The sequence below is a fragment of the Myxocyprinus asiaticus genome, chromosome 9 (assembly GCF_019703515.2).
Source record: "Myxocyprinus asiaticus isolate MX2 ecotype Aquarium Trade chromosome 9, UBuf_Myxa_2, whole genome shotgun sequence".
NCBI classification, from domain to species: Eukaryota; Metazoa; Chordata; class Actinopteri; order Cypriniformes; family Catostomidae; genus Myxocyprinus; species Myxocyprinus asiaticus.
This window is the reverse complement of record NC_059352.1, coordinates 43,542,533-43,829,644: the sequence shown is the minus strand read 5'-3', so window position 1 is coordinate 43,829,644 and position 287,112 is coordinate 43,542,533. Positions and strand designations below refer to the sequence as shown.

The following is a 287,112-nucleotide window of genomic DNA, read 5'->3' as shown; positions in this document are numbered from 1 at the left end:
GCAACAACTCTGGAATATCTGGAAATAAAGCGAAGCAACAGAGAACAAAATAATGAAGTCTTGCTCAGATACCATGTTTGATATTAACACAAGCATCATGGGGAAGTTACGTTGCTCTGGAGAAAGCTGCTTACTGACCGAGCCGCATGTATACGGGAGTAAGGAGTATGCCACTTAAACAGTGCATGTAAACAAGAACGCTGCTTTCTCGCAATAACCCGCTTTCTGGTGTCCATGTAAACGTAGTCACTGTTTGCTGGGTATGAGCTTTTTTCAGTTTTGGCAATGATTCAAGAAAACAACAATTAAAAAGAAAAGTTTATTTCTGCACTGGTCAAAGTTATGACATACAACATCCACCTGATCCAGAAACATAAACATTCTGTACTTTGCCTATTGAACAGTGAATAGCTACATTCTACATAAATGACCGTACTGAGATTAAACATCAAGTAACGCAAACCTCTTAAAACTCAGAAATAGTTAAGTGGTTTCAGTTGAGTAAACAACAAACTTTGTATTCAATCTATTGTCCACATTCAGTAAAAAAAACAAAAAAAACTATTCTGCTAAAATATGATAAGCGGAAAAAAATGAGGATGGTCATAAATACATCTTGTGGGGGAAAAAACAGAATTATGCGTCAACATTAAAAACTTCCACTTGACTCACACCAACCATTTAGGAACAGACAGAAAGCAACATCCACCATCCTGATGTTTTATTTCCTGAAACTAAAGGTGAATCAAAACCACGCTAACTCGCTGAAATGAGGCTCAGTTCAAATGTCAAAAATAAACACAGTATAAAATCTCAAAAGCTTTAGAGAGTGAATGCAGAATTACAGAAATGATTTTTGGAGACCAAACATGGTATATTTATCTGTAGGTGTACTCTGTGTTATTGGCTCCACTGCTGTAGCCACCCAGGTTGGGGTAGGCACTCTGGGTAAAGCCATAGCTCTGGGGTGTGGTACCAGGTGGTCCAAAATTTGCTGTACCAGGTGGTCCACTGTATGCTGTTTAAGGAAAAGAGTTTAAAGAAACCATTGACAATCAATTACACTGCACGTCAGCATAACAAAATTATTCCTGTGCTGCCAGTCAATCAATTGACACTCACCGGCATAATTGAAATCGGTCGGTCCCACACCGGGTGGTCCGGTTACACCAGGTGGCCCCATACCCATGCCAGCACCTTGATATCCATAGCCATAGTCTGGTCCTACAAGAGGAGCTTGACTGGAGTTTTTGTTCAGGTTCTGATTTTGGTTCTGGCCCACATTATTGGGTTTCTTGAATTGTGAATAGGATTGGCTGAACTGATTATAATAGCTGGTCATAGGAGGAGGGACAGCCTGGTAGGCGGCTGCATTTGCGCTCGAGGCTGCCGACAGGTCCTGCTGGGTGTTCATAGGTGTGCTGGAGGTGGTAACAGATGAGGTTGGGGCGACTCTAGCACTATTGGTGGACCCTGGAGAGATTGATTAAAAACTAAATTAACTAGATATCTACATAATAGGGTTAAATATTTTTCAGAAAAAACGAATGTTATAAATTGCTTTTTCAAAAATCCCTGATATATCCAGGTTTTGCATGATTGCGGAAACTGTTTATTCACCTTATTCAGCCCCACCTCTTTAGCATTTTCCGTGTTTGATGGTGCGAGTCTACAGCACCCCTTTACTGTGAAAATACTAGTGAGGTGTTTTGTAGTCACTGTAAATGTTCACTTTTCTGACACCCATGGAGGTAAATTGGACCTGGCAGATCACATTCAGACAGCTATAACACACGAGCTAAATACGGCCCATTGTACAAAGGTGCCTGGTTTTGTTCCTGGCAGGCAGCAGACACCTTAACCCTGTCCCCACCCTAATCCTAAACATATGGAGTCTGTAAGGCTGAGTAGCCCAGAAACGGCGAGGCACTTTTCTCCCATCGCGGCTAAATATGCTCCCCATGAACCACTGTTCAAATATCCGAGCACGTGACTAAAGCCTGGTTGCTCCATAAATAGGATGCGGATCACTAGTGCAAGTCAACTGGCCTTCCGCAGAACTCCAGATGATCATTCCATTTTCAAAAATTCAGACTGCATCAAAATTTACTTTCTAATGTATATCTGATGTCACTCTACAACTGCAATACTGCCTAGTCCATATAATACAAGCACAGTGTTTGTGAATGTAGAAACTTTATGCATGCTTCAGCATTCCGGTGTCACTCTAAATAAGAAAAATCAAAAGCCATGCTTAATCAGATACTTTTCTAGAAACTGACAAGCAAGGTCAGATGTTAAGGGTGTACCTGCAAACATTGAGCCAGCGTTGCTGAATCCTCTACCTCTACCACGGCCTCTACCTCTACCACGGCTGCCCGCATTGTACACACCGCCCATGCCATAACCCTAAAGTGACAAATATTTTTTTTTACAATGACTGTAGACAAGGATACAACAACATTTGAAAAGGGAGAGGCTAAGAGAGGATGCAGGCTGATCATTGCCTTTACCATGGGAGGAAATCGTTTTTTCTTGAGTGGGTCTGCAGGAGAACCCTCTGGAAAGAGTTGTTCTAAAGCTGCAAGTGCTGCATTGGCTTTGGCTAATTTCTTATTCGATCCAGAGCCTTGGAATTTCTGTCCATCAACCTCTACCTGAAAGAGGGAAAACAAACAACTTGCAAATCAGATTGCATCTTAAACATTTTAGCTGAGAACATACAGCAACAGTGAGGATATTGTTTAGAGCTATTGTATAGGGAACTAAATAGGGATGTCCCAATACCAATATCGCAATCGGGCCCGATACTGCGCACATGTACTCATGCTCATAAAAATGCTCCGATACCAAAAACCGATACCATTTGACGTATGAATGTCATTACGTAAACATTCAGCGCACAAATTAAAATCATTATGTCCTAGGAAATTTAACCGCTAAAGTTAATGAGATAACAGTTAGATAAATAAACAGTTTGCATGGGCTGTGCATTTCAAATGTGAATGTTTGTGAATGTGTAAAGCCGGTGTTATGCAGACAGACACAAAGTGCTCATACCATTTAGAGCTCCTTATTATTTCAATATAAATGACTAGCTTATTAAGAAAAACTTTATTTTTACCTAGTTTGCTGGATGGTGTAGCAGCAAAATTAACAGTAATTCCAGTCCAAGTGTTCAGGAGGAGGCAGTTTGTTTTTTTGCTAATTTTTTTAACTTTGTATCTGGATTTTAAAGGATTCAGATCTCTTTTTTTTTGTTCAATTTAGTTGTAAGATATCAGTTCACTTTTCATTCACAGTTATTTTTTGGAACCCATTCAACTTAAATATTGTTATAATTTGTAAACAAATAATAATTATTACTATTATTATTGACTTTTAGAATTTTAAATACAACAGTAATATTTCTCAATCATGCACTTTTAACTTTTACTGACATTCTGAACTCACCAGGAAGTTCTGTATGTGTCTGTTTGTAGGCAAGCTCACAGTAGTTTAATTAGCCTCTTATTCAAATTCTGGTCAAATGCACCTCCGGTGCCATTCTAAATGCATATAAGTGAACCGCACTATTGAGCTTCTACATCTGAGACGTTGTTCGTGAATTGCGCCAAATATTTCGCACTGCGAAGGCTAAAAATAGCTGCGAGTGTGTGTCAACAAAGCAGCGCCATTCACTAACGCGCTGGCGCTGCACGTGCATTTTATATATTTACTTATTAAACACAGCCTTTTGTGATTCACAGAGCTATCGCACGTCTTCAAGTGGCTTTGAATAAAATGCACGAGTCATATGAACTGCTTTAATGGTGTTTTTAGGGTTCTTTTATGTCATTTTTGGAGCTTGACCGTAACGAACATGACTAACACACAGATCGGATTTGGATCGGCTTGTCGGATCGATACCTGATCCATCTAAAAACGTCAATATATCGATCCAGGTATAGGAGCCATCCCTAACTGCAACTAATAATTAATCAATAGTAATTGTGTTATATTTAAGCAATCTCTCACATCTGTGATGCTCTGTTATGCAGCACTTTATTTGACAAAATATAACTCCAGTGTTGTATTTTGGATTGTGCTGCAAAATACCGTAATCGGCTGATCTTCGTGGCTTTCGGTTCTGTTATCGGTTCCCGTGTAAATTTTCCACCGATGCAGCTGGAACACCGTACTGAAATTCTCTGACAGTGATTCCAGCAGCATATTTCTACAGCAGTGCTGCCCTCTATTGGGTCAAAAGCGTAAAACACACAAACAAATGTCTCTTATGAGCCTGTGTCGCAATCAAATTAGTCCACCCGTGAAAATGAGTCCTCATCTGACGTCATGGCGATTCCATTGGCTCATAGAACTTTTAATGAGTACAATATTCACTGCCTGAGTAGAAATCCTTTTATGATGTATGTCAATATAATTTCGTAAATACAACATTTAATGACTTTTAAATCATATGTTACACATATTAGTATATTACCACAGCTATAGATTGTGAAATTAAACATTTCTGGTTTTTCAGTTAGCTTACATTTGGCAAGCTATGTGCCAGAGAATTACTGAAATATTTACACACCTTACAATCGTATATGCACAGATGGAAAAATAATTGTGTCCCGAGCAGGTTTGAGTACATTTAAGAACATTTAGCTAAAACCAGCTTTCTTAAAACATGTCTTTAATGCATTTTTTTTTTAAACATGTTCATTAAGTATGTGAAGCCAAGTAAAGTTATTGTCATATCTAACAATGTTAAAGATACACGAGTTTTGTAATACAAGGAATAAAAAAAATAAATAACAAATTTAATATGCAATCACATTTCTTGTTTGTTTAGATACAGTCCAAATATAGCCTAATTAGGATCAAATACTGGATTGGATATTTGTCTCTAAAAAGTCAGCAAACACACCTTTTACAAGAATTGTATTAAATTTGTTTATTTCTGATTTGTTATATCTGCTCTGTAGAAATCCTAAAGGATCTCATCATTTGGCAACAGACTGCAGAGGACAGTAAATCCAATAAGAATTGCATTTCTCATTTTCAAGTAATTCTTCCTCAAAACTACTAAGAGAACTACTGGAATCGTTACTGGAACAGTTAAGGAACCAGAATCGTTAAATTCCTAACAATTCCCATCCCTAGCTTTGAGGTTTGGTATAAAAGCACTTCATTTGATATAAAAACAATATTATGTTGAAAATGTATTATATTTTCATTTGACTGAAGTTAATTAAACACCATTTTGATGATAAGTGAAAAACCGTTGATATGGAATTTCAGAAAAAAAATAAAAACAATAATGGTATCGGGACACCCCTGGCATGAATGTTTTTTGAGTCTGAAAAAAAAGTTGTCTGAAACTACAATAGACATTATGAAATTAATAAATGAAACTAATGAAATTAACACTTATGACTTCTCCAGGCCTGGAAACCACAATTGCAAATTTCTCTGATATTTCCAGGTTTTCCATGACAGTACAAACCCTGTTTAAGGCTGAAAGAAGGTTGTTGAGAAATGTGCCATCTACATAGCAAACCTTGGAAGTGTACTAGCATTAGTCAACATATCCGACCTCAATAGTGAAGGTCTTGTCGTTGAAGCGTCCCTTGACGGAAACAAGCTCATATTTCAGGCTTCGGCGCTTCTCGTTGAGCTCCATGACAGGATTTTTGCCATGTTTGGTAAGGATAGGCCCACCCTGCAATGAAGTATGATGAAAATGGAACCAATCTTGCCAAACCAAACTCTTCAAAGTGTACAAAAGCATAAAACCCCAAAGCTTTTTACTGGTTCAAGGTTGATTATGGTTGAGCACTTACCTCAGCACCATCTTCAGATCCAGTGGGTGTGGCTTCATCTGCTGAAGCTGTCTTCACAATTGGGGCCGCAGCTACACCTGCAGCCTGGTTCTTATTTTCATCAGTAGTCTTGATCTCTGACATAGGAACACCCAGGGCCAGCAGAATCTGTGTTGTGTACATGACATAGAGAAGAAATTTACACAAATTCCCAACACAAGACTATTTATTTCATACATATCAGTACAAACACAAAACTGATCTCTTCAGCATTTTCAACAGTAACAAACTTAGCCTCTATGTCCTTAGGCAAAAGTACAATACCTTAAGATACTGGAGTGGGATTACAATGTTATGTTCACAATGTGCCCACAGACCGTCTGATGCATATAGCACACATAAATGGCAACGTTTTCAAAATTGCAAGCTACAATCTGATCTTTACACATTTACCGTTACTGTGCACAAGTAGTTACAATGAACCCTATGGGTTAGTAGTAGTCACTGGATTTGATGATCGTTACAAGATTCATGGAAATTTACTTAAGATATAATATCTTAAATACAAAGTATCTTAAGCAATGACTAAATGTGTATATTCCTCTTTGTTTGTAAGAGTAATGCCCATTTTTGGCCTCTGCATACAGCTATAAACTTGATACTGTATCAAGGGACTCACTTTCTGGGCTACATGAAGCTTGGCGCTGCGTTTGGAGGGGCCTGTAGCCTCATACGTTATCCCGTCCACCTGGACAGCCATGGTGAATTGAGGTTCATGTTCAGGCCCAGTCTGTGATGACAGCCTGTAGAGGGTCCCAGGTCGCAGCTGGTTCAACTTCATAAGGGCGTTTGCTGGCTCTGTCTTTTCTGCAGGTGGAAACGGGAATTATGGTACAAAGAACATATTAAGTTGTGATGCACAACTAATCGAATAGATTACAATTTGAGCTTCCACAATTAACCAATCGTCGAGCTGCCACAATCAACTAATCGTGAAAAATGTCAATTAGAGCATTTCATTGAGGTGTAATCCTGCTGTGCAAAAAAACAAAAAAAACAAAACATTTACAATGTGTTTATCGCAGCAGTGGAGCACTTCACACATGTTTGTTGCTTGATTTCAGCATCTAATTTTGTCAACTGTAACCATCTTGATTTACTGATGTATAAAAATGGCAATAATGTAGAAACAGTTCCAAAATAAGGAACATGACATACAGAATCCCCAGAAAAATAAGAATTTGAAAGAAAATTCTATTTATCTAAATTAATCGCAATTTCAATATCAGGGGAAATAAATCGACCAATATGAGCTATCATAATTGTGCTGCCCTAATATCAAGTATCATTTACTAAAAAAATAATCTTATTAGTTTGTAACTATAAAGACATGAGCAAAGTAGGCATGAAGTCATTTTCAAATTTAAACAGTACATTAGATGTTTTTCATGATCATGGTACAAAATAGGGCCTGAAAAGTTTTTTTCTTTCTTTAACAACTTACTGGGGTACCTCAGGGTTCAGTGCTTGGGCCACTTCTCTTCTCTATATACACATCACTGGGACCCATCATTCAGGCACATGGTTTCTCTTACCATTGCTACGCTGATGACACGCAACTCTACTTGTCTTTCAAGCCCAACAACACCACAGTGACTGCTCGAATCTCTGCCTGCCTGACAGACATCTCGGCCTGGATGAAGGAACACCACCTGCAACTTAACCCAGCCAAGACTGAACTCATTGTCTTTCCAGCCAACCCTGCTGTTGAACACAACATCACCGTGCAGCTGGGTGCAACTACAGTAACGCCTTCCAAAACGGTCAGAAATCTAGGGGTAACCATCAATAACAAACTAAATTTCACAAACCACATCTCAAAGACCGCAAGATCATGTAGATTTACACTCTACAATATCAGGAAGATAAGACCCTTCCTCTCTGAACATGCCACACAACTTCTTGTTCAGTCACTTGTCATAACTAGACTGGACTGCTGTAATGCTCTCATTGCAGGCCTCCCTGCATGTGCAATTAGACCCCTGCAAATGATCCAGAATGCAGCAGCACATCTGGTCTTTAATCAACTAAAGAGCGCGCACGTTACACCACTCCTTGTCTCTGTTCACTGGCTGCCAGTTGATGCACGTATCAAGTTCAAGGCTCTGATGCTTGCATACAGTCACTGGATCTGCTCCAGCATACCTACAATCATTTATGCAGAGCTACGCGCCCACTAGAAGCCTGCGGTCAGCTAAGGAATGTCACCTTGTACCACCAACACAAAGAGGCACCAAAAAAACTTTCCCGGACTTTCGGCTTCATCATACCACATTGGTGGAACGACCTTCCCAACTCCATCGTGAAGCTGACTGACTCTGTCTTCAAAAAATGGCTAAAAACACATATTTTCCATGAGCACTTAACCAGTCATTAAAAAAACAAATAATAATAATTCCTGTTGCACTTTATTCTGTTTTAAATACTATTCTGATGCTAGTGAAACTTAGTATGGCACTCTTATGTTTTTCCTCTTTTGTAAATTGCTTTGGATAAAAGCATCTGCCAAATGAATAAATGTAAATCAATTTGTCAGTTAAAGGAGTTGATCTAGCGCAGGAGGTAACTAAATATATGACCTGTTTTTTACCATTCTATTTTAGGTTTGCAATTTATTCATTAAACTTTAAAATGTAGGACATCTAAATAAAGGCTGTATATTGATTTAAATATTTTATTGGATTAAACGCATAATTTGTTTGGCTGTTAACAATGCATTTAGTTCCAAAAAATTGAAATGCCTGTGTAAATTTAATTTAAAACTTAGGACATCTAAATAAAGGCTGTAAATTGATTAAAATATTTTATTTGATTGTGTAATGTTTTTTATTTTTTTTTGCTGTTAACACAATGCATTTAGCTTCAAAAAATGAAATGGCAGTGTTACTAATTGGTTCGGCAATTTGTTGTTGATGCTCAAATTTATGCAAGTCCTTTTTACCAGTCCAATTTATTTTTTTGCAGAAAAAAAAAATCTATTTCTTAAACTGCATCAAAACACACCAGATACACAAACACTGAACTCAAACCAGCAATAGTTAAATAATGTAACAACTTTTCCCACACTTAGATGCTGCTGGCCTGCGCAAACTCCACTGGTGTTCGCATTTCTACAAATTAGTGTTTCGCTCAGGTTGATATATCATTGGTTGAGCGATGATGATTCAATTCCAAATTACTTAGCAAATGACTACTTAACACCCCAACTGGGTTTGATTTACAAATAAATTACCCATACAGGGGGTCTTTGTATCTCACAGATAAACTGGTGCTCCGAGAGGGACTTGTGTAAGAGATGCAGCTCTGATCAGTTACGATCAGTTTTTAAGAATCACATAACAGAATGAAACACTTATGTAACATTTAAATAATTATGTGTTAACATGCTAACTTGGCTCTAGTCTAAATGGTATAGTCTTAAAACTCTGATTTCAGATTTCATAGTTTTCTAGCAATGAACATACACATTAAAACTAAACACAATTGACAAAGAAAATTAAGAAACTGAAATAATGTTGGCATATCAGTACTGATAAACTTGTATTTCCAATAATTTAAGAAAATAAGTGTTGGATAATTTTCTCTTACAGTAACAGGGTTGCATGCAAGAGTTGACAAATTCAAGGTTCAAGACCTCTGAGGTGTGACACGCCAAAATGTCCATTTTAAGGGGGAATACAGACATTTGATACGTTTAAAACTAGCCACTTTTCATGTCAAGTATTTTTTATTTTAGATAGTGTATCTAACATTTCTAATTCTCTGAACAAAACAAAACATGCGATTTATGCTTCTAATGCTTTAAAAAGAGTAATTGGACAACACTGTACCGTATTATTCGCACAATGCGCCATATACAGTTACAGGAAAAAGCATATGACCCCTTTACCTGGATTTCTGCATAAATGGGTCACAATATTATCTGATCTTCAACTAAGATCACAATAATATACAAACACAGTCTGCTTAAACACAAAAAACAATGATACATTTTCATGTCTTTATTGAACACCGTGTAAACGTTCACAGTGCAGGGTAGAAAAAGTATGTGAATCCACAGGCTAATGACTTCTCCGAAAGCTAACTGGAGTCAGGAGTCAGCTATCCTGGAGTCCAATCAATGAGAGGAGAATGGACCTCCTGATCCATGTGCAGGTCTGATCCGCAATTACAGGAAACGTTTGGTGGAGGTCGCTGCTGCCAAAGGAGGGTCAACCAGTTATTGTTTGTTCTTTAAGCAGACTGTGTTTGTCAATAGTTGTGACTTAGTTGAAGATCAGATTTTTTTTTTTGACCAATTTATGCAGAAATCCAGGTATATCCAAACAGTTCACATACAATTATCTGCAACTGTATGACAGCTTTATTATCCAGAAAATTATAAAATTAGAGCACAGAACACAAGGGTAACTGATTTGAATGCCAAGAAAGAGATTACATTTGAGATACATACCTTTTCTTGGAAACTTCGGCCTCATATCAGGATCTCCTGCTTCATAAGCTTCCCTTGGTCTCTTTACTGGGGCATCAGGCACTGCAATTTAATTAGATGGAACGAGAACCCTTAGCATGACAGCATTAAATTATTAACAGGACAATTAAAAAGTCACTGCTACCTTGGACATATTATGGAAAACTGGATATTCCTTGCTTTTTATACTCGTGTCCTATGGCTGTTGTTTTCATAAGCAAAATGGGTACGCTTAAACGTACAATAGAACAAAGCAAGCCATTTTAACCCGTTTCCACCTGGTATTAAGATGTTTGTGGCGATTCGATCACATGTGGTCAGCCCTAAATACAGGTCTAAACGGGGTCTAATAGTTTTGTGATCGGATCACAAACATACGAATGTGGTCAAAACATTTAATACATGAAATACACAAAAATAACGGATTATTATGCTTGACGTAGCGCATCTGGAGAAACGGCGAGCTTTTTTTTTTTCATGCGTTCTTTGCCTTTTCTGAATTTGTTGTGCTTTAATATCATGCAGTAACACACTGACTTAGTGACTGATGTATGTCGTCATGAAACAGAGACCCTCCCTTCCAAATCCAAACACAAGTGGTCACTGGAGACGCATTTAAGTGCCCAGGTGTAAACAGTAATGTGTCTCACCTGACCACATGTGATCGGATCACCCGAGATGCATCGGAATACGAGGTGGAAACAGGGCCTTAGAGTTAGAAAAAGGGTGGAAAATAGTCAGGTAAATTACTATTTGGGATGCAAGAAACCTTTACTATAAGTGGACTTCAAGTGGGGGGAAATGCTACAACAGAGTACACTTGTCAAATACCTGGGATTTTCTCACCGAGCATTCTAGCGGCTTTGGAAGTGAGGCGGTCCATTCCAAGCACTTTGTAAAGCTGCCCAAATGCTGACAGTCTTAAGGCAAACTAGGGGTGAGAGGAAAACAAATTATCAAATCAAATGTTAATGCACCAAATGTTTTATTATTTTATTTCTTTAGTTTTTACGCCATGTCAGCAACTAGGCTATTCACATGGCACACAAAAGGTTCCTCAATACATATTTGTAATATTAGATAAGACCCATTAAGTTTATACAAGATACAAACTGTAAAATATGTTCAGATGGTATTTTTTTAAAAATGTTTATTAAGGAAGTCTCTGTATAAAAGCATTGCCTGATAGTTCCATATTTTTACAGTTCAATAGAATGTGCTTGATGGTCATAGGAGTTTGGCAAGGTATACATATGGGAGGATCTTCACCAGACAGTAAAAACGCACGTGTTATTCTTGAATGGCCCAGTCGGCATCTGGTAAACACAATGCACCAAATGTTGTTTCTCCAATGTTCTGAACAAAGTACACATTATGCAAGTCACCAACAAATAAAGAATGCTAGGTTTTAGTCAAATAATAATAATAAAAAAAAGCTTGACTTGTATTAATATTAACAATCTTATTGGCACTTGATGTTTAAGGCCTGGGTATGCTTAGTTTTTCTGCGATCTGGATCGGATCGCGCCCGGCCAACCGTGTTGCCTTTCAAAGTATACTTTTCTGACCGTGAGCGAATACGAATGCGTTCGACACAGGCGCACTACAACTCCAAAGAAATTGGGGAATCTTCATGCAGCTCTTTTATACAACAGTTCAGAGTGACATGAATGTAAAGCTCAACAAGGGACAAAAAAAAAAAAACATGATTTTCTATATTTCAAGTCTTCTGAAACCATACAATAGCTTTGTGTGAGAAACTGAATAAAAAAAATCATATTTACAGAATCTTTCGTAAAAAGGAATAGCGTTCAGATAAAAAAAACAGCACATCAACGCATCACACCAGGTTTGCAGTCATTGTGTTAGAACTATAGGTGGACCGATAGTGGATTTTACAGACACTGATAAGGAGGTGGAAAAGGCCAATAACCGATTAGTTGACCAGTAGTTTTTAAAATCAACTTATTAAAAAAAAGGGATTGTTTTCATGTTACCTCTGCCATTGTTATAAAAACTGTAGAATCCTCCAGGGCTGGCCAGCATAACGTTTTTTTAAACTAAAGGCAAATTGTGTTTTTGAAACTATCGGTTATCTGCAAAAATCTACGCTGATAGTTGTTGATAACCAATAGTTTCAAAAACACGATTAATCTGTCAAACCAATATATCGATCTACCTCTAGTCTGTAGATATACAGTATAACTGTACGTGATGTACTAGTTGGAATATGTGGAATGGAGAATGAGATTTGAGAGCTGCAACAGAGGGGAACATTATCAGTCTGTTCCTCACACAAAACTATTGTATGACTTAAGATGTAAAATATAGCACAAGTTGTATGGACTACTTTTGTGGTGAATTTATGATGTTTTGTCCTTGACCGCCATGGTCACCATGAACTGATGTTGGGCATGAAAGATTCTTCAACAATTCTCTTTTTGTTTTCTATCGAAAAATAAGAGCATGCAGGTTTGCAACAGGGTTTTTCAGTTTCTGGGTGAACTATTCCTTCAACTGCCTTGATTTGTACTGAGTCTAGACCAGAATACTCTAAAAAGTCAAGCTATAATATTGAATTGCAATAAACCTGTGCACTCTGGGTAATGTCTTCTCGCTGTTGCTGGGTAAGATGGGCGGCAGCATCGGTGCTCTCTCGCTCACAGGGATCAGAAATACCTGGACCATCTGTGAAGAAAAATCATACTCTGATCACACAAAACACATTAAAATACACTTAGACACCTCACAAAAACACAGGCAATGGCTTTACCTTCCATTAGTATTCCTGATGCAAGACACTCTAAAACTCTCCGGAATGCCTCTCCAGGTCCCAACAGCCTTTCGCTGGTAGAAATGGCTTTTTGACACAGCAGCTCAAGAACCTGAAAACAAATAATAGATTAACGTTTAAGGTCAAATCCGCAAAACAGGTTTCAGGGAATAATTATTTATTTTAGGAAAGAAACCTATATGGGTGGTTCTATGGCCGATGATGATACCGATATCTAGAGAGCTGGGTGGCTGATACAACTTATTTATAGCAATTGAGAGATACACAATGTTGCTGAAATTAAATGGACACTTGTTTTACACAATATTAACTCAAAATTGACTACAAACTATATGAAAACAGATAATGACCATTACGCATTGACAAAGCAATCTGGTTTATTTTAGAACTGACTCAGTGGGAACCGAATCTGCGGTGTATCGGCCAAGCCGGCTGTCAAAAATCACAAAAGGACCACATATCGGCCAATTAATCAGCATGGCCAATTTAACGATCCATCACTGAAAAAACTTTCCTCAAATGGAATTTTCCCTTAAAAGAATACATTTTCAAGGCTTTATAGCCATTAGATAGATATATTTGCAGTATGTGGTTGACTTACCCAGCCTTTGAGGGGGGCCCAGGATGAAACACGGTTACACAAGTCCCGCAAGATCCGAATCACGATAACACACGACTCAAGTTCAGAAACTTTAGCCTATTAATCCAAAAAATAGCAATACCGTTAACACCGACTACTGCATCTTGGCAAAGAACTTCTAGAAGCTTTAAGAGGACGTTTTGCTCTAAGAAGATTGCAATCTGGCCAAATAATAGCTTCTGACCTTGACGAATAAATTGCAACCTGGGAATAATACATCTAACAAATTTGATCTGAACGGAAACATAGCATTTATGGACGTTTCTATATTTAAACACTCTTAAAAGCATTTTTCAGAAGAGATCATGGTCTAAAAACATGTATGTTTCCCAGGTCAGAGGTCAGATTAAGTTACAAGTCGACTTTTAGACAAATAAAGACGGGATGCAAACCTGGAACCACTTGGCCTGGCGGAGAGACGCCAGAGCAGCCAGGCATTTCTGCCTGTCCAGAGCGTCCTGGAGAGAGCTTTCCGCGCACGGTTCTAGTGACGAATGGAGTAAGAAGAGAAGGTACAGTTTGACCAAGGGGGGTTCTGTCATCCGGGCAGGGGGTAGACGCAATGTTCACATGCCCACAGGCAAGAGGAGGAGGGGAACTGTTCGTTTTTGAGGTAATTTAACTTTGCTAGTCATCATTCACTGTACGTATGTATGTATAAACTAGTAGATCTGGCAGATTACAGATCACATCTTTAAAAAAAAAAAAAAAAAAAGACACGTTATCTGCAAGATTGAACTGAAAGTTTCTTTCTATAATGCAACATTTAGAAACTTCACACCCTCATCCTCTTTGGGCAAACTGCAACCCTCCCCCACCCTTCCGAGACAGAGTTTCCAGTTGGTCAAAAGTCCAGCGCCCCTAAAAATTGACAAACTAGAAGGTTTGGTTGAGAAAGTCAATTTGCAACCACAGCAACAATAACAATACTTTGATTTAAATGCACTCCCTTGTGAACAGGGTAAATACTGCAGCAAAATACATGTGGCATCTGTTCAACATGTGAACAGATTACTTAGCAAAAATGGATTTTACTGGAATGGAACTGATGAAAAGCTGAAGTCTCTACAAATGTAAATAGCTTTTGCACTCCCAGACTGGTGAAGGATCTAGAGTTTCCAATATCTTACCTATAGTTGAGTATGGAAAATATAAAAAAATATTGTAAATAAAGCATCATAAATCAAAAAAAGAATCAACAGATACACATTAAACTGAATTCATTTTTGCTGCAATGCAAACCCTTTTTAATCGCTTGAATAACGTTCGGAGATTTACAAGTTCTTTTCAATAAAACGCTAAACAATAGCAAAAAAAAAGGGTAATACTTGAAAAATATTAAAAGCACCCAATATTTGGGCCAGATGGAATCACCACTGAACCACATGACATCAAACTTTAATGCAGCTGGACTGTAAATGGTCACTCCAAATGAAAAGCTTGATTTCAAACCTCCAGCTGCCTCTTTTTCAACCTGCTCCCTGACCACGGGCGATGTCAGATGGATGGTCAGTTTCAGAAGAGGCTCCTTTGTGCTCGTAACAATAATAGCAGCTTTCTGGATAGATGGGTTGATGACGTATTTGTCTTCAGTAACATCCTTTGATGAGGAGGAAAGTGAGAAGCAACATGTCAATTAATTTGTCATGACTCTTGGTAACCAATGACCAGGCCCGCAGAATTCCACAAAACTGGACTTGAAACAATCACAAAGTTTGACACATGCCTCACCCCTTGAAAGTGACAAATACACAACCTTTATGAACTCCGAGAGTTTTCCAGAGATCAACCTGAGCAGAGAACTGGTGGGCATGTCTCTAGAGAGAAGGACCAACTCTAGATCCATATCATCTTTCAGCAGGAGTCCTTTTGCCACCAGGCCCACTCTCAAAACCCCACGTAGTTTACTCTGAGCCGAATCACTGCACAACAGAAAACATAAAGCCACCTATATATGTATTACTGAGACACACCTGCTGTGAGGTGCACACTGATCAAGTCTAAAGCTGGTTTGTGCAATTGCTCAAACATCACATTTGTGATACAGTGACTTGTAGTGAAAAAAAAAAAAAAAAATGAATATTTTAGTAACGACATTGCCCATAATTTAAAGGTGCCTCTATATTAACTCTCCAAGCAGTAGACACTGACAGTCACACACCTTGCAGTAGCAGTAGTACCAGCAGCATCGCTCTCTTTTTCCTTCAGCCAATCAGAGACAGCCTTCAGGCCACGCTCCATGTGAGACACCACGTTCTGCACCGCATCCAGCTGCTCTGCTGATGGATACACAGTTGAATGCTTGGCCCTGATGTAGCGATCCTCATTCAAAAAAGTGCGCTGGGGTGGTGGCTTCATTGGGTGATGCTGTTGTTAACAGATAAGTTGAATTAATGACACGAGTGAGAATGTTCCCTTTCTACGTCCCATATTCCAATGGTCTCATGTTATTCCAAGCAATCAATGGTGCCGACAGGTCTACTAGATTTCCAGAAAACTTGCTGAAGTCTATGAACCAATTAATATTTTACCAGACAAAGAGCAAGACATGTAGAATGGATTGTTAAAAATGGTTCTCCTGGGGGCCTGGGTAGCTCAGCGAGTATTGACGCTGACTACCACCCCTGGAGACGCGAGTTAGAATCTAGATTGTGCTGAGTGACTCCAGCCAGGTCTTCTAAACAACCAAATTGGCCCAGTTGCTAGGGAGGGTAGAGTCACATGGGGTAACCTCCTCGTGGTTGCGATTAGAGGTTCTCGCTCTCAATGGGGCATGTGGTAAGTTGTGCGTGGATCGCGGAGAGTAGCATGAGCCTCCACATGCTGAGACTCCGCGGTGTCATGCACAGCAAGCCACGTGATTAGATGCGCGGATTGACTGTCTCAGAAGCAGAGGCAACTGAGACTTGTCCTGCGCCACCCGGATTGAGGTGAGTAACCGCGCCACCACAAGGACCTACTAAGTATTAGTATTCCAAATTGGGAGAAAAGGGGATATAAAATAATGGTTCTCCTGTTAATTTCTTCTTACATTATGCAAACTTATATCTGCAAAACATTTTTTTTTTTTTTTTAAACTGACAACAACCCACATTTATAGTAATATTTGACTTACCTCTCCTGGGCGCAAATGCTCTTCTTCCCACTTTCTGTACTCAACTATGTAATCATTGTACTGCCTGAGGTCTTCCTCATAACACAAGCAGTCATACCAATAACGCAGCTCTTCATATCTGCAAAATAATTGTGCAAAGTAGTTTCACTTGCATTTTCCATGAGTTTCCACAAATAATTTGATCAATTAATGTCTGTGACTTTGTGTCATTCATGATTACCACTTTTAGCCAATGAAAGCAAATTTTAGTGTTAAGCATAACTAGAAAAATGCATAAACTACTATTGAAGTTTCAATGTCTTCATTACTTTTAGACATTTTATTACTTTCAGTCGCTTTCCCAGGCCTGCAAATCACAATTTTAATATTACTGATAATTCCATGGCCTTTGAAAGCATTTTTTTAAGCATTCCTCATGGTAAGCATCGCAGTTTTGAGATATTACAGTGTAAAAATGAACCAGGTACCGTACGAAGTCCTGAGGGTGAAGGCGGACACCCTCCTGAATAAGATTATCCCAGTACAGCAGCTCCTCATAGGCCTGGTGCTCGTCCCAGGCGGGTGGCGGTCGAGGTGGAAGAGGCCCTTCCCTCCTCCTTGGAAAATTCCTCATTTGAGCCATAATCTTCAACAATAACCTGCACACAAGTCCCACAACGTACATAGTTAATAATCCATTCAAATAGACGACTTTGTGACAACAAGCATGGAGTTTGCATTGTGGATGTTTGCCTTTTGCGTTATAAAAACACAGTGTTCCTAAGTAAAATAATAATAATAAAATAAATCGGGAAAATTTCTACTTCACAACACTACAATTAATACTAATAAAGCATCTGTTTATAACAAAGCATCTACTGCACACTCGATATGATTCAAACGCGTTAGCACGCATGCGGAGAAGCCGTTTGCTAAACCTATGCTGGAAAACAATCGATCGTATTTACCCACACATCCACTACTGTGTAATGAAAACATTCTATACTTCTTTAGAATGAACGTAACTTTAATATGGTGAGTGCAGTTATGTACTTATGTGTAAAGTTAATCGGGTTTGTTTTACTCACCGTACGTGCTAGTCAGTTAATGAAAGCACTAGCGTTCCACTTCCGGGCCGCGCGATGACCTCACAGCGCATGTGCAGACATAAATAACTGCGCCTAGCGGATTCACGAGGAACTGCATGCACGGACTATTTCTGAGCTGCGTAACCCACTACCAAAGTGCTTTCAAGGCAAGTCAGTCCACTCGGCGGACATATTTGGAACGCTCCCGGGCAGCTATTTTCCATGGATAGGCTACATACGGCATAAAGCTCTTATCTACTTGAATGGGGAAAGCTGGTCAAAATTACGATAACAGAACATATTTGAAATCAGCAGTTAAATCTGACAACAATGGTACCATAAATTGTGCTTCTTTAGCTCAGGTCACGCTAAAACACGCTTTTTTAAAGCTGGTCCGTCTAATGCGCATGCGAGTTCTCGAGTTGACTGACAGGCGATGTCTGTATCTAAAAGGTGATTGGTTCTTTTACCTGTAAGGCGGGACTTCCTTTTCTACATCCGCCAATATGGTCGTTTACATTTCTCCCACTCATTTTAATACTTCTTTGGGCTAACAGTCTTTGCTACTACCCTGCGTTCCAAACGGCATAATTGTTCAGAGGGCACTTTGAAGGGCTTACAATGTTGTAAGGTTGTTTCAAACAGAGTTTCCAATAAAAATGAGTAAGTTCTGATCGACCGTTCGTTTTGAGCCCCAGACTTTTCAGCCCACCAAATCTTTTACTGTGAAAGGTTGTCTTCGAAGGGAATAGAGCCTAGGGGTCAGTGCTGGGTAAATTACTTTCAAAAAGTAATCCAATACTGATTACGTCTGTACAATTATAATCTGATTACTTGTCTGATTATTTCATGGGAAAAGTAATCAGATTACTAATTACTTTAAAGTTACTTTCTAAAACCTATTAAACCTGCAAAAAATACAAACGTGACACTAATAGCTATTTTAGTACTTTAATATTGACTGAAAACAATAACAAAATCACAGCAACTTGACAAAGACAGCAACTTGGCTAAAGAGATCCAGTGCATTTCTAAAAATGCAATTTAACTTTCTTATCACAAACATGCTGTAGTAGTATCTTCAGGTGTGTGTGTGTGTGCCCACTATCTACAACCTTAGCTGTGTGTGGCATGTATGTGTACAGTATGCTTGTTTAACTGTGTTTGTGTTGGTGTGAAAGAATACTAATAAACTGAAAAAAATTCTGAAAAAACATTTGTAAACAGCTTTGAGAGTAAAACCACTGTGTATTTGAATGCTCGTTGTTTCTTTTCAGTGGCATATACAGGTTTGCTTGTGTGTTGCATCATGCATGTGCATGTGTTTGTGTGTGTACATGTGCTGCATGTGTGTGTTTACACAACTTTACAGAGAGTGGATTATTTCTACCTCCCTGCTTGTGCTCGGACGAATTGAGTATCCTTTATCACTTACGCATCTGTAATGCTATTGCATTGTGTTTGATTTTAATTCTTCTTTGAGCTGGAATCTTTCACTGTCATATGCCCTGCATTTTAGTAGCACATGCTCAACAGTCTCAGGAAGACCACATTTATTACAGGTGCCAGATTCATGTTTACCTATGATGTCAAGTGAGTGATTGAGAGCTGAGTCTCCAATACGTAATCGAGATATTACTGTATCATTCCTCCTATTGCCATAATCAGTCCTTTCGTAACCAACTTGTTTTTGGATATTATATAGATGTCGTCCCTTTATTTTAATTAGTCCTTTGACTTCAGATTTACTTAATGGTGCATTGATGTCAATTATTGAAAGTGCAAGAGCTTGCTTAGCCATATTTTCCACCTTCTCAGTACCCTCCACTCCAACATGAGCAGGTACCCATAAGACGACAATTATTATTCTTAGCTGATGTATTCTGAACAAACTTTGAAGGATTTCCTTGCCTAGATGAGGATTTGCCACTTATTAAACCTGTAAGTGCTGAATATGAGTCAGCGCAAATCACAACACTTATCGGATGTATTTCTTCCACCCATTGTAAAGCCAACTGAATAGCATTCATCTCTGTTGTATAGACTGATAAATAATTTGATGTTCTTTTAGCAATTTTATATTTAAAATGAGGAATGAACACTGCTGCAGCTGTACGTCCAGAATCAGGATCTTTTGGACCATCAGTGTACACTTGCAAAAAAAGGAAGTACTTTTCATCCAGGTATGGTTGTACTACTATATCCTTAGCATCACACCTTTGTTTATCATTGATGATATTTAATATCTGGAGATCAATTGATGGCATTGGGAAAAACCAAGGGGGTGAGACTGACACAGACACAGTTGGGCTAATATCAATATTATGTATTCTTATGTGTTGAGCCTCCTTGTTTGCAGTCCATCCATTACTTTGTAATGCGTTACACCCAACACTGTTAGGGATGATAATTTCTGAATGAAACACAACTTACTAGGCTACAAAAAACAGGGTGTATTAGTTATTAACTGGGTCATTCCTACAATGCAGTACATTTTCATGTCTTTATTATGTGTATTATAAATGGATAAAACATTAAACTCAGAATTTTAATGATGGAAATCTTATTGATTGGTTTTATTTCATCACAGTATTGCAACAAAATGAACATGGGGTGAATATGTAATAATTTTAACTGGCAATTAACTCTCTCTCTAATCGACAAAGCATTTTTCTTGGGAGTATTGTTTCCTATAAATCCTACAATATTGAAGCATATATCTCTTTCTGTAAGTCTTTTGTAATAGCCTACCCCCTTTCCCTAACAACAGCCAGTTCTTTCATGACATCCTCTAGGAAGTGAAATTTTTTGGAGGGAAAACAATAGCACAAACATCAGTAAGTTTTTGCAAATGATTTTATGAATTCAGTGATGTTTTGTGTTATTAGTTGGCTTGTTTTACTCTAGAACATTAAATTGACAGAAATTTAGTGTGATATCAACATTTCAAAAGATGGTTAAAAACATCAACATTAACTTCAAGTTGACACCCTTGACACTCCATCCATTGAATATGAGCAACTGGCTACCTTTAGTTCTTTATTTCCACCCTGTTCATTTTCTTACCATTATGTAAATAATCAAGTTATGATTTAATAAAGTTTAAATACCTAAGCTTCATCAGAGAATATTTCTGAATATTTGGTATAGGCCCTTTTATAGAAATACATCCCTAAATAACAGAACAAGTCACAGAGATTGGTTATGGAGGGGAAAATATAAATAAATGTATGAAGACTAGTTTCATATTTAGCAAGGGAAATGTGGTTTATGTTAGGTTGGTTCTGTTTTATTATGTTTTTAATGTAAAATAACATCATAAAAAGCCTCCAGACAATTGGAGGGATAACAGAAGGATTAAATTATACAATAATATGAACATAATAATTGTTCAAATTCAGCATTTATGCACAGTAACATATTTGCAAGATAAACTGTGCAAAGGAAAACGTTACACATAAAATTACAAGCTTTTGTCTCACAGTTAATATATTGTTGATATTCCTCATGTACAAATTTAAATCTCAGGATCTATTAACTTTCAGTGAACTTTCACTTCCAGTAAAACAAATAATACTTTAATATGTTTTCCATGAGCTCTGCCCTCCATGCTTTGCCACTCTCACTTTTCAATAGACAAATCTGGTGTTACGCATTGTAAATTGTCTTAAAGTAACACTGGATCAATCAATGCTTCAATTACTTACTCCAAAGTGTATCCCCTAATGAAGGTCCAAAAGAAAATAATGACTGCTATCAGTTACACTAGCATGAACCTATCCAGCCAAATTCTTATTATAAATGCTCAATAATGCTACATGGAGAATTAGGAATGTTCATCTCATGCTTTATTTATCTCTGTGCAAATGTGCTTCAATAAATACTCTGTCAAGCCATTAGGTGCATTTTTACCAGTCCACAATAGGCCTACCTTAGAGGACCTTAGTGGCCCCCCTTGACTCTGGCTACAATGACAGTCCTATTAAACATAACAGTTTCATTTAATAGAAGCTCAGCTTGAGTAATGTTTCTTATGATATTCTCTCAGACTCTACTGACAGTATTTTTCTCAGAGCTGGGAAAGGAATGGATCTCCCAGCAGCGAATTGTGCTTTCTTTCAAGTTGGTTTGAGGTTTGGTAATGAGGTAAATCTTTTGGAGGACAGCTCGACGGAGAAGGATGTAGACCCATGGGTCCAGGATCTGGTTCCATGAAGCTATTCGCACCCCCATTATCATCAGGGTCTTGTAGGTGGCAATGTCATCTCCTATAGAGCCCTCATACGACTGTGTCACTGTAATTAGGCCAGCCATCTAGAGTTAAGGCAGAAAGACAAAACGTCATAAGTATTTTTATTGTCTCAAAATATCCTAGGGCCGGATACACAAAATTCATCTTAATAAGAAAGTTAATAAAGTTAATAGAAATGTTTATGCTGACGAGGACTTTTAACATTCTTAAAGGAATAGTTAACCTAAAAATAAAAATTCTCTCACCATTAACTCACCTTCATGCCATCCCAGATGTGTATGACTTTCTTTCTTCTGCTGAACACAAATGAAGATTTTTAGAAGTATATCTAAAAAAGGATATTTAAGTCCTTCTTTACTATAAATCTCCACTTCTTCTTTTATTTTTGGCAATTCACATTCCTTGTGCATATCGCCACCTACTGGGCAGGGAGGAGAATTTATAGTAAAAAAGGACATAAATATTGATCTGTTTCTCATTCACACCTATCATATCACTTCTGAAGATATTGATTTAACCACTAAGTTTTGTGAATTACTTTTATGCTGGCTTTATGTGCTTTTTGGACCTTTAAAGCTCTGGCCACCATTCATTTGCATTGAATGGACCAATAGAGCTTCTAAATATCTTTGTTTGTGTTCAGCATGTGAAAGAAAGTCATACACATCTGGGATGGCATTATGGGTGAGAAAATGATGAGAGAATTTAAATTTTTGGGTGAACTATCCCTTTAAGAAATATTTCTTAAGTAGGAAATAAGAAGAAAATAGTAGTTAAGAAGAATGTTTTGTGAATCCAACTCCAGGACTATGGAATTCATATGAGAATATCAAAACATTTTTAAAGGTACTAAAACCAAACCATATTTTGCATGCCGTCATTAAATTTTCTTTGGCTACTGATAAAGTATCCATTAGAGAATATTAATCACTTTTTAGCTCAATATGGTTAGTTTTAATATGCTCTATCTAAAAAATATTGTATACGTGAGCAACCATGAACACTCCCAGAAAAAAATTACTTTTTAAGGTACAGGGGCCATCACTGGGGACCTTTTTTGTACCTCTAGTTTAATATGTATAACTTGTTTTGGGTACATAAATGTACTCTAAAGACCTATTTTGTATACATTTAAAGGTGCATTTATATGTTTTTTTCCTCCTTTAGTTCACCCAAAAATGAAAATTCTCTCATCATTTACTCACCCTCATGACGGGCTGGTTTGTGTATTTCTGTAACTGCTGATCTCCTGGGATTTTCATGCACAACAGTCTAGAATTTACTCAGAATGGTGCCAAAAACAAAAAAAAACCATCCAGTGAGCAGCAATTCTGCAGATGGAAAGGCCTTGTTGATGAGAGAGGCCAACAGAGAATGGCCAGACTGGTTCGAACTGACAAAGTCTACCGTAACTCAGATAACCGCTCTGTACAGTTGTAGTGAGAAGAATAGCATCTCAGAATGCTATTCTGAGATGCAGGTTGGCGCTGTTTTGGTGGCATGAGGGGGACCTACACAATATTAGGCAGGTTGTTTTAATGTTGTGGCTGATCGGTGTATTTACCCAAAACAAGGGTACCACCTCAGTGATGGCTACTGTATCTTAAAACATACAGTTTAGTACATTTAGGCTTCAAAAGTCTGAGACTACATTGAAAATCTGTGATTCAAAATCAAATTTAAACCTGGAAATAAACAAAAAGCACAAGGATTTAAAAAAATGCTAAACAAAGTAAAGTTATGGCCTAAAATAAATATGAAATATATTTAGAAATGGAATGGTATGCATTATCTAATTCAACGGCTCAGTCTTGAGAAAGTTTCAGAACGGATAAAATCTATTACAAAACACTTTTAAATGGTTAGTTCACCCAGAAATTAAAATTCTCTCATCATTTACTCAACCTCGTGGCATCCCAGGTGTGTATGACTTTCTTTTTTAGCAGAACACATTTGAAGAAAAATATCTTAGCTCAGTAGGTACTTAAAATGTAAGTGGATGTTGATCTGACCTTTGAAGCTCAAAAAAGAACAGACAGTCAGTGCGTCATCCACACGACTCCATTGGTTAAACTAATGTCCTCTAAAGCGAAACAATCACTTTTGGTGCCAAAAAGATCAATATTTAAATACTTTTTATCTATAAATCATCACCTCTGGTCAGCAGCAGTACACGCCTGTGACGTAATCACGTTGGCACGTTAACGCAGGAACAGACGCTTGTGCAACACACCCAGAAGAGCAGCGCTGTTTCCAACTGAGTAGGATGAACGTTGTACAGAAGCTCCGTTGGTTTTGGTCTAGATCTGTATTTGTATCTGCATGTTTACTCACAATAGTGCGTTTGTGTGCTCATGCTGGATGTCTCAACCGAGAAAAAAATGTGAGATTTGTCCATAACATGCCAACGCAAATACGTCGCACAAGAGACCGTGTGAACTCTGCCCTCTCGTAAATATGCATACTTCTGCTGACCGAAAGCAAAGATATATAGTTAAAAAGTACTTATATATCGATCTCTTTCTCACCAAAAGCGATCGTTTCACTTTAGAAGACATTAATTTAACCAGTGGAGTCGTATGGATGATGAATGCTGAATGTCTGTGATTTTTGGAGCTTCAAAGGTCAGATTACCATTCACTTGCATTATAAGGACCTACTGAGCTAAGATATTTTTCTATTTTTCTTCAAATGTGTTCTGCTGAAGAAAGAAAGTCATACACATCTGGGATGGCATGAGTGTGAGTAAATGATGAGAGAATTTTCATTTTTGGGTGAACTATCCCTTTAATGTACTAAGGTTACAAACTGTGACAATTAAAGTTTCTGAGGAAACAATGATATTCGCTCAAATTATATTTTTGATCTCAGTGTACAGTCCTTCAATGTGTGTCTTGTGCAACTTGAATATTTTCATTACTCATACTCACCAAAAGAGGGCTCCAGCAGATACAAGATGTGACCATTATGCCCACAAGTTGCACCACCATCTCAATATCATGGGATCTAGCTGATTGACGGTTACAGGGTTTCTTGCGTATCCTGGCTAACACCAATGTAAGTCCACTTATGGTGTTGCAGACCAAAGCAACAGCCAGTGATGTCAACCCAAGTCCTGAGAACAACATAACAAAAGCCACATCTGCCACCTCAGCATCCTCCAGAACTTTAATGAAACACCAGGTTCCAGGGTACTGGTAGGTGTATGAGCCCAGCTGAAAGCAGGGTAGAAGGGCCACACATAATGCTGCTAACCAAATAACAGAAAGAGAGAGTTTAGTCCTTGCAGTCGTAACCAGCGAAGCATGGAGCAATGGCTTTGTGACCCCCAAACACCTCTCAGCTGCCATAGCACAACCAAGAAAGAGTGGGCACAGGCCAAAAAACACCATGCTGCCCCCTAGGAACTGGCATAATGGGTCCTGCCTGTTGTAGTCTCCAGAGGGTACACCGCCAGAAAGGTAAAGCCTCATAACTATTGAACCAGGTATGACATGTCCCACAAAGTCTGTGGCCACCAGAGAGCTGGCAAACAGGAGAAAAGCTTTGGATCGTCGACGTAGGCGGGCATATGCGTTAGCCAGGATGAGTAAAGCTACGATGTTAGACAGGATGCCCAGGGTCATCGACAGCATTGCAGCTATGGGGCCGCTTAGGGCTGGTCTCTCCGAAGTGACATTATCGGGAACATTCCACTGACTGTGATTGGCAAAGGGGTTGAGTGGCACAGTGCCTGATGAATTACTGTGATGCATGGCTAACTCGGTCCCATCTTCACGTAAGGCTGCTGATAGGGTGGAGACATATATTAGCACAGACCATTTTAAGACATATAATAACATTTGCAACTCATTTAGAAGGTTTGGCTAAGAAGCATAACTGACATTTATAGATCTTATTGTCATACTAATTTTCAGCAATAAAAATAAGGTAGCTCTTAAGGTAAAAATAGGAGACAAACAGGGCCACACCAAAGCTGACACAACAGAGAAACAGGCAAGTTCTGACAGGCTACTGACAGCCACACATCGTTTGAAAACATTCCTTAAGGCTCATTTCGCCTGAGTTTGACCTCTCAATTATATTTTCTAGTCATGGAGTCAACACCTTCTATTAAGAACGCTAAACACTGAGTCATTTCATAGTGAGTCATTTATGTGAGAATGATAAAATGCTGTTGCATGGATGCATTCTAAAACATTGATCAAACACTTTCCAGAAACATTCTATAAATAAGAACGTTGCTACAGAGTTCTTGGGTTCCTATGACACAGCATATATGCGTGGTATATAGCCTATAGATCAACCTCTACTCATTAAGACCAATTTTAATCGCTTACCTTAAAGTAAATAATTTTCCATTGCGATTAAAACATCATATCGTAGATTACAGGTTAAAAATAAATTAAAATCGTCAATGTAAAAAAAAATAAAATAAAATAATAATAATAATAATAATAATAGAAATCGTTGCAGACATTAAAAACAACAACAACAACAACAACAACAACAAAAAAAAAAAAAAAAAAAAAAAAAAAAAACAATAATTTTAAATAAATGTAGCCTAAATGTTCCACACTTTTTTCTTGTGAAAATATAAGATAATAAAGATTACAATGTCATACTCCTGTGCAACTGATCCTGTTCTGACTGAAGAAAAAAACTCCATCGTGCATCGTGTCCATACGAGCTCCTGGTCATCCTTACTTCAATAACAGGTAAAAAAGTAAAGCAATAGGTTCACTTAGGTTTAAAAAACGTTCCTCGTAAGAGATCAGTCATGTTCTCCTAAATGATGCAGTAAAGATACGTTTGTAAGTTTCGCGGCGCTATATTCCTGTAGCAGACACGCGCTCGGTTCAGTCGGTTCAGTACAGTACAGTGTGTTTATGTGGCGGAGAGAAACACGCGCGACTATATAAGCCCTCCCTGATGAACATGCACTACTCTTTAGGCGACTGTGAGTTATACTTATCAGCCTGAGAGGCACATTTGTAAATGTACCTCTCAGGCTGATATATATAATATATACTGCTTCATTTAGAAATTCTAACTATACATTTCTTTGCTAGAAAGATGATACAGTATTTTTTATACTGTTGTTTGTTTATTTGAATACAATCTAAGTTAGGCTAATGAATACAACACAATAATAATAATAATAATAATAATAATAATAATAATAATAATATAGGCTATTGAAAATAAAAAATAAAATAAATATATAAAATATATAATTAAAATGTACTATATTTAAATATTCAGTAATTAGATTATATATTTAGGCTATCTTTTAAGGCCTTATTTTAAAGAACATGGTCCCTGAAGGTTACTAAGTTTTACTAAATATATGCAGACTTTTCAAATCAATGCATTATAAACTAACACTTTATGTTTGAACAACTGCAAATAAAAAATGTAATCATTATTCTAATTAATAATGCAAAAAAAATAAAATAAATAAAAATAAAACAAAATCCATGATTAACATTTTTGATTAAAACGTTTCCTCTCTCTCTCTTAGGGCTGGCCTTGAATATACTTTAAAATGTTCCACAAAACCATCTCTTTGCATATTGAAGACAGGTGTCTTTATTTGGTTATTTTTTTTCTCACTTTCTGGCAAACTAGAGTGGTTCCACACGTATGGTTTGGATTCTGACTAAGAGCAAGGCCAGAAAAATAAATAAATAAATAAATAAATAAAGAAGGGAAGCGAAACTGTAATGTTGAGAACAGAAGTTTAAAAACTGAAGATTAGTTTTAAGTGATATTGAACTTAAATATGCATCAAATCCTAAATGTAATAATCAGATAATCAAGGGTCTAGATTCTGGGGGTATGGAGAGAAGGTAACCCCCGAATAATCAAAACAAGCAAGCTCCTGCCTCATAATGTTACATGATGTTAAAGTGTAGGCCTATAGAAGAAGTGTGTAATTTTTTATGTTATTTGTCATTTTAATGCTGTGGTGTTCAGAGATGTCAAGCAGGAGTCGGGTGCTTGGCTATAGGATACATTTTCCATTTAGAGAGACACCATTCTTCCATTCACTTAATAATCTTCTTAATAATCTTGTGAACAGTCTTTTTTCTTTTATTCTTTTGGATCCTGTTTAATGTCAGTCTCCAAGACCAAATCTAAAAGCTCTGAATCCCAGACCATGACCACAGGCTTTCAAACCACACACTGCTTCCGCTCTGTTCCCAGGTCAAACTGCAGAAAACAGTGAACCTAAATGTTGAGAGCAGAATATTGTCTTAAAACATCACCAAAGAGTCAATCAAGATCTAAAGCAGTGATTCATTATTGTTAGAAATCAAGGATGTGCTCAACGATCAGTTTTATGAGTGCAAAGCACTCAAAACACACCATAGGAGAATTTGTGAAGAATCTTCATGCAGCTCTTTTCAATACAATGACAGTTCATAGTGACTACATCTGTCACTATCTAAAAAGGCCCTAAAAACCATTAAAGTAGTCTATAAGACTCTATATTTATACAAAATTCCTATTTGTGAGGAAAATACCGAAATTAAAGCCATTATTCATTCAGAATCTTCCCCTTCACCGAAAGACTTCAATTTTTATTTTATGTTCATGTTCAGATTTAAAAAATGGTGCTTCAAAGCACCACGGCAGGTTTGACATCATTGATGGTAAATGCCATTGGTTCTAGCATGTGTAATAGAACACTGCATGGCAGTTTTATAAAATACAGAGTGGAGGATAACATTTCAGTAAATGATGATCTAAATTTAGGTCCATACAAAGCTGTGGTATGACTTCAGAAGATTCGTAATATAGCAAGCAAGTTGTATGGACTACTTTCTGGATATATATATATATATATATATATATATATACAGTTGAAGTCAGAAGTTTACGTACACCTTAGCCAAATACATTTAAACTCAGTTTTTCACAATTTCTGACATTTAATTGTAGAAAATATTCCCTGTCTTAGGTCAGTTAGGATCACTACTTTATTTAAAAAATTTGAAATGTCAAAAAAAAAAAAAAAAAAAAAAGATTGTGAAATGTCAGAATAATAGTAGAGAGAATTTTCAGCTTTTATTTCTTTCATCACATTCCCAGTGGGTCAGAAGTTTACATAAACTTTGTTAGTATTTGGTAGCATTCCCTTTAAATTGTTTAACTTGGGTCAAACGTTTTGGGTAGCCTTCCACAAGCTTCTCACAATAAGTTGCTGGAATTTTGGCCCATTCCTCCAGACAGAACTGGTGTAACTGAGACAGGTTTGTAGGCCTCATTGCTCGCACGTGTTTTTCAGTTCAGCCAACAAATTTTATATCGGATTGAGGTCAGGGCTTTGTGATGGCCACTCCAATACCTTGACTTTGTTGTCCTTAAGCCATTTTGCAACTTTGGAGGTATGCTTGGGGTCATTGTCCATTTGGAAGACCCATTTGCAACCGAGTTTTAACTTTCTGGCTGATTTCTTGAAATGTTGCCTCAAAATATCCACATAATTTTCCTTCCCCATGATGCCATCTATTTTGTGAAGTGCACCAGTCCCTCCTGCAGCAAAGTACCCCAACAACATGATGCTGCCACCCCTATGCTTCACGGTCGGGATGGTGTTCTTCGGCTTGCAAGCCTCACCCTTTTTTCCCCAAACATAACGATGGTCATTATGGCAAAACAGTTCCATTTTTGTTTCATAAGACCAGAGGACATTTCTCCAAAAGTAAGATCTTTGTCCCCATGTGCACTTGCAAACTGTAGTCTGGCTTTTTTATGGCAGTTTTGGATAGGGTGACCATACTGTCCTCTTTTCTGACCTTAAAAAAGCCTCCGGCCGGGATTTCTAACTTTGCAAAAATGTCTGGGATTCGGCTTTAGTTGCATTATGATGTGCATCTGGTCTAATACTTCATTGTGTTTGCACTCATATTTGCATTGCTTTAACCCCTCTTTGTAAGTCCTGCCTTCTCGCACACCAACTGGTCAAATATAAGAGGCTTGCAGCAACTATTGGCCAAATTCCTGCCTGTCAATCTCTCCGTGAACGAGCAAAGCGCTGTTGTGTTCGGCATCAAACAGTTGCTTGACAATAGCAGCAAATGACAGCTGAGTGGAAACAATGCCCAAACGAAAGTGCAAATTTACAGAAGATTTGCACAAAAAATTCCCATGCTTTCATCCATGTCGAGATCCGTGGGAAGCAGAATGTATGACATGTAAATCTGGCACTTATGTGTCAGTTGCTAATAAAGGTGCAAGTGATTTAGAAGCACACATTAGCTCTGCGAAGCATAAAGAGTCAGCAAAAGGTGAAAGTTCATCAGGTAAATTAACGGACTACTATTTGCGACCAGGTAAAATTGTTATCACATTGCTTCATTTTCCATGGCCATTCAAAATAATAGTAATAGTAAATGAAGGTAAACTCATGGCGTCAAATGTTTTATTTTAGTACAAGAACATTCAAAAGAATATTGGAAATTTATATTATATATATATATATATATATATATATATATATATATATATATATATATATATATATATATATATATATATGTTATGCTAATAGAGTGTCTTTTTCACTGTATTAAAGTTTGCATTCATAGTAACACTGTTTTGAACAATATTATTCAATAATAGGGTTCAAAAATGTGTCCTGTTTTTGGAAAACCAGAATATGGTCACCCTAGTTTTGGAGCTGTGGCTTCTTCCTTGCTGAGCAGCCTTTCAAGTTATATCAATATAGGACTCGTTTTACTGTGGATATAGATACTTGTCTACCTGTTTCCTCCAGCATCTTTACAAGGTCCTTTGCTTTTGTTCTGGGACTGATTTGTACTTTTCGCACCAAACTACGTTCATTCCTGAGTGGTATGATGGCTGCGTGGTCACATGGTGTTTATACTTGCATACTATTGTTTGTACAGATGAACGTGGTACCTTCAGACATTTGGAAATTGCTCCCAAAGATGAACCAGACTTGAGAAGGTCCACAATTGTTTTTTTCACAAAATTTTTTATATATAAACATATATATATATACACACACACACTGGCGGCCAAATGTTTGGAATAATGTACAGATTTTGCTGTTTTGGAAGGAAATTGGTACTTTAATTCACCAAAGTGTCATTCAGCTGATAAAAAAGTATAGTCAGGACATTACTGATTAAAAAAAAAAAAAAAAAAAAGCACCATCACTATTTGAAAAACTCATTTTTGATAAAATCTAGACAGGCCATTTATGCAGTATGTAACAGACTGGCATGTCTTAAGGTCAATATTAGGTCAAAAATGGAAAAAAAGAAACAGCTTTCTCTAGAAACTCATCAGTCAGTCATTGTTTTATGGACTGAAGGCTATACAATACTTGAAATTGCCAAAAAACGGAAGATTTCATACAAAGGTGTACACTACAGTCTTCAAAGACAAAGTACAGCTGACTCTAACAAGGACAGTCTCTAGTTTGAGAAATAGACACCTCACATGTCCTCAGCTGACAGCTTCATTGAATTCTACCCGCTCAACACCAGTTTCATGTACAACAGTAAAGAGAAGACTCAGGAGTGCAGGCCTTATGGGAAGAATTGCAAAGATAAAGCCACTTTTGAAACAGAAAATCAAAAAGAAAAGTTTAGAGTGGGCAAAGAAACACAGACATTGGATAACAGATAATTGGAAAAGAGTGTTATGGATCTTAACCCCATTGAGCTTTAGTGGGATCAGCTAGACCGCAAGGTGCATGAGAAGTGCCCGACAAGACAGCCACATCTATGGCAAGTGCTACAGGAAGCGTGGGGTGAAATGTCACCTGATGTCATCTGGATAAACTGACAACTAGAATGCCAAGGATTTGCAAAGCTGTCATTGCTACACGTGGACGATTTTTTGATGAGAAAATTGTAATAGTAATTTTTCACATTATTAATGTCCTGACTATACATTGTGATCAGTTGAATGCCACTTTGGTGAATTAAAGTACCAATTTCTTTCCATAAGATCAAAATCTGTACATTATTCCAAACTTTTGGCCGCCAGTGTATATTAGCGGTGTAATGGTTCGAATTTCTCACGGTTTGGTTTGTATAATGGTTTTAGGGTCATGGTTTCGGTACGGTTCGGTATTTGCTTTGTTCAGAAAAAAAATATTACTGCCAAATCCAAAGAATAATCTATTTGGTGAACACTTCAGCAGGTTTGTCCTTGAATAACAGTCATTGTTTTACAACAGTAACCATAGTTTAACCATGGCATTTGTAGTAAAATCATAGTAACCACAATATAAACATGGTTACTGTCATGGTTACAATATAGAGTAAAATCATGGTTACTATATAGAAACTACAGTATTACTGTTATAGAACCATGGTTAATTGTATCAAATTTCTGCTCAGAAAACAATGGTGACAGCAATCATGGTTACTACAATATTACTATAGTAAAACCATGGTTAATTTCCGTCAGGGTCCTTAACTAAAAAACAAAAATTTTCTCTAATTACTAAATCAACATTTTAACTTAATACCTGCACTAATACGCTACATGCATCAACATAAAATGCACTTCAAATTAATCTCAACATATATTCAATATTCGGAAGCTTTACACCACTATAAAAGGAATAACCTTGCTTTTAAAATGCATGCGAGAAGGGATGTTGTGATAATGCTGCTCGAGTATTTTAATCATACATGGAAATCCCACATGAACACCCCAAATGCTTTAGTTATTGTTTCATGTCTGTCCAAATTAGCATTGGAAGGGAGTGTGTGCTGTTTTGGCTCACCTGCGGCTCTTTCCCTGGGTGATGTTGGCGTAAACGATTAATCATGCATCAATGTATTATTATAACGGCATCTTAATCGCATTAATCAAAGTGCATTTTTGATGCTCACAATAAATTACAGCCGCGCAAGGAAACAGGAAGAACTTGCATTTTAAATAATCCCTCAAGCGCATTATTGACATATATTACCAGTATACACAGCACTTGTGACGAGCAATGTCTGCAAACAGTGCCTGTTTTGTAAACGTCTTTTGACCATCGCTGTTGTAATTGACTGCAAAAAGAAAATGTTCCCAGAAAAGAGAAACGCAGGGGGGCTTCTCTATCAGTGGCTCGTTTTCTTCATTTGCCATTTTTCTCTACACACAACGCTTGCAGAACATCAAGTTGACCCACATGAAACATAGGCGGAGCGTCCATCTACAGATCCATTTAGGTGCATTAGCGGAGGTTGTAACTGTGCCTGTCTGTTTGATGTTTTGTTTTCTTGTCCAAAACTTGTGCTCCAGATGCACCATTAAACTTGAGGTGAACCGACCGCAGTGCCAGTGCTTCCCGAACCGTGGGTTGCGAACCGTACGAATATATATATATATTGTACTCAGTTTGCATACCCTGGCAGAAATTGTGAAATTTTGGCATTGATTTTGAAAATATGACTGATCATGCAAAAAAATTTGTCTTTTATTTAAGGATAGTGATCATATGAAGCCATTTATCATCACATAGTTGTTTGGCTCCTTTTTAAATCATAATGATAACAGAAATCACCCAAATGTCCCTGATCAAAAGTTTACATACCCTTGAATGTTTGGCCTTGTTACAGACACACAAGGTGACACACACAGGTTTAAATGGCAATTAAAGAGGTTAATTTCCCACACCTGTGGCTTTTAAATTGCAATTAGTGTCTGTGTATAAATAGTCAGTGAGTTTGTTAGCTCTCGCATGGATGCAATGAGCAGGCTAGATACTGAGTCATGGGGAGCAGAAAAGAACTGTCAAAAGACCTGCGTAACAAGGTAATGGAACTTTATAAAGATGGAAAAGGATATAAAAAGATATCCAAAGCCTTGAAAATGCCAGTCGTACTGTTCAATCACTTATTAAGAAGTGGAAAATTCGGGGATCTCTTGATACCAAGCCAAGGTCAAGTAGACCAAGAAAAATTTCAGCACCAACTGCCAGAAGAATTGTTCAGGATACAAAGAAAACCCACAGGTAACCTCAGGAGAAATACAGGCTGCTCTGGAAAAAGACGGTGTGGTTATTTCAAGGAGCGCAATACGACGAGACTTGAACAAAAATTAGCTGCATGGTCGAGTTGCCAGAAAGAAGCCTTTACTGCGCCAATGCCACAAAAAAGCCCGGTTACAATATGCCTGACAACATCTTGACACGTCTCACAGCTTCTGGCACACTGTAATTTGGAGTGACGAGACCAAAATAGAGCTTTATGGTCACAACCATAAGCGCTATGTTTGGAGAGGGGTCAACAAGGCCTATAGTGAAAAGAATACCATCCCCACTGTGAAGCATGGCGGTGGCTCACTGATGTTTTGGGGGGGGTGTGAGCTCTAAAGGCACGGGGAATCTTGTGATAATTTATGGCAAGATGAATGCAGCATGTTATCAGAAAATACTGGCAGGCAATTTGCATTCTTCTGCACGAAAGCTGCGCATGGGACGTTCTTGGACATTCTAGCATGACAGTGACCCTAAGCACAAAGCCAAGTTGACCCTCCAGTGGTTACAGCAGAAAAAGGTGAAGGTTCTGGAGTGGCCATCACAGTCTCCTGACCATAATATCATCGAGCCACTCTGGGGAGATCTTAAACGTGCGGTTCATGCAAGACGACCAAAGACTTTGCATGACCTGGAGGCATTTTGCCAAGACGAATGGGCAGCTATACCACCTGCAAGAATTAGGGGCCTCATAGACAACTATTACAAAAGGCTGCATGCTGTCATTGATGCTAAAGGGGGCAATACACAGTATTAAGAACTAAAAGTATGCAGACTTTTGAAAAGGGGTCATTTCATTTTCATTTCATTGTTGCTATGTTTTGTTTTATGATTGTGCCATTCTGTTATAACCTACAGTTGAATATGAATCCCATAAGAAATGTGTTTTGCCTGCTCACTCATGTTTTCTTTAAAAATGGTACATATATTACCAATTCTCCAAGGGTATGCAAACTTTTGAGCACAACTGTATATATTTTTGTGTGTGTGTGTGTTTGTCCTTTTGGAACTGTGAACTGTCAATGTATGGAAAAGGACAGCATGACAATTCTTCACAAATTATCCAGTTGTCTTCCACATAAAAGTAAACTGCGTTTGGAACAACATAGTTGAGTAAATAATAAAAGTCGATTTTAATTTTGGTAATAACTATTCCTTCAATTAATTATTTTTCTCAAGTTTTGCCCTCTGTTATAATAATGCATTGGGCATTTGATATCCAAGGCATAAAAACATATAATTTTTAACACGGTCAGCTTGTTCAGAATGATCTTAAATAAAGTTTGACCTTGGAATGAGGATGTAGACCAATCGGTAAGATAATGTATTTAATAAAAATAACAAAATTGCAAATGAAAATGTGGTGCAAAACTTAGAGACCGAAACCTGGTTTAATTTACATCCCCAGGGCACTCAGAACCATTCATTAACCTGGGCACAAGTCAGGAAAAAACAGTGGCTCTCCATTTTCCACAGAGGTGGAACATTGTTCACTACTTGCCAGGCATTACAGATCAACCCAGATGCATATTTTTTTCTCCCTCTGGCACAAGAAATGAAAACAGGTATTTATATTGGCGTGCTCCTGGACATTCTGGTCCAGAAATGGATCTCTGTGGATTGGAATGCGGTCTGTGTGGATAAGCGGGCAGTTTTACTTAACGATTCTTAAGCGGACATTAAGCTTCATGTAGTCTGCATTGTATTAGGCTTATTTCATGGACATTTTGTAATATTCTGCTATACATGTTCACTGATAGGTTGTTGGTCTGCACTAGATCGAGGAATTTTAGATGAGATGTTAAACAATAAAAGAGTAAATTCCGGGTCACGCTGTGCAATTTTTTTGCATCTCATTGGAACTGAATCAAGGAATGAACTGTGTGAAGAACCATTGAAGACGCAGGCTGCAATGGTTCTACACACATTTGTACATCTGTTTTTGTTCCCTGTCGGAAAAGCCAAAGACATTATAAGGAGCTGAGACAACCCACTCATATCCGTATGAATGGGGGAAATTGCAACGCTAAATATGGCGGCTCTCCACCTTTATTGAAATAATTGCATTTTTTATAAACACTTTGTTTAACACAACTTCCAAGATAACTTTTTCTTTTTCTTAGTTTTGACTTAGGCTGTATTTATTTTTTTGTACTATTTTTCTGTATGTTTTTGATGCAGTCATGCCATTATTTTAAAAAAAATTCCATGCCGGAGAGAAACAGGTCAATATTTAAGACTATTTTTTTTACTATAAATTCTCCTCCCTGCCCAGTAGGTGGCGATATGCACAAAGAATTAGAATCACCAAAAAATAAAAAGAAGAATGTGAAAGTGGAGATTGATAGTAAAAAAAGGACTTAAATATTGATCTGTTTCTCACCCACACTTATTAAATCGCTTCTGAAGATTATGTACAACCACTGGAGTCATATGGATTATTTTATGCTGTCTTTATGTCACTTGCATTGTAAGGACCTACAGAGCTAAAATGTTCTTTTAAAAATCTTCAGCAGAAGAAAAAAAGTCATAGGCTACACACCTAGGATGGCATGAGGGTGAGTATATGATGAGAGAATTTTCATATTTAGGTGAACAATTCCTTTAATACGTCAGTTTTAGAACTGGAAGTCCTGCCTTACAGTTAAAAGAGCCGGTCAACTTTTTAAATCGCTTGTTTGTTTGTTTTACCTGAGAATGCACATGCACATTTACTAGACCATGCTGGCATTTTTGGTGTTAATTTATAATAGTATTATTGTCAGATTTTATTGCTGGTTTGAAATATGTCATTTGAACATCATCTTGAAGGTTGCATGTAAGAGCTGTACTTGTATGACAAAAAATAGCTGCACAGAGGTGTTACGAATATGGCTGCTGACTGACCTGACTTCCCTTAAATGCAGGGGCGTAGCAGTCATTTTAAAACAGCTGTCAGTAGGTGGCTCGCACAGACCCAACACTTAAAGTGCAGTATTAATATATTACAGTATATATTAATATATACAGTTGAAGTCAGAATTTTACATACACTTAGGTTGAAGTCATTAAAACTTATTTTATAACCACTCCACAGATTTAATATTAGCAAACTATAGTTTTGGCAAGTCGTTTAGGACATCTACTTTGTGCATGACACAAGTAATTTTTCCAACAATTGTTTACAGACAGATTGTTTCACTTTTAATTGACTATATCACAATTTCAGTGGGTCAGAAGTTTACATACACTAAGGTAACTGTGCCTTTAAGCAGCTTGGAAAATTCCAGAAAATGATGTCAAGCCTTTAGGCAATTAGCCAATTAGCTTCTGAGAGGAGGTGTATTGAATTGGAGGTGTACCTGTGGATGTATTTTAAAGCTTACCTTCAAACTCAGTGCCTCTTTGCTTGACATCATGGGAAAATCAAAAGAAATCAGCTAAGACCAAGCCAAAAAAAAAAAAACTGTGGACCAAGTCTGGTTCATCCTTGGGAGCAATTTCCAAAAGCCTGAAGGTACCACGTTCATCTGTACAAACAATAGTACGCAAGTATAAACACCATGGGACCACGCAGCCATCATACCGCTCAGAAAGGAGATGCATTCTGTCTCCTAGAGATAAACGTAGTTTGGTGTGAAAAGTGCAAATCAATCCCAGAACAACAGCAAAGGACCTTGTGAAGATGCTGGAGGAAACCAGTAGACAATTATCTATATCCACAGTAAAATGAGTCCTATATCTATATAACCTGAAAGGTTGCTCAGCAAGGAAGAAGCCACAGCTCCAAAACTGCCATAAAAAAGCCAGACTACAGTTTGCAAAAGTGCACATGGGGACAAAGATCTTACTTTTGGAGAAATGTTCTCTGGTCTGATGAAACAAAAAATTAACTGTTTGGTCGTAATGACCATCATTATGTTTTGAGGAAAAAGGGTGAGGCTTGCAAGCCGAAGAACACCATCCCAACCGTGAAGCATGGGGGTGGCAGTATCATGTTGTTGGGCGTACTTTGCTGCTGGAGGGACTGGTGCACCTCACAAAATATAAGGCATCATGAGGAAGGAAAATGAAGTGGATATTTTGAAGCAACATCTCAAGACATCAGTCATGAAGTTAAAGCTTGGTTGCAAATGGGTCTTCCAAATGGACAATGATCCCAAGTATACCTCCAAAGTTGTGGAAAAATGGCTTAAGGACAAGAAAGTCAAGGTATTGGAGTGGCCATCACAAAGCCCTGACCTCAATCTGAGAGAATTTTTTTTGGCAGAACTGAAAAAGCGTGTGCGAGCAAGGAGGCCTACAAACCTGACTCAGTTACACCAGTTCTGTCCAGAGGAATGGGCCAAAATTCCAGCAACCTTTTGTGAGAAGCTTGTGGAAGGCTACCCAAAACATTTGACCCAAGTTAAACAATTTAAAGGCAATGCTACCAAATACTAACAAAGTGTATGTAAACTTCTGACCCACTGGGAATGTGATGAAAGAAATAAAAGCTGAAATAAATCATTCTCTCTACTATTATTCTGACATTTCAAATTCTTAAAATAAAGTAGTGATCCTAAATGACCTAAGACAGGGAATTTTTTCTACGATTAAATGTCAGAAATAGTGAAAAACTGAGTTTAAATGTATATGGCTAAGGTGTATGTAAACTTCTAACTTCAACTGTAAGTATGATATAAGTATAATATTAATATATACATATTTACTTTTAATATTTGTAGTATTTTAAAGATTCAAGTATTGCAAAATAATTGCAAATTTTGCAAAATTAGCTGCAAAAATAAAGGGCATCTCGTGGAGCACTTGCTTCTGTTTCACACATGACAATAAAAGACTGAGTACAAGCTGGTCCTGAATAAATTACTTAATCAATTACAATAATGACAATTGTGCATGTGCACAATTAAATATTTTACTCTATGCTTGTGCATTGTGGGATTTAAATCTATCCAAGTAGCTTGAGTGTTTGGACTACGTTCACCAAAATTAGTTCAGATCCATTTAATGATTCAGTGACCATTTCTGGTGATGCCAGAAGGTTGTGACAAATGAGTGTCTTGTGTGAAATGAGTTAATCACTGAATTAACGATCAAAAGGAAATTTTAATCCTTTAAAATTTGTATGTCTACAGACTAACAAAAAGACTTTATTAGGGGTTTTAAGCATTATATGAACAAAGCAAATCTATAATTTCCCTACAGTCTGTGAGCTGATGAGCATGACTTTTATCAAAAGACAACAATAATTGTCTTATAATAATTATGAGTTTCAAGAACGTCCATACTTTTTTATGTATAAAAAAAGCGTGTCTGCATGTCTATTGACTTCAGTTAAATGCATAAGTGTTCTAAGAACACAGCAGATCTATTTTTTTCCTACAGTTTGTCGACTACACACCAACATAGAGGTAAAAAACAAGGAGCTGATATTAAAAATAGCATTACATATTTAACACAGATCTAGTATTCTGCTTAAATTGGCAAAAACAACAAATCAAACAATTATCTCACAAAAATAATGTAAAAACCATAACTTAATGAAGACTCAGGCACTGATATAAACTCCAATTACAATGTGTACTTAAAAGAAGGATTGTCCTTTGTTTTTTTTTCTGCAGTGCATTTCACGTAATGCTGCCAATCAAGAATGATATGCAGATGAATAACTCTCATTTATATGTTCCTTATCTCTAGATTATTAATTTAGATCAACATCAATGCCGATAAAGAACATGGATACATTTTGAAAAGCAACTTTGTAGAAATGAACGGAGCCGCATTGATTAGACTGCCTGACTGACGGCCTATTATGTAAGGGTTGTTTCGGCTCATGAAACTCATCTGTGATTGGTTGGATGGTCGCTCAATCAGCCCAAAGTAACAAAACACAAAGAATACTGTGTACAAATCCACCATTTGGACTTGGTATGGGTTTAGCTTGGAAAAGTGCAGGGGACAAAAATCACCTTTTTAAAGAGTGTCCCCCATGTCCCCCGTGGCTGGTACGCCCTTGCTTAAAGGACTTTTGAAAGCCCTTGTTTGAATGAACCCATCAATTGTCTCAGTAATATGATTTCTGAAAGGGCAGAGTCTTCCACTGATTTGTCTTTGTGACATTCACAAATAAAGCTATTTCCTTAACCAATCAGCAAACCGTATGCAGACGAGGGCAGATTATAAAGTGTCTTGTCTGCAGATGTGAAAGAAATCAAATGGAAAGAGAAGAAGGATTCTTGGAATCTTGCAATCATTTTAAGATTGACATATCCAGATGTTCAAAGATGGCATACATAGATGCATGAATTATTATTTTTATTCAGTATTTAAAACGGCAAAGTTGCATGGTTGGATGCAGTTCTTAGGATAGCAAAATAGCTAGGCTTATCAACTTTTACAAGGGAGGAGAAAATGGTTATGTGCATCCAATCAAACTCATTGTAACAGCATTTTGGCACAAATGTAAACTGACTTATACTAACACAGTATTTGGCACAGTGTTTGTTCCTTGCAGGATGATTCACTCTTCTGCTGTTGTTTATGCAGTTACAAAACTGTCAGTTTTCCTATTCACCCTGTTATGTTAATAATTTTGCATATTGTTGGGCCTATGCAGTTCAGTCATAAAAAAAAAAAAAAAAAAATAGATTTGAATTATAAATGATTTATTTCATTTTGCATGATAAACAACTTTGGTACTGTGTTGGGTTGCCAATCGATGTCTAATAGGAAATCTCGGTCCTGAAACAAAACCAGTTGAGAACTGATTTAGAAAAAGACAAGCTAACAAAAAGAATATAAAATTGCTCTAAATCTATTTATCCCTGGAAATAAATGTTTATTTCTGTCAAGTTAATCTTTAAAAGATCCTGTAGTGCAGTCTGAATCACATAAAATATGATTAATATTGTGTAAATAGGTCAGGAAGTTTTCCAGGAAAAATTTCTGCTGTTAACCTTTATCCTCTTCATGGCCACAGGCTAAATCTTTGGTTCGAAGGCAAGAGACATGCAAAACCATTCGTTTTGTGGTCCCAAATTCCACCCAGCCATGAATCTTTTACAAATCAAGTGTGGTTCACCACATTCACATAAAAATGTCAGGGCTTTGGAAACGTTCATGGTGTGGTGTGGTGTGGGGGGTGCAGAAGTATGGAGAGAAACCACAGGTCCCCATTGGCTATGACAGAGGTGATCTTGGTCACTTACTCTCAAAACTAAAACATTGTGGGGATTCTTTTTTATTAGTCATTTTGAGTGAATATATGTAAGTATATGTATCCATGGAAGTCAGTTAAGAGGAATTTATTAAAAGAGCTAAAATATTTAAAAAGGTCAAAACTACTTCCGCAAAGAGGAAATCTTGATTCTGTCAACTCAATTGCGCCACTGGTGTCACAAAACAGAATTGCAATAATAATTTTCAAACAGGTTACCTGCACACATCTTCCATTTGGCAAACAAGTGAATTTTCCCACCCCCAAACTAATTCCAGTGGTTGAGCCAATGTTGCTGTATCGGGCTGGTCTGGATGCTCAAACAAACAGAACCACGGTTTTTAAACATTTTGAATGGTTTACTTATCTCTGCACATTAAGCTGGGATCTGAAAATATATTTTAACATTAAACAATTACACTCTTCACTAAAAAGTAAAATTAGTGTTCAAAGGTTTTCATTAGGATCAGAATGGGATCATTGCTTTTGAGCTAGCATTACATTTATGCATTTGGCAGACACTTTTATCCAAAGTGGTTTAAACTGCATTCAAGCTATACATTTTATCTGTATATGTATTATGATTCAAACACATTACCATGCCACTACTAGGCCAATACTCTACCAGTTGAACTACAGGAACAGTTGCTTGTGTTGGTGGTCTCAAATATGCATTCCATCCACATATGTGTGATAAGAACAGTAATTTAGAATTTGAAGTAGGTGACAGAGAGGCAAAAGATTTGTAGTTTTGATGTCCTGTTAAGATCTAAAAAGGTCTCTACGTAATGTCCTCATGTAATTAAAGACAAGATATACAGTGAAAATACTTTCTTCAGTTTACCGGAACCCACTAGAAGTACACAATGTTCAGAACAAAACAGAGCGTTTTCTTCCAATATCTACTGGAGCTGTCAGGATGAATTGTTGGTTAGAGTTGGTTCTGTTGCAGACAGATAGAAATAAATATTAAGGCTTATTGAGATTCCACTTTATGAAATGGGACAAAATAACATTGTGAACACACTCAGTGGTTGTGCGAATACCTGCTTGAAATAGAAGTAGTGTACAATATTAAAGTGATTGTGTTTCATTTGTGCCCCTCAATATATTGGTATGTATTCTCTCTCTCTCTCTCTCTCTCTCTCTATATATATATATATATGTACACTGGCGGCCAAAAGTTTGGAATAATGTACAGATTTTGCTGTTTCGGAAGGAAATTGGTTCTTTAATTCACCAAAGTGGCATTAAACTGATCACAAAGCATAGTCAAAACATTACTGATGTAAAAAACAGCACCGTCACTATTTGAAAAAATTCATTTTTGATCAAATCTAGACAGGCCCCATTTCCAGCAGCCATCACTCCAACACCTTATCCTTGAGTAATCGTGCTAAATTGCTAATTTGGTACCAGAAAACCACTTGCCATTATATCAAACACAGCTGAAAGCTATTTGGTTCAATAAATGAAGCTTAACATTGTCTGTGTTTGTTTCTGAGTTGCTACGGTATGCAATAGACTGGCATGTCTTAAGGTCAATAATGGCAAAAAAGAAACAGCTTTCTCTAGAAACTCGTCAGTCAATCATTGTTTTGTGGAATGAAGGCTATACAATGTTTGAAACTGCCAAAAAACTGAAGATTTCATACAAAGGTGTACACTACAGTCTTCAAAGACAAAGGACAACTGGCTCTAACAAGGACAGAAAGAGATGTGGAAGGCCAGATGTACGACTAAACAAGAGGATAAGTACATCAGAGTCTCCAATTTGAGAAATAGACGCCTCACATGTCCTCAGCTGACAGCCTCATTGAATTCTACCCGCTCAACACCAGTTTCATGTACAACAGTAAAGAGAAGACTCAGGGGTGCAGGCTTTATGGGAAGAATTGCAAAGAAAAAGCCACATTTGAAACCGAAAAACAAAAAGAAAAGGTTAGAGTGGGCAAAGAAACAGACATTGGACAACAGATAATTGGAAAAGAGTGTTATGGATCTTAAATTTTCGACATAGAGTCATGTGACAAAACAACATGGCACAATCTCTGCTGAGTTTGTATTTGGGAGAAACAGCAACAAAATTACATCTGGTAAGAAACTTCATTAAGTTTTTACATTGAAACCTATCAAAAGTCAAAAGAGTTAAGTCTCTAGAGTCATCCGATGTGCCAATTTAAAAATGTCATTGATTTATTGCAAAACGCTTTATGCTGTTATACACAATGATGTATGTGGACTATAGGCTCATTTTTCTAAAAAAAAAAAAAAAAAAAAAAAAAAGTTGCCTTGAGGCTTTTTATGGAGTTAGGATGAAAATAAGGTGCATTTCAAACTATTCTGATACCAGTGCAGACAGACAGCACACTGGAGGTTAAGTCATTCCCTAATTAGGGAACAAAGGAGCATCCTATAACTTTCCAATGCAGCCAAGTGCATTCACTCCTAACATTTGGTCAAATGTTCAGTTTCAGGCTGCAGATGATGTTTGGACCACTCAACATGTTTGGCAGACATGGGACAATGTTTATCAGTACTACTTTTTATTTTAACATGGTTGGCAGTGATTGGACAATGCTGACCATTGCTTTGAATTAGAATTAATTGTGCTAATTTCTTATTGGTAAAATGCTTCAGCACTGGCTATCACATTTGTTTGACTGTGAAAATAGAGAACAGTGATTGGATGATGCTGGCCTTTTGAATCAAAATGATTTATGATAATTTCTGATTTAATGGCTGTAACGTCTCAAAAACATGAATAACCAACAATCCTGGAAACAAAATAAACAATCTGATTAAAAAATAAATCTGACTTTCTATAGCTTGGTATTTATTTAAAATTTCAAAACGTAGTCCCATGTCCACATACAGTATGTGGACCTCAATTTTTAGCAAAACGATTTAGTCTAATATATTATATATCAGGGACGTGCGTTCCATATAAGCAGGGCTTAACCTAACTCTCAGTTGAGCAGCACGGACCGTTATTCATTTATTCGCTTTTGCGCCACCCTCAGATATAAGCGCTTTATGTTACGCTTTCTCTGACTTAGGGTACATTTACACTACAACGATGTACTAAAAACGGAAACGTTTATCCTTTGCGTTTTTTAAAAGTTTCGTGTACAGACGCCAACGTTCACACAGATCCGCGAAAACGACTAAAAACGCTGTATTATGCATGCCAGGCCAGTAGTTGACGATGTCACTTTGTAAAGAAATACTATGCGCCTGCGCACATAAGTATTCTTCCACAGAGCGGTGAATTCAAAAAATTAAGATGGCAAAAGCATCGAGCAATTTTGTCTGGACGAACGATGAGGTTGCTTTATTACTACAATTACTTTGCTGGAGAAGCGTCAATAAACTCAATTTTGAGCAACACAAACACAGTCCTGTAGTCCGCCATTGTAGTTTTGAATGTCTCGCGCGTTGTTTTGAAGTACTCGCGGGGCATGCCTATAGACTGAACTCTCGAGATTATTCAGTAAACTCTGCTCATTTTTACCATCACTTCATCTCCTGCCTCCTTCTGTATTCCCCCTGCTGACTCTTGGGCTGGTAGGAGAGTAAGTTAACATAAGCTGTTGATGTTGACTGGTTTTGGATATCAGACAGAACTCTGATATATGGATATCTTCCAACGGAGAGAGAGGTCTTGTGTACACTGGATCTAACATGCATTTTCACTGCCTCATGTATTCATATTCTAAGCATATCATTGAATACTGTCCATGGCATCACATCTCTGTCTATAGGCTATATACATAAGCAGTGGGTGAATGAATTGCAGGGTAAAGGTACATCAAATAAAATTAAGTAAATAAATAACATTTAAAATACAAATACATTTTTCCCATCTGAATCCATACATTAACTTCAAGATTTTCAAATAGCAGGTTCTGCCTACTGGACAATGTTCACACTCCATAAAAAAACACTCCAAATGAATAAATTGTTGATTATTGTTATTTGCACAGACACCAGTATTCATATTGATAATTATACATCTCAAATTGATGCCTATCAATCCATCATTCTTTATGTAACACGCATGATGTCATCATTTTCACAAATTCACGTTTTTGTATGTTTACACGGAGACGATAATGGCATCGTTTTCAAAAACTTGCACTTTGAAACCCGTTTTCAAAAGTCTGCGTTTTCAGGCTCCAAAACGCAGTTGTCGTGTAAACAAACAGCCAAAACACATACAAAGTTTTTTCATTTTTAGTTGAAAACTTTGTCGTGTAAACGGCCGCTTAGGCTATGTTCAGACTGCCATTAAAAATCCAATTGTATCCAGATGAGTTTTGATAGTCTGGACAGCAAAAAACCACATGAAATCAGATTTTTCCATATCTGATTCAAACCACATTGGGAGGTGGTTTCAAATGCGATTGAAATCTGATTTTTTCAGATGCGTCTCAGTCCGGACACTCTGGCGTCTCAATTTGGATTTCAAATGGTCTTTTGCGTCACTCTTAACGTGACGCACAACGATGGTGTCAAAAATCTGTGACTGCAGCACGGAACATCACAATGGCTATGTCTCGTTTGGAAGGATGCGTCCTCCGGAGGTCGCATTTGTCGGCCGCATACGTCATCGAGGCTGTCTCATTTCAGAAAAGCGAGTAGGACACTTCGAATGCAGCCTTCGAATGCAAACTTCTTTCACGGGAATTTGGAGGATGCAAGAGGTGTACCCTTTGTGGGATCTCACAACCCACAATTCTTTGCTTCAACGGAAATGTCTAAAAAAAAATAACGCCAATTTGCCCGTAAATATGATGTTCAAACGCAAGTAATGTTAATTCCCAAGTTGAAGTACCTCAGTAGACGGGTGCAGAGTATATAATATGTAAAATTATATTTATAATTAAAGTATTAGACTAAAAGTACACCTGTAAAATCCATTTTCTTTTCTCTCTACATCATTATAACATTATACATTCCCTTCCAAAGAGACTTTGTTCCCTTCTCACTCAAAGCGCTCACGCTTATTAAAAAAATGGCATGCTGTCATAGCAACCATGTTACGTTCCATTTCCGTTTGTCCTACGAAGGCCGTCTCGTTTAAACGAGACTTGTTTAAAGGAGGACACTCAGTATACTGCAGCCTTCAAAGGACGCGACCTCTGGAGGACGCATCCTTCTAAACGAGACACAACCAATATTTACCAGTCTTCAGGAGTTCTGCACCGCGACTGGACAGGGCGCTTATTTGGAGAGCGAGATGATGCACCTCCATTTTTCCCGCATCTGTTTCGAAAGCAACCCATGCAGATAGGTTGGTTATGTCTGAACGCGCAAATCTGATTTGATCACTTGCAATTAATAGTGTGGACAGTCTGCCTGAAAATATCTGATTTGAGAAAAAAATCAGATTTGCCTGCAGTCTGAACATAGCCTCAGATTCAATGCACTGTTCATTCAAACTGAATCACGCCTGCTACTACAAATGACCAAGATAAGGATGCTTATCTAAACAAGTAAGCCAATCAGTCACGCTATCTGATAGGCTAGATTTTTGTTTTGCGTCAACACATTCAAGTTCACATAACTAATGCGTTATTAAGGGCTAAAATGAATATAGTGTAAGCACTGATGACCTATGTGGATTTGGCAAAGTTAATTTCAGTTAAAAATTGAGAAACTATCGAAACTTAAACAAGCGAGCGACTTTTACAACAAAGTGAAGGAGATATTCATTCGCTAGGAGAGACGCATTAATTTTGTGTTCCAGTAAGGTAAGTTAATATGTTTATTAAAAATCTGTGTTATTGATACTAGGTCACTGTTTCTGGTTAGGCTGAGGCTATGAATTAGTGATCTGGCAATCATGTCCTTATTGTGTTATGCTCTTGTCTGTTTTATAGTTCTAACGTTAAAAATACGACTGCCGTGTTTACGTTACATTTGCATTGTTCATTCAGGTTAAGATTGTTGTCTTTGGTGGTCAGATTAGTTAATTGCTGCTGTCCATTCCAGTGTTTCTGAACTGTTGAAGAGTGACATAGTAAAACTAGTAACTTTTTATTTTTGTTGTACGTCAAAACAAGCTCTTCTGGCACTATTAAACTCTGTTTCAGGACCTAGAGCTAGGCTTGCAATGCCAAATTAAACTTTATAAACGGTCAACTGTGTTACAGTCAACCCTGTTACCTTTCTAATAAATGTTTCCCTAATATATATAACATTTTAACACTTAAACGTATTTATCTAATCATATAGCATTCTTCAACAAAATGGAAAAATCACTCATCTCATAGAATGAGTGGATCCTTTGCTCATACTGTTTCATCCTGCTTTGCTCTCACCTGAACAGGAGCCTCTGGAAATGAATGGCACATATTATTCAGAAAAGGAAAAAAAGAAAAACAACTCCTCAGGGCTTTCAGGTCTGTATCATGCTCTTGGTATCTTACATATCTGTCAGCCTCAGGGCTCTGCCTAACATGGCAAAAGGCTTTTTAAACCAAAATGAGAACACTGAAAAGCTTTATCTTTTCAATGGCAACCACTGCAATTCAAGTAATTCAAGTTTAAACTATACAGAGAATGTTTTTTCTTGTTCAGTTAAGTGTTCAAACGAATCTTTAAGTATCAGGCTTATTCCAAGACAAAACAGTTTCAACTCAGGTTTTACTGAGTGTGCACACTATATTGATTCACTATTGGAATGGTCTACTGCCAAATAGTACTATGTGCTGGACCTAGATCAATAAATTGACTTTTCTTACGAAATGTTCTGTCACTTTAGCTGACTTTGCTCATTTAGCAATACAGAAGCTGTTATAGTTCACTCCATTTTCGCACTTGTTTTCACTGCCTCTGAATTCTTCAAAATGGCTCATGTTGCCTGAGACAGCCTAATAGGATTGTGAAAACATTGTTGTACTGCTGTCTTCCCTATAGCTGGCTTGTTTTTTCAAAATGAGAAATCACATTTTAGTTGAGATTGACTGCATTAATAAAATGCTAGCTGAGCAAAGTGAGAGGGTAATTTTTAGCAGTATATGATAAATAACTGGCAATAACTACTCTGGGTCCATTACACACCAGCTTTTGTGTCATTTGTATGACTGTCACAGAGCCTGAAAATTGAAGGTTGGTGGGTGGTGAGCAGGGGTAAAGGGAACCATAATTACATTACATGTGTAAGAAAATGCATATAGGCCTACTGGTGAACAACCAAGAAGTCCAGCAGGTACAATGTATACTGACCAGGTACACTATAAAAATTTTTTTTTTTTTAAATGCTACAGTAAAACCTAATTGGTTGACTGTAAGTTACCTTATTATATATGGTGACATTTTGCCTATATTTGATTTACTGGGACAATACATGCAATTTAAAAAAAAAAAAAAAAACTGTTACCTTTCTGGAAGGCTCTTGTGGAGCAAAACCTTTTTTTTCTTCATGTTTATATGTTGTAGCAAGTTTGTAATTCGAGCAATGGTGGAGTCAGGAGGCAGCGAACTGTCAGTGTGAGTATTTTATTACTCTTCAGCATCACTCAAAAACTCAGTAACCACCTAAAACACACAAACGCGTCGTATTGCTACAGATGCAGGAACAGTCTCTCTGATTCTACTCTCTCTCTATCACTCTGATGCCTCGTGTCCCTTTTTATGTCTCCCTCCGCCATCACTACAACAAGAAACAGGTGTTGGAGATATTGACAACCCAGGTGACAAGCCTTACCACTCTCTCTCTCTCCCGCAGACAGCCACACGACCACACCCCCATCACCACATATCCCTACTGCCCGACTCAGGCCAGGGCAACATCCAGCCTGCCTACATTTCTGGAGAGAAAGTCAGCCACAGCCATCTGCGCCTCTGGTCTGTGGATCACCTCAAATTTGAATGGCTGAAGTGCCAGGTACCAACGGGGGATACATGCATTGGTATCCTTCATGCAGTGGAGCCACTGGAGTGGGGCGTGATCTGAACAGAGGGTGAAGGCCCACCCCAGCAGGAAGTAGCGGAGAGTGAGGATGGCCCACTTGATCCACGGTGCTGTACTTAGTCTCTCTCAGCGAGAGCTTACAACTAATGTACAGCTGCTCCCCCTCCACCTCCTGTGAGAGCACTGCCCCTAGCCCTCTGTCAGATGCATCCGTCTGCAAAATAAAGGAGAGAGAGAAATTAGAAGCATGTAAAAGTGGCCCCCCACAAAACGCCGATTTTTTTATTTTTTTATTTTCAGGAAAGCCTGTTGGCACAACTCCGTCCACTGGACCAGATCGGGGGCCCCCTTTCTAGTAAGATCAGTCAGTGGGCTGGTGATGTCAGAGTAACTACGCACAAACAGTCAGCCCCAAAAACTGTCTCGCCTCCTTTTTGGTCTTGGGCCACGGAGAGGCAGCGATCGCTGCGGTTTTGTTAACCTGGGGACACACCTACCCGTGGCCCAAGTGGAACCCCAGATACCGAACTTCCACCTGCCCAATTGTGCACTTCTTCGGGTTGGCCGTGAGCCCCACCCATCACAGCGACCTCAGGACAGCTCTCAGATGTTGCATGTGCCGCCGCCAGTCATTACTATAGATAATAATATCATCTAAATACACAGTGGCATATGCTGTATGTGGTCTGAGAACTTTGTCCATGAGACGCTGAAATGTGGCCGGGGCTCCAAACAAACCGAACAGAAGGGTCACAAATTGATGTAAGTTGAACGGTGTGGAAAAAGCCATTTTTTTCTCAGAAGATTGGAGTTAAAGGGATCTGCCAATAACCCTTTGTTAAGTCCAGTGTCGAATAAAATTGAGCCGTGCCCAACCGATCGAGCAGTTTGTCAATCTGAGGCATTGGGTACGCGTCAAATTTGGACACAGCGTTCACTTTACGATAGTCTACATAGAACCGGACCGTCCCATTGCTCTTAGGTGCCAGAACAACCGGGCTGGCCCAATCGCTATGCGACTTTTGTTATGCCCATATCAAGCATCACCTCTAATTCTTCCTTAACTACCTTTTTTGTGTTCAGGAAGGCGATAGGGGTGGCTACAAACTACCACCTCTGGGGTTGTCTCGATGTGGTGCTCTGAGGTTCGTGCAACCGGGGAGAGGCGAGAACATGTCCGAAAATTCTGATTGCAACTTGGCCACGTCTGTGAGCTGCAACGGTGAGAGGTGGTCTCCACACAGGACCGGGGTGAATGAATTTGGTATGAGATTCACCTCCGGCCCGAGCTTTGCCCTCTCAGGGACTACCATCGCTAAGGCCACAGGGACCACCTCCATGATTTTAGGAGGTTGAGGTGGTAAACTTGACGTGCTCCGCCCCATCCGTTCGCTTAACCTCATAAACGAGATCTCCGACTCGCCGTGTGACCTCAAAAGGCCCTTACCAATTGGTGAGTAATTTAGAGCTTGAGGTGGGCAGTAATACAAGCACTTTATCTCCCGGTGTGAATTCCCGTAGTCGAGTGCCTCTGTCATACAGCCAGCTTTGACGTTCCTGAGCTTGGAGCAAATTCTCTTGTGTTAATCAACCCAAAGTGTGGAGTTTTGCTCTGAGATCAAGAACGTACTGAATTTAGGGGGGCCTGGGTATCTCAGCAAGTATTGACGCTTACTACCACCCCTGGAGTTGCAAGTTCAAATCCAGGGCATGCTGAGTGACTCCAGCAAGGTCTCCTAAGCAACCAAATTGGCCCAGTTGCTAGGGAGGGTAGAGTCACATGGGGTAACCTCCTCATGGTTGTGACTAGTGGTTCTTGCTCTCAATGGGGCGTGTGGTAAGTTGTGCATGGATCACAGAGAGTAGCATGAGCCTCCACATGCGGAGTCTCTGTGGTGTCATGCACAACGAGCCATGTGATAAGATGCGTGTATTGACTGTCTCAGAAGTGGAGGCAACTGAGACTTGTCCTCCGCCACCCGAATTGAGGTGAGTAACCGTGCCACCACGAGGACCTACTAAGTAGTAGGAATTGGGCATTCCAAACCGGGAGAAAAGGGGATAAAAAAAGAACGCACTGAATTTCATTTTTACTGTTTGAAGGTCCCTCCTCCCAAGCTTCCCCTATGACGTCGAGCACGCCACTCGGCCGATGCCCATACAGCAGCTCGAATGGGGAAAACCTTGTGGAGGCTTGCAGGACCTCTTGCACTGCAAATAACGGGGGTTCGAGACACTCATCCCAATTCTTATTAATCATATTTTTTAAGGTTTTATTAAATCGTTCCACAAACCCATCTGTTTGTGGGTGATAAACACTGGTGTGAATCAATTTAATACCTAACAATTTGCATAGTTCGTGTAGTGTTCACGACATAAAGGTGTAGTGCCTTTATCAGTGAGGACTTCTTTTGGAATCCCCACTCGGGAGATTATTCTGAAGAGTGCCTCCACAACACTACATGCCGAGATGTTGCGTAGGGGCACTGCTTCCGGATATTGCGTTGCATAGTCCACCAGAACTAACACAAAGCGATGCCCGCATGCAGTCCGTTCTAATTGCCCAACGAGGTTCATGGCAATTCTCTCGAAGGAGACCTCAATCAGCGGTAGGGGGCGCAATGGCGCTTTTGGGGGGGGGGGCGGTGGATTCACCAACTGACATTCATGGCACGCCACACACCAAAAAAATGGGCCATTATTCGGTTCAGCATTTTTTCTCATGACCTAAATGGCCAGCCATTGGATTATAGCGAGCCGCCTGAAAGAGGCTTTCCCGACGACTCTTCGGTACTAATAACTGGGTTGTATTTTCTTTTATTTGAGTGTCCTACGTCACTTGATACAGCCGATCTTTAATAATCAAAAAATGTGGGTACATGAGTGCGACATCCAGCTGGAGCTGTTGACCATCGATGACTCTCACTTGGTCAAATGCGTGTTTGAGTGACTCATGTGACTGCTCCAGAGGGAAATCCCCCTCAGGGAACCCCCTGAGGACGGGAACTCCCTCTCTTGCATCATCCTGACATGGAGCAGACGTAGACGGCCCTGGCACTGCCTCTCCAGCCATAGCATTGCACGTCACACACCGAGACAACATTTTACAGGACCCATCCACACATATTTCCCTTCTTAAAATCAGTCCAATTTGTTCCCAAAATCAGTGGATGGGTGAGGCGGGAATTAACCACGGCCTCTACTCTATGCTTTTTTCCCCTGAATAGTATCTCAGTGGTAACCACCGGATACATGTGAATATCCCCATGCACACACAACACCCTCACCCATTTATTCGTGCCCAATGCCACATCTTGCAACAAGCGTTGGTGAATAGAGGTTTGAGAACAGCCTGAATCCACCAAAGCTTGGTATGTATCACCTTTTAGACCCACTGGTATACGATACGTCCCTGTCCGATCGGGGGTGGCCCATGGAGCGTCAGGGATCCGGACCATTGACACGGGGAAGGACCCTCTAGATCGGGAAAGGAGTTTGGGTGGGGATCCTCCCCACCTCCGGGGAGACAGAACAGGACGGAAAGGGGAGGGGCAGGGGTTGAGATGCAGGGGAGAGAGAGGAGAGAGAGAAGGAATCTCCAGCCTCCTCCAGCGAGCCGGGCAGTGGCACTGGACCCACTCTGCCATCCCCCGAGGAAGCTTGGAGATGAATTGCTCCAGTGTCACTAGGATGACGGTTCTCTCAGCCAGCAACTATTTCCGGCAGGCATCCCGGAGCTGTTTTGCAAAAGCGAATGTGTGGCCGTGTTTCCCAAATTTCAGGGACCTGAATCTGGCGGTTCTGTTCAGGACTACAGCCAACCTGTTGCACGATGGCCTTTTTCAGATGTAGATAATCAAGGAGGCTGGTGGCAGGAAGTTTTTGGTCTGCTAGTTGTGCTTTCCCGTAGAGGAGCGGTAACAGCAGTCTTCTCAAACAGGTCGAGGTAGGCCTCAGGATCATCACTCGGCCCCATTTTGATGAGGGTCACCGGTGCTGAGATCTCCGGGGTCATAGCGGCAGCCTCCTCTCTGTCGATCAGGCTTCCGATCATCTGCATGAGCCTGGAGCAGGAGTTGGAAACGCTGTTTCTGCTCCAGGTGTAACTCCATGAGGGCCTGATGTTGACTTTGCTGGATGCCAGGCAGGGACTTGATGACTTCATCCAGCGGTGAAGATTCCATGACGATGTTACCTCAGATCGCTCCTGGGTCAAAAGCCGGGTGGACTGTCCTGATCCTCAGCCACTTGCCTTCCTGGAGCCACCTTCCAAACCACCAGACCCCGTACACTTCCTGGAGCAGCCTCCCAAACCTTCGGACCCCGCTCCCTTCCTGGAGACTCCTCCCTGGCCTCCTGGTTGTCTGCAGGCTCCTCCCTGGCCTCATAATCATCCTCCGGATCCTTCCTGGTGTGCTTGGCCCTGCCCTCCTTTCCATCCATCATTGGGTGCCAGGAGTCGCACTTTGGGGGGTGGTGTTCTGTCACACTGTGAACCCCTTTTTGGCATCTTTCTGTGTCCAAGAACTCTTATGTTGAAATGTACTTTAGTCTTCCTCGTCAAGGCTGTGTTCCTGATTTCATCCCTCATTGTTTCTAGCTGTCTCTTGTTTGGTCATTAGTCTTCATTTGTATGTATAGCCCTCATGTTTCCCTTTAGTCTTCATCGGTGCTTGTTCATTTGTTAGTATGTTAGTTGATGTACGTTACATACAAAGATAGCCAGCAAACTGCTATTGCGTTTTGTTTCCTTTTGTACCAGTGTTTGATTTTCATAATTATTCCTTTAATAAATACAAATAGTACTGTGTTTGGATCCACGCCTCTCGCCTCGTCCTTCCAAACAGCGTAACAATTATTAGCCATTGATCATGGAAAGGCAAATTTGGATTAACTGTAAATCATCTTGTGGGCTTTTATTTTACTATTAAGTGTTATAGGTGATTTTCAGTAGGGTACAAAGCAGACTTTAGTAGTAGAAGTTTATTATAGTAGAATGATATGATACTGTTATATCAACATTAAATCAGTTAAAGGGATGGTTCACCCAAAAATGAAAATTCTCTTAATATTTACTCACCATCATGCCATCCCAGATGTGTATGACTTTCTTGCAAGTGAATGGGTACCAACATTTTGAAGCACCAAACAGCAACAATATAATATATTTTATGTTATGATTCTTAATATTAAAACAGAGAGTCTTGATATTGTTCAGCTTATTTATTTAGCACGCACACATTCAACTGATGCACTGCTCAACTGTTGCACTGCTCAACTGTCCGGGTAGCAACACAGAACACCGGAACCAGAATTACATGTTATCAGGCATAACATCACATCTTCCCCCCCCTTTTAAAAGGTAAATAACTTTCCTTAGAATTCTTTACTTCTATTAAATTGCTCTCAAGCAAAGAATAACACATTTTCACAACAATTGCATTTTTATTTTATTTTTTTCAGTCCCTACACCATTCAACAATTCTCAATAAGCCTTTCAGGAGGCCTAACAGTACGTTTTGGTCTAGAATACTTTCCAGGGGAAACGGTAACCTCTTTTGTCATATCTGAGTCTGTATAGTCCACTGAACTGTCATCTGCTTGTGCTTTATTGGAAGCATTAGAGATCCCTGGATCATGTGGTTTCAGATCAGGTTCTTGAACTGTGACTTGCGGTCTCAAGTCCACATGGTTCCTTCTCAGTTTTGTAGCATGCTCTGTTTGGATCTCGTATGAACGTGGAACCAGTTCTCTTTTCACACGACCCTGTTGTGCCCATGTGCCTGTTACATGTTTTGCCATTAGCTGGACATGGTTTTGTCATGTGTGTGCCTCCACATCTGTCGCATTTACTTTTTGGCATTTTCCCTCTTTGTTCCTTTTGTAAAATGTTTTGTTTGCTGCTCCTCTCTTTTTACAGCATGCACTGTAGCACCATCTCTCTGCAGTTCCTTAACCTGTGCACGAGTTTTCTCAACTGCTTTACACATATTGATTGCTTTCTCCAGTGTCAGTGCTGGTTCACGTAACAATCTTTCTCTGAGATTATTATCGGGAATACCGCAAACTATTCTGTCTCTCACTAGTGAATCTCTTAAATCTCCAAATTCACAAGTCTTAGTGTGTGCAATTCAGCAAGGTACTGATCGAAACTCACTCCTTGTTTCTGGTCAGCAGAGAAAAACTTGTATCTTTCAAAAGTGACATTTATTTTAGGCACAAGTATTCCTCAAATCTTTCCATAAGAACAGTCAGTGTTACATTTGCATTGTTGAGTTGAAAGCTATTATAGATGTCCAGTGCATCCTCACCGATTACGTGCAAAAAGATAGAGGCCTGTAGCTTCTCATCTTCCCCTCCCGCACCACTTGCAGCAAGATAAATGTTGAATCTTTGCTTAAAATGTTTCCAGTTATCAGCCAGATTACCGCTGAGCTGCATAGGTGATGGTGGATTTAACTTTTCCATGACGACAAACACTCAAGTGTTCTCTTTGTTTTCGATGCTGACAGTTTCGTGAACTGCTTTTATGTGCATCCATGTACTGCTTCACCTGCACCCGCTCACACGCGCTTGCAGCTGTAGCTCTCTGTGCAGGTCTAGCTCACCGTGGGTCCGATCGCTGGCAATTTATTCACAAACAGTCTCTCTTTGAACTTGTCGGTGATCACCAGTCTGTATTTCTGTCACCATGTTATGCTCTTAATAATATGACAGAGAGTCTTGATATTTGTTCAGCTTATTTATTTAGGACTCACACATTGCACTCGATGCACTGCCTGACTGTCCAGGTAGCAAAACAGAACACCGGAACCAGAATTACATGTTATCGGGCATAACATCACACTGTTTACAGAACAATAATTGAGTCCTTTTTTCTGTAAATTGTCCTCCCTGCCCCGCAGGTGGCGATATGCACTAATATTGTGAATCACCAAAAACAAAAGAAGAATGTGAAAGTGGAGATTTATAGTAAAAAAAAAAAAAAAAAAAAGACTTAAATAGTGATCTGTTTCTCACCCACACTTATCATATTGTTTCTGAAGGTATAGATTTAACTATTGGAGTCTTATAGATTAATTTAAAGCTGCCTTTATGTCCTTTTGGAGCTTCAAAATGTTGGTACCCATTCACTTGCATTGTGAGGACCTAAAGAGCTGAAATATTCTTCTAAAAATCTTCGTTTGTGTTCAGCAGAAGTTAGTTATACACATCTGGCATGAGGGTGAGTAAATTATGAGAGAATTTACATTTTTGGGTGCACAATTCCTTTAATGAAACATACAGTTATGTACTGTAAAATATAAAAATTCCAAATACCAAAATGCCATTCAGTAAAAGCCTAATACATTGTTTCCTTATTTTGTACAGTGAATTATTATTATTTTTTGCAGTTTGTTTGTTTGATTGTTTTACATTGTACAAATACTAATGCACTTACAAATATGGACTGATGAACACACACACACTGTAAAGCTTTCTTATGAATTAATGATGGTTTATAAATGCCCATATATGTGATGTTAAGCACATATAATGTTTCAAATAATTGCATCAGCATCTACTAAGGCAGCTGAAGACAATTACTTTGCAAGGTTTCATAGCCACAGAACTAGCAAAACAAGTTTTTGCTTTTATAGCCAAATGTGGACAAACATGTGATGTCTGATCTCAGAGAGTTAATCAAAGCCACTTGAAGGCTTTGTCTGAAGGTTTTGATCATGTAACAAATATTGAATTTCCCTATAGTTAAAAAAAGCCACTGATATTGAATGCAAGTAAAGTCAAAGAGTGCTTGGCTTTCATCAACAGATTATTCCTTAATCATTGCTTTTAAGGCCAAATAGTTTCAAGCCAACAGGATTTGTACAGGTGAATAAGTGTATAGCATGTTTATCAAGATCAAGTTAAAAAACCCTTCTGAAAAACATATACTCTTGTTTGAACCGTTTTATTAATAATCCATTCAAGGCAGTGTGTTACATTGATTCCACTTACTGGACACTTATTAAAAACCTTTGATTTAATGACCTTGAACAAAACTGAAAATAATAAATACGATTTTTGATGATTTCAGGGGTTTTTATTAGCTACATAAATTTGTAAAAAAAAAAAAAGAAAAACATATTATATTTGCCATATTGCCTCAAAATCAACCTTTAGACGCCACATATTTTGCAGTGCATAGTGACAAACAGGTGTTTAGGAAAGTGCTGCGGTACTTTTTATTGCTATTTAGTGTTTTGGGAGATAATAAAATCAAAGGAGCCTTTTAGCCCCGTTCTATCCTACCCTTTTAACAAAATCATTGTAACACTGCCTCGAGTGGCTTATTGCTTTAATTACTTTTATATGTATTTTTTCAATAAAAAGTTAGATTTGTATTCAAAATTATTCTAGATGTAGAATGGTTGCAGTTGTTTGCATTACACACGCACACACACGGAGAGAGAGAAGGGAGATACTTGGAGACCTTTGTAATTAGAGATGGAGCAGGAGAGCATTCAATGTCCGAACACAAAACAAATATTGTGCTAGAGTCCATGCTGGAACGGTCAAGACCTTTCCAGCTGCATTGAACATCTTCCCTGTGTGAGAGTAGAAATTATCTGCAGAGTTGTGTGTGCAAGTGTGTTTACCAAAGTCATATTTCTGAAAGTCTGTTGACAAGAGTTTCAGCCCCCTGTGGTATTACATAATAAACCAAAAGATAACAAGCCTGTTCTGTGTTCAGCAAAACATGAATGAAAATACATGGTTATGTGTGATACAAGACTATTTTAACCAACGCATAAGAAATGGTAAAACTAGAGATTTAAGTTTCCCAATGTTTACATTTACAGTACCTTTAATCATTTAGCACAGTCTTTTACAACCTTATTTGTCTTATGTATCCCTACATACCTATCAATAAGACTCAGTTAGGCTACTTGAAATCCTAATTCATATTATATAGTCAAAAACAAACAAACAAATATACTGTAGGTAACAAACAGACTCATAAAGTAGCACATATACTCTGTCATCCAAACAAATTCATAGAACTCACTCAATGTTTTGCTTTTTTCCTCAAAGAATCCAAAAAAATCATGAGATTATTCATGATGAATAATTTTTATCTATAATTTTTATCCCAACCTGGTAACAAAGCAAAATAAAAAAATCTTTCCAAGTGATACTTAGCAAATGCTTTTATCCAAAACAACTTACAAATGAGGAAAGTCACAAGCACTTTCGTAGATTTCCCAAATATTTCTTGCTTTTATGGACCTTGTTCTTCCACTTTCTACTTTGAATGATCGTATTTTAGTCATTTGGAAATCTACTTTCTGAATAGGTATTACCTCTAGTGTTACCATTTAATATTATCAGTTTTGTAATTCATTAGTCAAACTCCCCTGAAGGATTGTAGATGTGAAAAAACAAAGTGCATTAATTAGTTATTTTAGCTTATTTTAATGTACAATAATGGGTTCATGTACTGTCAGCCAGTCATTGTCACAAAATAACTACTTCCTGGTGATATTGTTTGGGTTTATTTTGTGATAATGACTGCCTGACTTTACACTATCTCCTATCAACTGAATGTTGAATTGACCAATTAAAATCAGGTATTCCAGACAGACGTGTAATAATCCATCCCCTTAAACTCCCCAAAGGGGTGCACTATATTGCGAAAAATATTTACGCTTAAAACCTTTAAGTCTCCATATACATAAATCAGGCATATGCGGTATCATTTGAAAGCTTAGAATCTGAACTAGTCAGAGATAAGCATCACTTCTGCTTAAAATATCAAAATAAGGCCTGAAAACATTTGTGTTGAAAATTATCGCACCCCAGAGGTAATGGGGTAGAAATATTTATATAAGAATAAAAGTCCTTCATAGCACCTAGAAGGACAAGTCGTATATCAAATGAAAGCTCTCACTCTCAGGAATGTGACTGTATACAGATAATTATGTTATAAAAGATTTTCAAAAGAATCACAAAGTGAAATATATTTCTGTAAGTCATCAAATACAAACGTCTCATTTATGCTCCGATAACTGCTGATGTGAGCCCCAAATAGCAAAAAACGTCATGGTTACTGGTGTAACCTCCATTCCCTGATGGAGGGAACGAGACGTTGGTGTCGATGTAGTGACACTAGGGGTCACTCTTGGGAGCCCGAGACACCTCTGGTCTTTGATAAAAGGCCAATGAAAATTGGCGAGTGGTATTTGCATGCCACTCCCCCGAACATACGGGTATAAAAGGAACCACTCATTCAGGTTTTACGCTGAGGAGCCGATATAAGGTCCGGCCATTTCAGCGGGTAGTTCAGCGTTGTGGCAGGAGGGACCAACGTCTCGTTCCCTCCATCAGGGAACGGAGGTTACACCAGTAACCATGAGGTTCCCTATCCGTCACTCACTCGACGTTGGTGTCGATGTAGTGACACTAGGGGTCCCTATACAAAACGCCACAAGGCTGAACGGTGTTATGTGAACTGGTGGTGTGCGGTGGGCAGACTTACTGTGTGCCTCATAGCCAGCACACCAGGTCGACACGTAACCTCCCCCAACACAGTTATGAGTGTCGAACGGCCCTTTTTGGGGACAAGTCGACTACCCAAAGATAGAGATAGGCTTAACCCAGTCGTGGCCTCTTTCCCCTTCTCTTTTTCCACTCCCTAAAAAAGAAGGGGGATTATCCGACTGGGCCGCTAGGTCTAGTCGGGGGGGGTGTCCCTCCCAAGGGGAGGACACCGCGGAGACCACACCTCGCCCCAAGAGAGGGGGGGATATTTAAGTGGAAGAATACATCACATGGTCTTTCCAAACATGTGGAGAGCCTTCAAGGTAGATCCTGCCCAATGGGGGAGGAGTTACTACAACATGGAGACTGGGGCAGAGGTACTCTGCCCAAGAAAGACGCAGTTTGCCAGCAGTGAAATGAATTAGCGGAAGATATAGATCGCATGGGGTTAGCCTTACAGGGATCCGCCACATGCGGAGCACCTACCCCAGAACCGGGCTCTTAGTTAGTGCGTGTACTGGGCCGGCAGCGAGTCTCTCCGAAAACTCGACTGCCACAGGGCTTGGAGGAAGTCAACCAGGGAACAACTTTTGTGAACACTACTGGGAATTAACAGCGCACATCTTCAGCTCAAAAGGAGGTGGAAGGCGCTATGTGCAAGCGATACACCCGGCCAGCTAGCCCGGGCTTATCCGCTTGTGTTGCGTGCCACTACCTGGGACGAAACCGGTTCCAGCTGGAGGTTGTAGAACCTTGCAAAGGTGTTGGGTGTTGCCCAGCCCGCTGCTCTGCAAATGTCTGTTAGAGAGGCACCTCTGGCCAGGGCCCAAGAAGCCGCTACACCACGGGTAGAATGGGCTCGTAGCCCTACCGGGGGCGGCATGTTTTGGGCGAGATATGCCATAGTTATGGTGTCAATGAGCCAGTGGGCGATCCTCTGCTTGGAGACAGCGCTTCCTTTCCGCTGTGCACCAAAGCAGACAAAGAACTGCTCAGAGATTCTAAAGTTCTGCGTGCGATCCAAATAGATGCGTAAAGCGCGCACCGGACACAGTAACGACAGGGCTGGGTCTGCCTCCTCCTGGGGCAGCGCTTGCAGGTTCACCACCTGGTCCCTAAAAGGAGTGGTGGGAACCTTGGGCACATAGCCCGGTCGGGGTCTCAGGATCACGTGAGAATAGCCCGGACCGAACTCCAGGTACGTTTCACTGACAGAGAACGCTTGTAGGTCACCTACCCTCTTGATGGAAGTGGGTGCAGTCAGGAGGGCAGTCTTCAGGGAGAGTGCCTTAAGCTCGGCTGACTGCAAAGACTCAAAGGGGGCTCTCTGTAGACCCTGAAGAACTACGGAGAGATCCCATGAGGGAACGAGGGGTGGTCTGGAGGGATTCAGCCTCCTGGCGCCTCTTAGGAACCTGATGATCAGGTCCTGCTTCCCTAAGGACTTACCGTCAACTGCGTCGTGGTGTGCTGCTATGGCAGCAACGTACACCTTCAAGGTGGAAGGGGACAGCCTCCCCTCCAACCTCTCCTGCAGGAAGGAAAGCACTGATCCGACTGCGCATCTCTGGGGGTCTTCGTGTCGAGAAGAACACCACTTATCGAATAGACGCCACTTAAGGGCATACAGGCGCCTCGTAGAGGGGGCCCTAGCCTGAGTGATTGTGTCTACCACCGCGGGTGGTAGGCCACTTAGGTCTTCTGCGTCCCGTCCAGGGACCAGACATGGAGATTCCAGAGGTCTGGGCGCGGGTGCCAGAGGGTGCCCCGTCCCTGAGAAAGAAGGTCCTTCATCAGGGGAATTTGCCGGGGGGGGGGGGGCTGTCACGAGGAGCGTGAGGTCTGAGAACCACGTCTGGGTGGGCCAGTAGGGTGCTACCAGGACGACCTGCTCCTCATCCTCCCTGACCTTGCACAGGGTCTGTGCAAGTAGGCTCACTGGGGGAAACACATATTTGCGAATGCCAGGGGGCCAGCTGTGTGCCAGCGCGTCTATGCTGAGGGGAGCCTCGGTGAGGGTGTACCAGAGCGGGCAGTGGGAGGATTCTTGGGAGGCGAACAGGTCCACCTGTGCCCGACCGAATCGACTCCAGATCAGCTGGACCACCTGAGGGTGGAGTCTCCACTCTCCCCTGAGGGAAACCTGCCGTGACAGCGCGTCCGCTGTAGTGTTGAGGTTGCCCGGGATGTGAGTGGCTCACAGCGACTTGAGGTGCTGCTGACTCCGGAGGAGGAGATGGTGGGTGAGTTGTGACATACAGTGGGAGCGCAGACCGCCTTGGCGGTTGACATATGCTACCGCTGCCGTGCTGTCCGTCCGAACTAGCACGTGCTTGCCCTGGATCAACGGATGGAACCTCCGCAAGGTGAGCAGAATTGCCAGTAACTCGAGGCAGTTGATGTGCCAACGCAGCCGCGGACCTGTCCAGAGGCCGGTGACTGTGTGCCTGTTGCAAACAGCGCCCCAGCCCGTTTTGGAGGCGTCTGTCGTGACCACGACACACCTGGAGACCAGTTCTAGGGGAACACCTGCTCGTAGAAACGAGAGGTCGGTCCAAGGGCTGAAAAGGTGGTGACAGACCGACGTAATGGCCACGCGATGTGTCCCGTGGCGCCATGCCCGTCTCGGGATTCGAGTCTGGAGCCAGTGCTGAAGCGGCCTCATATGCATCAACCTGAGCGGGGTGGCCACCGCCGAGGATGCCATATGCCCCAGGAGCCTCTGAAAAAGTTTCAGTGGAACCGCTGTTTTCTGTTTGAACGCCTTCAAACAGGCCAGCACCGACTGGGCGCGCTCGTTCGTAAGGCGCGCCGTCAGGGAGACTGAGTCCAACTCCAAACCGAGAAAAGAGATGCTCTGAACCGGGAGGAGCTTGCTCTTTTCCCAGTTGACCCGAAGCCCTAGTCGGTGTGAAAGCACCAGGTCCCTGTGTGCGCATAACACGTCTCGAGAGTGAGCTAAGATTAGCCAGTCGTCGAGATTGTTGAGAATGCGAATGTCCACCTCCCTTAACGGGGCAAGGGCAGCCTCTGCGATCTTCGTAAGACGCGAGGAGGCAGGGACAGGCTGAAATGGAGGACTTTGTACTGATATGCCTGACCCTCAAACGCGAACCGCAGGAAGGGTCTGTGTCGAGGAAGGATCGAGACGTGAAAGTACGCATCCTTCAGGTCTACCGCGCGAACCAATCTTGATGCCGGACGCTCGCTAGAATGCGTCTTTGCGTCAGCATCTTGAAAGGGAGTCTGTGTAAAGCCCGGTTCAGTACTCACAGGTCCAAGATTGGCCGCAACCCACCGCCTTTTTTCGGTACGATGAAGTAAGGGCTGTAAGCCCGGGATCGCCCCGCCATCGAGGGTAGTGAGAGCGGGGGGGCTGCGGAGTCGGGGTCGGGCAGTAAAAGGTGCCTCCCACGACTTCATGCACCTCCGGGAAGAATGGCACTGGAGCGGTGTGCAGCTGTTTTGAGCGGCGCCGCGAGCCCAGAAACCAATCATCAATCCGCGAGGGTTCAGGGGAGAGTGGAGGATTCCACGGCCGCCCAGGAAAGCATGTCCGTCATTTCGGCATCGGCCTGCAACTGGGCGAACGTCCCAGAAGGGGGAAGCCCAGCTGAGGCTTCTGCGTCCGACTGGACAAGCCCGCTCTCCGATGCTGTGCTCGAGAGCTCATCATCTTCGCGGGCCCCGAACTCATCCGAAAGCCCGATTGGGGCAGACGAGCGTGCGCTGGGGAATGGGAGGTCCGCGGGGGGATACCCAGCGGAGGCGATCCCATTGAGGTCCCCAAATCGCCCCCAGTGCTAGCCACGCTGACCTCATACCCATAGGTAGGAGGACCGAGGCGGGGAGCCGCTTACGAAAGCAAGCCGCGACCGCAACGTTGCCATGGTCATGTTCTCGCAGTGAGAACATGAACCATTCATAAACGCTGCCTCCGTGTGGGTCGCGCCCAGACACGAAAGACAGCGATCATGACCATCCGAAGTTGAGAGAAAACGACCGCAACCAGGAATAACACACGATCGGAAAGGCATCTTTAGAAAGACGCGTCTTTAAAAAGATGTTCCGTGTGTGCGCTCTTTTAGAGAAATATACTCTTTTAGAGGGGAAAAACGCTCTTTCAGAAGATATACTCTCTAGTTTTTCTGCCGAAGCGCCCAGGGGTGTTCTCTGCAGTGCACCACTGAAATGCGCCGTCAGATCCAGCAGAGGTGAATGAACAGTGCTATTTAGGTCAATGAGCATGACCGTTCGGCTCCGAAGAGAAAATCTGAATGAGTGGTTGCATACCAGCTCCTTTTATACCCGTATGTTCGGGGGAGTGGCATGCAAATACCACTCGCCAATTTTCATTGGCCTTTTATCAAAGACCAGAGGTGTCTCGGGCTCCCAAGAGTGACCCCTAGTGTCACTACATCGACACCAACGTCAAGTGAGTGACAGATAGGGAACTTTATATCTACTTTTACCTTAGGAAGTTCTCTAAAAAATTTGCCATAGTTTACTTGTCTGTGAGCTTTCTTGGCTGAATAATCCAATGTTATATCTTAGATGTCCAGAACAAAATATGCCATCCAGAAGCATGCAAAACAAATCATCAGAAAATATGTTTTCGACTAAATGTTTTATATCATCTCATCACGAAGGGGAGGATCTCAGCTTTCTAATGACACTTAGATTGAGCTTCTAGTCTACTTAGAGTCTAAGATATTCAATGAAACAACAAGAGTGGCACTTGAACTGAAAATTAGACTGAATGTCTATGGACGAGCACATCTGTGAGGGCTAAAATGCGTTAGAGCGGCACCTACATTTCAGATCTATATGTTGTATGGAATGTGATAGAGAGAAATAAAAATTTCTAGTGCTTTCTGCCACCTAGTGGAATAAAATGAGGCTCTTCAAAGTGAGGTAGAGTGAATAGAACCAGAATTACAAAGTTAGGACAACAACAAAAAAATGTCTGTTTATCATAAGATTATAATTACATACAATATTGTTTATGAAAATTGGAGTATTTTTATTATTATTTGGGTGGTTCTCTGAAAAATGAGACAAAATTTTTTGCACTTAGTCCACAGTATGTTTGAATGGTGAGCTTTTAAATTTGAGTGTGAAAAATTGCGGGCGGCAGCCCAAAAATGCACCAGAGTTTAAGGGGTTTGAAAGATACAAAGTGGATTTTTCAGAACACTAGATCCCCCAAGCAGAAATCTTTCATACTGTATTTTGGTACTTTCTTTTCACCATTTAATGATCCACCTCTGATGTTTCTTGAGCTGTATTTATTCAATCTTTCATTACTCAGACAATAATAACCTCTCATTGCTCTCTTTAATTGAATTTATATGTCAGAATTCAAGATGTTAGGTATAGTGGTCGCAGGCTGCCATGACCTAGATTGTTTTTCTTCCTGTTTGACCTGGTTGAATTCTTTTTTCTTTTTTTTTTAAACGGGGTCCACATTCACATGGATTACATATCCATATGGGCAGCTGCCTCTTCATTCCCCTCCATTTCATTCTGCCAAGTTTAACACATACTTTCTCTTGAACGGCTCTCCCAACAGTCTGGATCTGAAAAAGACAAGAAGTTTCAATCCAGAGGATTGAAATATTTTGTGTGAACTGCACATAGACGTTTGCTTTCTGACTGAAGAATCAATGCTGTGAAGTTATGGTTTAATACATTCTACATCTCACACAACATCATATCTACTGTACATACGCAACAGACATTTTCAATCTTATGGCAAGATGCTAGAAGTACTCATACGGTTACATGATATGGTCTCATACGGTTACATGATACTCATACGGTCTCCTTACAATGATTTTAATTGTTCATGTATGAATGATATCATTTGATCTAAAGGATTAAACTAGCATGCATCTGGAAAATGTCATGTTGTACATCCCACTGTGACCAAAACAATACTGGATCACGTCCCTGGCACACACAATATATTTCTCAATGGGCTATGTGCTCTTTGAAGACTCCTGAGAAATGAAAAGCATGTCCAAAACTATTTATCATGACTGGACATACATCTCCAGGTGGCTTGTGGACTGTGAATAAATGTGAGAAGATGAGAAATTGTCTCATAACTCAACAGAGATTGCGAGTTTATCATAGAATAAGCACACACCGGTTCTTGGGTTTATAGTCACAGCCAAGCTGTGTTCCTTAAAACAAAAATGGTTTTTGTGTCCTCTGAGATTGAGGCTTATTGGAATTATACATAATGCAGACGGCTGATTGATTAATGGAGGACGGCAGTAATTGTCTGGCACTGGTGCGAAGAATAGCTAATTTAACATACTGTGCAGAGAGAAAGAAGACAGACACTTTAGAATCAGTAAGAGAAAGATAATAAGAGAAAAAAATAACTTGTGAAAAAGGATTCGGAAAATGGAGAGTAACATAAAACAAGCCATCAGACCCTGTTGTCCCACCTGATGCTGTATTTGGAACTATATTTTTTAGGGGTAACAGTGGTAGTCCTGGCTCATTCTCAACTAGTGCGCTAGGCGAGATATAACCAAAGGAAAAACAACGTGTTTTAAAGGTGCACTCTATATTTTTTTTCTCATTCATTTTTTTTTTTTTTTTTACTCTTAAACAAATGAATTGTAATTTTTAAACCTATGTACAGGTGCATCTCAATAAATTAGAATGTCGTGGAAAAGTTCATTTATTTCAGTAATTCAACTCAAATTGTGAAACTCGTGTATTAAATAAATTCAATGCACACAGACTGAAGTAGTTTAAGTCTTTGGTTCTTTTAATTGTGATGATTTTAGCTCACATTTAACAAAAACCCACCAATTCACTATCTCAAAAAATTAGAATACATCATAAGACCAATAAAAAAAACATTTTTAGTGAATTGTTGGCCTTCTGGAAAGTATGTTCATTTACTGTATATGTACTCAATACTTGGTAGGGGCTCCTTTTTGCTTTAATTACTGCCTCAATTCGGCGTGGCATGGAGGTGATCAGTTTGTGGCACTGCTGAGGTGGTATGGAAGCCCAGGTTTCTTTGACAGTGGCCTTCAGCTCATCTGCATTTTTTGGTCTCTTGTTTCTCATTTTCCTCTTGACAATACCCCATAGATTCTCTATGGGGTTCAGGTCTGGTGAGTTTGCTGGCCAGTCAAGCACACCAATACTATGGTCATTTAACCAACTTTTGGTGCTTTTGGCAGTGTGGGCAGGTGCAAATCCTGCTGGAAAATGAAATCAGCATCTTTAAAAAGTTGGTCAGCAGAAGGAAGCATGAAGTGCTCCAACATTTCTTGGTAAACGGGTGCAGTGACTTTGGTTTTCAAAAAACACAATGGACCAACACCAGCAGATGACATTGCACCCCAAATCATCACAGACTGTGGAAACTTAACACTGGACTTCAAGCAACTTGGGCTATGAGCTTCTCCACCCTTCCTCCAGACTCTAGGACCTTGGTTTCCAAATGAAATACAAAACTTGCTCTCATCTGAAAAGAGGACTTTGGAACACTGGGCAACAGTCCAGTTCTTCTTCTCCTTAGCCCAGGTAAGACACCTCTGACGTTGTCTGTGGTTCAGGAGTGGCTTAACAAGAGGAATATGACAACTGTAGCCAAATTCCTTGACACGTCTGTGAGTGGTGGCTCTTGATGCCTTGACCGCAGCCTCAGTCCATTCCTTGTGAAGTTCACCCAAATTCTTGAATCGATTTTGCTTGACAATCATAAGGCTGCAGTTCTCTCGGTTGGTTGTGCATCTTTTTCTTCCACACTTTTTCCTTCCACTCAACTTTCTGTTAACATGCTTGGATACAGCACTCTGTGAACAGCCAGCTTCTTTGGCAATGAATGTTTGTGGCTTACCCTCCTTGTGAAGGGTGTCAATGATTGTCTTCTGGACAACTGTCAGATCAGCAGTCTTCCCCATGATTGTGTAGCCTAGTGAACCAAACTGAGAGACCATTTTGAAGGCTCAGGAAACCTTTGCAGGTGTTTTGAGTTGATTAGCTGGTTGGCATGTCACCATATTCTAATTTTTTGAGATAGTGAATTGGTGGGTTTTTGTTAAATGTGAGCCAAAATCATCACAATTAAAAGAACCAAAGACTTAAACTACTTCAGTCTGTGTGCATTGAATTTATTTAATACACGAGTTTCACAATTTGAGTTGAATTACTGAAATAAATGAACTTTTCCACGACATTCTAATTTATTGAGATGCACCTGTATATATTCATTAGCAATGACATGAGATGAAGACTCCAGTCACATCAGTAACCCTATAAAAGCTGTTTTATTCTACATGGAAAGGGTCCTCTCATGGGGGCTACCATGTGAAGATCACATGATCTCAGCCATTTTATTGGACACTTTAACTCATGGATTAAATTAATCATGGCTGAAGTAAATAGTGAATGTCTACAATGCGATCAATAACTGAAAACCGTTGTGTTTGAATGGTGCTGCATCTATGCCCTATGCATCTTTTATTTAAATTTCATTTATGCAAAAAAGCATAAATGAAGCATATTTCAACGTTCCTGATGATAAAAATAATAATTTTTATTATTATTAATAATAATAATAATAATAATATGATATTTACATTTTCAGGAATTTCAATAGTCAAATGTTATTTAGTTAAAGCTGAAGTTTGTAACTTTTTCTTTGTTAAAATACTTTTCATATCCCAGCTTAATATACAGATACAACTATTAGTAAGCCATTCATTGGTTAATTTTCTCAAACTATAAGCACTGTGTTTCTGTGGTGCTGTGAAATTACTCTGAATGTTTTAAGCAACACGCTTATATAGAACTGCCCCAATAATGTACTGAACCAGTGGCAGAGTCGGGGGCAGACTATCTCTTTGTTTGGCCAACGGCATTTGGGGGCATAGCTGCAGGCCGGAGATCTCCATGTGAGGGCAAAACCTCCAAAAGAGGGAGGGGTTATTTCAGAAGGAGGTGGGGCTACTCCAAAAGGGGGTTGCACCAACTCCAAAAGGGGGTGTCACTTCCATACACATTTAGGGTTATGGAAAGGGTTTTTGGGGGAGGGAGAAGCTATATCCTTCAGTGCAGTTTTGTGAAGTTTTGGAGAGATCAAGCTACCGTGGCATGACGTAATACTGTCAAGTAGGTTATTGTTTTATTTTGAGACAATAAAGAAGATATTGAACATATTTCTTATAGGCCTACACAGAAAGAATGTGCATGGTTTTCAGTTTTGAATATGGGCATATTTTATGCCAAAAAGTAATTTGATTATTAAATTTAAACATTGCTTTAATGTTGCTTCGAACAAAATGAATCTCCATTTTTTTTTTTTTTTTTTTTTAGCTTTTCTTAAGGGACCATGAATTAAGTTAAAATAAATAAATGCTATATGAAATATTTTTTTTTAATAGGCCTATTTATTTTGTTAACTCCAAAACATGATTATGATAAAGAACCTGCCAAAATTGACTAGTTTCATGGCATTGTATCTTTTTCATTTACATTTACTTTTACAGTTATTCATTTGGCAGATGCTTTTATCCAAAGTGACTTACAAAAGAGGAATAATACAGCATAAAAGCATTTTAGACAAACCCTTTTAAACCAACAATTATCATGTAATTTAAACATCAAAGAAACAAATACTTTTTTAAAGTTGCATTTAAAATCTGCTTGGCTCAAAAATCTAAAGGGTCACACACAAATTTAAATTGGCATGATGCTTCTGCACAGAAACATAACAAAAAAAAAAGCCTCCGGGCCCGCGTGCAATTACACAGTATGATTAAATGTCTTTCTTGGGCATCCTGAGATTAATTATTGAGAACAAACAAGTGCTCACAGGATTCAATTCTTTCATCTACAACTTATTTTCAGAAGGCAAACTTTGTTGTTGAGCTTCTTCTGAGTCATAATTTAATACCCAACATATAAGATCTTTGAAAGAATAAAATATCACAGTAACAATGTTTGTATCGTTGATAAACTGAACTCAAAATGCGTGTAGTAAATCAACCGAGATGCACTTACATTTTTACAAATAACACAGATTGTTTTCTTTTCAAATGCACTGCCATGACTTGTACTGACACATCTCTTCTATTGACTTAGGTTCACTTTTAACCTGTTGATAAAGAAAATGCAATGAATATGTTTTTTGTTTTTTGTTGTTTTTTTTGGTATTGGAACAGACTTTATGACATTGTCAAAAACATCTAATCAAATGCAACAGAAGCATTTTATATATTTATTTTTAGAATTGCTTTATAGAAATAATAATTTTTTTAATTGTTACATCTGTGAGTGAACCTATTTTTGATAAACCAATTATGACCTTTTTCCTTGATATTCCAAGATGTTAAGCAGCTTTAAATAGTTTTTTGTAAGTCTGTTAACCAAATTTGACCCAAAAATATTTAATATTTTCAAAGATATAACATCCTTTGGATACTATTTTATCCTAAAACACTACATGACAACAAAAACACTACAGCACTTTCCTAAACAACTAGGAAGAGCAAGGAAGAAATAATTTTGCATAAGTGGAGAAGAATGAATTTGCTGCAATCGATGTGCAAAATGGGCCCAAATTGACTGCTCCTGCCACAATGGAGATTCAACTGTGTTACTCCATCAATAATATATATATATATTGCTGTTTCGGAAGGAAATTGGTTCTTTAATTCACCAAAGTGGCATTCAACTGATCACAAAGTATAGTCAGGACATTACTGATGTAAAAAACAGCAACATCACTATTTGAAAAATGTCATTTTTGATCAAATCTAGACAGACCCCATTTCCAGCATCTATCACTCCAACATCTTATCCTTGAGTAATCACGCTAAATTGCTAATTTGGTACTAGAAAATCAAGCTATTTGGTTCGTTAAATGAAGCTTAACATTGTCTTTGTGTTTGTTTTTGAGTTGCCACAGTATGCATTAGACTGCCATGTCTTAAGTTCAATATTAGGTCAAAAATGGCAAAAAAGAAACGGCTTTCTCTAGAAACTCGTCAGTCAATCATTGTTTTGAGGAATGAAGGCTATACAATGCTTGAAATTGCCAAAAAACTGAAGATTTCATATAAAGGTGTACACTACAGTCTTCAAAGACAAAGGACAACTGGCTCTAACAAGGACAGAAAGAGATGTGGAAGGCCAGATATACAACTAAACAAGAGGATAAGTACATCAGAGTCTCCAATTTGAGAAATAGACGCCTCACATGTCCTCAGCTGACAGCTTCATTGAATTCTACCCGCTCAACACCAGTTTCATGTACAACAGTAAAGAGAAGGCTCAGGGGTGCAGGCATTATGGGAAGAATTGCAAAGAAAAAAAAAAAACACTTTTGGAACAGAAAAACAAAAAGAAAAGGTTAGAGTGGGCAAAGAAACAGACATTGGACAACAGATAATTGGAAAAGAGTGTTATGGATCTTAACCCCGCTGAGCTTTAGTGGGATCAGCTAGACTGTAAGGTGCGTGAGAAGTGCCTGACAAGTGCTACAGGAAGCGTGGGGTGAAATGTCACCTGAGTATCTGGACAAACTGACAGTTAGAATGCCAAGGATCTGCAAAGCTGTCATTGCTGCACATGGAGGATTTTTTTGAAGTAGTTTAAGAAGTTCTGAAAAAAAAAATTCAAATTGTAATAGTAATTTTTCACATTATTAATGTCCTGTCTATACATTGTGATCAGTTGAATGCCACTTTGGTGAATAAAAGTACCAATTTCTTTCATAAGAACAAAATCTGTACATTATTCCAAACTTTTGGCCACCAGATGGGCTGGTTTGAGTATTTCTGCATCTGCTGATCTCCTGGGATTTTCACACACAACAGTCTCTAGAATTTAGTTAGAATGGTGCCAAAAACAAAAAACATCCAGTGTGTGGCAGTTCTGCAGATAGAAACGCCTTGTTGATGAGCGAGGTCAATGCGGAATGGCCAGACTGGTTTGAACTGACAAAGTCTACGGTAACTCAGATAACCACTCTATACAATTGTGGTGAGAAGAATAGAATCTCAGAATGCTATTCTGAAATGCAGGTTGGCTCAGTTTTGGTGGCACGAGGGGGACCTACACAATATTGGGCAGGTGGTTTTGATGTTGTGGCTGATCAGTGTGTGTGTGTGTGTGTGTGGGTGTGTGTGTGTATATATATATATATATATATGTATCACTATAAAACACACATTTTGGGACTAATCTTTAACCCTGCTCTAACCTAATCATGAATGTGATCACTGGTGGGTGCAGTTTCTTAGGTCAATATTAAGGTTAAAAAGACCCTTTATTAGTCAATCTAAATATAAATGCAAGGGAAATGAATGAATCTGGAAGCTTAAGAATTAAAAACTGTAGCTTTTGTCAGGGGTTATATCATATACTAATAAAAACAATTTCCACACTAATACTTATAATAATATAATTATGATTTTTCATGCCATAATTTACTTTTTCATGATCATCTTGACTGGATTATAGCTACTACTGCCGAGTAGTTTTCTCACATTTTCATTCTTTATAAAACGCTGAGGTCCTTTGCCTTGATTTGTCATTGAACCGCTCTGCTTCAAAAACAGTCCATCTGTAAGTCAATGCGGTGGCTGGACCTTTCAAAATATCAAATATCAAATAAATAATCATCTGGAAATGTATTCAGACAGAGCACTTGCTGTCCAAGATGTTATTATTAATATTCAAACATGCACATTGTTGCGTGCACTCACATTAATTGTGTGCTGAGAACATTCCTTTTTTTCAAACAATATGACAGAATGTTTTTACATTTTTGTCTTTTAAGTACATGGAACAACTTGGATCATCTTTCATGAAAGTGTGGCAGTAGAACATGCCTCAGGACAGATTCAAAACTGATACATTTTTAGACTAGCTTTCATCACATTTTTTCAAATGATTTATCGATAAGAAATATGGATTTTGATAAGAGCACAAAAAGGCTTGTATGGAAGTTTTAGAACAATAGGCTTATGGAGATCTGTTCAATTATTGTATTTTTGAGTGCACCTTTATCATTCAGTAGCCAGTTGCAACAAACCATTTACTGTAAGTTAAACCCTTACAATAGGGTAAACATACCCTTACAAAAGGTAATATTTTAGTTAGAGCATGTGGATGTATTTTTCTTCAATAAACGTTCAAGGTAAATCAATGTGTGTAATGGTTCTGCAATGCAGTTTCTCCTAAGCTCTATAGTTATAATCACTACATTTCAAACAGTCAGTGTGTTTCATTGGTTAAACATTATTTACTTAAAATTAGTTGTTTCATATGAATTGTTATGTTTAGGCCTAGCCTTTGTTATGAGTTTATCCTGCATCAGTGTTTATTACTAGCCAATCTGAATGTTTTGGCTCCTGTTGCTTATCATCTCATATGATCTTATAAAAACTCATGCCATTTTAGGGACAGTTTTTGAGTCTTGTCTCAATAAATGACCTTTAATAAATCATATGTCACAATAACAATAATAATAATAATAATAATGGAAACAGTTTATGCATTATTGTGGATTGTCAGTCCCCCACATCCGGTGGAGACACTGAGGATGAATTGAATTTTACTGGAACCGCAGACTGCAACTTTTGCCTTTTTATACATGAATTTTTTTTAAACTATGACCTTTCCCCAAAAGTAAGGATTATTTTAAATTAGTCTAATAATAGTCTTTAAATATAGTTTAATGGTCTTGTCTTGAACCCAATATGCAAATATCTTGCAACAAATAATTTCAGGCATGTGCTATTTTTGATCACTCCAATATGCAGCATTTTATTTGCATTAATTTTGCTTGATTGACATAAGCTTTAACCAAGACTGTATCAGTCCAGACTGTTATTTTCCTAATGTCACAAAAAATACATAGTTTTTAAAGTGTACATTTTTGCCTGGCTACTGAACCTTATGCATTTCTATTCCATAGTACCAAAACCAGAATCCTAAAGTTGATGTTCATTGATTCTTTGCAGACAGCAGTTGACATTTACAGAGTTTTCTCCATAAGACCGGTCAAAAAACACTACAAACAACTCATAAATTTTTTTTTTTTTTTTTTAAAAGTCCACATGCTATGACAATATAAAAAAAGCCCATATCCTTTGACAATATGTCATAGCATATATAATAGGATAATGAGAGAAGAACAACTGAATATGTTCACGACATTGTTCACAAACCTGCGACAAATATACATGATATATACATGATTTTTGGCCATAAGAAACATGATACATGATACATGAGTCATGCCTCCTTGAGCAGAGCTACAGTATGTGATTAATCAAAAGGTTGAAACATCCTTTAGAAGTATGAGATCATCTTACCTGTTTTTGGCAGTGCTGCATTGCTCTGGTAAATGCCCAAGATAGATCTGGTCTGAGACTCCTTAGTCTTGCTGAGGCTAATTTCATTGCTAGCATTTAATTTATCTCTTTTATTTATTTTCACACTTTTTGTATTATTGGACAAAATTACAGCTTGACTGGAAATTACGCACATTAAAAATATTCTGTTCACAAGTTATATTTACCTTGGTTTTTTTCACACATCACATATAGCCTATTTCATCTCAAGCTTGCTGACTGATTACTGACACGATTGTCGTCTTGGTAAACAAGTAAACAAACTTTTTAAATTTTCATATTTTACCATTGAATGTCTGGGTCTGGGACAAGTATAAAACAATAAAATCTAAAAAGTAAAAGGCATTTGAAAAATAGCAAAAATAAATGATGAAGGCATTTTAAGAGTTTCCAAGGCAGTTTTAATGTAACCTTCACATAAAACAAGAAAAAAGTTTAAATCTGTTTTACTAAACATCAACCCTCTGGGACATAAAGTGCCCGTAGTTGAAGATACAAAAATTCCCTTTCTATTTTCCCTTTTTAATTCTCTAACAAATGTCATTTCTTCATTTTGGGTTTTGTGTTGCCAGCCAAAGCTGATTAAAGTTATATTTATTGTTTACTTTATATATATATATATATATATATATATATATATATATATATATATATAAAAGATTCAAAGCAGAATTAAAAGCAGAATAACTAATCCTTTAAGCACTTAGAAATAAATTAATTTAAGAAATAAAGTGAATAAATAACTATTTACACACACTGAAAAAATTAAGTACTTTCTACATTGAATAAGTAAGTTTAAGCGTAAACTTGAAAATATTAAGTAAATACTACATTTGTTTTCATTCAAACATGTACAAATTAATGCTTTAGCTTATAAATATTATTTATGATTATTTGTTATTTTTACAATGCATCATCATGTATCAATCTTAAAGTAGAAAACCTTGTAAATTTATTAGCTAATTTGAGTACATTTCAGTGGTAAATAAAATAAGTACATTTTACTTTTCGAAGCTTTGTTCCCAGTATCAGGCTTGTATAATGAGTGTGGTGGCAGGAACGTGGTCGAGCGTTCCTGAGCGCTATATGTCTAACACCTGTTTCTGATTGCAGTGGGCAATAGGGAGAGCGAGATAAGTAGAAACCACGCCAGAGACGGGGAGAGAGACTCGCACACGCTGAGGCTGTGTTGTTTACCCCATGTTGAAAAGCTATTTATGTTCTGAGTGTAAAATAAACATATCGTTTGAGTTTAAGTTTCCTGTCCTCCGCTTCCTCCTTATCCACACACGTAGAACCCTTTACAATGAGCTTGCATGGTTTCGCTGTTTGCATGTTTATTTACACCATTTTTATTGTTGATTTTGTTGTTACGTTTGTTAACTTCTTGTTCGGCGAAGTCTGAAGTTAATTTTCTTCTCAAAATTGCCTGTTCATGATCATAAACATTATCTGTTTATTGTTACCATCATTGTGTTCTGTGCACCAAGTGTTGAGGTCTGTGTGCCCAGCTACATGTTGTGATCCCATTGCCAGTAATGCAAGGTGATATTGTCTAGTCCAGTGGTTCCTAACCCTGTTCCTGGAGGCCCCCCAACACTACACATTTTGGATATCTCCCTAATCAAACAGAACTGATTCAACTCATCCACTCGTTAGTGGAGACTCCAAAACCTGAATTGGGTTTGTCAGAAAAGGGAGAAATACAAAATGTGCAGTGTTGGGGGGCCTTCAGGTACAGGATTGGGAAACACTGGTCTAATAAAATACAGCATGCATGGAGTTTTCCTGTGGAGAGCGTCCATATGTCATATAGTAAATTTTTTAATGTGTTCATAATGAAAGTTCAAAATGTGGAATGTTCTAATAAAATGTTTATTTAAATTTGACTAAGCTTATTTAAATACCATGCACATCAGATTTGTAAGTAAAAGTTACTGAAATGTTAAATTTACTTTCTCACTTCAATCAATATTATGTCATGAAATTCAGTAGATTTTACTTAATTTTATACCATAAAAATATACTTAGAAAAAGTTTGTGAAAAAAATTGTGAAAAAAAAATTAAGTTAATCTTACTTGCCATTTTTTCAGTGCACTTCTATTATTTTCTTAGAACATTGAGAGGCACCTGTGTTCGCAAAACTGTCATGAGTTCATTAGCCAACCAAAAACTGCTCTTCTGCAGTTCTGATTGCAAAACCACAATTCGTGTGAGAAACTGCGCTCATCTGCCAAGCCTTGAAGCGTATAAATCATCTATCAACGATTAAAGGCCTTGTAAATTGAGAAGCTTTGGAATCTTTGGTCTGATGTACGTTGCAAGGAAAATGTTTGCAGAGGACAACTGACCAAGTTAGTCAGTCCAAGGAGGTCTAAAATACTAAGAGAGAGCTATCTGGTCAGCATCTGCTGTTGTTTAGGCTACCAATCTGTCTACATAATGGGCTTTTGTTGTGCTAGAAATAACAATTATTGTTATTATTTATTTTTTTGGTAATGAAAGCAGCTAATGATAAATGTAATTGGAATGGAAGATTAAGCCAAGATGACTCAATGTGAACAGTCACATTGAATAAGCACAATACATTTAGCAATTAGAAAAATGTGTGCTGTCCTTCAAAGTGACCATAAATTGTAGTTTGTGATGAAATTTTTTAATCTTGTAAACTTCTGAACCAAACTTTTTTTTTTCTTCTTAAAAATGTAGGTAAAAATTTAAATTAAAGTGTATATCTTAGATCCTGTAACCTTTCTACATTTTGATTTTCACCATTTTAATCAAATTTTTGCCTTTACTAATTCATATCAAATGGTCCTGCTGTGACAAATAATTTTTTTAAGTACTTATATTTCATGTACAAGAAAAAGTATGTGAACCCTTTGGAATTAGCTGGTTTTCTGCATTAATTGGTTATAAAAAGATCTCATCTTCATCAAAGTGACAAACACGAACAATTATAATCTTTCATGTTTTTACTGAACACATCCAATTGAATATTCACAATGCTGTGAAAAAAGTAAGTAAACCCTTGAATTTAATAACTGGTCGATCCTCCTTTGGCAGTAATAACCTCAACCAAGCGTTCCAGTAACTGTGGATTAGACCTGCACAACATTCAGATGGAATTTTGGACCATTCTTCCATACAGATCTGCTTCAGCTCAGCCATTTCTTAGGATGTCTAGTATGAATGGCTTGCTTGAGGTCATTCCACAGCATCATTATGGAATTAATTATGTGCCATTGGTATTTGAATTTAAATTTTAGGACTTGAATTTGAAAATGTTTACTTGAACTTGAATTACATCAAACCTGAAATTCAAATGTACATAGCACGAATTCAGATTCTTAAATTCAGATTCAGTTTTTTAATACACTGATTCAGGTTTTATATTCAGATTCAAATAAATTTGACGAAGACATCCGGGGTACTCAGAAAGAGCAGTCGAGCCTATATGTAATCAAACTCCTTCTTGACCAATCACAAACGTAGCTCACAGTTCACAATTAGAAAAGGAAGGGTCCGCTATGAAATAGTGCCAATGTGGGATCAAGGCTGAACGAGTGCCACCACCTCTCTAGCGTAAGATACTTGTTCTGCCCTGATGCAAACTCCAGACTAATTAACGTGATTGGTAAACAGGCTGTTTGATGCATGAAACAAATGTTTATCATACCATATAGAAGACTCATAGTAGACTCATGAACAGAGATATTAACCAGTTACAAATTTTTGAATCCAAACAGTTCACTGAGCATTCTGCGGTGTGCCTTTTGAGTCATCTTTGCTGGATGGCCACCTCTAGGGAGAGTAGCCACAGTACTAAATCGTCTCCATTTATAGACACTTTGTCTAACCGTAGACAAATGAATATCTAAGCTCTCAGAGATAACTTTGTAACCCTTCCAGCTTTATGCAAAGCAACAATTCTTGATCCTAGGTCTTCTGAGATCTCTTTTTTTGCAAGGCATGGTCCATATCAGCAGATGTTTCTTGTGAATTGCAAACTCAAAATGTTTGAGTGTTTTTTATAAGTCAAAGCTCTACACCACACCTCCAATCTGGTTTCATTAATTGGATGCACAGGTTTGCCAGTGCCTGTCTTTATTTAGCTTTTATTGATGTCATTAGCCTAGGGGTTCACATACTTTTTCCAACCTACACTGTGAATTTTTGAATGATGTATTCAATATGTAAAAGAACAATACAATAATCAGTGTGCTATTAGTTCAAACAGATTGTGTTTGTTCATTATTGTAACTTAGATTAAGATCAAACCATATTTTAAGACAAATTTATACATAAATGCAGGTAATTATGAAGGATTCACATACTTTTTCAATATACAAAATCTGTTATCAAAGCCTGATAGAACACCGTTCTACAAGTTCTTAATTTCACCTTGCTTGCTTGGGCATTATAGTACAGGTGCATCTCAATAAATTAGAATGTCGTAGAAAAGTTCATTTATTTCAGTAATTCAACTCAAATTGTGAAACTCGTGTATTAAATAAATTCAATGCACACAGACTGAAGTAGTTTAAGTCTTTGGTTCTTTTAATTGTGATGATTTTGGCTCACATTTAACAAAAACCCACCAATTCACTATCTCAACAAATTAGAATACATCATAAGACCAATAAAAAAACATTTTTAGTGAATTGTTGGCCTTCTGGAAAGTATGTTCATTTACTGTATATGTACTCAATACTTGGTAGGGGCTTCTTTTGCTTTAATTACTGCCTCAATTCGGCGTGGCATGGAGGTGATCAGTTTGTGGCACTGCTGAGGTGGTATGGAAGCCCAGGTTTCTTTGACAGTGGCCTTCAGCTCATCTGCATTTTTTGGTCTCTTGTTTCTCATTTTCCTCTTGACAATACCCCATAGATTCTCTCTGGGGTTCAGGTCTGGTGAGTTTGCTGGCCAGTCAAGCACACCAACACCATGGTCATTTAACCAACTTTTGGTGCTTTTGGCAGTGTGGGCAGGTGCCAAATCATGCTGGAAAATGAAAGCAGCAAGTGCTCCAAAATTTCTTGGTAAACGGGTGCAGTGACTTTGGTTTTCAAAAAACACAATGGACCAACACCAGCAGATGACATTGCACCCCAAATCATCACAGACTGTGGACACTTAACACTGGACTTCAAGCAACTTGGGCTATGAGCTTCTCCACCCTTCCTCCAGACTCTAGGACCTTGGTTTCCAAATGAAATACAAAACTTGCTCTCATCTGAAAAGAGGACTTTGGACCACTGGGCAACAGTCCAGTTCTCCTTAGCCCAGGTAAGACGCCTCTGACGTTGTCTGTGGTTCAAGAGTGGCTTAACAAGAGGAATACGACAACTGTAGCCAAATTCCTTGACACGTCTGTGTGTGGTGGCTCTTGATGCCTTGACCCCAGCCTCAGTCCATTCCTTGTGAAGTTCACCCAAATTCTTGAATCGATTTTGCTTGACAATCCTCATAAGGCTGCCGTTCTCTCGGTTGGTTGTGCATCTTTTTCTTCCACACTTTTTCCTTCCACTCAACTTTCTGTTAACATGCTTGGATACAGCACTCTGTGAACAGCCAGCTTCTTTGGCAATGAATGTTTGTGGCTTACCCTCCTTGTGAAGGGTGTCAATGATTGTCTTCTGGACAACTGTCAGATCAGCAGTCTTCCCCGTGATTGTGTAGCCTAGTGAACCAAACTGAGAGACCATTTTGAAGGCTCAGGAAACCTTTGCAGGTGTTTTGAGTTGATTAGCTGATTGGCATGTCACCATATTCTAATTTTTTGAGATAGTGAATTGGTGGGTTTTTGTTAAATGTGAGCCAAAATCATCACAATTAAAAGAACCAAAGACTTAAACTACTTCAGTCTGTGTGCATTGAATTTATTTAATACACAAGTTTCACAATTTGAGTTGAATTACTGAAATAAATGAACTTTTCCACGACATTCTAATTTATTGAGATGCACCTCTACATAGAGTCATTGGCCCACTCAATATGTCCTATAATTACCATCTCTCAGCACAACTGGTGTACACAGCCTCTTCACTGCTGGAAGCAGATGATATGCTTGAAACAGGAGGGTTTCATTAACCGAGGAGTATGGCTTAGCAGACATCAAGAGTAAAAAACAGCCACAGAGAGCAGAAGGGGATAGTGGCTCTGGAAATATCAGTCTCAGATACAAGGAATACATTTAAGTCATGAAGAATCAGTTGTGTTGAAGATTCATTCTACTCATCTGGCAGCGATCCATCTAATTAGAACAGTGTTTCTAGAGAATACATTGTTATATTTAGTATACTTGTTCTTTAGTTGTACAGATGTTCAAGGCGTAGTGTCTTTACTTTGGTTAATTAATAAATTGCTGCAAAAAACAAGTATTAAAAAACTGCTTCAAGTCTGTAATTAACATTTATTATTTTGCAAGCACAACAGCTTTTTCACTGACAGGTTGATTCAGTTGACTAAAATTAGAGGTTGACTGATAGTGGACTTTGCAGAAAACGATAACTACGCTGGTGGAAAAGGCCAATAACCGATAAATCGGCTGATAGTTTTGAAATTCTATTTATTGAATGTTGCATTTTTTGTCTTTCCTTACTGTGACGAGTACAAACATAGAGGCTACAAAACTCATATTTTGAAATGTCTGTACTTCCAGCTCACACAATCACACAAGGGAAACAAAACATGTACTCTTACAATCAACTACAATGTATAACAGTAGAAACACTATAAACATTATCATATGGGCTAATAAATAGTGTGAGCAGTAATTCATCAACAATAGATCATCAGTGATCTTCAACTGTCTTTTATTCAGGTATTATAAAAAACAGACTTTCAAAATCATAAACTCAGCAATTATAAATAGGTCACATAAATAAATCTTTACTAATTTCTATGCTTCATAAGCCTTTCTTTTATTTTTTATGACATTTCGTATTAATAGCCATGAATACAGTGGCATGCAGAAGTTTGGGCACCCCTGTTGCTGTGAATAGTTAAGTGAGTAGAAGATGAACTGATCTCCAAAAGGCATAAAGTTAAAGATGAAACAGTCTTTTCAACATTTTAAGCAATATTAGTGTATTATTTTTATTTTGTAAAATTTTAGAGCGAAAAAAGGGAAAGGAGCACCATGCAAAAGTTTGGGCACCCCAAGAGATTTGAGCGCTCAGACCTTAATTAGCTTGTTAGGGCTATGGCTTGTTCACAATCATTGTTTGGAAAGGCCACGTGATGCAAATTTCAAAGCTTTATACATACTCTGACTCCTCAAATCTTGTCCCAACAATCAGCAGCCATGGGCTCCTCCAAGCAGCTGCCTAGCACTCTGAAAATTTAAATAATTGATGCCCACAAAGCTGGAGAAGGCTATAAGAAGATAGCAAAGCCTTTTCAAGTAGCCGTTTCCTCAGTTCATAATGTAATTAAGAAATGGCAGTTAACAGGAACGGTGGAGTTCAAGTTGAGGTCTGGAAAACCAAGAAAACTTTCAGAGAGAACTCCTCGTAGGATTGCTAGAAAGGCAAATCAAAACCCCTGTTTGACTGCAAAAGACCTTAAGGAAGACTTAGCAGACTCTGGAGTAGTGGTGCACTGTTCTACTGTGCAGCGACACCTGCACAAATATGACCTTCATGGAAGAGTCATGAGAAGAAAACATTTCCTGCATCCTCACAACAAATTTCAGTGTCAGAAGTTTGCAAATGAACATCTACCAAGCCTGATGCATTTTGGAAACAATTGCTGCGGACTGAAGTTAAAATATAACTTTTTGGCTGCAATGATCAAAGGTATGTTTGGAGAAAAAAGTGTGCAGAATTTCATGAAAAGAACACCTCTCCAACTGTTAAGCATGGGGGTGGATCGATCATGCTTTGGGCTTGTGTTGATGCCAATGGCACAGGGGAACATTTCACTGGAAGAGGAAAGAATGGATTAAATTAAATACCAGCAAATTCTGGAAGCACACATCACACCATCTGTAAAAAGATGACAAGAGGATTGCTTCACAACAGGATAATGATCCTAAACACACCTCAAAATCCACAATGGACTACCCCAAGAGGCGCAAGCTGAAGGTTTTGCCATGGCCCTCACAGTCCCCCGACCTAAACATCATCGAAAATCTGTGGATAGACCTCAAAAGAGCAGTGCATGCAAGACAGCCCAAGAATCTCAAAGAACTAGAAGCCTTTTGCAAGGATGAATGGGCAAAATTCCCCCAAACACAAATTGAAAGACACTTAGCTGGCTACAAAAAGCTTTTACAAGTTGTGATACTTGCCAGGGGGTGTTACGAAGTACTGACCATGAAGCATGCCCAAACTTTTGCTTTGGGCCCTTTTCCTTTTTTATTTTATTTTATATTATGAATATAAAAAAAGTAAAATTGCTTAAAATATGAAAGAAATGTGTCATCTTTAACTTGAAGCCTTTTGGAAATCAGGCCATCTTTTGCTCGCTTAGCTATTCACAGCAACAGAAATTTTGATCAGGGGTGCCCAAACTTTTGTATGCCACTGTAAATCCATAAAGTGTGACGGTGACAGAGACTTGGCTCAGTTACAATGCTCTATCATTTAAAATTCACCAATTAGGCTTTTTATAGCCTGTCTATCCACCATATGAAGGGTTTTGGCCACAGAGGATAATAATATTAGAGCAAAAAGCAACTATCGGTATAAATTAATCGGTAAAACCGATTTATCAGTCAGCCTCTCTTTAAAATCTCGGCAAAGCCTGAGACAAAGGAGATGGTGAAAAGATAAGACTCAAACATACAAACAATTTCCACATTTTGAAAAGTTGAAGTGTGTAATTTTTGCACCACTCACAGCACCAAAAGGAATTGCAACAATGACTGTTTTCAAACAGGTTTCCCAAAAACTCTGTCTGTCATCGGTCAAAAAACAGGTAGCCCACAACTAGTATTGTTAGGAAAAACACCCCCAAAATGAATTAGTCAAGACAAGAAATTTAATGTTGAGATCACATGACATGGCTTGACTTCTCGGTAGTGCTGGTTTCTTAAAGACAGCCTGATTTATAAAAAGCCTGAAACAATTTTCATTAATGCATACAAATCAAAATCTGAGGTAATCCATTTGAATGGACTTGTCGGCACTGAAGAATCTGAAATCATTTTCACTTATGTGAAGAGCACAGTTTTTCCAAATTCTACTATTTTAAAAACAAAAAACAAATCCTGGTCAACGTGTATTAATTTGTTCGTAAAACAATAAAACCTTCTTTAAAACTCAACTTGAGCACTAATGCGAACGTTCCTTACGTACAGTACAAAACAACAGGTTTGAAATATTTTTAACCAAGAAAAGTACCAGCTAAAATGTGATAAACATTATAAACAGTAAAATACACTATAAACAGTAAAATACATTCAGATAAATCACTGGAAAACACTTGACAGATAGGAAAGGCTGTGGTCATAATCTCTTTCAGTAGTGCTGTACAAAAATGATCATCTAAAAGTAAAAACAAAATAGCTAAAAGTTTAAAACAAAACAGTATTACAATTGACAGTTAAGGTCCAGGAAATAAAGGTATATCTGCAGTAAAGAGTCAGTGTAGTGTAGATGCATAATTTCAAACATGAAAAGAAAGACCACAGCAGGGAGAGCATCTACATAGCCTGTGGGCCGATAAGAAGTGGTGCTTCTGTGTGGGTGAGAGGAGACTGTACGGGACCCCTGCTTTCACTCGACTGGGGTGATGAGGTTGAATTCTTTTTAAGCTTGAGGATGTGTTGCTGTAAGTGCATGACCCAGTCCTCCTGTATGGAGAGCGGTCCTTCGAAAACCTCCTCACAGAACCTAAGAAATAAAACATTTTATTATTATATTTATATTTAAAACTTCAAACACAAAATCACTGAACACAAACAAGAGTTAAAAGGGTAGCAATGGCTTGAGCTCACCTGCACTTGAGAGAGTACACCTTCCCTACCAGCTTTACCAGGCTGGTCTCTGGTGGTCTAGGCACCAAGGATGGAATGTTCCCTGCCCGAGAAGGCTTTGAAGGTTCTGTCTCCCCTGATATGCTCTCACGGTGGGATGAATGCTTAGGAGGACGCCGTTCACAGCCTAAGACATAGAGAGAGTTGATTCAGGCTGTAAACTGGTTGTTACTTCATGCTTTTGCATATAAGGTCCTTTATTAACTGGTTTTATATCAATGTTTTAATTTTTTTTGGTCACAGACTGTGACCCTCACTATGCATATTCATTTTCTTTATTGGCTAAAACAATAAAAAATGTTGGACTTGGGGTGGGCGGTATGAGCAAGTATAATAATATCACAGTAGCGGTATACTTTATTTCACAAAGTTATTTTTGCTGGAAATTCAATTTAAAAATTGTTTATAAATCCTGATTTTTGATTGGATAAACCACATTTTAAGCTGTTTTAAAATGGCCGAAATATACATGCCTATGATTGCAGGTCAGTTGAATTCTTTATTAATGTTGCAAGTTGTAACATTGCTCAAGAACTGTAAACAACTTCGTTTTGTGCCTAATAACTCTATTTAAAGAAATGTTTCAGGTTCAATACATATGAAGCTCAATTGACAGTATTTGTGGCAAAATGTTGATTACCACAAAAAATAATTTTGATTTCCCTTGTTTATAAAAAAAAAAGAGAAAGAAAAAAAACAGTTATATTAAGTTGCTTACAATGGTAGTGAATGTTTATGGATTGGCCCCATTCACTTCTATAAGAAGCAACTTACTGTTTTTTTGTTTTTAAATAAACAGTGGAAAAGTTTAAATTATTTTTGTGGTTATCAACATGCTACAAGTGCTGTCGAATGAGCTTAAGGCTATGTCCACACTAATACGTTTTCATTTGAAAACGCATCTTTTTCTCTACGTTTTGGCCTTCCGTCCACACTGAGATGCCATTTTTGTCATCGTTTTTTGAAAACGCGCTCCGAAGTGGATAAATTTGAAAACGCCGTCTTTGTGTTTTCGAGCGGACAGGGAAAATAGAGCTATCTGAAAATGATGACGTATTCGTTGTCATGTGTCGCAGTCATGTAATCCATTCAACCCAAAACAGTCAAGATGGCGGCCCATTTGTAGCGGCGTTGTTGTGTCTGATATCCACTTTGATCGCACTGTTGAAGATGAATGTCATTTTGTACAACCTTCACATTGCGTTCCTTCAAAGGCAACGGGAAGTTTATTTGGAATTGCTGTCCGCCGACGGAACACGAGGACAACTGCGTTTCAGACTGTACATGGAACGGAGTTTTTTTGCATTCGCAGTAAGGGGATTTAAGAGTTTTCATACATTTCAGTGAGGACGAGAACATTTTGGAAAACCTTTGAAAACAGCAGTGGACATAGAGCGTTTCGAAAACGAAAACGCGTTTTTAAATGTATACGGATTAATGTAGATGTACCCTAACTCGTATTGAACCCAGAACATTCCTTAATTACTTCTTGTTGACTTGTTTGGGATGTGTCCTGCTGTTTATTTTTGCATTTTTCCATGTTTGTTGCTCTCACATGTAATAACAAAGTTGTCCTGTCCACTAATAGCTAAGCAGATATATCTGCCACAGTATAAACTATATAGTAAAATCTCTACCGGTTAACACATATCTACCATTGCACATTATACACCGTCATACCACTCAGGAATATTAAAGGAATATTCCGGGTTCAATACAAGTTAAGCTCAATCGACAGCATTTGTGGCATAATAATGATTACCACAAAAATTAATTTTGACTTACCCCTCCCTTTTCCAAAAAAAAAACCAAAAACAAAAAAAGCTAAATTCTGGGTAACAGTGAGGCACTTACAATGGAAGTGACTGGGGCCAATCCGTAAACGTTAAAATACACACCATTTCAAAAGTATAACCACAAGACATCAACAATATGCGCATTAACATTATTTTAGTGTGATAAAATAGCTTACTAACCTTTTCTGTTATGGTCAATATTACAACTTCGTTGCCATGATGATGTAATGACAACAAACCCTAAAACCCAAAAATGACTGAAAAATTATGATATAAACAACTTTTCAGTTCAAATAATACACTAGTTTTGATAGAAGAATTAAAGTCAGTGCTTTTATCAAATTAAAAGCTTCACATTTCTGCCTTTAAACCCTCAAAACATTGGCCCCTTTCACTTCCATTGTGTCTCACTGTAACCTCGATTTTTGCTTTTATAAAGAAAAGGAGCGATGAGTCATAATCATTTTTGTGGTAATCAACATTATGCCACAAATGCTTTCGATTGAGGTCAACTTGTGTTGACCCCGGAATATTCCTTTAAGCAAGAAATACATATTGGAGTCCAAAGGTTAGAGACCATGCTTTTATTTTGCATTCTTTTCTAATTAATAATAATAATAATAAAATGGCATTACATATCCTATTTTCAGCATAACAATAAAGGTGAAAAGTTAAGTTGAATTGCTTTTTATTAATTTCAGAAATTCTTAGCATTTTGCTTAAAATGACCGCGTGCACTCGAGCTGGCATTGACTCCAAGAGGGATCCATATTATCCAGTATGATTTAAGAATGTTCAAATGAGAATCTTGTATGCTACAATGGAAGCAAGAAAATCTGACATTTTGTGCAAAAGTATTAACAATATTAATGTCAAAAATGTGATTTGTGGCCAAAAAATAGTGCAGCATCTTTAATACTTCTTCATTTTATATAACATTTGTCAAAATCTAAAAAAAATTTTAAAGAGGTCTCAGACCATTGGACCCCACTGTATAAACACAGATTAAATATATTTGTATATCACCTACCTCTAGGTGAACGAACGGCAAATTCACTGCGGGCCGTGGGGGTCTGGATCAGGCTGTCTGAGGACAGCGGAGCTTCACTCTGTGAGGGCCGTTTCCTGTGCTGTGATGAGGAGGAGTGGCTCATCCCTGCTTTGCCCTCTCTAGCAGGTGCCACTCCCATAGATCCTTTGGAAAGCTGGGATACCTGGGGCTGAACTGCAGAGACTCGAGCTGCTGATGAAGCTTTCTGAGAACCAAGACGGACATCCTCAGAGTCTGAGGAAAGGTGTGGAGAAGAGGAGCTTCTTCTGGAGCCCTTAAACAGAGGGAAACAAAGAGACTTTCTTGTGAATATCAATGATACACTGAATTGTAATTTTTTTAACCCTTCTATTCTATTAAAGAAGGGCCACTTACTTTACTGTTTGCGGTCATCTTTGACCGGAAACAGTACAGGTGTAACTTTTTTTTAAAGAAATTATAAAAAATGTCTTCCCTGAAGTAAAAATAATAAAATTATGCGCTTCTTTTGGGATTTTTTATTTTTTTTAGATCTTATTTACATTATACATTTCTCGATTTCACCATTCATTTGCATATGCAAATAAGCAAATTTATGAAACTTCACTACAGTAAAAACCAACACTTCTTTAATTTCAAACATGAAAATATGAGAATTTATCATGTATTGGGGACAGACTGCTGCCATCTGATGAAAAAATAAAAATAACATGACTTGAAAATCATGTTACGACAATAATAGCCACTGTAGTGTGTAAAAGAGCTGCAGTGTGTAATTCAAAATTTATGCATTTGGATATACATTTACATAGTATCAAACTATTATTTGTCAAAATTTTGCATGTTTTCGGGTTTTTCCAACCATTTTAAAATTTCAGTTTTTGCAATAATGTCACATTATGCTTAGACAAAATAATAATTTATTTCAAACATAAATATTTTATAACTCATAAATAAAAATAGAAACTTCTGCATTGCGGCTGATTTATAGATTTTATTTGACAAAATTCAAAAGAATTGTATGGGGGGGTTGCACTCTGCATGTTTTATAGTCTCACCCCTTCTTTCCATGTGTGTTTGTTCTGCACTGTGGCTTGTACTGCTCAAAGACAAATGTTTTTTAGATGGAATTTCATGTGGTATTGTACTGTCCGAAAAAAAAAAATTATGGCAGTCTTTCTAAACAAGGCCGTTGACGTAGACTCACCTTCTTGACAAAAGGCAGGTGCCCCTGCATGTAGCGTTTGTGGAGCTCTGCTACCTTCTCCGGTTCACTCTGCATCCAGGCAGTCAGGGTCTCAATAGGCGAGCCGATGATTTTCCAATCCACTCCCTGCTGCCTAAGATGGGCCCTCACATGGCTGGCCAGTGCCTTTCGATTTTCAAAATCAAAACCACACAGTTCACAGGTGGCATCACAGCCTGTAGCACAGAGGTAAAAGAGTGGAGAACAAAACAAGATATGACACAGAGTTGACACAAAAACATCTTAGCATCCACAATAATCTCTGGATGCAGTCTAGTTACACTGTGGCACAGAATGGAATTCAGGGAATATGGTTCATTCAGTTCCATGGTCATTTGGGCCTGAATACAGTTGAAGTCAGAAGTTGACATGCACTTAGGTTGAAGTCATTAAAACTCATTTTTTAACCACTCGACAGATTTTATATTAGCAAACTATAGTTTTGGCAAGTCGTTTAGGACATCTACTTTGTGCATGACATGAGCAATTTTTCCAACAGTTGTTTACAGACAGATTGTTTCACTTTTAATTGACTATATCAAAATTCCAGCGGCTAAGAAGTTAACTGTGCCTTTAAGCAGTTTGGAAAATTCCAGAAAATGATGCCATGCCTAATTTAGCTTCTGATAGGCTAATTGGAGTCAACTGGAGGTGTACCTATGGATGTATTTTAAGGCCTACCTTCAAACTCAGTGCCTCTTTGCTTGACATCATAGGAAAATCTAAAATAAATCAGCCAAGACCTCAGACAAATATTTGTAGACCTCCACAAGTCTGGTTCATCCTTGGGAGCAATTTCCAAATGCCTGTAGGTACCATGTTCATCTGTACAAACAATAGTACGCAAGTATAAATACCATGGGACCACGCAGCCATCATATCACTCAGGAAGGAGACGCATTCTGTCTCCTAGAGATGAACGTAATTTGGTGCGAAAAGTGCAAATCAATCCCAGAACAACAGCAAATGACCTTGTGAAGATGCTGGAAGAAACAGGTAGACAAGTATCTATATCCACAGTAAAACAAGTCCTATATCGACATAACTTGAAAGGCTCACAGCCTGCTCCAAAACTGCCATAAAAAAGCCAGACTACAGTTTGCAAGTGCACAATGGGACTAAGATCTTAATTTTTGGAAAATGTCCTCTGGTCTGATGAAACAAAAATGTAACTGTTTAGCCATAATGACCATTGTTATGTTTGAAGGAAAAAGGGTGAGGCTTGCAAGCCAAAGAACACCATCCCAACTGTGAAGCATGGGGGTGGATGCATGTTGTGGGGGTGCTTTGCTGCAGGAGGGACTGGTGCACTTCACAAAATAGATGGCATCATGAGGAAGGAAAATTATGTGGATAAAGCAACATCTCAAGACATCAGTCATGAAGTTAAAGTTTGTTCGCAAATGGGTCTTCCAAATGGACAATGACCCCAAGCATTCCTCCAAAGTTGTGGCTTAAAGTCAAGGTATTGGAGTGGCCATCACAAAGCCCTGACCTCAATCCGATAGAAAATTTGTGGGCAGAACTGCAAAAGCATGTGCGAACAAGGAGGCATACAAACCTGACTCAGTTACACCAGTTCTGTCTGGAGGAATGGGCCAAAATTCCAGCAACTTATTGTGAGAAGCTTGTGGAAGGCAACCCAAAACGTTTGACCCAAGTTAAACAATTCAAAGGCAATGCTACCAAATACTAACAAAGTGTATGGAAACTTCTGACCCACTGGGAATGTGATGAAAGAAATAAAAGCTGAAATAAATCATTCTCTCTACTATTATTCTGACATTTCACATTCTTAAAATAGTGATCCTAACTGACCTAAGACAGAGAATGTTTTCTACGATTAAATGTCAGGAATTGTGAAAAACTGAATTTAAATGTATTTGGCTAAGGTGCATGTAAATTTCTGACTTAAACTGTATATCAAAAATATAAAAATATTTATAATGTAATAATAGCATACTGCACAGAACATATACTGCCTACTATTTATTAAAAATGGTATGTAAAACACTGTACAGCATCTAATGATATCCGTTTCAAAATAGTAGTATGCTATATATTTGTCACATGATCTCACTACATTGCAGAATTAATTCAGCGAGTGGCGTCCGGTCATTTAATTAATATTAGTTTGAAACTTTAATACAGTTTTGCTTAAATATATCTTTATACATTTGGGCCCCCCAGTCAAATAATATGTCAAGAAGGACATGTTAAAAATTGCAGTTGATACTGCTTCGAGTTCATTCTGGAAATGGAAATTCAAGTTGATTGCACTACATTACAGTACCCACTGCAGTATGCTCAGGTTCTATACTTAACATTTTGGCAAACGTAGAACATAATTTGGGTATTCCTTGCATATTGAAGATTTGCATACTGTGCATAGTATACATAACGTTTACCATTTATTTTCATAAATATTACATAGTATGCAAATTGTTTTGTGTGCATTTTTAGGGCCAATATAATGTTAGTTGCTATGAAACAAACAACAAGTGACATGTAACATGCTCTGCATACTTGTAGTCATGTTGTCCGAGGCAGTTTTCTCAGGTGATGGAGTAACCGTGCAAGGTGAGGATGTTGGCTTTTTCCACTGTACTGCCGCCCCTACTCCATGTTCCGGTTTGACCGCTGATGCCTTTTCAGTGCCCTCCCTCCGCATGAGCTCATATAGGGCTTTTATGGGCGGCACCTTCAAGGACCACTTTACACCAAGCTGTCGTAAGTGACCCCGTGCGTGACAGGAGAAGGCTTTACGAGTATCAAACATCTCGCCACAGTAGTCACAGCACACAAACTGAGTGGAGTCTTGCTGCTCGTGCTTAGGGGCTGCGGAAGCAATGACAGGTGATAAACTTCAGTTATGAACTGAAAAAACGTCAACTAAGAGATTCACATTACAACATAAGAAAACTAGTAATTGGATTGGATTAGGGATTGTTAACTGTCATTTAAAGTTTGAAAAACAATGGACATTATTTGAAGGTAGATTTGCATTTCCCAAAAGAAATACCACTGCTTTTAAGGCACCATAGTGCCTTAAATGTATGTTTCGATTTTAGGTCTCCCTGTGTAAATTAAATGCTGAGCTTTTGACGCTGTGATGATACACAGCACGCCTCTTGCTTTCAGTTGACTGTGCAAGGGAATCAGCACATAGTGCAATTCAATTTCAAACAATTTTGTAGTTGTTGATGTATGCAGACATGTGTCAAATGGATGTCTTTCGCCGTTTCATCACAACTGGCTGTTTACTCAGCGTTTCGTGACACATATTAAGACGGCTTATGTTTTCTGAGCTGCCTTTGCAGTGGCTATAGAGTTAAATTGACGTAAAAAAGGAAAACCAAAAAATTTGAATTAAATATTCAAACATATAAGAAATAATCGGAATTCCAATGCAAATATTACAATGAGGTCATCATTGTCTGCAGTTTTGGGTTAATTCTGATTACAAAGCATTACTTAGATTACATAAATTACATTACTGTAATCTAATTACTTTTACAGTCAAAAAGTAGTGTAACGCATTACATATAAATTCCAGTTATCCAATTCCAGTTACTTACTTTAAATTAAGTGCTTTACTTGGGTTCCACATTTCTAAAACAGTATTATGTAGAATTTTAAACATGAATTATATTCAGATACACTGCCTGGCCAAAAGAATAGTTGCATACTCTAATATTTCGTTGGACCATCTTTAGCTTTTGATTATGGCTCGCATTCGTCATGGCATTATTTTCGACAACCTTATTGCAAACGTCATGCAACATTTGACAGATATCAATGTCCAGACGTTGCATAACATTTTGGCAGAGATCTTGTATTGATAACGTCCCCAAAGACTTTCACAATTTGAGCCCGATGAGTCTTGGCATTGTCGTCCTGGAATATGCCCGTGCCGTCACCGCATAATGTTGCTGAGCCTATACCTGACCAATTGAAGCAACCCCAGATCATAACACTGCCTCCAGAGGCTTGTACAGTGGCCACTATGCATGATGGGTGAATCGCTTCATGCGTTTCTCTTCTTACCCTGACGTGCCCATCGCTTTGGAATAGGGTAAATCTGGACTCATCAGACCACATTATCTTTTTCCATTGCTCCACAGCCCAATCTTTATGCTCCCTAGCAAATTGAAGATGTTTTTTTCCAATAAGCTTCACTAGCAAGTGGCTTTCTTGTGGCCACACAGCTGTTTAGTCCCAATCCTGTAAGTTCTCGTTGCATTGTGCTTGTGGAAATCTTCTTACTTTCACCATTAAACATAGCCGTGAGTTCTACTGTTGATTTTTTATGATGTGACTTCAAGTGTTTAGTAATCTCCAATCACGATCATTCAAGATTTTTTTCTGACCACATCTGTTCCGTGAAGCTGATGGTTCACCACTATCCTTCCAGGTTTTAATAATGCGCTGGACAGTGGGGGCCTGGGTAGCTCAGCGAGTAAAGACGCTGCCTACCACCCCTGGAGTCGCGAGTTTGAATCCAGGGCGTGCTGAGTGACTCCAGCCAGGTCTCCTAAGCAACCAAATTGGTTGCTAGGGAGGGTACAGTCACATGGAGTAACCTCCTCGTGGTCACTATAATGTGGTTCGCTCTCGGTCAAAGTAACATATTTTCCACTACCATGGGATACGTCTTCTGACATGGTTGTTTAAGAAATGAGAAGCTGCACACTGCATCAGTTATGGTTAAAATAATTGTTGCCAGCTGAAACATATTAATCACTGCAATAATTATCCAATGATAGGCTCTTAAGTATCTACTTATTTAAATCCAAACAGTGACTTTTTTTCTTTTTGGCCAGGCAGTGTATTTCAAGTCATGCGTCTCTGCATGTTTTCTTACAGCTGAAGGGCATACACCCCCTAAAAAGTTATTGTAAGGGAGAAACTTTGACTTATTGTTGCATGCAAGTCATGAACAAGGAGAAAATATAGAATATATTTTACATTTGTTTAAAAAATATATAGCACACCTAAAGCTGAACTGATCTACAAAACGTTTGAATTGAGTCTTTGCATTCAATTGGTTTGGGCTGAATTAATTGCCAGAGACTTTGAGCAGTACGGTGTGGGAAGCACATTTGCGAGATCTAGCCTGGAGTGGGAAACGTTTTGGAAAGCAAGAGTGTTTGCATTCACTCCAGTGCCAAGACTGCTTCGATATCGCTCCATCACAAGCATAACATGTTAACAGCCCATAATGCAATTTCATTCGAGTAAGAATTCACCAATTGTAAAACGAATTGTATAAAGGAATAGCACAGTAATTATGTTACGCACCAGTCACTAGTGGTTTAACTGTGGTGGGACTAGACACGTTATGGGGTGGTAAAGGGATGGCTGGTGTGCTTCGTGGCTTGGGAGACTCTAAGATAGAAACATCAACTTCCATAGGCTCATCCTTTGGTGTTGGGACCACAGTCCTGTAGCCTTTCCTGGCCTTCGGGACTTTGTGAGGAACAGGAGGAGAAGAAGAAGACTGGGTAATGGGTTTAGGAGATGAGGGAAGATATGGTACAGTGGGCGGTACAGAGGTGCATGCAGGTGGGGGCAGCGAGGGTGATCCCAGGGCTTTGTGAGAACCAGCAGGAGCATCACGGCAGGCCATCACCTCTCGCAGAGTGGCCATTGGAGACCCACGGACAGTCCACTCAGTGATGCCCAGCTGTCGCAGGTGGTAGCGGGCATGACTGGCCAAGCTCTGACTCTTCTTAAACTTCTCATGACAGAACTCACATTTTACATCTTTTGATGATTCACCTTGGATGTAAGAAAGAATAGTATCATGGGTAGTCAATGATAGAGGTCACAACCTTAGAAATTAAGAATATAGTTTTTTTGATTATTGGATGCAGATTTATGTCACAGGACACTCATGCCAGAATATTTCTTAATCTTGCAGTTTTAAGGTCTGTTCACACCAAATCTGTGACGATTTTGCAAGACAAACCTCTGACGTAAGGTCTATTCACACAGAGTCCGTAAAAAGATTAAACTAAAAACGACTTCACTCCTGTACAGTAGGTGGCACTGTCGTTATACCAGTCTCCTGTTCGCACCCTTCAGCTGTTAGAGATTAATATAATAAACGCTGTTAAAGCATTTATTTTCCTAATTTGGCATAACTGCTTTATTATGTTATTTCCATAATGTTGATGCATTTTGAGGAGTATATAATCTGTGTTTATTATGCAAGTAAAATGAGTAAAAAGCGCTTTCATATTTATTTGCACATATTTTTTGCTACAAGTAGGTCTATATTCCAGACTCCAAAACTCAATTTCTCTTTTATAATGCCTGGATAATATAAAACAAGGTACAGTGATATAAATACACGTGGAATAATGTACATTGAGAATAAGAGTATAGTATAAAATATGATGCATATATTACAAATTATATAAAAAGAAAACACTGCTCATGGTCTTTTCTTTATTATCTTTTCTTTTTCCCCTTTTTCTCCCAATTTGGAATGCCCAATTCCCAATGTGCTTTTAAGTCCTCGTGGTCACGTAGTGATTTGGTGGCGGTGGACGAATCCCAGTTGCCTCCGCGTCTGAGACCGTCAATCCGCGCATCTTATCACGTGGCTTGTTGAGCGCGTTGCCACGGAGACATAGCACGTGTGGAGGCTTCACGCCATCCACCGCGGCATCCACGCTCAACTCACCACACGCCACACCGTGAACAAACCACATTATAGTGACCACGAGGAGGTTACCCCATGTGACTCTACCCTCCCTAGCAACCGGGCCAATTTGGTTGCTTAGGAGACCTGGCTGGAGTTGCACAGATTCGAACTAGTGAACTACAGGGGTGGTAGCCAGTGTCTTTACCACTTAGCTACCCAGGCCCCCCGGTCTTTTCTTTATTTAAATTATTGCAATACTTCATTATATATTGTCCTTGCAATAAAAATAGCAGTGTGGGTCTGCAATTTGTTTGTCTAAAACATAGCATGTAACAGATCTTTTTATGGGATATTTTACTACAATCTCAGAGCAAACGAAAAGCCAAACCTCGCTGCTAATTTTAATGCCATGAGAATATACAGGGACATTGATATACATATTAAATAATGTACATTAAGACAAAAAACCATGAGCAAATTTTCAAAAACAGATCTGGTTTATGTTTGCAGTACAAAGGGTTCATGAACTGCAACTATTTATTTTTAAGTATATAATTTTCTGGGTGTATATCAGCTGCATGTCCAATGCCGGTGTTTGCCAGTTGATTAGCGCCACCAACGCACTGGATTGAGCAGCTGCAGCAACTCTGGAAAATGACAAAAGCTATTTTCTCACTGGTCAGTGAGTTTTCAATAAAAATAAATCGGACAACTCAACTCTCCGTAAAAAAAAAAACCTTCGGATTGTCGGCGGACGATTTGTCGGACCCGCTGTGAATAGCGCCATTGGAATCCATTGTTACCGTTCAAAAACCGGTTCGGAATGAACAATCGCACTGATAAAACGGGCTTGGTGTGAACAGGCCTTCAAACCTGCTTTAAACAAGACCAGTATATGGGTGAGTCCAGTAGAAACCGTAAACTGGTAGAACCTTGTCATTTGGTATAAATGTTTGGATGTGCAAAACTCTACTGTATTGTAGGGAGTGTTATTACATCTTACTGTCAATGATCATGTTAACATGCATGATCTTACACCGATTACCAAATTTTCTGCAAGTAAAGTCGCACTTGTGTATAAATTGCACTGACAGAGGTTGCATTAGGACCCGGGATTAATGCCCAATTTCCCTTCGGCCAGTCAACATGTCAAAGTGCGCTCCGTGAAGGTTACCTCAGAGATTACGGGGAGGTTTGCTTCAAAAGCAAAGTAAACACTTATGTTCAACTAAAAAGAGAGAAGCATACATTTTTAATTGGCTTAAAATCTGAATTATTTATTTTTGATGCATTATATTTTTATTGCAATTTGAAAAGCTGTTCAAATAAAATAAAACAAATTTTCAAATGTGTGCTTATGTTATTTTGGACATTGTTTCAAGTCAAAGGACTTTTCATTACTTTTTTCTGTTGCATTTGAATCACTTTCTATACAAAATGTAAATAAAAATTTATTTATTTAATTAATATTTCGTACATTAAAGGTGCACTAAATAATTTTTTCCTCATTAAAAAACGCTGTACTCCTTAAGAAATGAATTGTAATTTTGAAACATATGTAGGAAATCATGACCACTCATATTAAAATGAAGACTCCAGTCATAACAGTAACATTATAAAAGCTGTTTTATTCTACATGGAGAGGGTCCGCACATAGGGGCTGCCATGTTAGAATCACATGACCAGCCAAATATTACTTGCTCAATCTCAGTAACCATCCTGTTATTTGACACTTTCACTCATTGATTAAAGTAATCATGGCTGATTGTGAATTTTTACATTGGCATCAGTAACTGAAAACTATTGCATTTGAATGTTGCTGCATCCAAGCCACTAGGTGTTAAAGACAACATAGTTGTAAGTTTAAGACGACATGAACAAGAACTTACTTAATGCACCTGTAATTGTAATAAACATTTAACTCTACATTTGTGCTTATAATAGCCCGACAACAATCACCAAAAAAAAAAAAAATTATAAAAAAAAATGCAAAAACACAATCTCACCTTGAGAGGGTGATTTAATTTCTTCATTTCCACTAAGGGTCATGCTCCCTGAATCATCTGGTGAACTTTTCTGCCTTTTGGTTGTGGTAGATGATTTCAATTCTGTTTTTCCACCAAGGGTCATACTCTCTGAAGCATCTGTGGTAGTTTTCTGCTTTTTGGTTGAAGATGGTAATTTTAATGCTGCTTTGCCACTTAGGGTCATGTTCCCTGAAACGTCTGGTGAACTTTTCTTCTTCTTGGTTGGAGTGGGCGATTTCGGTTCTGCTTTTCCACAAAGGGTCATGCTCCCTGAGACATCTGGTGAACTTTTTTGCTTTTTGGTTGGAGTAGGTGATTTCAATTCTGCTTTTCCACCAAGGGTCATACTCCCTAAAACATCTGGGGTAGTTTTCTGATTTTTGGTTGAAGATGGTAATTTCAATGCAGCTTTTCCGCTGAGGGTCATGCTCCCTGAAACATCTGGTGAACTTTTATTCTTCTTGGTTGGAGTAGGCAATTTCAGTTCTGTTTTTCTACCAAGTGACAGGCTCTCTGAAACATCTGGGGAAATTTTCTGCTTTTTCTTTGGGGGTGGTGTTGGATTCATGGAAATCAGTCCTTTAGATGAGACAGGGGAAAGAGAGGGATTTTTGCTGATGGCAGAAGAGGTGGAAGGAGTGGAGGAGGGTGAAGTATAATCCTCAAAAACAGATAACCCCTCCAGTTGCCCGGCAGTGGCCTTTTCCTGGAACTCCTCACTCTGAATGATTTTATGGAGGACCTCTATAGGAGCACCTTTTGAGTCCAAATTCACGCCAAACTGGCGCAGATGGGCCCGGGCATGACTGGAGAGACCTTTACGTGTCTCGTACCATGCTCCACACAATTCACACACATGGACATCATCCCTCGCTATGGAATTCATCATAGTTGCTGGTGAAAAAGCAGAACAATATTGCAAAATGGATTAAAATATTACAAACAGGGTTAGCTTTACTTAGCAGTTTAACTAGATTACTTTATATAGCCCAGGTTTTCTTTTCTTATAACATCTCCAACTTCCAAACACAAACCAAAACACTCAAGAATTTTAAAAGGGTCAAATCATACTTTTTTTTTTTTGGATCATTTTATTTTGTTCCTTGAGGTCTACTTATAATGTTAGCCAATTTTTGCACCCAAAACAATCATAATTGCCTTTTTTTCCCCTTCTTTTACACAAAACATTCTGTTCTGAAATGTGCCACACAAACTGTTCAGGAACCTTGTTAAAATAAACTTCCAGTATGTTTACAGTATTTCCAGTAGTTACAGTGTGTTCTCATTAGGGTTGGGAATTGATACAAATTTCCCAATTCAATTCTGATTCACAAGCTCTCAATTCGATTCGATATTGATTAATTTTGGTTTGTTTCAGCTCTAATGTCCCTTTTGCTTACATATTAAAGAAATTCTCTCCCAGCTAATGCTGTTAATTATACAGGTGACTTTCTAACTAGGTATATTACAAAAATATTAATTTTACTAATTATATCTGATTCGTTTTTCATCATTTTGGTCACATTTTGGCTTTTTAAAAATGAACAAATCCATGTATTCAATCAATAAATAATTTTTTTGTTACATGTTTATTGTTTAATTGCATAATTTGTACTATTTACATTGATTTCTTGAACACGTGCTAAAAACCAGTATTGTCTCTTTAAGTCTCTGTAAATGAGCACGTTAAAGAGACAGAACTCGAATGGCTTACCTCATTCGTGCTGTTTGTGATTAGAATTAAATGTTTTTGTTTTGTTGTTTTTGATCAACAACTGACTGTAGAGAACAGAAAAGTATTAAAAGAGACATTATTCAATGACAAATGGGTCGCGTGTATCTCGTCTTTGGACACGCATTTGGACATTTGCACTCGGTATGGACAAAAGTATCCAGAATGTTTAATTCAGACATTTATTTAAATGTTGTTCGAGCATATGGCTGAACCCAAAATTATGTATTAATAAGTCCCCTTTCTGCTGGAAAAAGTGGATTGTGAGGGAGGTTAATACGCTTGGTGACCTATATGAGAGTGGAGTGTTGAGGTCCTCTGCAAATATGGTTCAACATTTTGGGATTCCCAGATCTCAATTCTTTAGGTATTTACAGCTGCGCCACCTGCTCTGTACTATTTTTGGGAGTAGCATACACCCCCCCTAAAGTGGCAGATACACTATATTGCCAAAAGTATTCGCTCACCCATCCAAATAATTGAATTCAGGTGTTCCAATTACTTCCATGGCCACAGGTGTATAAAATGAAGCACCTAGGCATGCAGACTGCTTCTACAAACATTTGTGAAAGAATGGGCCGCTCTCAGGAGCTCAGTGAATTCCAGCGTGGTACTGTGATAGGATGCCACCTGTGCAACAAGTCCAGTCGTGAAATTTCCTCGCTACTAAATATTCCACAGTCAACTGTCAGTGGTATTATAACAAAGTGGAAGCGATTGGGAATGACAGCAACTCAGCCACGAAGTGGTAGGCCACGTAAAATGACAGAGCGGGGTCAGTGGATGCTGAGGCGCATAGTGCGCAGAGGTCGCCAACTTTCTGCAGAGTCAATCGCTACAGACCTCCAAAGTTCATGTGGCCTTCAGATTAGCTCAAGAACAGTGTGTAGAGAGCTTCATGGAATGGGTTTCCATGGCCGAGAAGCCATACATCACCAAGTGCAATGCAAAGCGTCAGATGCAGTGGTGTAAAGCACGCCGCCACTGGACTCTAGAGCAGTGGAGACGCGTTCTCTGGAGTGACGAATCACGCTTCTCCATCTGGCAATCTGATGGACGAGTCTGGGTTTGGCAGTTGCCAGGAGAACGGTACTTGTCTGACTGCATTGTGCCAACTGTGAAGTTTGGTGGAGGGGGGATTATGGTGTGGGGTTGTTTTTCAGGAGCTGGGCTTGGCCCCTTAGTTCCAGTGAAAGGAACTCTGAATGCTTCAGCATACCAAGAGATTTTGGACAATTCCATGCTCCCAAATTTGTGGGAACAGCTTGGGGATGGCCCCTTCCTGTTCCAACATGACTGCTCACCAGTGCACAAAGCAAGGTCCATAAAGACATGGATGAGCGAGTTTAGTGTGGAAGAACTTGACTGGCCTGCGCAGAGTCCTGACCTCAACCCGACAGAGCACCTTTGGGATGAATTAGAGCGAAGACTGCGAGCCAGGCCTTCTCGTCCAACATCAGTGTCTGACCTCACAAATGCGCTTCTGGAAGAATGGTCAAAAATTCCCATAAACACACTCCTAAACCTTGTGGAAAGCCTTCCCAGAAGAGTTGAAGCTGTTATAGCTGCAAAGGGTGGGCCGACGTCATATTAAACCCTATGGATTAAGAATGGGATGTCACTTAAGTTCATATGCGTCTAAAGGCAGATGAGCGAATACTTTTGGCAATATAGTGTACTTTGGAAGTGGTGATTACTGCTTTTGGAAAAGGTCATGAGGCATCAATGTATTACTCCCTGCTATTCAGAGTCTGGGGGACGGAGCTTCAACTTCTCTCAAGAGATTATGGGAGAAAGATTTAAACTTGGTACTGGAGGAGGGATTGTGGGCTAGGATTCTAAAAAATGTCAATTCTACATCTAGAGGTTCAAGGGTGCACCAAGTGTCTTAGCAGCAGCCATTACCAATGTGTAGAAAATAGCAGGAAAAAAAAACACTTAATGAATTTCGTAGTGGGATTTAACGTCTTGTGCAACACTAAGTAGCCCCACACATTCCGTGTTCACAGTGCGCGAAATCCCCACATTTTTTGTTTTTACATGTTGGTGAAAATTAGTAATCCACACATTGGAACACAAGAAATCAACAGTTTCTTTCTATAGGACTGAAAACCCATGTCTCCCCGTGCATATGTCTCATCATCATCTCTCTCCGTACAGCGTAGACTGTTTAACATGCATGCACTCTCGTAAAGGGACAGAGCGCTAGTTTTATTCCCACTATAAAAAAAACAAACACATTTTCTCTCATTAATTCGCCTTTAGAGATGAAGCGCCAAATGAGACGTAATAAACTTTGTTAAACCCCAGTTATACACATGTCTGGAAATCACGAGCTGCTCAATATCCAAAAAGTATACATTTAATTAGGTAATGTTTCAAAACGTAAACATTAATTCGACATGATAATGCCATTTGATATGAAAAGAAGCAAGATCACTATGGCTATTATTTTCAGAGCTGTTCAGCTGCAGGTTGAAGATGAATATTTGAAACAGTCTACTTCATATCATCCTCATAAAACACCTGTTACATGTCTAATTTCTGGACCATACAGGTATTTTTGTTTTTGTTCGTTGTATATCAGTCAGTGTTGGTCTTGTTTGGGTTGTCTGATTTCATGTTATATACACATTGTTAATTCACAGATTAGGCCTAATAGCTACCTACTGTATATTACATATCACAACCGATTTAGTAGCAAGTCTGTTCTCTCAGCCAATAATCAGATCTTTATCTCAGTGAATAATCTTTGACCCTTCTTGTGAAAACACTACACATGGGCATACGTAGCATGACAGCATGACTAAACGGGTGACTGAAAACCCATCATCTCCTCCACAGAACTCTTGGCTTAAAAACACATGTGTAAATGGCAGGACGGCTGAGGTTAATATGATGTTTTTATGAATTTATATCTGTAAAGCACATATACAGGATTAAATAAGGCATAAATCATATCTTGCAAATTATAAATGTGATCCAATTTTGAGGGACATTGTATTTTATTTAATTTTTTCCTCCCCTTTTTCTCCCCAGATTGGAATACCCAATTCCCAATGCGCTCTAAGTCCTCGTGGTGGCGTAGTGACTCGCCTCAATCTGGGTGGCGGCGGACGAATCTCAGTTGCCTCCACGTCTGAGACCATCAATCCGTGCATCTTATCACGTGGCTTGTTGAGCGCGTTACTGCGGAGATGTGGCACGTGTGGAGGCCCACGCTATTCTCCAAGGCATCCACGCACAACTCACCACACGCCCCACCGAGAGCGAGAACCACATTATAGCGACCATGAGGAGGTTACCCCATGTGACTCTCCCCTCCCTAGCAACCGGGCCAATTTGGTTGCTTAGGAGACCTGGCTGGAGTCACTCAGCACGCCCTGGGTTCAAGCTCGCGACTTCCAGTGGTGGTAGTCAGCGTCTTTACTCGCTGAGCTACCCAGGCCCCTGGGGGACATTGTATTAAAAACATAAGATATGTAATAAATATTTATCTTTGGAAATATTTTTTTTAAAGTCATGATGGTAAAAACAGCTATTTGTCATTTTTGTGTTGGGGCTAGTGAAAATTTTGGCAGGGCCAGTGAAAATTTTGGCAGGGCCAGTGAAAATCTGAAGCACTGGCCCAACCGGGCCAGTAGAAAAAATTCTTAGCGTTGAGCCCTGCTTATGCAATTTAAGATTTTACATAGATTCTGTTGGACCCCCTGTAGATTGTATAGACTTGGCCTTAAAGACACGCCCACCTACTGGCGATGCCAATCACAAGATGTGGACACAACCCATGTTTTTTGGTGGTGTGTTAAGATCCAAGAATTTTGGTTGAGGGTTCAGAGTTTTATGTGTGAAGTATTGGGCACTCAAATTTCATTTTGCCCCAGACTCGATGGGGCGGTCATTAATATAGGAGATAAATACATAAAAAATTGGGTCCTAGCCAGTTTTATGATTGGCAGACGGGTCATTCTTAGGGGACTGAAGTCGGCTGGAGCGCCCTAGTTTCAAGAGTGGCACACAGAGATGGGCAGGGTAGCAGCATTTGAAGAAATGTCATATAGAAGGCTAGGTAACAGAGTTATTTAATAAAAAAATGGGGCAACTATTTAGTTTTAGAATTTTTTAGAAGGTTCTCAGGAAGGGGCAGTGGAGAGAGATTTGTAGTTTTAAATGTATGATTTAATTTTTTTATATATTCTTAAGTGTTTCCTCTTGTCTGTTTTTATTTATTTATTTATTTGTATTTGTATGTGTGTTTACTTTCATTTTGTGTTGGACCACTGGATATTTGTAGTGTGGGGGGAGGGGGGGGATGTTCAGGGGGAGGGACATATAATTTGATTGTGTGTATGTTTGGTTTCTTCAATCCTGTTTTTTGAATCAATAAAATGTTAATATAAATTTTTTTTTAAAAAGATGGCGCTAGCATGAATAAGGTCTTACATGGAACAACTTTTACTCTCAACACACAGTGAAAGGATCTTGCTGCTGAATACTCCACCACTATACTACACAATTAGTGGTGAGTGAAATATAAACATTTACCAGCCAGTTGCCAAATACACACATTTTAGTCACATAGCGTGAAATTTGGTTGCAAATGCAAGTAATTTCCTCTCATTGTAGTGGAGTGCTGTGCATAGAGTCATAGATCGATCTTGGGATTTAAGAATCTATATATCGAGATCATTTAAATTAAGATTGTGATGCATCCGAAACCTATATTTTTACCCATCACTAGTTCTCATGGTATAATAAACTCTTTTCTCTCAAAAGATCAAGGAAAATTTGATTCCTCATGATAAGACCCTCTTAAATGCTTTACTGTTACTTACTTAAATTGAGTGGAGCGTCTGTTTCCTGAGGGGCCCAGAGGGGCTTGGCAATGGCCAGTGAGGAGGTAGTAGATGGACTGGCATCACTGAGCCTGGACTCAACAGCCTTGTAGGGAGACGAGAATGAAGAAGGAGTGGACACTGCAGTCCCCCTTGAAGAGGCTTTATGAGGTTTCGCTACAGCCATAGGCGAAGAACGTGGACCAGACTTGACTGATCCTTTCACAGCAGTTGAGGAAGAGGAGGATATGGCATATTTTTTCTTAACAAGGTTGGATATTTTAATTTTTAGCTTTGGCCCAGTATTCTTTTTGATGCTGGGGGATTTGTGTTTGGATTTTTTAACAGTGCTGGGCTGAGTTTTGAGTTTGGGTAGAGTTCCACCTCGTTCTTTAATTAGCTGGCACAAGAGGTCTATGGGAGCTCCACTGCTGTCGGACACAGCCACGCCCAGCTGCCTGAGATGAGATCGGGCGTGACTGGAGAGACCTCGCCTTGTCTCAAAGTTGGTCCCACACCCCTCACAAACATGGACGCCTACTGTAAGAATGTGAAAGAGAATGTAAAATGTGAAGAAACTTGTTTTGAGCTAACATTTGATATCAAATGCAGCAGTTATAATTCTTGAGAATCTATAGTTTCCTTACCACAATATCAACAACCATGCTATTCAACTAAACAGGCAACTGAGTGTCAGTGATCTTTAAGGGGCAAATGAAATGTTTAACAAAATTAAAATGTACCCTATTTATTTTCTTACTCTATTTCTCAGCCCAGTGTTTAAAATACATCAGTGCATGTAATTCCAAATTAAAAACATTTGTCATTTCTTGTCTAATCTTTTATCAAAATGTAATAACTTGCACGTGTATCTGAAATGTCCTTGCTTCTCGGCTGATGTCACAAATACCTATTACTTTTTAAACTCCGTCCCTCCAACCACCTGGCTTCATTCTGGGGACAACTTTTCATGATCTCTAATGGATAAAATCAAGTCCCAGGACTCATATATTTTTTCTTGTTCAATATCCTGGAATCACTTGGAAATATTTCAGATTACATGAGTAACATGGGTTGCATTACACATTAACTCTAAAGAAGAAATGTACAGTCCTTAATATAAACTGAGCCTGTTTGTCAGAGTTGAGTTAATCATCTAAATTCTGATGTCATTCATGTCCTTACAATCAGGGTTATCCATCTGTTTATTTAAGTCTGACTGCAGACCCTCTATGGAAAAGGTGGCAGAGCTTTTCCTAGTGGTGTCTGGTGCTGTCATATCCATGGCTGTGACCTCCTCCTGGCACTAGGAGAGAAAAACAGATACATTTAGACCATGCTCTTCTAAAAATGCAATTTATTAATTCATAGACAAGAAATATAATGACACACAAAGATATTAATAATTCTGAACTTAAAAGATTAAACCCCCCTACAAAACAGGTAATGGTTTCTGCCGAGCACATATTAACTAAAGCTATTTTTACTATAATAAAAATGTATTATATTAGTAGGCCTAATATTACTACAGCCTAATAATAATTTGGAATTAGCCAACACTTTCATAAAAAGAAATAAAGAAAAAGAAATTAATCAAAATGACAAAAATTCTGAAAAGCTTTAAGAATGTTTAATGGACATCTCCTATGTAGTAACTCTGCAATTGTGGCGGGAGTTATGGTTACCATGGTGAATTTATGTAAGGGAAATGTTTGTTTACATCGTGTTACATTGTGCAAAAGTATACGTTTACTTCTCTCGCTGTACATTTCTGCCTCTGCTTAAGAATAGCGGCCAAATCTGAGAAAATGGTTTATTTAAACCACAACTGGGGTTGCTGGTGTTTGCTGGTAATTATATATTTATCTGATAGTTTCATGCGTCGATCTTATGCACAACACAATGGACGCGCACATGCAGCTAGCATGAGCTAATTATTTATCACACACTGCGAATAAAATAAACACATTTGCTGGTGTGTAAAGTCACAGAACATCTCATCCGGTGTGCCACATGTAGTCTATCGCATATATATATATATATATATTAAAAAGTGAGAGGCAGTTAATGTTAAAATTACCTTTATGTGGTGAGATTTTGTTGTCACCAGGGTTTACAAGAGGGAAGGCAGGCACTTTAATCAAAAGAGCACAGTCGAACTGCTGTACTAGGCAGCCTCAATCGATCCTACTGCAGCAACACGACACGAGGTTCAAAAGGACGATGCAGAATATCCCATGCGATTATGTTGCATGCATTCCGTATAACCTAACACAGGAGTTCTCAATTGCTTTTGTGTCAGGACCCAGATTTTACACTGTCGCTTATTTATTTATTTTTTTTTGTGTATTTGTATTATATATATATCACGCATAGGCATGTATCAAGTGACATTATTTTGAAGATTTGCAGAAGTTTTTTTCTCCACCTTTTAAAGGGTGATGAGCCTATTTGTTTATATGAGCATATACTAATTATTATCCAGTTTATTTCCTAGTATGGAACATCTTTCAAACAGAACATATATTACACAGGAGAAAAATTGTGTCCATAAGTTTTGGAGGTCCAGACTTTATGTACTTGCTCTTATATTTACAGTGCAATATGCTATAAACTTAGTTAACCCTTGTGCTTCAATTTAATAAAGTCACTCCGAGGTCCTTAGAGGATAAAAATGTCCGTGTCAAAAAACTGCCATAAAAATATTATATATTAATATTATGTTCCATTTTCAATGAGTAATTTTTTTTTTTTTAACCAACATCAGTCCTGTTTTTTTTTTTTTTTTTTTTGGGGGGGGGGGGGGTGGTGATTATCACAGTCTGGGATATGTTAATGATTAGCAACAACATTTTTTCAGATTAGCACTTTTTATTGATTCACACACTTGAACAGAAAAGCAAAACTTACATTCATAGAATCAACTATAACCCCCATTATTCCTTTCCCCCTCCCAAACCCCAACCCCACCCCCACCCTGACCCTCATCAATATTCCTGTGGTATGATATATATATATATATATATATATATATATATATATATATATATATATATATATATATATAACAAAAACTATGATAATCACACATATTTAAAATTGCACATATCTCTCCACAGCCCCTCCCTGAAATCCCTCCAAAAGGCCAAATAGCAGCCATTTTTTAATTAAATAAAATCTAAGTTGCCTAGCCTTCTACATGACATCTCCTCAAATGCTGCTACCCTGCCCATCTCTGTGCACCACTCTTGAAATGAGTGCTCTCCATAACTTTCCCTAAGATTGCTCTGTCTACCTATCATAACACTGGCTAGGACCCAATTTTTTTATGCATTTATCTCCTATATTAATGATCGCCCCATCGCCTAAACTACAGAGTCTAGGGCAAAATGACATTTGAGTGCCCAATACGTCACACATAAAACTCTGAATCCTCAACCAAAATTCTTGGATCTTAACACACCACCAAAAAACATGGGTTGTGTCCCTATCTTCTGATTGGCATCGCCAGCAGGTGAGCGTGTCTTTAAGACCAAGCCTATACAATCTGGAGGGGATCCAATAGAATCGATGTAAAATCTTAAATTGCATAAGGCGCACCCTTGCATCTCTAGATGTAGACTTGACGTTTTTTTTAGAATCCTAGCCCACACTCCCTCCTCCAATACCAAGTTTATTTCTTTCTCCCATAATCTCTTGAGAGAAGTTGAAGCTCCATCCCCCAGACTCTGAATTAGCAGGGAGTAATACACTGATGCCTCATGACCTTTTCCAAAATCAGTAATCACCACTTCCAGAGTATCTGCCGCTTTGGGGAGGTGTATGCTACTCCCAAAAATAGTACAGAGCAGGTGACACAGCTGTAAATACCTAAAGAATTGAGACCTGGGAATCCCAAAATGTTTAACCATATACAGTGCATCCGGAAAGTTTTCACAGCGCTTCACTTTTTCCACATTTTATTATGTTACAGCCTTATTCCAAAATGGATTAAATTCATTATTTTCCTCAATTCTACAAACAATACCCCATAATGACAATGTGAAAAGTTTGTTTGAAATCTTTGCAAATTTATAAAAAAAAAAAAATCTTTCCCTCGATCCTGACTAGTCTCCCAGTTCCTGCCGCTGAAAAACATCCCCACAGCATGATGCTGCCACCACCATGCTTCACTGTAGGGATGGTATTAGCCAGGTGATGAGCGGTGCCTGGTTTCCTCCAGACATGACACTTGCCATTCAGGCCAAAGAGTTCAATCTTTGTTTCTCATGGTCTGAGAGTCCTTCAGGTGCCTTTTGGCAAACTCCAGGCGGGCTGTCATGTGCCTTTTACTGAGGAGTGGCTTCCGTCTGGCCACTCTACCATACAGGCCTGATTGGTGGAGTGCTGCAGAGATGGTTGTTCTTCTGGAAGGTTCTCCTCTCTCCACAGAGAAATTCTGGAGCTCTGTCAGAGTGACCATCGGGTTCTTGGTCACCTCCCTGACTAAGGCCCTTCTCCCCAGATCGCTCAGTTTGGCCAGGCGGCCAGCTCTAGGAAGAGTCCTGGTGGTTCCAAACTTCTTCCATTTACGGATGATGGAGGCCACTGTGCTCATTGGGACCTTCAATGCTGCAGAAATTTTTCTGTACCCTTCCCCAGATCTATGCCTTGATACAATCCTGTCTCGGAGGTCTACAGACAATTCCTTGGACTTCATGGCTTGGTTTGTGCTCTGACATGCACTGTTAACTGTGGGACCTTACACTATATTCCCAAAAGTATTCACTCACCCATCCAAATAATTGAATTCAGGTGTTCCAATCACTTCCATGGCCACAGGTGTATAAAATGAAGAACCTAGGCATGCAGACTGCTTCTACAAACATTTGTGAAAGAATGGGCCACTCTCAGGAGCTCAGTGAATTCCAGCGTGGTACTGTGATAGGATGCCACCTGTGCAACAAGTCCAGTCGTGAAATTTCCTCGCTACTAAATATTCCACAGTCAACTGTCAGTGGTATTATAACAAAGTGGAAGCGATTGGGAATGGCAGCAACTCAGCCACGAAGTGGTAGACCACGTAAAATGACAGAGCGGGGTCAGCGGATGCTAAGGCGCATAGTGCGCAGAGGTCACCAACTTTCTGCAGAGTCAATCGCTACAGACCTCCAAAGTTCATGTGGCCTTCAGATTAGCTCCAGAACAGTGCGTAGAGAGCTTCATAGAATGGGTTTCCATGGCCGAGCAGCTGCATCCAAGCCATATATCACCAAGTGCAATGCAAAGCGTCAGATGCAGTGGTGTAAAGCACGCCGCCACTGGACTCTAGAGCAGTGGAGACGCGTTCTCTGGAGTGACGAATCACGCTTCTCCATCTGGTAATCTGATGGACGAGTCTGGGTTTGGCGGTTGCCAGGAGAACGGTACTTGTCTGACTGCATTGTGCCAACTGTGAAGTTTGGTGGAGGGGGGATTATGGTGTGGGGTTGTTTTTCAGGAGCTGGGCTTGGCCCCTAGTTCCAGTGAAAGGAACTCTGAATGCTTCAGCATACCAAGAGATTTTGGACAATTCCATGCTCCCAAATTTGTGGGAACAGTTTGGGGATGGCCCCTTCCTGTTCCAACATGACAGCGCACCAGTGCACAAAGCAAGGTCCATAAAGACATGGATGAGCGAGTTTGGTGTGGAAGAACTTGACTGGCCTGCACAGAGTCCTGACCTCATCCCGATAGAGCACTTTTGGGATGAATTAGAGCGAAGACTGCGAGCCAGGCCTTCTCGTCCAACATCAGTGTCTGACCTCACAAATGCGCTTCTGGAAGAATGGTCAAAAATTCCCATAAACACACTCCTAAACCTTGTGGAAAGCCTTCCCAGAAGAGTTGAAGCTGTTATAGCTGCAAAGGGTGGGCCGACATCATATTAAACCCTATGGATTAAGAATGGGATGTCACTTAAGTTCATATGCGTCTAAAGGCAGATGAGCGAATACTTTTGGCAATATAGTGTATATAGACAGGTGTGAATTTACCACAGGTGGACTCCAATCAAGTTGTAGAAACATCTCAAGGATGATCAGTGGAAACAGGATGCACCTGAGCTCAATTTTGAGTGTCATGGCAAAGGCTGTGAATACTTATGTACATGTGATTTTTTTGTTTTTTATTTTTAATAAATTTGCAAAGGTTTCAAACAAACTTCTTTCACGTTGTCATTATGGGGTATTGTTTGTAGAATTCAGCTCCAGCCAATAGGTGGCACCAGCACAAAAAAACAAAAAACACGCAGGTTCCTCAAACTGTCAAGCGAATGTTCAGTGAGCCGGTCCACTCGGCTGCAACATGAGTGCAAGCAAATTACTTACTCCATGTCAGGTGTATTCTGTTGATTCATGTCTTTTATTTTGAAATTCTAGTTCCTGTTTCATGTCATGTGTTCCTGTTTCCCTTGTCATGTGATTTCTGTTTTCCCTCCATGTTCATTTGTCATGTTTTCATTGGTTTATTGTTTAATTAGCTTGTTATGAGTTCTGTTTGTTCATTGGTTTATGTTCTCCCATGTCTTGTATTTAAGCCCTCATGTTTGCATTGTCTAGTTGTCTAGTATTGAATGTGATGAATGTGTTTGATATGCTGTAGTCAAGTTTTTGTCAAGTTTTTAGTCAAGCCATGTTCATGTTTATATTTAGTTAGGGTTTTTGGATTTCACGTTCTGTAATTAAAACTGCACATGGGTTCTCATCATCATTGCCAGCAGCCAGCACACATTACACTCCAATGACTTTGCCAGAAATACTCCACAAAATAAACTCCAGCCAATAGGCAGAATAAACACAAAGAGCATGTAGATTCACCCACAAAATGTTCCTGAAGGTGTGTTATTCTACAAAATAAACTCCAGCCGATAGGCGGAACCAGCACAAAAAGAGTGTGCAGATTCTTCAAACAGTCAAGTGAATGTTCAGTGAGTCGGTCCACTCGGCTGCAACGTGAGTACAACAAGATGACTTACTCACTCCATTTACTTTATGAAGGACATCGCTTGCTATGGGCATGTGAAAGTTTTACGGCCATCCTTAGCATCTATTCTCAATTTGGCCAGGAATATCAGTGCAAAAGCGACCTTCCGTTGATGTAAAAGTGTCTTGCATTCCTTGAATCGATCACGTTTCTCTCTTGTCGAGTACGCAAAGTGTGGGAACAAGAAAATGCTGTGGTTCTTCCAAGAAAGCCTTCCTTTATTCCTCGCCTCGCGTAACACAAGATCTTTATCAGATGATCTCAGAAATTTGGCCAGAATTGATCGGGGCCTGTCTCCTTCTGTGGATCGCCGAGCCGGAACCCTGTGAGCTCGCTCGATTTCCAGCTTATGGCTTGCCATGTCGAGCAGACTCGGAAAGAGCCCATCCAGGAATTCCACCATATCCTGTCCCTCCGGGACTCCCACGATATGGACGTTATTCTGCCGGCTACGGTTTTCCATGTCCACCAACTTCTCCCAGACATGCTCCAAATCCACCTTGGTTGTTAGCGGATTAGCAGATAATTCCCTCTCCGATGACTCCAGGTAATCGATCCGTTTCTCGACATCCCCCACTCTTGTAACCACATCAGTAAACTTCGCCTCCATGGCGGTGATCGATCGACGTATCACAGCAAGATCCTCCAAGTCAGCAACGACCTTCGTCAGCATTGCCGACATGTTCAGCATCTCCCGCCGCATTTCCCGAACCTCACCTCTCCCGAGGACTTTGAATTCTTTGACATATTTTCCTCCTAGAACAGTTATGGAACAGTGTGTATTGAATCTCACCGGTTTATGTCATAAAAAATATTAAAAATAGCAAAGTACGCAGAGCTCGCCGTTCACATGTCCGATCCTTGCATGGTGTCACGTGACTCCAGTTAGCAACAACATTGATTTTGATGCATTATTTTTTTTTGTGCAGTGTCAGATAAAAAAAAAAAAAATAAAATAAAAAAACTCACACTCAGTACCTTAGACGACAAAAATGTCCACGTCAAAAAACTGCCATAACAATATTACATATTAATATTATTTTCCACTTTCACTGAATATTTTTAACCAACATCAATCCTGATCATAACTACCAAATATTCATTCATTTTCATGATTTTAACCCTTTAAATGCCAGTTTGTTTACACTGTTGTTTTTAACATACACACACACAAATTTCTCAATACACACATACAAAATACACTCTGACATCCATACCAACACACCCACACAATTTTATCTGCATTTTTGATCTGCATCAATTGAATAAATCTATTGGCCTGCAGTGCCCTATAATATGGCAAACAGAAAATAGGAAAAAGCATGTATATGCTCCATAGGCTAAACATGAGAAAAATGGCGCCATCTGGTGGAAAATAGAAAACATTTAAATTTTGAAGACAGGGCTCTGGAATGAAAGCATAATATCATAGAATTCATGATTTTATGCTTTAATGGCACTGGGATCAAATATTACAGTTTTAATGAGTTTCAATATGGACATTTTTGTCCTTAAGGTCCTGAGAGTAACTATTTTGTGTACATGGTGTATTATAAATGTATTATAGGAACTGAGGTTGAAATATCAAAATTTCCCAAAAAATACACACCTCAGCCAAAATGATCAAAAAAGCAAAAATGAAAAAGACAATGTCCCGAAGGTCACACAAGGGTTATGACAATGGATGGCTCATCATTATTGTGGTTAGGTCAATGTAGCTAGTCTTTCAGAAAATAAATAAATCACTGATTCTTGAGATAAGGGACAAAACATGTCCTACACACAAAAGTCCTCTTTATGTTAAAAAAAATTAATAATAATAAAAATATTGAAAAAGTTAAATCTAAAGGAAATGTGTATCCTCAAGGCATTCATTACTTATATTTTTTAATAATTTAATTAGAATGTTTTAAAATGCATCCTTTATTGCACACGTAACTTAACCTGTTCTCAGAGGTCACAATGTTAAACTGCTAAATAAAGTCTTTAAAAAAATGCAACAAATGAATAAATATCAAATGAAAGCTAGCGATATGTTAGATATCAAACAATACATAAATTAAAAATTACAATTATTGTAAATTAAAATTATATTTTACATAAAAAACTGCATATCAAAACTGTGTCCTCACTTTGCGTCAAGATTTTTTTTAATAATGTTGAATAAATCAAGACAACACAGTCAGGTGTAACTCTGAGGACCCCTTTCCTACTTCCTGCTCATGGTGGATGCAAAAGTAGGACACATGGTCTGGTAATTGCTATGTTTTTATATATTTCGAACAAACAATGTTTAAGTCTCTGTGGTCACAGCTTCAACATGTCAACACCATCATCCCATTGTGATAATTTCTGTTGTGGAATAATTTTGCCATTTAAGTTTAGGTTATAGAGGCAGCTTCAACTGAGGAAAAAAAACAAAATGGCTCCAGTATACAACACATGGTTAAGATGGAAAAATATAACAGTTTGTTAACTGATGGATCAAATTTAAATAGCATGCTTTTAGTGTGTCTGACGGAGTTGACAGAAATTACAGATATAAGTTATGAAATAAATAAATGTCAATTTTCAGAAAAAAAGTTTTTTGTTTGCTTACGTGGTTCATTAGCTGAGACCTTTGTCTAATATCCATTTCAAATTAATTTAGTATAAAAATATAAAAAAAGAAAAAAAAAGCTTGTTTTGTCCCATATCTCAAGAATCAGTGTAATAATAATTACAATATTTTTTTAATGAAAAAACAAATAAAAGCCTTAACACAAACTTTAACTACAACTGCCACAGTTGTAATAAAAACGAGGTCCATAGATTCTACCTAATAGATTATTAACTATAAAATTTTTGTCAAAACAACACGATTGTTGTTTACATGATTAATTAGTAAAGGTGATGATGTGTAATGCATACACAGTTTTGTCTCTTTTCCTCGTCAGTACTGTTTATAATGTCAGGGCTGTCTTGCTGTTTGAGAGGTTTGACTTCCACTATAGAGATAAAACCTAGAAGATTCTTAAAAATATTCAAATGGGGTAGCCCAGATGACGTGCACACACTCTAGAGATACAGTAGGTTAGAGCAGAGCAGATTGGCTTTATTCTGTGATAGAGGTCTGGACAGGTCTTAAAATTAAACCGAACCCAACCCGTACCCAAGACCCTACCCGGCTCGAATGGTACCGTCAGATTTTAAGCCCGAACCTTACCTGAACCTGAAATTGCTCACTTTCTTTTTAATTTCTTCTCCAAGCAAGTATTGTTGCAATAGGCTGTATTTTATGTAAACATCGTAGGCAACATTTGTAAGAGTTTTTTAACAGTAAACTTACAGTTAACCCTGACATTGTTCTCACTGCTGTCCTGCAAGCCATTTTTGGGTCGTGACCCACCAGTTGAGAAACATTTATATATAAGACCATAGCGAATGAAATGGATAGATTTTAGAAGACTAACGTAATTTTTTATATCCTAATTTTAAAGATTACATTTCAGCTAAAGAACTGAAAATTGTCTACGGAGGTACAGGCAGGCAGCAGATAAGCCCCTCCCAATGTTCCAGTGAGATAAAATTGCCTAGTTCCCTCTCAAGTTGGTCACTTTGATGCTGCATCAGTAGCTGGCACTATGGGAGCTCCTCGCAGGAGTGTGAATCTCTGAAACCCTTTTCAAAAACAGCAATCTCATTTGCAGATGGCGCTTGGTGGTTCACCCCCGATATGCATGTCATCGTGGACATATAAACCGAAACACAGCGCCATTTCATCAGAACTTTTCTCTATAGGATCCGATTGACCTCTCTCCTCCTCTGAAGACTTGACTCATCATTTCATCGTTTGGAATTGCACCCCTTAACAGTGAGCGGATTGTTTCTTCTTCCTGTTTGTGCTTTATCGAAACAGTGTATCATTTCAACACTTCCGTGTTTTGTATTGATTGCATTGTGTGCATTGTGTTTTTCTTTCATTAAAAAGAAACTAAAAAGTGGCTTTTGCTTAACAACGTCTTTATAAATATGGAGTTTTGCAAATGTTTCCACAAGCACATGAATTCAAGCATTTTGTCCCTCTGTCTGATGGGCACGAGCACTGTTTTATGAACAGTGCTCACTGAGACTGATTGTGTTCACTGTGAGCACATGAAACTCAACACGCTTTGCTCTCGGCTCACTTTCATTCTGAAAGCCGAAGCCGCTCCCCTCTCCTCACGCTATACTCATTCTGCGGCTCCCGAGGGACTGCACGAGGGAGGCGCGTGAGGATGTGATATAGAGGGCTGAGATTTTAGGAGGATTTGTTGCCAGCCCAAGCCTTGCGTGTCTCCTCTTCTCTGTATCAAGCGGCTTCACCCGTTCAGTATGAGCATTTATTTCCTGGGCTGTGCCCTTGCTGGCGCAGCGCTCACTGAGATTGATTGTTGACATTGCGAGTGTTTGAAACTCAAAACGCTTCGCTCTCTGCTTGCTTTCTCGGGAAGCTGATGCCGGTCCTCTCTGGAAGGGAGCTGTTGGTGTGCCTCCGAGTTTTACTGTTCTTTCCAGAGCTGCATGAGCAGCTTCTTATAACTTGAAAACCTCATTTTTCAGCAAAGGTTCAGGTCTCTGGCCACACCACAAATTGGCCCTCCGGCCACCATGATCTTTGCCCAGGATATTGTCAGGTCTATGGCTGGCCCAGTGTCCGTGGAGTGACACCCCTGGCTAAATTTGTCAGGAATTTGCTTCTCGCTGTCCCTGTCATAGTATAAGTATTATAAGGGTTAAGGAAGACTGATTTAATTGTGTCATTCATTGGCTGCGGTTCTCTGATTGGTGGATCTTTCTATGCTGGGCCATGGGTGATGTAGTTGTTCACCAGGAATTCTGCCATTAAACATAGATTTTAAACAATAAAGTTGAAATAACGTGGACAGATGGTTTCAACAGAGGCATATACCATAGACGAACAACCAAAGAGTTCGCGGTATGTCTGTTTTTAAAGGTTTATAAGTTATCGTTAAAAATCCATTAATTTATGGAGAAAATATATGGGATTTTCACTCTGACATTTGTGCTCTATTAAAAATGGATTTTGTCACTCCCACAGAACCTAAATGTAATTGGTGGCAACAATGTATAGATGTATTATTATTATAGACATTATTTGGGCCATATGTAAATTCACTCACAAATGCAGAGTTTTTAAAGGGATAGTACAAGCAATAATGGAAATTCTCTCATCATTTATTCACCTTTATGTTGTTCCAAACCCATATTCTAACATTCTTTCTAATATCTCTTGTGGTCCACAGAGGAAAGAAAGCCATGAAGGTTTGGAACAAACTGAGGGTAAATAAATGATGACAGAATTTTCGTTTTTGGGTGAACTATTCCTTTAACTTGTAATAAACCCGGAACATTCCTTTAACAGATAAGCTGTAAATTATAGGCCTGTATTCTATAATGACTGGTGGAACACTTATTGAGGATGAAATAAATAAGAGCAATGAATCAATGAAATCAACATTTTAATTGAGAAAATATAAAAAAAGTACAAAACCTTATGCAAGTCTGTAAAAGAAAAACAAAATCTTATGCAGATTTATATTTAATGTTAAACTTGAGGCATAGATCAAATTAATTAATCAACCAATTGGAGTCCTATGTTCAGATTTGTTGTTATACAATCCAGTATTGCAATGATATTGACAGGTTGGTAGTTAGGTACAGTGTTACCAATGATTGAATGCAATCTGAAAAGCTGAAAGCAATGAATATGGCAGCATTTAGCACCACCCTCAGTATACTTTGTCTTGCATCAGGTGTTAATGTAAGCCTTTCTTATGCCATCTGCATTAACTGCATTGAGTTGGCGCATGTCTTTCAGCAATCCAGCAAACTGCTCCTCCTGTAAACACATGCACAAATGCAAGTATTAACTTAGCCACACATACACAAGCCTGATTGAATCATGTACATTTGTAAAACTGGACCGTGGAGAAAACCACATCACTTACTAAAACATTCATACGTTCTACTGCAGCCACAGCGACATTCAGCTTTCTTTCATCTTCCTCCCTCTCCTCTTCAATGACGCCCAGTCTACACAAACAAGTAGGAGTAAAATACAAATTTACACATTTCTAAATTCTTCATTTAAAATCAAATAAAAATGTCTGTTTTCATTACCTGAAAGTTGCACTTGCCAGCTGTTCCTCTCGAATGGCTAACAGATTACAGAGTTCCTGAACCTCTGCTTGTAGCTGTGCATTCTGATCTTGACTCTGAACTATAAAATCTTCTAACCGCTTGGCCATCTCCAATTCGCGCTCAGTAACCTGCTCCACACCTAAACGCAACTCAGCCAACTCTTGTGCATGCTGTGGGACACCAAATCTTTGTCAACATACAGTAATGTGGTATTTTATTACACCATTTCCTCTACATACTTTATGAACAAACCACAAAGTAGAGGGAGAAGATGTATGTAAACCAGTCTGATTACTCTTACAGGAGACTGTGATAAAGAGAATTTAAGTACAGTATATTATCGTGTTTTATTAAACACATTGAATTTTCAAATAAACTTGATGGTAATGAACTCACCCTGTCTAATAAGTTTATTTGCTCTTGTTCTTTTCCTGTCATTTGATATGGCTCCTTGTTGTTTACAATCCAGGGTACTGGTGCTGGCGGAGTTTTGTGTTTTATGCTCTTTACACAAAGTACAGAAAATGTGAATTAAATCAAATATTTATATCTCTGAAACTGACTCATTGGCCAAAAGGTTTGGTATAACCTAGTTTACTCACATTCCAAGGTAATGAAATTGACAATTGCTGATCAGCTCCTTGATCCTGGTTGTAGTCCTGGGACTGTGTAGGGAGCTCTTCATTGCTTGCCTGCCTCTTTACTGGCTGACGCTGATGCCGTGCTGGTCTGTTGGGGACACTGAAAGCACGCTGCACCTGCTTCCGCTGACGCTCTTTGCCTCGGCCTGGCTTTGAGTCTACCGGAAGCTGCTGCATAGAGTTATATAAGGGACTGTACTTGGGCAGGTCTCTTGGTGGGATATACATTGGCTTTGATGTTCCATGAATGCTGTTTAAGCAAGAACAAAGACACAGGTGAGAGGTGTGTTTGTAATTGAAAATCTTGTTTCTTTGAACAAACAGGCAATAGTTGTCAAGCTAGTTGCTTGATACAGCTTCTCTTGGGATAACTTCACCTGCTAACTGGAATCCGTTGAGCATCTTGGCCCAGGAATTCTGTGATCTGGTTTAGGATCGAAGGCAATGGATGCAAGTTGTCTATTGTGTCCTACAGACAATATATATTTTTGCCCATGAGTATGTTGTTTAATGTGAAATTTGGGAAGAAAAACATCAGTAATTTCATATTGTTCTAATCATAGTGGTTTTGAGGGTATGAATATTTTGTTACCTGTTTCATTGCAGAGATAATATCAACCAGTAGATTTTGAAGGACTGCTAGACGAAGGGGCAGGTCTACATAGCCATCAAATCGAGCCATGGCCATTTCACTCTCTGGATCAGATACCCTCCGTAAGTATTCTCGCATTGTGTCCCAGTGTTGTTCTAGAAACTCATTCATAAAGAGCATGTACTCTTCCTTTTCGCCAAACCTATGAGGTGGACCATAAGGTGAAGACAAAAATTCTTATCACATGAGAACAAGCCTTACAAAAACTTAAATCCTTATGGATATGTTATCAATGAACAAACCTTTCATTTTGAAGCCTTGGTGCAAGTTAACAAGTAAAGATGTATGGTATGTGTGGTACTGTGCATGGAAATCGGAAAACGAAGGACAAACCATGTCCATAAATTTTGCTTTAGGGACAGACTTACAAGGTGAAGTTTGCAAGGTTCTGAATGACCTTGGCTGTCAAAGTGAGTGTGCGAAGGGTGTTTGGCTCTGGATAGGGTTGGGTGAGGCCGAAGAGTGATGGACTGAGAATGGCCGGGCATAGGAATCGAAGAAACAGAGATGCTGATATGAGACGGTGTCCGATTTCTGTCTGACCTCGTTCTTCACAATTTGTTACCCAACTGGAAAAAATCTCATTCAGCTCTGCAGGGAATGAACTGTTCATAGAGGGGAAAGATTTTTTTTTTTTTAAATATAGTATTACATTAGCGTTCCAATAACAAATGACACTTAATTCGGTTGCTAAGTGGACAGCGTCAGTCTAGTTACACATTGTACATTACAACAATTTTGGTCATCTTAGATGTGTATTCTTTGTGATGAAAAAGTTTTGCTGGCGTTCACTTGGTTCACTTCACGTGAAAATACAATCCATTGGCACAAATTTCCCAAAAGTCTATGGGTCATATATATTTAGTTGTGTGTTAGTTTAGGTTTATCTTACTCTTGCATGTCAGTGATTCTCTTTACAACCTCCCCACATGTCTCTTTTAGATGCCTCTGGTTGATTGGTAGATCAGAGGCAGAACATTTCAGTGGGTCTACCTCACAGCTCTCTGTTCCACTGTACAGTCTGGCTATAAAGTCCCCTGTAAGTGAATGTGATGAAACAGAATATTACAGGTAAAGAAGATGACACATGCAGTTTTACACATGCAGTTTTATAACAGCTGAGATACAGTACAATGTTCCTTACCAAGTGTGTCAATGAGATACTTCTGGCCCACTAATTTCATGTATTCATCAATAGCCTTTGTGGCCAATGTATTCTCTCTGAAAATCAAAGCCTCATTTTCTCCCAAGCGCTGAACTTCTGCACTGCCGAGATCAATTAAGAACTCCTGTACATACAAGATACATTTAGAAATCCAAAGAGTTCTATTTGTGTTTCCTACAATGACCAGCATTGTCACTCACCTTGGCTTTCCCAATGCTCTGAAGCACATGAACAAGTGCCCCTGCTAGTTCTTCTTTCTCACGTACATTAAGGAGGGGTTCCAGGCTGCTGCACATACCCACATAGTCCACTGTGACATACTCTGCAAATTCTTTGTACCTCTCGATAGGCAGAACTTTTAGGTTCTGGAATCTGGCCTTGACACGAAGTAAAGCCTGTGATCCAACTTGGTCCTTCACTGTACTTGCTCCTGGGGACTTATAGGGAATGATGGGATACCACTTCTCCTGATAGGCCCGTCCTTTTATGTCTGCCAGGGCAAGAGCAACACTTCCTAAAGGATGCACGATTGTGTCATCCCTGGAATGGCGCTTCTTCTTGGGGTCCTCATCTCTAAAGAGGTGCAGGGTGATCTGGGTGACAGGGGGCAAGTTGTCAAGCTCAAAAAATTCACCCCAGAATATCTGGCAACCACCCCCAGCACCACCACCATGGCCTGCACCAGTTGCTCCAGATCCTCCATCACATGCTTGGCTGGAGCGTTGGGTGGACTTCCCCACAGCCCGGCTACTGGTGCGAGCAAATAGTGTCCTATCCAGATGGAGCTCACAGTAATACCGCTTCTTCGGTGGAAGGTCTTTTGCTTCGTTAACCCAAAGGCTCAGTGAATTCTCTGTGCGCTCACAGTTGTCCTGAATAGGACACAAAAGCAAGACATTATAAAAACAAATCAGAGATTTGTTTCTAACTAGCACACAAAGAATGACATGTTTTGATGGACTTTTCAGTTGAATAATCTTTGTACCTTGTTTGGATGAGCAGTACGACGCAAGTCTTCAATCCAGCGGTCTCTTTCTGCAGCTGAACTGCACCCAAAACAGTGGTTATTCTCTGAGTTTATGACCTTTCAATTGGACAAAGGGATACCCAGAAAAGAGGTTTGTTTAAGATTAGGGATTCAGATAAGGATCTGAAAATTGGCATGGTTTACACTTAAAAGCTAAAATGTGTAACTTTTTCTTTGTTAAAATCCTTTCTCTTATACCAGCTTAAATATGCAGAGACAACTGTAAGCCATTTTTAGGTAAATGTTTTTGAAAACTGTAAACACTATGTCTCTGTGGCACCACAAAAATTCCTCTGTTTTGAGCGACACTTCCATACCTACACAATAACATTGACTCAATCAATGGCACGATTTGGGGGCGGGACTACCTGTTTGTACTAAACAGAAGACGGGGGGCGTATTTAGAAAGTTGTTTGAAAACAAATGTTTATTTTGGCAATTCAGTTCAGTGGCGCTAGTGGTGCAGAAATTACACTCTTTAGCTTTAACATTGAGGCAACAGAAAAATCTACCTGAAAACAGTACTTCTCGCCTAGAATAGAGCTATGGACTGGCCTGATGACAGTGGTCTGGTCTGCACTAAGATCCAGGCTTTTTGCAGCACTGACAGGAATGGATAAAGATTCCTTGGAACCATACCTTGGTAGAGAGTGAGAAAGATTGGGAATGTCACCGAGTAGCATATCAAGCCAACAGATAATATGCATGTTCAAAGAGAGATTAGACAGCGATACTGATTGAATTTTGGTCAACGTATTATGAAAATGTTGTCCCACCTTCCAGCATTACTTAGTCCTGCAGTATTAAGCTGTGTGTTGCTTTTTCGTCTATCCTCACCCTGTAAGCGGCGCTTGATTAAGTTCTGGCAGCACAAAAGAAGAGAAAATGAGAGAAAGTGAGAGTCGCAAGGAAAGAATGGGAAGAGAGAAACTAATTATTACTTAATATTTAAATAGATACAGTATATTTATACATGCATTTAATTGATACAAAAAAGAGTTTCAGATTTGTTCTTATGCTTTAGGCCCACTAATGTATACTCACTTTGACACCGCCATCTTGCCCTTTTATTTTGCTACCACTTGACGGGACCACAGGATCTGGGTTTAACTCTAAAGAGAAAAAGGGAACACTTTCTGCATTAAATGCTTACTGTTTGATACCCAAGTATTCCTTTTTTGTGTCTCTACACTATAATAATTAAAGCTGCTACCCAAATTGCATACTTCTACACTATTCTACACCATTTTGTAGTGTATGTAGTGTGTTCACTATGCAACGAGAAGAAGAGTACTACGAGTACCCAGATAATGTAATATGTAGTGTGGAATGTTGAACACTTTATGCACTCAGTGGTCGTGACTTGCCCAACGTAGCGGAAGGCTGGGGTTATCTGGCCATGAAATTGTCCTGACAAAACAATTGTAATTAATGGCGAATGTGGCAACTACCAAAACTTACAGTAGGTGATGACAGCACCTTGCAAATGTGAGTTAAATGCTTTATCATCACCCCACAATGTGAGTGAATTATTTATTTGAGATACAAGCATTGGCAGGGCTTGAGTTGAGGGGGGATGCGAGGGGATGCCACCCCCCTTGTTGCAAGAAATACCAAAAACCATCCCCCTTGTAAAACCACCTTCCCCCTTACCATCCCCTTTAGATCAGTTGTGTCATGTATTACTTAGAACTAATCATGCAAGTAAAATATTTAATTCTCTATGTTTGATAAATAAGAGATAATGGGGATTAGCCAATCAGAATTAGATTTCGACACTTTTGGCTTTGCCAGATTTCAACAGTTGAAATCCCCCAATCAGATCTTTACACATGCACAGTTTGGAAATATTCTGCCAGTGTGACGCTTTAGTTGCACAATCTGCAACCATGAGCATGCAAGCTCTCTCTCTAATGTGAAAAGGTGCCGGTTTTCTGAAAACACCGGCAAACAGCTACGTTGGAGTTTAGCGACAATAAGTTGACTAGTCCTACCTAGTATTCACATGAAACTTACGCCAAGTTTTCAAAAGTTTCACGGACTTTCAAAAATGGCCAAGAGAACAGGTAGAGAAAATCTTTTGTCTTTCTTTAAAAAGAAGAGAACAGAAGGTAAGATATTGCTGTGACAAGTGTACAGTTACAGCATGTACAAGGTTTCAAGGTTTCGCCCATAAAACGCCTTTGTGTGTAGAACAAATTTTTGCACCTCTATTTAAGTATCCTTCATAGAAACAGCCCAAATTCTGTTACTAGTTCAGTTACTGGAAGTAGAAAAAATGCATGTGTGTGACAGTGAGTGAACACAAAAAAAAAATCCTGTTAAATTTATGGTAAAAAACTGGCAGCTGTGGTTGCTAGAAATTCTCTGTAAAAAATACAGTAACCACCTTTCAGGCTTTACAGGATGTAATTTTGATGCCTGTATATTTTACGGTGCATTATCATCATTTATATTATTAAATGATAAACTTGATATTAACCTTCTGAAACTGTAAAAAATCGGCTTTTTACTTTATAATGTATTGTTAATCACTGTAGTAATTACAGAAGGGCATGATGACATTAAGTTCATAGCCTAGTTTCCATCCACTTTTCGCGCTATTTTGTTATCGACAAAGTGAAAATGCGTAGGAATCAGAAGAGGAGGAATTGCAATCAAAAGGGAGCAGTTGTCTTCTGATAGGACTGTAATATTGGTCCTGATGTTGCGTCTTTTGCAAGTTGCCATCGGTTCCGACCCGAAAGCGAATCGTCACGGCCCTGTTCAAGCTGGCAACCTGCACCATGTAATGGGGGAACTTTCAGTCTTAGTATAAGGACCATCCATCCATGTGTATATGCTGCATGCACAGCTATTGAAGAGAAACTGATGCGGTGTAATATCAGGGTTTACACATGATACATTCCAGATATACAATAGGCTATTTTGAACAATCATCTAATCTAAAGCATCGCCATCACAGCTGCATTATGTCCCGCATATTTGTCCAGCAACTTTTAACGACCAACTGAACTTGATTGTCATCTAAAATTAATTTTAGCATCATAATGCAATTTACATTTTCTGAAGAAGCTCAGCAAATGCGATCCGACGTAAAGAGAATTAGATTTAAAAAATTTAAAAGTTTTAAAATGTTCGAAAGCTGGTTTTCTGAAAGTGAACTCATTGGACAAATAGTTCTGATAGTTTATAGTCTTGAAGTGTAGAAAATGTCATTCAGCCGACTTTATTCGTCTATAGAACAGGGTCCGGCCAATTTAAGTTTGTGTGAAGAAAAGGCATATATAGGTCTAAAAAATTATAATAAATAAATATATACACTATATTGCCAAAAGTATTCGCTCATCTGCCTTTAGACGCATATGAATTTAAGTGACATCCCATTCTTAATCCATAGGGTTTAATATGACGTCGGCCCACCCTTTGCAGCTATAACAGCTTCAAATCTTCTGGGAAGGCTTTCCACAAGGTTTAGGAGTGTGTTTATGGGAATTTTTGACCATTCTTCCAGAAGCACATTTGTGAGGTCAGACACTGATGTTGGACGAGAAGGCCTGGCTCGCAGTCTTCGCTCTAATACATCCCAAAGGTGCTCTGTCGGGTTGAGGTCAGGACTCTGTGCAGGCCAGTCAAGTTCTTCCACACCAAACTCGCTCATCCATGTCTTTATGGACCTTGCTTTGTGCACTGGTGCGCTGTCATGTTGGAACAGGAAGGGGCCATCCCCAAACTGTTCCCACAACGTTGGGAGCATGGAATTGTCCAAAATCTCTTGGTATGCTGAAGCATTCAGAGTTCCTTTCACTGGAACTAAGGGGCCAAGCCCAGCTCCTGAAAAACAACCCCACACCATAATCCCCCTCCACCAAACTTCACAGTTGGCACAATGCGGTCAGACAAGTACGGTTCTCCTGGCAACCGCCAAACCCAGACTCGTCCATCAGATTGCCAGATGGAGAAGCGTGATTCGTCACTCCAGAGAACGCGTCTCCACTGCTCTAGAGTCCAGTGGCAACGTGCTTTACACCACTGCATCCGACGCTTTGCATTGCACTTGGTGATGTATGACTTGGATGCAGCTGCTCGGCCATGGAAACCCATTCCATGAAGCTCTCTACGCACTGTTCTTGAGCTAATCTGAAGGCCACATGAACTTTGGAGGTCTGTAGCGACTGACTCTGCAGAAAGTTGGCGACCTCTGCGCACTATGTGCCTCAGCATCCGCTGACCCCGCTCTGTCATTTTACGTGGCCTACCATTTCGTGGCTGAGTTGATGTCATTCCCAATCGCTTCCACTTTGTTATAATACCACTGACAGTTGACTGTGGAATATTTAGTAGCGAGGAAATTTCACGACTGGACTTGTTGCACAGGTGGCATCCTATCACAGTACCACGCTGGAATTCACTGAGCTCCTGAGAGCAGCCCATTCTTTCACAAATGTTTGTAGAAGCAGTCTGCATGCCTAGGTGCTTCATTTTATACACCTGTGCCCATGGAAGTGATTGGAACACCTGAATTCAATTATTTGGATGGGTGAGCGAATACTTTTGGCAATATAGTGTATATATATATATATATATATATATATATATATATATATATATATATATATATATATATATATATTGTTTGGTATTTTTTTAATTTAATGCGTTTTTTGTTTGGTAATTTATTTAATTTAATATAGGGAATTTTGCCAGCATTTTTTCAAAAGCTAAACAATAATTTTATAGAATTGTGCTATATGTTCGTGTTCCAAAAAATCACACTGAAGCTTTTCTCCTAGTATTGTGTATTTATTTTTAATTTAAAACATCTTTGTGCACAGAAATTATATGTTTTTTTGTACTGTGGGCTAATTCCGTGACTGCTGTCTATTATTTTGAATGGTGTGAAAAAGCAACTTTAATAAATAAACGGATGGCTACCGCGATTACAATAATCACAAACAGTGGCCATTAATTTGTTCTCCGTGCACTTGTCCATGTACATGATACGAGATATTTGTGCTGGTACTCCTGGAAGTGTCATGTTTGCAGTGATCGGATCTTTATGCTGTTAAGATCAATCCATAATCACATACAATAAATTGGCTTTCAAGGATCCTATACCTTGTCGTCATGATTAACATGACGACAAGGTATAGGTAAAAAAATACATAACCCCCCCCCCCCCCAAAAAAAATTCCGTAAAACTACATGTATCTTTTTAAATATATTACAGTTTTGTACCGTATATTTTAAGGTAACTACACGTTTACATTTACATTTACATTTATTCATTTGGGAGACGCTTTTATCCAAAGCGACTTACAAGAGAGGAAAACAATAGCGAATCATCTTAAGGAGACAGTGGTATGAAAAGTGCCATACTACAAAGTTTCACTATCATCAGAATAACATTCAAAACAGATTAAAAGTGCAACAAGAATTAAAAAAATTTTTTTTAATTATTTTTAACCAATTAAGTTTTTTTTTACTGTAGCATTTTTACAGTCTTTTACCAACATTTTTTACAGTGAACGATTGAGAGAGAAAACATTTTTCATGACCATGATGTGGATTCTATTCACAAAATTCATCATAAAATACAAACACAGAGGGTAACAGGTGCATATTATGGTCATGTGTAAGGGTAAGTGAGGTGACGCTCATTTTTTGTCCAGATCTATTAAATCAAAAATACATAAAAAAATGCAATTCAAACAAAACATTTACTTGAATAGCCTACATCTCTTCTATAATGATCATATATCCAATTTCTGAGTTTGAAGTCATATTGATATTTTTTTCTGGGGTTTAAAGTAAAAAAAAAAAAAAAATGGTGTCCAGAAACAGTAAAATAAATAAATAAATAAATAAATTAAAAAAACATCAGTCTCATTAAAAGCTAAAATTCCTGAAAAAATAAATGTTGGCATGACTACTGCAGAATAATATTTTATTGTCATTTTCTTCTACTTAAGACAGTATTTGATTGCCATGCAGTTTGCTGAGGACAGTTCGCTGAGAAACTTACAAAATAAAACTGAGACATTCCTGCAAGACTGTTCCTCGAGTACACAATAGGATGCTTGAGGCACACTAAAAAAGGTGATGGTCTGTTCCTTTCTTTAAACAGATATCCATAATACTGTTGTTGACCATTTATGCAATTGTTGACAGTTTATGCTCAACGCAATCGCAGATTCTGTGGACCATGACAGGAAGCATAGTCATTTCCTTCCTCCATTTGCGCATCAGATCAATAATGTAGTTTAACGGAAAATATAACTGTGAAGTTATGTAGTTGAGTTCCATTTAAACAGCACAGAAAGGAAATATCATCTAGTGGTGTACTTTGTTTTGTTTTCAATCATCTAAGTACCTTTATGAAAGTTGGAAGACCAATAAAGACAAGCTGCATCATGCAGAGGATGTGGTCCAAATTTCTGGACCAAATCCAGAGTGAAAGCCATCTACTTGATTATAAGGGTTGGCCATATAGATGCTAACATTTTCAGTAAATAAATGAAATAAAATAAAATGAAAATAGCTGGAATGGTGAGTCATATTAGGTAGACAACAAATTAACAATATGTGTCAGTTGTAAAAGAGGTCTGACAGTTTGTACTTTGACATGATTTTTCAATGCAGCATGAAGCAACTGCTAAAGAACCAAATGATCTGCTTTAATCACAGGTGTATTGGTAAGAAAAACTGCAAAATAGTATAAGGTAATGATCTCAATAATAAATACAACCTGGACAAACCACATTTGCAAAGAGGACCAATGTTTGAAACTTTCTGAGATGATATGTACAGACAGACACATCACCAGAGTCTTTCAACTTTTTCCCACATCCAGTCTGAGTTAAGTTTTATCCATAATGGTATGGTCGGTCCTTGACTTTAGGAGAATTTAAATCGTTTGATGTTTCAGCAGCCAAGGAATATATACGGCTTTTACAGGACCAGGTAAACTGTATCATGCGCAGCTAACTCTATTCCATAACAATATTCTCATATACCAAGATGATTATTCCCACATATGTACTGCTTAAAGGGATAGTTCACCCAAAAATGTACAGTCTGTTATCGTTTCTCATTTTTGGGTGAACTATCTCTTTAACAAAATTAAGAGTGGTTCCATGAACACTAAACTTTAAATGTCTATTCCATGGTCTTCCCAAATATTACCAGATCTAAATTTTTTCCCACCGTGTATGACGGTATTCCTAGAAGGCTTGAAGGCAAATGATGGCCCTGCTTTATTCGGATTGTATTTTACATGCATCATACTATCTAAACAAAATCATTTGATTCAATCATTTAAGAAGTTAATATTTATGAAAGAAATCATTTTTCTTACCTAATGCCCCTCCACACATAAACCATCGCCTGAAACCCATGCTTTGAAGTAACTTAGAAACTTAGAATAAGGTAATTTTCCTTTCAGAAGATTAGATTCCTAAATGCCCTTTCATGGCCTTTTTCTTTTAACTTGAGCATGCTTATGTTGCGCAAATTAGACAGCACACCCCATCAGCTTTAGTCGTTCTCTGCTATGGAACACCCAGTTGCGATGCTATCTTCCAAAACTCAAAGGAAGCAATTTTACAAGCACTCGCACACATAACCACGTCAGCCATTTCCTCTATGAATATGGTATTGAGTATTGTATCTAATCACTGACAGTCAGCTATCAGCGGATGCCTCACATCTCTAAAAGCCATCTCAACTTGTAAATTGTCAGAATACAGAAGACAGTAACTTCAATGCCATGTACTGCAATCCCCCAATGATCTTCATACTTTGTGCTTGTTTGTATTTAATGTACTTTAATATATCTGAGTTTTTATTATTCTAAAACCATGCTGAAACACACATCTTGTTAAATGTCAAGACCCCAACTCTGTTCATTCAGTAAAGATCAATGTAAGAAACCAGACAGATAGTAATACTGACCAGTGTGACTTCCACTGATGTTCTGAAGACTAAGGCTCGAGAGACAACTGCTGGCCCGGTTCTGTACCCGCATCATAGGCTGAGATAAAGTCAAAGATTAAACAATGCTTATGCTTTTTATAGGCAAATGTTGACCTAATTTAAGTAGAATTTTTAACAAATCGGACTGACTGGGATGCATCTATAGTACTAGCTTAGTCTAACTTAAAAAGAATAATGGTGTCATCTGTTAGCATTGTTAAAAAGTGTCCATTACCTCTTCCTCACGTGGAATAAGGATTTGTCCATCTTGTAGAAAACAGTTGCTAATATCCCAAACGGGAATGTCTTGTTGGGGGGCCCAGGGGAGCCGAACAGCCTCTTGGACCACATTCTCAGACTCGCACTTGTCTTTGTCTTCTCATGAAATAAAAAAGTTCAAAAGTAACATTTCAGTTGAAATTACCTACAGTAGAATTTGAAAATATAAAAATATGCTACATATCATGGCAGAAAAAAAATGAAATTATATTTTAAATAAAGAAAACAAGACCTACATTTAGGACCATTAAGAAGATTACATTGTGATATTATTTTAGTACATTTTACCCCCAATTCTCAGTACCATAATGCGTCAGAACATTTCACTTTTATTATTCCCATTGTTTTCTGATGATTCTCTTTACTGTAACACTTTATTACATTAAAAAAGATGCTGTTGTACAATGATACTTTAAATTAAAATAAGAGAAAATAATAAGCATTACAAAGGGAGTTCTAATATGATGTATAGATACTGTACAATTTAAATAATATATCATTTTTTCACACTGGGGTAATGATAATATCACCTAACTAACCATTTTTAGTTCCCAGAATGCACTAAAAAAATAGCTCTTTGGCTGAACTTGATTTCAATCATGGACAATGGTTCTACATGTTTGAAATGAGATTTCTTAACTTAAAATTACTATGTAATCTAAACCTAGTTGAATTGGGTAAACCCAACAAAATAAGACGTGTTAATGTAACTCAAATACATATCTTTGATTTCTCTATGTACTAATTAGTGAAAATGAATGTTAGCATGCTAAATACATGCTAGTTGGAAGCACTACAAAGTGTAATTTAGTAACTATATTATGGTTAGCACAGCAATTGGTTGATGAAGTGAGCAATCATATTTGTGTGACACATTTACCTGTCCTCATCAGCTCCACTCTTCACCATAATGGTAACCCCCAAAAATTTCAACATAACAGAAACTCTTCTAAATCTCAACATAACAAAACATTAAACACTAACAAGTATCCCCCTTTATATTCATCTAGCACAAAAAACACTTCATTTTAACATTTACTCTCCCTATCAAGTCCCATGCAAAGCATGCTGGGAAATGGCAATCACAGTTTCATCAAAGCTATGTTAACTCCACAAAAAGTATTCATGTAGTCCCAACACAAATGGATTAAGTACACTTCCATTTTATAAATGGATAGAAAGGAATGAAATCAAGTTAGCCCTAAATACAGGTCTAAACGGGGTCGAAAACGTTTTGTGATCGCATCGCATTTGAGGTGTAAACAGTAATCCGTCCTGAATGTGTCGCAGCAGCAGTGAAGCGCCACCCCTTACCAGTCAATCAACCGCTGCACTAAAACAAGCGTTTAAACTTTGCCGTTAACGAGCGGCTTTAAAAGGAAATAACTGTCCGATTGGAAAATAAAAAAGCAGATACATACACAGTTACGAGAGCTTCACATATCTTCTTTATTCGTGTTTGATATCAACTCAGATGAGAAGCACGAACACTTGAAGCTCCTTTTATACAGGTAATCCACTAAAATAAAAGATAATTCTGCTTGACATGTTGCATTTGTGCTTACATTAATTTTCAACTGCATCTGGAGAAACAGTGCGCTGTTTGTTGTGCTTTATTATCATGCAGTAACACATTGACATAGTGACTGATGTATGTTGTCATGAAACAGAGACCCTGAAAATGTAATTGGAATCCAACTCAAACACCATTAGGGCTTAATCAGTGTGACGAGGAGGAGGGTGTTGCCGGGCCGTAACGATGGACGCCCGGCGCTGAATCAGCACAATAAGCCGGGAGAAGTATAAAAAGGAGCCGGGGACACCAGTTCGAGAGAGAGGGAGAGATGCACGCAGCCGCTGTGTGTGTGCACGTGCGTCAGTGTTTATGAGTGTGCTTTTGTTATGATGAAAAGCAGTTTTATGTTGTGTTTTGTTTAATTAAAAGTCTTTGTGAGTGTTACCCGGTTCCTGATTCTTCCTTTCCCGATGAACAAGAGGCTTGTCTGCCCTAATCAGTTAAAATAAATATAGCAATGACTGATCCTCCAAAATGATTAAAAAATATCTCTATAGGACATTATCAACCTGGCGCAAAGGTAATAACTAATTGGGGAAATAAGTAGATTGCTCTTTGCTCTAGAATTGCAACCACGTTTTTGTTGTAAAGTGTATGTTACCGTTATTTTGTTGTTTACTATTCCATTTCGCACATCCTGTTGTAGGTCTCTTAATCTTTAGCGGCAGTTACTGGCAATTGATTTGCTTGTTTCTAATCTATTAGAAAGTGGTTTACACTGTCCCGCGGTAGAGGTCCTTTCTGGAAACCTTCATATAATTTTAATGGTTTCAACTTTATTTTTTACAACATAGAAGCTTGTGTTTTGTGTTTAATAGTTAATATAAAGCTTTTACCTTGCTCTACAATGGTGGTACTCTGCAGACGAGGCCTCTTGAACTTCTGTGAAACTGTTTGTAGATACTTTCTTATTTTACCCTTCTGTGTCGTGTCCTGGACAGTGGACCCTGATGCTGAAGGAGAGGACATGACCGAAGACAGGAGGGACCCTGGTGGCTCAGAAAGAGCTCTGCGGAAAGGATTTTTCCTTGAAGTTGTAGGCTTGTCTGGTTTTGAGGAGCTTTCGGCCCCTCGATGTGCAGTCGAGGACTTTTCTCCAGCATCTTCACTCAGAGCTTTGCGCCAACTCTGCATTTTACTCCATTTGTTGGTAGCTCCTTTCTCTAGCCTCTCAATAGTCCCCTGTGCAACTGTCTCAGTCTTGGCCCCCGTGTGCCACTTGTAAGTGTTGAGTAGCTTACCGTCCTCTGGTTCATGCTCAACTGGACTGTTCTGCTCAGGGGACTGTTCCATCTCCTCTTCAATCTGTGGAGTTGACTGCTCAGCACTTGGCTCCTTGTTTGTACCCATCTTGATTTTATGGTTGACTCTTAGCAAGTTTTCAGGGCTCTGGATGCTTTGTGTGGAATGTGAAGTATGCTCCCTCAGCACTTACCAGTTTTAGAGGCTTTCAAAGATATTTTGTGTCTCTCTTTTTCTCTTCCACAACTTCAAGTATCGTTTGTCCCCAAAGCTCCAGATCTCATCCTCCACTCACGTTGCCTTTTGGCTACTTCCTCATATAGATTTGCAAATCATCAATTTCAAAACACTGTCTGTTCACTAAAACTTGTTTATTGAAAGTAGTGCATTTCTTGTCCTAAATCTCCCAGGGGTCTACTGTTGACAAATGTACGGTCCAAATATTCCTTTTTTTTTTTTTTGCATTTGCTAAATTGGTACTCCTTGTTCAAAAGCATGCAAGATGCAGTGCTTTGTGGTCCTCAGCTCTCGTAGTTATGAGTTTCAGTGCGTTTCTTGTCCAGCATTCAGGAAACCAGCCAGTGTATGGGTGGGGAAATCAGGTTTAAATACACAGGTTGTATGAAGGCATGAGGGGTGTGGATATTTCCCAGGTTGACTCAACAAAACCGAACATTTTTATGCTATGTTTTCATTGTCTTTTCTTATTCTTGTGCAGTTTGAGGGCATTCGTAGCAAAGCTTTGAAATCTTTAATTTGAATTTTTGTTAATCTGATTTGATATATTATTTAATCCATATAAACTACATTTAAGTTTGAAACAAACTGGTATGGTTGTGGTTCGTCAACATGCCTATGATTATCATGGCAATATCACATTGTCAAAACTAGATTTTGCCAATAAAACGGACAAGGTAGTCAGTTGAACCTAATACCTGCTTGTGTTCAGTGACAGTTAAATTTCCTGTCACACTAGCAACACTTCCTGTCTCACTCTTAGGCCTGCTAAGAAAACCACTTCCTGTCGTGGTGAAGACTAAAAGTAATCTTGTCAGCCTTTGTTTCAAACTAAACAGACACATGTGAAATCTGACATGCAAGAAATGAGATGTCCCAATTTTAATTTTGTACATGTAATTCTCATTCACATACATTAGTATTTTCATGGTTTCATAACATACTCCTGTTTATTTAACCAAAATATTAATCTGTTTCACACATTGAATATGATGATAACTTTACATTTCAATGCCATCCTAGGCTCTTTTAAATTTTATGAATATTTCTATATTGATTAAAGGGTGGTATAATCATAGCCCGTGAAAAGAAAAAGTCATGCACTGTAAGTCTTGTCATATCATGTCAGTGACAGCAGATGTCCTCATTGTTACTTTAAAGGATCAACATCCTGTGGAAAATATGGTTGAGACACAAAAAAATATGTTAGTTCGGAAGGCTTAAGTATCTCTAGCATTAAAGTATATGCAATAAATAAATAGGTATATTTACTTTGTAGTGTTTCCAGGTTTTAATCTCAGAATACAGAGAATCCCCTGGGCACCCTGTGTCTACTACTTGTCTATGACCCAGCATGGTGAAATTCTCATGCAGAAATCCATTACCCACACCACATTTGACCAGATGATGTCGCACCAGGTCCATGGTGTAATGGGAGGGTAAATAGGCAGAGTAATTCCCGATAAAAGCAACACCATACCCAACAGTATTTCGTCCTTTAGTATGAGACCCTTGTGACATCCAGCCTCGACCTTCGTAGATGTAGCCATCAGACCCAACCACAAAGCTTGGGACGACATATAGATACACATAAACCTTGCAAATTAAGAGAACTACACTGACAATGAAATCTTTTGCATTGTATACAAAAAATAAAAAATAATGCTCTTGTGAGGTTGTACAACAACACAAAGTTGGTCAGAGCCAAGTTATATGTTACATGTATACAATATACAACAGACTTTTAATGTATATACTGTACGTCAATCGGTTACATTCTGTAATCATAACTCTCTTAGGCCACGTTTACATTAATCGGTATTCTTTTGAAAACTCTGTTTTCAGTTTTCATCGTTTTCCAAAGTATGCGGTTATGGAGAGCGGTTTCGAAAGTTTCCATATTCGGTGGAGGAAAACGTCATTCCAGTGTGGGTGAAAGACGTAACAGTAGCAAAATCAGAGCTTTTTTAAATGAAACTGTATTAGTGTGGACATGCACACATGAAATTGAATGCAAATTTGAAATAATTCAATAATAAACAACATTCACTTCATGTTTGTTGCAGGGAAATTACGTTGCTGTGGAGAAAGCTGCTTACAGACAGAGCCGCATATACAGGGTTGGGAGAGTTACTTTTGAAATGTATTCCACTACAGATTGCAGAATACATGCTGTAAAATGTAATTTGTAACATATTTCGTTGATTACTCAAGGTCAGTAATGTATTCTAAATACCTTGGATTACTTCTTCAGCACTGGTAGATTTTTTCACTTGTTTTGACTATAAAAACTCTGCCAGTACAGTAAGACAAAATACACCTGAAAAACCTAAATATCTTATGCAGTGTTGTTTCTAAAACAAGATAAATCAAACTGATCTTGTTTTAAGGATTTGTAGATATTTTTACAGGAAAACAATACAAAAATTATTATCAAGAATAAGATTTTTGCCCTAATATCAAAGGTCTTACTAGAAAAAAAGAAATGATGATCCAATGTGAATTTTCTTGATAAAAAAATATGATCGTGCCTGGTAACGTGCATGTAAAATGGCTAGAAATAGCATTTTAGCTTAGTGTAAAACTGACAATTTACACAAGGATTATTTCTATTTCTTCTGCTCCAAACTTACTTCAAACGTACTTCTCTGTCTGCTCATATGAATGTTTCACTTCATAAGAAAGTGTTTCACCGCTGTTCAAATGCTCTTTGGATCGCATCATATATATGTATAAATGTTTTCCACCTGAAAGGATTAAATATTAAATGAAACAAATGACAATAAAATGCAAAGTAATCTCTTCAGTAATCAAAATACTTTTTGAATGTAACTGTATTCTAATTACCAATGATTTAAATTGTAACTGTAGTGGAATACAGTTACTTATATTTTGTATCTTAAATACGTAATCCCGTTACATGGATTCCATTACAACCCAACTCTGCGCATATATACGCGAGTAAAGAGTACATCGATTATACAGTGCATGTAAACAAGAACGCTGCTTTCTCGCAATAACCCACTTTCTCGCAATAAGCACATTGGATAAGCTGGTGAGAACACCGGTAAAGGTTATTACAAGCCATGTGTAATTGCCGTAATGGGCAAAAATCTACCCGTGTCGACCGTTTTTATTTTTTATTTTGACACCGTTTATTGCATTTACATGACCACACTCGTTGTTGGCTTATTAAGCATAATTGGTGTAAGAACGTGCATGTAAACGCATATTGAGCCATTTACAGTGGAAATTAATGGTGCCAATACATAAACATTAAAATATTCAAAAGTTTAGCAACAAGACGTAAACAATAATCATATTAACATGATTTAAGCCACGTTCTCGACGAGAAACCTAGGTGTGTTAAACTGCTTTCTCTTAATCCCTTAAATGGCATAAGGAAGAGCATTCTCGTTTACATGATGTTTCAGAATGCCACTTTCTGCAAACACCCCTGGAATAAATCATTTTCTTATGTGCATGTAAACCACTGTAACCAAGATTTTTGCTTTTTTATAAAGAAAACAAACGATTGGGGGTGGGGGGTGGCTTGGCTAGCTCAGCAAGAATTGACGCTGACGACCACCCCTGGAGTCGCGAGTTCGAATCCAGGGTGTGCTGAGTGACTCCAGCCAGGTCTCCTAAGCAACCAAATTGGCCCGGTTCCTAAGGGGGGGTAGAGTCACATGGGGTAACCTCCTCGTGGTCGCTATAATGTGTAGTTCTTGCTCTCGGTGGGGCGCGAGGTGAGTTGTGCATGGATGCCAAGGAGAATAGTGTGAAGCCTCCACACGCGCTGTGATTTAACTGGTTTAACTTTGACAGCTCTAATTAAAAATGTTATTTGTGCTGAAATAGTAACATGACACATCATGCAGAAGTAGGTAATCCCACCTGTAGCCGATGTCGTACCATCCACGATCTTTCTGATGGAATTTTTGCATTGCTCTCATATTTGTGGAACACATCTGGAAGTTTAGGCAGGGTTGGCTGGGAATCTCTGTGTGGTGAATATACAGAAATGGCAGGGATGGAGACAGAGGGACAAGAGGAACACTGGATGGTGCTGCTCCCCACATACATCTCGGAATGATGGCAGGACAGTCTAAAGGAAGACACTCTTGTCAGCATGGCGAGACTGATCAGCTTCTTTGTATGGATGAAAAATGAACACCTGAATGTCCTTTTAGCTTAGTAAAATTTAAATGAACATTTACTAGAACATTCCACACGTTGAACTTTCATTATTGACACGTTAAATGACACACCACATGACATATGGAAGCTATCCACTAAAAGCTCCAGGCATGTAATGTAGTCTATTAGACAGCATTACCTTGCATTACTGGCAATATTTAATTTAATTTAATGACTTTATTCTTGTAAAAAGCCTATTATGAGTTTATTCTCAAAACATTCTGACTTTATTCACCTAATGTTAACTTCATTCTCAAAATCGTAGATTTTTATTTTATTTTAACAAGGCACTAAAATGCCGTTGTACTTACCCATATATCGTAGCACAAATTCTTTAATTCCATCTTCTATAAGACTCTCCACCACAGTGCCCCGTTGTTGTCGATGAGTTTGTAGTGCTTCTGCTACCTTCTCTTGAAGCAATGATGGATTCGTAATCTTTTGAAAATTCTTTCTGCGATAGCGGCCTCTCAGAGGAGTATCGGAGTGACCCTCCTCCATGCTGCCTGAGTAGTAGCTCCTCAGCAGTTCACTTAATTTTATTTCAGAGCCATTAACAACAGAAAGGTGCTTCCCTAGTATGGCTCCATCCATTCCTCCATGGACCAGAGCATCAGTGGCCAAAGATGGCACCCCAGCAAGAGTAAAAACCATGGGAGCAGATATATAGTCCCAACAACCATCTGGGCCAAGTCGTTCGGGTGGTGTTGAATTCTTAAACTGTAGAAATGACTGGCTTAGGCTCTTGACCAATGGGAGTAGGTAGATGCCATCAGACTGGTTATTGTCCTCTTTAGCTTGTAGGACAAGCTCAATACCTAGAAGGATGGGAGCAAGGGCAACAGTTGTACCATCAGGAGTCAGGACAACTCCCCTCTCCTCACGACCATTTGTTATAAAATGGTGAGTTGTTTGGTTAAAGTATTTGAAGAGCTTTCTGTTTATATTCAGCTGCTGTGAAATAAAACTGTTGTTGGAATTTGTATAGTGAATATCAGTGCCATTGTCAGATGATTCCCAATTGTGGGTGAACTTGTCACTTTCACCAGCGGTCTTGCGTAGACTTTTCACTAAAGCCAGTGGACTCATTTTTGGGTTTGAATCTTCTAAGTGCTGAAAAGCAGATATAAAGTGCACCATAGTCCTCAAATGAAAATCTGTAACTGAAATATACAATTAGGGATAGTAATTGTAAAGGGATAGTTCTCTTCCAAAAATGAAAATTCTGTCATCAACCATCATCTTGTTCCAAACTTTTTATTTTTCAGTGGAGCACAAAAGGAGAAGTTTAGTAGAGTCTAGGGTGTTCTTTTGCATACTATGACAGTGAATGTTCACCAGGGGCTCTAAAAGGACCAAAAAAAAAAAAAAAAAAAAAGCACTGCAATAGTATAAAAAAGTAGTATACGTGACTTGTGTGCTATATTCCAAGTCTTTTGAAGTCATACAATTGTTTGAGAAACAGACTGAAATTTAAGTCATTATTCGTTGAAAGTCTTGTTTGTGTCCTCGCATATTCAAAATTGGTTGGATGGAATATTTTTATGTCGTTTTTGTTCCTTTTTGGAGCTTGACAGCTGTGGTCACTATGAATTGTGGTTGTATGGAAAAGAGCATGAACATTTTTTCAGAAATTCTTCTTTTGTCTTCCACAGAAACAATAATAGCATTTGGATTTGTAATGACATGAGGGTGAGTAAATAATGACAGTTTCATTTTGGCGTTACCATTTCTTTGACATACTCAAAAAAATATTTGTGCCTATTTTTTAAGGTTTGCACTTTTCAATTTCATTAGAAAATTCTATTATATTCCATTGTGTAATGTTTAATATAATTAAATTAATAAAACTTGAAATATTTAAAGTAATAATTATTAAAGATTACTCAAAATGTATAGCTTGCTTACCTGTACTTTGAATACCTAAGAATATCCCAGCCATTGTTATAATCCACAGTGTTCCTGGTGTCATTTTCAGTACTAAGTGTCACTGCTCAGTACTAAATGAACAGTACTTTTTGTACATAAACTGGAACACTGAAGGCAGGACAGTCTAAATTATGCAATGTAGTCTTGACTTACTTACAAACTGACCAGGCAGTGTATTCCGCAGTTTTGAAAAACATGTTCAGTATTTTTTACAGTGTCTATGGTGTGTCAGAGGTATTGCCTGTGTTGGGTGAGTGTGCATGTGTCTGTACCCTGATGTAAAAGTGAGTAAAAGGTCTGTACCATAGCTGAATTCACCTACAAATATTGATCTTTGGATGGCAGTGAATGACTGACAGATCTGCTGCTCTGTTTGTTGTGTGAGGAGTAGTTATTGGAAATGAGCGAGGTAAAGGTCATAGCAAAATGGGGGGGGGGTTGTTGGCCAGGAGATGTAAGAGCAATAAAATTAAAAAAAAAAAAGCAGCTCAACATGTTTTTAGAGGAAGAGGTGAAGGCTATGTTGGTATGGAAAACTGGCTCACGACTTACTGACTACTACTGTGCACAGTGTGCCATATACACTGGATGATGCCTACTATATTTGCAATATTCATAAGTGAAACAGTAGGCATTTTGTGCAATGCACAATGTTGCATTCTAACGTTTGAAATATTTCAAACTTTAGAATGCAACATTGTTGTCACATTGTTGACCTCATCACATTGCATTTGAATGACGCCCAGGAATAATCTTCTTTTTTTTTTTTTTTTTTTTCAGAAATTATATCATTATGCAGTTATTTAGCATTTTTTATGCAATTTTGTGTACAGATATCTTAAATGTTTGCAGTTCATTCAAATAATGAGTCAACAAAGAGAGAAAAGAGAGAAAAATCACGGCGGAGCACTTTATTAGGAACACTATGGTTCTGCTGCTGTAGCCCATCCGCCTCAGGGTTTGACGTGTTGAGATGCATTCTGAGATGCTATTCCGCTCACTACAATTGAGTGGTTACCTGAGTTACCGTAGCCTTTCTGTCAGCTCGAACCTGTCTGGCCATTCTCTGTTGAACTCTCCCATCAACAAGGCATTTCTGTCTGCAGAACTGCCGCTTACTGGATGTTTTTTGTTTTTGGCACCATTCTGAGTAAATTCTAGAGACTTTGTGTGTGAAAATCCCAGGAGATCAGCAGTTACAGAAATACTCAAACCAGCCTCTCTGGCACCAACAAGCAAGCCATGGTCAAAATCACTGAGATCACATTTTTCCCCATTCTGATGGTTGATGTGAACATTAACTGAAGGTCCTGACCTGTATCTGCATGATTTTATGCATTGCACTGCTGCCACATGATTGGCTGATTAGAAAATTGTTGCTAAAAATGACATAGTATTTGTATAGTAGTTTTTATTTAAAGGCTGGGGTGCTTGATTTAGCTTTAAGATACAAACAAATTCAGTATGTATTATTTTATCAAACAAATAGTATTGATTTGCGTTTTGGCATGTAAAACAAATGATGAATGAAAACACAACAGAAGTTTGTCAGACTTTATTTCATGTGCATGTGGTTTCACAAGTTAATAGATAAAAGTAAATATAAGTGATACATCATTGCCAATGTAAATTACTTGTGACAAGTGAAATTGTTGAAAAAATAAAGCTTTATATATATATTTATATATATTTCAAAGTTCCTTTACAGGCAATGTCTGTCAATAGACATCTGTTTGACAGGATGGATTTGAATTGCTTTCACCGTGAGTGTCTATTTTAAATACTGAAATATTTGTTGGAGAATCAAAACTATTATAACTGTCTGTTAAAAAGAAAGTGTATTTTTAATATAATATCTATAGCAAACATTCAGAGAGAACATAAAGTGTTATAGAACATTGGTTAGTTTTCTAAGGTACCTGACTGTTTGATTATCCAAAGTCCAAACTATAGCTAACTCTGTATAGAGGTAAAGTTTAGCAAAACTTTAAGTTTCAGAATTAAGTTTCTGGCACAAACCTTCATTGAAATAGTTTAAATCTAGGCTCTTCTCTTTTCTTGAGCCTGAAATAGTGCAAACTACTACATCCAAACACCCAGATAAAGTATTTTATGTCTACAATAAAAACAGTGATAACATGGGAAACGTATAGGGCTGTGTATCAGTGGTTCAAAACTTCACATGTCACACTTATTTCAGTTATCACTCTACCACTTGATTAACAACTGAAACAGGTGGATTAGTTAAATATTGGAAAAATAAATCTGTCAAAGTGTCCTCCAGAACTACTGCTCTGCAAAGCCTATCAGAAAATCCTGTAGTGCTAACTTGTCCAATCCGTATATATAGCAGGAATACAATACCGAATAAACCAGACAGTGCCGTATACTTCAAGGACAACTACGCAGTACAAAACAGTGACTGAACATTTACCCGCAGTTGAGACATTGTACAATTACAAAACAGATGGTCTTGGGACCACCAGGTTTCATTCAGACAAACACTTGAGAATAATTAAAGAACTTGAAAAGTGAAAAATTTTTTGGTTGTTGTTTGACAAATATGTCAATGTAAAACTTATTGGGCTTATTAAAGGGTTGTGTATCATGAAACAACTATAAAATCATGACCAGTCAAACTTCTGGTCAAACAGCAGTGGTTGGTTGTAGGCAATAAACAAAACATAATTAGAATCTAAATAATGACCTAAAATTGCTTAAAATGTATTATTCTTTCATAAGAAGGTATTTTTAAGATAAGAATAGGATTTTTGCACAGCGTGGTGAGAGGTGTCTATTCACTAGATTTGGTTCCATTGTAGTCACTCTGCATGTCTATGTCATCATCTCCAGTGTCAGAGCTGTCAATCATTCCCCGTCTGCCACCACCTCCCGTACGCCTCGGAGTGCTGCTGAAGGATGGTGGTTCATTGCCTCTTCTGAAATGTTACAACAAAATCTTAGCATAAAAACAGTAAGGACACATTGACTCTCATTTTAGGCAGCTTGGTACCTGGTTTATGTATGTAAGACCTTAATTAGCACCTTAGATAAAGCATAAAAAAATAAATAAATAAAAACTGTGGCAATTACAGAGGCCTTGTTTTGAAAGATTTTGAAAGTTTCACTAACAGTTCATAAGGGCTAAAATTAGAGCCACATAACTGTCTTGTTTTGTTTCAACGAAATTGACAGTGACTCTACTACTAATCATCTTAAATTACTTGCAGCTATACAGTATGTGCGTCTGTAATATGCAAAATACATAATTTTACAAACATCTTTCAGCAACTTAATGTTTAGGCATGCCACCAGAGTACAGCCGCAAGTGCTTCCTTTACAGTGGAAAATATAGTAGAAATCAGGGAATATTTAAGAGGCTGAAGGCAGCGCTACCACCTCATTTGAAACCTGTAAATGGGCTAAATGAGGTTGGTTCAAAAAACTGAACCATGCTGTGAGACAGAGGGAAATATGGTCCAAGGTAAGCTACTGAAGTCCTTCTAAAATTATGATTGGCAGGTAATGAGTAATACATTTTAAATAACATTTTAAACATAAAACAGGTAGCTCTGGTCATAGATGTTGATCAATACAGCAATACAGCATTATAGCCATGTGAAAGTACACAAAATACAAACAGCTATGACGCAAAACACCTGTTTGTCTAGCTACTGTACAGTATATCATTGTGCAGCACCCATAGAGGCCAACTAATAACCTTAATTTACATGACAGGAACTATATCTTCTAGCGGGAGGATGACATTTAAAGGAATAGTTTACCCAGAAAATTCTCTCATCATTTACTCGTATAACTTTCTTTCTTCTGTGGCACACAAACAATGATTTTTCAAGGATATATGATGTGTTTGTGTTAATGGGATCCAAAACTTTCAAGCTCCAAAAAGGCAGCATAAAGGTAATCCATCCGACTTGAGTGGTTTAATTCATGTGTTTCCTGAAGTGCTCTTTTTTCTTGTGTACAAGTCTTTTTTCTTGTGTCATGAATGCACCAAGGAGACTGCAGATATCAAGATTTAGAGTGAAAAAGGAGTTACATTTTGGTCTGTTTCTCACCCATAACCCAATCGTATCACTACAGAAGACATGGATTAAACCACTTGAGTATGGATTACCTTTATTCTGCTTTTATGTCCTTTTTGGAGATTGAAAGTTTTAGACCCCATTGACTTGCATTGTATGTACAAAAACCTCATTTATCCTTCAAAAAAATCTTCGTTTGTATTCCACAGAAGAAAGAAAGTCATAAGAGTTTGAGACAGCATAAGGGTGAGCAAATAATGAGAGAATTATAATTTATGGGTAACCAATCCCTTAATCAGTTTGCCTAATCATACAAATACACGTAGTGCCTAGCAATGCCCTTGCATTTATTGTCGTGACTGTATTCACAATATAGCACAAGCTCTCTTACCATACTACTTATAGGCCAGTGGTTCTCAATTTTTTTCTGGTCACGCCCCTTTAAAACAAGAACCAGCAGGTCTATACAATGTAGGTGAATGGTGGCCAGAATTTTGAAGGTTTAAAAAGGACAGGAAGGCAGCATAAATGTAATCCACATGACCCCAGTGGTTAAATCCATCTGCTCAGAAGCGATATGATAATTGTGGGTGAGAAACAGATCAATATTTAGTTTTTTAAATTTTTTATACTATAAATTCTCCTCCCTGCCCAGTAGGTGGCGATATGTGCAAATCGCCAAAAACCAAAGAAGAAGAATGTGAAAGTGGAGATTTATAGTAAAAAAGGACTTAAATATTGAGCTGATTCTCACCCATACCTATCATATCGCTTCAGAAGGCATGGATTTAACCACTGGAGTCATTCACTTATATTGTATGGACCTACAGAGCTGAGATATTCTTCTTAAAATCTTTGAAAGAAAGTCATGGGCCTGGGTAGCTCAGCAAGTAAAGACGCTGACTACCACACCTGGAGTTGCAAGTTTGAATCCAGGCTGTGCTGAGTGATTCCAGCCAAGTCTCCTAAGCAACCAAATTGGCCCGGTTGCTAGGGAGGGTAGATTCACATGGGGTATCCTCCTCGTGGTCGCTATAATGTGTGGTTCTCACTCTCGATGGGGCGCGTGGTGAGTTGTGCGTGGATGTCGCAGAGAATAGCGTGGGCCTCCACACGCGTTATGTCTCCGTGGTAACGCGCTCAACAAGCCACGTGATAAGATGTGTGGATTGACGGTTTCAGATGCTGAGGCAACTGAGATTCATCCTCTGCCAAGTCTCTACACCACCACGAGAATTTAGAGTGCATTGGGATTGGGCATTCCAAAAAGGGGAGAAAAAAAGAAAGTCATACACATCTGGGATGGCATGAGGGTGAGTAAATGATGAGAGAATTTACATTTTTTTGGTGAACTATACATTTTATATAATAGCACACCCAAAAATGTCAATTTCTGTCATCATTTACTCACCCCTGTTGTTCAAAACCAGTATGACTTTTCATCTGAAACACAAGATTAAGGGATGAGATTATTTTAATTGTGATAGTCAAGCTCCAAAAGCACATAAAAGCACCAAAAAAAAAAAAAAGAAATCGTCCATATCAATCGTGCTATATTTCAATATTTCTGAAACCATACAATAGAGTTGTGTAAGGAACAGACCTAAATTTAAGTGTTAATTCACCTCTTCAGCATTTGAATCTCGAGAACGCGAGAATGTCTTTGTTTAATTACGCACAGTAAACAGCACCTGAAACACATTAACACCTCAGCTGTCGGGAGCTGCTCGTGCAGGACGTGCTGCAGTGCCTAGCAAAAGTATAAAAAAGGCTTGAGAAGAAAAGCGGAGGTAAAGAGACTGAACATTGGTTGCACCGTGTATTGTCACAGTTGTTTTTGAATGTATGAAAGTGAATGAGATTTGCGAACGGGGCAGTCTTTTTCAGGGGGAGAGCCTCACACTTTGAGAACCACTGGCTTAGGAAATCTTCCTTTATTTTCCTTCCAGTCTTCCCTTTGATAGCCTTAAACTATGTCTGCGCCACTTATTATGAAGTTCCTTAATGTCTGTGATAAACCATATTTCACTCTCTCAGGCAAGAAATATATTTGTGACAAGTAAAAGGAAAGATTTGTGAAGAGTACAACTTCTGTGTCATCTTTTGAGCACAGAGGTACCTGCAGAGTCACTGTGTGGGTTCAGGATTGCCTCTGTAACAGAGATAGACAATCTTTGGTTTGCAGTTTATAAAAGGAAGGAATTTGGGCTGCACGAACAAGTTGAGAACTTGTTCAGAGCTACTACACACCACTTGAAAGTCTCGGAGTAGTTACTTTCCAAAGATTTCAGTACTTTCTGTGGCACTTTGAAATTAAACTGCACATCTTTGGAGCATAATGTGCGTACCTGAGTTTGTTCTTGAGGGAAGCGACCTCACGGCTCAAGGCATCATTGGCCTCAGTGGCCTCATCCAGCTCTCTCTGAAGCTTCCTACGGGCCGCAGTGACTCGCTGGGACTCTTCCTCGCTCTCTTCCAACTGCCTCTTCAGCTGCTTCACGCGAACATTCACCTTATCCGCCTGAGATGAAGGAAAAACACTCAGTTACAATGCTGTCATGTTGCCAGAATCCCATGGTTACACATCTGAAAAATTGAACATGAAAAGTTGCTTGTAGTTCAAAAAATGGATCCTGAATTTAATAGCTTATAGGTGTGCTGAAATCAGTGGTGGAGTGATGCTGTGTAGTCCCAGAAAAATATGCCAGATAGTGGTAGTCTGCTGTATCCTCTACAACCTAGCACTCAGAACTGACCCGCAATTCCCAAACTTGTGGGTCAGTTCTGAGTGCTAGGTTGTAGAGGATACTACCACGATCTGACATACTATACAGCAACACTCCACCACTGTGATAAAGTCACCTTAATTGGCTCTTTAAAATGGTACACCGCACATTTGGATTTATGCTTAAAGGAATAGTTCACCCAAAAACGAAAATTATTTTACTCACCCTTATGTCATCCCATATGTGTATGACTTCCTTTCTTCTGCTGAACACAAACGAAGATTTTTTGAAGAATATATCTGCTCTGTAGGTCCAATGCAAGTGAATGGGTACCAAAAATGTTAAGCTCCAAAAGGACATAAAGGCAGCATAAAAGTAATCCATAGAACTCTAGTGGTTAAATCCATATCTTCAGAAGCAATATGATAGGTGTGGCTGAGAAACAGATCAATATTTAAGTAATTTTGTTTTACTATAAATCTCCACTTTCACGTCCACATTGTTCTTCTTTTGTGATTGCCGGTTCGCATTCTTTCTACATATCGCCATGTACTTTGCAGGGAGGAGAATTTCATATTAAAAAAGGACTTAAATATTGATCTGTTTCTCACCCACACCTATCATATCACTTCTAAAGATATAGATTTCACCACTGGAGTCTTATGGATTACTTTTATGCTGCCTTTATATGCATTTTAGAGCTTCAAAAGTTTGGTACCCATTCGCTTGCATTGTATGGACCAACAGAGCTGAAATATTCTTCTAAAATTCTTTGTTTGTGTTCAGCAGAAGAAAGAAATTAATACACATCTGGGATGGCATGAGGGTGAGTAAATGATGAGAGAATTTTCATTTTTGGGTGAACTACTACTTTAATGCATCATTATTGTATCTATGAAACAGTGCCATAACTGTATAGTGAATTTGCCCCTCAGAGACGTCAGAATGAACAGGCAGCATTAAAATCCTGCAGTAGACTATATGAAAACTATGGGAAAAGAGGACAGAGAGACCAGAAGTGCAGTATGGCTGACCTGATCTTTGTGTTGCTCTGCTTGTTTTCGTTCATCCTCCACTTGGGTCATCAAATCTTTCAGCTTCTTATCCTTTTGGCGCAGTGCCTTTGCTGTGTTCTGCTTGTCTCTGCATTAGAGAAAAAAATAATTTACAACAATTAGTAAAAATCATCACCATCATTATATTCATTTACAGCCACATCAAACAAAATGGAATGACTATATAACTGGTGTTTGTTTATGTGTTTAAAAAAAAGCTATGATGACTTTTCATTTGGTCCTTTTTTTAGATTTAAATATGATTTAGTGGTTTAAGTATGTTTTAAAGCTGAAGTGCATAATTGTTTTTTGATGTTATAATACTTTTTCCTATCCCAGCTTAAAATTATTGATTTGATTTGATTAATAGGTTTGATTCCCTCAGGAAAATGTAAACACTGTGGCTCTTGTGGCATTGTTCATTGCAATGCACTGATTGTTAAGCATCCGTGAGTTTAGGACTGAACTATCTGTTTGATTGACCAATGGACGTTAGGGGTGGTGAAACCTGTTCGTAAACAGTCATTATTGTTGCAATTCTGTGTGGTGCCACTAGTTTCATAGAAATTACACACTTGAGCTTTAAAGGAATAGTTCACCAAAAAATGAAAATTCTCTTATCATTTACTCATCCTCATGCCATCCCAGTTGTGTATGACTTTCTTACTTTTGCTGAACACAAACGAAGGTTTTTAGAAGAATATCTCAGCTCTTTTGGTCCATTAAATGCAAGTGAATGGGGGCCAGAACTTTGAAGATCACAAAAGGACATCAAGACAGTAGAAAAGTAATTCATACGACTCCAGTGGTTTAATTCATGTCTTCTGAAGCAATATGATACAGTAGGTGAGAAATAAATAAATATTTAAGTCCTTTTTTAACATAAATTCAACTAACTGCCCAGTAGGTGGCGATATGCATGAAGAATGTGAATTGCCAAAAACAAAAGAAAAAGAATGTGAAAGTGAAGATTTCTATTTCTCACCCACAACTATCATATATCTTCTGAAGACGTGGATTAAACCACTGGAGTCATATGAATTACTTTTATGCTGCCTTTGTGCTTTTTGGACTTTCAAAGTTTTGGCCACCATTCACTTGAATTGTTTGGACCTACAGAGCTGAAATATTCTTCTAAAAATATTTGTTTGTGTTCTGCAGAAGAAAGAAAGTCATACACATCTGGGATGACAAGAGGGTGAGTAAATGATGAGAATTTTCATTTTTGGGTGAACTATCCCTTTAAGTTAAGTTAATGGGATGGATAACATATGTAATGTAATTGAGTTAATGGAAAGGATAAAACATAAAAATTAGAAGTAATAAATTAGATTTGGTTTAGGCTCACATCATGAAAAATATCAAGTCTCAGATTCCAAATCAAGCCATTAAAAAATAAAATAAAATTAGCTATAAAAATACCACTTGCCTGCTCTCCTGCTCAAGTTGTTCCTCCAGTTGGGCCACTTTGGCCTCAAGAGCAGCAATTGAGGACTTAAACTTGGATTTGACTTGGTTCTCCATCTCCTGTAGTTTAGCCTTCAGCTCCTTATTCTGTCTATCCATCAACTGTCTGGCACTCTCGTTCTTTTGGGATGTGGTGCGTTCGGCCTGGAGCTCGTTGGTAAGCTGGTCCACCTGGAGGATGTGGAAAACACAGTTGAGGAAATTACTTTACTGTATAATAACCTCTGTAATGGCATTTCCATTACTAATGTTGACGCTTTTATGTTTCTCAAAGTATTTCATACAATATCAAAATTACCATAATTTTTCATGACATTTGCCAATGATGGTCTTGGATTTGTTAAAGTATATTAAACCTATATAATAATATGTACCTGCTGTACACTCTTCCTCAGTCTATCATTCAGCATCTCCATATTGCCTTGCTCCTCCTCCAGCTCTTCCTCAAGCTGTTGGATCTTGGCTTCTAGACGTCTCTTCTCATCAGCCAGCACAGACCTTTAATGTTTAGTCAAGCCACATATCAGTGTTTGAAGCCAACAATCATTTACCATAAAAAATGCTTAGAGAACATTTTTGAAATAATGTTTTGGTACTGTGACACAAACTATGCTAGTATATCTAAAAATTGAGCCATTTCACACTACTCTATTTTCTTGATGTCTACCATATCAACTGTAACAGTAAACCACATATTCCAACAGAAGTCAATATATTACAGGATAACCATGAATTCCACTGATTAGAACATTTCTGTGAGGTTTTATGTGGGAATAATTTAGCTGTACTCACTTTCCAGATGTGTTGCTGGCCAGCTCATCAGCCAGCTCATCTCTCTCAGCTTCAGCTTGCTTTTTAGCCCTCTCAGCTGCAGCCAAGTCCTACATTTAAAGAATTTAATTTAGTTCTTTAATAGCCGAGTAAATATCCTCATGCAAATCAGTAGGCCTAAGGGTTCTCAAACATTTTTGTCTGCTTAACCCCTGTGACTTAAGTTATTTAATTAAAGTACCATCTAAGATTTTGAGTAATGCAAACCTTTCAATAAATGTTGTGACTTTTACAAAATGTTCCCATGTTCACTATTATTATGTTTTTATTCTATGGTTTTAATGTTAAAATGGCAACTGCAATGTCAATAATAAATATTTATTTAATTGTTTTTAATTTGCTTTAATGTTTTTAAAGAAGTAACTAAAAAAAAAAAAAAAAAAAAGACAAAAAAAGGGTCAAGTGTTTAGTATCATTATAGAGAAAACTTTAAAAAAAAAATAATATAGATTATGATAAGTTATGAGACTCTCAGCCTAAGAAACTGCTGAAAAATCACAAAAAAAACCTTTTTTCTTATTTTTCTGATTTTACATTATATATCTCAGGGTGTAAATTAGGTAGCTCAGAGAAACTGCTTTTGTTTTATTCCCAATCATGTCACCTGTAACAATTGAGTGTTGATACGATAAAGCAATCAAATGTTATAGCATTACAAAAAGAATTTATCCTAGTGTCCAAATACATCTCCAAGTGTCCAAAAGCCTCTCCAAACAAATAAAACATAATAATTGTACATAAGAACTAATTACACATGCAAATACAACAATGACTAAAGGTATGCTCTCTTTCCAAAGCATGCAGGCATGAGTAACAAGATATCATTCCATTCCATTCTGTGTCATTTGAACCATCATTGAGTCTGTGTCATGTGCTTGGCGCCATCTCCTGGTGGCCATATGTAATCAGAGTGAACGATCCTCTCTACCCATATTTGGATGACTGCCACCTCTGTTTGCAGCGATCTGAATCCTAATATGATTGGTTTAGCATTCAACGACACTGGACAACATACTTCATAATTTCCAATGAAGTCATCTGATCCAGGAAAGCTAATGTTTTTTTAAGCCAGATAGCACATTATGTGCTTTGTGCACATTGTGCTTCATGTGGGCTCATTTTAAAGATAATCGCCTCCTCTAAGTAATGTAATGTTATATTGTATGTTCCGTTTATTTTTCGTGAAGTTATAAGCAAAAACGTGGTATATAAGCAACACCTGTTTACATGTAACGTATGTCAAAGACATTTACTTAGCTTTTACTCGCTATATTGTTGTCTCTGAGAAAAACAAACAGGCTGGTTGTATTTTACTCTTTGAGAGCTTTCCATTGACATATGACACATGGCTATTTGATGAGTTTGATGTTTTTTCCGATTACAATATATTGTGCAGTGCAATATTATTAATAAATTATCAAAACAGAACACTTCTGATCTGTCTGCAAATTTCAAAGCACTTGTTAAGTTTTGGTCATAATACCTACATCCATAGTAAAGTACAACATCAAAGCTTTAAAATTAAACCTATTTTGTGTTGGTCAAGACTGTAGTTACTAATATTGTTTTTGATAAAAAAAAAAAAAATTTGATGGGCCCCTAAAGGGTTAATTAATTAATTGTATTTATTTTTTAATTCATTCATTCATTTGCCATTTTTATCACAATTGCACCCATTGCACTCGCTTCATGAGTCACTGGTTGGAAAACCTTAAGTTAGTCAATGCAAATAAAACCCAACATCATATTGGTTTGGAAATAACAAAGTTGTTTTAATGGATAGCTCCTTACACATCTCCTTTCTGGCAAATTAATTCAGCATGTTATTCACAAATGTCTCACCTCTTGCATCTGTAAAAGTTCAGCCTCCAGAGTCTTGGCCTTCCTCTCATTCTCCTTAGCACTGGATAGAACTTCCTCCCTGGCAGCTCGAGCATCATCAAGCTCTCTTTGGAAGTCCTTCATTTGAGCCTAAGTGAACAAAACACTAAAATAATTACTAAAAATTATTCCATTTATACTTTGAGAAATGTAAGCGCAGCGTAGTTCTAGCGGGAAGACTAGCAGCTGTACATCATCGCACCATTAGCTAGGTAACTCCTAGCCAATCACATGTAAGCCATTGCTTTATAAGTCTGCTCACAATCTATCACATTGCTGTTTCAGTGTGATAACATGGCAACCTCCACCACCCCACCATCACCAGTTGAGTCCCGTCCTGCATGGGGGTAGGCTCCTCGCCCCTGCCTTCTATATACGGCAGGATATGACGGTTCCGAGTACAACTTCTTCGGACCGCCAGACGGGGCTTACGCCAAGAGACATTACATTTCTGTTTTATATTCATCAAATAAATGTCATCTTAAATTTCACTCAAGTTTGCGAGTCTTCATGATAGAACAATATGGTATCGATTCATTAATTCATCCATCAATCCATAATACATAGTTTTTACCTGGAGTTTGCGGAGCTGCTTGATCGCCTCGTCTCGTCCCTTATTGGATGTCTCAATCTGGCCCTCAAGGTCCTTCATGTCTCCCTCCAGTTTCTTCTTGGCAGCAGCTATTGCAGCCCTTTGCTTGCGCTCATCTTCAAGTTCAGTTTCCAGCTCACGCACCTGTTGGTAAAGATATCCATTTAATCCTTATACACACCGTGTGTGTGTTTTGTAAGACAATTTAATGAGCGAAGAAGACATATTGTACCTGTTTGACCAACTGCCTCTTCTTCTCCTCGCCTTGCTCATCTCGGCCTTGGAGGTCTCTCTCAAACTGGGCCTTTAGAGCCTGCATGTTGACCTCCAGACGCAACTTGGCATCCTCTGCAGCCTGTAATTCATCTTCTAGCTCTTCCAATTGAGTCTTCATCTCTTCTACCTGAGCCTCCAGGCCACGCTTTGACTTCTCAAGCTCATGCACCTAAAAACCAAAAATAAGCGATTGAGTGGTAAAAAATTATGTTCCTAATTTCTCCAAGCTTCATGACCTGGGTGCGTTGACTCAAAAAGGCTATTTTTCTGCATTACCTGGCAACATATTTGAATGCGCATTTTGAACTTACACTCTTGCCCACATCATCTTTGGAGCTGACCAGGTCCTCCATTTCAGCGCGAAGGGCTTTATTGGCTCTCTCAAACTCCTCACGGGCTTCTTGTGCTTCTTCTAGAGCTCTGGCTAAAGAAAGAGCCTTGGTCTCCTTCTCTCTGGCCTCAGCCTCTGCACGATCTCGCTCATCCGCATACTTACTGGAAATGCTCTTCTCTTCAGCAAGCATCTGAAAGGAAAAAAAGCACCTGAAGTTAAGAACATGCCTACATGTAAGTGTGTGTAGCTGGTCTTAAGGTTTCAGTATATTTCGAGTAATAATAAAAAACCTGATCAAACTTCTTCTGCTTCTTCTCAAGGTTGGACACCAGCTGTCTCTGGTTGTCCAAATCCATCAGTGTGTCCTCAAGCTCCTGTTGCAGTCTGTTCTTGGTCTTCTCAAGCTTGTCGTAGGCTGATGCCTTCTCCTCAAACTGAGTATTGGCTGCCTCCAGGTCTCTCTGCAGCCGCTTCTTACCTTCCTCTAAAAGTTCTACGTTACCTGACACCTCCTCCAGCTTCTTCTTAAAGTCAGAGATCTGTCAACAGAAAGGACATTCAGGACTCAAATATTCAACATCTTTGAACACCTTTTCAACTTATACAGTGAAATGAGCAAGGCCTATTCCTCTTGTTATTATGTTTTACCTGAATGTTCAATGTTGAGACATGTCTCTCCACATTCCTCTTTGCCTCTGTTTCCTCCTCTAGCTGCTCCTGAAGAGCATTTCGGTCGTCTTCCATTTGTCGTAGTTTGGTAGAGAAGTGGAGTTTTTGTCTTGTCTCTTCAGCCAGCAACTCCTAAAACCGACAAAAGGTGTCAAGAGTCAAAATTCAAACTAAACTGTGACTGAAGATCTCAAGCCATGTAATAAAAAATATAATTGATAATAAACAACAATAACAATTATAGAATAAAGAAACTACAGAAATATGTCACTATGAGAGGAGGAGTGAATGTGTGTTCTCCTGCAGAAAATTCTGCCTCTTACCAGTTAAAGGAATAGTTCATCCAAAAATGAAAATTCTCTCATAATTTACTCACCTTCATGCCATCCCAGATGTGTATGACTTTCTTTCTTCTGTAGAACACAAACAAAGATTTTGGGAAGAATATTTCAGCTCTGTAGGTCCATACAATGCAAGTGAATGGTGACCAAAAGTCTGAAGCTTAAAAAAGCACATAAAGGCAGTATAAAATTAATCCATATGACTTCAGTTGTTTTATCCATGTCTTCTGAAGTGATCTCATTGATTTTGGGTGAGAACAGAGCAAAATCACTGTACATCTTGCCATTGCAGTCTCTAGACATGATCATGATTTCAAGCTCGTTTACACTTCCAAGTGCTTGACGCAGAGCACTAGATGGCGCTAGGAAGTGTAATAAAGCTTGAAATCATCAGTTCCAAGTAGACTGCAGATGTCAAGGTTTATAGTGAAAAAGGAGTTATATTTTGGTCTATTGTCACCCAAAACCGATTGGATCGCTTCAGAAGACATGGATTAGACCATTGGAGTCTAATGGATTACCTTAATGTGGCCTTTATGTGCTTTTTTGAGTCTGTTTGGTCACCATTCACTTGCATTGTATGAACCAACAGAGCTGAGATATTCTTCTAAAAATGTAAAGTTTATGTTCTGCAGAAGAAAGAAAGTCATACAAATCTGGGATGGAATGAGGGTGAGTAAATTATGAGAGAATTTACATTTTTGGGTAACTATTCCTTTAAAACTTAGATTATTTAAATTGTAAATTAAATGTAATATTAATGTAAACTGTCATAAAAAACGGCAAATTGCCAGTACCTGTGTATCCTGGACTTGAGAACTCAGGGTTGCCACATCCTTGCTAAGCTTTATGTTCTTCCCCTCAGCTTCATTGAGAAGGTTGGTAATGCTCTCCAGTTCCACCTGCCAAGGACAAGGCGAGAATAGTCTGTTAAATAATAACTAACATACTGAATATTCGTCCACCAACATATTACAAATATTGAATAGTGTGTCATCCTCGTTCACTTACAGTGATTTTAGATACCCGATCGCCAAGCTCTGCCTTCTGCCTCTCGCTGTCATTAAAACGAGACTGCAGGTCGGCAAGCTGTCCCTCCACCTTCTTCCTCTTGTGTTCCACATCCTGTTTGGCCTGAGCAGTAGTGCGGATCTCCACATGGAGTTCTGATGTCTCCTTCTCCAAAGCTTGCTTGGCTTTCTCCAGGTTTGACCTTACCTAAAAAGCATAAAACACATAATTTAGTCCTTGGAGTTCTTTCGAAGGTTAAACATATCAAGAAAAATAAAGTTGATCGTTGGGTATAGGTGCTTACCCTCTTAGACTGCTCCAGCTGTTCTGTAAGTTCCTCCAAAGCTTGAGTATGTTTCTGTCTCATCTCTTGCACCTGAGCCTCATGGACGCGGCTCTCTTCCTCCATGGCTCTCTTCAGGAGAGTCACCTCCTGCTCACGTTTGGCCCTGAAAAAACATACATCCTGATGATTTGGTTCATGGTGTCTTTTTGTAAACTAACACTAACCAAGATTAATAAATGCTGTAATTTTATATTGTTCAGTTGTTAGTTCATGATACTTAAAGCATTAACTAATGTTAACAAATGGAACCTTATTGTAACCTAATACAATTCTTTGTATACATACACTCACAAACACACACCTGAGCTCCTGCTGAGTGGCTGTGGTGTCTAATGTGTCCTCCAGCTCTGACTTGAGAGCTTCAAGCTCTTCTCCCAAGTCTCTCTTGGTCTTTTCAGCCTTGTTACGGGCAACACGCTCTGATTCCAGGTCCTCCTGTAGGTCTGAGATGTGTCCCTCCAGCTCCCTGATCTTCTTGAGTGCATTGTTTTTCTGAGCTGCTTCGTCCTCCAGTCTGATGTAAATAGATAGAGAATACAGTTCAGTTCCAAAGAGCAAAGTAACTCAGTTTCTGTGTTAAATATGACATAAATGTATATCTGATATTTTATATTTAACCTTGTGCCACCCCGCGTCCACATGCGTGGACATTGTATTTTGGCTTAGCTATATGCAACGCATAATTTAAATTAATTTAAACCGACTGAATATTGTTCACAACACTCTAGACTGTCATTTAAGGGTTAAACTTCTGGTGCACCAAGTCACGTGACACAACAGCATGGCGTCGATTTCCTTGAAGCGCTTCTATGGGCGCAGAGCCAACAAAAGTGCCTCTGGTAAGAAACCTCTAAGTTTTTTAGCTGAACCCTGTTTGGGTGTAAAGAGTAGAGTCTCTAGTTTTGTTTGCTATGCTGCTATAAAAAAATTCATTCATTTTTTGCGCATCAGCGTGCTGATAAAGAAGATGTCGACATACTAAATTTTGGGTCATTATTCCCTCAAAAGTTGAAAAAACATGTTAGTTATCTTAAATAACTTTCAACATTAACACATCTGTGAGTCATTTAGCTTCATTTTAATCTAAATGTTGTTATATTTTTTATCACTGTACAATACGGTTCTATCACTGTTCAAATGTTCTAACATTTGTAAATGCATTCCTATAGTCACTGTGCATTTTTACACTGAGAATAAATGGGTTTATCCAAAAGCTGAAAAATGTTGCTTTCAGAGGATTTATATGGAGTTATATTTCAAACTGTTCTTAGACCAGTGCAGAGAGACAGCACACTGGAGGTTAAGTCATTCACTAAATAGGGAGCAAGGGAGCATATTATAGCTCTCTATACAGCTAAGTGCATTCACTCCTAAAATCAGACTTAAAGTTCAGTTTCAGGTTGCAGATGACGTTTGCACCTCTCAACATGTTTGGCAGACATGGGACATTGGTAATCAGTACATAGATTCAGAATATATAATGTATGATTTTATTTTAACATTGTTGGTAGTGATTGGATGATGCTGGCCATTACTTTGAATCAGAATAATTTATGCCAATTTCTGATGTAATGACTGTAACATCTGAAAACCTGAATAACCAACACTCCTGGAAACAAATATGACTTTCTATAGCTTGGTATTATTTAAAATTTCACAACTTAGTCCTGCTGTCCACATATGTGGTCATACATTTTTAGGAACACTATTTGCTCTAGAAAGAATGATTTTTTTTTTGTTTTTTTTTTGCTTGTTTATTAGGTGCTACGAGTTACAAATCATAAAGGGAAATGGAAAATGCACACAGCAGTCACACTCGGGTCTTATGAGCTTAAACATATATTTATAAATAGGTTAAAGCTTTTTTAAGTATTAAATGATTTCTTAAATACGCTGGGCACTTGTTGGTTGCTTCTTCATCTCTAACCAGTCCTAAACCTTTTTTTTTTAATTAAAATATTCATTTTGTAAAGTAATTCATACATAGGCACAATTTATATTTATCTACAAAACTAGATGCCTAAAATTATTTTAGGCATTTTGAGCACAAAATGATGCATTTTAACATCTAACATTTAAAATGACTTTTATTACGACACTTTTATGACAAATGCATTAATAGCTGCATACCGTGCCAGTGCAGCTTGGAGCTCCTCCTCTTTTTTGGCAAGCTGGGCTTTCAAATCAGCAATCTGAGCTTGAAGGTCAGCGATCTGCTCCTGAAGGTCATTGGATTCACCCTCCAACTTCCTCTTGGCTTTTTCCAGCTCCTGACGAGTCTTCTCTTCTTTCTTTAGGCGGACTATAGATCAACAACAAACAAGTCACTTATAACTGGATCATTAATTACTTTTTTATTAATAATCGTACATTAACGTGATATTATTATGAAGCAAGTATCCAAATGGGTATTTTAGCAAATTGAATAACAAACAAACCCTCAAGTTCAGATATCATTGACTCATGCTTATTCTTCAGCTTTGTCAGATTCTTGGATTTTTCTTCCTCTTCAGCCAGGTTTGAACTATAATCTGCTACTCTTTCCTCTAGAAGCTTCCTCTCCTGCAAATACAGTACTTTTACAGTAAAAATCATATAATATCATTAAACAAATTTTAGTCTCAAACATATGCACCAAGATATTCTATCTTGAAGTAAGAACATTTATTTGAAATCAAACCTTCTGCAGTTTGTTGTTCTGGTCCTCCATCACCAGGATATCATCCTCTAACTTTTTGATCTTGGCATCACAAGTCACCTTCTCCAGCTGCAGCTTCTGACGAGCATCCTCTTCTTCCTCAAGATGCTCCTCAAGGTCCTTAGAACATGAAAATTTAGATACAAAAGAGGTTCATGGACTAAATGGGTTAGGGTTAGGTTAGGTTAGGTTAGGGTTAGGCAGTATTTAAGAATGTCTAAATGCTGCCACAATATAGGAGGAGCATTCCAAAAACGGTTGGTTGCATACCATAGTTATGACGATAAATAAAAACATACCCTGAGCTGGTCCTGCATTTTCTTCTTTTCCATATGTAGGGCCGCACCACGATCCTCCTCCTCCTCCAACCTGGCCTCCATCTCATGCAAGATTTCTTCAAGTTCTTGTTTCTTGGTGGCCAACCGTACTCTCATTTCCTCTGCCTCTGCGTAGAGCTCCGTCTCAGCCTGCAACTTCTCTTGGAGCTCGTTCCTTTCCTCCAAAAGCTGCAGATGTGCAAGGATTGTGTGGATTTTAATCAGGGCATGATAAATTGTCATTAAATTGCCAAATTTGACAGATTTACCATTACCTGTGTGTGTTTCAGTGTGATATCTTTTAGTTCTGTTTCATATTTTTGTGCAGATTCTTTGGCCTTATTGAGCTCTTCATCCTTGAGGCTCATCTCCTCCTCTTGGCGTGTCACCTGCAGGAGAGGCTTCACCTGTGGACATGAATGGAGATGGTAATGTGTAACTAATCTTTGACTGGTCAAAAGGGTTTTCTGATAGTTGTTTTATTAGACAGGTGTGGACTAATTATAGACACGGCATCTAATTTAAATCAAGGTATAAGTACACTAATTTATATAAAGGACCTAATAACAACAGGGCCAATTAGGGTTGAAGAGCTCTACTTTGCACTCTGCATTTCAAAACTAGGGAGAATAAGAACGAGTACCGATACTTCCTTTTTGGTACTCGCTGATACCGAGTCCGATACCTGTTTGTTTTATTATTTCTGCAATTCCACATCAACAGTTTATTTCAATTTTATCATCAAAATGCTGTTTAAATAAATGAAATCAAACGAAAATATAACAGTACATTTTCAACATAATGTTGTTTTATTTTTATCAAGTGCTTTTATACAGAACCTCGCAGCACAATCCAAAATACAACACTGGAGTTATATTTTGTCAAATGAAGTGCTGCATAACAGAGCATCATAGATGTGAGATATTGCCTAAATATAACACAATTGCTATTGATTTATTATTAATATTAGTAGTAGTAGTATTACAGTGAATATTACATAAATATACAGTAGCGATCTAGTTCTGTCGTACTTTTTGCAGTTTAAATTGAGCTTTTATTTTGGTAAAGCTTTTATTTTAAGTGTTTCTTTGATGCTATTTTATGACAGTAGATTCTTAATCCAGAGAAGCCAGTCATTTGAAGCATGCAGCACATGCAAACTATATACTGTTTTTTAGCTCATTAAATCGCAGCTATTGCGGTAAATAATTTCACTAGGACATAACGTGATTTTAATTAGTGCACTGAATGTTTAGGTAATAACATTCGTACGTCAGATGGTATCGGTTTTTGGTATCAGAGCATATTTCTGAGCATGAGTACAACTATATGAGTGCGGTATAGGACCTGATTCCGATACCAGTATCATATCGAGACTTCCCAATCCAAAACATCTGAAAGGTTCAATGACACTCACATCTAGTGATTGTAGAGGCCATGGAAGGTGTTTCACTTTTTTTTGTGTTCATAAAACCAACCTTGAATTTATTAAGCTGGGCCATTGAATGTATGAGGCATTGTTATCTTGAAGTTGGAGAACATCATAAAGGAACAGTGTTTACACACCACTGGATCTTACTGGTCCTGTAAAATGGCCTCATTTCCATTGGTCATTGTAGGTTATACACCTCTGTACAATGGCTTTGGACTCAAATTGTTGTGGAATGACAGTTTCTGTAATGCACTTGGCAGATGCTTTATCCAAAACGACTTACAGTGCATTCAAGATATACATTTTATCAGTGTGTGTGTGTTCCCTGGGAATCGAATACCTTGGAACCACAATGCTTTCAGTTGAGCTACAGGAACTATGTATAGTACAGTCTGGATAACCCTGTATACTATTTATACCCTGTATACTCAATACCTGAATAAACTTTGCTAATATAATCCATGCTTATAGCCACATTATTCAACAGACAAGAAATTCAGAGGACAAGAAATCTCTCACCTTGGTGAAGAGTCTCCACCACTGCCAGTTCCTGAGTTTCAGATAAGCAGCACAGTTCCTCTGGATCACCTTCATAGCTGTCAGTTGTTGCTGCCTCTTGGCAAAGGCCCTAAAACGGGATTTAAATATTAATAACTTGAAATGGCTAAATCTCAAAAAAATATCAAAAATATTTATAAATTATTCCCACTTTCTAGCTAGGAATCCTCGGGCCTGTGCCTGGAAAGCAATGATTATGACAGTGATCTTCAGGTCACGCTCCTCCTCAAGCTGGGCCAGGACTCCTGTGCGGAAGAAGATTTTGCTCTGACCAATACGGTACAGATTTGGGTCCAGGTCCAGGTGCTTTATCTAAAGTTGTAGTTGGATAGAGAAAGAAATGTTTACATTAACAGGTCGTATGATGCTCAAAAAAAATAAATAAAAATGGGACAACATCATCTTACCATCAGACAGCAGGCCTGCTTGCCATCCATGAAGCCCTTTGGAATAGCACTTGCTGCCAAGATCTCATATCTGTGTCAAAGCAATATAAAAAAATGACCCCATCAATAAGAATATTAGAAGTCTGTCTAGATGAAAAACACTTCATTAAAGGGATAGTACACCCAAAAATGAAAATTCTGCCGTCATTTACTCACACTCATGTTGTTCTAAACTTGTCTGAGTTTCTTGTCTAGATCTAGTCTAGATGAAGCAGCAGTGTAAGCATATATAGCCCACCAAGACCTAACCTACCAACTTGTCATATCCATTCTAACATCTTAAATTTATTCTGTGAGCTGTCATGACTGAACTACATTATTAAGAGTAAAGCACCCACCGCTGGCGGAACTCCTGGAAAACAATTCTGTTGGGGAATCCCTGGCGGCAGATACGAATACCCTCCAGCACACCATTACATCTCAACTGTTCAAGCACCAGGTGGGCATCCAGCTTTCCTGCCTAAAAGTGGAAAAAGTACCTTACATCTAAACATAGCTGTTATCCCTCTGTATTTCCCATAACCAGTCTGAGAATGCACTTTGTACTCATACAAAGCATCGGTGTTACAGATTTTAACATGGTAGGCGTAAGATGGGTTATATTTAGAGATGTCATAAAATATCAACCCGATCTCTTGAAAATTTGTACATATTTTACGAGTTGGCTATTTTGTATATTTTCGTATGATTTCATTCGTATACATTTGTACTATTTTATCACGTGCAAATGCCCGGATGTCTAATGCGGAAGTTCCGCACATGAGGCGTTAAGGCTTATCAATATTATGCCCTAACCCAAGCCCCTTATCTAAACCTAACTGATCAGTAGAGTGTGTAAACATGATAGGAAGCTCTCGTGTGTGATGGAAGCAAGTAATTGTCGCATATTAGATGGAAACGATGTCCAGCGATGTCATTGGCTGTAGTGAAAGTCGTACGAATAAATACGAGTGCAGTCGTATGATATCATATGAATTAGCCATATTTAGAAAAGTCCTTACGATTTCACTGTGAGTGTGTGCTGAGAATATCCATATATAGATTATTGATCGACATTTAAATTAGAAGCTAATTTGTGTGCTTTCAATTCACTGCCAGTTGCATTCCTTTTGGAGACCACAAGACATAACAATTACTGAAGCCAGTCGCAGCATGGTAAAGGCATCATACACACACATTACGAGCTGATGGCAGTCCAAATTTATGAAGGTTTTTGTACTTCTTCAAGAATGAACAAAGTGACGTTGTTGAGTTTGTAGGTTAGTGTATGAAACTGGTATAACTGTGCAAACTGAAAGATTAGAAAGAGCGACATTTATTATGCAATTTCCCTGTATGTAGCATCAAACCACAAAAAGACATACTTGTGGTAAAAGCAAGGTGACGTACCCTTTTCTCATGGTTGGGGATAATGCAACGAACAAAGTTTGGCTGGGTGTTGTGCAGTGTTGTCATTAGCTTGGCCAGAGACTCTTTGTAAAGCTGACCCACGGTACGGAACATGCCCTTCTTGGTCTTAGAGGCACTAGGTGCAGAACTGTCTGACATCTTGGCAATGGTTTCCAATCCAACCACACGATCAACTGAAAAGAAAAAGAAAGAAAATATCAGCCATTATTCTAATCTGAGTTATACTTAGCAAGAATCTGCTTTAATAAACCAAATTTGATTAAGATTTACATATATATCATGTGAAACCAATCATGAACATAAATTCAGTGGTCCCAATTCACTAGGCCCCAATTATTTTGATAAATCCTTCTCATAAGTAGATTTTAGACAGTGTATGAAATATAAGAAACATGTATTGCTAATACTGACCATCCTTCCACAGATCTTGCACAAATGGGTTGGAGGAATTATTCAGCAGTGCTGTAACATTGTCATTTAGAGGGTCCATGTTCTTCGTCAGCCATGCTGTAGCATTGTAGTCCACCTGATTGAGAAAGATTAGGTTTGGGCCATGATTTTCAATACAGAGTCTATGTCCATTGTGTTTTCATTGTCTGGATCTCAATGCTCTCTATATGTCGGAACTCACCCTTCCAGCATAATGAAGCACAGAGAACTCAGTCTTGTCCTTCAGTTGCTTAGGTTTAGCAAACTTAGTATGATTGACATGAGTGTTGCAAAGTTTCTCTACAAAGGAGACATCTGTTGCTTTTGGAAACCAACATTCTTCGTCCAACAGAGCCAGGATGCCTGGAGGATTGTTCTGTTGAAAAGATTCAGTAAAAGTGAGTATCATTATGTATGGCTTAATTTATAAACTAGACATCATCACTTCAACCTAAGGAATTTAAATCAAGGTCCCTAGAATTTAACTATAAACTTGAAGGCATTAGTTGTTGGACTACCTCCTAAAGCATGCTTGTTTGCAGCAATTATGCCCTTGGTTTTAAAATGGATTGAAACAACAACATTGGTCACTTCATAAAATGTTTGCTGGAAGTAGTTAGTTCTGTTTAAAAATGCAGAAAATATGATTCATGCTGTTCTTGCTAATCTACACACTCAAACTTACCGGCCTTTCAATAAGCTCAATGCAAGGTTGCAAGTCCAGACCAAAGTCAATGAAGTTCCATTCGATGCCTTCCCGCTGGTATTCCTCCTGCTCCAGGATGAACATGGTGTGGTTGAAAAGCTGCTGAAGCTTCTCGTTGGTGTAGTTGATGCAGAGCTGCTCAAAGGAATTGTCCTGAAGGAGCAATACAGTATATACCATTTGTCATAACATTTCTCAAATTTCTTACCTAATTCAACTGAGTCTTTCTTTTCAATTTTGTCAAACCTCAAAGATCTCAAAGCCAGCAATGTCCAAGATTCCCAGGAAAGAGGCACCCTGACGTTTCGTCTTGTCCAGTGCTTTATTAACTCTTTGAAGGATCCAGCGGAACAAACGTTCATACATGGCTTTAGCTAAGGCTTCAGTAGCAAAATCAGCCTGTAAGGTGGTAAACATTAAATTGGATAAGTAAAAGCTAACATTCATTGGTTATAATAATGTCCTTCTATTATGGTCCATCATTGCAAGGTTTTTTTAGATTTTTGGAATCGGCTTCATCAATTACATCACAGATATGTATAACATTAAACCAAATGCACAACATCACAGCATCACAGCACAACTACTATACACTCGCTGCAGTGCCTGCCCACTTTTTTTAGACATCTCAGTTCTGGCAGTATTTTTCCCATTCATTTTTATATATCTAAATATATAAACAATATATTTTAAGTTTATTGCAAAATATTTAGATATATACAAATAAATAAATAGTTTAAGAGTGTAGGGAGACCATTGCGATTACATCATTTGCAGTGCCTCATGGGAGTGGTCGGTAGCTACATAGCCCTTTTGGCGTGCCTTGTTTGCCACAGTTCTCTGTTTGGTGGATCTTTCTCTACAGGATCATGGGTAGTGTAGTTCTTCACCAGGAATTCCACTACTAAACATTTGTTTAAAAAATAAAGTTGAAATAACGTAGACTGATGGCTTCAACAGAAGCATATACCATCGATTACGGCTCACGGTAGGTCTGTAGTTAAAGTTTTATAAATTATTGTTAAAACTTAATTTGTCTATAGAGAAAATGAATAGGTTTTTATTTCCGGAACACGACCTTTGTGCTCTGTTAGAGTTACTTTTGGCTTTACCTGTTCTTTGGTTTGGGCCTTCTGTACAACCTCACGCCCCACTTTAATACGAGGTGTCAGAATGGCTCTTGTGAAGTCTGTCACATTAATGCCTTGGAGATGGCAAACTTTCTGGGCAGCTAAAAACAAATTAAAGTGGTAATTTCAGTCTGTAAAGTGAATTTATATTAGATTAAGAAGTCATTTGGAAGTTTTCCAATAGTGGCTGACCTGTATTGTCTGGCATGGTAGCTTGTTCCTGGTTCCTTTCTTTCTTGAACTCAATGTTGCCCAGCTGCAGCACAGTTGAGACCACTTTGAGGACATCTAACAAGGGAAAAATGAGGGATGACATTTATTACAATTGATCATTTTTCTAAAGACACAAAAGGTCTTATTTTTGAGCCAGTGTTGGTTAATTACATGCTTACAGAATATATGTAATAAGCAGAAAATGTCTCTTTTTGTAAAGTCCGACCTTACAAAGACACTAAGTGTGCTGGAAAATAATATAGCATTGCATTCAATACCTGCTCTTTCCTCTGCAGTGAAGCCCATGATATTCATGGCCTCCATGGTTTCATCATACATCTCATCATCCTGATTGCCTGGAATCTGGACATGGCCAGCCGAGAGGAATCGGTAGTTGTTGAAGTTTTCAAGCAGAAGCTCCTCTGTCAAAAGATACAAATCACCATGCCAATGATATGTCGGTCAGAATACAACAGTGCTGTTTTACAAGAATATTTCAACACAGCTCAGTCTCACTTTGACTGTCAAGATCTGAAGAGTCATGCTGAAAGGCAATGGGCAGCCATGAGATATTAATATTTTCACACTTGTTGAGGTGATGTCTCAACCTACCACGTAATTTGTCATTTGCTCCAGCTACCATATAGTAGAAGATATGGAAGGCTCTTTCTGTTTTTGCTTGTCTGATACAGCGAGATTTCTCCAACAGATCTGAGGTGGTTTGGATATTAAGGTGAAACCTTGTAGAGTTCAAGTGTTAACATTTTAATTGATATGAATCTGTAGAATGTTTCAAGTGATACTACTAATGTGTCAGCTAATTCAAGATGTGAGATTTCATCTGTATATGACTTGACTTATATAACTGCTTAAAGTCTTCAAGGATACAGGTTTCTATATTGGCTCCAACTATGAAGCCTGTGACATCAAAGTTAATACGGATGAATTTTCCCTATGGAGAAAATGGATTTGAAAACTCAAATTGGTTACAATCTTTGTCATTCTTGTTACAGATTATGTTCTATCTTCTATGTTCTATGTCATTGGTATCATATAGTGTTTTCAAACTTACAAATCGGGACGAGTTGTCATTCTTGATGGTCTTGGCATTACCAAAGGCCTCTAAAATAGGATTGGCCTGCAGTAGTTGCTTTTCCAGCTCACCCTAAAGCACCAGGGTCAGAAAATAACAAGAATCATTCCATAGAAAACAAGCCAAGTAGAAAATGGAAAAGGGCATCCCAGAAAATTTGAATTTATAAAGAACTCAGTTTCAGAAGAGAACAGGAAAAAGAATTTGTGAAATAATTAAAGGCATCATTTAAGTTGCGACAAAGTACAAAACTTTGAATTGTAGATTTTTTGGTTTCATAAATTGATTCAAAGGTCTAAGCAATATTTCATTTGCAAGTACTTTCAACTGTGCACAAAATGAGCTTGTGTCAATTTAGATTGGCTTAATCCTTTAGATCAAAAGAATGCAAGTTATCTTTGCAGCCAAATCACGAACATTGAGAAGCCTGCCAAGCATGTCCACCTCAAGGATGTCAAAACGAGCAGTTGAGGTCAGTCTGGAATACTTAGAATGATGAGAGAGGCCATATCAATGGGGTTTAAGAAATGAATCTCAATAATAGATCTAATCATCCACTTTACAAGATAAAAGTTACTGTGTGGCCTAACACCATCTCAAACCCAGTGGGATGAATCACTGAGCCCTAAGAGAGGACAATGCCGCCTTTGCATCACAAGGCAACTTGTGTCATTTGACCTGATAATTAGATTATCATTTTGGAGAAAGAGAAAGAATTCAACCATGACACAAAGTTTCAGTTACCTTCTTAATGAGCATCAAAACCGTACGTTATTAAAGAAGACTCTACCAGAGAGAGTTTGCCACTGAGAAGGAAAGAAGATTCCTGATAGCTTCAGATACTGACAAAGAAAAATAAAGAAGGAGAAAAGAAGGAAAAAAGGGACATTTAGGATGACAAAGGCAGAGAGACAGTAATCCATGGGTTGGCCGAAGAAAGAGGATAGTGTCAAGACTGTATAAACATTCATAAAACACTATTGACATTTGTCTCTCTTAGTGGCCCTGAGGCACTGAACAGCAAGTAACAGATGTTGACTTCATCTGATGCTTTGCGTTTATTTAAATACAGAGTCATTCTCTCTCACTCCTAAATGTACAATTTAAGTAATAGTTCACCCACAAATGATAATTCTGTCATAATTTACTCACCCTCATGTCGTTCCAAACACAAATGCTGTTAATTTTATTATACCATGGAACACAAAAGTAGACATTTTGAAGAATCGTTATGCAGCTCTTGCCATACAATAACAGTTCATAGTGACCAGGGACTGTGGAAAAAAAAAAGTCCATACGACTACTTTCAAAGTATGCACTATTTTCCAAGCCATATGATAGCTTTTTGTGATGAACAGACTTAATTTAAGTTGTTATTCACTGATAATATTGGCCAACCTCAAGTTTGTTTGTGTGATGACACACATCCCTTGTACCCTAATTTTGAACTGTTGCCTTTGGGCAGGCGTTTACGGAGTATCAGGTGTCTAACTAATCGCTACAAATGTACTTTTGTGCTAAAGGCTATCCGCCTATGTAATTCATAAAATTATACTTATTATATTTATTAATATCTATATTTATATATAGAAAACATGCTGCAATATGTTAAATATATTTTATGTTTAATTTGTGTTATGTTTAATATGCACCATGAAGTGCTGTAATTGTTTGGTTTTAATGTAACCTAGATATTCATGGTCTTTTACGGTCCTTGTTTGTTGTGTGAAGCCCTATCACTAACTGCCACTTGTGGGATTAATAAGGTTGTAAACTAAACTAAACCTGCATTCACATCCAATTCATAAATGGGATGTCATGTTTGGCTACTACATGCTTGAGAACCAATGCTGTTTTGGCAATTTTTTAATCTGGACGCGAGCTTCGGCGGAGGTGAACATTATCAGTGTATAATTACTTAAATTATGAAATCACAAGATTTGAAATATAGCACACAATATGAATGGACTACTTTTTATGGTGCTTTTATGGTGTTTTTTTGTTGAGTTTGGAGCTTTTTTGGAGCCCTAGTCACTATGAACTGTCATTATATGGCAAAAGCTGTGTAATTATATATATTTTTTTTTAAATCCACTTTTGTGTTCTATGGAAAAATTGCAGCATGCAAGTTTGGAACAACATTTTTAGGGTGAACTATTCCTTTATCCTTCTTTGGGTTTGACCAGAGGACTAGTATAACAAGTATGATGAACATGATTCTTTTATCATAAAAAAGAATAGCAGAAGTGTTCAGTAAATTTCAAAAATGTGGATGTAAGTGTAACGATAACAATACAAATACTTTCTAAACTAAGAACTACTACAGGCACCCCTATTAAGCTCATATGTATGGCAGTTACAAATAAATAAAGAGTTATGAAACAGCTTTAATGTGTGCATATGTATTTGTTCATTGTGTATCCCATGTGTACAGTATATCATCATCTGACACAGATTTACATTTACAGTATATTGAGATCTACATTTAGATTGTAATTACATTCGTAATGCACACACATATGAGCTTGTCAGATGACGCACATTAACCCGTGGTAAATTAATAGGTGATAAAAGAAAAATAAGACAGGATATAAGATAATCGATTCAAAAGGCTATAAATTGTCATGCACACACACTGTGTTCAGATAGACCATTTCAATGCCAGCCATCCACGCTGGCAAAGAAAGAGTTAACCACATCTCAGATGGGGGAATGGCACACGTGATCTATTGCTATAATCTTCTTTATATATATATATATATATATATATATATATATATATATATATATATATATATATATATTTTATATATATATATCATTTTGTTAACAGTATAAGACTTCTTGTGAACACTGGAGCACAGTGGTTCCTTGGGTTATTTGTGTACAACCATTTGCACAGCAGCCTTAAGGGGTTGTTTTGTAGAAGGTCCCTCCATATAAGACTTGTTTTCTAATATCACTCTCAGTGTGAAACTCAAGCATGCAAATTTCCAAACCCACACACAAAGGAATTTTGGGCATTCTTTTTTACTCACATAGGCAAACTGTTGTCCTGAATGTTGCTATGTGAGGAAATTCATTAAGGAAATTGTCATTAGATCATTGTAAACTAAGCATACTCTCTTGCATTCATTTGTTCTCCCTAGTCTGCTGCAGTCTCGATTTCCTTAAGCAGTGAGATTAAAATGGCTCAACATGAAATCAAAAAAAAATTTTGGTATCAGGCTATTCCTGAACCCACAGAGCCTCCAAAATCTTGTTATAAATGGGATGTGATATCAAACTTAAAAGACTGAAGGGAGTTTTCTTATCTGTTCACTTAGTATTTACAATATAGCCTTTGCACATCATTACTTAACTTATAATGAAAGGATTCAAAATGTCAGAATCTGAATCGGAATGAACAGGGTCAAAGAAAGGGGAAAGCATTACACTGTATTAAACTTTATTTGGCATTTTATGCTCTCTGGGCCCATTTGAGCAGGCCTGAGGAGATGACAGGGATTTTCAAACTTACAGCACTTGTGTCTTTCTTGCCTTTGTGGGATGAGGCCACTACTGCCAAATACTGGATGACTTTCTTGGTGTTTTCTGTCTTGCCAGCACCAGATTCACCACTAGAAATAAAGCAACATTTATTTAGAACATTAGATTTATAACATACTTAATATTCACAATAAAAGCAAGAAATCCCTGCCTTTGGCCCGAGACAGCTGGGATAGGCTCCAGCACTACCAATGACCCTACATAGGACAAGCGGCTATAGAAGATGGATGGATGGATGGATGGATAGATAAAAGCATGTAAGTTTTACATTGTAAAGCAAGGTCTTCCTTGAGTTTTCTGTCAAAATAAAAGCCTGACTATTGTATAACAAATTATATTGTATAAAAAATTATATGACAATAATAATACTTATTATTATAATCTGATTACTATTTTTGAAAATGAAATATAAATTATTAATTATAATTATATTTATTATCAATAATACTTAATATTATTGATAATAAATATAATAATAACCCTATAAGCTCAGATGGGCTCGTTGGCAACATAATAATTGTCAAAATGTTAATAACTACAGTCTTGACCAATATAAAATAGGATCGTTTGAAAGCTTAGAAGCTCTACTTTACAATGCATGTTGGCATTATGACCAAAACTGAACAAGTGCTTTGAAATTTGCAGACAAATCAGAAGTGTTCTGTTTTGTACATATTATTGTAATCTGTAGAAACATCAAACTGATCAAATAGCCATGTGTCATATGTTGTTGGAAAGCTCTCAAAGAGTAGAATACAACCAGCCTATTTTTTTTTTTACTCACAGATTTACTCAAGTATATGTCTTTGACATTTATGTTTCATGTGAACAGGTGTTGCTTATATGCTGCGTTTCCGCTTATAACTTATAACTTGCTTATAAAATAAACAGAACATAACTATATACCATTAGGATGTGATTTTCTTTTAAACAAGCCAACACACAAGGTCACTGGATGCATAGATCATTAGATAATTGACACGAAGCACAATGTGCACAATGTCCACACAGCATCAGGCTATCTGGCAACTTGCAATCTGTTAGCTTTCCTGGATCGGAAAAGATTTAGCATCATGGAATGCTAAACCAATCGGACTGGGTTCAGATCGGAGCAAATGTCATCCATATTTGGGCAGAGAGACATGTGATTGGTGACTGTTACATATGGCCACCAGGAGATGGCACCAAGTACATAACAGCATAAACATAACAACATGATGCAGACTCACTTATTCTGTGAAATCTCATTACTAAAATCATGTCTGCATGCTGTGCAAACCTTTAGTCATTGTTGTGTTTGCATGTGTATTTAGTTCTTATGTACAATTATGTTTTTTTGTTGGAGAGGCTTTTGGATACTTGGAGACGTTTTTGGACACTAATATACATTCTCTTTGTAATGCTATAACTTTTGATTGCTTTGCTGAAGCAAAATAAAATTTTACTCAATTACAGCTGACATGATTGGGAAGAAAACAAAACAAGTTTTTTGGAGCCACCTTATTTACACCCAGAGATATATAATGTCAAATAAAATAAAAAATAAGAAGAAAAAAGTAAATTTTTGGTTAAAGATTTTTTTGTGAGTTTTCAGCAGTTTCTTAGGCTGAGAGTCTCAGAATTTATCATAATCTATATCATTGTAATACAATGATGCCAAACACTTGACCTTCCTTGTTCCTCCTGAACACTGATGACAGAGAACAAATGCCTTTTTTAAAATTTTGCCTTTATTTTTCAAAGCATGTATTGTGGAAGAATTTCTCCTGAGAAAATTAGTTCAGAAATGATTTTAAGAATTGTGGATTAAACAAAATAAATAGTGATTGAGAATATTCCAAGTTTCATAAATCAGGAAAGAAACTAAATTTATGGTAACTTAAAACACAATATTTGTCTTTGTTACAAGGGGTTACAGTTACCAGCCTCACAGTGTTCTGTGAGCTTCTGTGATATATGAGAGAGATATGACTGATCTCAACATTCATGCTGACACATCAACATTTCCATATTAGGAAAACTAAGTCTGGGATCCACAAGGCCTTGCTGTAGCTGAATGGCTGGTTCTCTGTCAGGAGCAGAGTGCCCTTAGATCAGCACATCCTACACTTATAAAGCCATTTTATGGGACACTTTACACTGAAATGTTTGTAGAAGCATAGTTTTTGACCATTTATGACATCTTGTACAGTACATTTCGTGATAATTAGTGTAGTGATGCCAACAATCTGACCTAATGGTGATTAAAGTATTGCTCTACTCCCACACACTGCATTAGATATGAGGTATGGGAAAACACATAAGGGGGGGTTGCTTCAGATCAGTGGTTTTAACAATCCATGTGTATAACAATCCTATAACACTCTTTGGGTGATTCCTCTCAATCCAAATGACTCATTACAAAAAATTTTTTTTTTTTTTTTTGCTTTGGGACAGATTAAAGAAAACAAACCATGAGAGAGTTAAGTCGAAACATGCGGAAACAGCCTGATGTCATTAGAGAATCTATGCCATAGCAAAAGTTGCCATGGAGCACTTTAAATGGCTTCCATTTCCTTTTCCACACTCAGAGGAAGTTTGTAAACAGTGAGTTTGTTTACATGGACACCAGAAAGCCGTTTAAAGCGAGAAAGCTGCTTAAGGCTGGAAAGTGGCGTTCCTGTTTAAATGCACTGTGTTCAAGGCTTTCTATTTTCTCCCGTATACATGCGGCCCAGTCAGTCAGCAGGTATCTTCAAAGCAATGTCTTTTCCCCACGATACTTGTGTAAATAGCAAACATGGGATCCAAGGAAGACTTCACTATTTTATTCTCTGTTGCTTCGCTTTATTTCCAAATATTCCAGAGTTATTGCTGTGTTTGATTCTTTAACTTTCCATCGCAACCTACAGCGGAATTGCACTGCAATAGTGGGGTTTCCCTCTTATGTTAAACTCCGGGATTCCCCCAATGTACTTGAGCGAATCTACATGGACATGAGGTACAGTAGTCGATATTTTAAATTGGTGTGTATAAATAGGTAGCCTATATTTTATTGTGTATGTGCTTTGTCCTTTTCCCACTGTACTCCCAGTATTTTTCTTATCACAGAGATGTGAAACAAACGATATTATCTGTGAACAGCTATCTTGTGTCTTTGCGATAAAATAACAGTTATTTATAGATGGATTTTTGTCAGGACCTGCCAGTTTTTTTGTGTGGCGGGCTTCAAGTACAGTACTCAATGAGTACGTTTACATGGGCAGTTATAATCGAACCACTGCAGGTTATTGCGTTTTTGAGCTACAGTCTTAATTTATCTGTTCAAGTATACATGAAACTATGCGCAATCGAATAGGTGAAGAACGGATGTCAGCTGAGGAAGTGACATAGACGTTTTCCAGTTGACCTTTTGCATTATAGCAGAGCTTAGAAGTCAGCTAACTAGCTTATCAACAGCGAGACGCACACAACAGGCACAATAGCATGGAAAACTTTACAGCCACATGCATTTCTTACTTTCTTTACACGTTGATTATGGTGCAGATAAGATGTACGTTATCCGTTGTGCTTAGTGCTTATGGTAATGTCCGAAGGCAGAAAACTACGCAATTTGCTCCTGGATTGTTCTAACTATACGAGCTCTGCATTGCTTAACTTTCTTCCTTATAAACTCTCTGTGAAGCGCAATAATAACATTTAGACGAAGAAAATATATGGGTTGTCTATAGTTTCCTAGCGGTCACTGGTATTTAACAGGTTTGTTGTCTGAATACTTGAAACAGTTCTGTATCTGTACCTGTCATTTGCTTCAGGCTGCATATTCAATAAAAATCATGCTTACTGCCTTATTTTATGAATGTAATCCACATGAAATCAGTATAAGAAGCTGTTTAAACCACTCAATGATAACTGAAAGAAAGATATATGCAGTAGATAATGTGTAATTTGTAATGTTTACATACTGCAATCATGGTGCTAATGCTAACCTTCTCCATAGTTTGCACCCGTTACCCTCTTTTGTTGTATTTTTTAATGGAATTTGTAGTCCACGTCAGATCATGAAAAAGTTTTTTATAACTGTTTTTTCTATAAAGAAAGAAATTTGATACTACTGCAAAGGAGAAGGGAGGGAGAAGGGAGAACAATCATAATATCCATGAAAGATTGCTTCATACAGAATTTCCAATACAATTGACTTAAAAGGTGAGTTTGTATATATAAACATTATTTTTGTGCCCCACACCTTTCAGTCCTCCAAAGCTCTCACAGTGGATGGTAAAGTCTGCGAAGGGAATAGGGCATAGGGATTATCACTTCTGAATGAAATGCACACATTTGTTGTTGTTTTTACTCTTTTTCTTCTCTGCTGTATGTTGCGTTCGACATCCGGGTTAAATACACATTGCGCAGCACCTCTGTTTCTCGGAGCATGCGCATAATGCCGAGGCCTATTGCGGTCCGATTAACGTATACGTCAATATCTAGGTTTGTTAGTTCGATTTCGCAAAAACTGGACTGGACTAACGCATTTACATGATGTTTTAAAAAGGCAAATTATTGAAATTGAACTTTTAAAGTGCATGTTAGCACACAAAGAGCAAAGCAAATGCCCTTTAAAGATTCAGAACTAAAAAACAAACATAAATGAAGCCAACATGCAAGTTAACCTAGATTTAGAATCAGGACAGGGGCACATTTCCTGTGAGTAGGCTGACTCTGAGGAGACTTGACCCTTGGGTTTCATCTGCCTTGTTCCCACTGCAGAGAAACATCTGAACAAACAGGATCCCAGCAAGTAGGAGGACATAATTTGTTATAATTTTGTCTACACATACTAAGCTTGATGTATGTTCATATTTGGCCGCTGTCACATTTTAAACAGTTAAACATTATATTAGAATGGGCTTGAAATAGTTCCAGATTTAGAAATGAGTTGTGTAATTTCTGAACCACTAGCGGCACTAAAAGGAATTTCAAAAATAATGACTGTTTTCTAATAGGTTTACTCAACACTCCCCCCATCTTCCATTGGTCGACCAAACAGGTAGTCCCGCCCTAAACTCACGCCATTGGTTGAACCAATGTTGCTGTGTCAGGCAGGTCTTGCTCAAACAAACAGAGCTTACTGAGTTAAGTGCACTTCAGAATTGGGCTGCCAAGCCTTATCTTTTTAGCTTAGGTCAATCGACTAGCCACTTAGTTAAACTGTGTTTGTAAAAGAAACTGTCCAGTATGGGGCATTTATCTTTGGATCAAACTATTTGGATCCAGTAAGACTAGAGGCAGTTAATGGTGGATGCAAATAAAAGAATGAAACTTACGTGCAAAGAATAGACTGGTCCTCTCGATCTGTTGAGAGAAAAGACAGACATAACAATGGGTCAAGGTAACTGTAAGATTGTTGCTCATGGGATAAGAGGACACAAGACATGATACAATGTAATTTTCTGAATATATATTGATGTTGACACTTGTACTGAACATCATGGAACATATAAAGTCAAGTGACAACTCTCAAGACCAGGCCAAACAAATTAAAGACTTGTTTTATAAAGTCAAGATCTTGCAATGTACCATCAAATACTGTTATGCAAACAATTCAATAATATTTAAATTTCAGTTGGGAAATGCAATGGGTTAATCATTAAATCACACTTCTAAATTTAGAACCTGAAAATCTTCTAAGATGATCTTGGCTCCATTTATGGTTTTTATACTTTTGTCAGACCTACAGTAACAAAGTTTGTAATGGGGTTGCAAGGAGGAAGCTGGGACCGGCTTGACAAACATGTAAGACACTTTAATGTGGCACTTTTCAGTGTACATTAAACACTACAACACAGCTGCTTTTCAGCACACACTGAAATGCAGACAGACAACTTCGTGAATCTCTCTCCATCCTCTGCCGCTGTCTCCTCTCCTTAAATACTCCCACCACCCCTCACTGGAACGCGAGGCCGGTGTGGCACACAGGTGGATATCATTCACCACTTATCTTGCCGGCCTCGCTCTGCCCAGACGCCACTCAGCCCCACCCTGCTCGCCACACCTACCATTAATGATTGTCAAAGGTGGAATTGAAAAAAAAAAAAAAAAGCTTTTAGGTTCTGTAAGTATTTGATTCAAGTTAATCTAAACATGAACCTCTTGGAAATGCCAGTGAATGAACTCTAAACTGAGTTTTATCTATGATCCTGGAGGTTGGACCAACACCCAAACAGCTAATCAGTTAAATGTGAGCTAGCCTATTCTGCTTATGTACTACAGACCCTTCGTCTGTTGTAAACACAATGAAAGGCTATTTCTCATTTTGGATATGACTTAAGCTGGGCAAGGTTCCATGCACAAGAAGTCTGTTCCCCTGTTTCTTCCTAATTAAGGCACAAACCAGGGCAATCGAGACTCAGAAACCCAAATCTAAACACACTGATGGGGAAACACAGCAACTCAGCCAGAGTGTTTGATGAAAAGCAAGATGTTCAGGTATTGTTTTATATATTTATTTTGATTACCACAAAAATTTATTTCGAACTGTCCCTCCTTTTCTTAAAAAAAAAAAAAAAAAAAAAAAAGAAAAAAGAGCAAAAATCTGGGTCACAGTGAGGCACTTATAATGGAAGTGAATGGGACCAATCTGAAAACGTAAAATACTCACTGTTTTAAAAGTTTAGCCACAAGACATAAACAATATGCGTTACCATGATTTTAGTGTTATAAAATCTTTTACTAACCTTTTCTTTGTAAAGTTATATTCAATTTTACAACTTAAACAACTTTACAGCACAAAAAATACACAAGTTTTAACAGAAGAATTAATGTAAGTGCTTTAATAAAATTATAAGCTTCATATTTCTGCCTGTAAACCCACAAAAAAATTGGTCCCATTCACTTCCATTGTAAGTGCTTCATTGTAACCTCGATTTTAGCTTTTTTAAAAGAAAAGGAGGTACGATTCAAAATTATTTGTTGTGGTAATAAACATTGTGCCACAAATGCTGTCGATTGAGCTTAACTTGCATTGAACCCTGGATAGGTCCTTTAAGTACCTTTCATATCTATTTCATTTATTGGATTATTCAAAAATACACATTCCCACATGTTTATGTAATATACTGCAAGATGTAACATATACATTAATATACTGTCTATTTAAGATTTTGGTCATACCGCCCACCCCTAAAAACAGTAACAAAACAACAAATGGCACTCCATTTATATTCTATGTGTTTCCATTTGTTTCTCATTCCATCCAATATGAGCTCCTGATTTTTTCACTTATGACGAGGGTACACCATGTCATCCTCGGTTAAGCATGGTCCTTGCTGGACTTCAAAGAGAGAGATCAGTGTAAGCCCCTGAGCAGGAATGCGTAGTTTCCTCAAGTGAGAGCACAACACTGCTGTTCAATACACTGGAGGTCAGGATATAGCAGTCCCCCAAAACATATTCAAGATGTCTTTTCATAAGGTAATTAGTTGCTACAAAACTTTTTTTCTTGTTATTTGTTATTTGTCTTCATATAACAGGAAGTAAGTCCAGTTGTAGAGACTGAACATGGCATTCTGCGTTAATCTGCATGAATGAGGTCATTTACAGACTTTATGGTGCTTTGGTGAGATTTTTCAGGCCATGTCAGTCCATATCTAAACATTCATACAATTCTTAACATTCCTAAATATGTATAATAAAGGTATATAATAGATTAATGTAATCCGTTTAATAAGAACTGCACTGTGTTACCCAACAACCATATTCCCCTTGAGGAACAGCGTGACAATGCATCTTCTACTTCTGCTTTTGAATGCAATTGCTTCGATGTTTCATGTAAGATAAGTGTTTCTTGGTGACTCCATTAAAAACGAAAAGCAGAGTTCCCACACCTTAACACCAATGAATTTTACTTTATTTTTTTTGCTGCCGTGATAAGGATTTCTTTTTAAAATAACTGTATGCAGATTGCACTCACAAAGTAAGATTTCTAGCTGATTAAATATTTTAGAGCTGAGCATATCTACACTGAAAATCCTAATAAGCTGACTCTATAAATTGGCATGTGGCCTCTGCTAGCACATGCTTTCACACTCACTCCACACCACTGACTTGTTAACATCAACTGTTCTCAGAGCTGTCACACTCCATGTAAACGAACACAAATCTAATTTTAAGAGTCTAAAGTATAAAAGGCAATGGTTAACAAGAAATCCAAACCATTGTTGACATCTTATGAATTGAATAAGCAAGAACAGCTTATCTTTGTCAACCAAAAGCGTTAGCATGCTAAGAGTAAGCGTCCAGATTCTGGACTCCAGAAGGCCTCACCTTGCATCATATTCCTGTAGGCGTTATCCGTGATGGAGTAGATATGGGGAGGGACTTCATGGCGCTTTTTGCCTTTGTACATTTCAATGATCTTCTCAGAGTAGATTGGCAGCATTTTGTATGGATTCACCACCACACAAAACAGCCCAGAGTATGTCTGAAAAAAAAAAAAAAACTTTCCAGATTGCACACTGTATTTAAAGTTTTATAGTATGAATACATCATGTAAAGAAGAGCAAAGACACATCTCAGCACAGTAGTCTTGGTCTGAGGAAGCTAGCTTTGAATCTGTACATTGTAGCTCTTGGTATTTTAAATCTCTGGTGATGTATATTCTGTAGGGAAGACTCCTGTTCGAGAGACTCTGAAGACATCTTCAGAACATAAATTTAGTTAATTAATGGTTTGTTACCTAAACAGAGTGCACACATAGTTTGGAGGCCTATGGAAGTTATATAATCCCTCGCTCCTGGGAAGTGCACATTAGTTCCTCATTCTTAAACACAGACTTAAGTGCATTAGATACTGTAAACCAACACTGGCATTTAATGTCATGGTAAATGACTGCCAATGCAAAATTATTTTCCCAACATATTGACCCAAGGTTAGCCACAATATAGTTCCTTAAAGATGATATATTTAGGCTGTTATTAATGTATTATGAGTATGAACTAAGTGTTATGTAATTCTAACGCCAGCAAGGATAGACTTTCTGAATTCAGGCCTTAAGATGCTAGTATCCAAACAGTGCATGACTAAAGGTGAAATGTGTAATTTCTGCTCCAATAGTGGCACCAAACAAAACTGCAAAAATTAGGACTTTTGCTGCCTTTAAGTGCACCTGGGAAGCCCTTATGCTCAAGTTGGGCATTTTTTATTATGAACACATGAGTCTGAAATAAAATACGGAGGAAATCAAAAATGCTAAATCATTGCTTTCCATCATCTTTTATGATGACACACCCCTTCCAAAGTCATGCAACTTGGGTTTTATCTAGAATTCAGAATTTCCCACTAAATACGAATTTGCTTGATCATTAATGTGTTTGGAACTTACAGTACATACGGTTCTTGCGTAATTATGATATTAGCGACTCTTGATGGCCGCATGCATTTTCATTGTTTATAATTTTACACCATTGGTTGGGCCAGTGTTGTTATGTCTGGCCAAGTCAGGCTGCTCAAACAAACAGATAGCAAATTACTACTTTTTATCTGCGTACTTTTGAGTATTTATTTGGCTTAAAATAAGATCAGCGATGCCTACTTACATAGATGAGGCCAGAGAAGTATCTTTCTCTCAAGTTGTGAAGAACCGAAGCTTCGTTCAGGCAGGTGAGCTCGGCCATATCCTCCACCTTGCTGAACTTAGGCGGGTTCATCTTCTGGATGTCGTCCTTGTTGACCGTGATTTTCTTCCCATTGTCCGCCAGCTCCACCAGTACCTCATCCCCATGTTCCTCTTTGATGCTGGCTGCCTCAAAACCATGTTTCTCAGAAGGGACCCATACCAGCTTTTTGGCTGTCCAATCAGCCTGGGCGACGGGACTGTTAATGAAGTCTTTGTCCGTGTAAAGGAATTTCTCATCCTCAGTCAAGCTCTTTTTCGTCATCTTGGTGTTGGGGTTAAGGCAACTACAAATTTGAGGGGAAAAAAAAACAGATATTTGAAACACAAAATCCTTTATACGGTTTTTAATATACAATGTGGTCACCTGCAGTTGTTACCTTAAGGAGCCATTTCTACTTTATTTAACCCTTAAAATTAGTTTTGTTGGTGTAACCTAATGTATTCAGGTTGATTCAGTGATCAATGACTTGAATCAAACCAGGTAATGAAGCACATTTTCTTAGCTTAGGCTAATATTTTTTTCAGTGTAGATTGTACCATTGTACCACAGTGTAGAGTGGTGTTAGAGAGTATAATGGTCTTTAAGTAAAACAGTTTGTAGCTAATGGTTTCTGTGTGTAAATGAGTTCCCATAATAGCTGATCTCTAAATTAAACATTCATGGTGTAATGCTAGCATTAGTATATGTTTTCCTGATGGAATATGCAACCAAATATTTTTTGGAAGATTTTTGGGGTTGGTTGTAATTCACAAACACTGCATTAACTTTTGTAAAGTTGACCAATTAAACCAGCCCTCTTTCTAAATAAACATGACACAGGTCACAGGGGACACCACTATCATGCCCTATTTAGATGAAATTACTAATAAATAGCTGGGAAACATAATATGATTTTGTAGTCTTTGATTAAACAATTTATCACTCTAGCCATACATAGCATGATATGAAACACTCTTCTTAGACAAAACATATATAATCATGTGATAATCATTGCAGCAAATGCCGTTTTTCTTGTTTCTTTTGCAGCTGTGGTCCCGTGCTGCAGTGACCATATAAGGCAGCCTTCTAGGCAGTGGACGATCTGTCAACCTAAACAGCAGAAGCAAGTGAACTCCCAAACAAAGCCCTTATAGGGAATAGTATGTCTCCAGCCGGACTTGCAGTTTACTCCTAAATGATAACATTAGGCAGGGACAGTGGTCGGTTGGGGGGGGGGGGGGTTCTAATTTTCCTGCCACTTTCCCCCACCCTTCTCTTCCTCTGGTGGGCTGATATAGGGAAGTTTATACAAGTATTTTGTACATTACAGTCATCATACAGCAGGTGCAGCTTTGGAGTTCTTGCGAACGAGGAGCTTAAAAGAAATTTTGGGAAACAATGTCAAAGCTAAGTCGTTGATATAAACCAACTGAACAATTTAATTTTACATTTACAAATTATTTCTTAAATATCCATTGTTCATACTTTACATTGTATGATATAACAGCCTTAGTAAATAGGACAAATCTTTTCTCACCCGCATGGTTTCTAGCAGAAGCTAAATGAAGTGTTAGGTGTCCTTTCCAACCAGACATTTTTTATTTAACTTTAAAATACAACTATGAAACTGTGTCTAGCATAGTTAGCAACATAACTATGGATCCCCTTAGAGGACAGGCAGAAAATGTATTTTCTGATTTCCTTTCCTCATTAAAACTTTTGTGCTCCCTCGCAATAGTTTGCGTTCCCTTGTAATAAGTTTTGCATTGCCTCGCAATAAGTTTTGCATTCCCCCACAATAGTTTGTTCCTTCACAATAAGTTTTGTATGGTTTCACAATAATTTTGCATTCCCTAGCAATAAATTCTGCATTCCTACGCAGTAGTTTGCCTTCCCTTGCAATAAGTTTTGTGTTTCTTCACAATATTTTTATTTTCGCTTGCAATAGTTTGCATTCCCTCGCAATAACTTTTGCGTTGCCTCAACATAGTTTTGCATTCCCCCGCAAAAGTTTTGCATTGCCTCGCAATAGTTTTGCGCTCCCTTCCAATAAGATTTGCATTCTCTCACAATAGTTTGCGTTACCTCGCAACAAGTTTTGCATTGCCTTTCAATAAGTTTTGTATGGTCTTACAATACTTTTGCTTTCCCTCACAATTGTTTCTGCATTCCCACGCAATAGTTTGCGTTCCCTTGCAATAAGTTTTGTGTTGCTTCACAATAGTTTTGCATTCCCCCGCAATAGTTTTGCGTTGCCTCTCAACAGTTTTGCGTTCCCTATCAATTAGTTTTGCATTCCCTCACAATAGTTTGCATTCCCTCGCAACAAGTTTTGTGTTGCCTCACTAGTTTTGCGTTCCCTCGCAATTAGTTTTGCATTCCCTCATAATAGTTTGTGTTCCCTCGCAATAAGTTTTGTGTTCCTTGGCAATAGTAAGCGTTCCCTCGCAATAAGTTTTGCATTGCCTAGCAATAAGTTTTGCATTGTCTCACAATAATTTGTGTTCCATCACAATAAGTTTTGCGTTGTCTCGCAATAGTTTTGTATTTTCCCACAATAGTGTGCGTTCCTTTACAATAAGTTTTGTATGGTCTCACAAAACTTTGTGTTCCCTCGCAATTGTTTCTGCATTCCCACGAAATAGTTTGCATTCCCTTGCAATACGTTTTGTGTTGCTTCACAATAGTTTTGTGTTCCCTCGCAATATTTGCATTGCCTCGCAGTAAGTTTTGCGTTGCCTCACCATAGTTTTGCATTTCCCTCTCAATTAGTTTTGCATTCCCTCATAATAGTTTGCGTTCCCTCGCAATAAGTTTTGTGTTGCCTTACACTAGTTTTGCATTCCCTCGCAATTAGTTTGCGTTCATTTGCAATAAGTTTTGCGTTGCCTCACAATAGTTTTGCATTCCCTCATAATAGTTTGTGTTCCCTCGCAACAAGTTTTTTGTTGCCTCGCAATAGTTAGCATTCCCTCGCAATAAGTTTTGCGTTGCCTCGCAATAAGTTTTGCGTTGCCTCGCAATAATTTTTGCGTTGTCTCACAATAATTTGCATTCCATCACAATAAGTTTTGCATTGTCTCGCAATAGTTTCTGTCCCATCACAATAAGTTTTGTGCTGCCTCGCACTAGTTTTGTGTTCCCTCGCAATAAGTTTTGTGTTGCCTTGCAATAGTTTTGTGTTCCCTCGCAATAGTTAACTTTCCCTCACAATAGTTTGCAATCCCTCACAATCATTTTTGCATTGTCTCGCAACAGTTAGCGTTCCCTAGCAATACGTTTTGCGTTGCCTCGCAATAATTTTTTCCATTCCCTCACAATAAGTTTTGCATTCCCTCGCAATAGTTTGCGTTTTCTTGTTATATGTTTTGCATTGTCTTGCAATAAGTTTTGCGCTGTCTAGCAATAGTTTAGCATTTCCTTGCAACTATTTTGGGTTCCCTCGCAATACCATCCCTTTTAAAAATTAACAATGTTTTTTCTACAGTAACCATAGCTGAACTATGAAATTTGTAGTAAAACCTAGTAACCACAAAATGTATACAAAACTTATTGCAAGGGAACACAAAACGTATTGAGCGGGAACGCAAACTATTGTGAGGGAACTCTTTCAGAAAATAAATTCCTTCCTCATCCTCTAAGGGGCTCCATACAGGGAAGACTAAAAAGCTTGCTAGTACCAACTAACACCAGAATAATTGACCTCCATTTCATCCTGCGAAAACATTTACATTTATGCATTTGGCAGACACTGTTATCCAAAGCGATGTATGGTGCATTCAAGGTATATGTCATCAGTACGTGTGTTCTCTGGGAAGCAAACCCATGACCATGATGTTGCTAGTACCATGCTCTACTAGTTGAGCTAACGTCTGTATAATGTCTTAAATCAAACTTGAATAATGCCTAAAATCAGACACTACTAGATTCACTTGCTCAATTATATCATGGAGAAAGACTCTAACTCTTTGATGTTGTCTGACTTTAAGAACATGGGCATCTATTAAGTGTGTGCTGTTGAGCAAGTTGAGTACAGAAAACTAGACATGTTTAAAATGCTGACAGTTTCTGATAAGATGTGGCAAGACACCACCAGCCTGTAAAGTACATCCTCTCACTGCTAGGAAGCTTTCAGTGGATTACAGTGGATAATAAGGAAAAGACATAATGTAATATAATCCAATAAGTCAAAACCAACCAGTGACCTCTTCCTTCACAAGTTTAGGCCTACTTTTGAAAAATAAATAAATAAATAAAACAGAATGTTTAAGATGCTAAAATATTAAGCCCTTCTAAAAATGAATCCCTAAATTCTCCTTTTTCTTCAACCAAGGAATCCACATTCTTTTGCCTAATGACGACAAAATCGTCATCCGAAAAAACACAACGGAGGGAAAAGGGTCATTAAAACGCCCTTTAATCGTTTGGGGGCAAGGCAAACAAACAAATTTGAAAAGACAAGCTGATTTAATTAAAAAAGGGAACTTCCTGTGTCCTGTGCATGGATTCATGGCCTTTTCTTTGGACTGATATAAACACGGAAGGAAACATGAAGGAAACCTCCTTCATTTCAGCTCTTTAAGGAATATTCTGGTTCACAAGTAAATCTCAATTGACAGCATTTGTGACATAATGTTGAGTACCACAAAAATGTATTTTAACTTGTCCCTCCTTTTCTTTAAAACATTTTTTTACAGTGAGGCACTTAAATGTGCATTTTAACATAATTTGAGTGTGATAAAATTGCTTTCTAAAGGGGCGGTCACACTAGGCTTTGAGCACGCAAAATTCTTTGGGACAACCCAACGGACCACGGTATGCTCTCAAGTAGGAGGGAATCTGGTTTTAGTAAATAATTCATCACAAATTACAAATAATATTATATTCAAAACGTTTAATATATTATCTACTCACTTTCCTGCAACAATAAAACAAGTAGCTATGAAATATGTAGGCCTATTCTTTGTATCGAGCCAAGAGGTCCTTTTAATGGCCAAAATTAAAGGTAGCATAAATGAGGGTCCTAAATTGGCCCATGCTCAGGTGGGCCAAATGCCCAGAAGATCATATGATCATGTGCTGTGTTGATGGATTTTTATGACCCCTGGTCCTGTGAAAGGTTTCCTCCTCTCTGTACTCCTCCTTATCCTTTTCTCATTCCATCCATCCATCTTTTTTTTCTCTCTCATAAGCAGCTGTGTCATTTCAGCTTTTGTTATTAACATTTTTATTGAGAAGGATACACATGCAACAATATATTCTTATATAACTAGACCAAGCACATTAAACAACATGTTGCCACCAATACCCATAAAATCCTTCTTTCTCCAAAAAATGTGTTGATCCTGTGATAAGAATGGATTAAACTGGGAAACAGCTGTCCAGCTACTTGTTTTAAGAAAAACAGGAATTCCAGGAAGAGTCTAGCAGCAAATGAGCAATCCACCAAAAGGTCCAAACTACATCAAACACAGATACTGATTAGGGTTAGTTACAAACAAGCTGGTAAAAACCTTGCATCTCACAAATCAGACTTCAGCTTTTTCTACTGGACCTAGCATGATTAAAACTTCTGCTTTAACCACACACCTTTTACCTGCGTTATGAAAGATATTCTGGAAAAGCTGTTAAAATAATTTCTGTCCAACGTGGTTGAATAGTTTAGATCTGAGCATACCTAATTTATCATAAGTCTCAATCTTTTCTCATCGCTTTCACCTTTCTTCCTTTTTTTTTTTTTTTTTATGACCGCAGAATAACCCTTAGGAATGTTTATGTGACTGATCTAGCCATTAATCAACAAAAAATGAGACGAGGTAATGAATGCAATGACTACTTCACCTCCACTTTGTTCAAAGAAAGTGATGCTTTTTGGACTGATTTTATGACACTCTTGTCTACGTCTGGCTGACAGTACATGTCATCACTTCAATGGGAAATGAGAGGACAGTCAGTTGACATTGTCTGCTCTTCACCACAACGTTCAGCACAGCAGAAAGCTGCATTTGACAACCATATTTGGAGAACAGGAAACTCTTTGGTTAGTCAAGCTCACTGCCTCTCATTCTGCGCATTTTCCCCAACCATTTCCTATGATAGACTCTGCTGAAGTCAAACTTTCACATAAGAGCATACAGAGAGACTTGCTTTAAGACCAAGCTTAATGATGGTTATGTTTATGACTACGAGGTCATCACAGTATGAGCATGCTCAGCTCAACAATGCTACTTGATTTAATGACAGCATAATAACTGAATGAACAACTGCCAGTCACATCTTGCCAAACAATTCAATGTTGACAGCAAGTTTCATTGACCACTGTGAATTTCTCACACAGCTCAGCAACCAAGGAACTTGTCACACTTGACAGTGCATTATCAACTTACAGACATACAGTCACAGATCATTTGCATATCATTTGTAGACAACAAAAACAGCTGAATGAAATATGTAATTACTCATAGAGAAATGTTAAGTTATTTAAGAACTAAACTCAAAGCATACTCACAAGACTGATGAAAACTTGGCGCAAAGCGGTTGTGATTTGGAAAGTTAGGGTTTGGAGAGTCCTGCGACAGGGAGGTACTCCAAAAACGAACAGTCCAAATTAGACGGTAAAGCTTGAGAACATTATTTAAACGGCGCTGTGGATGGAGTGGGCGGGGCCGCTCAGGCGAATCGCACTGTGATTGGTCAGCGCTTTTGACAGGTCAGGTGAACTACAGTGGCACGCGCAGCATCCATTTAAATGTTCTGGTTTACTACAGAACAAAGTGTTTAACACTTCAGTAGCGTTTTGAGACTGCAATGATGAAACGGAAAAATGAAGATGAACAGGAATTCATTAGTACACGGTGTAATAATCTTGTCATATTTCATAATCCTCGCAGTTTTTTGGTTAACACGCAGTATGCACTTGCACAATAAAGATGGTTATATAACTTCTGGAAATTACAGAAGTTAAAGTTCAAAAGCATAGTGACATTTAAATGTAAATGTAAATTTTGTAATTCATATATAGGGGAAACTGGGGCTTGTTGTCACATGGGGAAGTTGTCACAATGGTTACAAGACCAACAACACAAATGCATGTTTTGTTTTGGTTTTCTTCTAGCTGTTGGTTTCAAACATATTGAAAAAGTCTTAAATTAGATTTTTTGAGGGGAATTATTTCATTTTTTTATTTTATTTTTTTTTTTTTTTGGAATAGCTCTTGGGTGAACAAGAGACTCACACACAAAAACAAAAATCAAAGAACTTAATATGTTCTTACTTTGACAGTTTTAGCATTACAAATGCCATCCGTGTGTGGTAACAAATCAGAACAGTAATATTTGTGAATTAACGTAAAATAAGTGCATTCATGTACATTTTTGAAGCAGAGTACAAAAGCAATTAGCAAAACTTAACTGCACTAATTCAGTCGGTTCGGCATTTATGTGTGGATTACTGCTCCATCTTCAGTGTAATTATGGCTGGTGTCTAGTATCAGGTCTGGATGTGCAATTTACTGCCTTTGTCTGATTAATATGTAATCATGTAATCCATAAAAAAGTAACTGTAATCTGATTATGAGTATTTTAAAATGTAATTTAATCTATTTACAAGTACTACATTTTTGGAATCTGATTACGTAATCCAGATTGCATGTAATATGTTACTACCCATCACTTAATGTATGTTTGTACCTCCATATAACATACCAAATATGTACAGTGGGGTCCAAAAGTCTAAAAAAAAAAAAGCATCTATTTTGCATTGTTTTGTAATTTCATAAAAACTATTTGATCAAAACGTCAATCACAGCATTATCAGCATAACAATTTCAGTGGAAAGTTTAGTGAAAAAAATATTATATATATATATATATATATATATATATATATATATATATATATATATATATATATATATATATATGAATTTGAGAATTTCTTTGTATTTGGTATGCTTGCAGCATACACCTTATCCCTACATGATTTGAAAACGTTCCAAAGAGCATGTGAAATCTGACCTTTTGTACAAGGTCAACGTCACAAACTTGCTTATTTGATTAGTGATCTAGACATAATTCAGAATCTTACATCTTGTTCTTCATTTTATGTAATACTGTTTCTTTGTTTTACACTTTTCAAAATCCTACAACTTTCAGTTTTTTTTTTTGGTTTTTTTTTTTGTTTTTTTTCTAGGTTTAAACTATATGGTAAAAAGATGAGAAAGGAAGTGAAACGGGTGAATAAATTATGACAGAATTTTAATTTTTGGGTGAACTATCCCTTAAAATTAAGAAAAAACATAGCTTTTCAATGTGATTTTAGACGTTTGGAACCCAAAGTATACTTTGTATGTCATCCATAGGTATTCATTCATTACAGGCTTGATACTGTCTTGCTTGACATCTGTCTATTTCATCTTCCTAAGAAGGTTAAGCAGTTGCTGATCAAAAAAGGAACCTCTAACATACAGAAACAGATGAAAGAGAACGAGCCAGAGAGAGAGAGAGAGAGAGAGAGAGAGAGAGAGAGAGAGAGAGAGAGAGAGGGAGAGAGAGAAGGAGAGAGGGAGGGAGATTTCCTAGATTACATGCTGTACACTACATCTGGACGAGGCGATTCCCCTGAGATCCTTTTTGGGACCCTTATCGTTACGCACATCACATTCCGTCCCCTCCATTCCCGCAATGTGCTCCTGCTATCTAATGGGACTTTCTATATAAGGACAACCTCCTATTGCATTCAGTAAATCATATCTGTGATGTTTCCAGGGAACAGGCCCATGGCTGGTATGCATTGAGGCCTTGCAGCGGTGGCTTTGTCTCTGGTCAGCATCAAGCTCCTCTGGATGTGCGAAGGAAAGGAAGGGAGATAGAGCAAGTGTCTTGGGTGGGGGGGGTGTATAGTGAGAGTGAGTAAAAGTGCGAGGCTGGGAGAGAGAAGGGCAGGGAGGGAGACGCATGTCTCTACACAAGTCTCTGTTGTGCCATATAAGGACAATGGGGTCTGCCTGGAATCTCGGCTGTATTCTGTGTTTAGAAGGGAACACCAAAAGACTTGGACTGAGTGACTAAATATGGTGCAACAGCAGTGTCATTGTTAATACTGTAGGTATTTATTGGGATATCTTTCTACTGTTTACTCACCAACAATAAACCTCGGAGTAGCTGCTGGTAAAGACTCCAATTAAGGAATGTAAGGTATTGCACCTGCTCGTGCTACACTGTGCTGAAAAACAGTAACAATAAATGTTTTTAAATAGCCGTTTTACTTTGTAACTATGATTATTTGTTTGACTGAATAATATTAATATGCATATGCAGCTTTGGGTAGATTACTTATGAAATGTTATCTGGTACTGATTACAAATTACATGACAACATTTGTAATAAGTAATGTAATCTTTTAGATTACACTTTTTAGGAAATGTAATCTGATTAGTAATCTTTTGGATTACATTTTGATAAAAAACATTAATCATTAATAAATGTATAAAGTATATAAGAAGTACAAATTAGTAATTAATTAATAAGTCATGTTATCATGTAATCCATCAAATTTAACTATAATCTTATTACACACATTTTAAAATATTATGTAATTCAATTACAAGTATTTGCTTAGAGCAATCTGATTATGTATCCATATTACATGTAATCCATTACTTCCTAACTCTGTCTGTGAATGGGTACTGTATAGTTAACACTTTTATGGCAGGGTTATTATAGTTTTGGATTTTTAATTTAGTTTTTATTTCTATTTTATATATTCAGTTTGTCAATCCAGATTGGTGTAGTTTTCACACTTTGTCTGTTACTTTTAGTTTACATCCAAGTTTTAGTATTTTATGGCTGCCAAAGTGTTTACTGGTTTCAGTTAAATATGTGTAACATCATTAAATTAAATGCTCCATACCATCACAATACCTGCCTCAGTGCCTCACCTGTGATATTGTATGTACTGTATACTACTGTATATTGTACAGTGCATCCGGAAAGTATTCACAGCGCTTCACTTTTTCCACATTTTGTTATGTTACAGCCTTATTCCAAAATGGATTAAATTCATTATTTTCCTCAATTCTACAAACAATACCCCATAATGACAACATGAAAGAAGTTTGTTTGAAATCTCTGCAAATTTATTAAACAACAAACACACACACACACACACACACACACACACACACACACACACACACACACACACACACACACACACACACACACGTACATAAGTATTCACAGCCTTTGCTCAATACTTTGTTGAAGCACCTTTGGTACCAATTACAGCCTCAAGTCTTTTTGAGTATGATGCTACAAGCTTGGCACACCTATTTTTGGGCAGTTTCTCCCATTCTTCTTTGCAGGACCTCTCAAGCGCCATCAGATTGGATGGGGAGCATCGGTGCACAGCCATTTTCAGATCTCTCCAGAGATGTTCAATCGGGTTCAAGTCTGGGCTCTGGCTGGGCCACTCAAGGACATTCACAGAGTTGTCCCTGGAGCCACGCCTTTGTTATCTTGGCTGTGTGCTTAGGGTCATTGTCCTGATGGAAGATGAACCTTCGCCCCAGTCTGAGGTCCAGAGCGCTCTGGAGCAGGTTTTCATCATGGATGTCTCTGTACATTGCTGCATTAATCTTTCCCTCAATCCTGACTAGTCTCCCAGTTCCTGCTGCTGAAAAACATCCCCACAGCATGATGCTGACACCACCATGCTTCACTGTAGGGATGGTATTGGCCAGGTGATGAGCGGTGCCTGGTTTCCTCCAGACATGACGCTTGCCATTCAGGCCAAAGAGTTCAATCTTTGTTTCTCATGGTCTGGGAGTCCTTCAGGTGCCTTTTGGCAAACTCCAGGCGGGCTGTCATGTGCCTTTTACTGAGGAATGGCTTCTGTCTGGCCACTCTACCATACAGGCCTGATTGGTGGAGTGCTGCAGAGATGGTTGTTCTTCTGGAAGGTTCTCCTCTCTCCACAGAGAAATGCTGGAGCTCTGTCAGAGTGACCATCGGGTTCTTGGTCACCTCCCTGACTAAGGCCCTTCTCCCCAGATCGCTCAGTTTGGCCAGGCGGCCAGCTCTAGGAAGAGTCCTGGTGGTTCCAAACTTCTTCCACTGGGACCTTCAATTTTCTGTACCCTTCCCCAGATCTGTGCCTCGATACAATCCTGTCTCGGAGGTCTACAGACAATTCCTTGGACTTCATGGCTTGGTTTGTGCTCTGACATGAACTGTTAACTGTGGGACCTTATATAGACAGGTGTGTGCCTTTCCAAATCATGTCCAATCAACTGAATTTACCACAGGTGGGCTCCAATCAAGTTGTAGAAACATCTCAAGGACGATCAGTGGAAACAGGATGCACCTGAGCTCAATTTTGAGTGTCATGGCAAAGCCTGTGAATACTTACGTACATGTGATTTTTTTTCATTTTTTATTTTTAATAAATTTGCAAAGATTTCTAACAAACTTCTTTTACATTGTCATTATGGGGTATTGTTTGTAGAATTTTGAGGAAAATAATGAATTTAATCCATTTTGGAATAAGGCTGTAACATAACAAAATGTGGAAAAAGTGAAGCGCTCTGAATACTTTCTGGATGCATTGTATATTGTCCATTTACTGAGTTTCTTGTCTCTATTTATTGTAAAATGTGTAAATGTTATACGCAGGGCAGCAGCAAGTGAGGAGAAAGGTAGGAACAATTCTAGGGGCGCAAAAAAAATAAAGTGTATTTTAAAAACAATTAAGGGGCCCAGGGCAATAAACAGTCAGGAGGCCCAAGTACCTTACTTTACGGCCCTGTTTGTATGTATTTCCTGTCTTATTGACTCTACTTAAAGTGTTACAGTAATGTTACATGTTTTGCAACATGGCTTCAGGGGACACTTCATTTCATACTATTTTCTGTTTCATACTGTAAGAAGTGACAATATGAAAACTTAATATAGACAACAACAACAACAACAACAAAAAAAAAAAAAAAAAAAACCTGTTCAGTTCCAATGTCTAGATACATACTGTAGTTGTAACTGCATGGAAGGACATTATATCAGTAATGAGACCTGACACTGTGTCTGAAGAAGAGGAGGGAATGGGAAATATGTGCTATATTAAAGCTGAGCTAGTGGTAGACAGTTCAGGGCAGAGAGTCTTCTGAGACCCTGTAAAAACTAATTTGGAGTGAAGTCATTCAGAGTAACTGTGGAGCTTTAAGGTTTGCCTACATCAGTAAAAAGATAGACAAAACCATTTTAATGTATATGCCATGGCATTACCACTGACGATGTCAGAAGCTGATTACAGTAATAAACTTTTTATGGTGTTTTGCTTACCACTGAAGATGCAAAAACAGAATAAATGACATGAAGTGAATGAAAGAGTTCAAATACACGTTATAACCACCATAGACATTGGGATATATCTATTGCATCACAGTCTTTTTGGAATTTATACACTAATTGTTTTGGGATAGCTGAGTAAGTTCTGGTAGTATCACTCAGTTATGGTGTACCTTTTAAATGCAGATGAGGGGGGAAAAAAAGCCCATTACTTTTAATGTTCATTTTGTGCCAACCCTGTTACATCATTGCAGTTTTGATGGTCAGAGGAAACATGGCTGATAAAAGCATTAACTAGTAAATATCAATGAACCACACCACATTTTTATAGGCAATATTTTTGTGATCTGTGTCAGTTTTTCTGTAAAAAAATAAATAAAATAAAATAAAAATATCACATTGAAAAATGTATTATTTCCCTCTATAACAGGGTTATAGGATTATTGATTTAACTACTGAGCTTAAACAAAAACCTCAGTTTGAACAATGTGGTCAAAAACGTTTGACAATGTCGTTTAAATATAACATGAAAAAATTAAAGAAGGCAACAGCATAAAACGGTAAAAAAAAGAGTGACAAATTCTGCATTCTGAAAGCTAAACTCTGGTAGAATTAGACAATGTGACTAAGTTCATATCCTGTTATTTATACAGTGACAAGAAAAAGTATGTAAACCCTTTGGAATAAGTTGGTTTTCTGTATTAATTGGTTATAAAATGTGATCATCAAAGTCACAAGTATAGACAAACACAATGTGCTTAAGCAAACAATACTCAAACAACTATAATCTTTCACGTCTTTATTGAACACATCCCATTAAACTTTCACGCTGCTGTGGAAAAAGTAAGTAAACCCTTGGGTTTAGTAACTGGTCATTCCTCGTTTGACAGCAATAGCCTCAACCAAGCGTTTCCGTTAGCTGCGGATTAGACCTGCACAATGTTCAGAAGGAATTTTGGACCATTCGTCCATACAGAACTGCTTCAGCTCAGCCAGTCTTATGTAAACGGCTCTCTTGAGGTCGTTCCACAGCATCTTTATTAGGTTAATGTTTGGGCTCTGACTGGGCCACTCCAAAAGGTGGGTTTTCTTCTTCTTCTTTTTAAGTCATTCTGTAGTGGATTTACTTTGATGTTTTGTGTCATTGTCCTGCTGCAGCACCCAACTTCTACTGAGCTTCAGCTGGTGCACAGCAACACTGACATTATCCTGTAGGATGTCTTGATAAACTTGGGAATTAATTTTCCCCTCGATGATGGCAAGTGGTCCAGGCCCGAAGCAGCAAAGCAGCCCTAAAGCATGATACTCCCTACACCATTACATGATGTAATCAAGTCGGTATGCGGTGCCCTTTTTACGCCATACATATTGCTGCATGTTCTTTCCAAATAATTCAACCATAGTTTCATCAGTCCACAAAACATTTTCCAAGTATTAGTGTTGTGGAATGTCAAGGTGGTCTTTGGCAAACTTCAAATGCGCAGCAATGTTTTTGTTGGAAAGGAGAGGCTTCCCTCGTGGTGTACTGCCATGGACACCATGGCTGTTTAATGTTTTCCGTATAATAGACTCAAGAACAGAGATGTTGACCAGTTCCAATGACTCCTACAAGTCTTTAGTTATCACTCTAGGGTTCTTATTTTTTTTTTTTTTTTTTACCTCAGTGAGCATTCTGCGGTCTGCCCTTTCAATCATCATGGTTGGATGGCCACTTTTAGGGAGAGTAGCCACAGTACTTAATCGTCTTCATTTACAGAAAATGTTTAAATGTGGACAGGTGAATATCTAAGCTCTTCTAGATAACTTTGTAATCCTTTCTAGCTTTATGCAAGGCAAAAATTTATTCTCCAATTTCTTTTTGTGAGGCATGATCCACATCAGCAGATGCTTCTTGCGAATAGCAAACTCAAAATGTTTGAGTGCTTTTTATAAGTCAAAGTAGCTCTAACCCACACCGCCAATCTCATTTCATTAATTGGATGCCAGGTTTGCTAACTCCTGATTCTAATCCATGAAAGTATAAAATATTTTGAGGGTCATATTTGAGTGTATATATTTGCCCCTGTTGGAACACAGTTCCAACGTAGCAGCAGGAGAGCAAGCAAATATTTTTGCGGCTCATATTTATTAAAAATGTTTCACATGATCTGTCTGTTGATGATAACCTTTTACGGGAAACCTTTAATTATGAGAAAATTTATCATGATCGCCCTACTTATTTGCCAACCCTAAAACTTTTGAGGCATATAATATTCCTTGCCATTGCCATGAATCATGACATTGCACTTTGAGAACTTCTTTCCTCAAATGTTGTGTTGTTGTGAAGTGAAAGAAAACAAAACATACTACAACACATCTGAACTGACACACACTGAATCATCTCAAGGAGTTTCTGAGTAGAGGCGCTTGAATCATAAAATCAAGAATGACCACAATACATTTTGGTAAAACTGGTAAAAAAATACTTTGCTCTTGTCAAATCTGAAGTGCTTCCAATAGAAACAGACAGTATAACAGAAGAGTGCTTTCAATTTAGAGAGAACAGATTAAGCCGGAAACTTTTGTTTAAATGCCATTTTCACAAGACAGGTTGGCTTTGGCAAAACAATAGGAAAGTGAGGAATGACAGCTACTTAAAAGAAAGAATGCTCAAAATTCATAGTTCAAGGACCTGGGGCTTCACTTAGAAATAGTCATCCAGGCTTGTTTTGGCAACTCTGTAGTGTACTGCCATTTAAAATGAACCTCAAAGCACTTATCTAAAATGATTATCTGACAATTTTAAATAGAGAAATTATCAAGAACTTCACTAAGTCTTTAAAAGGAATATTCCATGTTTAATACAAGTTAAACTCAGTCGACAGCATTTGTGGCATAATGTTGATCACCACAAAAATAATTTCGACATCCATAATTTTCTTTAAAAAAAGCAGAAATCGAGGTTACAGTGAGGCCCTTACAATGGAAGTGAATAGGGCCAATTTTTGGAGGGTTTAAAGGCAGAAATGTGAAGCTTATAATTTTAGTAAAGCACTTATATGAATTCTTTTGTTAAAAGTTATGTATTTATTTGGCTGTAAAGTTGTTTAAGTCTTTTTTATGGTGTTTTAGAGTTTATGGTGTACCGTTGTCATGGCAATGAAGTTGAAAAATTGGATATACCTTTACAAAGAAAAGTAAACAATTTTATCACACTAAAATCATGTTAACACGCATATTGTTTTCGTCTCGTGGCTACACTTTTTGAACATTTGAACTTTTACGGACAGGCCCCATTCACTTCCATTGTACTGTAAGTGCACTGTAACCCCGTTTTTTTTTTTTTTTTTTTAAAGAAAAGGAGGGTCAAGTCGAAATTTTTTTTTGTGTAAGGCAACATTATGCCACAAATGCTGTCAATTGAGCTTAACTTGAACTGAACTCGGAGTTTTCCCTTGAATATTTGCATTTTTCATCATTTATGTAACAAAACACTCTTCTTTACATTAAATATATACAGATAAATAAAAGGCTCTATTTACAGCAAATGTAAATTTAATGTTGCTTTTATTTTATTTTTTGAAATGCTAAAAAAACATCCAATTAATGTCAAGACTATTTACATACAGTTCATAAAAAACAATTGCTATATTATACTATATTGTAACTAAAAACATCTCTGTAATCCCATTATGTCTTATATCAGATGTGCAGCTGAAAAGTATGGAAGCCCATTCCACCACATAAAAAAAAACATAGTGCTTCGTTAAGTCAAAATTATGAGATACAAAGTCATAATTATGAGATGCTAAATCATCTTTATGAGATACTAAATCAAGATTATAAGCTAAAAAGCCAAAATTATTAGATAAATTATATCTCATAATTATGAGATAGTCAAAATTACGAGATACTAAATCATAATTATGAGATGATCTCATCATTTTTACTTTTTAAAAGTAAAAAATTATGAGATCATCTCATAATTATGATTTAGAATTTCAAAATTATTATTTAGCAACTCATATTAATGATTCAGTATCTCACAATTATGACTTTGCATCTTATAATTTCATCTGTTTATCTCAAAATTGTTTTGACTTAGTATCTCATAAATATAATTTAGTATCTCAAAATTATGATTTAGCCTCTCATAATTTCATTTTTTAATCTCCTAATTTTGACTTTTAGTCTCAGAAATATGACTTTTTTATCTCATAATTATGACTTTGTATCTTATAATTTTGATTTACCAAAGCACAATTATTTTTGTGGCTATGTGGCAGAAATGGGATTCCATAGAAAAGTGAAACTGAATTGCTTTTGGATTAAGCCATACAACTGATGCCATCAATACAAAAATAAAATAAATAAATGCACTCAATATCTAAACCCAAACTAAACTAAACAGAGTATTTTGGCCCCTTTAACACCGAAATGGTGCCTTAACTGCTTAATATAATTTCCTCCGGTGAGTGTTGCCTCTTAGAAACTGGAAACACAACAGGCATCTGAAAGTGAAGAAACACATTATAAACCAAAAATTCAAATTTACAGAAAAGAAAATGAAAAAGCAAACTCATGCTCATTGACATGTACTTATTTGATTAGTTTTCCTCTCACTCACCTATTCGTTTTATGACTCTTTTGAAGGCACCGTTACTGAGCTTGTTAGGAAGAGTTTTCCTTTGTTCTCTTCCTTACTGCTAAGGAAATGATGGAGCAAACCATACAGCAGAGGCCTAAAAAGCAACAGCAAGACATGGAAGTGCAAAAGCAAACATGATTAAAGACCCCAATGAAATGTCTTGACAATCCAGTGTTGATGCATTTCCTAAACACTCCAATTTAGACAGTGGGAGCTGTTGTACAAGATGGAAATGGATGCTCTTAACTGTTTGAATGAAACCCAAGCCATTGGTTTGCTCAAACATTCCTTAGAGGCCAGCTTTATAGTTTTCAATGTGCACTCAGTAACTTTTGTCTTTGTGTCATCTTGGACTTGACACTGACACCTTAGCGGCATGGATGCAGCATCATTTAAAATCAAACGTTTTCAGTTTCAGATGCCATTGTAGAAATGTACTATTCACAGTCAGCAATGATTACTTTAATCAATGAGTGAAAGTGTCAAATACAGCGTGTCAAATATAGCGTTAGCCACTTTAATGTGGCATTTTATTATGGACTGTGATACTGCAGTGCTTTCAATTTCATTTCTGAGGAAGGAAGGACAATGGAAAAAAAAAAACTTTTATTCTGGTAACAATGCCAATCTCTAAACCAGTTACTACCTTGGTCTATTTGCCTGCTTGCTAAGTTATAAGAGTTTTCACCATTTGATTTTATCTGATATGACTAGTAATTGTAATGTCTTATGTCATCATTGCCTAACTTTTGTATCGCTATTTATTTTAAAACAACTGTTTTCAATAAGTCAAAACAACAGCGGAAGATATGCTACTTACCTGCTCATAAGACATATTTTCGGATATCCACCTCTTTCTTCCTTTCGTTATTTATTTATTTATTTTTTGAGGGAAGGGGGCGAGTTTTGTTGTCGTTAGTGACATTCGCTCTGATAAGATGATCACCTGTAACCATGGTTACTCCTCAAACCATCAGATTCATCCACGCAGAAGAGCAGAGTTGAAGTACAACTCACGTAATTACCAAAACACTGTTCCTCCGTAAGTAACATGCAGTTTTATGTTTCAACCGCTAGAGGGCCAAAATTGCATATGCTGCATCTGAAATCACTCACTTGTTCACTCATTCACTATTTCCTATACAGTGGATGTCTGTGAGTGCCCTACATCAGGCAAGGAGTGAACAGAATGAGTGAATTCGGACGCTGACGTATACAAGGAGCATCGGAGAGAGCGCTGGAGGTGACACAGGAACAACTTCGACACATTTGTAAATTTTTCTTACATTTAGGATAATAATAATAATCATAATAACAACAATAATACTTGTTATTCTTACAGAATGGTATAAACAATAAATCTTCACTCTGTTTGTCAAGTTGAATCCGTTATTATTAAAATATTAATATTGTTAAAAACTGCCAACATTAATAAATTCATTTGTACAAGCGTACATTATTTAATTCATTTTTATTATTTTACCATGACACTCTCTCATCTTGACAAACTCGGAAGCATTTCTGAGCACCGAGAAGAAATGACATGCGCGTAACGCCCTCACGCGACTGTAATACAATACTAAAGTTATTAATAACACCCACTGATTATTAGACAAATACGTACATGTGATAAATGAATATCTGAATAATTTCCACTGTGCACAGTCTACTGAGTTAACAATATCACCTCAGTAAATTAGTGGATAAATAAATCATGTATAAAAAAATGAATAAATAACAATCAAATATTTCTACTATATAATTAAATTGTTCAATTTATCTGCATGATTTTGGATTGCTATATTTTATTATGTTAATTTTAATCAAGTTTTGATACAGTTGAAGTCAGAAGTTTACATACACCTTAGCCAAATACATTTAAACTCAGTTTTTCACAATTTCTGACATTTAATCCTAGAAAACATTCCCTGTCTTAGGTCAGATAGGGTCACTACTTTATTTTAAGAATGTGAAATGTCGGGGGCCTGGGTAGCTCAGCAAGTAAAGATGCTGACTGAGTCGCAAGTTCGAATCCAGGGCGTGCTGAGTGACTCAGGCTTCCTAAGCAACCAATTGGCCTGGTTGCTAGGGTGGGAAGGGTCACGTTGGGTTAATCTCCTTGTGGTGGCTATATTGTGGTTCTTGCTCTCGGTGGGGCATGTGGTGAGTTGTGCGCGGATGCTGCAGAGAATAGTATGAGCCTTCACATGCGCTAGGTCTCCGCGGTAATGTGCTCAACAAGCCATGTGATAAGATGCGCAGATTGACTGTCTCAGAAGCGGAGGCAACTGAGATTCATCCTCTGCCACCCGGATTGAGGCGAGTCACTGCGCCACCATGAGGACTTAGAGCGCACTGGGAATTGGGCATGCCATATTGGGGAGAAAATAAAATAAAAAAAACAACAAAAAAAAAAAAACAATGTGAAATGTCTGAATAATAGTAGAGAGAATGATTTATATCGGCTTTTATATCTTTCATCATATTCCCATTGGGTCAGAAGTTTACATACACTTTGTTAGTATTTGGTAGCATTGCCTTTAAATTGTTTAACTTGGGTCAAACGTTTTGGGTAGCTTTCCACAAGCTTCTCACAATAAGTTGCTGGAATTTTGGCCCATTCCTCCAGACAGAACTGGTGTAACTCTGTCAGGTTTGTAGGCCTCCTTGCTCGCACACATTTTCAGTTCTTCCCACAAATTTTCTATCGGATTGTGGTCAGGGCTTTGTGATGGCCACTCCAATACCTTGACTTTGTTGTCCTTAAGCCAATTTGCCACAACTTTGGGGGTATGCTTGGCGTCATTGTCCACTTGGAAAATCCATTTGTGACCGAGCTTTAACTTCCTGGCTGATGTCTTGAGATGTTGCTTCAATATATCCACATACTTTTCCTTCCTCATGATGCCATCTATTTTGTGAAGTGCACCAGTCCCTCCTGCAGCAAAGCACCCCCCACAACATGATGCTGCCACCCCCATGCTTCACGGTTGGGATGGTGTTCTTCGGCTTGCAAGCCTCACCCTTTTTCCTCCAAACATAATGATGGTCATTATGGCCAAACAGTTCAATTTTTGTTTCATAAGACCAGAGGGCATTTCTCCAGAAAGTAAGATCTTTGTCACCATGTGCACTTGCAAACTGAAGTCTGGATTTTTATGGCGGTTTTTGGAGCACTGGCTTCTTCCTCACTGAGCAGCCTTTCAGGTTATGTCGATATAGGACTCGTTTTACTGTGGATATAGATACTTGTCTACCTGTTTCCTCCAGCATCTTCACAAGGTCCTTTGCTGTTGTTCTGGGATTGATTCGCACCAAAATACATTCATCTCTAGGAGACAGAATGCGTCTCCTTCCTGAGCGGTATGATGGCTGCGTGGTCCCATGGTGTTTATACTTGCGTACTATTGTTTGTACAGATGAACGCAGTACCTTCAGGCGTTTGGAAATTGCTCCCAAGGATGAACCAGACTTGTGGAGGTCTACAATTTTTTTTCTGAGGTCTAGGCTGATTTCTCTTGATTTTTCCATGATGTCAAGCAAAGAGGCACTGAGTTTGAAGGTATGCCTTAAAATACATCCATAGGTACACCTCCAGTTCAGTACACCTCCTATCAGAAGCTAATTGTCTAAAGGCTTGACATAATTTTCTGGAATTTTCCAAGCTGCTTAAAGGCACAGTTAACTTAGTGTATGTAAACTTCTGACCCACTGGAATTGTGATATAGTCAATTAAAAGTGAAACATTCTGTCTATAAGCAATTGTTGGAAATTTTACTTGTGTCATGCACAAAGTAGATGTCCTAAACGACTTACCAAAACTATAGTTTGCTAATATTAAATCTGTGGAGTGGTTAAAAAAATTGTTTTAATGACTTCAGCCTAAGTTTATGTAAACTTCTGACTTCAGCTGTATGTCAGAAAGTAAAACTTTATAGCCAGCGTGAAATAAAACATTGCAGGAATGAAATAAAGCTGGAAACTGCCATCTCCCGCTCTCTCTCCCTGCATGTCAGTCCTCCTCGTGTTGGATTATAGGCAAAAAAGCGTCGGCGAGTGTACATCGACTGTACACTCTAAATCAAATTGCATTGTGGGTAAGAATGAGTGAACAAATATAGAGAACGAGATGTAGGGAACGAATTCGGACACTACTACAAAATGGCTGACACCCAAAATAGTGCACTATATTGTGGATGGGGGCAATTTCGGACACAGCAATAGTGCAGCTTTAAGGGAGTAGTATTCTGCTGGTCATGTGATCATAACATGGCTGCCCCCATGTGCGGACCCTCTACATGTAGAATAAAACAACTTTTATAAGGTTACTGATATGACTGGAGTCTTAATTTTAATGTGGGTGGTCATGATTTCCTACATTGCAAAATTACAATTCATGTCTTTAGGAGTTAAACTTTTTTTAATGATGAAAAATGTACTGAGTGCACCTTTAATATGAACAAGTGGTTCACCAAGTGGCTTATGATTTGTGAGGGAGTTCTTCACAAATCATACTTACACAGCTTTGGCGCTTGCATCTTCAGTGACATTGAGCTCATTGGCCATGAACTGACGGTCCAGGGGAACTTCAGGCTGACTTGATTCTGAAACACATTGGACATATTAAAGACAAAACCATTGCAAAGCTGTTGTTTATAACCAGAATAATTTTCGGAGTTTGTTCTTACATGAATTCATTGGTAAGTACATAATATACTAAGGATGACAAATATATGGTCCTCCTCCAGCAGGGCTGGTCTGTTCACCTGCGGTAAGCACTGATGCAGTGTATCGATACTTGTTGAACTCCAGGTATTCTCGGATTAGTTCATTGATCAGCAGGTTCTCGTGGGACAGCGGCGGGCGCGGTGCGGTCTGATCGTCCAGCGCACTGAACACTTCTGCCCGAATCCTCGCCTTCAGCTGCCCGAGGACCCCCCGGCCTCCAGCGTCTCTCTCAAAGCTACAGATCATTCATTTGAGATAGAGAAAGTGACTTGGCTGCTACTGTACACAACAACAGTGTAGAGATTCGGTTGTTCGGTTAGGAATATTATTTTGATATTTTCTATAACATTTCTTAATTATAACATGAATATCGAACGAGGATCAAACATGATCAAAATAACACATTTTCTAAACTATTATGACATTGGAACAATGACACGGTATGTTACAAGCTTTTTGATAATCAACTCACCGCGTTTCAACTCTGTTATGGATGCCATTGCAACGCTTTTTTTGCACTTCACGGACGCGTCCGCTAGAGGTCAGTGTGGCTCTTACTACGTACAGAGTTGGTCTATTGCTTAGCCTGTCCACTCTTCACAGTTCCCAAGTACTGTTATATGAACCACCCGAAATTGACTGTAAAGTGAACTAGAGATCCATTCTTTTGGACTTTAGGCTAAAGTAGTCCTAATATTTGTAGTAGTAGCAGTAGCAGCAGTAGTAGTAGTAGAAGTAGTAGTAGTAGTAGTAATAATAATAATACTATAGGTAGTAGTGTTCCATAAATTTCCCAAAACATTACATTAGTACAATAATAAGTATAGTACATGATATTTAAAAAAAAAAAAAAAATTCCTTTGTATATATTGTGTTTTACAATACTGACCTCAAGACTTGCATAACATTGCAAAAACTGAACCTTTTTTTTATTTTTTTAATTTTTTTAGATTTTCTCCCCTTTTCTCCCCAATTTGGAATGCCCAATTCCCAAAGCACTCTAAGTGCTTGTGGTTGCGTAGTGACTCGCCTCTATCCGGGTGGCCGAGGACGAATCTCAGTTGCCTCCGCGTCTGAGACTGTCAATCCGCGCATCTTATCATGTGGCTTGTTGAGCGCGTTAACGCGGAGACATAACACTATTCTCTGCGGCATCCACGCACAACTCACCACGTGCCCCACCGAGAGCGAGAACCACACATTATAGCGACCACAAGGAGGTTACCCCATGTGACTCTACCCTCCCTAGCAACCGAGCCAATTTGGTTGCTTAGGAGACTCACTGAGCTACCCAGGCCCCTGCAAAAATTGAACCTTAAACTTTTAATCATTAAACCTTGAATGCTTTTTAAATGTAATCAAATGCTGTTTATTTAATTTTATTTACCACTGATACCATTGAGGGTAGAGTCACATGGGGTAACCTCCTCGTGGTCGTTATAATGTGGTTCGCACTCGGTGGGGCGCGTGGTGAGTTGGGCGTGGATGCCGCGGAGAATAGCGTGAAGTCTCCACACACGCTATGTCTCCACGGTAACGAGCTCAACAAGCCACGTGATAAGATGCGCAGATTGACGGTCTCAGACGCGGAGGCAACTCAGATTCGTCCTCCGCCACCCGGATTGAGGCAAGTCACTAGGCCACCATGAGGACTTAGAGCGCATTGGGAATTGGGCATTCCAAAAAAATAAAAAATAAAATAAAAGTCCCATGTTAGAGAAGACATTATATATTTATTCTTATTCATATTTAGTTTTTGCCTGATACAGATATTTCTTACTTTTTATGGAGGGCCAAATGACTCAAAATTAAACAAATATTTTAATATTTACATAAATATTTAAATACATAATGAAACTGTTAAAAACTGTTCAATTAATAATTAAATCACTAAACAAATCAATAATTCTCCAATAAAATGTATTTCATTTTAGCACTAGTTTGCCTGCATTTTCATTTTCGCCTTTGTGTTGGTTTTTCATTCTAACTGTAACCCTGAAAATGAAAAGCGTTGTGCCTAAATGAAAAATCAACCCAAAGATAATGCTGAAATGAAAATGGACGCAAACTAGTGCTAAAATGAAATACTAGGGACATTTATTGATTCATATAGTGATTGATTTGTTTTAACTATTTCATTATGTGTTCAATTTATTATTTAATTAATTATGTAATTATTTAATTTAGAGTAATATGGCCCTCCATCATTTTTTACTTTATATAGATGTATTAGAAATACAAAAACTGAATCCTAAACGTTAACAATTAAACCTTTAAGTATTTCATTTACCATTGATACTTTTGTCATTGTTTTTGTTTTAAACATGATATATCTTCATACAAAAGTAGCAGTAGAAAAAAAATACAATTCGTATGTGAGAGAAGACATGCGTTTTTTCGTCTTCAATTTTATTGCCTGTTACATTTTTCTATTTTGGAATTTAGTGGAAAAGATGCAATAGAAGCCACGTGACCTTATGCGGAAGTGCAGTTTGAGTGGAGAATCTTCCGCGTGGTGCGACATTCTTTGCTCGCATCTTATTCCGGAAGAACAAGAAAATTCGTTTAGTCAGTTGTCGTCATCCTTCGTGCCAAAACAACTTCTTTCTCGACCCTGCTAGAAAATGGCTGGAACAGCTTTAAAAAGACTCATGGCGGAATGCAAACGTAAGTTATATACTGCAAACTACATTTTAAAATTCAATAGAATCCCGCTGCCAATGAACATTCTAGACTGACATTGGTCCTGGTAGCAACAGTGTACCAGCTGTTTTCCTTCAAATAAATGCTTCCAGAACTTCACTGGGTTTCACCATCATGCTGCTGTTTTAATTATTAAGACGGTTAAGCAAACAAATCATAAGAAGTCCTAATTCTCTTTTCGTTTGTGACACACTGCTACTTTGACAGATGAGCTCTCAGATCATGGTACTCTTGTGCATTAACTGCAGAAAACTTTAATACGTTTGGGATGATTGGTTCTTATACTGTTTGTTTACAGTTCAACATAATGATATGGATACAGCTAGTTGTGTTCAACATCTTCTTCCTTTGCAGAGCTAAACCTCAATCCTCCAGAAGGCATTGTAGCAGGTAAGAATTAGGGCAATTACTGAACTGCTTCATTGACCTGGATTCACAGTAGAATCTAAATAATCATTTTCTTTAATCACTTTTTTATTTATTACTATTTTTCCAGCATTGATTATGATAAATCGCTTTTATCACTTCCACATAGGGCCTGTAAACGAGGAGAACTTTTTTGAATGGGAGGCTCTGATTATGTAAGTACAGTACTTTTTATTTCTGGTATTATCTTTATGAAAAGAGTACTGTTTTGAACGTATTTCCGTTTTGTCAGATAGTAAAAGTGGTTAAGTGTGTCATGACCCACCATGAAATTTCTCAGACCGCCTGCCAGGTATCTAATTTGCGGTGTCCAGCAGAGGGCCACAATTACTCATTCAATCGTGTCTGCATCACTGGACAAATTTTTATAGTTCACTCCAAGTTCCAATTTGTTTTATTATTTATAATTTTGAGTTTTATAGATAATTATCATTTAAAGCTTAGCTATTTTATCATAGTCATTTGTATATTCATAAATCTGATGCCAATCTGGCAAACATAGAACTACAGAAAGAAACGGAGACAAGCATAGATATTTGCGGACATTTATGGCACTTTAATTGTTGCATTTATGGCGTCATATTCTCAATCTGAATAATTATGGTTGATAACTGTCAAATTAAATCAACGTCAAATACAAAAGTATCTAAACATTTATAACACATTGGATATGTATTAAATTGGCTGGGGTTCAGCTCCCAGAGGTGGAGCCACTGAGCTTGGATGTTGAGCTACACCACAGGGCCCATTAAGCCTAGATGATGAGCTGCACCACAGGGCCCATTAAGCCTAGATGTTGAGCTGCACCACAGGGCCCATATGTTGAGCTGCACCACAGGGCCCATTAAGCCTAGATGATGAGCTGCACCACAGGGCCCATTAAGCCTAGATGATGAGCTGCACCACAGGGCCCCACTAAGCCTAGATGTTGAGCTGCACCACAGGGCCCACTAAGCCTAGATGTTGAGCTGCACCACAGGGCCCATTAAGCCTAGATGATGAGCTGCACCACAGGGCCCCACTAAGCCTAGATGTTGAGCTGCACCACAGGGCCCCACTAAGCCTAGATGTTGAGCTGCACCACAGGGCCCCACTAAGCCTAGATGTTGAGCTGCACCACAGGGCCCCACTAAGCCTAGATGTTGAGCTGCACCACAGGGCCCACTAAGCCTAGATGTTGAGCTGCACCACAGGGCCCCACTAAGCCTAGATGTTGAGCTGCACCACAGGGCCCCACTAAGCCTAGATGTTGAGCTGCACCACAGGGCCCCACTAAGCCTAGATGATGAGCTGCACCACAGGGCCCCACTAAGCCTAGATGTTGAGCTGCACCATAGGGCCCCACTAAGCCTAGATGTTGAGCTGCACCACAGGGCCCCACTAAGCCTAGATGTTGAGCTGCACCACAGGGCCCACTAAGCCTAGATGTTGAGCTGCACCACAGGGCCCACTAAGCCTAGATGTTGAGCTGCACCACAGGGCCCACTAAGCCTAGATGTTGAGCTGCACCACAGGGCCCCACTAAGCCTAGATGTGGAGCTGCACCACAGGGCCCACTAAGCCTAGATGTGGAGCTGCACCACAGGTCTCATTGAGCCCATTTCAATGTAATGGCTGTTTCAGCAAATTCACAGTTGTTGGAGTTTTTTCTTTTGGCTCAATTTTCAGAACTGTCATTGGTGGTTCCCACTCTGTCCAAATTATGCCCCAAAAAAGCTAAATTAAATAGTTTTGAATTACATTGTATTTTATAAGGACTGAGCATAGTTTAAAGGAATGTTCCAGGTTCAATACAAGTTAAGCTCAATCAACAGCATTTGTGGCATAATGTTGATTACCACAAAAATTCAATTCGACTTGTTCCTCCTTTTCTTTAAAAAAAATCCAGGTTACAGTGAGGCCTTTACAATGGAAATGAATGGAGACAATGAAAGTAAACATGGCAGAAATATGAAGCTTATAATTTTATAAAAGCACTTGCATTAATTCTTCTGTTAAAACGTGTGTATTATTTGAGCTGTAAAGTTGTTTAAATTGTAATTTTTACAGTCGTGTTAGGGTTTGCTGACATTACATTGTCATGGTAACGAAGTTGTACAATTGGCTATAACTTTACACAGAAAAGGTTTGTAAGTGATTTTATCACACTAAAATCATGTTTACACACACACATCCTTTATGTTTTGTGGTTCTACTTTTGAAAAAGTGAGTATTTTAACGTTAAAAAATTTGCCCCCATTCACTTACATTGTAAGTGCCTCACTGTAACCCAGGTTTTTGCTTTTTTTAAAGAAAAGGAGGGACAGGTCAAAGTTAATTTTTGTGGTAATCAACATTATGCCACAAATACTCTTGATTGAGCTTAACTTGTATTGAACCCAGAACATTCCTTTAAGGTTAGGCTGCTGTGAAATGTTTTCGTTTACTAGGTTGCACATAGTCCATGAATGTATAGTATGCAGAAATGCACAGCAGGTTAGTCAATGAGGGGACATTAAGTGATAACAGCTGATTTGGATTTTTGATATGCGAAACAAGATATCCTCCGGTAAACTAAACTGGTGGTTTGATCAGTGGTTTCAACGATAAGTATTTAAGTGAAACCAAGTGCCAATCAAAACAAGGAACAATGTCCATAGCAACTCCCCGACAGCCGTTCCACAGATATGGAGCTGCTTTTGTTTGATGCGCCTATTGATGCACGCTTCTCATCGCGATTACTGATCAATATCTGCCCATAGAAACAGTATTTGATAGATGGGTGGATATGGTAAGTAAACAGAGCAAGATTTGCCTTTCAAATGGGCCTTTGAGAATGATTCCATTAAGTTTTACCACTGCTCTCGGGTGTGGTGAGTGAATTTCTGTGATTAACTGTATCTCTTTTTTTGTTAAAGATGATTTGTGCAATTCATTTATTGTTATATATTACATACTGAACCCCTTTTACAATAGAGTGCCGTTGGTCCAGTTCCTGTTTACACTAATAGGGTCTTCTCTAATTTGTGAATATCTCTTCAAGATTCATGAGTAGTGAAGGTCTTCATGGGAAATTTTTTTTATGTTAAAAAGTTAAATCACACTAACAGCACTGATCATTGCTAAACAGACTTGGAGCTCATGGTAGGTCTGTCTTGAGAGGTTTATGTTAAAATGTATTTCTCAGCACTGTGGCAGCAGTGGAGTCATTCAGGTTCCTGGGTAGGGTTGCACCAGCTGTGCGTAAGGTCTCACTTAAGTTGAGACGTAAAGTTCACACTAGGGGCTTAGTAACTTGTACTAGATAGTTTGTAACTAAGTCAGTGCTTAATTTGGTTGCACCACCTGTTCTTAAGGCAAGACTTAACTAGTAGGTCATAAGCTCTCCGTAAAGTAATGTGTAGTCGCATAATATGAAGTTTACTTGTATTGATCTAATAAGCAGCCTTCAAATTTGTACAAAGAAGTGTTAAAAAGCCGTGAATTTCAGTTTGATCTTGTTATGGTTGATGTTCAAACCTTATTTGCTCATGTAACTGTCAGCTGTAATAAATGATATCCCCATTAAAATACGATAAGTAATAAAGCAAGATATAATTAATGGTATATTTAGCCTGTGTAAATAACAATATTCAATAACTGTATCTAAAATGAATAAGGGACAATAAATAAATAATTACTTCTTCAACAGGCTGGAAAAATAGACAGTTATTCATTTTAATGTATATATATATATATATCGTATATGTTAACTTGACACCGTACACAGGAAAGTGCACCGTTATATCGGTTTCATGCTGAAGAAGTACGTTTTTGTATATAATGTTTTCTCTCTCGTAAATGTAAACGAGTGTAAATGTCAACATCATAATGTATGTCGAAAGGATTGGAGGCTGTCATGCAAAACATGAGCTCATTGATGTCATTAAATATCAGTCTGCTTTTTTATTCCAATCATTACTCCTGGTCGGAGGCTTGCGTAAATATTTAGTTTATACGTAGGGTTACATCCTACCTAAGTTTAATGGTGCAGTGCTCAAATATTTAGTAGTGCGTAAATTGTGACTTAGTGCCCATTTACGCCACAACTAGGCTAAGTTGTAACGTACGTATAGCTGGTGCAACCAGCCCCTGGGCACTACCATCTCACGGGACCTGAAGTGGGAGACCCACATTGACTCAACTGTGAAATAGGCCCAGCAGAGGTTGTTCTTCCTTTGCCAGTTGAGGAAGTTCAACCTGCCACAGGCGCTGCTGATACAGTTCTACTCAGCAGTCATTGAGTCTGTCCTCTGCACTTCAATAACTGTCTGGTTTGGTTCAGCTACCAAGTCAGACATCAGAATACTTCAAAGGATAGTTCAGACTGCTGAGAGGATTATTGGTGCTCCCCTACCCACCCTGCTAGAACTGTACACATCACTCTTGACCCCATTCACCCAGCACACTTGCTTTTCGAACTGTTGCCCTCTGACCGGCGCTACAGAGCACTGAGCACCAGAACAGCCAGGCACAGGAACAATTTTTTTCCCTCAGGCCATCCACCTCATGAACAGATAAAACTGCCCCCAAATACTTTTCTTTGGTCAATACAACCATGTGCAATATGTAGTCCATCCATTCCTACTTATATCCATATTTCATTTATATTCTTTAACATATCCTTAATACATTACTTCACCTGCACATAACTGTATATCTGTATATAAAATATTCTAACATTATTTTTTATGTCACTATATGTATGTATGTTTAAATGTATTTGTTTGTATGTATGTATATACATTGCATTCTCTTGCACTGGAAGCTTCTGTCACCATGACAAATTCCTGTGTGTGTGTGTGTGTGTGTGTGTGTGTGTGTAAGCATACTTGACAATAAAGCTCATTCTGATTTTGATTCAGCTGATCTGTCCGCTGATGAAGTTTGTTAGAGGTGGATACTGTTTGATATACATAACTTGCTTGAGCTTTCAAGAAACAGGAAAAATTCCTGACTTTAAATAAATAATTACATGCGTAGGACGTTTCTGTTGTAGGGATGTACATGCAGATTTCAGATATAAGATCTGGGATTGAATGATTAATGTTTACTCGCTTAAGTGATATAATTTCTTATTAAGTCAATAGGGACATTGGAATGTTTGGGCATAGCAATATGGCGGCACAGTGGCTTCACAGATATGACGTCATGAGCAATCCAGTTCTATGTACACTGATCAGCCACAACATTTAAACCACCTGCCTAATATTAAAGGTCCCCTTCGTGTCGCCAAAACAGTACCAACCCACATCTCAGAATAGCATTCTGCGATTATATTTGTAAAGGAGGAGGCGAGAAGCAGCTTTCCTTGTTTAGGTAAAGATTTATTTTCTATCTTTGCAGCACAATTTACAGTCTTCCGTTATGCACTAAGTTAAAGCACTGTCACACACCGCTTCACAAAATAAACTCTCATTACTTGTAATAAAAATCTTTGCTCTGGTTCGGGTCTGTCGTGCCCAGTCTCTCCCCCCCTTCTATTTGCGGTGTGTCTATTTATGCCGCTCTCCCCGTGCTCACTGAAATTAGAGACAGGTGTTAGACATAATTTAGCTCAGGTGTAAGCGCCCTTACCACTTTCTCTCTCTCCGGAGAGATGCTTGACCACGCCCCCGCTGCCACAATATTCTTCTCACCACAATTGTACAGAGCGGTTATCTGAGTTACCGTAGACTTTGTCAGTTCGAACCAGTCTGGCCATTCTCTGTTGACCTCTCTCATCAACAAGGCATTTCCATCCGCAGAACTGACCCTCACTGGATGTTTTTTGTTTTTGGCACCATTCGGAGTAAATTCTAGAGACTGTTGTGTGTGAAAGTGACAGGAGATCAGCAGTTACAAACATACTCAAACCAGCCCATCAGGCACCAACAATCATCCATGTGATTATCTAATCAGCCGATCGTGTGGCAGCAATGAAGTGCATAAAATCATGCAGATACGGGTCAGGAGCTTCAGTTAATGTTCACATCAACCTTCAGAATGGGGAAAAAAAATGTGTTCTTAATTATTTGGACCGCGGCATGATTGTTGGTGCCAGACGGGCTGGTTTGAGTATTTCTGTAACTGCTGATCTCCTGGGATTTTCACACACAACAGTCTCTAGAATGTACTCCGAATGGTGCCAAAAACACTAAACATAGCGGTTGGCGCTGATTTGGGGATCTACACAATATTAGGCAGGTGGTTTTAATGTTGTGGCTGATCGGTGTAAATTTATATAAAAAGCATCTAGGTAATGTTGGTTATTTTCAAAATGTTTGAAAGGTTTTCAATTGCAGATTTCATGCATTTGTGCTGGATATTTTGTAGGTATAATATAAGCTGTAAATTTACCCTCCTTGCTTTTTGTTCAGGGGACCAGAAGACACGTGTTTTGAGGGTGGTGTGTTCCCTGCCATCCTCAGTTTCCCATCAGACTACCCCCTCAGTCCCCCCAAGATGAAGTTCACCTGTGACATGTTCCATCCTAACAGTGAGAGCTCTTTAATCTGATTTTTGATTGGATCTTTATCGACACATTCAGCACTAAGGGTATGAGGTGTCTGGTGTCTCCAAACTTTGCTTTAACTTCATGTGACCCTGCGTATACATGCGTGGACATTGTATTTTGGCTTCGCTATATGCAACGCATAATTTAAATGTATATAAACTGACTGATCTCAGTTCAGACAAATCTGTTCTGTCAGTAAAGGGTTAAACTTTCGACGCACAGAATCATGTGACCAAACAACATGGCGCTGATCACAGTGGAATTTGTCTTTGGGAGAAATGCCAAAAAAACTACATCTGGTAAGAAACCCAATTAAGTTTTTACATTGAAACCTGTTTGAGTCTAGTTTTATCCGTTATGCCTTTTTTTTTTTATTTGAGGGCGAAACGCCATGGAACTAGACACAATGGACCCTAATGTGAACTTTAGCGCATTTTTTTCCTTAGAAATCCTGTATTTACTGTGCATTATCACATTGAGAATCAATAGGTTCTTCCAAAAGCTAAAAATGTTTGCTTTCAGAGGCTTTATATGGAGATGGTGCATTTCGAACTTTTCTGAGACCAGTGCAGACAGAGCATACTGGATGTCAAGTCATTCACTAAATAGGGAGCAAGGGAGCATCCTATAGCTCCTCAAATCTGACCAAAAGTTTCAGGCTACAGATGAAGTTTGGACCATTCATCATGTTTGGCAGACATGGGACTATGTTAATCAGTACATGGATTCAGAATTTATAATGTATAATTTTATTTTAACATGCTGGCCATTACTTTGAATCAGAATTATGCTAATTGCTGAAGTAATGTCTGTAATGTCTTAAAAACATGAATATATAGTCAACACTCCTGGAAACATAATAAACAATTTGATTAAAAAAAAAAATCACACTTTCTATAGCTTGGTATTATTTAAAATTTCACAACTTAGTCCCACTGTCCGCATATGTGGACATCAATTTTTAGGAAAACGAATTGCTCTAGGAAAACAATTCTGTCATAGTTTATCCTTATTTCGTTCTAAACCCATATGACTTTCTTTCTTATGCTGAACACAAAAGGAAAAAATTAAATGAATATCCCGGTCCATCTTCTCAATACAAAGGCAGTTTATAGTGACTCGCGTTAAAGCTAACAAAGCACCCAAAGGTATCATAAAAGTATTTCATGCAACTCGTGCATCATATTCCATGTGTTCTGAGAGCATACAATTGGTTTTGTTAAGAAACCAGAAACTGATGTAATTTTTCACTGAAAATCTGTCAGTGACGTCCATTTTTCCCCTTTGTGTTTAATAAGAAAGAAAGTCATAGGGGTTTGGAAAGACATGAGGGTGAGTAAGTTACAACAGAATTGTCATTTTTGGGTGAATTAGTCCTTTATCTTCATTGCAAGGTACAGGTGTGTGTGTATGTCGCCTTTTTTCACTTTTGAATGGAGGTAGACCGATAAAGGCAATGTTCAGAACCCTTCTTGCAATTGGGAAGAAGGGAAGAGCACTCTCAGATTTCGAGTGGACGTCACATGCAAGATTTAATTACCCACCAAAACACATACAAAATTTCTAGTAATAATTACATTATAATACAGGAAGCAAATTATTTCCATGACGTTTAGTTCGGTTATCGGTTCTTGGCCGTTCATTCCAACGGCAATGCAGGCAGAAAAGCGAACTAAAATACAGTGTTTCCTGAAATATTATTCAGCGGCGCAGCAACGATGCCTATGTAAATCTACAGCACGAGATATTAAGCGTGACCAGTGTAGTCCGATTCGCAAACAAATGACTGTAAAGAGACAGCTCTTTTTAGTGAATCAGATATACTTATGTATCAGTTAGAGCTGACTGAATTAATTGACTCACCCCAAATAAACTGTTACTGTGTTATGTGTACTTAAAGCTAAAGTATGTAGTTCCTACGACACCAGCGCCTACCAAATGGAATTGTGAAAATAAACAATGTTTTCAAAACAGCTTTCCGAATAAATAAATATATAATAAATAAATATTTCAGAAGTAATAAAACAACATTGCTGGTAGGCTAAAAAGTTAATTTTAGACCCTGCTTGTGAATAATAATAAGCCTTATTCCTCATTAAACCTCATCTGGTAAAATATATAAATATACATACAAAACCGTTCTGATGAATATGTAGGCTATAAAAAGCATAATTTGGTAATTACAGAATACAGAGATTGTAATGGGGCCAAATCTCTGTCATTTTAAAATGAGAATCCCATTGTGTTTTGAGCTCGTTTATAATCAAAAGTTTTGCGTTAAGCACCACACTTTTTTTAAAAATTTTTATTATTATTATTATTATTATTATTATAGGGATTTTGGTTGCTCAGTAAACTGCATCTGGGATTTTTATAATTTTGGACTCTTGTAGCATCTATGTCTGTGCCTGTTTTTTAATGGCCGATGCTGATGCAGATATTCAGAGAGCAGGGTGGCCGATAGGCCGATACAATGTAGATATGTCACACAATTTAATATTGGAAATAACATAAACATCAATAAAAACTCTTATGTAGCACTTTATTTACTCAATTTCACACAAAATTTTAACTTTATAAAAATAATCTTTAAAAAATAACTTTTTATTTTAAATAGCAGTTTCTTCAGATTTCTGTTAGTCTTCAAATTTTAGTAATTTATTTGCACATTTAGAAATTGTTAATGTATTAGGAAGAAGGAATAAACAGTACACACAGTAGTCCAGCAACAATGGATGGCATGTGCGCATTAGTAATTTTAGCATTTTCTCACAAAAGACCGAATCAAACTATTTGTACATACATACAGTATAATTAATATGGCATTTACTCATAGCGCACATGAAGCACTTTTACTTTGAAGATGCACTCATGTGCTCTTGCGGATCCAGCGCGAGCAACAATCTCCTGACAGTTTAAATGGACTGGATCACCTACTTAGATTATCACGGACAGACCGTCATGATTTGTAAATCAGAGGATCTTTTGATCCTAATCCTGAAGTTTTGTTTCTGACTGATAGAAAATGCGCTTCAAAGGACGATATTATTAGATGAGCGCTTGACGGTAAGAAAAGGCTGGATTTTCGCGAGGTTTAAATGAGACATCCGCTTATTTGCAGACGGTACATGAAAGAAGTATGATGTTTGCCTTTTTATCATTAGACAAGAAAGTTAAAAGTCACAGGGAACTGTTGAAAAGAGGCTGATAGAATATGTGCTTTAGAGGAAGAAATATGAGCACTCACAGGACGCTGGATTTTTGTGAGGTTGGTTTATTACATATGTTTAAACGAGGTATCTGCATATTTGAAGACGTTATATGATATTAGTTTAATTGATATTTGCCTTTTTATCATTATAAAAGGCAGTTAAAAGTTACTGGGGACTGTTGAGAAGGGAGAGGGAGTGTGAAACACGTGAGCACTTTAACATTATGAGCTCATACATGTCTGTCGCGGCTTTGATATGCAGACAGTTTAAATGAGAATTTGTTGCACTCTATAGTAGTAGCACCATGGCACATAGCAAAAAAAAGGACTGTGATTGCTCGTTTACATGTCTCTGATGCTTCACATGCAAGAAGGCAATTCTAGGCACCCTCACGTCCTAAGAAACAAATCGGCCAAACGGGAAAATGTATCGCCGATGCCGATAATTAAAAAAATTCTGAATATTGCCGATTTATTGATCTCGTCGATAAATGGGTTGACCACTACCCGTCATAGTAAGGAAAGAATAGGAAATTTTTGTAACATTTTATAAATCAATTTGAAAAACTATCAGACGATTAATCGATTATCGGCCTTTCCCTCCACCTTAGCTATCGGTATCGGCAAAATCCACTATAGATTAACCTCTTCTTTTGAACACCACTTATCCAATCAAATTTTAGAGCCAGATCTGTCGATTTTATAATGTGCAATGCTGGGGGTGGGGGGCTCCAGAAACAGGTTAAAAAGACCCTTTTCTAAAGCAATAAAAATTAATTGACCTTGTTGAGATTCTGACCAACCGTACAGAATCAGACTCCTAAAAGATTCTTTATGGTAAGTGCATTTTCTCTGCTCCAGTTGGTGGATACAGTATTCAGGGAAGTGGGCCCAGATAAAGGTCTTCCTGCAGGCCACAGATAGTAGCAGACCTGCCTCTGATTGTGCCGGGGCTGTGGAGGCGGTTATCAGAGCTGGACAGCTCAGATTCTGATCACTGTCCTCAGCTGTGTGAAGATAACATCCAGCAGCTGATACAATGCGGGGGTGGTTTCATTCAGGCCTGATCCTCTTTAGGGCTTGTACAATCACTCTTCCAAAGTGTTGCTTAATTGCTTTGGGCATCTTTGTGAGGGAGACCAATTACAGTTCATTACTTACGGAACACATGCTTTGATTAATTTATTTAGCAGGTCAGTGTGTTCCTTTGATCCTTTAATGATCCATCAATGCTTACATCTGCTTTTAATTGGTGTTTGAACTCTTTTGAATTAAATTTTTGGCTTTTCCAATCAATTGAGCATTTCAGTGAGGTATTTCACTGGGATGCCGCAGTTCTCTTTTTCCCAACTGCATCATAAAAGGGAATCAGACCAAAATGCAGATACAATCACATTGAAAATGTAAATGTCTACAATCAGCCACCATGCAATAAAGATATCTAGGTGATAAATATCAAAGGGCAACAAATATGATATGGAGCAAAATACATGTATGCGAATGAGTATGAGAGAAAAAGAACAAGGCCATGAAATTTGAGTCTTCTCTGGAAAGAGCAAGGAGATCTATTAAACACGGTGAACGCTATCCATTAACTTTCCCAATAATCCAATTGAAATCTGCTACTTTTGCGTATTAACACCCCGTTTTGCATCCAGGTTTTATAAGCCAATCACACGAGCCGTAAATGCCATGTGAATAATCATTATGGTTACTGTGTGTGTGTTCTCTGCAGTCTACCCAGATGGACGTGTGTGTATCTCAATCCTGCATGCTCCTGGTGATGACCCCATGGGCTATGAGAGCAGCGCTGAGAGGTGGAGTCCTGTACAGAGCGTGGAGAAGATCCTGCTGTCTGTTGTCAGCATGCTCGCTGGTCAGTAACCATTCACTTACTGATGGATTAAGGATCAGTATTGTTCTCTTTCTGATTCCCAGGGTTTACTTATCAGTTCTACCTTCCTAGAAGTGATCCCAGAGAAATCAAGAAGCCTCTACATTATTGTGTGGCATTCTGATTTCATGATTGTTTACTCTTTATTGCTAAATTGACAGGGAAATATGCAGCTGAACAACAGTGAATGTATTTTATGAAAATAATTTTAACACAGGAAAACATGGATGGAAAGTTTCAGTATAATTGTGGTGTTAAGTTTATACCATTGTCTAACCAGGTGAAAAATTTTCAATGACAAGTAGGGTTGGGAACCGAGAACTGGTTCCATTTAAAAAAAAAAAAATACTGAAAACAAATAATTTTCATGACTTTCGGTTCCATTAATTTTTTTAGAATCTGCATTCTTCCACCGATGCAGCAACAACGTTATTGAATTAGCATCACAAAACATACAGCGCGACCAGTATAGTTCACTTTACAAACAAATGACTCTTATCAATTGGTTCTTTTGAACCGCAAGTCATTCATTTTGTCTTGTCTGACTCTAAATTAAATAAGAACTATACTGTTATGTAATGTACACTTAAAGCTGAAGTATGTAATTTCTGCAACACTAGCACCACCGAAAGAATTGCAAAAATAAATTGTTTTCAAAACAGGTTTCTGAATACACCCCTTTCCTGCAGTTGATCAAACAGTCATATAGTCCAGCCTCCAACTAACACCATTAGTTGAGTAACATTGTTGGGTGGGTTTAAGCGGGTCTCTCAAAACAATCACAGGAAAACTGAAAACTGTTCATGCCAGGATTTTTGCAGAAAGCGGTATTCTGAAACGTCATGTAAACAAGAACGCTGATTTGCTTATGCGGTTTATGGGATTAAGAGAAAGCGGTTTAAGACGGCGTTCTTATGGGTATTGGAAGAGTGCACGTGTGCGTGAACAGACCAGATAACAAACATCATAAGATTGAACGTAGTCACTGTTTACAGTTTTCAAGAAAATTTACCAATAAATGGCTAACATATGGTCTCTGCATATTAGACCAGTATTTTATTACAGAAAAAGTTACATACATAACCTTTAAGGCTTGTGAAACTTACTGGAATAGTAATTACTGGATACACATTTTGAGTTTTGATGTAAATTGTGGTATTTAATTCAACAGTCTTTGTAAACACCTTTTGCAAGAATCTGTCCTGTGAAAATATGAAAAGATCTCATAATTTGGTAACAGGCTGAGGACAGTAAGTCCAAAAAGAATTGCATTTCTCATTTTCACATTATTCTTCCACAAAAGTACTAAAATAATCATTAATGGAGGCATTAAGGAACCAGAATTCTTACATTTCCTATCCCTATAGTTAAGTAATATAGCACAACAGTGCCTGCCCAGTTTTTCAGCCGTCTGGGTTCCGGAAGTATTTAAACAGTACAGACTTCATTTGAAGGCAAAAAACTATTTTAAAATCCAACAAAAAGACAGAGGTACAAGTCTGTGTACTTACCGTCTTTCATCAGGGCACGGACTACAATCCAATGAAGCATTGCGAATGACGTAATCAAATATAAAACTATGGCAATACAGTACTGTGCACAAGTTTTAGGCACTTGTGAAAAATGTTGCATAGTGAGGATGTCTTCAAAAATAATGACATAAATAGTTTTCATTTATCACTTAATGTCTTACAAAGTCCAGTAAACATAAAAAAGCTAAATCAATATTCGGTGTAGCCACCTTTGCCTTTAAAACAGCACCAATTCTCCTAGGTACACCTGGACACAGTTTTTCTTGGTTGTTGGCAGATAGGATGTTCCAAGCTTCTTGGAGAATTCGCCGCAGTTCTTCTATCTATTTAGACTGTCTCAATTGCTTCTGTCTCTTTATGTAATCTCAGACTGACACGATGTTCAGTGGGGGGCTTTGTGGGGGTCATGACATCTGTTGCAGGGCTCCCTGTTCTTCTATTGTAATCTTTCCTATTTGCAAAAGTAATGTATGGGAGTCTAACATTTATATTTCCTATTGACACACTAAAGCTGAAGATATAAATAACCATCTTAAGACAAATGCTTTTGTGAAACATCTTATATGCGTAAGACTTTTGCACAGTACTGTATATTAAACTATTGATTTTAGCTTGTTTATTATAAGTATAGAAACAATATAGTTTATGTTTTTTGCAAAATATTCTGATATACGCCCATATATAAGTAGTGTGAGACTGAAGGGAGACCGACTTGTTAGCGTCATTCAGAGTGCATCATGGGAGTGGGCGGTCACTTCCACTCTTACTTCAAGGCCTTTGTTGGCCGCGGTTCTCTAATTGGTGAAGCTTTCTCTGCTGGACTGTGGGTAATGAAGTTGAAATAACGCAGACGGATGGCTTCAACGGAAGCATATACCATCGATGAAAAACCTAGTAGCTCATGGTAGGTCTGTCTTTAAAGGTTTATAAGTTAGCGTTGAAAATGTATTTGTCTATGGAAGAAATGAATGGGATTTTTACTCCGGAACCAGACTGTTGCGCTCTATTGCTGTCCTCACTGAAAGTGCAATAATATGCAACAAACTAGCAACACAAATTCAGCCAATCAGAACATACTTGTTGTTTAAAACAGTTGAAGTCAGAAGTTTACATACACTTAGGATGAAGTCATTAGATTTCATATTAGCAAGCTATAGTTTTGTTAAGTCATTTAGGACATCTACTTTGTGCATGACACAAGTAATTTTTCCAACAATTGTTTTCAGAGTTTTTTTTTTTTTTTTTTTTTTTACTTTAATTGACTATATCACGATTCCAGTGGGTCAGAAGTTTACATACACTAAGTTAACTGTGCCTTTAAGCAGCTTGGAAAATTCCAGAAAATTATGTCAAGCCTTTAGGCAATTAGCCAATTAGCTTCTGATAGGCTAATTGAAGTCAATTGGAGGTGTACCAGTGGATGTTTTTTAAGGCCTACCTTCAAACTCAGTGTCTCTTTGCTTGACATCATGGGAAAATCAAAAGATCAGCCAAGACCTCAGAAAAAAAAATTGTAGACCTCCACAAGTCTGGTTCATCCTTGTGAGCAATTTCCAAACGCCTGAAGGTACCACGTTCATCTGTACAAACAATAGTATGCAAGTATAAACACCATGGGACCACGCAGCCATCATACGCTCAGGAAGGAGATGTAGTCTGTCTCCTAGAGAGGAATGTAGTTTGGTGTGAAAAGTGCAAATAAATCCCAGAACAACAGCAAAGGACCTTGTGAAGATGCTGGAGGAAACAGGTAGACAAGTATCTATATCCACAGTAAAACGAGTCCTATATCGACATAACCTGAAAGGCTACTCTGCATGGAAGAAGCCACTGCTCCAAAACCGCCATAAAAAAGCCAGAGTACAGTTTGCAAATGCAATGTCTGCTGGTCTAATGAAACAAAAATTTAACTGTTTGGCCATAATGGCCATCATTATGTTTGGAGGAAAAAGGGTGAGGCTTGCAAGCCGAAGAACACCATCCCAACCGTGAAGCATGGGGTTGGCAGCATTATGTTGTGGGGGTGCTTTGCTGCAGGAGGGACTGGTGCACATCACAAAATAGATGGCATCATGAGGAAGGAAAATTATGTGGATGTATTGAAGCAACATCTCAAGACATCAGCCAGGAAGTTAAAGCTTGGTTGCAATTGGGTCTTCCAAATAGACAATGACCCCAGGCATACCTCGAAAGTTGTGTCAAATTGGCTTAAGGACAACAAAGTCAAGGTATTGGAGTGGCCATCACAAAGCCCTGATCTCAATCCGATAGAAAATTTGTGGGCAGAACTGAAAAAGCGTGTGCGAGCAAGGAGGCCTACAAACCTAACTCAGTTACACCAGTTCTGTCTGGAGGAATGGGCCAAAATTACAGCAGCTTATTGTGAGAAGCTTGTGACCCAAGTTAAACAGTTTAAAGGCAATGCTACCAAATACTAACAAAATGTATGTAAACTGTTGAAAGAAATAAAAGCTGAAATAAATCATTCTACTATTATTCTGACATTTCACATTTTTTTAAATAAAGTAGTGATCCTAACTGACCAAAGAAATGTTTTCTACGATTAAATGTCAGGAATTGTGAAAAACTGAGTTTAAATGTATTTGGATAAGGTGTATGTAAACTTCTGACTAGAGCCCGACTGATATGGGATTTTTGAGACCGATACCAATTCTAGAGAGGGAAAATTCACCGATTACCGATATGGTGGCCGATATATTTAATTTGAGCTGGAATGAAAACAGACCTTTTCTATGTGGATTTTTCACCGATTTTGCACCGATATGACTATGCAAAGGTACTCAGAAGGCTGCTTTCTTAAATGAACACTGAGAAAATAAAGAATAAGTAAAAATACAATAAATAGCTTAATAAACATCAGTACTTTTAGTATGTCAATTGCTGACCATTAATATAAAGAATAAATACAAATAAAACAAATAGCTAAATAAACATCAGTACTGTTTAGTATCAGTCAAATGCTGACCATTAAAATAAAGAATAAATAAAAATACAATAAATAGCTAAATAAGCATCAGTACCGTTTAGTATCAGTCAAATGCTGACCATTAAAATAAAGAATAAATAAAAATAAAATAAATAGCTAAATAAACATCAATATTACTGTTTAGTATCAGTCAAATGCTGACTATATTAATACTGCCGAGTCAAGAGATAAACAGCAGCAGCGGTGTTACACCGTATTCTGCTATACAAGTTCAGGGGAAACTTTCAACCGTGGAAAACCAGACTTCTAAATATTACATTTTATAAATGCAATGACTGGAATTGTTCAGTTGAAGGGGGTACCAAACTGTGAATCCTGAACAAAACAGTTTGGTGAATACATGTTTACACATTAGCTTCCACTCAGCTGATAAGCAATGAAAGTAGCTATGTGGTTAGCTAGTTAGCTATAAGCTCGTTGTCACAGAGAGTAAAAGATGGACGTTGTTTATTTTACTTTCCAGCATTGTGTCTCACCAATTAGGTAACAACATAGCGTGAAATCAGCACTCAGCAGACACAATCCACCACCGCACCGTTGTCTGCTGAGCTGCAAAAAGATGCTCTGATGTTTACCTTTCAATCTGTTACATTACTGACTGCACTGACAAACTGTAGCTGGCTAACAGCAAACAGACATGAGTGACATGGTTGTCAGGGACAAGGTTAATGTTATATCAATTATATTGGAAAGGGAAAATGATGGAGTCATTTTTTATTAAGTTTCCAGTATGTATTTCACGAACTAGTTAACAAATTTCAGAGGCACTGCTGAACTCCGCCCTGTCTGCAGAGCCACAATCAGTTCAGCTCTGTAAACAATTGAGTCGGAGCACGCTCTGCTGGACAAACTACACTATGACACCAATTCTAAAGCATTGTTTTCTGCATTATATGTTCTGAAAAACGTTTTCATATCGGTGCATATCGGTAAACATATACGCCGATACTGATGTATCGGTGAAAGGCTAATATCGGCCGGGCACTACTTCTGACTTCAACTATATATAGCTATGTTTCATGAGATTTTGGACCAATGGGGCTACACAGCACAGAAAATATAGAAACCAAGTGATCAACAAAATATATTTTCTTACTCATGGTTTGTAGCAGTCACGAATGGTTAGGACAAAAACTCGGAACAACATGCATTCATTTTTTATTTTATTTTTTTATAACTTGTCACTTATATTGTGTTGTGCCACAGTGGACCTGGTGTCAAAAGAATGGATCACCCAAAAATTTAAATTTGTTATGGTTTATTCACTTGTCGTTCCATGTATAATTTTTTTCTTTCTTTTTTTTTCTTGTAGATACCTTCAATATTTAACATCCCATCAGTGCTTGTCTTTAAATAATTTTCATCTGATTGCTCCTGCAGAGCCGAATGACGAGAGTGGAGCAAATGTGGACGCCTCTAAGATGTGGCGTGACGACAGAGAGCAGTTCAATCGGCTAGCCAATCAGATTGTGCGCAAATCTCTGGGTCTCTGACTCTCCTGAATACAGACACACACACACACTCTCTCACACTCCTGAACAAGGAGGATTGACTGTTGAACATCTATGAGGATACAAATCCCTACAGAAGAGAAAAATCTCTGTGCTGAGTGTTGTAGGGTACTACCCCCTTACCTCCAACAGTGTGAGAACTTTATTCATACTCTCTTCCCTCTGCCTTGATTGGGTGGATGAGTGGACAAATTGCTTGTGTTGAAGAACATTTTTATACACTTACCAGACAGTGTTCCAGTAGAGAGTCAAGCATCAATCACAGAACAAGTACACAAGGCAGTGATTCACAGGCATTTTGCCCTGCCGGTTTGGTTTTATTTCTGTTATGCCTATTACCTGTCCATAGTTTGAGGTAACCAGTGGAATGCAGCTTTAGTTTGATGACAGTATCCTGATGCATGCTTCAGAGCCTCCTAATACAATGCTTTGTAATGAAAATCATACAAGGTAGTAACTTTACTCTATCAGATTTGTGTTTTATAAACAGATTATATGACTGATCATTTGGGATGATGAAAAAGATTGTGTCTGTGGTTGCAAATTAAAAATGAGTTATAATTAAAAACATTTAATTACATTTAATATGTAACAAAGTTTGAAATTTGGTAATGCACAGATTCAGATTCTTTTCTTTTCAGATGCTACTTTTTGGATTTGTTTAAAGGGATAGTTAATCCAGAAGTTTATTCACACTTTAAGTTTTTCTAAACCCATTTGTCTTTTGTTGTTCAGTGGAAAACCAAAGGAGATGGTAGGCAATAGGCAGTATGTTGGTCTCAGTCCATTCATTTTCATTTATATTTATTCCATACAATAAAAGTGAATGGTTACTGAGGCAGTCATTTTGCTTAACATCTCCTTTTGTGTTCCATGAAAGAAAGTCATATGACTTTGAAATTGCATGAGGAAGAGTAAATGATTACAGAATGTTTTTTTTTTTTGTTTTTTTCGGGTGAACTATCCTTTTTTTTTTTTTTTTTTGATAATTTGTTTCTTGCCCATCATCTGTTCTCAAGGATTAAGAAAAAAAAAAAAATGTTGGTGATTTATGAAATTGCTTCTTTTTTGTGTGTGTGGAAAATCAGTTGCAACCAAAATTGTTTCTGCAGTTTTCATATTTATTTGTTTACTATGTACAAAGAGGACTGACGCTGTGTGCTGCCCTTTCATAGATCGGCACGTTTGCACATTTCCATTTATTGTTTTATTATTATTTTTATTTTATTATATTTTACTTATTTTTTTAGGGGGCACCATTGACAGTGCTGGGTTTTAGACTAAATAGTAAATAACGTACTTTGGAGTTATTTATATAAATGTTAGATATATTAGTTTAAAACTGCACCCAAACTTGTCAGCCAATAATAACTATGTTTTTTTTTTTGTTTGTTTGTTTTTTTTGAGCGACATGTGGGTGGGTAGATCAATGCAATAGTAAAAAAGTAACATTGAACAATACTTTTACAGCATTTATTAATCTTGGTTAATGTTCATTTCTGTTTATAATACATTGTGGAAATTAAAAGTCATTTTCATTAACACAAGTTATTGCATTATAAACTAAGATGAGCCAACAATGAACAATTGTATTTTCATAAATTAACATTGAATAATAAATTCTGTAAGAAAATATATTGTTTATTGTAAGTTCATAATACCTAATGCATGAACTAATGTTAATAAATAGAACCTTATTGTAAAGTGTTAACATAAAATTCAAAGTTTCAAATTCAAGTTGGCCTGATATCGCTTTAGGAGAACTAGAGGTGGACTTAAACCTCAGTCCAGGTTTTTGGATATCAAGCCTGTTTGAGTTGGCAGAGCTCATAGGATTTGCAGAATCTTACTGCATCAGAGGTTGGATATGAAATCCTGTTATTCTTAATGGCATATCAGCTGATGTGGCTCATTATAGGACAGTTGCTTCCGTGTGTATCTGCTTTAAGATCTGGATACCAGAGACCGCATTCTACTTTGATTGGAAAGACCATGTGAGCTGCTCTTCTGTACAATGATTACCTCCTACACTGTAATTGAATGTCAAATATGATGACTGCAGTCATTGCTGGCTAAACAGCTATGCCTCTGATCACCTCCTGTAAATTCATTACTCTCACATTACCTCTCTTGATATTTCTCTCATCCATAAACTGATGGATTTCCCACATTCCTACAAATGGAATGAGCAACTGCTTGGATATCTATAGGAAAGATGCTTGCCATATGACTAGTAGGCTATATCCAATTCAACCAAAATCAACACAGTAACAAAAATTGTGTAAACAAACATGTCCTTAAAATCAAACTGAAATTGGTTATATTACACTGTAAAATCTAATTAGTTGACCTTACTTAGATTTTTCAAGGCAATCAGTTTGCATGCATTGATTTAATTATTTAAATGGTGTTATAACATGTCTTATACAGTATAATGGAAATTATGTCCAGACTCTAGGTTAGTCATATGGCACACTGGACTCTACACAGTACTTCTTAATGCACATAAATCTGCATTTTTGTTAAGTACAATAGGGTAAAGAAGAATGGATTAAATTTAACAGGCTCCAACTTCACCAAAGGTAATACTAATCACCCTCATGGTGACTTCACACAAATCTCAGTTATCAACCAGCTACAACAAAACAACAACAATAGTCATAAGAATTAAAATTAAATACATTTTTAAATAAAAAACGTTCCCTTGTTTTGAGCAGACAAACATAATTTATTCAAGCAAGGGTTTATGGGAATTACACACAGCTGCAATTTTCTAAAGTTAGTAGTACTCAAAACCAAAGTTTAAAGAACTTATGTATTTGAGTTATGATTCCATAATGTGACATCTTTATTAATGACAACTTTAGGATTTAGATAGTAACGGTAACTTAATTAGAACTAGTAAGAATAGTAAAAACTTAAGATTAAGTTGAGTAAAATGTATATATATATATATATATAAAAAATTTATATTACTATTAGTATTTACAGTGTATATAGTATTATTTAATAGAAGTAGGCCAATATATAGTTTTTTCCTGATTAATCGGTGCCGAGAGTTGCTGATCATTTTCTTTTCTTCCTCTGTGTTCCTCTGTGGTTGGCACTGGAGGATTCTGCAGTAAGAACAATTTGGTTCTACAGTATAGCTGTGGCTTCAATACGTGAAATAAAAAAACAATCACTGACTGACAATATTTATCCATATTTTTATCCTCATTTCAAAGCAAATTTGGTTATTTTGATTAGATAAAAATCAAGTGTTAGACAGCACAATGAAAAGAAAAATGGCTATATGGAAACGTACATTGTGTCAATTTCATATCCTGTGAATATTAATAAACAACCTAATCTGGTTATATATACATATATACACCGATCAGTCACAACATTAAAACCACCTGCCTAATATTGTGTAGGTCCCCCTCGTGCCACCAAAACAGCGCCAACCTGCATCTCAGAATAGCATTCTGATATGATATTCTTCTCACCACAATTGTACAGAGCGGTTATCTGAGTTACCGTAGACTTTATCATTTCAAACCAGTCTAGCAATTCTCTGCCCACTCAAACCAGCCCATCTGGCACCAACAATCATCCATGCAATTATCTAATCAGCCAATCGTGTGGCAGTAGTGCAGTATATCAAATCATGCAGATACGGGTCAGGAGCTTTAGTTAATGTTCACATCAGCCATCAGAATGGGGGAAAAATTTGATTGTGGCATGATTGTTGGTGCCAGATGGGCTGGTTTGAATATTTCTGTAACTGCTGATCTCCTGGGATTTTCACACACAACAGTCTCTAGAATTTACTCCAAATGGTGCCAAAAGCAAAAAAACATCCAGTGAGCAGCAGCTCTGTGGACGGAAATGCCTTATTGATGAAAGAGGTCAACAGAAAATGGCCAGACTGGTTTGAACTGACAAAGTCTACGGTAACTCAGATAACCGCTCTGTACAATTGTGGTGAGAAGAATGGCATCTCAGAATGCTATTCTGAGATGCAGGTTGGCGCTGTTTTGGCACTGTTTTATATATGCAGTGTGTGTATATATGTATATATATATATATATATATATATATATATATATATATATATATATATATATATATATATATATATATATATATATACACAGTTGTGCTCAAAAGTTTGCATAACCTTGGAGAATTGGTAATATATGTACATTTTTTAAAGAAAATATGAGTGAGCAGGCAAAACACATTTCTTTTATTTCTTATGGGATTCATATTCAGCTGTAGGTTATAACAGAATGGCACAATCATAAAACAAAACATGGCAACAATGAAAAAAATTAAATGACCCCTGTTCAGAAGTCTGCATACCCTTAGTTCTTAATACTGTGTATTGCCCCCTTTAGCATCAATGACAGCATGCAGTCTTTTGTAATAGTTGTCTATGAGGCCCCAAATTCTTGCAGGTGGTATAGCTGCCCATTCGTCTTGGCAAAATGCCTCCAGGTCATGTAGAGTCTTTGGTCATCTTACATGAACCGCATGTTTGAGATCTCCCCAGAGTGACTCGATGATATTAAGGTCAGGAGACTGTGATGGCCACTCCAGAACCTTCACCTTTTTCTGCTGTAACCACTGGATGGTTAACTCGGCTTTGTGCTTAGGGTCATTGTCATGCTGGAAAGTCCAAGTGTGTCCCATGCGCAGCTTTTGTGCAGAAGAATGCAAATTGTCTGCCAGTATTTTCTGATAACATGCTCCATTCATCTTGTCATCAATTTTCATAAGATTCCCCATGACTTTAGAGCTCACACCCCCCCAAAACATCAGTGAGCCACCACCATGCTTCACAGTTGGGATGGTATTCTTTTCACTATAGACCTTGTTGACCCCTCTCCAAACATAGTGCTTATGGTTGTGACCATAAAGCTCTATTTTGGTCTCGTCACTCCAAATTACAGTGTGCCAGAATCTGTGAGGCGTGTCAAGGTGTTGTCGGGCATATTGTAACCGGGCTTTTTTGTGGCATTGGCGCAGTAAAGGCTTCTTTCTGGCAACTCGATCATCCAGCTCATTTTTGTTCAAGTATCATCGTATTGTGCTCCTTGAAACAACCACACCATCTTTTTCCAGAGCAGCTTGTATTTCTCCTGAGGTTACCTGTGGGTTTTTCTTTGTATCCTGAACAATTCTTCTGGCAGTTGTGGCTGAAATCTTTCTTGGTCTACCTGACCTTGACTTGGTATCAAGCGATCTCCGAATTTTCCACTTCTTAATAAGTGATTGAACAGTACTGGCTGGCATTTTCAAGGCTTTGGATATCTTTTTATATCCTTTCCCATCTTCATAAAGTTCCATTACCTTGTTACACAGGTCTTTTGACAGTTCTTTTCTGCTCCCCATGGTTCAGTATCTAGCCTGCTCAATGCATCCACGTGAGAGCTAACAAACTCATTGACTATTTATACACACTAATTACAATTTAAAAAGCCACAGGTGTGGGAAATTAACCTTTAATTGCCATTTAAACCTGTGTGTGTCACCTTGTTTTTTTAGCATGATCAGTCATATTTTCAAAATCAATGTCAAAATTTCACAATTTCTGCCAGGGTATGCAAACTTTTGAGCACAACTATATATATATATATATATATATATATATATATATATATATATATATATATATATTTAGGCTATAAAAACATTTGAAGATGTTGACTGCATCGTCCATCAACGGTTAAATCTAAACTCAACAAACTGCCCTAACAAAAAATCTAAACTAGCCCCAAACTTGCCTTTGCATCAAATTTGCCGCTTGTTATTTTCACATGCAAATGAACTTTTGATTCGCCGCAAATGCTTGCCAGAAGTTTGCAGCTCTTTGCCAGTAGTGGTGAACCTCCGGCAAACCTTTGACAACTATGGACAATTTGCCACAAGTTTCCCGCAAAGCTCATTTGCATGTGAAAATTATCAGTGGCGTATTTGCTGCAAGTTTGCAGCAAATTTGCCAAGAACTCTCGATTTTCGTAAGGAAGGTTACAAGTTGTTGTTCGAGGGTATCTGCACGAATACGAAGGTAAGTCAATAAAAATGAATTATTATTGAGAGGTTGTGCGTTTAATCAGCAGGCACATATTTAGGTATTAAAGGAACGATCTACAAATCTGTCACCATAAATTGCAAAAATGCAAAAAAGAGGGCACAGTTAACAAATCTGTGAGTTGTACAGTACTTGGTGAAACTAATACTAATAACTAAGTTATCTTCTAAGCATTTAATTGCCTGAACCCACCGAGCAGATACATCTTTTGGAAATTCATGGAAACACAAATCATGGAAAAAAAAGACATTTTCTTTTAGATTTTGCACAAATAGGAACACTGTAGTAGCACTGGTTATTACTGTTCTTTCCAATTGCCGCCATAGTTTCCCCAACTATGACGACTTCCGATTCGCAAATGCGGAAGTGTGAAAAGGGTCCATTAGGATTTGGTTGCACAATAAACTGTATCTGGGACTTTATTCATTTTGGACCCTTGTAACCTATATGTCTGTGCCTACCATAACAAGAAAAGAGTAGTAAAAATGTTTTAACATTCTATGATTCGATTTTAAAAAATATCAACCGATTAATCATTACCAGCCTTTTCCACCACCTTAGTTATTGATATCACCAAAATCCATTTTTGGACGACTTCTGTTATTTAATAAAAATACACAGCTACTTCTAAATGGCCTTTGATCAAGAACCCACCAGACCACTGGACTGGACCATATTACAAAGTGTAGCTTGTAACACGCTCGCTGAACTGATCAAATTCGCTACATGAGAACGAAACTGTGTCCATCTCTCTTGGAATCTCATCAACAGGAACACAAACCCTGCAGTTAGCTGATGAGTTTCCCTGTCTAAACATGTCTGATACTTTACTCACAGTTCTGATAATGAAACATAAATACAGCTCAAAGCACAGCTCAGCCTCAGGGTCAGACGTAAGACCATAACAGCTTTCAAAGAAGAACTAACATGACACACACCTTTCTCTATCACTCCCTTCTGTCTCCACCCTATTAAAAGACCAACATACTGTATGTTGTGTTCTAAATGCTGGTAAGCTGATGTTCCCACTGGTCTCAGTTGGTCTTTTCAGACAGGCATCATGGCTGTGTTACACCACTCCTAAACATTGATCGCATTTCATTCACCCAACCCTGAGATTGACATCAAGTTAGACTTGGATCAATCAACACAACTTTGGTTAATCTGTAACGACCCATCTGACTTGTTTATTTACATTTGATTCCATACAGTATGTAGTTCACAAGACTGTTTTATGTATGTGAGTGGGTGTGTAATGCACTGTTAGTCAATTAAAGCTGTGGTCCAACCATATAATCATGCATAGTTAGGGTAGCAAAATAAAAAGGCATTCCGACTTTTAAAAGGGAGAAAAAATGCTTCCCATATTTTTTGTTTTTGATTTCAAAGGTGTTAATCTACCGCATTTTGGTGCAAATTAATTTGTCACTTGGTAAAATGACTACTTTTACTAATTAAATATTTGTCTTAGTGTTCGTTTCCTGTGTAAGACTGGTAAATCACTCTTCTCTGTTAATGTATTAATAAAATTGACAATTCATGTAATGTTAATAGGTTAATACTTATTCATGAAAACTGTTTCATATTGTTGGGCCTGTGCGGTTCATGGTAAACTTTTATTTTACACTAATTTTGTTACTTTTGTGCAATGTTGGGTCACCACTTGACATCAAGTGTCCTGAAGCAAAACCAGTTGAAAACCACTGCACTAAAACACCACAACATAATAAAGAAATGTCTTTGAATTTATTTATTTTTTGAGGACTTTCTCTGAGACTGCAACAACTGCTTTCTTCTTATGGGATTAAACATTCATTAGAAATGTAATATAGAATTTCAGGTTATAATGTGATTGCTTTAATATCCACTTTATACTACAAGTAAGTTGTTTGTCAAAGGCCATACTGCTCACTGAAGTGTTCTTCCCCTTTAACATCTGCAATGTTCCTAATTTTCTGTCAGCTTTGAAGTGAAAAGCCTTTAAGGTAAAGTGGGGTCAGGTGCGCTGTGTGCTGGTCCTTCAAAGTGTATCCTCAGATCTTGTTTTGGTTAGCTCACAAAACCTGATTAGGAAATCTGCCACTATAATGAGTACTCGTGTTTATCATGCACTCATCTTTAGTCAGCTAATCTTGCTAATCTTAAAATACTGCTCATACTTAGGGTTAGGGATTCTAATAAATACCTAGATTAATGTTGTGGTGGTGCCTTTTGTAGGGAAGAATTTGTGTTTCTCAAATGGAAGACTGTTAAAGACAAGGTGGTACAACCATTTAGTGGCAACAAGCATGGAGTGAGCGTAATTGAGTGTGTTTTCATATCATTCTCTATGGGAGTTGAGCAGTGGACTCATGTGGGGGCATGCGATGAGAGCTTCAAAAAGTTCTCAAAATATCACTGAGCAACAATTTGTTTTCCACAATCGAACACTCTTTCTCCTTCACTGGGAAGCTATAAACGGAGGGTTTTTACAGTACAGACCTCTCAGTAACCTTTAATACCTGCCACCACTAATTAGTCAAAGCCACATTATGTAGTTCATTAGTGGGTTGTCCATCCCAAAAAAAGTACCAGAAGAGGGAGAGTCCGAAACAAAAATACCTGCCCAACTAGGCAGGGATGTAACAGCTATGGACACAAATGATACCGTTTATCATTTATCTTGCCGAGGACAGGTGTGCTGCTCTTCTCTAAGTGATCAAACTTGCAAATTTTTGCATGGTAGAGGAAAAAAAAACCGCACAAATCCCATAGCTTTACACTGAAGGAGGGACTCGAGCCATATGGTTGAGAATAGAGACTTGGGGGTTGACTCTTTTAATTTTGGCCAGTAAGCAACCACCCAGAACACATTTACATTTAAAATTTACAATCAGTGTTGGGTAAGTTACTCAAAATAAGTCATTCACTACAAATTGCTAATTACTTCTCTGAAAAATGTAATTAGATTACTTTAATGATTACTTCATCTAAAAAGTAATCATATGACTAATTATTTTACTTTTACGTTACTTTCTAATTAACTTTTCCTTGAAAAGATTTGGTTTTCCACTCAAATTCAAAATGTCTATATTTCCTCCTCATTCAGTCGCACATCTTTCAGCTGTCGCAGAAACACTAACAGACGAACAAATGAATTCATATTTTAAATGTATTATAAATATTACTTTAGTGCACGTAAAAGTCAGTAACTGTAATCTGATTACAAGAATTTAAAACGTAATGCTTTACTAAATGTAATTAAACAAAAGGTCTTAAGTTGTATTAATTTAATTTAGTTAAAGATAACACAATTAAATGTTATGGAAATTTGTGATGAAATTGAAATGCGTAAATCTTAAATATGGGCTAAAATATTTGTATTATTAAAATACTAGTGTAAAATATTAGTATTAATATTAGGCACTTGTAAAAAATGTTGCATAGTGAGGATTTCTTCAAAAATAATGCCATAAAAAGTTTTAATTTATCAGTTTATGTCAAACAAAGTCCAGTAAACATAAAAAAAGCTGAACTAATATATGGTGTGACCACTTTTGCCTTAAAAACAGCACAAATTTTCCTAGGTACACCTATGTCAAATTTTTCTTGGTTGTTTGTAGATAGGATGTTCTAAGCTTCTTGGAGAATTTGCCACAGTTCTTTTATCTATTTAGGCTGTCTCAATTGTTTCTGTCTCTTCATGTAATCCCAGACTGACTCGATATTCAGTGGGGGGTTTTGTGGGGGCCATGCCATCTGTTGCAGGGCTCCCTGTTCTTCTATTCTATTATATTTGCATAAAGAATGTTTAGGAGTCTAAAATGTATATTTCCTTTTGACACACAACTGTGTGAATGTATAAATAACCATTTTAAACATCTTGTAAAACATCTTGTGTGCCTTAGACTTTTGCACAGTACTGTGCCATATATATATATATATATATATATATATATATATATATATATATATATATATATATATATATATATATAAACTGATGTCCTGATGTGTGTAATTTTTTCGATGTTTAAATATGTTCTCCTATCCAAGCTTAATATGTAGAAATAGCTGTAAGTACACCATTAGTAGCTTGTTTTTCCTGAAAGTGTAAACACTGTGGCTCTGTAGCGCTTTGCATATTTGCTGTTTGTTTGAGTGACCTTCCTGCCCAACCAGAGTGAGTTTAGCGCAGGATTATCTTTTTTTTTTTTTTTTTTACTACCAATCACAGACGGAGGGTGTATTCATAAATCTGCTTTTTATTTTTTTAAACTTTATTTTTGTAGTTCAATTTAGTGATGCTAGTGGTGCAGAAATGACACACTTTCAAAAAATACTGATTATTCATTAGAAAGGGGAATCTTGAATACAGATTCGTAAAGGTCAGCAAGAGAAAAATATAGAGTGAAAACCAGATCAGAACACTCAGAGAGGGAGAAATTAAAACTGAGGTAGAAAGAGAGGGAGGAGGGGTTATGAAGGAATGAAACTGAGATTAGGACCTCAGGAAATCTCTCTTTCTTTCTGTCTGCCTCTGTACCTCCTTCTGAGCCCCTCCTCTCTTGTGTTGACATGGTTTCATTTGAATGTCTCTCTAAATACACCACTTCTCCCCCTGGAGCCCTCAGTTGTAGTTCTGATCTGTTAACATGCTCATTTGATCCTACAGGTGACAGGTGATTTGCCTGCTGCTGTCTGGACACCTCTGCACACCTGAAGAAGGGGGGAAAGCACATGCTTGTGGATGTTTGACTTTGATTACAGCTTTCAGACAGTATTTGACTCCAGCTCTTCCAAAGTGCTTGTTAATGATTAGCGTTTAGGTGGATGAGGAAGGAGGGAGAACATAACATTTTGATTTAGTCCTTGTGTGTAGGTTTGCGGTTTAATAAAATGTTACACTCTGTTTGGCCTTCATATATATCTCTGAATTTTGAGTCTGAAAGGACCTTAGGAAGTAGCTAATGGCTTGTTGATTTTCAAAATTAAACTATGAGGGACACAATCCATTCTGGACAGTTTAGGTAACAAAGGATACAGGACATAGAGGCATCCTGAACAAGATTCTTGACCAAAGTCTTGCGGACAACACTGGACCAGCCTGAATTTGAGTTTACGATTTTGGAAAAAAATTTGTGGCCAATCAAAGTTTAGTGAGGTTTCATCATTCGACAAATCAACAGCTAATGGAACAACGACAGACTTTGGTGCCACCATCATTGCTACTTCCAATGCAGTGGTGTCTGCTGCTTCTTCCATTGACAGGAGGTGTGACCGTAATGCCATGGAAACCGTGTACAGGTAAGGTACATGCACATAACTCTAATGCAGGGGTCTTTGGGAACAGCTAATTATTCTTTGATCTCAAACACATTTTTGTGAAAAAATTTAAACATACTTTAAACGCACTTTATACTAGGTGTCTTTAACTACTATGTACTGTACTTTAGCATTTGATACAATGTACTTATTATGTACACAAGTGTTGTTGCATTGTACTAACATTTAAAGTACCTGCATTTAATTACATCTGTAGTTACACTGTTAACCTTGCCCCTAACCCTAACACAATCCTTACCCTAAACCCTAACCCTACCCCTACTTCCAAACCTTCCAGTACCGAAACTCAGTAGCATCAAATGTGTGACATCTTGTGAGAATTTTGCAGAACAGCATGTTACACAACAAGTACAATGTATTGTATGTATTTTAATGTGGTACATAATAGTTCAAGTCAGTTCAGCTACAGTTAATGTTTCATTGTTCCTCCCTCTATCAGCAAAAGGGTTCTTGTACACTTCTACTTTAATAAACTGTAAATTTTCAAAGCAAATGTTGAATAATGTATAAATTCTGTTCTGTTTATCTATGATTGAGTCATAGAGCTATTACCTGTTTATCTCTCTATCCGCAGACACCAAGAAAAAAGTGACTTCCTTACTAATCAAATTCTTCAGATTAGATATGGTCCAGATTTAAACGGTCTTCAATGAGATTGTACATCCCTAATCTGCTTAGAAAGCTCTTGTCTGTAGCCTAAACCTTTACCTTTAACTTAACCTTAACAGTTTTTAATGGAAAAGCATTGTTTGAATCTGCCATGTGGACCATAACTATGTCACAGAGGTTTAATGACACTAAATGGAAAAAGAAAAAATATGTGTACACAAGACTGGTTGTGTATTGTAGAATGTTCAGCTGGCAGACACTTGTTCTCTGAAATGAAATAATTTAAAACTCTTCCCAAACTGTATGGCATCCCTCTGGCTTAAATTCCACAACAGTGATAAAAGGAATGTACTTAAACAAATGAAAAAATAAAAAAAATGTTCAAATGAGTTCAATGACGAAAAGACTGCAAAAGCAAATTCCTTCAGTGGTATTTAAACCTTTGCTTTATATGTGAAGTCCATAATTAGGCGAATGACCTCAGCTAATGGACTGTTATTACAATCTATAAACTTACAAGCTTTAAATACCACAATGATGTGGATGAACCAAAGAATGCAGAAAATGTTTAGAAAATTCACAAAACTGTATTGTGGTCCTGAACTTCTAGGTGGGGCATACAGTACATTGTGCTGCATTGTGAATATTAATTCTCATTTAAATTCTCATCATGACTAAAATTAGTTCTCATTTGAAACATAATTATCAAGTCATTCTTTAATTTGCAGTTTGGAAAAGAATAAGAAAACCAAGCAACACATGCATATTAGTTGCATATGTGTCTATGCTGTTATTCAAAATAAATGTTATTTATTTTAGATTATTTATTTATAACCTGGGATACCTGATAAATATTTTGTCTTTTCCGCTCTCCTCTGTATACTTTGCATGGAGAACAATTTGCATATTTTGAGAGATAAACTAAATCAAGAGCTATTCCCATCCACAGATCCAAACATACAGAAACTAATCAGACTATTAAAGGGATAGTTTACCTAAAATGAAAATTCTCTCATCATTTACTCACCCTCATGCCATCCCAGATGTGTATGACTTTCCAGGATGTTTTATGCTGGTTTGTGCTGGTTGGGTGCTTGTCTACCTAGTGGACCAGTAGAGACCAGCACCCAAAACAACATTCTAGTGACCAGCTATGCTTTGACTTTCTTCTTCAGCTTCTTTTCATGCAGTTTCTCTCTTCCTCCTCTTCAGATCTCCGTCCCATGGACCTGTTGTCTTGGGTACTGCCCCATAATGGGGAGGCTCTGTCTGGGGTTCGTATGGTGCAGGAGGGAGGTGCTCGTGGGGTGCAGGTCTTCAGTCCTACACAGGCTCTGACCTTTCCATCCTCTCAGCTCTTCATTAACTGCCCATTCTTTCCTGCAGAATTCTCTGTAGTTGCCACTGTGAAAGTGCCTCACACCAGAGTGAAGGTAGGCCTAAACTCACATGGACATTCAAAACCAGAACTACTCAAATGCTCAGCTCTGCAAAGTGCCACGTTCTTGTTTCTCAGGTCAAGTTAATCACAATTGGAAGTCTCAGTAATTGCAAATTTCCTCTTTGAGAGTAGCAATTTTACTTCAAAACAAGCAGGGTCAAATTCGGGTGAGTTAAATTAAAGGGTTCATATCATGAGGAATCAAATTTTCCTTGATCATTTGAGATTAAATGCATAATTTTACTATGAAACTAGACTTTACATTTCAGAACTCAAAACGTTTATTGAAACTAAGCTGCAGTAATCGCTTGTTCCATGCTTCTATAAAACTTTCTGACATCAGACAGATTAATAGATTGGAGCACAAGCACACATAACCACTCACATTTGCTCATCGACTCATTGAGAAACTTTGCCTTAGTAAACACTGTGAGGTCCTAAGGATGCAGTAGGATAGATATTCCTAAACAGCAGAAGAAACAATGGAAGTAAAAAGTGTAGAAAGTTCACCAAACCTTGTGCTGTGTGTGTAGAACTTGCTGCTCTGCACAGCCTTCTAAGGAATCCTTTAGAAACTTGCAGCTGAAGTTTATTTTTAACAATGTCCCTGATGATTTCAATCTGATCTTAAAGGGAAAGTTCACTCAAAAATGAAAATTCTCTCATTATTTACTCACCATCATGCCATCCCAGATGTGTATGACTTTCTTTCTTTTCCTGAACACAAAGATTTTTTAGAAGAATATCTCAGCTCTGTAGGTCCATACAATGCAAGTGAATGGTGGCCAGAACGTTGAAGGTCCACAAAGCATATAAAGGCAGCGTAAAAGTAAAACATACGATTCCAGTAGTTTAACCCATGTCTTCAGAAGCGATATAATAGGTGTGGGTGAGAATATTTATGTCCTTTTTTTACTATAAATCTCCACATTCACTTTCACTTCCACATTCTTCTTTTGTTTTTGGCGATTCACATTCTTAGTATATATCGCCACCTACTGGGCATGGAGGAGAATTTATGCTAAAAAAGGACTAAATATTGATCAGTTTCTCACACACACCTATCATATCACTTCTGAAGATATAGATTTAACCACTGGAGTCATATGGATTACTTTTATGCTGCCTTTATGTGCTTTTTGGAGCTTCAAAATTTTGGTATCCATTCACTTGCATTGTGAGGACCTACAGAGCTGAAATATTCTTCTAAAATTCTTCGTTTGTGTTCAGCAGAAGAAAGAAAGTCATACACATCTGGGGTGGCATGAGGGTGAGTAAATGATCAGAGAATTTTCATTTTTGGGTGAACTATCCATTTAACAGACTGTGCACAACATTTCAGCACTGATTGTTTTGTGATCTTGTCGAAATGTAATACAGGCTTTGCAAATAGGCTATTATTTAAAATGTTGCAGTTTATAACAACACTGGAGCTGACATCAAACTTGCAGCTGGCAGTAAATTGCATGCGAAGGGGGCATTACTAAAAGGCACTGCAGCAAAAAATATTTTAAGGGTCAGAAAAATGGTCATGAAAAAAGTATTATGTCTTTATGCCTAGCTCTTGAATTGTGAATGAGCCAAATGAAAGACAACCTGATTGTCCTTCTGGTCTTTCTAAATTCATACTATCATTCCATATCTTTCAGAGAAATGAGTACTTATTTGCTGTGGTTAAGGAGGATGGCGATCAACTCCTTCTTGGCCTACGTTTCTCTAAAAACAAAGTCCATCTCCTCTACCAGGACTCAACGGGGAGGGAGCGTCTCAGCTTTAAAAGAATCCGGCTGGCAGACAACCACTGGCATAGCATGGTGTTATCCATCAGCGGCTATCATGCCACCCTCACCCTGGACTGTGGCATCCCACTGGAACTGTGAGTCAGTCAGCAGGGCAGTGGAAAGGTCCAATAAACTCTGTTTTTGTCTTATTTATACAGTATGTCCTACTAAACTTTTTTGTTTTGTACATATACATTTAAAGATGATTTGTGTAATAAAAAAATAAATTAGAAAAAAGTATTGCATCTATGCAGTCAGTAAGCCATTTGTAGGTTGATTTCACATAAAAGTGTACAATGTGGCGCTATCAAAACACTCCTCTGTTTGTTTGGGCGGCCCATCCATCCTTACATAGCAACGTTGACTCAATCAAAGGTGTGACTTTGGGATGGGACTATCTGTTTGTAGTTTGGGCGTAACATATTGAAGGACTAGTCCATTTAAAAAAAAAATAAATAGCTAATAGAGTTATTTCATTTGTAGTCCTAAAACCAAGAAGAAAAATAGCATTTTCGAGCCATGGTTCCCCTTTGGAATTACGTTTTTAGCAGTTTGTGATTTAGGGTTAAGAGATAGTAGGCCTTACTTGAACAAAAAAGTGCATGCGGTAGCTTGCGATGAACTCTTGAGCAATTAGCTGCAGGATGCAAATTAATATTAAAGAGAAAAGTAGGTGATATGTAGAATGGTGCATGATATTTGTTATTTCTAGCAGTGGGATCTTTTCAGCTACAAAAATAATAGAGTTACCATTCAAAGTTGAGCTCTCTGAGTAATGTACTTCCACTGATGGGTTTCAGGGTTCATAAACAGCCATTCCCCTCTGATCTGAGCACTGATGGCTCCAGGTTCCACATTGGAAGTCGAAAGCAGTGGAAAGGCCTATTCTCTGTGGGGGTTTTTTTCTTATAATTTCGCTAATTATTATGCTTAAAACACATTAGCATACATGCTAACATACCTGTTGGTCAAATAATGATCTGTCTTCCTATTGCTTAAGGGTTTACTGCGCCAGCTTGTCCTGTTGCCTGGATCAGACGCAACTTCTCGTGTTTGTCCCTCTTCCAGACCGTCAATGGTTGAACTTTCAGTCCCAGCAATTTTGTCAGACTTGCCTGTCAAATCCCCAATGAATGATGTCCTCCTTCCTCCATATGGTAAAACAAACATTTTCAATATTTAAGACTCCCAAGTAATCAAAATGGTTGTTTTGGGGCTTTAAGTCTATGTCTGTTAGCTTTGAGGTCATATACAGTATATGTTAGTGTAAAGCCATGTTAAAGGGATAGTTCACCCAAAAATAAAAATTCTCATAATTTACTCACCATCATGCCATCCCAGATGTGCATGACTTTTTTTCTTCTGCTGAACAAAAACTAAGATTTTTAGAAGGATATCTCAGCTCTGTAGGTCCATACAATGCAAGTGAATGATGGCCAGAACTTTGAAGGTCAAAAAAGCACATAAAGGCAGCAAAAAAGTAATCCATATGACTCCAGTGGCTTAATGTTCCCGTAGGAAGCAATATGATAGGTGTGAGTGAGAAACAGATCAATATTTAATTCTTTTTTTTACTATAAATTCAACTCCCTGCCCAGTAGGTGGTGATATGCACAAAGAATGTGAATTGCCAACAACAAAAGAAAAGAATGTGGAAGTGAAAGTGGAGATTTATAATAAAAAAATTATTGTTTCTCAGTCACACTTATCATATTGCTTTTGAAGATATGGATTTAATCACTGGAGTCGTATGGATTACTTTTATGCTGCCTTTATGTGCTTTTTGGAACTTCAAAGCTCTGGCCACCATTGAGTTATTCTTCTAAAAATCTTCATTTCTGTTATGCAGAAGAAAAAACGTTATACACATCTGGGATGGCATGACTGTGAATAAATTATGAGTGAATTTTAATTTTTGGGTGAATTATCCATTTATGCTAGTGTTAAACAGATATAGACATTTACAATTTACAGTCAACGGATCAAACATATTGATGACTCATCTTGCACTCATGGGCTTATCTAAATTTTCTAGAATGAGAACAATGCCTTCCCCAAATACCACCTACATCTGACTAGCAATAGCAAAGCATGGTTCATGGCTGTGAGTTACATTAAAGGCCATTGGCTATTATTATTATTATTATTATTATTATTATTATTATTATTTTAAGGTTATACACCATCACCGGAAAGAAATCTAGGGATCTTTAATACCAAATTAAGGTAAATATTGAAATGAGTAGCAAAATGTAATTTGATACACATATATATAGAATTGAAGGCATGGTGATATTTAAAACAGAAATTCCTTGTTAAACATACCAGCATGGCCAAAGCTAATACTGAGTAACAATGAACCATTGCAAAATAATTTTTTTATCATGATTGGAGCCATGGACAACATTTTTAGGAGAAGAACAGATCTGTGATGTAAAAGACCACACTGATGATATATCAGTCATGGACTGATTGAGTTATCGTCCCAAACTAAACACCTGACACTTGTTTCGCTCTGAAAATGAAAACAGCTATTTCACCTCCTGTAGTGAGCTCTGTCAGTGATTGAGTGAGTGCTTGTAGTGATGAGGTTTACACTGGCATAGATCTCGGGCGTAGCAAACAATGCAGTGTTTATATATTCCATATTGTAAATTCAAATTAGCTAATGGCAACTTTGATCTAAATTACACATGAAATACTTTGACACCCTCCACAGACTGAGCTGACATGGTTTCTTGTTTTCCACTTTAAGCCTGATATGATGAATGGTGTTATTTAACTGAGACTGAGAGATTTTGTTTATTGTTTCATATCAATATCCATTGCAAATTGTCTTCCAATTTTGTTAACGTGTCAAAAAGCACATTTTACAAATCCATTAATCACACACCAAAAAGAATCTTGTAAATGCAGCACATTTTAATATGTAATTCAGCAAGGAATAATTGAAACTCTCCATTCTCATCCCAATGTTCAGAGACTGAGGTCCGTGTAACAATGGGATCTAAACCAGCATGTACTGGGGCAGAGCAGGGACAACTCTGGTTTGACACTTTAAAGAGGGGCCTCTTCCTCTGTGATGGTGCATACTGGCATTCTATGTTGCAAGGTAGGAACACTGAAGATATTTTGTAAAAAATAAAATAAAATAAATAAATAAATAAAAAATATTTTAGCTTTAAAAATTAGGAAATGTTTAATTTTAACATTAGCCAATTAATGCCCCAATTTTTAAACGAATCTAATTAGTTGAACTTAGATTTTTTTTTTTAAGGCAATCAGTTTGCATGCTTTTTTTTTTTTTTTTTTAAGTAAACATACTTGTTTGGCTCATGTAAACTGAACGTAATTTTTAAAGTAACGTTAACTAGTTACAAGTAAACTTAACTCATCTGTGATTAAAGTATCATTGTTTCTATTTAAATATTTAAATTGAGTTACAGCACGTCTTACACAGTATAAGGGAAATTATGACGGGAATCTTGGTTAGCCTGTACATTTCCAAAATCTTAAAAAGATAATCCCAATCACGATATCAAATGCCTTTTCGGCATCAAGTGAGATGGCAGCGACCGGAGACTGATTATTCGCCACTGACCACATGATATTGATGAAACGCCTAATATTATCAGAAGAACTACAGCCCCGAATAAACCCCACCTGATCTATATGTATAAGAGATATCATAATGTTTTTTTTTTTTTTTTTTTAGGTTATTTTAACGTTTAGCTGGATCAGGGAAATTGGACGGTAACTCTTACACTCGCTTGGATCTTTGTTCTTTTTAAGAATCAGACTGATCCAGGCTTGCATCATGGTTGGCGGAAGCTTTCCATTCTTTAATGATTCTGTATAAACTTCTAGCAAAAGTGGAGCCAGTTCTGTAGCATAAGATCTAAAAAATTCAGCGGCAAAGCCATCTGGCTCCGGAGCCTTGCCTGAAGGCAAGGCCTTAATTACCTCGCCAAGCTCCTCCAAGGTTATCTCAGAATCAAGATAATTTTTTTGCTCGGCCATCAGTTTAGGAAGTTCTAATGGTTCCAGAAAGTTTCTAATATCCTCATCAGTAGACGAAGACGTGGAACTATAGAGATCAAGATTGAATTCTTTAAAAGCATTATTAATATCAATGGCTGAGGTAAATATTTCACCACCAGCAGATTTCACTGAGGGAATGGTCTTTTATATATCTAGCCAGAAGTTTTCCTGCCTTGTCCCCCGACTCAAAGTATGACTGTCTTGCCCTGAATAGCCAAAACTCCACCTTCTGCGACAAAATAGTATTATATCTGTATTTCAATTGGGTCAATTCTCTGAGGCCATCAGAAGACATTCGGCATTTCAGCTCTGCCTCTGCACTTTTAATATTCCCTTCCAACTCCACGAGTTCTTGTGCTTTGGATTTTTTGGTGAATGTGGCATACTGTATGATCCGACCCTTAAGAACCACCTTAAGTGCCTCCTAAGCCACGGCCACAGAGGATACTGAGGACCAGTTGGTCTCCATATAAACATATGATTTCCTTTTCTCCATATGTGGCAACACCTCTAAACTCACCAGGGCATGATATGAGACTAAAATGTCTCCAATTGAGCAATCAACAACAGATGAAATGAGGGACTTAGACATAAAAAGAAAATATATTCTAGAATAAATCATATGGACTGATGAAAAAAATGTATAGTCCCTACCAGATGGGTTCAAAAGTCTCCAAATATCTGTAAGACCAAGATTTTTACACATCCTGTGAAGCGTCAAGGTTGCTCTAGGGGACTAACACACTTTTGCTTCACTATGATCAAGGACTGAGTCCATCAAAAGATTAAAGTCTCCTCCAAATATTATATCATGAGGGGTGCCAGCAGCTTGCAACATCCCTTCAAGATCTATAAAAAAGCCCAGATCATCAACGTTAGGTGCGTAAATATTAACCAAAATAAGACTTTGCCCCTGAATTTTAGCTAAAACAATAATGACTCTTCCTAATTTATCTTTAATCTGTTTGAGACATTTGAATTATAGATGTTTACTTATCAGTGTAATGACTCCCCTGCTCTTACTTGAGTCAGCACTAAAGAAAACATATACACCCCATATCTTCCCAAATTTTTCAGCTTGCTGCAGGGAAAGATGCATTTCTTGAAGAAACACTTCACATATTTCTTAACCTTCCTTCTTTTTATGGGGTGCTACAACCCATTCACATTCCATGTGGAGAGAGACAATCCACTCATATTAACACGACATTTTGACATAATAGAAAAAATAGATTGTGTGTCAAAAACAAAATTATAAAGACCACATTCCAACATTAGTGCAACAATCAAACCCCAAACTACCCCCCGAACCAAACAAATAGAAAAAAGAAAAACTTGTGCATTAACCCCACGCACAACAGCGCCAACTGGCGTCCATCCCTCTAAACTCAAACAGTCCATGTACACCTACGAGAGCCCCCGCGACAACTTTGCCATCGGATTGCTCAAGTCCGGTGTTTCTATACAAATTTTGTGAGACAGAATTTCACAACAAAAGATAATCTATAAAACAAACTGCAGCCAATAGACTGAATAAACACAAAGAATGTGTAGATTCATCCACATAATCATCCGCTAGGCGGAACCAGCAAAAAAAAAAAAAAAAAAGGTGCTCAGTTTCCTCGGACTGTCAAACGAATGTTCAGTGAGCCGGCCCATTCGGCTGCTACATGAGTGCAACAAATGACCTAATCACTCCAATGACTTTTAAGAAATACTCCACAAAACAAACTCAAGCCAATAGGAGGCATAAGCACAAAGAACATGCAGATTCATCCACACAACTGTCCCTAAGAAGTGTTACTCCACAAAACAAACATCAGCCACTAGGCGGAACCAGCACAAAAAGAAACTAAAAAGGCGTTCAATTTCCTCGGACAGTCAAGTGAATGTTCAGTGAGTCGGTCCACTCGGCTGCAACATGAATACCACAAAATAACTTCCTCACTCCACTGACTTTATGAAGGGGACATGTGAATGTTTTACGGCCATCCTTAGCATCTATTCTCAATTTGGCAGGTAACATCAGTGCAAAAGCGACCTTCCGTTGATGTTAGAGTTTCTTGCATTCCTTGAATCGATCACGTTCTGTCTTGTTGAATTCGCAATGTCTGGGAACAAGAAAATGCTGTGGTTCTTCCAAGAAAGCCTTTCTTTACTCCTCGCCTCACGTAACACGAGATATTTATCAGATGATCTCAGAAATTTGGCCAGAAATGATCGGGGCCTGTCTCCCTCAGCAGATCACTGAGCCGGAACTCTGTGAGCTCTCTCGATTTCCAGCTTATGGGCTGCTATGTTAAGCAGACTCGGAAAAAGCCCGTCCTGACCCATCCTGACCCTCTTCGGCCTTAGGAATTCCAACAATACGGATGTTATTCCTACGGTTCTCCAAGTCCTCCAACTTCTCCCAGACACGCTCCAAATCCACCGTAGTCGCTAGTGGATTAGCAGATAATTCCCTCTCCAATGACTCCAGGTAATCGATCCGTTTCTTGACATCCCCCACTCTTGAAACCATCTCAGTGAATTTCATCTCCATGGCAGTGATCGATCTATGTATTACAGCAAGATCCTCCAAGTCAGCAACGTCCTTCGTCAGCATTGCTGACATGTTCAACATTTCTTGCCGAATATCCCACACTTCCCCGACCAAATCGGCTCCCTGGCTCGGGGCCTGCTGCTCGGGGGTGTCAGCTTGAGCACGTAAGTGTCTTTTAATGTCTCCAGAGCCTGAGGATTTTGAAATCTTTGACATATTGTCCTCCTAGAACATTTTATGACATTAATAGTGTTTAAACTAGCAAAGTGCGCAGAGCTCGACGTTCACACCTCGCATGGAGTCCATGTTCCCCTTGCGTACCGGTAAAATAAAAAAATCTTGTTTTAGCGCAGTGGTTGATTGACAGGTAGCTACTTTCACCAAAGAATTCCCGGGTTTCACCAGACTTGCGCTTGGGGAGTCAAAAATATTATTAGGCCTATCTACTGTCATGTATATTCCATTATAATGGATGCTACGCCCCTCAATGTACTTATAAATTTAAAACATAAATTTTACAACTCGGTCCGTGAAAGTGACGGATAAATATTTTCTCTAGAGCAACCTCTGCTTTAACCCATATCTCCAATCTTGTTTCAATAATTGGATGCCAGGTTTGCCAACTCCTGACTTTCAACCTACACTGTGAATGTTTGAATGCAAGTAATTCTACTTTTTCTTGCCACTGTATTTACAGAGCATGAATAAAACTGAATTAATGAATTAAACTGTTATATGTTCAATCTACAGAGAAAGACAGACTAGACTATGTAGACGATTACCAAGACCTCTACACCACCTCAGAGACGCTGGATATTGAACTTTTTCAGATCCCTTCTGTTGGGTTGTTTGCTGCAATGGCTCACCGAGCCACTAAACCAGGCTCTGCCATCTATCGCTGGAACCATGGCCACTTTCAGCTCTACCAAAACATCAGCACCTTCAAGGCCCAGGCATGGAAACAGTTCACTATAGGGAGGAAGGTGAGACAGGGTGATAGTGTTTAGGGATGAAGGGTTATGGTAGTAGTATATCATTCTTGTCCTGTCAAATAGGTCTACTATAGATGTCTTAAAGATCTTTGTGCTGTGTTTTCACATGTTTTTTTAACTGATGGAGTAAATCTGGGCCAAAAAGCAGTGTAGAGGCTGAGAAAAGTCCTTGTGATTGGACAAATCTAAAGAGGGTCTAAATTAAAGTCCTAGTAGAGCTGAACATGCACCTACCAACCACTTTTTCAACGGCCTTGGTTCCCGAAGTGTTTTGCCCATTCATTTCCTCCATAGAGGCTTTGTGATGGACTGGCAACCTGTTCAGTGTTTTCCTGCCTTAAACTCTAGGTACCTCAGATAGGCTCCAGCACCCCCGTGACCCTACATAGGATAAGCGGCTATATAAAATGGATGGATGGATGGAAAAATACATTCTTCAAGAAAACATTTTAAGCCATGAACCAAACCATCTAGCTCTGAGATGAATCACAAAATGTAAAATTTTGAAGCAAAAAAGTAAATTAAAATGAGACAAAAGACAAAGGTAAAAGACTGTGTACTTAGCATCTTTTTTGAGGGAATGAACTACTCATCCAATGAAACATTGTTAATGAGGTAAATCAAATCCAAAATATAAAATTACTGGTTTATAGTCATTGATTAGAAGTATTAAAACAAGATTGTTAAAGTTTATTGCAAAATATTCAGATATATACAAATATATAAGTAGTTTGTAACTTCGGAGAGACGACTCAATTACGTCATCTGCAATGGTTCATTGAAGAGGGTGGTCGCTGCTGGGCTCTTTTGCCTCGATTTGAACAGCAATGGAAACAGCAACTTCTCCGATTGATGGATCTCTCTTGAGGATTATGGGTACTGTAGTTCTTCACCTGGAATTCAACTATTAAACACGATTTTATAAAAAGACCTCTCATTGATTTGTGGCTTCTACAGAAGCATACATATCATCGCATAACATCTCATGGTCTGTCTTGAAAGGTTTGCTAAAAGTGTCTTTCTCTATAGATAAAATGAATAGCATTTTTACTTCTTGAGCCCTACTGTTTCGCTCTATATTGTTAAACAGGCAAAGGTTGTGAGGTGCAGCTGTAGATAGCAGTGATTGGCACTTCATTAGGAAAGAATTATAGCCAAAAAAGCCCAAGGCAAATGTGAGGGAGACTTATAGTGAGGAATGAGGTAGGAACAGGTAAGAACTGAGAGTGGTTTTAGGGATAGACTTGGTTTAGTTCCATGAGCGGTATCTGAACATTTTCCACTCAGTCATGCACAGAACCACAGATAATAGACTCTACATTGCACAGCTGGAGACAGATGTCTTTTGATGTGGTGTTTCTTACACTAGGTACAAACGTATCCAATAAGTCTAAATCGCTAGTGCACTCAATCACAGAAATTAATTTTGTCTGATGCTGAATGAATCATTTTTACACTTCTGTCTGTCTGCAGTGTAATTGTTTAGTCTTAATTATGGCACAAAGTTCTGGAATCATAAAGAATAGGAAATCTAAAAGAATAAAAGTTCTTTGTTGAAACCTGCAGTGCCTTACGACTATCATCATTATTATGTCATGGAGTCTGTATTTATGTTCTAAATTTAGAGTGCTGGATTCAAGATAGTCAAATAAAAGACTGACTGATAAGAGTAACTTTATCTCTGTTTTTCTGTATCAGGCTCATTTATCTGTGTGTGTGTGTTGTATATGCGCCAGATGTTCCTGGCAGTGTCGAACTCCGTGGGCCCAGCGGATGGAGAGCGAGAGATGTCTGTGATCTATAGGTGGAGCAATAGGAGGCTGAAGTTTGTGCATTATCAGACATTGGAGACGCACAGCGCTCGTGACTGGGAGGCCTTCCATATCAATAGTGAAGCTTTTCTAGCTGTGGCCAATCACAGAACAGGTAATGCAGTGGTCTAGAGACATTTATATACAATAGTTGTACTGCTTATGAGACTGTCAGAATACTCCAAACAGAAATTTAAAGGAACTGTTCACCAAAAGAAATGTAAATTAATTCTCACCCTTAGGTCATTCCAAACCTGTATGACTTTCTTTCTTCCATGGAACACAAACTAAAAAATTTTGAAGAATCTCTGAGCTACTTTATTCCACACAATGAAAGGATATTGTGACCAAGGACTGTCAGGCTCCAAAAGGGCAAAAAAGAACCATAAAAGTAGTCCATATGACTCGTGCTATATATAAATAATGATAGCTTTGTGTGAGTAACAGACTCAAATTTAAGTTATTCAGTGAAAATCTTATCTTCCGCTGTAGCTCTCAAATCTCATTTGTGCATGAGCATTTTCAGACTTGGCATGTGGTTTAAATAGGTGCATGTGCAACTGAGATTTGAGAGCTATCATATGGCTTCAAAAGACTGAGAATATAGCTCATATAGAATATAGTCGCATGGACTACTTTTGTTGTGATATTTTTTCGTCTTTTTAAAGGAATAGTTAATCCAAAAATGAAAATTCTGTCATCATTTACTCACACTTATGTCGTTCCAAACCCATATGACTTTCTTTTTTTGCTGAACACAAAAGGAAATCGTTTAAAAAAATTTCCCATTGGCTGAATATCAAGTGATCCACTTTGCACAATGCTTAATAAGACACACAAAAGTTTCAAGAAAGTAGATCATTTGACGTTCAGCATATATTAAGTCTTCTGGAGGCATGCAATCACATTGTATGATGGATAGACCATAATTTAAGTTGTTATTTACTCTAGAATCAAATCACATCATTAATCAAGTACTGTACATAAACAGTGCTGAAATCAAATATGACAGCCAAGTTGATAACATAAAAGCTCATTGGTTCTTAAGTGTGTCGTGACCAAACGTCATGCCGCAACCTCACTGGTTCTTGTGACATGATGCCATGACATTTGGTCTCAAGAGTTGAGACACAAGAATCATTTGCCATTTTTCTGAAGAACACCCCATTGCTTGGGCCAGTGTTGCTGTTTTGGGCTGGACGGAACACTCAAACAAACAGCGCAATGCTTTAAAAAACCCACAGAGCCACCATGTTTACACTTTTGGCTGAAATTAGCCTATGAGTGGCTCACTTATAGTTGTCTATCTACATTCAGCTGGGAAGAAAGGATTTTAACATAATAAAAATAAAATACAAGCACCACTTTTAAGTCTGAGAAGACACATACACTCAAAAAATTGCTCTTTGGCTGAACTTGATTTAATCATGGACAGTGGTTCCAGGTGTTTGAAATGAGTTTTCTTAACTTAAAATTACAATGTAATCTCAATACAAACCCTTCAACGTAATTCAAAGAAATGTATTTTATTTCTTTATGTACTGATTAGTCAAAGTGAATGTTAGCATGCTAAATACATGCTTGTTGGCAGTTTAGTAACTATACTATGGTTAGCATCAATGGCTGGATGAAGTAAACAATAAATTTCATGTGTGATAGCTACCTACCTGTCCTCTCATTAGCTCAAGCTCCACTCTTTACCATAATGGTAACCCCCAAAACTCTAACATAACAGAAACTCTTCTAAATCTCATCATAACAAAACATTAAACACTGACTAGTATCCCCCTTTATATTCTTCTTGCACAAAAACATATAAAATAATACTTCATTTAAACATTTACTCTCATCGTGTCCCATGCAAAGCATGCTGTAAAATGGAAATCCCCTGCCCAGTTTCATCAATGCTACATTAACACCACAAAAAGTTTTCATGTAGTCCCAACTCAAATGGATTAAGTAAACTTCCATTTTACAAATTTAAATGGATAGAACGCAATGAAATCAAGTTGTGACAGAATGTAGATGAGTGTAGATTATCAATTATTGCTTCAAACCCTAAAAGTAATTCTCTGTATCCTCTTAGAGAATGGCAATCACAACATTGACAGCGTTGTTTACAAGTGGAACCCAGGCACCAAGACATTTGAGGTGAACCAGACCATCTCAACATCAGGAGCTTATGACTGGGAATTTTTCAACGTTGGGCCCTACCACTTCCTTGCGGTGGCCAATGCATTTGATGGCACCTCCACCCAAACAGATTCATCAATCTATATCTGGCTTGGGGGAGCCTTTCAGCTCTTCCAGACTATAAGGGTGAGTTAAGCACACACTATCATTTTTAAATGCCTCAAATGGACACAAGGACCTAGAAATTGAACGTGAAATCTAGGTAATGATTCTAGGCCAAGTAGATCATTCTGAAACTTGCTGATCCTCAAGAATTGTTTACTGCTTTTTTGTTTCTATCCTGGGTTGGTTACACATTAAGTAATATACGGGAAAATGCAGTGGAAAATCATGACACACGTCAAAAAGATGAATGAAGGTCTCATGTAGGTGTTGCCCAGTTACAGCATGTTACCTTACACTTACCCGACACCTGTTCCCACTGAATCACCTAAGGGCATCTGTAGTATCACTGGGGTTGTTTAAGTATAGGGTGAACTAAAGCCGTAACCACCATAAAACACCTTGAAAAGGTACTTCAGTGATTTATAGCTTGAAATCCTGCTGTCGCACACTTTTCATTCATCACTGCAAATGACTTCACCAGTGTAAGGTTGTTCACTAATACTTTAACTTAATTAACAGAAAATTAAACAACAAACATTTTGACAAACATGGGGACTCTTTATGTGTTTTCATGTGTATTGGGTCTGTCAGTGAAGCCTAAATGTTATAATATGTATACTAATTTTTTCTTAAAGGAATAGTGAATAAAAATTCTGTCACTATTTACATGTTATAATATCTTTGTGTGAGAAAAAGAATAAAGCTCATGGGCCCTATTTTAAGAACGCAAGAGCTAAGCGCAGCGCTACGCGAAATGTCATATACGCCGTGAATGGGTATGGCTATTAAGTTTTGGTATTTTCATGCAGGCATGCGCTAAGTCTAGGCGCAAGTGGGTTTGGCAGAATTGCGTGGCAAAATTGTTCCTTTTATACACACTGGAAAATGTGGTTCTTGTCAGGACTTGAATGAAGTCTCCGTTAAATTATAGAGAATGTAAGTATTATTAATCATGATCTACTGCCACACAAATCATGGCTAGTATTAACAGTGATTGTATTGGCCTTCTAGGTTAGGCTGTGGATTTTTGCATGCACTTCACTTCTATCGGTCTATTTTGCTTTAAAAATTAAAATAATTTATTGAAACATGAAACAATTAAACCAAAAATATTTTTTTTAAATTCAAATTACACTTCAAATGAAACCAAAATAACCAAAATAACTAATAATAATAATAAAAATAATGTTTTTTAAATAATATATATATATATATATATATATATATATATATATATATATATATATATATATATATATTTAAAGGGTTAGTTCACCCATCATTTACTCACCCTCATGCCATCTTAGATGTGTATGACTTTCTTTCTTCTGCAGAACACAAATGAAGATTCTTATATATTTCAGCTCTGTAGGTCCTTACAATGCAAGTGAATGGTGATCAGGACTTTGAATCTCCAAAAAGCAGATAAAGTCAGCATAAACATAATCCATATGACTCTAGAGGTTTAATCAATACCCAAAACCAACTGGATCCCTTCAGAAGACATTGATTAAACCACTGGAGTCGTATGGATTACTTTTTTGCTGGCTTTATCTCTTTTTTGGAGCTTCAAAGGCCTGATCACTATTCACTTGCATTCTGTGGACCTACAGAGCTGAGATGTTCTTCTAAAAATCTTTGTTTGTGTTCAGCAGAAGAAAGAAAGCCATACACATCTTAGATGGCATGAGGATGAGTAAATGATGAGAGAATTTTCATTTTTGGGTGAACTAACCCTATAAGCACCTCTCCAAATCCAAACATTTTACTATATCTAACTTCTTTTTGGACCGGGCCCTTTTGCATTGACTTAAAAATAACTCTTAGACAATATGATGTTTAGAAAGTTGAACACAAATCTCATGAATATTTGTTTCATAAAAGACTACAACAGGGACATAATTTGATGTTCCACTATATTTTCAGAGTTTGACATGGACTTTATTACCACCTGGTGGAACTGAATTCAGACTTTGCACTGAAAATAGACGTGTTGTTAAAATGTTTTAGCACAATTACCTATTTCTCAGGAAATTAGAAAATTCTAATTCTAATTCATTAGCATACAACACACCCACAGTTTGCACTCATACACCCACAGATGGCGCAAACACTCCCACCCATGCCAACACCTGCTTTTATCTGGAACGGAAATTGCGCTTAGAATTAGAGCTCTCACGAAAATTTGAGAAGACGTTGTGCTCGGTCGTTGCACAGCACCTAGCACTGTCGTGAAAATAGAGCCCCTCATCTCTTTTGGAGCCCGAAGCAGCTTTTTGGAATTTGACAGCAGTAGTTACTATGAACTTTTGTTAATGGAAAAGAGCTATGTGAATATTCTTCTTTTGAGGTCCTTTAAAAAATTTGGGTAAAGTAACCATAAAACATTTTATGGTATATATAAAAATGAACTAACAGTAGTACTCGGAAATTGTGAAAGTCAATGAAGAAGTAATGGTTGCTTCCATTTAAAGCTATAAAAGTGATAAGCAGTTTCAATCATCAATGAATTTGCTTTAAATCACTGATCCAATGTACATGTCAAAAGACAAGGCAGACTCCCAGCCTGTGATGTTTTCAGCCGTTTCAGTTGGGAATTTCCCTGTGTGCAGATGTGTTTTACAGGGGGAAAAGGACAAGAAATGTTTTTTTTTTTTTTTTTGTTAATATCAAGCGTTTAGATGAGGTTACACTATAATTAAATTCTTGAGATCTTAACAGTGAGCTCAAAAAAATCTAAGTTATATATCACTGTGATATGTAACCCCTGAAGTTGTTGATGCATTCAGTGTCATGCAGTCAAGCTGTTGTTTCCCAAAACTTAATGTGATTACACATTACATTGAGCGCGTTTACATGCACGTTCTTACAGCGATTGTGCTTAATAAGCTGCCAACATGTGTGGTTATGTAAACACATTAAACGGTGTTCCTTTTAACAGTCTAAGGTCATAAACGGCACGTATAGATTTTTGCCCATTACACCGATTTCGCTTTGCATGTAAACACCTTAACTGCCATACTTACCGGCTTATCCAATGTGCTTACGTGTTGTGCACATGCCTTTACATGGTTTAACGTCAAAAGCAGAGAATAACACGATTATTTTGAATGTCATGTAAATGTGGATTTCTTGCTTTGCTGGATTTTTTAAATAAGCTGATTTTGGGGAGCAATCAGCGCATTGGTGTGCATGTAAACGTGCTAACTGAGTGCGTTTACATGCACGTTCTTACATCGATTATGCTTAATAAGCATAATAGGTGCAACGTGTGTGGTCATGTAAATGCATGAAACGGCTTTCCTTTATTGATGTAAGGTCATAAAAAGTGTAGGAATAAACCGATCAACACGAGTCGATTTTTGCCCATTACACCGATTTCACGTTACACGTTATCACCTTAATGGATGTTCTTGCGGTTTATCCAATGTACGCACGAGTTGTGTGCCTGTCTCTTCTCGGTTTGACTGCAAAAGCAAAGAATAATGTGATTATTTTGAATATCATGTAAACGTGGATTTCTTGCTTTGTTGGATTTTTTGGAGTAATCAGCGTATTGGTGCTTAATAAGCCGACAACATGTGTGGTCATGTAAATGCATTAAATGGCATTCCTTTATCGCTGTAAGGTTGTAGACGGTGTAAGAATAAACCAATCGACACATGTAGGCTTTTTTAACCCACGTTCTTACGGCTTATCCAATGTATGCACGAGTTGTGGGCATGCCTCTTCATGGCTGGACTTCATGAAATGTACATTTCTTGCTTTGTCAGATTTTTTTAATAAGCTGAAGGTTATTGGTCTTCATATAAACGTGCTCACTGATGCCTTGGATAACATTTATTAAAAGTCCCAAAAAACAAAACAACACAACTTTCTATCTCGTTATCTCTCTCTTTGTATATCTGTTTGTCTAGACATTTGGGGCTACAGACTGGGAAATGTTTCAGATTGGAAATAGAGTCTTCCTAGCTGTTGCCAATGGACACATGCTGTGTGAGAGAGGACCAAGCCTCTATACCATCAACTCAACTATATATGAACTGGACATGATGACCAAGATGTTCCTTAAGTTCCAAGACATTGTCACTTACAGGTAAAGCGTGAACTAGCAATTTATTTTTTTTATTTTTTTTGGAGGAGTAGGGGGTTTGGGGCTCAATCATAATGGACATATTTTGGCTTCTTTGACATATTGATGTCCTCTTGTATGGCAGTGCGGTGGACTGGGAGTTCTTTTCAATTGGAGATGAGCACTTCTTAGTAGTTGCCAACTCTTATGATGGAGCGTCTTACTCTTTGAACAGTGTTATATACAGGTAATGATCAACAGCTTAAATGGTGTATATGCACAGAAGATTACATTTCTATCCTTGTTAAAAAATACAGGTGTGTTGATCTTGCCTTGGTCAAACACTTTCTTACTGTAATGTAAGAGACAAGACCCAACTTGTTTGAGTATAAAAGCCCAAGTAAACTTACATACACAAATTTGAATACAGATAGTTACAGTTTTGCTGAATCACAAAAAAGCTGCGGTTTATAACTTTTTCCATGTTAAAGTAACTTCTCCTATTCCAGTTTAATGTGCAGACACACCGCTAGTGGTTCAGTAATTACAAAAACAATTTTCTTACAGCAACCATAGGATGAAAAATAACATTCAGTACACTTCCACACTGACAACAGTACACCACTGCAAAATAGGATAGAGGATTGACTTCACTATTTTCATTTGTCTTTGACAGATGGCAGGGATATGAGGGGTTTGTCCCTGTCCATCGGTTACCCACGATTGGATGCAGTGATTGGGAGTTCTTTACCTCAGCAGAGGGTTCATACCTTATGTACTCCAGCGCCAAAACACCTCTCTCCAAAGTCTTCAAGCTAAGGACCCACTGAGAGTGCTATCAATAGTTCACTTATTGCTTTTTTTTTATCATCAGAAGTTGGTAGAATTAAGTGATTTTCTTTTTTACTTAATTTTGTGAACCACTGACTGAGCCTTTGTGGAAAGCTTTTCAATGTCAGAGAGGTGGATCAAGATGCCAAGGGGTGGAAGCTGGAGTTTGATACTTCATGAAAACTACCTCATCTCCTTTATAAAAGACTGTCAAGATGCAAGGGAAACTTTCAGTTGTGAATCAGACGTAAATGAAATTGTGGTTCAGCAAAAGACTGTTTTGTTTCTGCAAGAAATAAACATCAGTGCACATCTGACATTGCCCCAAAGCCACTGTCTTTGACATAAGGGCATAGAACACTTAGGCTCTGTGTAATAAAGATTAAAATAAATCAATAATGTAAAATAATGTAATAAATAATATGTTATTTATATGTACAATATTTGTATTTACCTGTTGTTCTTTGCACTACAATAAAATTATTTTACTTTATGAAGCTAGTATTATATATATATATATATTTATGTGTGTTGGTGTTTTGAGCGGTCTCTCACTAACTAAACAGAACACAATTTAGTGTTCAGTTACTTCTCTCAGTAGAGGCACAAACCCAATGTTTGTTGTAGTTAGAACTATAAGGTGTGTTAGATAAACTATTGTCTATTAAACACTGAATTAACACAGCATAAAAAGTAACTAGTTTAAAATATATATATATCACCTTTTTTGGCTTGCCCCACATTTTTGACTGTAGCCAAAAATTAGAATTATACAAAGTCATTATTTTGACATCACTACTTTTTATTAGCAAAAACCATAAGGTTTAGCTGTATCCCATATTTTGTGTGCACTCCTGTTACCCTTGATTTTCCCACTATTACAAAGAATGCGTAGTAATATCAATAAATACATTTGCAACCTTGTTACTTGCAACCTGTTACCTCATATAAAATAAATGTAAAATAAAAGGGCTGATTTAATATTTAGTTATACCTCTTGAGGTTGACAATCAACATTTTCCGAAGGTTAGGCACGTACTTTCACTGGCCATTTGCTGAAAAGGGGAGGAGAAAACAAAAATAGTTTCAGGGCCTATATTGTCCTGTAAACATATTTGTAGAAAGTGCCTTATATTGTTTATTTATTAATTTATATTTATTATACATTTATGTTCACATTAAAACTGTTATATTAAATTTTATATATAATTGTATAAATAAATAAATATAGCCTTTTAAGTGCAACTACACATCCCATCACTCCCTCGAATACCCGGATGGAGGAAACGTGTAGTTATTTAAAATATGCAAAACAACGGGCACGAATGAGGGCCGTTACCATAAAGAACTACATGTACCACAATGCATAGCGGCTTGACGTTTTCATCAAGGAAAGATGGCTGCGTCCTAAAAACATCAATGGTCTTCTCAGATTTCATTTTCCCCGTTCTCATTTGTAAAAGTGATTTATTGAACTAAACTCTTTAATGAATACTTTATACAGCGGCTGTCAACAAATATCTGTTCTAGTAAATCTCAATGGTGAAATATGGACGCCGTGCATTCACCTTTCAGATTTCCATGTTGCGTTTTAAGGACTGAGATTCTCTCACGACACTTGTGATTCATCCAGAGGAACGTCACGCTGTTTGAACAGAGCATTTCGTACCTAGGTTGGTTTATAAAAGCGATGTTTAGCCCTGTGAAATCATCTTATTTCAGAGTGAGTCCATGGATTGTTAATCGAGAGCTGGGGAAGACCAAGATGAGATAGCAAAAGGTGAAACTGTCTCTTTTCTCTGTAAACGAAACTCAGTTCACTGACGAACCGAAGGTATACCTACAAAAAAAGCGTTACAGGGCAGCTGTGGCCATGTTCGGAGATCTGTTTGAAGAGGACGGAGATGGATTCTCCTCCACACCTGGCACAGGTAATGCTATGAAGGGGAGAGAGTCTGAGCCTCCAATGCCCAGAGGGAAAATCAAACTCTGCGGGATTAAGAACCAGGGCGGCACCTGTTATCTGAACTCCCTGATCCAGACACTACTTTTCACACCAGAGTTTAGGGGTGAGTTGGATAGAGGATGTTGAAAAGGAAAGGGAATGTAATGATGTTTGTGATGGTTACTGTTTTTACTCATTTCTTGTGACTGTCTCTCATAGAGGAGCTGTTCTGCCTTGGAACAAATGAATTAGGATGTCTGGCTGACAAGGACAAACCAGATGCAAAGGTGTGTATATGAAATTGTGTATGTTGATTAAAGGAATAGTTCACCTAAAAATGAAAATGTACTCACCCTCATGCTGTTTTTTTCAGTACAATGGCAGTTGATCGTGACTCTCTTTAAAGCTTAAAAAAGAACCTAAAAGTGTCATAACCGTAGTCCATTCGTAGCTCGTGCATCATATTCCAAGTCTTCTGAAGACATATGATACCCGAAATTTAAAGAGCACCTATTATGGTTTTTAAACGTGCCTAATTTTGTTTTAAAGGTGTCATACAATAGATTTACATGCATTCAAGGTCAAAAAACACTTTAATTTTCTCATAATTTAAATTGCAGCATTACCTGTTTTCCCCAGCGTCAAAAACGACTCGTTCAATGATCCGTTCTAAAGGATTCATTCTAAACTCCTCCTTTCAGAGAGCCTACTCTGCTCTGATTGGTCAGATGTCCCAGTCTGTTGTGATTGGTCTACCGCTTAGTGTAGTGTTTGAGGGCGGGTCAAAGCTGTTCGCACCAAATTACATAGGTTAGTACAGGAAGTAAGTCTGGAATTACTAACGACTCATTTCAGGTGTTCAGAATCGGTTCTTTCTTTTGGGTGTCAATAACTCCATTTGTCGTGCACTTTGATTTTTGAAACTTTGCAGACTTTTTTACATTCACAAACAGCTATATAACACACTACATGAAAGGTAATATTTGAAAAACCATAATAGGTGCTCTTTAAAAGAATAGTTCGCCCTCATGCCATCCAAGAAGGCTTTCTTTCTTCTGCTGGTGAACACAAACAGATTTTTAGAAGAATATCTCAGCTCAGTAGGTCCATACAATGCAAGTGAATGGTGACCATAACTTTAAATCTCCAAAAAGCACATAAAGGCAGCATAAAAGTAATCCGTAAGACTCCAGTGGTTTAATTCATGTCTTCTGAAGCAGTCCAATCAGTTTTGGATGAGAACAGACCAAAATAAAACTCCTTTTAAACTATAAATCTTGACATCTATAGTCTCCTTGGCAATCATGATTTTTAAGCTCCATTACGCCATCTAGCGCTCTACGCATACGTCAGGCACTAAGAAGTGTAATCAAGCTTGAAATTCTGATCGTGCCTAGAAATGCAAAGCTGTATAGTGGAAAAATTTGATATATTTTCATCTGTTCTCACCTCAAATCGAATAGATTGCTTCAGAAGACATGGATTAAACCACTGGAGTCTTATGAATTACTTCTGTGCTGCATTTATGTACTCTTTGGAGCTTCAAAGTTTTGGTCTCCATTCACTTGAATTGTATGGACCTAGAAAGTTGAGATGTTCTTTCAAAAATCTTTATTTGTATTCTGCAGAAGAAAGTCAAACATCTGGGATTGCATGCGTATGAGTATATGATACAATGGGAGAACTTGCATTGTTTGTTGCGCTAATACAGGTTTGAAACGTATACCATGATAACACCATGGTGTCCTTGGAAGCACCTTGGAGTACCATGTAAATACCTTGGTATATGAATCAGTTAGTGGTTCTTTGGAGATGAATGGAAAGCTTTGCAAGTGTATGAAAGGGACAGATGGATAGAAATTTCCTATTATTTCAGGTTCGCCTGATTCCTCTGGAGCTCCAGAGACTGTTTGCTCATCTGCTGCTGGTGGACAACCAGACGGCCTCCACTACAGACCTGACAGACAGTTTTGGCTGGACCAACAATGAGGTACAAAGACTCTTAAGCTCTTTACTTACAGTTTAGATGGAGCTGTTCTTCCATCAGCAAATAATTGCAGAAACAGTCCCTTTGTAGTAACCTGAGGTTAAGCGGTACCCTTATGGTGCAAGATGTGGACTGCTAAAACAAGGGTCGCAAAGGTCACTTTAGGTAAAAGCATCTGCTAAATGATGCAACCAAAGTGCCTTGCTCAAGGCAAAGTGGTGATGGATTGGGGTTGTTTTTGGTAACCCTTAATTTCCTGACCCCTGCATACTCTGGTTTTAACCCACAACCTTTGTGTTAGCAGCCCAGATCCTTAAAGGAATATAGCAAATAGCAGATGTTTTTATGAGAGGTATGTTCTTTGAATAATCTATGGGTTGGTTTTGCATCTTGTACTTTGGTTTTGTCATTAGGAAATGGCTCAGCAGGATGTGCAGGAGCTGAACCGGATCCTGTTTAGTGCTCTGGAAAGCTCTTTAGTGGGCACTACAGGCAGTAGTCTCATACACCGCCTGTACCATGGGACGCTGGTCAACCAGATCACCTGCAAGGAGTGTGGCAATATTAGTGAGAGACAGGTCAGATTGGAGGGTGTTCATGTGTTTGGTGTATTTCCTAGCTGTCCTGTCTGGAATCTTTTTCTAGTTTCAATACAAGTCAGTTCTCTTTACTGCTGGCAGTCTATTCCATTCAAATCCATTCCTTTTATTTACCCCCCTCTCCCTTTATCTGTCTGTCTCTTTCTCAGGAGGACTTTCTGGACCTGACGGTGTCTGTGCGGGGTGTGAGTGGACTAGAAGAGGCGTTATGGAACATGTTTGTGGAGGAGGAGTTATTTGAGGGTAATAACCTGTACCGCTGCAGCAAGTGTAACCAGCTCGTCAGGGCCGCTAAGGTCAGTCACCTCTCAGACTTAAACCACAAATTTATCTGATTTTTTAGGCCATATACAGATTTAACAGAATTCTTAAATGTCAAACATATACACACTACCGCTAAAAGTTTTGATAGACCTGCTCATTATTCATTATTAGAGCTAGACCAATATATCTGTTTTATAGATTAATCAGTGCCGATAGTTGCTTTTTGGAACTATCAATTAAAGTTGCTAATATTTTTTTTCTTCCTCCGTGTTCCTCTTTGGCCGGTGCTGGAGGATTCTACTGTTAGAACACCTTGGTTCTTCAGTATAACAGTGGCCTCTAGAGGTGAAATAAAAACAGTCACTGGCTGACAGTATTTATCCATATTTTTATCCTCACTTCAATGCTAATTTGGTTATTTAAATGAGGTAATTGTTCTAAATTGAAGCAAGGGCATGAAAAGAAAAATGTGACTGACTATGAAAACGTGCCCCTTCAGTACATACGTTGTGTCTCCAACTTCTCATCTTGGGAATTATAAGGTTCGTGTAGCTCAACTGGTAAAGCATGGCACTAGCAACGCCAAGATCATGGGTTCAATTCTCAGGGAACACATAAACTGATACAATGTATACTTTGAATGCACTGTAAGTCGCTTTGGATAAAAGCATCTGTCAAGTGCATAAATAAATAAAAACAAACAACCTTGTCTAGTGAAATGTGTATACACAGTGCATTCAGAAAGTATTTAGACCCCTTAATTTCTCACATTTTGTTATGTTGCAGCATTATGCTTTAAATGATTGCTTTTTTTAAATTTTTTTTTTTTTTTTTTTTTTACATCAATCTACACTCCATACCCCATAATGACAAAGCATAAAACAGATTTTTGATAACTTTGCAAATTTATTAAAAAGAAAATACTGAAATTTCACATTGACATAAGTATTCAGACCCTTAACTCGGTACTTGGTTGAAGCACCTTTAGCAGCGATTACAGCCTCAAGTCTTTTTGGGTATGATGCGACAAGCTTTGCACACCTGGATTTGGGGATTTTCTGCCATTCCTCTCTGCAGATCTTCTCAAGCTCTGTCAGGTTGGATGGGGACCGTCGGTGGACAGTCATTTTCAGGTCTCTCCAAAGATGTTTGATTGGGTTCAAGTCCGGTCTCTGGCTGGGCCACCCAAGGACATTCACAAAGTTGTCCCTAAGCCACTTTTGCATTGTCTTGGCAGTGTGCTTAGGGCCATTTTACTGTTAGAAGGTGAACCTCTGGCCCAGTCTGAGGTCCTGAGCGCTCTGGACCAGGTTTTCATTAAGGATATCTCTGTATTTTGCTGTGTTCAGCGTTCCTTCAACCCTGACCAGTCCCCCAGTCTCTGCTGCTGAAAACACCCCATCAGCATGTTGCTACCACCACCATGCTTCTCCGTTGGGATGGTATTGCGAAGGTGATGAGCGGTGTCTGGTTTTCTTCAGACGTGATGCTTCGAATTGAGGCCAAACAGTTCAATCTTCATTTCATCACAGTCTGAGAGTCCTTTAGGTGCTTTTTTGCAAATTCCAAGCGGGCTTCCACGTGTCTTGCACTGAGGAGAGGCTTCAATCTGGCGACTCTGCCATAAAGCCCAGATCGGTGAAGTGTTGCAGTGATGGTTGTCCTTCTGCAAGTTTCTCCCATCTCCACACATGATCTCTGGAGCTCAACCAGAGTGACCATCGGGTTCTTGGTCACCACTCTTACCAAGGCCCTTCTCCCCCGATTGCTAAGTTTGGCCGGGCGGCCAGCTCTAGGAAGAGTCCTGGTTGTTCCAAACTTCTTCCATTTAAGATTTATGGAGGCCATTGTGCTCTTGGGAACCTTCAATGCAGCTGAAATTGTTTTGTAACCTTCCCCAGATCTGTGCCTCGACACAATCCTGTCTCTGAGCTCTGCAGGCAGTTTCTTTGATCTAATATGCATTTTCAGCTGTGAGACCTTATTTAGACAGGTGTGTGCCTTTTTAAATCATGACCAATCAATTGTATTTGTCACAGGTGGACTCCAATCAAAGTATAGAAACATCTCAAAGATGATCCAGAGAAATGGGATGCACCTTAGCTAAATTTCAAGTGTCATAGCAAAGGGTCTGAATACTTGGCGTCAGTGTGATATTTCAGTTTTTCTTTTTAATAAATGTGCAAAGTTATAAAAAATCAGGATTTTGCTTCGTCATTATGGGGTATGGAGTGTAGCTTGATGTTAAAAAAATATAAAATAAGGGGTCTGAATACTTTCTGAATGCACTATATATATCACACACACAAAATCCTTAATCTGGTGAATGTATATAGGCTATAAAAAACATAATTTGGTTCATACTTTATCTGTGCATTGTAATGGAGCCAAGTCTCAGTCATTTCAAAATAAAACTCCCGAAATAAGTGTATTTTGGGCCTGTTCATTGTACCACATTATGTTCCAAATATTAAATTATTATTTATTATTATTGGAATTTTGGTTGTGCAATATAGTGTATCTGGGATATTATTCAATTTGGAACATTAACATTCTATAAAGCGATTTTAAAAAACTGTCAAGGCTGCGTTCCCCAAAAGCATCGTAAGCCTAAGTAAATCGTAGAAACCATTGGCAAAACAGCCTCTACGATCAACTTAAGCTTACGATGCTTTTAGGAAACGCAGCCCAGGCTGATTAATTGGTTATCGGCCTTTTCCAACGTCGGTATCGGAATCGGCAAAATCCACTGTCAGTTGACGTCTATCAGTTATTACTGTTTTCCACATTTAAAAAACATAGTAAAGCTTTCAAAACCGTAAATGATACATTTGGAAGTGTGGGAATTATATTTTATCTTACTGTATTGATATTTTAGATTCATCAAAGTAACCATCTTTTGCCTTGATTACAGCTTTGCACACTCTGGCCGTTCTCTTAACCAATGTCACGAGGAAAACACCTGTGATGCTTTTTCAACAGTATTGAAGTTTAGATGTATGCTGGCCACTTTTCGTGTGTGCCGGGCTTATTTTCCTGTACTATCTGGCCAAACTCATTTATTTCAAGAGCAATTTTATCAAAACTTTGACATTTTTGTTTTGTAAAGGAATTCATACACAGACACAATTCATATTTGTCTGAAAAACTGATACCAAGCATTAAAATCAAAAGCTTTTTAAGATCACAAGTAACAAATGAATTCAAGTGTTTTGAAACTTCACACTGGTGTATATTTGTATTTGACATCTGAATGGCACCAAGCCACTATTCTAGCTACTTGTTTATGAGGTTGCTATAGTTCAAATCAGTTGGAAACCTGCTCAACTATGTTTTCTGTTGCAGTCTGCTAAACTGAAAAAGCTCCCACCTTTCCTGACCATTTCTCTGTTGAGGTTCAACTTTGACTTTGCCAAGTGTGAGCGCTACAAAGAGACAGGAAGCTATGTTTTCCCTCTTACATTCAACCTCCGAGCGTTTTGTGAGCAGGTACCAGAGCTTAGCCAGCCTTACAACACACATTTTCCAAATTATTGCCAAATAAGTTAGGTATGTGTGAGTAATTGGTGGGGATCCGAAACTTAAGTTTATGAATCCCTGCACTGCAGGCTCAGTGTTACTTTGTTAGCAGCTGATGTGAACAATTTTTGTAATTTAGTGGTTTGTCTGCTTTTTAGCTAGAAATCAATAGTTGAACATTAGATGAAGAAGCTGAGTTCAGTGTGTTATGATGACCACAGTGATAATCATGTGCTGTGTTTTGTAACAGAACAATTGGCCAGACTCGGAGTATTCTTACGAGCTCTTCTCTGTCATCATACATAAAGGAGGTTGTTACGGAGGCCATTATCATGTCTACATCAAAGACATCGATCAACTTGGCCACTGGGAGGCACCGGTAAGTGTCTGTTTTATTGCAATCTCTATGTGTATGGCCCTGTTTTCGCCTGGTATAAACATGGATCTCCTTCGACCACTTGCGATCAGATTCTGTGTGGGGTAGGGGCTGATTTTGTGATTACACATATCATTTACCACATCATTGAGTTTAGAAGATAATGAATATCGCATAACAAAGATGTTTTGTGCATTTGTTCTATATGTATATGGGCTTTTCTAAATATTTTATTGGTAAAATAAAATATTGTATTTATAAAGTTTATAAAGTACAAAAAATGTAAGTGAATTGGTTTAAAGGGACGGTTCATGTAAATGAACCAGTTTAAAAAAAACTATTGACCGATTTACTTGAGCCCCTGTGTTAAAGTCAGTGCGTCTTCTTTTTTAAAAAAAGTGAAATATTTAATTAATTGCTCCTGTTTTTGACTGCTTAACGTGGAGTGTTTTCTAGTTTTATTTAGTTGAATTTAGTATAAATTGATTTATGTTCATTCATTGTTCAATTTAGTATATGTTGCATTTAATTATACCTTTAGGGCTATCAGTCGATTACAATTTTAATCAGATTAATTACATGATTTGCCAATTAATTTATCGCAATTAATCGCATATATAAATATTTGCTGAGAAAGGCCCTCAAATAACAGTAATTTAATATATAATGATTACATAAAGTTATTTAAATAGGTATAAATAATATATATGATAAACATAATAATTCAGATAATTAAAATGCATTTATATTATTGTTGCAGATGAGTGAAGCACTAAGACAATACAAAAAGTGGCTTTAGAAGGCAATATATTTTTTTATTAAATTTTTAGAGCATAAGCTTATCATTGGCCTACAGTCCACAGAAATCCATTCTGCAATTAAATTCGTCAATCTGTCCTAGATAGATTTATTATAAGGGTTTTTGTTAGGGCACATAGGCTATGTGTCTAGACAGACACTTTTGGATGAGTAGCATCATAAACAGCTTTTTAGTTCGCTGTGTCAAGTTAAACATTAGTTTGAAACATAGCAAAACACATCTCGAGATCCCTGCATTCGGAATTATGCTCAGTCCAGCTATGTCTGAACGCATGAATGCGTGGTGTGGTTGTTCTCTGTACAGCTGTGCGTTGCCTATACAGCTGGAGTTTCGCTTACTGCCCCCTGCTGAAAACAGGTGGTACTTCAAGCTTGAATTGCTCCGAAGAAAGAAATATGACTTGCCTACTGGGAATTGATTAGTTATGTTAATTTTAACGCATTATTTTTTAAATATATTAATCACACTGAATTAAGGTGTTAAATCTTAGACAGTCCTAAAAAAAATTATTTGCTTAATCTAAGTAACTGCCCTGGTATTGAACACTTTAATTCATGGATTAAATTGGCTACTGAGCTTAGTGAATTTGTACAATGGCATTGGTAACTAAAAACTACTGTTTGAATGATGCAGCATCCAGAACACTAGATGTCATTGTAAGCCACTTCGACATACTTCAAAAAATCCCTGAGTGCACCTTTAATGTTGCCAGCTTAATCGTTTAATGTCACCCTAATTGAGACCGTCATTGTTTTGGTGCCTGACAAATTCTCTTCTGCATAATTATTAAATAATACCATCTTAGGGGGCCTGGGTAGCTCAGTGGTAAAAGACGCTGGCTACCACCCCTGGAGTTCGCTTGTTCGAATCCCAGGGCGTGCTGAGTGACTCCAGCCAGGCCTCCTAAGCAACCAAATTGGCCCTGTTGCTAGGGAGGGTTGAATCACATGGGGTCACCTCCTCGTGGTCGCTATAATGTGGTTCGTTCTCGGTGGGGCGCGTGGTGAGTTGAGCGTGGTTGCCGCGGTGGATGGCGTGAAGCCTCCACACGCGCTATGTCTTCGTGGCAACGCGCTCAACAAGCCACGTGATAAGATGTGCGGGTTGACTGTCTCAGACGCGGAGGCAACTGGGATTCGTCCTCCGCCACCCGGACTGAGGCGAATCACTACGCGACCACGAGGACTTAAAAGCGCATTGGGAATTGGCCATTCCAAATTGGGAGAAAAAGGGGAGAAAAAAAATAAATAAAAATTATAATACCATCTTATCTGATAATATAAAATATTTTTTCCTTTAATAGTTTCAATATAGTAAGCTATTTTTTGGTCGTAACCTGTAGTGTAGCTAACTACTTTTTTAAAAGGGTAGCTTGACTGTAGTTTAGCTCCTTTAAGTTATGAGTAGCTTGTACATAGCTTGGAAATCTACAGTTTTAATGTAGCTTCTCCAACACTGATCTGATCTCATTTATCTCTTTTTGTGATATGTGATTTGTCCTCAGGAGGAAGAGGTAAAAGTGAAGACCCAGAGACAAGAGGCCAAAATCAGCGAAATAAAGAACGAGAGTGGGAATTCCGTTGATACGGAGGATCCACTCTCTATTCTTACTGCCATTCTGGCTCAGGTACGCCTTAGAGCTTGCAGCCGTACAAGGTGTTAAGTTGTTTTTAGTAGTTAAGTGTAACATGCTGCAAAGCACAGCATGCAGTCAGAATGCTAAAACCATGTCTGAGAAGATAGATAAACTGTTTGAGCTCACTAATCGACTATTCGTTTAGTGGATAAGTAGTTGACCATTCTTGCGCATTCCTATCCGTTGCATGAATCAATAAAACACCACTAAGCTCAGTTAAAATGAACAAAATGATGGATGCACTGTAAACTTTTGACAAGGACAGTGGTAATAAATACTTAATGAATTGTTCTTAAAAAATACTGAATTTCAGTTCCTTTTCTCAGGAGGAGTCAGAATGTGTACTTGTGGACCAGCTGGGCCAAAAGCTGATGAATAAAACTGGCACACCATGGAGTAAAAAATACAAAAAACAGTATGGCCCCATCAGCAAGGTTGGGCTTCTGAAGTTCTACTGCATACTTCACACTATACAAACATAGATTATTATTATTTTTTATATATTTGTTTTTTATAAACACTGACCAAAACTTTACAACATGGCTGTATTAATATGTGTCCTGCCGAAAGTTCACAATTTTGTTATCCTCCAGTTTCTCCAGAACCACCCTGAAGTGTTTATGCTGGTGTCCAATGGAACCCGTGTAGCTCTGAAGACTGCTGGTCCTGTGACAACAGAGCCCAGTTCAACAGAACCAATCAGTCCAACCCCAGCCAATTGCAGTCCAGAGAACATGGAGCCAGAAACAGGAGACAACATTGCCGCTGCTGACGGATGCCATTGGTTTGACCTGAATGACTCCATTGTGACAGCCATTACAGAGAAGGACATAGAGAAACAGTTTCAGGGAAAAGAGAGTGCCTACATGCTCTTCTACAGGAAGACAACTATGAAGAGACCTTTAGAAGGTATGATGTGTGTATATGTGTGCAAACAAAACCATGCATTATTTTGCTATTCCTTTTGCCTTATTACTGGCTAAATACAATTTTTAATCGCCTTTATCGCTTGGCACATGTAAAGTTTGGACCCTGGATGTGCATGGGTGTACAAATTCATTTGTTTCACTGATAAATGCTCATACAAAGGAGCCTTTTTTCGTTGTGTTAAACAGCCATAGGAAACCCTGCGTACAAAGTGCCTCCTCACCTGCTGGAGATGGTGCAAGAGGAGAATGCAAGGCTGCAGCAGAAAAGGTGGCTTCACATATAAAAATAAATACACTCACACACCAGCATGGCGCATTTTGTGCTATTTCAAAATCTTCTGTGTTTCCTGTAGAGCCGAGTTTGATGCCAGCAGTAACAGCATTGAGGTGCGACTGCATTTGGCCCCTTATTACCACTGCCAAAATGGAGCCCTGCACCCTATGGCCCCGGACAAAGACTCGATCATCACAGTCACATTTGACCGCAGAAAGACTGTGGGAGACCTGCGATTGGCCATTTACCAGGTGATTTATTTATAATCAGTCACTAGATTTCCCACCATAGCCATATTAAAGGTATAGTTCACCCAAAAATGAAAATTTTCATCATTTACTAGCCCTCTTGCCATCCCAGATGTGTATGACTTTTTCTCTTCTGCTGAGCACAAACAAAGATTTTTAGAAGAATGTCTTAGCTCTGTAAGTCCATACAAAGCAAGTGAATGGTGGCCAGAACTTTGAAGGTCCAAAAAGCACAAAGGCAGCATAAAAGTAATCAGTGGTTAAATCCATGTCTTCAGAAGCAATATGACAGGTGTGGGTGAGAAAAAGATCAATATTTAAATCCTTTTTTGTTTTTTTTGTTTTTTACTATAAATCTTCACTTTCACGTTCTTCTTTTGTTTTTGGCGATTCGCATTCTTTGTGTGTATCGCCACCCACTGGGAAGGGAGGAGAATTTGTAGTTAAAAGGACTTAAATATTGATATGTTTCTCACCCACACCTATCATATTGCTTTTGAAGACATGGATTTATCCACTGGAGTTGTATTAATTATTTTATTCTGGCTTTATGTGCGTTTTGGACCTTCAAAGTTCTGGCAACCATTCACTTGTATTGTAAGGACCTACAAAGCTGAGATATTCATCTAAAAGCTTTGTTTGTGTTCAGCAGAAGAAAGTAAGTCTTACACATCTGGGATGGCATGATGGGTGAGTAAATGACGAGAGAATTTTCAATTTTGGGATGGTTCACCCAAAAATGAAGATTCTGTCTTTTAGGACTACCAACTGAAGTAAAGACTTTGAAGCACAAAGAGACTGTTAGGCAAGATGGAGGAGACTTATGTTTTGAATTCTTTGTAAACTTTGACCAACTTTGTTGTAGATGCAGGATCTTTGGGAAGGAGACATGGCACTGACTTTGGCTAAGAATGTCCCAGCTGGGTTACATTTATATGATACACTGACAGGTGAGCACACTCTTTCTTAATGCACTTCTTAATCACTCACTTCCAGCTACATGTTCCAATTTAGTGATTCTTGGTGAAAATTCATATCTCTTGTGTTGTTCCAGATGACCAGATGTCCCTGTACAGTGCAGGAGTGTGTAATGGCTCTGATGTCTTTGTGTGGAATGGAAGAGAGGTGAGAAACTACTTGAACAGTGGCACCTCCTGGTGGCTAATGCTGGGAATGCTCTTAAAGGAATAGTTCACCCAAAAATGAACTATGAACAATGAATAATATCTTAAAGCTACACGATGTAACTTTTTTTTTTTTGTTACAAAATCCCAAAATGTTATTAATGAGAGAGTGCAACAAAAATCCACCTTCCAAACCTTGTCTTTACCCAAATACACTTTGATAAACCTATAATAAAGATTTATATTTTAGAGCTGTCAGGACAGATTTCACGTGAAATTACATACATACATCATTCACCCGTGTGTGTTCACATGTTCAAGTCATATCCGTACACAGAGAAAATAAACTCCGGCTACTGTGTATTGTGTGGGAATAGTGTGAAGCTGAAAGTTTGTTGTCACAACAAATGAGAAAAATTGACCATGGATCATTCAAAACGGCAAACCTCTGGGAAATCACTGGTTGTAAAAACAAAGAAACCCCGAACAGAGTCTACAAGCAAAAAGGGAAAGCGACCGTAATAAACCCGAATCAACATTGGCTTGGCTTTTTCAGAGGTGGCGACAACTGAAAGGATTTAAAAGTGACCCAGAGATGGCTTTTTTCTTACTCAACAAGTAAGATGCTTTATTGATATGGTTTATGTGTAGTTTTGTAATCACAAACACACACAAACGTCTGTATCGGTACAGAACTTTTCACTTGCTAGCACACGTGTGTATTTTTCTTTATAACGACAATAATTTATATAAATAAATCCTTTAGTCCTAGGCTTGCCAAGGACATGTGAGTCTTGAAATGATGTTGACCACTGGTTGGTAACAATGACAATCTATAAATTAGTTACTACCGTGGTCTGTTTGGCCAGAATATCCTGCAGTTATGAAAACTTTACAACGTTTGACCTTATCAGACTAGCAATCATTATGTCTAATGTTATCAAACGTTGTGTAACTTTTGTAACGTCATTTATTTCAAAACATCAATGTTTCCAATTAGTCAAAACAACAGCATAAGATATGGCACTTACCTGCTCAGATGACATGTTTTCAAATATCCGTATTTTCCTTTCGTTATTTATTTGTCCATTCGCTCTGATAAGATATCCTGTATCCATGTGTACACCGGTGCCTCGAACCACATTCATCCATGCAGAGGAGCAGAGCCGAAGTACAACTCGCGACATTACCAAAACAATGTTCTTTCGCAAGACGCATGCGGTTTTAACAGCTAGAGGGCCAGAAGTTACATAGTGTAGCTTTAAATATGGTCTGTTTGTCACATAAAGCTGTCCGAAGGAATGGATATAGCACACAAGCGGTATGGACTACTTTTATAATACCGTTATGGTGCTTTTTGGTCAGTTGTAGAGCTTGACAATGTCTGTCCCCATTCACTTTCAGTGTTTGGAAAGAGCAGTATGAACATTATTCAAAATTTCTCCTTTTGTGTTCCATGGTAGAAAGTAAGTCATATGGGTTTGGAATGGCATGAGGGGGAGTAAACGATAGCAGTATTTTCATTTTTGGGTGAACTATTCCTTTAATAATTGTAGGAAATTAACAACTTTGTGACAACTGTAATGGAACGCTAAATGTAATTGGCAGATTTAAACATGCCCACATTTATCCACCAATAATATGTAAGATTTTATATGTAAATTAGGAATCTTGGCCACGTTCGACCACCATTATATGAAGGATAAATGACAAATGATCAGATTAGAAATCTGAATAAAAATTCTCCACCATTAAATACGTAATACAACAGGCTCGTTGTATCTGGTCACAATTTATATGAGGAATTTTAGCTCAAGAAGGGAATTATAATTAATTCGGGGAATATTGAAAAAAATTAAGGTGTCATCTGATCACTCTGCCACGCTGAGTTGATATGACGCATCTGTTAACTCTTTGGAGTAATACTATTCTCATGGCCATTGAAAATATCACAAATATGTTGAAATATTGTTTGAGCACGGAGCATAGATCTTTAAGAATCAATTGACGAGACAAGATTATTTATCAAAACATACCACAGTCAAATCCTCTTTGAATACAAACAAGACTTTATTGCTAATCTAAAACATCAAACTAAACTAACACACATAGACAAACATAAAAACAGGTTGGTGAGTGAGCTGTAACAGAAGGTGAATAGAAATGATCTGTAACTGAGAAAATTGAGCTTCATGGAGTTTATAGCCCATGCCCTGAACCACTGGTACTTCATTTAGTATACCTCGATTTGCAGTCGGGTTATCCGAAGTGTTTAAATTAAACACCAGCACTTTCTAGCAAAAGTCTCGAGGTGTACTTGCATTTCATTGCAATGCTTTGGCTCTTTGGCTGGATCCGTAGAAAGTTCTGGTTGTTTTCCGTCGATGTTTTGGACCTCTGTTAAGATCGTGGATGCTGGAAAGTTTGGTGCTGGAATGATCAGGCAAGGCTTTGCGACTCCCTGTCACGTGTGTGAGTCGTAGAGCAGAGAAGAGAACTCTTTGAGGAGGGGTTTGGCTGGTCTTTTTTAACCTTTTCTGTCTGGTCACACCCCGAAGAGGCTCTAAGCCAATCAGAGGTGGCTTTTCAGATACCATGTGATCATCTCTCCATCTCCCATCTTCTTCTGAAGGTGACTGAGTCTTTGTTCTTAAGGTTTGTCAGTTTTCCCACTCAAAAGTGATACTTTTATCCTGACATTTATATAATGAAATCGGTGCAAGAGACATGACATCTGCAAACGTCAACATTTTCTACATAAACAGGCAAGCATTTACAAATGAAACATGACATACTTTCTCTTTATGGTTACTTCACTACACTTTAACATTTGAATATACATTATTATACATTGCATCGCGTATGCACATGGTCAGAATAATGCATTCTATGATTCTAACCACAGGTTGGCATCATGTGATGCATCTTAGCATATTAAAATTAGGTATGTGCATTGTGAAGTGAAGAATGATGATACAGTGGAGTCTTTTGATAGTGTTATAGTTCGGAGTATATGTATATGCATTGTAAAAATTGTAAAATTGTCTTTTGAAGAGATAAGAAAAACAAAAGTAAAAAGAGTTTTAGCATGTGATGGGTATAATGGCTGACTGTCACATGATGGTCATTCAATATATAATTCTAAGGGTTTGTGTGCTCTGACTGAATGAACGGAACAAAGGAGCTTCTTTTTATTTCTGGAAACCCCAGGCTAATATGGTCACAGTTCTTTCTCTGGAATGAGTTTTTCTGGACACCCTCCCTTGTTTTGTGACAGTTACATTGACCAGATGCAGGTCAGCTCAGACTCCTTAGTGCCAGTCCGAATTTCTAGCTTCTTAACGCTTACAGGAATTTCCTGGAATTATAGGCCATCTTGGTGTAATTCTGTCTTAATTCTTCTTAATTTCCTTCTGCCTGGCTAGTCAGATCCTACATAGTTCAAATCTATATGATGTGCTCTTATTTTATAATGCATGTGTTTCTACATCGAAATTAATTTGGAGTCTTGTTATTTAAAAGACTTATTATTGCCTTTTCTCTATTTTTCTTTCAGGTTAATGGTGTTGCTGTACAGACAGGTGCTGAATGGGAGCCTGTTTTACTGACCGTTTTGCGCCCCTCTGTGGAAGAGCTAGGGTGTGGGGATGGGTCAGGGGTTGGAGACGCTGATGGATCTGGACTGGTGCGTTCCACGAAGGGATTTGCTGGTGGGGCCACACTGGGCACGGTGCTCGAGGTTCTAGGGCCTCAAGAGGCCCTTCTATGCCTGGAACAGAGCCGCCCAGGGCCCAGTGGGGGCGGAGCGAGTGGCTGGAGGGTGTTCCCACCTCAAGACATGCAGAGGACGCTGAGAGAGCTGTCACTAAAGGACGGGGATGCTCTGCTGCTGCTGCAGCCAGAGGAACTGGACAGCAGGTAAAGGAAGCACTTCTGTAGTATACTTTATATAGATTATAGTGTTCTACTGGTGATTATATAGTGTCCCAAACAAAACGTGTGGCCTCAAAACAATGATTTGACACCTCTTTCCTGGCAAAATTTGGCAAATTCGTTCATTACTTCCTCAATCATGCATTGAAGCAGACCGATACTTTATAAACATTGTTTCCAGGTGGACTAGCAAAAACATCCACCATGACTCCTGTGAGTTGCTGCCTTTGTGAATTTTTCACTTAAATATTACCAAAATTTGAATTACCGGTATATTCAAATTTTATAGACATTATTTATTTAAAACTACAAGACGTCTTATTTTTAAATTGACATTGTCTCTTACGTCCACAAGGGGGCGCAATGAATCATTATAAACCAGTAAGCACTTTGTTGCAGCGATTGTTTATTGCAAAGAACATATCGGGCTGTGAACAAAAGTGTGTAAAAATTATAAAGTCAAACCTTTAGCCATGTCATATTCTTAAATATTAAGTAAAAAGTAAAATGAGAAAAGAAACGCTTCAATAGATGGTTCTACACATTAGCCTATACCGGTGCCATAGTACTACCACAGACTTAAGCGTCATAATACCGGTGATATCACAGTGTTTCTCATTAAATACAGTTGTATGTTCATTCCTAGTAGTTATGCATTGGATGCTCTTAAGAGAAAGCCAAAGCATAGTCAAAACACAGCCTCCACCGAAAGGGCCGTTCACTCCAAACACATCCGTCTGTTTCTGTCTAAGCATGCGCTAGATGGATGTCATTCTCTGTTGCGCCTTGTCTTGATGTTTTTTCATCGTCTTGTGTAGTAATGATGCATTTTTTTAGACGCTGTGTCAGTTTGAAAGGAAATTTAGCTTGTAATATGTGTCTTGAGACACACCAGCGTTCTATTTTATTAATTGGACATAGTCTATTTTAGCCCAAGAATGTGATCGGCCTGAATGGCCCACAAGTCATTTAAAAATTCGAATGCTCATTTTAGCATTTGAATTTGCATTTTTATCATGAATTCAAATAATTTTTCGAATGATAATTTGACAGCCTTACTTTTTACATGTTAAGTAACAACTTAATGTAATTAGCTAGTTTTATTTAGGGTAATAAAATTTTGTAACTATAATGATACTGGGTTAGTAGATATGTATGTATGGGTATAGTATACAGTAATTCTATAATCCCCCCCAGCCGCCATAGCATCTTCAGCCTCAGTGGTGACATGGTTACCGTGACGACGCCGTCTGACTGTCGGTGGCTGCACGTGGAGTTTTGCCCACAGAGTGGAATGAAGGAGGAAGATAAATACGAGGAGCAGGAGAAGAAAAGGAGTAAAGTCTCCGCTTCAGGAAACATGGTAAGTGAGCACATACACACACACTTGGATATGGACTGTTGTGCGCGGTTTGAAAAGTTGTACACTGTGGTTGACTTAGTGTGTGTAATTCTTGCAGCTGCTTGCAGAGGTGAAGGAGAGAGCTCTGGAAGAACTTCACCTACAGGATGAGCTAAGTGGTAACAGCACACAGTAATACCCAATAACACCCAATGATACTTTAAAGTTAATGTTTTACATGAAAGTTCTTAGAATGAAAGTGTTACAGAGAAAATCTAGCTTTTTAAAATTGAGGTCCTTGAGTCTGTAATGGTTGAATACTACTGATCTAGAGGAAGACTGCATTTTAAGTTCTATCATAATCATTGTTTCTGCCTTTTATTCCTGGTTAGATATTGAATGCTGTCTAAGACAGATGGACCGAACTGGAAAACTTTTACCTCCAGGTACATTATCAAAAAAGTGACAGCATCACTCACTAACCTGCTAATGTGATCACTCTAAAGGTTTTACATATTAAACATGTGTGTTTATCTGTTCTAGTGTATGAGCATTTGAGTGTACGTGATGCAGGGATCAGGTTGATGACTGCACTCTACCTGTGCCCAGGACCAGCTGCAACAGCAACACAGGTGCATGTGATTTTAAAGAGATATTTCACCTAAAAATGAAAATTCTCCAACCATTCCCTTTTGTCCATGGAACACAAAAGAAGATATTTTTAAGAATGTTCACATTGCTCTTTTTCATACAACAAAAGAACACAGTGACCAGGGGCAGTTGAGCTCAATAAAATCACTATGAAATTAGCCCATACGACTTGAGTGCTATATTCCAAGTCTTCTAAAGCCATAAAATAGCTTTATTTGAGTAAAGTTTAAAGTTGTTTTTCAACTTTAGCTTTCAGATCTCTTTTGTGCATGAAATATGACATCAGTGACACCAAATTTCATTGGTACTGGTTTGAAAATGCGGACATGCTAATGAGAGTTCAGATTTTTTAATACATAATTATTTACATTTTGGCCTGTTTCACACTCAAAGCTATTGTATTGATTCATAAGACTTAAATCATACAGTGCATAGGTCATATGGACTGCTTTTATGGTGCTTTTTTGTACTTTTTGGAGCTTGACTGTTCCTAATCACTGTGTTGTTATTGAATGGGAAAGAGCAAAGTGAACATTTCTTCTGTTGCGTTCCATGGAAGAAAGAAAGCTAAATGGATTTGGAACGACATGGCGAGTAAATGACAGAATTTTCATTTTTGGGTGAATTATTCGTTTAATGCATATTGACAAAATACCCATTAAAATGGAGCCAGGTTTCAGTTTTTCTGCCCATATCCCCTCTGCAGTTGTTCTTGTACTTCAGTGTTGGTCTAGCGCCCTCAGTTGGTCAGGAGCTGCAGATTATTGTAGAGGAGTCTCTAACTGTCAAAGAGGTGAGCTATCTCGATTTTATATGAATTTTGTGCTGTGACTTCTGATAAAGAACTTTAGAAATAACATGTTTTAAAATTCTGGTGGTTCTTATTCCAGTGCCTTAAGAAAATGTTGCAGATGGCAAGACTTGAAGGTAAAAACTTTAAAATGTTTGCTTTCTATGTGCCCATTTAAAAGGATAGTTCACCCAAAAATGAAAATTCTCTCATCATTTACTCACCCTCATGCCATCCCAGATGTGTATGACTTTCTTTCTTCTGCTGAACACAAATTAAGATTTTTAGAAGAATATCTCAGCTCTGTAGGTCCATACAATGCCAGTGAATGGTGAACAGGCCTTTGAAGCTCCAAAACGAAGATTAAGTCAATATAAAAGTAATCCATAAGTGGTTTAATCAATGTTTCTGGAGCGATCCAGTTGGTTTTAGGTGAGAACAGATCAAATGTAACTCCTTTTTAACTGTACATCTTGCCATTGCAATCTCTAGGCACGATCATTATTTCAAGCTTGATTACACTTCCTAGAGCTTGACGCATGCGCAGATCGTTAGATGGTGCTAGAAGTGTAATCAAACTTGAAATCATGATCACCAAGGAGACTGTCAAGATGTACGGTTCATTTGCTGGATCGCTTCAGAAGTCATGGATTAAACCACTGGAGTCGTATGGATTACTTCTATGCAGACTTCATCTACTTTTTGGAGCTTTAAAGGCCTGATCACCATTCACTTACATTGTATAAAACTACAGAATTGTAGTGATATTTTTCTAAAAATCTTTGTCTTCTGCAAAAGAAAGAAAGTCATGCACATCTTAGTTGGCATGAGGGTGAGTAAATGATGAGAGAATTTTCTTTTTTGGGTAAACTAACCCTTTAAAGCCGAATTGTGTAATTTTGGTGCCACTTATGTCACCAAATGGAATTGTAAAAATAAACATTGATTTCAAACAGCTCTTCCATTCCATTGGCCTTCCTTTGGTTGAACAAAACTCTGTTTTCACCTGGTATTAAGATGTGTTTTGGGTGATCCTATCACATGTGGTCAGCCCTAAATATAGGTCTAAATGGGGTCTAAAACATTTTGTGATCTGATCACAAAAACGCATGTGACCACATCGCATCTGAGGTGTAAACACTAATCTGTCCTGTATGCGTCCCAGCAGCAGTGAAGTGTCAACCCTCACCTGTCAATCAAGCACTGCGCTAAAACAAAAGTTTAAACTTGGCTGATTATGAGCGGCTTTAAAAGGAAATTACTGTCCGATCAGAAAATTTAAAAAAGAGGAAACGTCTGCAATCACGAGAGCTTCACGAATCTTCTTCAGTGTGTCTGATATCAACACAGATGACAAAGCATGAACACCAAGCTCCTTTAAAACAGGGAATCCACAAAAAAAACAAAAACAAATTCTGCTTGACATGTTGCGTTTGTGTTTAGATTAAATTTCAACCGCATCTGGGAGAAACGGCGCACCATTTATTTGTTATTTTTTACACTTTCTTTGTATTTCTGACTTTGTTGCGCTTTATTATCATGCAGTAACACACTGACATAGTGATTGATGTATGATGTCATGAAACAGAGACCCTCCCCTCCAAACCCGAACACAAGTGGTCACAGGAGACGCATTGAAGCGACCAGGTGTAAACAGTGATGTGTCTCACCTGACCACATGTGATTGGATCACCCGAGACTCATTGTAATGCCAGGTGGAAACAGGGTCAAACCGATAGCTCCACCACAAAATCACACCATTGTTTGAGTCAATGTTGCTGTGCCTAGCTGGCCAACTGACTATCTCAGATTTATTAATGGAACATTTTTATCTCTCTCCAGGTGAGTCGTGGCACTTAAGGAGACTGGACTGGTGTGAGGAGATCGGAGAGCCCCTTTTTGATGAGGTAGGAACTTATAATAATCTTAATGTCTGTACTACTCAACTGATTTCTAAAGTACATGTGACGATTTCAAATTTTTGACTGATATATTACTCTTGTTTCCCAGAATGCGTCTCTGAAAGAGGCAAAGGTCATCCATGGTGACACACTGGTGCTGGTTGAGGGGCGACTGCCTCCAAAGGTACATTCTCACTTTACGTGAAAAGGAAATAAAACTTTTTCAAGGTTGCCACGGTCATGGAAAACTGGAAATATCAGGCATGCAACTCTAAATGGTGCAAACTGTTAGGTTCTTTGAACTTGTTATCTGTTAGACAATCCGCTCGCTCACATGTGATATGTCAAGCCAAACGGCTCACATGGTGTAAGCTGATAGGTCCTCTGACGTGTAATCCAGTAGCCAATCAACTTGCATACTCTCTCTTAGCATAACATTTCAATTTGCTCAGTTTGCGTGTAAGCCGGTTTCACTGCTGCACACTGCGAGAGTTTTCTCTGAAACCCTCCTCCTCCCCAGTTGCACTTGTCTAGATCTGCTACATGGGAATCATATTTAGGTCTAATTGTGCAGCAGCTTGTCCACATGATTAACTCGGTATGTCTGTGTATGTTCTAGCAGTAGCAAGTCTCCGTACTTGCTCTGCAGCAGCAGCAGCAGCGTAGCAGATCTCGTCCACCAAGAACAATATTCTATCAATGTGTCATACCCACATCAACATGCTAAATATTTCCGAGAGTTGTCATGACTGAATTTTAATAATGCGATTTATTTAGGCCTGAAAAAAAAATTCATTAAATGTTTATGAAAAAGTCCTGGACATTTTTGTTGTCAGTGTATTTTTTTCTAATTATGCTCAATAAATGTGTGTATTTGTATGTTAAAATACTTACTCCTGTTCCAGCTTAATATGCCAAGACAACTGTAAGTCATTTGTTGGTGGATTTCTATAAAAGTGGAAACACTGGCTCTGCAGTGCTATCAAAACATTGCTCTGTTTGTTTGAGCATCCTGACCAGCCCTACACAGCAACATTGTCTCAAACAATATGAGAGTTTGGGGTGGGACTATCTTTTTATCCGACCAGTGGAAAATGGGATAGTATCTGGGGAAACTTGTTTGAAATCCATTATTTTTAAAGTTCCATTTGGTGACAAGTGATGAAGAAGTTACACACCTCATCTTTAATCGGCTAGAAATTGCTCTTCAATCAGCTAACTTGAAAGCGTAGTCTCTTAAACATGATTTTTAAAAATCCTTATCCAGAAAACATGAACGACTGTTATAGTCTTGAAAATGTCAGGAAATGTTATTGGTCAAAAGGTGTGGGAACCCTGCTTTTCATAAAGACACCTTCTGTCTTTCTCTTGCCTCAACCTCAGGGTTACCTCAAGCTGTCTGTGAGGATGTACATGGATATGTTTGACAGCTCCTGCATTCCAGAGCTGGACCAGGCAGAAGTGTCTCAGAGCAATGAGGTGCTGACCACAGGTAAGAGCTGTCAAATTTAGTCATTCAGGATTCGTACAGAGTTTGGAAATGCTTGATTTTCACAGTTAGGTTTTCAAGGTTTGAGATATGCTTGAATTTTGAATATGCTCCTTGAAAGTGCTTGATTTTTCTGTAGGTGGACAGTTATAAAAGATCTAAAATGATTTTGAATTTTAAATAGATATTATACAGTCTTTTGTGGCGTCTCGTAAGCACGGGAAGCATCTTGCTTTAATGTCGCGTGCACGCGGAAGTTCTGCAAATCTCCACTGTGGTAGATTGGTGCCAAAGAAATTATACCTGCATCTCCTGCTTCAATCAACATGCCAGAGTGCCTTTTCAATGACAGCTGGCCGGAAAAGGAGACAAATGCTGGCCAAATTGATGCCCTACGCAGAGCTCTGTGTCGGAAGGAATTGCTTAGCTCTTATATGCCATTCTGAAGGAATAAGCTGAGGCAAAGATTTTGTGAAAACTTTAATTTACAATTAATATGTAATATCGCATGAATACTTAAAAGTAGGGCAGAAAGTCAACGTATGTGATAAATGAAATATGTTAAATGTTGAGAATATACAGTGCATCCGGAAAGTATTCACAGCGCTTCACTTTTTCCACATTTTGTTATGTTACAGCCTTATTCCAAAATGGATTAAATTCATTATTTTCCTCAAAATTCTACAAACAATACCCCATAATGACAACGTGAAAGAAGTTTATTTGAAATCTTTGCAAATTTGTTATTTGGGGTTGCAATTTCATTAAATAAATGTAGGCCTACATATAGTCTGGATTAAGATGGTCCAAGCACGGTCACTGTTTTCAACTGTCTCAGCGGTTTGCAAACAGTGAACAGCCCACACAAACTCCATCTATCTCGGGAGTGTTTTGACTCTGAGTTTAGTTTGCTATTAGTCCGCTGTGCGTTTTTCTTATAACATGCATTGAGAATGCAATCATAAAAATGCCATCAGTTTACCATAATAATAATAAAAAAGGCTTGAGGGTTTAATAGGACCAATGCTGTGTGAATGTAATAGAATTATGTCATTACTGTTGTACTGCAATAAAATTAACATATTCAATAATAATCATTCAATATTATATTACAAGAGTTATCACAGATGCACCTGCATGACGTTTTACGTTAAATTATTTAGTATAATTTGTAAGTAAATATTGTTTATTCATCAGCTTTGTGTTGATATGTTGTTACATTTACCAGTTTTAATATGATAAACACAAATGTATATTTATGATGAATATTATTCATCCATGAACTCATTAAATGGAAAACATGACTTGATTATTTTAAACTTGCAGAATCTGATAAGCAGTGTTACATGTTCAAAGGCCTTGTTGAATATGTGCCCCAGCCTGCGTATATACATTTATCCTTGATATATTTTAGCTGTCAGAACATGCTGAATCACTCATAATATTTATAATAACATAATATTCTTCAAATCGGTCTGATGTTTGCAGTCACATCTTATACCGGTGTGGGGGAAACCAATCCCATCACACTGCATTTATTTCTGCTGCAGATGTGCATGTTTAGAAGTGAGATTCCACATGCATCATATATCTTGTCACTGAATAGCTTGTATTTTTCAAAGCAGGCTTCTTTTAGCTTTTATTCAAATAGCTGGGAACAAAATATCAGTTGAAGAATTTCTGCTTTTATTTGAAGTGAAAAAAAAAAAAAAAACACACCCACATAAACTTTCTTTAAAAATAGCCAAATCTATTTGATAGTTCTTTTCATTTTCCACATGGAAATGAATATGTAACTACAGTGACCAGGATTTGGTTTCCCCCTGTGGTTATTCATGCTCTATAGATAACCAGTGTTTCCAACTGTATCTGTGTGTTAATGCCAGACTTTGGTTGTAATCGTATTAAGGATTTTAGTATTAGCCGTCTGTGGGTTTAAAAGAATTCTTGAAACTTTCATTTTTATAGATAGGGCAATGTTTTAAACCACAGAGGATGCTTTTTGATCATAGCAATTTTGTGAAGTAACTTTTAGAATTGAATAATATTTAAAACCTTGAGGTGCTTGAAAAAGATTAAGCTACCATGAAAATGCTTGAAAAGTGCTTCAGTTTCACTCTTAAAAAGTTGTACAAACCCTGATAATAATTTATTTTAAAACACACACTTTTAGCATATTTTGGGAACACTTTACAATAAGGTTCTATTTGTTAACTTTAGTTAACATGAACTAACAATGAACAATACTTTTACAGCATTTATTAATCTTGGTTAATGTTCATTTCAACATATAGTAATACATTTTTAAAATCAAAAGTTGTGAATGTTAACTTTATTTAATGCACTATGAACTAACAATGAACAATTGTATTTTTATTAACTTACATTAACAGATTAATAAATGTTAGTTCATGATACCTAATGCATTAACTAATGTTAATTATTGTAAAGTGTTTCCCATATTTTTTATAAACCAAGTAAGGTTCATGTCATGTATGTCTGACCATTGTAGCCCACAGAAGGGTTATGTTAATGTTTGCTTATGTGTGTCCTGTTGTTTCAGAGTGTCCTGGATCAGAGATGCGATTCATTGGACATGTGGAGATATCAGAGGAGGCGTCACTTGATGACCTCAAAACTCAGGTTCGCCTCCCCACTCACAGACAGCAGCTGAAAACTTAGAAGGATAGTGTACTTAACATGGAAAGCATCTACTCACCCTTATGTCACAAAAAACATGTTATGTAAAGGTTTTGAGAGCTAAGGGAAGCAAGATTTTCAGTGAACGACTTCCTCACCCAAAGTACCGTAGGTATACAGAAGACATGGAGTATAGCACACAATCAATCTTTAATAAAACATTTAAAAAATGTATTGTTCATTTGTAATGCTTTTTGGAGCTTGACAGCCGTTATTGCTCTGCACTTTTGTTGTATGGAACATGCTTTTTAGGAGACAATGACAGAATTTACCCCACTAACCCTTGGTTAAAGGTCTGTGCTCTTGCAGGTGATGACTCTTCCGGCACTTCAGGATGTGTGTGTGCCCAGTCCTGCATTCCTGCGTGTGTGGCTGCTAGAAGGAAAGAAGTTTGCCAGCATACTCAGAGGAAAACTGCAGACACTCAGGTTGTAAATTTAGCCTTTCCTTCATTTTCTTCTCCTTTGTGTTAGCTCTCTTTGACTCCTTTTCCACAGAAAAGGTGCTAGTGCCTGTGCCAAGGGATCTGCGAACTTCGCTCTGGGCAGGCAATTTCTCCTGCCCAGAGCGACATTTATGCGGTGAAAATATGAAGAACGGTTCAATATTTGGCACTGACACACTGTCGGTGGAAAAGAGGTTGAAACATCTCATTTGTATCTGGGGTAAATGTCTTATAACCCCTGCAGGAAGCTGAAGCTGGGGAACGGGACTGAGGTGTGCGTTCAGAGGCTGATGAAAGAGGAGGACCTGGGGTGAGACATTCTGACACCAAAATCAAAAACATGAGGCGTCTCTTTAAATACATGAAAGAAACAAACAAGATGTTTTATAGTTGGAAGGAGGAATTGATTCTTTTATTTATCTGGTCAGGCTGAAGGATTTATTGCTGAGAATCCAGATGGGGGTCCCAGGAGAGAAGGCGTATTATCCCGCGGAGGAGTTTTTGTGGGATGGAGGGCGGGATGGCACCCCCAGGGGCCTGTATGCTGCTCTGGCCTCCCAGTACGGTCTCACTCCTGACAATTTGCTCCTGGCTAAACACCTGTCTGACAAGCACACCTGGATGCCCATCTCCAACTGGGTGAGAAGAGAGAGTGAAAATGGCAATTGAGAGATGAATACAAAGGGATCAAAATGAAAATTATTTCATTTACACACCCTCATGTCATTTTAAACTTGTATGACTTTCGTTTTTTAAGTGGAACACCAAAGGACAGATTTAGCACAATTTTAGAGCTGTTTTCTTTTTTTATACAATGAAAATGGATGGTGACCAGGGGACAAAAGCACCACTAAAGTAGTCCTTACGACTTGTGCACTATATTCCAAGTCTTCTGAAGCCATATGATAGCTTTGTGTGAGGAACAGACTGAAATTAATTCATTATTGACTGAAACATTGTGGACTGCCTTGGTCACTATTCACTTTCATTGTATGGGAATGAGCAGCTTAGGCATTCTATTATATATAACTCCTTTTGTGTTCCAATAAAGGAAGTCATATGGGTTTCCATAGACATTCATTTTAATTTTTGAGTAAACTATTCCTTTTAAGGCATTTTCTGATAATGCTTCTAAATAATCAAGACTCAACAGGTCTCGAAAAGGAAAAAGAAGAGGAAAGCTGAGAGTCTGCAAGCAGCTCCTTTCTACCTGAAAGACGGAGATATTATAGGTGTCAAGGTAAATAGAATCAAGAATCTGTATGTATTAGCTTATAGTTTTATAAGCTTTTTTGAAACTTGCTAAACCACAATCTGTTCCAGTTTAAAGGTGAAGTGTGTAAATTCTGCATCACTAGCGTCACCAAATGGAATTGCATAATTAATGATCTGGCCTAATTTAAAACGGGTCTCCCAAACACTCCCTCCATCTGCTGAGGTTGGTCAAACATGTTTGTCCCATCCCAAACCTGTGGCTTTTGGCTGAGCCAAAGTTGTGTTGGGCTGGTCAGGATTCTTATAAGAGTAAAGTTTTGATAATGACGCCAAAGCAGGGCCGGTTCTAGACATTAAGAGCCCTAGGCTAAAGTTCTGTTGGATTATAATATCTCGCGTTTTATTTGATTCCCTCTCATTTTCTGCTGCTCTTGTTTTTGCATGCAGCGCATGCAAGTTGTGGTTTGTGGATCGTGAGCACAGCCATACGACCAGCGCGCAGCACAGAGGGAACATTTTCTCGACCATGAAAATGTAACATTTCCTTTGGTGTAAAGCTGTTAATATTTGTGGATTTTCCAGTCACTAGAAACTAAACTAATCGTGCGAGTGGGTTAAAATTTCTGTTTGCATGTTATAATTTTTAAATGCAAATGCAAGCAAAACTGTCACACTATACAGCCCTGGCTAACTACCAAGTTCACATGTCTTTTGGAGGCCCCCAATAATGTAGAGGCCCTAGGCAATTGCCTTGTCTGCATATAGCTAGCACTAGCCCTGTGCCACAGAGTACTTTACAGAAAAATCAACCTACGAATCGCAAAACTTACAGACGATTTAGATGACCATTGTCACCTTGTCTGCATAAGATTTCATTATTTCTGATAGTGGCACCTGGTGGCCGAGGTTGGTACCACAATACAAAATTCAGAAGGAAAAATAAATGAGGAAAAACAAAAATTCAAAAAAAAAACAATTTTTTTCTATTAGATAAAAAAACAAACATTTTTGCTTCAAATTTGTTTTATTTGTGTAGAACTTAAATTTTTTGTAGGACATAGGCTCAGGAAGGCACTTAGACACCTATAAAAAAAATGTCGCCTAGTATTTCACCTAGTGAAATGTATTTTTATTTATTTTTTTGCGGTTAAGGGTTTCTGTGTAGATCAATGTGCCAGACCATGTTACACTTAACACAACAAAGCTAAAAAAAATTATTTGACTGGAATCGTGGCACTTTTATAACACAATTTATTTAGCGAGTGATGACACAAATGAATTGGTCCATTGCTGTATTTGTAATACAGTGCAACAATAAAGTGCAACAGTTAGGTTCCAGAAGTACCAATCACATTTTTTCCATATGCAAATTCATTTTTAACAATATCTTATAAACCTTCAAACTAAAGGTTGTTAGTTGATGTTATATGCTTTTGTTGAAGCCATCAGTCCGCATTATTTCAAATTTTATTTTTTAGAAATCATGTTTAATTGCAGAGTGAAGAGCTACACCACCTATGGTTGTGAAGAGAAAAATCCAGTCAAAAAATTGCGGTGACTAAACGCCCCAAACAAGCTCTGCTGTGACCGCCCACTCGCATTACGTACTGTGATTGTCGCAATCTAGTAGGCCTCCCTACACTCTCAAGCTACTTATACTGTACATTTGCAGTTATCTGAATATTTTGCAATAAAATGTAAATATATTGTTTCTTTAATAATAATCAACAGTATTTTTCCATCGATTACGTTATTCGCAGTGCTGGATGGGATTGTAGTAGGGATGTACTCGAGTATTTGTTCAGCTTTAAATATTCGACTAGTAAAAACACTACTTTAATACTGCAAAAATGATCTTTCTATGTGCCTTTGCCTGGCATGGCCTTCAATGAAATTGCTTATCTTAATTAAATCTTACCGTTACAACTCAGTGCATTAGCTGGCGCTGTGGATGCATGGCATACAGTTGTGCTCAAAAGTTTGCATACCCTGGCAGAAATTGTGACATTTTGGCATTGATTTTGAAAATATGACTGATCATGCAAAGAAACTGTCTTTTATTTAAGGATAGTGATCATATGAAGCCATTTATTATCACATAGTTTTTTTTGGCTCCTTTTTAAATCATAATGGTAACAGAAATCACCCAAATGGCCCTGATCAAAAGTTTACATACCCTTGAATGTTTGGCCTTGTTACAGACACACAAGGTTTAAATGGCAATTAAAGGTTAATTTCCCACACCTGTGGCTTTTCAAATTGCAATTAGTGTCTGTGTATAAATAGTCAGTGAGTTTGTTAGCTCTCACGTGGATGCACTGAGCAGGCTAGATACTGAGTCATGGGGAGCAGAAAAGAACTGTCAAAAGACCTTCGTAACAAGGGAATGGAACTTTATGAAGATTGAAAAGGATATAAAAAGATATCCAAAGCCTTGAAAATGCCAGTCAGTACTGTTCAATCACTTATTAAGAAGTGGAAAATTCTGGGATCTCTTGATACCAAACCAAAGTCAGGTAGACCAAGAAAGATTTCAGCCACAACTGCCAGAAGAATTGTTCAGGATACAAAGAAAAACCCAAAGGTAACCTCATGAGAAATACAGGCTGCTCTGGGAAAAAGACGGTGTGGTTGTTCCAAAGAGCACAATATGACGATACTTGAGCAAAAATGAGCTGCATGGTCGAGTTGCCAACAAGAAGCCTGGTTACAGTGTGCCCGACAACACCTTGACACGCATCACAGCTTCTGGCACACTGTAATTTGGAGTGACGAGACCAAAATAGTGCTTTATGGTCACAACCATAAGCGCTATATTGGAGAGGGGTCAACAAGGCCTATAGTGAAAAGAATACCATCCCCACTGTGAAGCATGGTGGTGGCTCACTGATGTTTTGGGGGGGTGTGAGCTCTAAAAGCATGGGGAATCTTGTGAAAATTGATGGCAAGATGAATGCAGCATGTTATCAGAAAATACTGGCAGACAATTTGCATTCTTCTGCACGAAAGCTGCGCATGGGACGCTCTTGGACTTTCCTGCATGACAATGACCCTAAGCACAAGGCCAAGTTGACCCTCCAGTGGTTGCAGCAGAAAAAGATGAAGGTTCTGGAGTGGCCATCACAGTCTCCTGACCTTAATGTCATCGAGCCACTCTGGGGAGATCTCAAACTGAAGACTTTGCATGACCTGGAGGCATTTTGCCAAGACGAATGGGCAGCTATACCACCTGCAAGAATTTGGGGCCTCATAGACAACTATTACAAAAGACTGCACGCTATCATTGATGCTAAAGGGGGCAATACACAGTATTAAAAACTAAGGGTATGCAGACATTTGAACAGGGGTCATTTCATTTTTTTCTTTGTTGCCATGTTTTGTTTTATGATTGTGCCATTCTGTTATAACCTACAGCTGAATATGAATCCCATAAGAAATAAAAGAAATGTGTTTTGCCTGCTCACTCATGTTTTCTTTAAAAATAGTACATATATTACCAATTCTCCAAGGGTATGCAAACTTTTGAGCACAACTGTAGTTAAATGAATAGTTCACCTAAAAAGAAAATTCTGTCATTTAAAATTATTGTATTGCTTCAGAAGACTTGGAATATATGTTTCTATGTGTGTGCAAATTTTATTTTATTTTTTTATCTAGATGTTGTTGATGCATAGTGCTCATTTTTAAAAACAGGGTTGAAGGTTGAACTTAAATTCTAAATTAAGTAATTGATTACTTGTTTTCTTTTGTGTTAGAGTACTTGACTACAAAATTACTCGAAATGCCCATCCCTGGATTGTAGTTTGTGCCCTTTTTTGCTGCAAATTTGCCACGATTCTCTGATTGGTGGATTTTCCTCCCTCTATAAGCTAACAGTATTGGTCAGTCCAACAGATTGTCCTACCCCAAACTAAATATATTGGTCGGTCCAACAGATAGTCATACCTCAAGCTAATTGTACTGGTGAGTCCAACAGATAGTCCCACCCCAAGCTAACGATATTGGCCAACCCAGTGTTGCTATGTTGGGCTGGTCGGGATGCTCAAACAAACAGAGCAATTTTTTGTTAGTGTCACAGAATGACAGTGTTTACTCTTAAGGAATTCAACCTACTGACTGACTTGTAGTTGTCTCCACATTTTACGCTGGAATAGGAGAAAGTATTTTAGAATCCAAAAAATTACACACTTCACCTTTAAAGAAGCATTTTTGAGACAGTCAATCATCAGCAATGTCTCACTCTGTCTATTTTTGTGTGTATTTTCATGTGTGTAGAATCTGCTTGTAGACAATAATAAAGAATTCAGTACTCTGCAAGATGAGATTGGACAGCAGAGACTCAGGGAGGAGGCAGCCAATCACAAGACAAGGTGCCTTTTTTCTCTTTCCAAAGATTACAAAATATAGAGGAAAATGGGTGGTAGCCTTTGCCGAGTCATTTTATTAAATAGCATAACAAATAGTATTACATTTTTTGCCATATATTGTCTCAATTTAATTTGATTTTGTCCACTAGGGGGCATTACGCAAGTGGGGAAAGTGCACAAGACACGGGGCTTAAAACCGGCCCAACTAAAAACCGCAAACCAGAGATGGCCTTATCGATCAATGTGGGAGTGTTCAGGTAACCCACCCTGTGAACAAACACCTCAAGAGCTGCCCATTGGTCAGACACTGACGGTGATCTGCAAACACGTGCCAGTCACTAAGAACAAACCTGTGGTGCCATGACAAAATCTGCTCCACTGGGTCACAATGAAGAAGGCAGATTGAAGACAACGTGAAAGTGCTGATCTAGAAACAGTTCGCCATTTAAGATTTTGAAAAATAAGTTTCTATGGGCAATGTGATGCTGATCCAAGGTTCTCTCAACATGATGAGTCTGATTGCAGATGAAATGCAAATATCATGTTTGTTCATTCAACCTTCTCAAGCGACAAAATCATACCTTGAAACGTTCTTTAATCACCCTTTATATGCAGTTAATTCCTGGAGCAGATCTCTGAACCCTGTAAAACTAAGAGATCAGTTTTTGCCTATGCTAGAGGATTTCCTTGCCTCACTTAGGTGTGTTTGTGTGCGTGTGTGCATTTATTTTACAAGGAGGTGTGTAACGGTAATGGTGTGAAAAGAATAGTTCACCCAAAAATGAAAATTCTGTCATCTAGTACTCCCCAGCAAGTTGTTCCAAACCTGTATGACTTTCATTGTACAACCATTCATTTTCATTGTAAGGGAGACGAGATGCAATGAAAGTGCATGGTGACTGAGGCTGACATTACTTGGGTAGATGACAGAATTTTCATTTTTGGGTGAACTATCCATTTAGGTTTTTTAGTTTTTTCAAAATCAAAAAATATGTTCAATGAATTATTTAAAATGTTTATGTTCTTGAAAGTGGTCTTGAAATCAGACCATAGTAAAGTAAGAAAAATCTTTCCATCTGTTACTTAGAACCTTTCTTAAAACTTTTTACATTGGATATGGTACTCCAAACTGCATCAACATGATTTTGTAATAACCATTTGCCACTTTTGGTGGTTTTCAGTAATTTTTAGAACTTAAATTTATTGATATCTGAAAACATGGTAGTTGGTTCAGGTGAGATGTCTTGGTGGGTACTAGTGTTTCAGTACATCCTTTTTATTTGAGGCTGTTAAATGTGTTTTAGTTACAAACAGTGCCATGTTAAGTCTTTGTCCTGTGCTAACAGCTTACTGAGGAGTCTATAAACCTATCTGACTAACCACCTCCCTCCTACCTCTGCCTCCTCACCTTCTCCCACTGCCACCTGCAGAGAATCAGCTGCGTAAAGAATGCAAAAAAAGAAAGAAATACTGTTCTGATAACCAAAAACATTTGTCTCTCTCTGGACTTTTTACATAGGATTCTGATCACGCTAAAATAACTGTATATTCTTGTATTGTATAGTTGCACAAACAAAAAGAAAATACCTGAATCAGAGACTGGAAAATCAGGGATGTATATCTGTATTTTTGTTTCTGTTGTTGCTTTTTCTGTGAGGAGATCATTGAGATTTCAGTTGATTTAAACTGAAATTGTTTTGAGCACAAAAGAGGACTTTAAGCGTTACCCTTGTAAACGAAGTGCATGTTTAGTTGAATATTGTTTGCTTTTTTTCCAATTAACAAAAGGATTTATAACATCTTCGCAAAGCATTGTTGCAAAATGCAAAATTTGGTTAATTTTAAAACTGAACTGTCCTGTCTTTTGTAATAAATTATGATTTTGCTTTCAGGCTTTCTTTTCATTAAACGGTTGTTTGTGAAAAATGCATGTTTCTCGTTTGCTTCTTAAGTGGTTGCACACTGCATCTGTAGTATGTTTTCTATCCCTGCAGTAGAAAGCACGCTGCTTTCTTCAAGACTTAATTATTGTAAGACACTATGGGCTGGATGTCCTACTAAACTGCATCTAGTTCTATATAGATTTAATTCATGAGTCATATGGATAACTTTTATGATTCTGTTATATGATTTTGGAGCTTCAAAATGTTGGAACCCATTCACTTGCATTGTGAGGACCTGCAGAGCTGAAATATTCTTCTAAAAATCTTTGTTTGTGTCCATTAGTTGGTTATAGTGTCTCCGGTCAAGCCAACCGCAATTTAAAAAAATACACTGTTAAGCCAGCCATGATAAAAACAGTGGTGCACACCTTAAGATAATTAAGATAACCTAAAGAAAGAGCAGAGAGACACGCTTTCTGAGCAATCATTATATTTTGATTGTCTTTTTTATTTTTTATTTTTTTACTTTAACAGACTACGTTATAACAGCCTGTAATAATGAATATGCAAGACATTGGAACGAGATGCAATGCAGTAGCCAAAGATGTTTGTCTGACATATATGTACATAGACATGCAAATGTCTATTTACATGTCTGTGTGCCCCCCGAGTTCTCGAGTAATCAAGCAGACAATATGACCAAGACTACATTTACATTTATTCATTTGGCAGACGCTTTTATCCAAAGCGACTTACAAAAGAGGAAAACATAATCGAATCATCTTAAGGAGACAGTGGTATGAAAAGTGCCGTATTACAAAGTTTCACAAGCATCAGAATAGTATTCAAAACAGAATAAAGTGCAACAGGATTTTTTTTTTTTTTTTTTTTTTTTTTTAAATTACTGGTTAAGTGCTCATGGAAAAGATGTGTTTTTAGTCGTTTTTTGAAGACAGAGTGTGAGTCTGCTTCACGGATGGAGTTGGGAAGGTCGTTCCGCCAACGTGGTATGATGAAGCCGAAAGTCCGAGAAAGTGTTTTAGTGCCTCTTTGTGTTGGTACAACAAGGCGACATTCCTTAGCCGACCGCAGGCTTCTAGTGTGCGCAAAGCTCTGCATAAATGAATTTAGGTATGCTGGAGCAGACCCAGTGACTGTTCTGTATGCCAGCATCAGAGCCTTGAATTTGATACGTGCATCAACCGGCAGCCAGTGGAGAGAGACAAGGAGTGGTGTAACATGTGCCCTCTTTGGTTCATTAGAGACCAGACGTGCTGCTGCATTCTGGATCATTTGCAGGGGTCTAATTGCACATGCAGGGAGGCCTGCAATGAGAGCGTTACAGTAGTCCAGTCTAGTTATGACAAGTGACTGGACAAGCAGTTGTGTGGCATGTTCAGAGAGGAAGGGTCTTATCTTCCTGATATTGTAGAGTGTAAATCTACATGATCTTGCGGTCTTTGAGATGTGGTCTGTGAAATTTAGTCT

General features: G+C 38.1%; 10 protein-coding genes and 1 long non-coding RNA gene across 22 annotated transcripts; 3 read left to right on the top strand and 8 right to left on the bottom strand.

Moving 5' to 3' along the window:
* Nucleotides 1-305: 305 nt before the first annotated feature.
* On the bottom strand, nt 306-18,042 carry ilf3a (interleukin enhancer binding factor 3a). Of its 4 annotated transcripts, none has more exons than XM_051707717.1 (19): nt 17,958-18,042; nt 17,358-17,528; nt 16,891-17,008; nt 15,937-16,142; nt 15,532-15,697; nt 15,228-15,375; nt 14,168-14,259; nt 13,737-13,832; nt 13,115-13,226; nt 12,932-13,029; nt 11,173-11,272; nt 10,324-10,404; nt 6,490-6,677; nt 5,832-5,978; nt 5,585-5,710; nt 2,514-2,657; nt 2,310-2,409; nt 1,123-1,473; nt 306-1,018 (listed from the first exon to the last, which is right to left on the bottom strand). In XM_051707717.1, the coding sequence occupies exons 2-19, from the start codon at nt 17,510-17,512 to the stop codon at nt 879-881; spliced, it is 2,568 nt and encodes an 855-aa protein (XP_051563677.1). In that variant the 5' UTR covers nt 17,513-17,528; nt 17,958-18,042; the 3' UTR covers nt 306-878. The 4 variants fall into 4 exon arrangements, with proteins under 4 accessions (XP_051563677.1, XP_051563678.1, XP_051563679.1 ...); XM_051707718.1 differs by having other exon boundaries at nt 11,188-11,272; XM_051707719.1 differs by having other exon boundaries at nt 17,363-17,528.
* A 3,201-nt stretch (nt 18,043-21,243) lies between these two features.
* On the bottom strand, nt 21,244-27,080 carry ptger1a (prostaglandin E receptor 1a (subtype EP1)). The gene is made up of 3 exons (XM_051707737.1): nt 26,835-27,080; nt 25,140-25,996; nt 21,244-22,271 (listed from the first exon to the last, which is right to left on the bottom strand). Exons 1-3 carry the CDS (start codon nt 26,908-26,910, stop codon nt 22,002-22,004), a joined length of 1,203 nt encoding a protein of 400 aa, XP_051563697.1. The 5' UTR covers nt 26,911-27,080; the 3' UTR covers nt 21,244-22,001.
* A 53,647-nt stretch (nt 27,081-80,727) lies between these two features.
* Nucleotides 80,728-105,721, bottom strand: wiza (WIZ zinc finger a). Of its 2 annotated transcripts, XM_051707457.1 has the most exons (11): nt 105,655-105,721; nt 104,760-104,880; nt 103,575-104,114; nt 96,987-97,901; nt 93,630-94,109; nt 90,855-91,166; nt 88,290-88,504; nt 87,083-87,377; nt 86,233-86,292; nt 84,218-84,383; nt 80,728-84,113 (listed from the first exon to the last, which is right to left on the bottom strand). In XM_051707457.1, the coding sequence occupies exons 2-11, from the start codon at nt 104,857-104,859 to the stop codon at nt 83,924-83,926; spliced, it is 3,273 nt and encodes a 1,090-aa protein (XP_051563417.1). In that variant the 5' UTR covers nt 104,860-104,880; nt 105,655-105,721; the 3' UTR covers nt 80,728-83,923. The 2 variants fall into 2 exon arrangements, with proteins under 2 accessions (XP_051563417.1, XP_051563418.1); XM_051707458.1 differs by lacking the exon at nt 86,233-86,292 and having other exon boundaries at nt 80,730-84,113.
* Nucleotides 105,722-116,060: 10,339 nt separating this feature from the next.
* Nucleotides 116,061-131,984, bottom strand: rasal3 (RAS protein activator like 3). 3 transcript variants are annotated; one of them, XM_051706702.1, is made up of 18 exons: nt 130,910-131,984; nt 128,454-128,596; nt 128,198-128,276; nt 121,289-121,356; nt 121,021-121,106; nt 120,757-120,883; nt 120,203-120,301; nt 119,418-120,089; nt 119,197-119,341; nt 118,945-119,089; nt 118,421-118,657; nt 117,993-118,194; nt 117,778-117,869; nt 117,362-117,650; nt 117,156-117,263; nt 116,739-116,929; nt 116,567-116,651; nt 116,061-116,457 (listed from the first exon to the last, which is right to left on the bottom strand). In XM_051706702.1, exons 1-18 carry the CDS (start codon nt 131,421-131,423, stop codon nt 116,368-116,370), a joined length of 3,372 nt encoding a protein of 1,123 aa, XP_051562662.1. In that variant the 5' UTR covers nt 131,424-131,984; the 3' UTR covers nt 116,061-116,367. The 3 variants fall into 3 exon arrangements, with proteins under 3 accessions (XP_051562662.1, XP_051562663.1, XP_051562664.1); XM_051706703.1 differs by having other exon boundaries at nt 128,454-128,593; nt 130,910-131,981; XM_051706704.1 differs by lacking the exons at nt 128,198-128,276; nt 128,454-128,596; nt 130,910-131,984 and adding an exon at nt 127,602-128,123.
* A 426-nt stretch (nt 131,985-132,410) lies between these two features.
* pglyrp2 (peptidoglycan recognition protein 2) lies at nt 132,411-137,973 on the bottom strand. Of its 3 annotated transcripts, none has more exons than XM_051706706.1 (5): nt 137,661-137,973; nt 136,064-136,915; nt 135,450-135,660; nt 132,825-133,119; nt 132,411-132,723 (listed from the first exon to the last, which is right to left on the bottom strand). In XM_051706706.1, the coding sequence occupies exons 1-5, from the start codon at nt 137,722-137,724 to the stop codon at nt 132,703-132,705; spliced, it is 1,443 nt and encodes a 480-aa protein (XP_051562666.1). In that variant the 5' UTR covers nt 137,725-137,973; the 3' UTR covers nt 132,411-132,702. The 3 variants fall into 3 exon arrangements, with proteins under 3 accessions (XP_051562666.1, XP_051562667.1, XP_051562668.1); XM_051706707.1 differs by having other exon boundaries at nt 136,064-136,865; XM_051706708.1 differs by having other exon boundaries at nt 136,064-136,570; nt 137,661-137,972.
* Nucleotides 137,974-139,221: 1,248 nt separating this feature from the next.
* Nucleotides 139,222-183,531, bottom strand: myh11a (myosin, heavy chain 11a, smooth muscle). Of its 3 annotated transcripts, XM_051706556.1 has the most exons (43): nt 183,378-183,531; nt 176,810-177,173; nt 175,539-175,695; nt 172,541-172,568; nt 167,209-167,308; nt 166,727-166,753; nt 163,668-163,760; nt 163,484-163,547; nt 163,208-163,306; nt 162,874-163,017; nt 162,575-162,670; nt 162,365-162,483; nt 161,499-161,651; nt 161,232-161,405; nt 160,749-160,922; nt 160,529-160,643; nt 160,097-160,290; nt 159,046-159,167; nt 158,669-158,738; nt 158,413-158,573; nt 158,223-158,331; nt 156,547-156,678; nt 156,254-156,460; nt 155,937-156,074; nt 155,695-155,818; nt 155,387-155,558; nt 153,558-153,770; nt 153,215-153,359; nt 152,911-153,117; nt 152,697-152,801; nt 151,538-151,690; nt 151,180-151,428; nt 150,867-151,079; nt 150,512-150,724; nt 150,262-150,423; nt 149,649-149,777; nt 147,768-147,856; nt 147,350-147,473; nt 146,938-147,146; nt 145,488-145,596; nt 144,076-144,248; nt 143,847-143,879; nt 140,472-140,620 (listed from the first exon to the last, which is right to left on the bottom strand). In XM_051706556.1, exons 2-42 carry the CDS (start codon nt 177,149-177,151, stop codon nt 143,855-143,857), a joined length of 5,832 nt encoding a protein of 1,943 aa, XP_051562516.1. In that variant the 5' UTR covers nt 177,152-177,173; nt 183,378-183,531; the 3' UTR covers nt 140,472-140,620; nt 143,847-143,854. The 3 variants fall into 3 exon arrangements, with proteins under 3 accessions (XP_051562514.1, XP_051562515.1, XP_051562516.1); XM_051706554.1 differs by lacking the exon at nt 143,847-143,879 and having other exon boundaries at nt 139,222-140,620; nt 183,378-183,530; XM_051706555.1 differs by lacking the exons at nt 143,847-143,879; nt 166,727-166,753 and having other exon boundaries at nt 139,222-140,620; nt 183,378-183,530.
* Nucleotides 183,532-192,739: 9,208 nt separating this feature from the next.
* On the bottom strand, nt 192,740-199,064 carry cep20 (centrosomal protein 20). The gene is given in 6 exon segments (XM_051707662.1): nt 192,740-193,699; nt 193,816-193,930; nt 198,356-198,440; nt 198,603-198,779; nt 198,782-198,799; nt 199,037-199,064. Coding segments are annotated over 5 exon segments (414 nt in total). The 3' UTR covers nt 192,740-193,699; nt 193,816-193,824.
* A 2,023-nt stretch (nt 199,065-201,087) lies between these two features.
* On the top strand, nt 201,088-219,942 carry ube2g2 (ubiquitin-conjugating enzyme E2G 2 (UBC7 homolog, yeast)). 2 transcript variants are annotated; one of them, XM_051707002.1, is made up of 6 exons: nt 201,088-201,231; nt 201,622-201,657; nt 201,803-201,848; nt 208,071-208,189; nt 213,154-213,294; nt 219,232-219,942. In XM_051707002.1, exons 1-6 carry the CDS (start codon nt 201,189-201,191, stop codon nt 219,342-219,344), a joined length of 498 nt encoding a protein of 165 aa, XP_051562962.1. In that variant the 5' UTR covers nt 201,088-201,188; the 3' UTR covers nt 219,345-219,942. The 2 variants fall into 2 exon arrangements, with proteins under 2 accessions (XP_051562962.1, XP_051562963.1); XM_051707003.1 differs by having other exon boundaries at nt 201,109-201,231; nt 201,566-201,657.
* Nucleotides 219,943-229,997: 10,055 nt separating this feature from the next.
* LOC127446187 (uncharacterized) lies at nt 229,998-233,365 on the bottom strand. Its single transcript, XR_007898162.1, has 3 exons — nt 233,335-233,365; nt 232,406-232,817; nt 229,998-230,142 (listed from the first exon to the last, which is right to left on the bottom strand). It is a non-coding gene; the product is annotated as an uncharacterized LOC127446187 (long non-coding RNA).
* Nucleotides 230,137-251,652, top strand: tspeara (thrombospondin-type laminin G domain and EAR repeats a). The gene is made up of 12 exons (XM_051706911.1): nt 230,137-230,730; nt 232,591-232,811; nt 234,469-234,695; nt 235,401-235,491; nt 235,601-235,757; nt 237,581-237,712; nt 241,934-242,166; nt 243,912-244,101; nt 246,073-246,305; nt 250,202-250,380; nt 250,502-250,603; nt 251,033-251,652. The coding sequence occupies exons 1-12, from the start codon at nt 230,616-230,618 to the stop codon at nt 251,184-251,186; spliced, it is 2,034 nt and encodes a 677-aa protein (XP_051562871.1). The 5' UTR covers nt 230,137-230,615; the 3' UTR covers nt 251,187-251,652.
* Nucleotides 251,653-252,572: 920 nt separating this feature from the next.
* usp40 (ubiquitin specific peptidase 40) lies at nt 252,573-285,650 on the top strand. Its single transcript, XM_051707315.1, has 31 exons — nt 252,573-253,256; nt 253,352-253,419; nt 255,009-255,122; nt 255,533-255,697; nt 255,868-256,014; nt 259,328-259,471; nt 259,752-259,880; nt 262,202-262,324; nt 262,660-262,767; nt 262,927-263,242; nt 263,449-263,530; nt 263,616-263,787; nt 264,650-264,734; nt 264,839-264,909; nt 268,465-268,826; nt 270,039-270,204; nt 270,302-270,362; nt 270,576-270,629; nt 270,727-270,815; nt 271,541-271,627; nt 271,725-271,761; nt 273,467-273,531; nt 273,635-273,709; nt 274,909-275,017; nt 277,578-277,657; nt 278,024-278,142; nt 278,404-278,469; nt 278,588-278,798; nt 279,304-279,399; nt 283,650-283,744; nt 283,891-285,650. Exons 1-31 carry the CDS (start codon nt 253,061-253,063, stop codon nt 284,000-284,002), a joined length of 3,804 nt encoding a protein of 1,267 aa, XP_051563275.1. The 5' UTR covers nt 252,573-253,060; the 3' UTR covers nt 284,003-285,650.
* The last annotated feature ends 1,462 nt before the right edge of the window (nt 285,651-287,112 follow it).

Bases quoted from the DNA above. Each gene is read 5' to 3' on its own strand.
- ptger1a (XM_051707737.1), bottom strand. From the start codon at position 26,910: ATGACCAGGAGCTCGTATGGACACGATGCACGATGGAGTTTTTTTCTT. The intron at 25,997-26,834 runs GTATGACATTGT...CCACCCTATCAG, and splicing joins ACAGGATCAGTTGCACAGGA to CAGCCTTACGTGAAGATGGG. The intron at 22,272-25,139 runs GTGAGTATGAGT...CCTTAACTCTAG, and splicing joins TCTGCTGGAGCCCTCTTTTG to ATGGCTGGCCTAATTACAGT.
- usp40 (XM_051707315.1), top strand. From the start codon at position 253,061: ATGTTCGGAGATCTGTTTGAAGAGGACGGAGATGGATTCTCCTCCACA. The intron at 270,205-270,301 runs GTAAGTGAGCAC...TAATTCTTGCAG, and splicing joins TCTCCGCTTCAGGAAACATG to CTGCTTGCAGAGGTGAAGGA. The intron at 270,363-270,575 runs GTAACAGCACAC...ATTCCTGGTTAG, and splicing joins CCTACAGGATGAGCTAAGTG to ATATTGAATGCTGTCTAAGA.
- rasal3 (XM_051706702.1), bottom strand. From the start codon at position 131,423: ATGGGTACAAACAAGGAGCCAAGTGCTGAGCAGTCAACTCCACAGATT. The intron at 121,357-128,197 runs GTCAGTATTACT...TTTTCTCTTTAG, and splicing joins CATCAGTGGAAGTCACACTG to AGTTAAACCCAGATCCTGTG. The intron at 116,930-117,155 runs GTGAGTTCATTA...GGTGTCCCACAG, and splicing joins AAATAAACTTATTAGACAGG to CATGCACAAGAGTTGGCTGA.
- pglyrp2 (XM_051706706.1), bottom strand. From the start codon at position 137,724: ATGACACCAGGAACACTGTGGATTATAACAATGGCTGGGATATTCTTA. The intron at 135,661-136,063 runs GTAAGTACAACG...GTCTTCCTTTAG, and splicing joins ATTTGTGCTACGATATATGG to ACTGTCCTGCCATCATTCCG. The intron at 133,120-135,449 runs GTGGGATTACCT...TGTCGTCCCAAG, and splicing joins TGGTACGACATCGGCTACAG to CTTTGTGGTTGGGTCTGATG.
- ube2g2 (XM_051707002.1), top strand. From the start codon at position 201,189: ATGGCTGGAACAGCTTTAAAAAGACTCATGGCGGAATGCAAAC. The intron at 201,849-208,070 runs GTAAGTACAGTA...CTTTTTGTTCAG, and splicing joins GAATGGGAGGCTCTGATTAT to GGGACCAGAAGACACGTGTT. The intron at 208,190-213,153 runs GTGAGAGCTCTT...TGTTCTCTGCAG, and splicing joins TGACATGTTCCATCCTAACA to TCTACCCAGATGGACGTGTG.
- wiza (XM_051707457.1), bottom strand. From the start codon at position 104,859: ATGGATATGACAGCACCAGACACCACTAGGAAAAGCTCTGCCACCTTT. The intron at 88,505-90,854 runs GTATGCAGAGCA...TCTGTGCTACAG, and splicing joins CTCGGACAACATGACTACAA to GCTGTGATGCCACCTGTGAA. The intron at 84,114-84,217 runs GTGAGCTCAAGC...TTTATTTCTTAG, and splicing joins GTGTACTCTCTCAAGTGCAG to GTTCTGTGAGGAGGTTTTCG.
- myh11a (XM_051706554.1), bottom strand. From the start codon at position 177,151: ATGACGAAAAAGAGCTTGACTGAGGATGAGAAATTCCTTTACACGGAC. The intron at 167,309-172,540 runs GTAAGTTTCATT...CTTTATTTCTAG, and splicing joins GACCAGTCTATTCTTTGCAC to TGGTGAATCTGGTGCTGGCA. The intron at 150,725-150,866 runs GTAAGTTCAAAA...TTTGGTTTTTAG, and splicing joins AAGATGATGTGGGCAAGAGT to GTGCATGAGCTTGAGAAGTC.
- ilf3a (XM_051707717.1), bottom strand. From the start codon at position 17,512: ATGGCTCAAATGAGGAATTTTCCAAGGAGGAGGGAAGGGCCTCTTCCA. The intron at 14,260-15,227 runs GTTTGAAATCAA...ATTCGTCACTAG, and splicing joins TGAAAAAGAGGCAGCTGGAG to AACCGTGCGCGGAAAGCTCT. The intron at 1,474-2,309 runs GTACACCCTTAA...CAATCTCTCCAG, and splicing joins CGCTGGCTCAATGTTTGCAG to GGTCCACCAATAGTGCTAGA.
- tspeara (XM_051706911.1), top strand. From the start codon at position 230,616: ATGGAACAACGACAGACTTTGGTGCCACCATCATTGCTACTTCCAATG. The intron at 230,731-232,590 runs GTAAGGTACATG...CCTCCTCTTCAG, and splicing joins GCCATGGAAACCGTGTACAG to ATCTCCGTCCCATGGACCTG. The intron at 235,758-237,580 runs GTAAAACAAACA...CCCAATGTTCAG, and splicing joins TGTCCTCCTTCCTCCATATG to AGACTGAGGTCCGTGTAACA.